This window comes from Aotus nancymaae, unplaced genomic scaffold (assembly GCF_030222135.1).
Source record: "Aotus nancymaae isolate 86718 unplaced genomic scaffold, 86718_ANA_hifiasm-v0.15.2.pri h1tg000057l, whole genome shotgun sequence".
Lineage (NCBI taxonomy): Eukaryota > Metazoa > Chordata > Mammalia > Primates > Aotidae > Aotus > Aotus nancymaae.
In genome coordinates, this window is record NW_026988471.1 from 25,984,097 (window position 1) to 26,196,370 (window position 212,274).

The 212,274-nt window shown below is 48.6% G+C and overlaps 12 protein-coding genes, 3 non-coding genes and 1 pseudogene across 28 annotated transcripts; 9 read left to right on the top strand and 7 right to left on the bottom strand.

Moving 5' to 3' along the window:
- Positions 1–15,944: 15,944 nt before the first annotated feature.
- Positions 15,945–16,225, bottom strand: LOC105733115 (H/ACA ribonucleoprotein complex subunit 3-like). Its single transcript, XM_064364268.1, has one exon. It carries the CDS (start codon positions 16,205–16,207, stop codon positions 16,013–16,015), a length of 195 nt encoding a protein of 64 aa, XP_064220338.1. The 5' UTR covers positions 16,208–16,225; the 3' UTR covers positions 15,945–16,012.
- Positions 16,226–20,826: 4,601 nt separating this feature from the next.
- On the top strand, positions 20,827–83,393 carry MAPRE3 (microtubule associated protein RP/EB family member 3). Of its 3 annotated transcripts, none has more exons than XM_012475399.2 (7): positions 20,827–20,992; positions 78,402–78,529; positions 79,507–79,652; positions 80,272–80,473; positions 81,764–81,918; positions 82,065–82,217; positions 82,455–83,393. In XM_012475399.2, exons 2-7 carry the CDS (start codon positions 78,409–78,411, stop codon positions 82,521–82,523), a joined length of 846 nt encoding a protein of 281 aa, XP_012330822.1. In that variant the 5' UTR covers positions 20,827–20,992; positions 78,402–78,408; the 3' UTR covers positions 82,524–83,393. The 3 variants fall into 3 exon arrangements, with proteins under 3 accessions (XP_012330822.1, XP_012330823.1, XP_064220008.1); XM_012475400.2 differs by having other exon boundaries at positions 80,272–80,428; XM_064363938.1 differs by lacking the exon at positions 20,827–20,992 and adding an exon at positions 78,001–78,015.
- Positions 23,192–23,326, bottom strand: LOC135269827 (small nucleolar RNA SNORA48). Its single transcript, XR_010338077.1, has one exon. It is a non-coding gene; the product is annotated as a small nucleolar RNA SNORA48 (small nucleolar RNA).
- A 5,627-nt stretch (positions 83,394–89,020) lies between the features above and the next one.
- TMEM214 (transmembrane protein 214) lies at positions 89,021–97,915 on the top strand. 3 transcript variants are annotated; one of them, XM_012475401.3, is made up of 17 exons: positions 89,021–89,216; positions 90,088–90,287; positions 91,161–91,311; positions 91,621–91,755; positions 91,990–92,072; positions 92,504–92,609; positions 92,721–92,802; positions 93,093–93,194; positions 93,575–93,716; positions 94,130–94,221; positions 94,458–94,506; positions 94,685–94,798; positions 95,028–95,145; positions 95,674–95,770; positions 95,946–96,114; positions 96,575–96,726; positions 96,940–97,915. In XM_012475401.3, the coding sequence occupies exons 1-17, from the start codon at positions 89,072–89,074 to the stop codon at positions 97,064–97,066; spliced, it is 2,064 nt and encodes a 687-aa protein (XP_012330824.2). In that variant the 5' UTR covers positions 89,021–89,071; the 3' UTR covers positions 97,067–97,915. The 3 variants fall into 3 exon arrangements, with proteins under 3 accessions (XP_012330824.2, XP_012330825.2, XP_064220009.1); XM_012475402.3 differs by lacking the exon at positions 96,575–96,726 and having other exon boundaries at positions 89,072–89,216; XM_064363939.1 differs by lacking the exons at positions 96,575–96,726; positions 96,940–97,915 and having other exon boundaries at positions 89,072–89,216; positions 95,649–95,770; positions 95,946–96,032.
- Positions 97,916–103,505: 5,590 nt separating this feature from the next.
- On the bottom strand, positions 103,506–104,022 carry LOC105733137 (large ribosomal subunit protein uL14-like; annotated as a pseudogene).
- Positions 104,023–106,165: 2,143 nt separating this feature from the next.
- Positions 106,166–106,254, top strand: TRNAY-GUA (transfer RNA tyrosine (anticodon GUA)). Its single transcript is given in 2 exon segments — positions 106,166–106,202; positions 106,219–106,254. It is a non-coding gene; the product is annotated as a tRNA-Tyr (tRNA).
- Positions 106,255–106,597: 343 nt separating this feature from the next.
- Positions 106,598–106,670, top strand: TRNAA-AGC (transfer RNA alanine (anticodon AGC)). Its single transcript has one exon. It is a non-coding gene; the product is annotated as a tRNA-Ala (tRNA).
- Positions 106,671–106,780: 110 nt separating this feature from the next.
- AGBL5 (AGBL carboxypeptidase 5) lies at positions 106,781–122,060 on the top strand. Of its 3 annotated transcripts, XM_064363941.1 has the most exons (15): positions 106,781–106,812; positions 108,292–108,552; positions 108,797–108,968; positions 109,293–109,456; positions 109,977–110,154; positions 110,399–110,577; positions 111,006–111,462; positions 111,932–112,101; positions 112,440–112,575; positions 113,216–113,418; positions 114,010–114,224; positions 119,412–119,567; positions 120,511–120,623; positions 120,937–120,983; positions 121,474–122,060. In XM_064363941.1, the coding sequence occupies exons 1-15, from the start codon at positions 106,796–106,798 to the stop codon at positions 121,520–121,522; spliced, it is 2,517 nt and encodes an 838-aa protein (XP_064220011.1). In that variant the 5' UTR covers positions 106,781–106,795; the 3' UTR covers positions 121,523–122,060. The 3 variants fall into 3 exon arrangements, with proteins under 3 accessions (XP_064220011.1, XP_064220010.1, XP_012330826.2); XM_012475403.3 differs by lacking the exons at positions 106,781–106,812; positions 120,937–120,983; positions 121,474–122,060 and adding an exon at positions 107,077–107,184 and having other exon boundaries at positions 119,412–120,540; XM_064363940.1 differs by lacking the exons at positions 106,781–106,812; positions 119,412–119,567; positions 120,511–120,623; positions 120,937–120,983; positions 121,474–122,060 and adding an exon at positions 107,059–107,184 and having other exon boundaries at positions 114,010–114,866.
- On the bottom strand, positions 111,631–123,535 carry OST4 (oligosaccharyltransferase complex subunit 4, non-catalytic). Its single transcript, XM_012475406.2, has 3 exons — positions 123,456–123,535; positions 123,208–123,345; positions 111,631–122,612 (listed from the first exon to the last, which is right to left on the bottom strand). Exon 2 carries the CDS (start codon positions 123,342–123,344, stop codon positions 123,231–123,233), a length of 114 nt encoding a protein of 37 aa, XP_012330829.1. The 5' UTR covers position 123,345; positions 123,456–123,535; the 3' UTR covers positions 111,631–122,612; positions 123,208–123,230.
- Positions 123,536–130,112: 6,577 nt separating this feature from the next.
- On the top strand, positions 130,113–138,339 carry EMILIN1 (elastin microfibril interfacer 1). The gene is made up of 8 exons (XM_012475408.2): positions 130,113–130,733; positions 131,707–131,826; positions 132,583–132,803; positions 134,054–135,982; positions 136,372–136,488; positions 136,950–136,967; positions 137,118–137,255; positions 137,615–138,339. Exons 1-8 carry the CDS (start codon positions 130,564–130,566, stop codon positions 137,950–137,952), a joined length of 3,051 nt encoding a protein of 1,016 aa, XP_012330831.2. The 5' UTR covers positions 130,113–130,563; the 3' UTR covers positions 137,953–138,339.
- Positions 138,340–138,677: 338 nt separating this feature from the next.
- On the top strand, positions 138,678–154,451 carry KHK (ketohexokinase). Of its 4 annotated transcripts, none has more exons than XM_012475483.3 (8): positions 138,678–139,269; positions 144,656–144,772; positions 147,126–147,260; positions 149,391–149,463; positions 150,160–150,306; positions 152,945–153,033; positions 153,168–153,325; positions 153,412–154,451. In XM_012475483.3, exons 1-8 carry the CDS (start codon positions 139,178–139,180, stop codon positions 153,495–153,497), a joined length of 897 nt encoding a protein of 298 aa, XP_012330906.1. In that variant the 5' UTR covers positions 138,678–139,177; the 3' UTR covers positions 153,498–154,451. The 4 variants fall into 4 exon arrangements, with proteins under 4 accessions (XP_012330906.1, XP_012330905.1, XP_012330908.1 ...); XM_012475482.3 differs by lacking the exon at positions 147,126–147,260 and adding an exon at positions 147,449–147,583 and having other exon boundaries at positions 138,680–139,269; XM_064363942.1 differs by lacking the exons at positions 138,678–139,269; positions 147,126–147,260 and adding exons at positions 140,413–141,190; positions 147,449–147,583.
- CGREF1 (cell growth regulator with EF-hand domain 1) lies at positions 154,282–170,465 on the bottom strand. Its single transcript, XM_012475486.3, has 6 exons — positions 170,410–170,465; positions 157,613–157,703; positions 156,131–156,196; positions 155,966–156,036; positions 155,705–155,829; positions 154,282–155,495 (listed from the first exon to the last, which is right to left on the bottom strand). The coding sequence occupies exons 2-6, from the start codon at positions 157,690–157,692 to the stop codon at positions 154,986–154,988; spliced, it is 852 nt and encodes a 283-aa protein (XP_012330909.2). The 5' UTR covers positions 157,693–157,703; positions 170,410–170,465; the 3' UTR covers positions 154,282–154,985.
- Positions 170,466–175,353: 4,888 nt separating this feature from the next.
- On the top strand, positions 175,354–180,503 carry ABHD1 (abhydrolase domain containing 1). 2 transcript variants are annotated; one of them, XM_012475491.2, is made up of 9 exons: positions 175,354–175,583; positions 177,845–178,005; positions 178,532–178,714; positions 178,901–178,946; positions 179,144–179,256; positions 179,383–179,556; positions 179,732–179,780; positions 179,879–180,044; positions 180,163–180,492. In XM_012475491.2, the coding sequence occupies exons 1-9, from the start codon at positions 175,470–175,472 to the stop codon at positions 180,372–180,374; spliced, it is 1,218 nt and encodes a 405-aa protein (XP_012330914.2). In that variant the 5' UTR covers positions 175,354–175,469; the 3' UTR covers positions 180,375–180,492. The 2 variants fall into 2 exon arrangements, with proteins under 2 accessions (XP_012330914.2, XP_012330915.2); XM_012475492.2 differs by having other exon boundaries at positions 175,443–175,583; positions 180,177–180,503.
- PREB (prolactin regulatory element binding) lies at positions 180,393–184,241 on the bottom strand. 4 transcript variants are annotated; one of them, XM_012475488.2, is made up of 9 exons: positions 183,898–184,241; positions 183,138–183,327; positions 182,708–182,928; positions 182,430–182,510; positions 182,191–182,315; positions 181,818–181,991; positions 181,598–181,670; positions 181,293–181,452; positions 180,393–181,118 (listed from the first exon to the last, which is right to left on the bottom strand). In XM_012475488.2, exons 1-9 carry the CDS (start codon positions 184,030–184,032, stop codon positions 181,024–181,026), a joined length of 1,254 nt encoding a protein of 417 aa, XP_012330911.2. In that variant the 5' UTR covers positions 184,033–184,241; the 3' UTR covers positions 180,393–181,023. The 4 variants fall into 4 exon arrangements, with proteins under 4 accessions (XP_012330911.2, XP_021530128.2, XP_021530129.1 ...); XM_021674453.2 differs by lacking the exon at positions 183,898–184,241 and adding an exon at positions 183,710–183,729 and having other exon boundaries at positions 183,129–183,327; XM_021674454.2 differs by lacking the exon at positions 181,293–181,452.
- Positions 184,242–187,191: 2,950 nt separating this feature from the next.
- PRR30 (proline rich 30) lies at positions 187,192–188,430 on the bottom strand. Its single transcript, XM_012475351.2, is given in 1 exon segment — positions 187,192–188,430. A coding segment is annotated over 1 exon segment (1,239 nt).
- Positions 188,431–205,203: 16,773 nt separating this feature from the next.
- TCF23 (transcription factor 23) lies at positions 205,204–211,898 on the top strand. Its single transcript, XM_012475558.2, has 3 exons — positions 205,204–205,425; positions 206,175–206,417; positions 208,732–211,898. The coding sequence occupies exons 1-3, from the start codon at positions 205,204–205,206 to the stop codon at positions 208,909–208,911; spliced, it is 645 nt and encodes a 214-aa protein (XP_012330981.2). The 3' UTR covers positions 208,912–211,898.
- Positions 211,899–212,274: the final 376 nt, after the last annotated feature.

Consider the following 212,274-nt stretch of genomic DNA (forward strand, 5'->3'; position numbering starts at 1 on the left):
AAATACAAAAAACTAGCTGGGCGTGGTGGCATGTGCCTGTAGTTTCAGCTACTTGGGAGTCTAAGGCAGGAGAATCACTTGAACCTGGGAGGTGGAAGTTGCAATAAATCGAAATCACACCACTGCACTCCAGCCTGGGCCACAGACTGAGTCTTTGTAAGAATTGCTCTGTAGTCAGTGGAGGACAAAGGGTCTCATGACACCCAGGTGTGAAGAAGAAACCTCATGAAATGCAGGGGCTAGTAGACCTTAGCGTATGAAGTTAATGAAAGGGCTCTTAGTGCTTTCCCAGTAGAATAGTAAAGGATCTGGCATTTTGCTGATGCTGGGTACTGTCTTATGATGGAGACAGTTCTTTACTTTCCCTTGTGAATTTACAACGATACATTTAGACCTAGAGGGACCAGATGTCCTGGTTTGCCCAAGGCAATTCTGGTTTAAGTCTATTGCCCCAGAATAATTATTAATAATGTTCACTCTCACTGTCAAACACGTCCTGATCTGGATAATAAATTACATGGTCACTCTCTGTATACCTATGCATTAATTGGGCTATTACTGTGCCTGACCGGGAGTTAAAATTTTTTCCATTGCCGAAAGATAAGAAATGGCATCGTAGGAGATGCGGAAGATGGGTCCTTACACAGTGGGTGGTGACTTAGGGATTTGCATGACAAGCCTTATGTCTTCACATAGCTCTTAGAGGCTCAATGAGTCTCAGTAGCTGGGGATCCCACAGGGTGGGGAAGGCTTGGGAATGCTTTTCTTTTTCTTTCTTTTTTTTTTTTTTTTTTTTTTGAGACAAAGTTTCGCTCTTGTCACCCAGGCTGGAGTACAATGGCGCAATCTCGGCTCACTGCAACTTCCTCCTACTGGGTTCCTGCGATTCTCTTGCCTCAGCCTCCCAAGTAGCTGCGATTATAGGGGCCTGCCACCACACCCAGCTAATTTTTGTACTTTTAGTAGAGACAGGGTTTCACCATGTTGGCCAGGCTGGTCTCGAACTCCTGACCTCAGATGATCCACCCACCTCGGCCCCCCAAAGTGCTGGGATTACAGGCACAAGCCACTGCGCCTGGCTAGGAATGCTTTTCTAAGCTTTTTTAGTTTGCCTTGTAGACGTCATTGTTCCATTAAAAGCTGTAAGCCTACCAAATTCTATCATTGGCTTCTAAGGTGCATTTTTACAACATCTTCAACTACATTTAAAATTCTATTTCCCTTTTAAATACCTTTCCTAAGTACCAAATAATGATTACCAATCTAATAAATTAAACTTACAAGTATAGTGAGTTTAATACTTTATTAGATGTTTTGATGCTAAAATTAAACAATATTGCAACTTAAAATTGTAAGTTTTAAGTTACACATTTTTTTTTGAGATGGAGTTTTGCTCTATCACCCAAGCTGTTGTACAGTGGCACGATCTCAGCTAACTGCATCCTCTGCCTCCTGGGTTCAAGCAATTCTCCTGCCTCAACCTCCCTAGTAGCTGGGATTACAGGCGCCTGCCACCGCACCCAGCTAATTTTTGTATTTTTAGTAGAGACGGGTTTCACCATGTTGACTAGGCTGATCTCGAACTCCTGACCTTGTGATCCATCCATTTCAGCCTCCCAAAGTGCTGGGATTACAGGAGTGAGCCACTGTGCCCAGCCAAGTTACACATTTTAAGTTAATTATGAGACACTCACTCTAATAGGCCAAAATTTTCTCATAGAAATACACAAAATACCAAATATGCCCAGATTTCCTCTTAATACAAAAGTTTTAACACTATGGGCTTGGTTCTTTAAAATCTTTATTTTCTTAATTCTGTACCTCCTGCCAGTTCTGAGCTCTCACTGAGCTTTAGCTTTGAGTCTTTTCTTTTTGATTTTATTTATTTTTTGAGACCGAGTCTTCCTCTGCCATCCAGGCTGGAGTGCAGTGACACGATTACAGCTCACTGTGGCCTCAACCTCCCAGGCTCGGGTGATCCTACCATCTCAGCCTCTAGAGCACCTGAGATCACAGGCATCCACCACTGCGTCTAGCTAATTTTTGTATTTTTTGTAGAGACTGGGTTTTCCTATGGTACCCAGGCTAGTCTCGAACTCCTGGTCTCGGCGATCCACCAGCCTCTTGAAGTGCTGGGATTACAGGTGTGAGCCACCGCGCCTGGCCTCAAGTCTTTTCTTGATGACAAGTCAACTCCTAGAGGGTGCAAGGAAGGTCTGCTTACCAGCTCCACTCAAATCTCAAATCTTCAGTGCACCAGATTTTCACTTTACCACTATCTGGTCATCTACAGTAACTGAATGCACAGTTATTAGTGCAATATGTGTATACATCAGTTCTAGCCAAGGGAGTTCTGTCTCCTTTAAAAATGTTTGACAGCTGGGCGCAGTGGCTCATGCCTGTAATCCCAGCACTTTAGGAGGTCTAGGCAGGTGGATCACGAGGTCAGGAGATCAAGACCATCCTGGCCATGGTGAAACTCCATCTCTACTAAAATATAAAAAATTAGCCAGGCGTGGTGGCACATGCCTATAGTCCAAGCTACCCAGGAGGCTGAGGCAGGGGAATCACTTGAACCCGGGAGGCGGAGATTGCAGTGAGCCGAGATCGCACCACTGCATCCCAGCCTGGGCAACAGAGCAAGACTCCATCTCAAAAATAAAAAAAAGTTTGAATAAATTTGATCCTTTGTATTTTAGAGTTTCCTTACATTTAAAGTAGCACATTCTATCCTTGCATAGCTTTTTAAAAATTGACTATTTTTTAGAAAAGTCTGATTTACAGTAGCACAGATAATGCAGTTTCCACCTACCCCACACCCAGCCTCCCCTATTACTAACATCCTACATTAGCATGGCCCGTTTGTTACAATCGGTGAGCCAATATTGATACATTATCATTAATTAAAGTCCATGCCTGTTCAGATTTCCCAAGTTTTTATCTAATGTCCCTTTGATCCAGGATCTCCTCCAGGACACCACATTACATTTAGTTGTCATGTCTCCCGAGGCCCCATGGACTGTGACAGTTTCTCAGACTTCCTTGTTTTTGATGACTTTGACAAGTTTTGAGAAGTATTGGTGAAAGATCTTATAGAATACTCTCTACTGGAATTTATCTGCTGTTTTTCTAAATGGTTAGGTTGGTGTTAGGAGTTTTTAGAAGGAAGACCATAAAAGCAAGGTGCCATTTTCCTCACCTCACATCATGGGTATATACTATCAAAATGACCTATTACTGATGATGTTGACTTTGATCACCTGGCTAAAGTCTGATCAACATTTTTAAATTTATATGATTCTCTTTCATGAGCTAAAAGCTTCTCTTTTTACAGTATGTGACTTCTTTTTTTTTCTTCTTTTTCTTTTCATGCACATTTCAGACTCCATACAGTATATGACTTCTTTAGGCAACTAAATATGGTTTCTATTGCTATACTAAGTTTTTCAGGTGTTTGCTAGATGATTCTCCCAGTTAGGAATTTTTTGAAATTCACTATCAGTTGTAAGACTTTTGGCCAGACATAGTGGCTCACACCTGTAATCCCAGCACTTTGGGAGGCCAAGGCAGGAGGATTACTTGAGGTCAGGAGTTTGAGACCAGCCTGGCCAACATGGTGAAACCCTGTCTCTACTAAAAATACCAAAAAAATTGGCCAGGTATGGTGGCCCAAACCTGTAATCCCAGCTACCCAGGAGGCTGAGGTAGGAGGATCCCTTGAACCCAGAAGGCGGAGGCGGCAATGGGCTGAGATTGCGCCACTGCACTCCAGCCTGCATAACAGAGTGAGACTCCATCTCAAAAAAAAAAAAAAAAAGACTTAATTTGCCTGTGGGGCACAAAGATAGCAGTAACATGAAATATTCACATAAATACAAGCTCTCGAGGTTTTATCCGAAATCCTCCTGACTCGTGTCAAAATTTAGCCTTTAATTTAGGCCTTTACACACACACACACAGACACACACACACACACACGTGCATTTACATGCAAACACACAGAGAATCTCATTTTAACTACATAACCAACTTTGTGAAGCCTTGAATAACAAGTATCCATTACCTTAATGCTATTTGAATCCAAACTTCCAAAATCCAATCTGAAATTCTAGGAAAAAAAAACAACAACAGAGACCAACCAGGTAAAATTAATAAGCAACTGTTAAGAAAGTCTAATTTGGGCCGGGCGCGGTGGCTCACGCCTATAATCCCAGCACTTTGGGAGGCCGAGGCGGGTGGATCACGAGGTTAAGAGATCAAGACCGTCCTGGTCAACAAGGTGAAACCCCGTCTCTACTAAAAATACAAAAATTAGCTGGGCATGGTGGAGCATGCCTGTAGTCCCAGCTACTCGGGAGGGTGAGGCAGGAGAGAGGCGGAGGTTGCGGTGAGCCGAGATCGCGCCATTGCACTCCAGCCTGGGTAACAAGAGCGAAACTCCGTCTCAAAAAAAAAAAAAAAGAAAGTCTAATTTGTTCTTTTAACGGTACCCAGAAAGTTAAGTTGAAACTTCTCTATTGATTTGCATAATGTCAGATGATGTGAGTTTTATTGAACGCACTGATAAAGCACACATTTTTCCAACTGTGATGCATTTCAGTAGCAATATCCTATACTGCTATCAAAATCCCACATTTTATATCACATTTACAAGAAGCTTTACTATTAGCTTTAGTGCAGAAACTCAAATATTTTTTCCTTTTGGAACATTTCTATTCATGAAACTCAAATTCTCATTGAAATCATTTATGCAATATCCAAAATTCCTGATTTCACATTCTGCATTAATTTACCACCTCGGTGGGGAGGAAAAGATCGCTTCACACTGAAAATAGTTGCTTACAAGTATGCATATTTAAATTTCATCATCTGCTCAGTGCCTCTTGCTTTATTGGAAATTTTTTTCTTTTGGTTACAGAGTCTGCCACTGTTACCCAGGCCCGAGTGCAGTGGCGCAATCACCACTCACTGCAGCCTCGACCTCCTGGCCTCAGTTGCCCCACCTGCCTCAGCTTCCTGAGTAGCTGGGGCCACAGGCATGCGCCATCACACCCAGCTTATTTTTTTATTTTATAGTAGAGACAGGGTCTCCCTATGTTGCCCAAGCTGGTCTAGAACGCCTGTGCTCAAGTGATCTTCCCACTGTGGCCTACCAAAGTATTGGGATAACAGGCGTGAGCCACTGTGCCTGGTTTTACTGGAATTCTTGATGTTAAAATATCCTCTGGGCTGGGTGCGGTGGCTCACGCCTGTAATCCCAGCACTTTGAGTGGCTGAGGTGGGCAGATCACAAAGTCAGGAGTTTAAGACCAGCTTGGCCAACATACTGAAACCCGTCTCTACTAAAAATAGAAAACTTAGCTGGGTATGGTGGCACATGCCTGTAATCCCAGCTACTCAGGAAGCTGAGGCAGGAGAATTGCTTGAACCCAGGAGGCTGAGGTTGCAGTGAGCAAAGACCACACCATTGCACTCCAATTTGGGTGACAGAGTGAGACTCTGTCTCAAAAACAAAAAATCCTCTGAAGTTGTGCAGTCTAAAGTTTAACCTGAAGGAAGTTAGTTATTCTCTTTTGATCAGTCCCCAACAATGCCAAGTTTCAAGACACTGGCAGGGTTAGTTTCAGTAAAATAGACTTCTCCTGGAGATAGTCTTTGATCTCTTCACTGCTGAGGAATCAGAAGCTGCTGGAGAACAACTTCTCTTGGAGAGGACCATGGGTATTTTGAGCCCTAAAGGGAAGGAAACTTCAGTGGCAGTGCTTTGAAGGCCCATTCCCATCTTGCACTCATCTGACAGAAGGGTTCCTGGTGTGCACAGAAGAGGAAATCTGGAGGCTCCATCACAGGTATTTTAGGACTAGCCGCCACATGTGGGAGTTGCTGTGGCCTCTTCAAACTTCAATTTCACAGCAGCCAGGCTTTCTGTGTTCCCCAGTGTGGCCTGGTGGAGGTATCTTTTCTAAGTTGTGAGGATTTGAGCTTGTGCTTTGGGAAGCACTTTATAGTTTTTACTTGATGTCTGTAATATGGTTTGGTAACTCCTCCCACATATCTGCATGGGAAGAAGTGAAAGATTTTGCCTTTTATTTGTAACTCTCACTTGTTCACAGAGACCTCACTTTCATCTGGCATCGTAGTCACAGGAACTCAAGATGCAATGGCGATTTGGGACGTCCCTTCTTTAAATAAATTCAGGAAATCGGGCATCATAATTGGCTTACCATGATCTGAGCTGGGGTAGGGCTCCCCTACCCCAAACCCTTGGGCTGAAGTAACCCGCAAGTCAAGCCAGCCCAGCGGTTCTCAAGTCAAGGCAATTTCTTCCCCCAGGAGACATTTGGCAATGTTTGGACACAATTTTTGATTGTCACAACTTGCAGGTGGTGAGTGCTACAGGAATCTAGAGGTCAGGAATGTTGTCAAACATCCCACAATACACAGGACAGCCCCCACACCAAAGAATTATCCAACCTAAGGTGTCCCTGGCAGCAAGCGTGAGAAACCCTGATCTAGCCTGAGTGAAATGAGATGTTCCATCATTTTAGAAAATCAGGAAAAACTTAAGAGGCTGAAAGCAGTAGCTCAGTCAATGATGCCTATATTATGTAGCAGAGCGCTCTGAACTAAAACATGCCAAGGATGGAGCTGAACCACAGCATCGCAGGCAGCAGAAAGCAGATGAGGACGCTGGAGGGTAGCACTCCGACAGGCCTTACCTTGTTTTTCCCCCCAGGGCCTCATCCCTCCACCACCACCGTCAGGGGCTGAGTTGTGTCAGATCCTGCCATGACCACATTACAATGTGGCAGAAAACAAAAGACCACGATGCAGAATTTAATATTAGCTTTTGTCATGTAGTGAGACCACATGCAGAGGAAGGTTAAGCACTCACCAAAAGGCATTTTGACTGTCACATCTTAATTCCTTAACCATCAAAAGCACAGACTTTCTTTTATGCATGGGTGTAAACTAAGACCCTCTCCAAGAATTGCCTTGTGGCCATGAGAGGAGTGGGGGGCTTCTCAAAACTCAGGAAAGGAAAAGAAAACCTCATGATACTCAGTGAGGAAGGGAGGGTAAACATTATGGCTATAGGCAACATCCAAAAAGGCTATTTGAAGGGGTGACAAACAATGTATGGGGAAGGAGGCATGTTGCTTGTTCAGTAAGACATTAGGGGTGCATCTTTTTTCTTTTCTTTTTTTTCTTTTCTTTTCTTTTTTTTGAGAAGGAGTCTTGCTCTGTCGCCAGGCTAGAGTAGAATGGCGCGATCTCAGCTCACTGCAACCACTACCTCTCGGGTTCAGACGATTCTCCTGCCTCAGCCTCCCAAGTAGCTGGGACTAAAGGCACATGCCACCACATCCAGCTAATTTTTGTATTTTTAGTACAGACAGGGTTTCACCATGTCGGCCAGGATGGTCTCGATTTCTTGACCTCGTGATCTGCCCACCTCAGCCTCCCAAAGTCCTGGGATTACAGGCAGGCGCCACTGCACCTGGCCCTTTTTTCTTAATTCTAATGTTTTACTTCAAGTGTAATGGGTATAGAAAAAAGTGCAAAGATCTAAGTACACAGCTTGATAAATCTGTGTAAACTGAACACCTAGTTGGAGCTAGAACATTATTGAACTTCATGTAAATAGAATCATATAATACATATTTTTTGTTCTGGCTTCTTCTTTTTTTTTTTAGACAAAGTCTCACTCTGTCACTCAGGCTGGAGTGCAATGGCACAATCTTGACTCACTATAACCTCTGCCTCCGGAGTTCAAGTGATTCTCCTGTCTCAGACTCCTGAGTAGCTGGGATTACAGGCGTGCACCACCACACCCGGCTAATTTTTTGTATTTTTAGTAGAGACGGGGTTTCACCATGTTGGCCAGGCTGGTCTTGAATTCCTGACCTCACGTGATCCACTGCCTCAGCCTCCCAAAGTGCTGCTATATCTATCTATTTCTAGATAGATAGATATAGATAGATTTAGATAGATATCTAGATATCTATATCTAGATAGACAGCAATTCTCCTGCCTCAACTTCCCTGGTAGGTGAGATTACAGGCATGTACCACCACACCCGGCTAATTTTTATATTTAGTAGAGACAGGGTTTCACCATATTGGCCAGGCTGGTCTCGAACTCCTGAACTCAAGCAATCCACCCACCTCGGCCTCCCAAAGTGCTGGGATTACAGGCGTGAGCCACCACCCCCAGCTGATACGTGTCTTTTACCACAATAAAATAATTACATTATAAAAATTGACCATTTATAATTCACAGGCTCTGTTCTCTTCGCATTGCAATGAAATTAGACATAAATAAACTACAACATCAATAAACCATTAAGGAAAAGTACAAGTAAATTGTGATGTGTTTATACAAAATAGAAATATTTTTGTACAAAATATAAAATGTGTGGTATCCAGCTAATGTCATTTAGAGTTCAACTTAGAGCTTTATGCACTTTTCAAACAAAACAAATGTAAAATCAATGAGCAGATTAATGGTCATAAGTGGCAAATTAACAAGCCTATTTCTCTGTATTCTCTCTTAACTCCTCACCAAAATGACATTTAAAAAGAAAGGTTAAGCCACATGGGAAAAGATAATGGGGAATGAGATGATGGCTTATGAGGGATATCAATAAAATTTGAAAGGTATAAAATAAATGGATGAGCAGGTGCAGTGTGGAGAAAGCTGAAATGTCTGCCTGCCATGAAGGCAACCAATGAGAAGCCATTTAGCACCCCAGAACCCAATAAAGAATTCCCAGTAGCAGCTCCTGGGATCTCCAAAGGCCACTGAGTGAAATCAGGATGACTGGCTAAAATTCTCTAAGAGGAGCAGGTAGACCCATAGATCCTCCAGCTCCTGCAAGCAACTGTCCCACTCCCTTTCAGGCTGCCAAGGAGAGAGGATGAACCTAGGTGGATTTAGGGAAGGACAGAACACTGAATAGTGACATCAGCCTATTCCCAGCCTCCTTCCTGTGCCATCTACTGTATCCAATACAGAGGATTGTATTTTCCCAGGCAAGAAATCTCTCTAGGCAAGCTGACTGGCTTGAAGAGAAAATACTTACATTCTGATATTTGAGGGGTCCAGCAATGATGTGGCCAGTTCCTATGCAATCCCTCTGTGGCGAGACACCTCAATCCAATGCCCCATGCATGAGCTCCAGTCTTCCAGTTAGCCAGTCTGTGTCTTACTCTTAAAGATGAGGAAAACCTCCAAAAAGATACACAGTCCGGCCAGCCAGGTGCAATGACTCACACCTATAATCCCAGCACTTGGGAGGCTGAGGTGGGTGGATCATGTGAGTTAGGAGTTTGAGACCAGCCTGGGAAACATGGCAAAACAATATATTTTAAATAAATAAATAATTTTTAAAAATATATTTAAAGTTAGCCAAGTGTGGTGGCGTGCTACTCGGGAGGTTGAGAACAGCAGGCTAGAACAGCCACCTGCCCTCAGTATTTGCCTGTTTGTAACAAAAAGCTTTAAGTACTCAGTTGAAAGAGGTTCTCAGGAATAGCAGAACAACCAAAAGTTTGCTCTGGCTCTTGATAAAAGAGAACTGAAGAAGAAAAGAGTATTTGCAGGAAGAATGAATCATGGATTCTCTGAGTCTGCAGACTTCTTGCGCACATCTAATTAAACCTCTGCAGAAATTTCTACCACATCCCTAACCAATCATCTAGCGTAGGACACAGGGCGGTTAGCCCAGTGACAGCGTGCCTTCAGCAGGCATACTATCACACTCCCCCAAGCTCTATTTATTCAATACCATTTCCTTAACTGAAACGAAATTGTCTCTCTTCAGTTGGTGCCCCTGTGTCCTAACTTCCCTATGAAGGCACACAGAACAATCTTATTCATAAACAGCTCTTCCAATATTCACACATTATTGCAGGCTTTACTTCCGCCCACTACACTCATGCTTTCTGTAAGCTGGTTGTTCTCAGAGTTTAGCCTGCATCAGAATCACCTGGAGGACTTGTTTAAGCCCAGCTTGCTAAGCCCCACACCAAAGTTTCTGATTCAGTAGATTTGGTGTGGGGCCTAAGAACTTGCATCTTGCATTTCTTTTTCTTTTTCTTTTTCCTTTTTTTTTTTTGAGATGCAGTCTCTCTCTGTCGCCCAGGCTGGAGTGCGGTGGCATGATCTTGGCTCACTGCAACCTCCATCTCCCAGGTTCAAGCGATTCTCCTGCCTCAGCCTTCCGAGTAGCTGGGACTACAGGTTCGTGCCACCATGCCCGGCTATTTTTTTGTATTTTTAGTAAAGACGAGGTTTCATCATGTTGGACAGGCTGGTCTCAAACTCATGGCCTCAAGTGATCCACCCACCTTGGCCTCCCAAAGTACTGGGATTACAGGTTTGAGCCACCACTCCCGGCCATCATCTTTATCTTAAAATGTGGCATCAAGAGAGCTCCAAGATGGCTGATCACTAGCAGCTCGGGCTTGTAATTCCCAGTGAAAGCGCAGAGAACGAGAGGACGCCACACTTCCAGACGAATATTTGTTGCTCACGGACTAGGAGATTCCCAGCAGAGGAGCCCCACGGGTCGCCAGGGTGACTCTTGTGGCCGGCGTGGCTGTTTTGCTGGTGCTTTAGTGCGCCAGTTCTTGGTGCAGAGTCCGGAGGTTCCCGGGCAGAAAAGCACCATCAATCTTAACACCGCTATTTTGGCCGGCGCAGTGGATTGCTCAGATTTCGGCGCTGGGAATCAACAAGTTGGATGTCTGCTCAGAGACCTAGTTAGAAAGTCGGTAATTACAAAGACGACAGACAGATAAATATATAATGAAGGGAAGAAACCAGCGTAAAAAAGCAGAGAATACTCAAAATCAGAATGCCTCTCCCTCTACAGGGGATCACAGTTCCTCATCAGTAACGGAACAAGGCTTAATAGATTACGAGTGTGTTCCAATAACAGAAGCAGGTTTCAAAACGTGGGTGATAAGAAACTTCTGTGAATTAAAAGAACTTGTTCTAACCCAATGCAAAGAAACTAAGAACCTTGAAAAAAGGTTTGATGAAATGCTAATGAGAATGGACAATTTAGACAGGAATATAAGTGAATTGATGGAGCTGAAAAACACAACACGAGAACTTCGTGAAGTGTGTACAAGTTTAAACAGTCAAATTGATCAACCAGAAGAAAGGATATCAGAAGTCGAGGACCAGCTCAGTGAAATGAAACGAGAAGACAAGAATGGAGAAAAAAGGATGAAAAGGAATGAGCAAAGTCTCCAGGAAATATGGGACTATGTGAAAAGACCTAATTTACGTTTGATAGGTGTACCTGAATGTGACAAAGAGAATGAATCCAAGTTGGAAAATACTCTTCAGGATATCATTCAGGAAAACTTTCCCAACCTGGCAAGGCAGGGTAATATTCAACTCCAGGTAATACAGAGAACACCACAAAGATATTCTTCAAGAAGACCAACCCCAAGGTACACAATCGCCAGATTTATTAGGGTTGAAATGAAGGAGAAAATACTAAGGGCAGCCAGAGAGAAAGGTCAGGTTACCCATAAAGGGAAACCTATCAGACTTACAGCAGATCTCTCAGCAGAAACCCTACAAGCCAGAAAAGAGTGGGGACCAATATTTAACATCCTTAAAGAAAAGAACTTTCTACCCAGAATTTCCTATCCAGCCAAACTAAGCTTTATAATCGAAGGAAAAATTAAATCTTTTGCAAACAAACAAGTACTTAGAGAGTTCACCACCACCAGGCCTGTTTTACAAGAGCTTCTGAAAGAAGCACTATACATATAAAGGAACAACCAATATCAGCCTTTCCAAAAATACATCAAAAAGCAAAAAGCATTAACACAATGAAAAATTTACACTAACTAATGGGCAAAACAGCCAGCTAGCATCAAATGGCAGTATTAAACTCATATATATTCAAATTGGATAAAAAGCCAAAACCCATCGGTATGCTGCATCCAGACCCATCTCACATGCAACAATACACAAAGACTCAAAACAAAGAGAAGGAGGAAGATTTATCAACCAATCAGAGAGTAAAAATAAACAAATAAACAAAAAGCAGGAGATGCAATTCTCGCCTCTGATAAAGTAGACTTTAAAGCAACAAAGATCAAAAGAGGCAAAGAAGGACATTACACAATGGCAAAAGGATCAATGTAACAAGAAGAGCTAACGATTTTATAGATCAACGGGACAGAAAATTAACAAGGACATCCAGGACTTGAACTCAGACCCGGAACAAGTAAACTAAATAAACATTTATAGAACTTTCCACTTCAAATACACAAAACATACATTACCACCTCACACCTATTCCAAAAGTGACTACATAATTGGAAGTAAATCACTCCTCAGTAATCGCATAGCATTTCATAGGTTTAAATGAAATATTGGTTGTCTGCTTGTTTGTTATTTTCTTCCCTTATCCCTTCCTGTCTACATCAAGTATAATTATTAGTATAAAAGAGGTTTTCAATACCCATTACTAAACTGCATTCTAGCCTGGGCAAGAAAGCAATACTCCCATTCTCTCTCTCTCTTTCTCTTCCTTTTTCTTCCTCTTCTTCATTTTCTTTCTTTCTTTCAAAAAAAAAAAAAGAAAGAAAAAAAAATGTGGCATCAACCCACCAGAATGGAGCTTTCTGACTGAAGATACCCAGAGAGAGTGCCCGCCCCATGCAGAGGAAAGGACCAACAGGACTTTGCAGAAGCAAAGACAATGCCCAGCTAACCCTTGATACCTGAGCAGCTGATAAACTCAGCATGTAGGCAGGAGTCCCCATGGGACTTCCCAAGAGCTGCCAGTGCACCCTCCCTGCATAGCACATTATGTCCAGGACAGTCGAGAATCCCAAGTCAGTCTGTTAGATGACCGACACGGGCCCTCGCTGAGCAGCGAACAGAACTGCTGCCCTTGCCTGGGTTCTCCAAGAGCCTGTGATCCTCCCTGGCCCTCAGACAGCCTCGTCCATCCCCAGGGCAAAGTGTTTCGGTGGGCTGTGAGGTGAGGTTCCAAAACCACCCTCAAGCATAAGCCTTAATACCCTCAGTCAACCCAGGTCATGGTGCTTCTCCTAAGGCCATGAATTCCAGCCTGGGGAAGATGCTGGGGAACAGCTGGAAAAGCAGAGGATTCTAGGAATGTGAAGCCCTAGTCATTAACCTCCTGTGGAGAGTGACTTCACCCCCAGGCGGCCAGAGCAGCAGCTGCTGCAAACCGAAAATGCCAGGAAGATCCATCTTCCCCTGCCCCTGGCCACCTCTAGGCTGGCCTCCTTTTCTACGTGGTTTCTGGCTGGTTTGGCATTTCTCTGCTCCCCCAAGTCCTGTATCTGTGGGATGGCCCCTGACCACTGTACTACCTGTAAAGGCCTCCAGATGGCGCTTTCAGCTCATCAGTGGTCATTGCTTTGGTTTAAGACGTGAACAGAAAAGCTCAAGGAACGGCAGGTGTGTCCAGGTTACCAGACCTCAATCCCTGCCCCCAGAGCAGCTAGGGATCCGTCCACCTTGAGTCCCATCTGGAGCTCCCTGGAGGAAGTTGTCCCTTTCAAGGCCAATCTCAGAATTTAGGATAAGGTTGCCAAATACAGCAAATAAAAATACAGAATGCCCAGTTAAATTTAAATTTCAGATAAAAAATATTGTTTCAGTTTAAGTATGTCCAAATAATGTCTGTGTCATACTTATACTAAAAATTATTGTTTGTTTATTTGAAATTCAAATTTAACTAAGGCGCCTTGTCTTTATGCGGCAATTCTAGTTTAGGTTTCTTTACAGGAGTTCCCCATCTCTGTCTACTACATGCTTATAGAACATCTACCAGGCATGTGTGAGATATGGCAACATGAGCCAAGTGCAGCTTCTACATTTAGAGGTGAGTTTGAAAAAGGACATGTTGATGAACAATTGTAGAACAGAAAATGTAGGAAGCGTGGGATAGTGACAGAAGTCTGGACTTGGGTGTTTGCTTTGAGTTCAAGTTCCACTTCTGATGTTCACTAGCTGTGTTATCTTAGGTAAGTTATTGACCTCTCTGGGCCTCTGTCATTTATGTGTGGTTATAGGAATAATACCAACCTCAGAAGGTAACCAAGGAGGTAATAAGAAATTGTATGTATCTCATGCCTGGCCGCAGTCGGATCTGAATATATGCTAGTTTTATGAAATAATAGAACTACCATAAGAAAGAGACAACTAAACATACCATGGTAACGACTAAATTTACCTCCTTTGGGAGGCTGTCTACAAAGAATGTAACACTTCACTTTTATTTTATTATTATTATTTGAGATGGGGTCTCACTGTGTTGACCAAGCTGGTCTCAAACTCCTGATCTCAAGCAATCCTCCAATCTTGGCCTCCCAAAGTGCTGGGATTACAGGTGTGAGTCACCACACCTGGCTCACACTTCACTTGTAAGTAGAAATAATAGCTATTGGAGTATCCAGGATAAAAAAAAGAAAAAGAAAAAAGAAATAATAGCTAATACCATGTATTTAATGCCCACAACATTGTCCTAACTAATAAACATGATCTCATTTAATCCTTATATTAACTCCCCAAGGTATTTACTTTTATTGTCCCCAGTTTACAGACGGAGAAACTAAATTAAATAGCTTGCCATAGAGCTAGTAGGTGGTAGAATTAGTATGTTCACTCAAGTCCATCTGACTCCCCAACCAGTGCTCCTAACCTCTATCTTATGCTACCTTTGCATAGATTGGCCCTTGAATTTTGAGTTGGTGACCTATGAAGAGAAGCACGGATTGTGCCTACTGAGCATCTGGAACAGCAGATGGAGATGCAGAAGCTGGGAGGGGTGAAAGAATAGTCCTGGGGCCCTGAGTTGCTGGGCATTCTGGAAACAGCAGGTCATTGATGTTCACAGGTGTGTCTTAAGAGCTTTACAAGTTCTCAATTTGCATACTAATTTCTATATAGAAGGTATAACTGGGGCGGAGAGGGGATATTGAGCAGCCTCTTGGCCCTAATGAAAGTTTTGTTAGTATTGGTAGTTACCATTTGTTGGATATTTATAGTACATCAGGCAATGCCAGGCATTTTTCACACATTATCTCGTTTAACCATCACAACCACAGATGAGAAAAGCCAAGGCCAAGGTCACATAGCTAGGAAGCGTTGGACCCAGTGCTTGTGTAACTCCAGCAGGGTGGAGGGTTGATGCACTCTCTAAATAAGAGCTCATTCACTTCAAGGCATGTAATTAAAATCCATTCCTCAGCAAAATTGTGTGTTACTTACACAAGTCCCTTGTAAATATTCAAAACTATGCCAAAAGTTTCCTATATTGCAGGAATCAGTCTCATTTCAGTGCCCTGTTCCACTTTTAGCTAGTTTCAAATGAATAATGAACACACTGGTAACAATTACCAACATTGCAGCACCTCCCTACCTCCACCTCACAGCCGGGGCAGGGCAGGCTTGCTTGCTCCAATCTAAACTCTAGCCCTGCAACTCACAGAATCAACCCACCCTCTTAGACTCCTCCCCTCCTCTGGTTTGCCCACTCACCTTGGGAAAAGTGCAGAAAGATCAGATTTTTTTCTTGCCCACTCACTTTGGGGAAAGTGCAGAAAGATCAGATTTTTGTACTTTGCTAAGAATACAAAGTACAAGGTGCTAAGAATACAAAAGTAGATAAGATGTGGTCTTTGAGTGTGAGGCCTTCCTACAGGGAAAGATGGGATAAGCATAGTAACTGAAGGCAAAGGGCAAACTCTCTTTTTTTTCCCCCAAATCATTTTATCTTTAATAATCTCGCAGTAATTTAAAATATGAGAAAAGTCAAACATGCTCCCTTTACGGGTGATGCCACCATGATAGGCTCACACAAGCATGATCAATCGCCATGATGACACTGGATGCCACAGAGTATGGCTGGCAAAAAGGCATCAGGGCTCATGGATTGAAGAGTTTGGCTATGGAGTCTCTGAGGGGTAACAGGCAGCAGAAGAGACATCAGTTTAATGGACTTTCAGAGGACAGGGCGCGGTTGCTGGGTCATGAGCACCTTGAAGTGTTTCTTGATGGTGATTCGGTGTCGGGAGTATTTGTCATCTGGGGACAACCGAGCAGGATGGGCTGAGCAGATCTGTTGTCCCATTGGGTCAAATTTCTTCAGCATATAGACCCGATCTCCCTCCTCGTTGAGGTAATACTGGAGAAACATGATCACTCTTAAGCCAGAGGTTCCAATTCGGTACACAGCTCCCAGGGCAAACTCACTTTAAAAGTCTTGTCTTTGAAATCATATGATTATTATATTCTACTTCATCTTATGTCTGTTTGTTTTAATATAAAAATGTTTACCTTAATAAATAATAAATTAAAATGAATAAAATTAAAATAAATATTGTTTTCTGAATCTCTAAATAAAATTTAAAGATACATTTATTATAAATAAAATTCAGAAGGCCAGGCCTGGTGGTTCACACTTGTTATCCAGCATCCTGGGAGACCCAGGCAGGAGGGTCACTTGAGCCCAGGGGTTCAAAGTCTGCAGTAAGCCATAATCACACCACTGCACTCTAGCCTGGGCAACAGAGCAAGACCCTACCTCAAAAAAAAAAAAAAAGAAAGAAAAAAGAAAGCCAGGTGCAGTGGCTCACACCTGTAATCCAAGCACTTTGAGAAGCCAAGGTGGGAGGATAACTCGAGGTCAGGAGTTCCAGACCAGCCTGGCCAACATGGTGAAACACTGTCTCTACCAAGAAATAAAAAAATTAGCTGGGGGTGACTGCACACACCTGTAGTCACAGTTACTTGGGAGGCGGAGGTGGGAAAATTGCTTGAACTCAGGAGGCAGAGGCTTCAGTGAGCCGAGATCATGCCATTGCACTCCAGCCTGGGCAACAGAGTGAAACCCTATCTCAAAAAAAAAAAAAAAAAAAAAAAAAAGGCAATGCCCTAAAAATAAATGAGGAAGATGTAGCTAATCTATAGTTCTGCCACCCTGTTTCCTTACATGAATCCCCCATCCTGGAAGTTGTTTCAGCAGGTCTGAGAAGGACAGCCATAGGGATTTAAGCAGGATAGTTATGTGATAAGATTTATTTTCTAGAAAGAGCCTTCTGACAATGGTATACAGGATGGATTGGAGGTGAGAGAGACTGAAGGCAGAGAGAGCAGGTGGGAAGCCCTTCAGTAACCCAGGCAAGAGATGGTAAAGGTGAAGGAGATAAAGAAGGGAAGAGTTTTTGAAAGGCATTTTAGAAGTGGAGGTCAAGCACGGTGGCTCACGCCTATAATCCTAACACTTTGGGAGGCCAGAGTGGGTGGATCCCTTGAGCTCGGGAGTTTTGGATCAACTGGGAAACATGGTGAAAACCTGTCTCTGCTAAAAACACAAAAATTAGCCTGCATGTGCCACATGCCTGTGTTCCCAGCTACGTGGGAGGCTGAGGTGGGAGGATCACTGGAGCTCAGGAAGTCGAGGCTACAGTGAGCCATGATTGCACCATTGCACTCCAGCCTGGGTGACAGAGCAAGACCCTGCCTCAAAAACAACAAGTGGAATTAGGGTCAGGCACTGAGATTACACCCGTAATCCCAACACTTCAGGAGGCCAAGGCTGGAGGATTGCTTGAACCCAGGAATTTGAGACCAGGAGAATTTAAAGTCTCCTTTAATTCTTTTTTGTGTCTACAAAAAAGAATGTTAAAGAATATTAGGCCGAGCGCGGTGGCTCACGCCTGTAATCCCAGCACTTTGGGAGGCTGAGGCAGGCAGATCACTGAGGTCAGGAGTTTGAAACCAGCCTGGCCAATATGACAAAACCCTGTCTCTACTAAAAATACAAAAATTAGCTGGGTGTGGTGGCGCATGCCTGTAGTCAGAACTACTTGGGATGCTGAGGCAGGAGAATTGCTTGAACCGGGAGGTGGAGGTTGCAGTGAGCCGAGATTGTGCCACTGCACTCCAGCCTGGGTGACTCAGCAAGACTCTGTCTCAAAAAAAAAAAAAAAAAAAAAATTGCAAATCATATATTATCTGGTATGGGATTTATGTCCAGAATATATAGAGTAATCCTAAAACTCAACAACAACAAAAAACTGTCCAATTCAAAAATGGACACAGGACTTGACTAGAGATTTTTGCAAAGAAATAACACAAATGATCGATAAGCACTGAGACAACATAAAGGGTCCAGCCAGCACCCTGCTGTTTAAGTTTCAGCCACCATCTGACTGCGATCACACCTTGAGCTGGAACCACCCAACCTCATGCTTCCTGAATTCTCAGCCCACAGAAGTGGAGAAAACGGTTATTGCTTAAACCACTAAATTGGAGTGATTCATTTTGTAGAAATAGTTCATGGCACATGGTAAAATGTTAATATGTGGAGAATCTGGGTGAAAGGTATAAAGAAATTCTTTGTAGAATGATCTTGTACCTCATGTGTGACAAAGGGGTGGGGTTACAAGGATCATAGTCTCATCTCAGGATTACTCAGGGAAGTCTACACCACCCAAGTCTATACCTGTAACAATGAAGCCGAGCTGGAACTTCAGAATGAGAAAGCAAGATAAACTGAGTGTGCGATTTCCCTATTGCCTTGGTGACACCCAGATACCCTGCAGATGTAGTTGGAAACAGCTTCAGTTTTCCAACTCTGTGGCTAGAAAAAAGTGTAGCCTGAGTTTTTACTCTCCTAACCCCTTGATTTGCTTTGGGAATTATTGTCTACAAAGAGCCCTCTCCTTTCTGAGAATTGCTTTAGGTGGAAGAGGATATGCTGTGTCCCCTCTCTTTTCTTAACCACTCTATTTGTAACTTTCTTCCTTCTTTTTCTCCAAGAAAATGGGCTCGGTTGGGGTGCTTTGGGACCAATAGTCCTGAGATGGAATCTGTGGGCGCTAGACAGGGAGATTTGGAAGAGAACGCTAGGCTGTGAGTTCTTGCTTTTGAGTTCTTTGAAGAGAATGCAGCATCTCTGGCATGTCAGCAAGCCCAGCAGAATCCAGTAATGTTCACCAAGAGGGCTTGACTAGAGCTGGTTAAGGGATGATCAGGATGGTTAGGTGTGAAGAGCTTATGCTCATTATGGAGGGTACGTGAGTCACAGGGTTGGTACCCAGTGAGGAAATTTACCTTATTGGAAACCTTAGTGGAAACATTTGGGAGAGTGTAGAAGAGAGAAGAGCTAGAGGTGAAGATTCAGGAAATAGAGAGTGCCAGAGTCTCAATTAACAGGATGGAAAGCTAAGGAGATGAGAGACTTATAATAGTAGCATAGTACTGAAAGACAAACTATGTGTAAAGGTAATAAGAAAAATGTGGACTGAGACTCTGAGGCAGTTAGGCCAGAGAAAAGAAGAAGGAAAATATTTGTCTTCATTTGATTCAACTACGTAAACATTTCTCAGGATCTACTATGTGTCACATGCTGTGCCGGATGCTGAGGGAGCTGAGGAAAAAGACAGCATTCCTGCCCACCAGGGTCACAGAGCCTGATTGGAGACACAGACATGTAAACAAATGATGAGAGTGCAAGGTGTGTGTAAGAAAGGAGGCATGTACAGGGTGGGTACAAAGGTGACCTCGAGGCATCCACGGGAGTCAGGGCTGAGGGAGGAAGAGCCAGAAGACATCAGCACGAAGAGAACCAAGATGCTGAAGTCACAGGGGGAGAGAACATACTGGAGCCTTGAGCAGGGCAGTGCAGGGCAAGGACAGCAAGCGTGGAGAGGAAAGGGGGATCGAAAAGAACGGAGGAGATCCATAAAAGCATGCTTGGAGGAAGGAATTCGGGAACACGAATGGACATGTCAGAGGGCACTAGTTATGAGGAAGTAGACTGCAAACCAGATAGTGAGCAAGATGAAGAAATACGAGGTGTTTATCCTTGCAATGCGAGAAAGACAATAAGGCTGACAAAAACTTAAGTGATAATGTGGATAGACAATTTTCTCAGCTCAATTTAAGAGTAAAGGTGTACTCTCTGGTAGGAGACAAAAGGGAATATTTAACCTAGGTAGAAAAAAATGGGGCCAGGCACGGTGGCTCACGCAGAGGACTTTGGGAGGCCGAGGGGTGTGGATCACCTGAGGTCAGGAGTTCAAGACCATCCCTGGCCAACATGGTGAAACTCCGTCTCTATTAATAATGCAAAAATTAGCGGGGGGTGGTGGTGCACGCCTGTAAATCCCAGCTATTAGGGAGGCTGAGGCAGGAGAATTGCTTGAACCCGGGAGGCGGAGATTTCAGTGAGCCGAGATCGCGCCACTGCACTCCAGCCTGGGCGACAAGAGTGAAACTACATCTCAAAAAAAAAGAAAGAAAAAAAAAATTGGATTTGGGGATTAGAGAAAAAGGCTGTGATTGGAAGCCACACACCAAGAAAGAAGATAAAATCCAGCCTTAGCTCTTCCACGTCGCTGAAAGAGAAGAAAACGTCTCTTTTTCCTTTTTCATAGCCATAAAAGATGAAAATCCGTTATCCAGCTACTGGAATCAGGTGTACACGGTTGATCCTCCTGTGATGAGACAGGGTGGAGGGATTGTTACCCGGTTGCCAAGGAAAAAGGAAGGGGCTGTTCCCAGTTGCTATGGTGACAAGGTAGGCGCGTTTCCTCGGTATCGCTGCACACGTCTAAGGCGGTATCCTCTCCTCGTTGCTACGGCAACGCAGTGGGGCTGTTCCTGTCGTCCCCCGCCTCCCGCCGCAGTCGCCGAGGCAAGGTGGAGGTAGGGGCCGTCGTCCTCCCGCCGCCCAGTTGCCTTGGAGACGGCGGGTGCCCAGGCCCCGCCCCGCACGGACTGACAGCGGCGGCCGCATCGCGCCTGCGCAGTGCCCTCGTCCCCCGCAGTCTCTGTGCGTTGAAGCCGGAGACCGCGGCGGCCTCAGCGAGGACCCTCCGCCCCGGAGCCGCCGGCCGGAGCCGCAGCCTCTGCCGCAGCGCCCCCGCCGCCTGTCCCCTCCCCCGCCGCCTCCGCCGGAGCCGCCTTGCGCACTGTGAGTCCGGGCCGAGGCGACGGACGCCGTGGGGCTGAGTCAGCGGGAGGCCCGGGCCCGGGCTGGGGGAGGGGAACCGGGCTCCCCCCGCCCCCGCCTCCCCACCCGCATCCCCGCACCCCGACCGCGCCTTCCCCGCGCAGGTCAACCCCCTCCATCCCCGTCGCCCGGCTCCCTCCGGCCTCGGCGGACCGGCCTCCCCAGCCACTCCCCCTCCTCTTCCCTCCCCTCCCTTTCCTTGCCTCTCTCCGGATCCACCTTGGGGGTCCTTCCGTACTAGCTGTGGCCACCGCACCTCTGCCCTGGACTGATACTTCCTCCAAACTACCTCCCGTCCGCCCTTGACCCTTCTCCCTCCTCCTTGCCCCTCCTAGGCCTGACATCTCCCGGCCTCTCTGGTTCTCCACAGTGATATGCCAGAAAAAGAGTGACTGGAGAGCGAGGGGAGACTTGGGGGAGGGGGAACATCGCGCTGGGCCCAGCCTGGGGGCCTCGGGTTTCTTCCCCACCCGCTCCCGCCTGGCCGGTTTGGGGAAGCAGGTCTGGACAGTTCTCACGGGCTGCTCAGAGCTTGCAGGGCTTTCCGAATAGATTTGGCTGAGAAGGGTTCAGCCCCATCGTGACCATCTAGCGTTTATGAACGCGGCTAATGCCTGGTGGCCTTCTAGTGGGCTGAGTTACTGCCCGGCCGGCTGGTGGTGTGAAGCGGGAGTAGAAGTAGTGGAGGGAAGGGAGAAAGGTTGCGTTTGGGAGCTCCAAGTTCCTGCGCTTCTGGTGTGTTGTTGTGAATAAGCATCTTGTGGCACTCTTTAAAATGCAATTTTTTTTAAATCGCACTGCAACCCTGGTATAATGTGAGGTTTGGAAACAGGCCTGATACCATCCATAGGAAGTGCTTACTGTTTCTGTATGAAGGGGCTGTGGCAGTACTTGATCTTGGATTCCTGTAAATTAACTGATTGGGTGGTAGTGAGTTTTAACATAACGTGTGCAGAGCGGAGAGGAAGCAGAAAAATCAAAGCTTCTCCATGGTGTAGGTGTGAGGCCTGTACACTGTGCCTCCTGCAGCTGTGTCTTTGTAGGGGGTGTCACCACATAGGGGTTCTAGCATATTTGGACAATTCCTTGGGTTATGTTTGCTCCCCCTTCACCGGCGCGTCTTGCAGTCCGTTTTTGGAATAGAGGAGGGTCCCAAACAGTTTTCTTTTTCCAGGAGAACTGAGCTGAAGTCAGTGTTAGTTCTCAGAGCCAGAAACTCTTAATAAACATGTCTCAACTTGAGGTCTCCTAACTACTATGTGTGTACCTCATTGTCAACTTCTTTTTTATTTGGCTTCCAAATTTCAGTGTGCTTTTAGAAAATACATGTAAATATAAGCTGGATCTACCACACGAGAGGCTTTGGGCTTTTTACTCCAGGTAACAAAAGGAACGAATGGTCCATTGCTAAAAATCATGGTGAAGGAGCCACTCATTTGGAGTTTCTGGGGTTGCAAACACTGAGAAATAACTATTTCACTCCTTTACTTTGCTCAATCATGGCCTATTGGCAGCCTCTCAGAGCCACTCCCTGCCCCCATGCCCATCAGATTAGTTTACAGTAGCTAAGACGGCTGTCGCCCTAGTTTTAAACATAGAGATGAAGTTCAGGAAAACTATAGCCCCTATCCAGCAGGGCAATTTCTTCTGTTTCGAATGCCAGACTGGGGTTTGGTGGGATGCACCTGCCTGTGGTGCAATGGGAACCATGGGGCCTGAGAGTGGCATTCCTTCCGTGTGGTCCTGTATCACATAGCTCACCAAAATACCCAAGCAGGGCAGGAGCAGACAGCTGTGCTGGAGAGCTGCTCCTCCTGGGCTGAGTGTATTTTGGGAATCAGCGATATTACTGGGGTGGAGGGTTGTGAATTAAGAGGGAAGAAAATGTGTCAAGGCTAGATAGATCAGGAGGGCGTAAGTAAAATGTTCCTTTCCAGTTTGCCGTGGGATATAACACTTTCAGAGGATCACAGTGGTTTTTATGTGGATTAATTTGCCTTTGAAATCCATACCAGTGTTTTATGAAATAATGACGGAATACCTTTTAAACTGCTACTATGAGGAAACAGGACTAATACTTGTCTTGGGCATTGCCTATCCAGCTATTGCTGAGTGTAATTGTTTTTTTAATTTGTTTTTTCTTTTTTTTTTTTTTTTAACCTATGTGTCCAAGGCATGAGCCAGGCATAGGCACAGATCAAAAGCCAAGCTGGGATGAACAAGGGGTTGCTTTGTCCCTGGCTGATATGAGATGGGCACCACTAACCAGATGCCACTCTACCCAGGTCAGGGACGAGTGTAATTGTTAAGATCAAGGAGAGACACATGATTTGAACCAAGTTAGACCTAAGTCTATGTAATTGATGTTGTGGTTTTGTAGGACTGTATTCTTGGTTCTAAGACACACCAGCAATTTACCAATAGCTTTTAGGTAAAATCATCTAATGTTACCAGATCAAAAATGTATGTTGATTCCAAGGTACATCCTCATTTTAGAAACATTAAAACAGTCAGGAAGTGGCAAGACTTGAGGAAGGGATTTGTGAATCTTGGAACTGAGAAAGAATGGTGTTGATAATATCCCTGTGTGATGATGCCATTTCTGACCTACCATCCTGAGAGTGCATGCATTGTGAAGATGAGTTTCTTCCAGTCCTTCCTCCGTGCTGGCACATGTTATGGGGTTGTATTCGTAAGATAACTGGCTGGAGTTAGGCATGGTAGGAGGCTACTGAATGGAGGAAAGTTCTCATATGGGAATCCAACCAAAGGCCTTCATGTGGTTCTCTCTAGAAACTGAGCCAACTAACTGGCAGCAAACATCTTATGAGCTATACCTGAATTTAGGCAAGTAACATTTGTCGGGAGCTGAACAGAAAATATAGTTTTTTAAAACAGAATGCCTCTGCCCTGATTTGCTTACAGAAACATTTGTAAAGATTCCAAGGCTCCTTCCCTTAGGATGTTAGCACTGGAGGTGACCCCAAATGGTATAGTTTCATGCCCTCATTTCTAAAGTTGACACGAGACACCAAGAGTTATATGACTTGCCTAAGGTCACCCAACCCATGTGGAGCATGTGTAAAAACACTTTGTAAATTGCGTACACTAGGCAGGTGAATGTTGGTGGTTATTAGTGGCTGAGTCAGGATTAGATCTCCAGATTTCCACACTAGAGTTACTCTTCAGCACCACATTGCTTCATCCCTCGTAATGTTCCAAAGAGTTTTAATAAAAATAATTTAGTAGTCTGTAATTAGCCCTGTAGACAAGGGCTTGTTTTGTCGTCTGAGATGTTGCAAAGCCAGGCAATATTTGGTGTCAAACTGTCTAATTAAATATTTATTCTTGTCACCTTAAAAATAATACTTTTTTCTCACACATTCTGACTTCAAGAAGGTCTTTTTTCTAATTCGCGTCTACTAACAGAAAAGCAAATGTGAAGTTGGGTATTTGGAGTCTTTTCTACTTCTTATATGTGAGACTACCGCATTCCAGAAAGCAAGGTGGAGAGGCTGAGAGGAGGAGCGTGCATACTGGGCAGCAGCGGGATTATCTTCCAGCTCTCAGAATGGAACCTTCTGTAGTTTCTGGAAGCCATAGGGACTTCTAAACCCTATCCTTGGAAAGTGCTGAGGCAGCCTGGCCTCTGGAAGCAGGCAGACCTGAGTTCAGATCCCCATCCAGCCACCTCCTGGCTGTGTGGCCTTGGGTGAGCTATGTTACCTCTGAATGCCAGTAAGACTGGAATAATAGCCATCTGTTTTACAGGGTTGTTGTGAAGATTAAATGAAAGAAAGTATATAGAATGCTTGCTTCCTAAGAGATACCAGTCATTATTTTATATTTACTAAATCATAAAATAACAAATAATGGTTTCAAAATTGTATCGTGATTTAGGTCCATCTTGGACCCCCAGTTCCGTAGCCCCCATCTCTCAGCAGCCCTCTCGGTATTTGACAGGGACAGAGAGAAGGTTTGTCCTGGTAAGAACTGGCACTTGCATTATTATTTCAACTGCCGAAACAGGAGTATATGAAATGTATCTTTGCTGCATGTATTCAGCCACCCTGAAAGACTGGCAGGACGGGAGCATTTGATTTTAGGAGGCACAGATGTGGTATGCTTGGGGTTGTGGTGTGCTTGGGGGTGGCTAGTCCTCCATCAGGGAGGCCAGTCTGGGGAGAGGTCTTCATTTGAAATAGAAAAGCTGCTGAGCTCTTGCTTGTGAGGGACACACATGTGGTCTTCGTTGGCATCATCGACTGGTAGAGGCATAGATTTCATCGGTGACTTGGCTAAAACCAGCTTCTGCATCCATGAGATCCAGAGGGCAAGGAAAGGAGCTATTCATCTTAGGAGGGAAACCTCACCAGTGAGCAGAGGTAAAGGGAAGTCATTTTGGATGGAGAGAATTACATACTGGCTCAAGGCAGAGACTACTGAGTAATTAAAGAATCAGGGCAAGCTGTTAAGGTGAGAGAGCAAAAGTGAATTTAAATTCCTAGATAAATTTCAGTAGGGAAGGAAATACCCATGTATAGACATCTAAAGATTGAAAAGAGAAACAAAATACTGTTTACCTCTGAGAGGTGGGATTTGGGTGTGGAGAAGGGAAAAGGAGACTCAAAGGGGAACTTTATATGCTTTGATATTTGACTTGTTATAAGAAGCGTGTATGCTTTTGTCATTTAATGAATACCAAATAGAGTGGGCAGTAGTAGTTGTTCAGTAAATACATGTTGGTACAAAAGAAGCAGCTGACTTTACTTGGAGCCTCTCATGCCTGGGGCAAATAGTGTTTGACAGTTTCAAGCAGGCCAAGGCAGTTTGCACCAAACCAAGGTCTTAAGTGAGGACAGGACCCTCCAAAGAGGCTGCTTCGCTGGCAGCCTAGGGTACTTAACTGACCACCTACCTCATCACCTCTTAAGACTGTTATTTTAGCTGGTCACTCCATCGCTTGACCAGCTAAAATAATCATAGCTATTCTAATAAGCTCATTTAATTTCCAACTATTGATGAAAATGGCATCTGACCATACAACCTTCATGAAAAATCCCTGCCTCTTACTTAATGTCAAGAGGGCTTGAAGTTTAAAGGGACCCAAGCTGAAATGCTGGCACACTGTGTAGCTAAGTTCTAGATCAGACCTGGCTGGTACAGCATACCTTTTACATAGTGATTTATTAACTGCTTCTGGTAGGAAGTACTGGTAAACTATGATAAAATCCTTAAGGATTGTTGAGCTTTTAATTTTGTCGTAAGTTGGCCAGCTGTATTTTCTAGCCAGATGTCATGTTTATTATAGAAAGATGACACACCTATCATTTGGATACGTCCTTTGGGTTGCTTACCCAGGAGTTAGGATGGGTTATGCTGAGTAATTCACATTCCATCACCCAATCTTCTCTTTGGCCAGAAGTACAGATTCGCATGACAGTTGGCCAAGTTTGGTGAAGCATGCTGTGGCCAAGGATGGTTTTTCTTGTGTGTAGAGCTGAATGGCCAATACTAGCATAAGCCTGGATCTTGTACTCACTCACACAATGCCCTACCAGCTTTGCTAAACCGACCAGATGTTGTTAGTCAACTTTTTAGCATATCATCAGTGTTTTAAGCTCTGGACGCTTCATTTGCCTCAAGTAAATAAGGACTTGTCCTATCTAAAATGTTTTAACTCCATGCAAAATGATTTTTTTCCCCTGAAACTATTTCCTATATATAGGAGATACATACCACTTGTGTGATATGTTTAAAATAACTGAGCAAGAAGAATGGCTTCAAATCTGCCTAGTAGTTTGACTGTATATAAAAAGGCTTAAAGGATATATGTCCTTAGACCAGAAATTGCCATTCTAGGAATATTTAGAAAATCAGAGATGTGTAGACATACTTGTAAACGATTTTTATTAATGCAACATTACTAGTGATATCAAACATTGAAAACAACCAAAAGTGGCAGCAACTGAGGATTGGTTAGGTTCGTCCAGATAAAATACTGCACGGGCATTAAAAACATTGGGAGAATGTTTGGAATATTCATTCCAGAACTCTTAATATCAATGAAAAAGCAGGATGAAAAATAGCATGTCAAGGAAAATACCATATTTATAAAGAAAAATATGAAAAGATACTACTAGAAGCGCATATGCCAAATTGTAAGTGATTGAGTGATGGGATTAAAAACAAATGGCTTTTCTGCACTAAGCAACTGTAACTTAATTATGACATTTTAAAACCAGTGGCATCTAGATTCCATGTAGCAAAGCAGTCTTTAGAGGCTTCTTTGCCTCTTACTTTTACTGTTTACATTTATCAGGTTTTAATAAAACCTTGTATACCACAGGGCTCTGTTTCGGGTGGCCTTCTTTTCCCTGTCTTTTCAGATTCTCTGTATTCCCAGTTCTCTGGTGTTCCAGGTGCCTTTTTTGAGGCTTTTGCTCATTTCAGGAGTGATGTGCACCTATCTGAATTTTCTGTTTTAAAAGACTCTGCCAAGGCCTGCTACAGTCGCCTTCCTCCCTTTGCCCTTTGTCACTTTCCATTCAGCCATCAGCTCAGAGACCCCTTTTCCTTCCAGGTACAGAGAGGGTTGGGTGACCACCGGTGGCCACCTGATGGGCAGAAGCCCTATGTAGGCACGGGCTAGGCCACTCCCTCTGTGCCACACCAGGTCTGTGGAGCTGCTGGCTGTGTTGGGAGGGGCTGGCTTTGTTGGGAGGGGCTGGCTGGGCAGCCGTCCTCTGGCCTCATCTTTCCCATCCACACACACACTGTACATCGCCTAGATGGTCAGCCCAGAGGATTGATACCTGCCTTCTGCCAGTGGTGGAGTCTGCCCAGCTCTGAGCACTGGGAAAGAGGTGCTTCTGGCCTCCTCCTGAGGATCCAGGACTTAAGAGTTGAAGAACATATGGCCTGTCACATAGCTCGGTCTGTGCTGTGATAAATGTTTGCTAAGCGGGATCTGCCTCTTCTTCCAAATGGTCTGACTACCCAAACACTTGTCCCAGATGGGGTGGAGGCCTTCCCTGCTGCCTGGAATTATTAGTGAGCAAGTCTTTGGGTATGGCTGGCTGGAGGAGCTCCACCACTCGGAGAGAGTGATTGTTGGAGAAACAGTCATCTTATCTTGAGGGCATTGTGGTCCTGGTCACCTTGTAATTTAAATGGTGTTTCCTGACTGGTAAGAAATGAAATTTTAGCTGCTTCTGAGTCAGCGAGATCATAGTTGAGTCTAAGGTATGTGTTGCCATGTGAAAGGGGCAGGTCTTAGACCAGTGGGTGAAATTAGATACCCTTCCCATGTGAGGAGTGTTTCACGCAGGCTTATCTCCAGTGGTATAATACGTGCTGTGTAGCCAGGCCTTTCCGCAGCACCAGACTCTTGGCAGCCAGCCACCCTCCACCCCTACCCCCTTCCCTGAAGGTCATTGACACTTACCTGGGACTCTGATTTGGTCCTTGATTTGTTCTGATTTTAGATGGTAGAGCTCATAGCTGAAAGCTCTCAGTTTAGGCATCCTATTAACACTCTTAAGTAACGGGATCACTGCTAAGTACAGAGATGTGTTATGCTGGCCCAAAATAGCAAGGTATAATGTCTTGAGACAACTTGATAAGACTTCTGTTACCCCAAAAGTATAGTTTCCAGGTTCATAGATTATTCATATAAATTTGCATATCATCTTCACAAGACATTTAAGCATACTCTCAACACATATCCTTCATCAAGTCCTTTCTCTGTTTTGTATTGTTAGTCACTATAGGATATAAAAGAAATGAGACTCAACCCTTGTCCATAAGGAGACTGTAATCTGTGTGGAAGACAAGATGGCTATATGGAATGATTAGTGCATATGACAATATCGCATGTCAGAAATACATCTTTGGTGCTTTATTCTATAAGACATAGTCTCAGCTCTTAGGAACTCAGCTAATATTCTGGCAAAAGAGTTGGACACAAAATTATATGTCACTACAACATGAGGGGATGAAACTGTATTGGCTATGGGAAAGGGTGCTTTGGTAAGCCAGAAGGAAGAGTCACCCTGAGCCTGTGAGAGCCAGGAAGACTTCAGAGATGAAGACACACTGGAGCTGGGTGTGCAGGATGATGTGGAGACTCATCAGAGGACAGCTGAGGAAGAGAGGCAAAAGAAATGAAAAGAACAGTGCATTGGGTGTCATTGATACTACAGAGCCTAAATTCCAAAAGGATGCTGAGAGGAAAATAGTCACTGTGAACTGGAGTAATCAGAAAAGACTTAAGTCTAGGAGCAATGGCTCACACCTGTAATACCAGCACTTTGGGAGGCCAAGAGGGGAGGATCACTTGAGGCCAGAAGTTCAAGACCAGCCTAAGCAACCTAGTAAGATCCCATCTACAAATTTTTTTTTTAAATTAGCCGGGCATAGTGGCATATATGTGTAGTCCCAGCTACTAGGGAAGCTGAGGCAGGAGACTGGCTTGAGCCCAGGAGTTTGAGGCTGCAGTGAACTGTGATCATGCCATTGCACTCCAGCCTGGGTGGCAGAGTAAGGGCCAGTCTCTATTAAAAAAAAAAAAAAGATAAGACTTCACAGAGGAAGCAGAACCTGACCTTGCCCTAAGGACGAGCAGGCTGTGAGTTGACAGAACATGAGAGCGGGCTTTTCACGAGGCAAGGTACAGCATCAGCAAAGCAATGGCCATGGGAAGGAATGTGGTGGGTCCTGTAGGCAGGGCAGCTTTACCAGACTGAGGGTGTGTGCTGGTTTTGAGTTTGGAGAATATTGGTGACATTAACCAGAAATTAGGAAGTTTGAAGAGACAGTTTGGAGAGGAGTTGCTTTTTAGACACAGAGAACTAGAAACAGTGTGACAGTGGGTTACAGGACATCCAAGTGGAGGGATCTTGTAGAACCAGAAGCTGAGGGTCAGGTTGTGGATGGAGCTGTAGAGTAAGAGTCAGCAGTGCAGAGGAGGGCTGGCTTCCCTCAAAGGAATCTCTCCAGAGGTCTTGCATGCAGAGTGCAAAGACCAGAGCCCCAAGTAATAAGCTTGAGAACTATTCATAGTTAGGAAAAAAGGAAGGAGATGGCGGGAAACTAGGATGATTCAGCAGCATGGGAAGAGAAAACGTCTGGAAGTTTCAATGCTGCTGATTTAACTAGATTTAAGGATTTAAGTAGAAGGAAGTCATGATGATTGCTTAAGGTATCCATTCATTAAAACACTGGAGTGGTTTAAGGGGAAAATTGATAGAGAAAAACAGAAGCAATGGCTGGTCACCAGAGAATGGCTGCAGGGAGGGAGAGGAAAATAATAACCAGAAGAAGCAATTGAATCAAATGTTTTATTTTATAAAATAATTCTATTCTTTATCAGCAAACATATAAAATTTTAATATGTGGTTCTTAAAATACACTTTGTGTATTTTTTTTTTTTTTTTTTGAGACGGAGTTTCGCTCTTGTTACCTAGGCTGGAGTGCAATGGTGCGATCTCGGCTCACCGCAACCTCCGTCTCCTGGGTTCAAGCAATTCTCCTGCCTCAGCCTCCCGAGGAGCTGGGACTACAGGCGTGCGCCACCATGCCCAGCTAATTTTTGTATTTGTAGTAGAGACAGGGTTTCACCATGTTGACCAGGATGGTCTCAATCTCTTGACCTCGTGATCCACCTGCCTCGGCCTCCCAAAGTGCTGGGATTACAGGCGTGAGCCACTGCACCCGGCCACTTTGTGTATTAAAATGTGCTTCATCTGCAGACCTCCCTATCTTGACATAATCCACATATTTGTAACTTCAAATATTTCATTCCTTCAGTGGTATCCCATCATATTGATGCCAGTATGCTTCACCATCACTCTGTTGTTGGTCAATTGGAGTATTTCCACCATTTTGCAAGTGTAAATATCTCTGTTCTGAACTACTGTACAAGTGACATTTTTTTCTTTTGTGGATTATTTCTTTGTGGTATATTCCATAAAGTGAGATTACAGAGGTGCAAAGGGTACAATATTTTTTTTTTTAATAAGCTTTTTATGCAATGTTCTCCATAGTGAACTTTGGAGAACCAACTTTCAATTAGAGTAAAAGTTTGGTATTGATGTAGAATCATCTTTTATAAGAAGGCGGTCTGAGCATGTTTAATAGCAGAAGGGAAAAGGAGTTATCCAAAGAAAATAGTATACATACAAGAGAGAAAGCAAAAAGGAATGATCCTTAGGATCCCAGGTAAAGGTTACTTTGAAGAGGAGAGGGCATGGCTCTTTCTGCCCCTGACTTTTAGGGTGAAGTCCAGGAGAGATTACTGGGGTTCCTCCTAAGAAAAGACCTTTCTTTCTTTAGTAAAATAGAGCCAAAGCCACTTGCTGAGGTGGGGGAGGGAGCGGGTTAGTGGGGAATTGAGTTCTTGAAGGTCTGAATTACCCACAGTCAGAAATAAGTCTGGGCATATAAGAGATGAATAAAGGTCTTGTTGTGAGTGCTGCATTGGACCCATGAATTCATAATGGGCTAAGTCTTTAAAGTCCTGGGCCTAGAGAAGCAGCAGTGAGGGGGAGCGGGCACCAGACTGAGGGTTGCTTGGCATGTTCATGGCAAGGTTTCTGAGGAGGCAAAACTTAAGATGCACTGAAGCAGCTGGCCCTAAGGCCAGAGGTGGAGGAAGGGCCACAAGTCGAAGACAGGCGCTGGTTGTCTGCCAGAATGAGGAGGCAGAGTAATTACAGGGGCCGGTGGGAACAGAAAGCAGGTTTCAAATATGAGGAATGAGTAGTAAGGAGGCTACTGACAAAGGAAGATTTTCATCTTAAAATTTGGCAGCGGCTTCTTTTACTTTTGTTCATCTTTGTATAATGTTTACATTTCTAACACAGACATGTGTAACCACTAGCATTTCTTAAATGAATATTTGGAATCTCAGGAGTCGAGCTGTGCCTTCCGGGTGTGGCTAGATTGCTGAGATGGATGAAGGAGAAATGAAGGTAGAGCTAGATCATGGAGCCTACCTTGAAGAGGTGCTGGGCCTGTGAGGAGCCTCCATGTTTGAGCCAGTGGCTCCTGTGGTCTCAGCTTGTCACAACAGAGTGGCACCCAGCCAGCAGCCCTCCTCCACCTACACTCCAGTAGTGTTCAAAATCTGAGGAGGCCCATCTTCCCCAGGCTTGACAGTCATCACTTACATGTGCTGTTGCGTGAGTCTGGTGGTTTCCAACTCTCTGAGCATATGCTTACTGAGCCATGCCTCTCTGGCCTCTGTGAGTGAAGGTCCTTCCTCCAGACAGATGGCACCCCTTGCTAGGAATGCAGTTGTGTGAGTGGGGCTTGGGTTCTACTCATTTTGTGAGGGTTTGCCCTCACTCATCTCCTCCACTAGGTGCTTTGTGCAGTGTACAAACTGAACAACTGTGTATAACAGCCCTGTTTCTCTCTTGCCTGTTAGGAAACTTGGCCTAAGGTCCTTTCCTCCTCTGACCCCTCTCCTTCTCATGTCCTCTTAGATCATCCACTTTGACCCTGACCCTGTCTGACACCCTGGGTTGTGGCCTTTATTCCACCTACCGGATTCACATTACTTTCATGCTGCACAACTGAAGGCGTTTACACAGCTCACCGTGCAAAGCAGCCACAGGAGCTGATAGCAGGGGACTTAACAAGGTGGGAATATGTGTGAGTCAGGTAGGGGAATCAGCATGTGGAAATGGAAAAGCTAGGGCTGCTTTCTTCCAGGGCCTTACACTGAGTCTAAACCTTGCCTGGACATTTTGTAAGTCCCGTTTCATGAAAGCCAGGACCTAAGCAGAAGTGTGGCTTCCTGCCAGTCCTTACCAGGAAGGAACAAACAGCTTACAGTACAGGCCTCAAGCCAGGTGGGGTAGGAGCGAAAGTGCATTGTGTTGCCTGTGGAATTCAATGAACTCTCTGTAAACATGGTCTCCTGCCACTGTTCTTTTCCCTTTTCCCCTAGTCAGCCTACCTGAGAATAATTAGCCCTTGGCCTATAATTAGGTAAAATGATTATTTTACTACTGTTTATCCATTTCACTAGATAACTAGCTTCAGGAGGCAGGGGCCATATAAGACTTAGTGGTAGCTAGGGCTCAACAAATAATTGCTGAATAAATAGATTTCTAAGGTATATTTGTTGCTATCAGTCCTTAATTCTATGAAATAGTTTTTAAGAGTGAGTAGATAGTGACCGCAATAACTAAGAAAAACGCCCTCACATTTGTCCCTAATGGATAAGAGTACCAGCAAAAACAATGTTTTGACTTCTCAATCTCCAGATTGGGAGTAGCATTGGAAAGTAAGAAGGCCCAAACCAGCTCCTGTCAGAGGGAAATGGGAAGACACGAGAGGAAGCTACCACTGTCCTGTGCAGTAAGGCCTCACTTGGGCAGAATTAGCCTTCCAGTAAGACAGAGACAGAGATAGACATTCAGAGACTGAACCCACCGCTTAATCTGTGCTTGCGTAAAGAAAAAAATCAAACGTGGGCCTTTCCTAAGGGTGGATTTCCTACTCTCCTAGGTGTGGGTGACTAGATCCTGACCCAGGAGCCTGCTGGGTTCCAAGCTCAGGGTCCAGAACTCCTCTTCTCCTGGCAGCACCCCAAGCCCTGCCTGCCAACTCTCCCTGAGTACTGCTCTGCTTCCCCTGCAGCTTCTCAGACACACAAGCCTCTGATTGGACTTCTCATGGCCTGGAAGGCTTGATTTTTCAGGACCTGGGAAGGCACTGCTCTGGCCCAGGGCTGTCCCAGGATGTGTCAGGAGGTCATAACACAAGAAGACTCATTCCTCTGAGGCCCTCTTGAAGGTTATTGGGAACTCAGTGATAATGCAGGCTTTGTCAAGAGTACTTAGGAAGATCCCATTTGTACCTTTATCTCTAAAATGCATCATTTGAACTCAGATGGTTCTGCCAGCATCTGGCTGTTCTGTGGAAGTTATGTTGCTTGCCACCTAGAGCAGATGACCTCCTCTTTGGGAGGGACTAGGAAATCACTGTTTGTTTTAAAGCTCCCAGAGCTGTGAGCTAAAACATCTTCACTTACACTTTCCTTTCAGCTTGGTTTTCTAGAATTGACAGCCCCTTCTAATTCCAAAGAGGCTGCCTGTCAGCTTCCTTAAGGTTTCCAAGATAGCTATTGAAACCTGAAGGCAAGCAAAGAGAAACAACTGAGAAGCCTTTGAGGGCAGGTGTCCCTCGGTAGCAGCTGCCCCTCACCCCCGTCCCTTCCCCTTGTTGGGGATTTGGAGTTTGGCAAGACCTTCCTCAGGTGACTGCCAAGTCCACAGTTATTCCTCTGAAGAACACTTGAAAATTTTTGCATCACTTGTCTCACCTTCACCCTAATAATGTTTGTATCCATGCATTAGCTTTTCCATGCATTTAAATATATTTATATATTATTCTCAAAATTCTTACAACCTTGCCCATATTTTCGGAGAAACTTCTAAGAGTGATATGTGTTTAATGCCTTTAGTGTATAGTAATAATCAAAAACGCCTTCTGGATGACAAATATAATTCAAAATTGCTTTTAGAATGAAATATTTATTAATTAAAACATTGCAGAAATGCACAATGTAAAAAGTAGAAGTCCTCCATAACCCTGTCCCCCAAAGAGAATTGCTGCCACTATTTTGTTGAATGTTCCAACTTTTTTCTACACACATACTAACATTTATTTTTTAAAAACATGGAATCTAAGTATTTTTCATTTGTAGAAAAATTGGAAAAGATAGTAAAGAGTAAGTGAGAGAATTAGAACTACTTGTAATTCTACCATTCAGACAGTAGTGGCCCCAGGAGGTGGTTTGGGTGGGCTTTAGCACTGCCCTCTCCCTGAAAGCTGCCGCAAGGAAACATGTGCTCCGAATACAAATGTGTGCTTGTTCTGCATATGCACCATCAAGACTTTCTTCTATCTCCTTCTTCCCTCCAGATTACCAACCCCAAGCCCCTCCATACAGAAAGCTTGTTGCCACCACTGCTTTTTACTGTGGTGGACATATTACTCCATTTTCTTCCAGTCACACGTACATCTTTTAACTAAGAATCATATTCATTTATAGTTTTTCCAGTCGTCATATCAAGTTCCAGTGCAAATTACATGTAGAACACACTTCGAATTGCCCCGGGTAACATTGGTTTTGATTTTGCCCCCAGTAGCACTATTTCCAAGACGTGTCAGGGAACTGTTTTGAACTCACACCTGGGAGATGCTTTCACTGTGCCAGTGGAGAAGCTGAAACACAGGAGCAATGACTTGTTCAAGATCCAAATGAAACTGCCTTAGTTAGCCTTACCCACAGGTGTCTAAATCCCCAAGATCGTTGGCTGAACTGCCTGAGTTTACTGCAGCATTCGGGAAGGAGTAGAAGGTACATGACTAGGTCTTGAATTCTTCCTTCTTCTTTAGCCTCAGTATCAGTTGCTTAGTACCATTTAGACAGATGGTGCTTCGGCCCTGAGAGAGATTATTAAGACATGTGCTGTTGAAACTCTTCCCTTTTGGGAAAGGATATTGGCCTTTCCTCAAGTCAGGCAGAATCCCACCTGGGCCATCATCCCAGCTCCTGAGATAATTCACAATATTCTCCTTCCAAATTCTGTTCTGTACATCTCATTTCTCCATGTACAAACACTTAGCCAGAGAGCATTCTGACAGCGTAGCTCTGAGTGGGTGAGGCTATTCCTATAGCAGTAATATGGTAGAAGCAGGCCCTGGAGACCCTCCCCACTTGCTCAGGTATGGCCCAGACCAATGCTATACCATACAGCCACAGCCACAGGGCAACCACCATAACTCGGAGCAACCCCTGCAGCATGAGAGAGCAGCCTAGGAAGTCCCAGTGAGAGGAGACACATCAGCCGGGTGTTCCTAACAAATTACCGTGAAACTTCTAATCCCCCAGAACTGGTAAATATCCCCTTATATGACAAAAGAATAGGTATTACCTTATATGGCAAGAAGTGTTAATTAAGTTAAGGATTTTGAAAGGAGAGGTTTATCCTGGGTTATCTGGGTGGACCCTAAATGCAATCACATGCATCTTTATAAACAGGAGGATAAAGGGGTTTTGAGAGAGAAAAGACAGTGTGGCCACAGAAGCAGAGACGGGAGTGGTGTGGCCACAGCCTGAAGCCACCAGAAGCTAGCAGGGAGGCAGGGAGCAGATTCCCCCTAGAGCCTTCAGAGGGAGGGCAGCCCTCCTGACACTGTGACTCTGGTCTCTGGCCTCCACACCAGTGAGAGGAGGAACTGCTGTTGTTTTCAGCCACCTAGTTTGTGGTCATTTGTCACAGCAGGCACAGGAAACTAATCCAGTGTGCCAAAGTCAAGGTGTTGGCAAGGCAGCGTTTCTTCTGGAGGCTCCAGGAGAAAATCCGTGTTCTTGTCTCGTCCGTCCTCTAGAGGTTGCCCATACTAGCTGACTCCTGGCACCGCATCACTCTGCTTCCCTCATCACTGTTCTCTGACTGACCCTTCTGCTTCCCCTCGGAAGGACTCTCGTGATTATATTGGGCCCACTCAGATAAACCAGGATAATCACATCTGCAAAGTTCCTTTTGCCATTTAAGATAACATGTTTACACGTTCCAGGGATTAGCACATGGACACTTTTGAGAACCTACCATAGTCTATAAGCCTAAATGATATGGGTAGGAATGGTGGATCTGTTCACTACATCCCAGAATGTTCAAATTAGACGCTACTCCCTGAATCTTGAGAAAAGCAGTATCAAAGGAAACACTTCTTTAAACAGAAGTGATATCCATGGAATGTATTACCCTTCACAGGTTCTTTCAGGCAGAAAACGTGGAAGGGCCTACATCGGCAGTGGCAGAAAGATGGGGGTATGAACGTGAGCGAGGCAAGATTAGGTTCTCCCTGTAAGTTTTTGAGGTGAGGGTGTGGGGAAGGGTCTTCTACAGCACTCATCTTTGGTGCTTCTCAGGCAGACTAAGTTGGATGGGCCTTTGGTTTGGGCCAGTAAGGGCATTTTGTGCAGCCATCAATCATAGTGCTGGTGCACATCGGCCACTGGAGAAGATCCAGAGGATGAATCACAGCAGTAGACATAATGTGGGGATTAGAGGTAATGAGGCATGCTCATTTTAATGGAGAATGATAGGGCTGTGGGAGATGCTATGGAAGGTGGAAGTGGTGCATGTGGAGTGTTGGTTGGAGGGAGAGTGAGAAGCTGAAAAGCCACTGTGTGAAACAGTTTCCATCTAGAGGTAAGAACTCAGGAGGGAGCACCCCAGTAATAGCTGCCCTTGAGGTGAGATGGGATTACTTGAAGCAATTTGGTTCCAGTCTCATCAAAAGCCGAGTTCCCTTTCTGCTCCTGCCTGTCTCTCTAGCTCTGGAAAAGATGATTTCTTCCTCAGAAGTAAATAAAATTTCTTCTTTGTACTTCAGTGTAGTGTGGGAATAAAAAAAATAAAAAAATTTCCTCCTTGAAGAGGATGTAAAAGCATTAATTATTAATGTTTATTTTCATATTTACAGATGAAAGACATGCTGACTTCAAAGAGGTAGAGTTGGGACTGAGGAAGAGAATTAATTCTCAGCATTAAAATTATCCACTAGAAAATATGTGTACTTGTTTTGAAAAAGTTTTGCTGGGCGTGGTAGCTCATGCCTATAATTCCAGCACTTTGGGAGGCTAATGGGGTGGATTGCCTGAGGTCAGGAGTTCAAGACCAGCCTGGCCAACATAGTGAAACACTGTCTCTACTAAAAATACAAAATACTAGCTGGGCATGGTGGCAGGCACCTGTAATCCCAGCTACTAGGGCAGCTGAGGCAGGACAATCGCTTGAACCCAGGAGGTGGAGGTTGCATTGAGCTGAGATCATGCCATAGCACTCCAGCCTGGGCAACAAGAGTGAAACTCCATCTCAAAAATAAAAGTTTCTAGTGGTTGAATATAAAGTTGGAGAATTTCAAAAGAGATCTGGCAATCAATAAAGGGATCAGAGAAGAATCTATTAGGACAGAAATGTTTGTGTTCCTAACCACCCAGACTCATTTCTAGGACAAGGCATTAGACAAAGGTGTCAGCAAGCAGCCACCTCCTACATGCTTGTGAAACACTATGAGAAATTATGGTGCATGCCTCGGAAACTTGCCAAATAATTAATGACTTAATTCTGCTTCAGCTCTTCTTTTCATAACACAAAGGTCTAAGACTCCAATTAATGAATTTCTCTTTAAAAAGAAGTCTGTTGAATACTTGCTCTAGTTTAGAGCATGAAGTTCAAAGTAGGGGACACAAAAAGAACCCATTCTCCTGGGGCTGTCTCTCTAGACAACACTAGCTGCTAAGCAGGAGGGCCTGCTGGAGGCCAGGTTCTAATGCCAGAGCCATTGCTACGTGGCGTGTCCCTTGGCCCACTGTGAGCAGCCACAGTAGTGTGATACCAGTGTCTTCATGGGACCAGCATCCTGACCTGGTGGAAGGGGAGGCTCCTCCCTGACAGTTTTTAAATACAAGGACATTCCAGCATCTCAGCATTCTGTGATGGTGTGAGGTAATATATCTGTCCTAGTCTCTAGCTCGTTTTTTTTTTTTCAATCGTGTATCAGAGCATCAAGAACACTGCGTACATTTAGCTGCTTTTAAAAATGTTGGCAGAAGAAACCAATTAGCTAAGTGGTCATTAATAGCTGCAACCTATCACTGAAATTTTTTCAGCATATTTCATTATATTTGTTCCCAAGTTGCTTTATCTCATCACAACCTTCTGGAATCCAACCAGAAAGAAGACTGAAGTTTCTGGAGATGAGGGAAAACTGCAGTGTAAAAATCATGCTTTGCCATGACTCAGCTTAATAATCAGGCCACTGACTGATTAACAGTGACAAGAGCAGTGCTGGTAAATGGGGAAATTGTGTGTGTTGTGTAGAGCAGAGTTTCTCAAGTGTAGTCCTGCTGCTGACTCACCAGAAAAGCTGGTGAAAAATGCAGACTCCAAAGCCCAGCCCACAACTGTCCCTTTCTGAGTGTGGGCCTAGGAATCTGAATTAGTAACAGACTAGTCACCTATATGTACCCTAAATTTTGGGAACCTTTTCCCTAGGAGGGGTTTCCTCCTCGAGGCGTGTGGAGTTGATCTTGGCTTGAAAACCTTACCCAAAGCCAGAAGTGACCCCTGACACTCCTTGGCAAAAAAACTATCCTGCTTCTCTCTTTGTATCCCCTTGGACCTAGAGAAAAGTTGTGCTCCAGCTCAGTACCTCTGTGTGTGGTGAAGTCCCAGTTTATTCTTCATCCTTGCTGCCTGACAGGTAGACAACGTCACCGCCTCAGCTTTTTCATCATAGCCCTGTAATTCCAGCACCATGTGTCCCACATTGACCAAGGAGCCAAGCCTTGGGATGTCACCATTTCGCCTTTCACTGTATGATGGCATTCTGAAGTTTTTCTTGGCACTGTAAGAAGAAAAGGCTGTGTAGAATTTCTGATGGCTGTTTTGCAGAACATCAAGAAATACCCACTAGGCTCCAAAGCCCCAGGCAGTCCCTGTTTAATGTGGTCAAGGAAAGAAATGACTCGTCTCTGCATGAACTAGGCACTGTGCAGGATGCTTTTCATACACCGCCTCAATTAATAAGTGATCTGGAGTCCATGCAATGCAAGGGAAAGGACAATGACAGCAGCAACTGAATGAAAGGCAGGTTTGAATTCTGCTCTCACCTGCGGTGTGACTCATCATGGTAGGAAAGTCAGCTCCCCAGTCTATGTATCATTCTGTAAAATGAGGTTATTGCTGTTCCCTTCGCCCAATCATGAGGTCAGAGTTGGGAATACTTTGAACTTCCCAGATGAAAGGTGATATGAAACTACAAAGTGAAGAGTTGGTGTAGAGGAGGGTGCTACAAAACTAAAAATGAGATGGCTAAGTGACAGCAAAATGTAAGGATGTCAGGATGCTCCACTCTGCTGCCGGGAGACTCTCCAGACCTTCATTTGCCTTGCTTGTCTTAGGAAGGATGTTGTGAATACTCACTATCATGTAAGGAGGGGCAGCCTAGTGTGGTGAAGAGCAAACACTTTGGGGTTACTGACCTATTGAATCAGAATCTTGAGTAAGGATACGGGAAAGCTGCAGTTTTAAGAAATTTCCAGCTGCGTGTGGTAGCTCAGGCCTGTAATCGTAGCACTTTAGGAGGCTGAGGTGGGAGGATTGCTTGAGGCCAGGAGCTCAAGACAAGCCTACACAACATAGTGAGATCCCATCTTTACAGAAAAAAAATCTTAAAATTAGCTGGGTACAGTGGTGTGTGCCTGAAGTCCCAGCTAGTTGGGAGGCTGAGGCAAGAGGAACACTAGAGCCCAGGAGTGTGAGGCTGCAGTGAGCCTGCACCATTACACTCCAGCCTGGGGGACAAAGCGAGACTTGTCTTGGAAACAAACAAACAAAAAATTCCCAAAGTGATTTTGATACACACCAAAACTTGAAGAACAGTGTGGCTTCCCTGGACTCCTTATGGTTCCCAAGGAAGCCGTGTATTTCCACACCCCTCCTATGTGCCCCGTGCTATCCCACTGCCTGAGTCACTTTCCACTCAGTCCCTCCTATGCATGCATAAGAAGCATCATCTCTTGGGTGTGCTTCCACTAAATGAACTCCTACTCTTCCTTCAAGATCCGGTTACACATCACTTCTTGCCCAAAACTTTTCCTGAACCTTTACAGAGGAATGAATTTTTCCCAGGTAACAAAGAATACCATGCAACCATCAAAGAGAATGAGGCATGGAAAATAACCATATTTTTAGAGGAAAAAGAAAGTCACAGAATGTTTCTATTTTGATTGTTTTTCTCTAGATGACTGTACAAATAGGTATATATAGGTTGAATATGTACATAGAAAGGTCTGAGGAATACACATAGCTGGTAACAGGAAACTTAAATTTTATACACATCTGTATTTTTTAAATTTACATGCTATTTTTGTAATATTTTGAATTTAATAACAATGAGAGTAATTACCAAGAGAGTAATTGCTTAAGTAATTCTAAGGAAGAATCAATTACTCTGACAGCCCTTGTATATCATGTTTTGGTTGTGTGTATTTCCCTCCACTGTTCAGCTGTGAGCTTCTGAATGGCAAGGCCGTCAGGCCATTCTTCTGCCTATCACCAGTGTTTAGCACTTACCTGACACTCAGTGGGTACCCACCATGTATTTACTGAACTTAAGAGATCCAAACAGATTTTAGGGAAGCTTAATTGGATCAGCCCCAGGGGTGGCCAAGTCTGCCACTGAGGTACAGCCTATGGTCAGTTGACAAGGCTAGTCCTTGTAGAAAGACAGTAGCAGGAAGGAAGTGATAGTGCTGGGTGGACCAATACTGCCTACAGCCTCCACCACAAAAGACACAGTTTGGTGGTGGTGATAGGGAAAAGAGGACTTTGTTGGTGACAATTGGCTACAAATGGTCTGTGAGTCACTGCCACTTGCTTTCTTAAATCCCTATTCCAGTTCTGTAAGCTGTGTCTGCCTGCTCCAAAGTAATTCCTACTCTTTTTCAAAACAATAAAATTCCATATTACTTTATAGAGCCCCACATAAATAAAAGAAATTGGCTTATTTTCACACAGTTTGTCTCCTTTCTATTTCTATCCTTTCAGAATCCTGCAATGATGAGATTGCCTAAATGGTCTCTCTGGAAGTCCCTGGCAACTTCTAGGTACCCCTTCCATCTTGCATTTGTATATCAGACTCTCAAACTCCAAATTAGGCAAGATGTAAATGGGTAACAACTGTCTGTGTTCTCTCTATTCCACTAAAAGCATGGGGCATTCCTCCTCTCCTCTTATTGAAATAACTGATGTAAATCATGCTAGACTTTGCACCTTGACCTCCTTAGGCCACACATGTGGAAATTGATTCCCTGCCCTCCACCACCATATCCTTTGTGCCAAATTCCTAAGAGAGATTGGATGTGTATAATTTTTTAATCTCATGATTTTGGAAAATCAGAAACTGTTATTACTCTATAAGGGAGAAGAATAAATGAGGTGTGTTCACATATATTATATGTATATCTAAATGCTGTAGCAATACCTTTTGACAAAAATGTAATTTTAAAGTCACATTTTAGGAGAAGCATAGTACTCATTCTCACTGACTAATGTTATCAGATAATTCTTTAAAAATCCTGACCTATTCTAAGAGTTTGGAATGGATGTTTGAGGGGAGGAGGTCACTCAGCAAACATTAAGCACCTACTTTGGCCATGCTTTTGATTTTAAAAATGACACATGTAAGACACTGCCTCATCCCTGCCACTGAATTAATGTTATAGTTTTAATATACCCCGCTCTGATCATGAAATGTGGTATGCATTCCATAAAACTAGAATCAAATAAGGATCGATTGCATCTTACTCATTGGTATCCTTGTGAAGACTGTGTAGGCCAGAAGTGAGAAGATTATTTGAAACCCTTCTGTTTCCTACATGGAGTGTTGATTCTGTATAATGTGTTGCTTTTCTCCTGAGAAATTCAGGGTTCTGTTTTATTTCCTGTTGCACATGTTGTACTTCCATGCCCTTTTTATATTCTGCTGTTTTCCCTAGTTTCAATTTAGTCATAGGGATTCTATAGCTCTCACTCTTCCTTTCTCTGGAAATACCATGCATGTTTTAACTGGAAGACCTTGATGAGGTAAAATATTAGGACATTATTAGCCAGGCACAATGGCTCACGCCTGTAATCCCAACACTTTGGGAGGCCAAGGTGGGTGGATCACCTCAGGTAAGGAGTTCAAGACTAGCCTGGCTAACATGATGAAACCCCGCCTCTACTAAAAATACAAAAAATTAGCTGGGCATGGTGGTGGGCACCTGTAATCCCAGCTGGTTGGGAGGCTGAGGCAGGAGAGTTGCTTGAAACCAGGAGGCGGTTGCACTGAGCCAAGATCACACCACTGCACTCCAGCCTGGGCGACAAAAGTGGAACTCTATCTCAAAAAAAAATTTGGACATTATTAAAATACAACCAGAAACTGGTTTGTTAAAGCTCCTTTCTTGGCTATTTGTTCTATCATCAGTCACTTCAGGCTGTTTGGTATCAAAATTACAGAGTCCCCCACCATATTATACCAGTTTCTCTACTCAGAGCTTCAGCCCTTCTCCAGGTCACAGAAAGAAGTTGTTCCAGGGATAAAAAAACTTCCCCTTAAGGGAAAGTTCTGGGGAGGTCAGGAGGATGTATAGCTCCTGCCTGATATCCCTAACACTTCAGTTGGTGACTCTTGCTATGGATGTGACTCCCTCCCTGTGAGATTGCCAGGTTGAAGACCAGCTGAGGAGTCATCTCTCCCTTTCTCAGCCTTACCAACTTGATTTTTGCTGGATTTAGGAAATAGGACAGTTCTGGTTTTTAAATTTTTTTATTTTATTTTATTTTTTAAGAAACGGGGTTTCACCATGTTGGCCACGATAGTCTTGGTCTCCTGACCTCATACTATGCCTACCTCGGCCTCCCAAAGTGCTGGGATTACAGGTGTGAGCCACCGTGCCCAGTTCTGGTTCTTTATCCTACTACTGTAGGCCCTGCTTGGTCATGACCATTAATTGGGTCCAAAAGTTCATGCTAGGCAGAAAAGCAAGGACTCATGATGGATGTCTTGAGAACCATGCTTCCTTGAGTAGGAGATGGGTTTTCCCACCAGACAGAGACTAATTGAGAAGATTGACATTAAGGAATGCTTCCAGAATACCCCAGAATTTGGCTTGAGCCCTAATCTTTGTGGGTGGGAGCTGTCCAACATTTCAGCATACTTTTGCATTTGCCTACTTTGAAAGAAATGTGATGATAATCTGGCTGTCTTGACTGTTTAATTGTGTGCCATGTTCTAAGGAAACTGACACAATTCAGGATCTAGCCTCTCAGGTCTTTGGATCTGATAACTTAATTTATCAGCTTTTCTTGAGGTCACCAAGCCCTGATAAAACTGACTTACATTTATTTGCTTAGGCACATTTGTACCAGAAAGTCAATTTAATATACTTCTTCTCTGTATCATGGTGCCTTGAAAATTAGAAAGGTAATCAGAGCTTGGTTTATAAGCATGAAATCAAAGCAAATACAGTTGGAAGTTAAGAAATGATGTGTTATCCACACCATGGTTCAAGCTCGATTAGTTATCCTCTCTACCAGAGGAGACATCATTCATCCTAGTGACCAGAATACCAGTTCCAGCTAAACAGAGTGCTACTCCATTGAACAGTGTTATAGTTGCACTAATATAGTTTTCGTTTCTAACCATCTTTTTCTCTGGATTCCATAATAAGCCATCTCCTTTTTATAATTGCCATTACAATCAGCTTCTATATCCTGACATGTTATAGTTTGCCAAGTTTGTAGCTTATTTTACATTGATAAATTTTAAGTCAGTCCAGCTCTGTGACATCTAGGAAGACATAGTAGCTTTATTTACAATATCTCCAAATCACTCTATTTCTTCTGATAGGTAATCCTGTCTATAATATGTAGATACTTATTAACTCATTAGCGGAGATTGGCAGACATCTTTTTTTTTTTTTTTTTTTTAGGAGACGAGTGAGGTCTTACTCTGTCACCCAGGCTGGAGTGCAGTGGTGGGATCGTGGCTCACTGCAGCCTTGAACTCCTGGGCTAAAGTGAACCTCCTGCCTCAGCCTCCTGAGTACCTAGAACTACAGGCACAAGCCACCATTCCCAGCTAATTTTGTTGTTGTTGTTGTTCAAGATGGAATCTCAACAACAAGATGTTGTTCAACATCTTGAACAACAAGAATCTCAACAACAAGCTTGAACAAGATGTTGTTCAAGCTGGCAGACATTTTTTGTAAGGGCCAAATGGTAAATATTTTATGCTTTGCTGGCCATATTGTCTCAAGTCAAAACTACTCTACTCTGCTGTTGTAATATGAAAGCAGCTATAGACACTAGGTAAATCAGTGGGTGTGGCTGTGTCCCAATAAAACTTCTTGACCGAAAGGGAGCTCATAATTTGCCAGCCCCTGCTTATTAGTCATAGTCACAGAGGGGGTGCTTTCTTATACTTTCCTGGTTTTGCTGCAGTCCTGTTTTATCCTAGATATTAATAGGATGTTTAAGTCTTCAAAAGTAGTTTCCACTCTTCCCTAAAAGGACTCAGAATCCTCAGAGAAATGCCTTGTTTCAAGACTGAGGCAGGGAAACTACAAGTTGATCCTGGAACAAATTCTTCCAGAAAGTAAGGACCTTCTCAAAGAATGATAGGATGTGTCAACAAGACACAAGAGCCAGCTGTAAGGGGCTCCCACTGACCAATACTGGGACACTTTGAACATCAAAGTAAGTGATAATAATGTATTATAACCCTTTGAATAAAATAATCATCTATGAGTTTATACCGCTCTAAATAAATAAGTGAAAAAATAAATAGAGGAAGAAGGGATACCTCTTCCCTTATGATGGAGTAGAAAGTTAAGAACAGTTCTCAAGCAGGTTGGAGGGCAAATCAGAATGGGAACTTTTTCAAATACCTGAAGCTCTCTTTAAGAGGGGTGCGCGTGCGGGTGTGTGTGTGTGTGTGTGTGTGTGAGAGAGAGAGAGAGAGAGAGAGTCTGTGTGTTTGTTTTGGAAAACCTCCCCAGAAAATACTAATGAGCCTTTTCTGTTTGGGGACCACTGATATTCTGGCCACAGAAGACAGTGGAAAGATAGCAGAGGGAAGTGTGTCTTAAGCCTGCTTCCTCCCTTCATGCCTGCCTATTGCCTCTATTCTTTATTATCCTCACCAATATATTTGGCCATCTTGGAACCTGGTGAGTCCAAAAGGAGGAGCTCTTGCCTCTGGGGTGGGTTCTTGGGTACCCATAGAAACAGATGAGACATTAGAAGATAGGAATTTTATTTTATTTTATTTTATTTATGTATTCATTTATTTATTTATTTATTTATTTTTGAAACAAGGTCTTACTCTGTTACCCAGGCTGGAGTACAGTGGTGAGATCATAGCTCACTGCAGCCTGGATCTCCCAGGCTCCAGCCTGACCCTCCTCACTCAACCTCCTGAAAAACTGGGAATACAGGCATGCACCACCTTGCCCCACTATTTTTATTTTATTTTTAGTACAGATGAAGGCCTCACTATGTTGCCCACACTGGTCTGAATTCCTGGGCTCAAGCAATCTTCCTGCCTCACCTCCCAAAGTGTTGGGATTACAGGCATGAGCCACCACACACAGCTAACAGGAGTTTAATCTTTCTTTTTTTTTTTTTTGAGATGGAGTCTTGCTTTGTTGCCAGGATGAAGTGCATGGTAGTGGCGCAATCTTGTCTCACTGCATCCATCTTCTGGGTTCAAGCGATTCTCCTGCCTCAGCCTCCTGAGTAGTTGAGACTACAGGCACACGCTACTACACCTAGCTAATTTTTGTATTTTTAGTAGAGATGGGGTTTCACGGTGTTGGCCAGGATGATCTCGATACCTTGACCTCATGATCCGCCCTCCTCAGCTTCCCAAAAGGCTGGGATTACAGGCGTGAGCCACCATGTCAGGCCAGGAGTTTTCTTAATTAGCAGAGACTAACCCCTACAAGATTTCCTTTTAAACCCTTCACCTGAGGAACAGAAAAATACCTGGAGGGAAAGTATCTGGTGAAGAATTGGTCCTCACTTTCCAGGGAATCGTCAAGAGAGAAGAGACAAGCCCATTAGCAGAGAAATTAAAGTCAAGTTGTAAAGTAAGCCTTTACAATCTTTTTATTCTGTTTTGAACAAGTGTAGATATCTGGAGAACAAAGTGGTAAAAAACAAAGTTGTAAAATACATGATATGTGATGCCTGATGTCAAGGCACTTATCTGTGTGGGAAGATGTTTGAAAAAAATTAAATGGCAATAGTATAAAGTGGCAGTCCCCAACCTTTTAGCACCAGGGTTTTGTGGAAGACGGTTTTTCCATGGATGGGGTAGCAGGTGGGGTTTGGTTTCAGGATGAAACTTCCACCTCAGATCATCAGGCGTTACTTAGGTCAAGCTTGTCCAACCCACAGCCCATGGGCTACATGCAGCCCAGGACAGCTTTGAATGTGGCCCAACACAAATTCGTAAACTTTCTTAAAACATGGAGGTTTTTTGCAATTTTTTTCAGCTTATCAGCTGTAGTTAGTGTTAGTATATTTTATTTGTGGCCCAAGACAGTTCTTCTTCTTCCAGTGTGACCCAGGGAAGCCAAAAGATTGGACATCCTGAGTTAGATTCTCATATGGAGTGCACAGCCTAGATTCCTCACATGGCGCAGTTCACAGTAGGGTTTGCACTCCTATGAGAACGAATGCTGCTGCTGATCTAACAGGAGGTGGAGCTCAGGCGGGAATGTTTGCTGTTGCTGTGCAGGTTAGTTCCTAACAGGCCATGGACCTGTACTAGTCTGCAGCCTGAGGGGTTAGGAATCCCAGGTATAAAGGATATACTTAAATGTTGTGTAGTAGGGTATATATATGCTTAATCAGCAAATGAATTATGCAAATTCAATATTCACTAAATGTAGAAGAGTAAGGAATTGCTGAAGGCTAGAGTGATCAACGAATAATAGAATTATGGCATCTATTGGAAGGGACCTTAAAAAGTCACCTAAACATAAAATCTCATCTAGTCCAGCCTTCAATCTGGTTCTTGACCCCACTGGTGGTACCTCACCCCTTCCTGGGGCAGATATGCTGCCTTTAACCAGCTCTACTGAGAATGTTTGTTGTCAGTGGGTCAACATCTGTTTTTCTGTATCTTGAACACTTTGGTCACAGTTTTACAAACGCTGTGGTCACAGAAAGTAAGTGTAATCCTTACTCTTCCTCTGGTATCCCTTAAGTCATTAAAGGCAGTTCTCATGTCACAGTGAGTTTTTCTTCTGTCTCTAAGCTAACCCCTTAGTTTCTCCAACAGGTCCTCGACTGACCTAGATTGGAGCATATTCACTCCATTCACTGTCATGGTCTTTCTCCTTTAAACAGGCCTGCTTGTGAATGTTATTCTAAAAGTTTGCTGCACAGAACTGAAGTCAGTATTATAGGTGTGGTCTGACAAGCCCAGAGGGGAGCAATATTATCACTTTCCTTACTCTAGAGGAAGGACTTTATAACCAGATATCTAGTTTCAAATCAGTTCTGTTCTCACTTGCTGTGTTACCTTGGGCATGTTACTTAAGCTCTCTGAGCCTCAGTTCAGTTCTGCTAAGATCCGAGAACATTCCATGTGCTGGACGCCATGCCAGACAATAGTGCTGAAAAAACTTAATCCCACCTCCTCAGGAAGCTCTTAGTGAAGTGGAAGAATAGACACGTGCTTCAGTGTTAAAAGTAAGTGTACACATTATTACAGACGTACCCAGAAGGCCAGGTTAACCCAGCCCAGGGGAGGGGGCTGGGAGTCAGGAAAAATTTTCCAGAGGAGTTGACACTTGAGAGAGTGCATGTCCGTGTAAAATCCATATGTCTTTTGATCACAGTCTTGCAAACCTTATGCTTTCTGCCAGATATCTTCCATTTGTTTTTTAAAATACAAATGCAGAAGCTCATATGTATTTATTTGGAGGGTTTACCTTCTTCCCATAGCCTGTCACAGCACTTTGAAATCCTGATTCTGTCAGCTAGTGCTCACAGAAATGGTGGGACGTGAGCTTGGCCTTAAAAGGAGGAGAGCATTCCAGTACAAGCCAAGGTGGGGAGGCATTCAGTATTAGGGAGACTGGCAGGAGGGAGAAGGACAATCTGACTGAAGTGAGGGGCTTGAGGGTAGAGACATCAGTGAAAGGGTTTGGGGAAGAAGGAAGTGAAATTGATCCTATAGACATTTGGTCTTGATCCTACAGAATAGAGATGTAGAGGGCCATTGGTGCTTAGCAGGAAGGGGTAATTTTTTTTTTTTTGAGACAGAGTCTCACTCCGTCATCAGGCACCAGGCTGGAGTGCAGTGGCGCAACCTCGGCTCACTGCAACCTCCGCCTCCTGGGTTCAAGCAATTCTCCTGCCTCAGCTTCCCGAGTAGCTGGGACTACAGGCGTGCACCACCATGCCCAGCTAATTTTTTGTATTTTTAGTAGAGACAGGGTTTCACCATTTTGGCCAGGATGGTCTCGATCTCTTGACCTCGTGATCTGCCCGCCTCGGCCTCCCAAAGTGCTGGGATTACAGGCGTGAGCCACCGTGCCTGGCCGGAAGGGGTAATTAAAGCAGTGTTTTTGGAAAGTTTGTCTTGCAATGGGGAGCAAGAAAAGTTAAAGGAAAAGGGATCGGAGGCAGGAATACTATCCAGTCACAAAATGGCAAAAACCCAGACAAGGATGCTGTCAGTGAGAATGGAAGGGAGAAGACAGATGAGAAAAATCAATGACTTGGCTGGGTGTGGTGGCTCATGCCTGTAATCCCACACTTTGGGAGACCGAGGTGAGCAGACCACCTGAGGTTGGGACTTCAAGACCAGCTTGTCCAACATGGAGAAACTCCATCTCTACTAAAAATACAAAATTAGCCAGGCATGGTGATGCATGCCTGTAATCCTAGCTACTTAGGAGGCTGAGGCAGGAGAATTGCTTGAACCTGGAAGGCGGAGGTTGCGGTGAGCTGAGATTGCACCATTACACTCCAACCTGGGCAATAAGAGCAAAATTCTGTCTCAAAAAAAAAAAAGAAAAAAGAAAAAAAGAAAAATCAATTACTTGATGACAGTTTGGCCAAAGCGAGAGGTAATATTAGGGTCCAACTACATGCACTTGTAATGTGACATCTCACGGATTCATTTTGAAGATTTTTTAAAACCATTTTAGTGGATAATACAAATTTGAAATATAAATTAGCTCTAGTATTTTACAATAAAACATTTCATTATTTCCACATTATCATTACTAAGGTTTTCATTTCAATTCTGAATATAATTCTCAATATTTTACAACTGCAGTAGGGAAGAAAAAATATTGTTTCAAACTACTTACCTTTCTACCAGTTCTCAGTTGTTGGTTCTTAAAAAATGACTTCACAGGGAGAGATCCAAGATGGCTGAACACTAGCAGCTCAGGCTCGTAGCTCCCAGTGAAAGCGCAGAGAACGAGAGGATGCCACACTTTCAGACGAATTTTTGTTGCTCACGGACCAAGAGATTCCCAGCGGAGGAGCCCCACGGGTCGTGAGGGCGACTCTTGTGGCCGGCGCGGCGGTTGTGCTGGCGCCTCAGCGCGGCAGTTCTTGGTGCAGAGTCCGGAGATTCCCGGGCAGAAAAGCACCATCAATCTTAACACCACTGTTTTGGCCGGCACAGTGGATTGCTCAGATTTCGGTGCTGGGAATCAACAAGGTGGACATCCGCTCAGAGACCTAGTTAGAAAGTCAGTAATTACAAAGACGACAGAGGGATAAATATATAATGAAGGGAAGAAACCAGCCTAAAAAGGCAGAGAATACTCAAAATCAGCATGCCTCTCCCTCTACAGGGAATCACAGTTCCTCATCAGCAACGGAACAAGGCTTAATGGAGAGCGAGTGTGTTCCATTATCAGAAGCAGGTTTCAAAAGGTGGGTGATAAGAAACTTCTGTGATTAAAAGAACTGGTTCTAACCCAATGCAAAGAAACTAAGAACCTTGAAAAAAGGTTTGACAAAATGCTAACGAGAATGGACAATTTAGAGAGGAATATAAGTGAATTGATGGAGCTGAAAAACACAACACGAGAACTTCACAAAGTATGCACAAGTTTAAACAGTCGAATTGATCAAGCAGAAGAAAGGATATCAGATGTTGAGGACCAGCTTAGTGAAATGAAACGAGAAGACAAGATTGAAGAAAAAGGGATAAAAAGGAATGAGCAAAGTCTCCAGGAAATATGGGACTATGTGAAAAGACCTAATTTGCGTTTGATAGGTGTACCTGAATGTGACGAAGAGAATGAATCCAAGTTGGAAAATACTCTTCAGGATATCATTCAGGAAAAGTTTTCCAACCTAGCAAGGCAGGGTAATATTCAACTCCAGGTAATACAGAGAACACCACAAAGATATTCTTCAAGAAGACCAACCCCAAGGCATATAATCGCCAGATTTATTAGGGTTGAAATGAAGGAGAAAATACTAAGGGCAGCCAGAGAGAAAGGTCAGGTTACCCATAAAGGGAAACCTATCAGACTTACAGCAGATCTCTCAGCAGAAACCCTACAAGCCAGAAAAGAGTGGGGACCAATATTAAACATCCTCAAAGAAAAGAACTTTCAACCCAGAATTTCATATCCAGCCAAACTAAGCTTCATAAGTGAAGGAAAAATTAAATCTTTTGCGAATAAGCAAGTACTTAGAGACTTTACCACCACCAGGCCTGCTTACAAGAGCTTCTGAAAGAAGCACTATACATATAAAGGAACAACCAATATCAGCCTTTCCAAAAATATATCAAAAAGCAAAGAACATCAACACAATGAAAAATTTACACTAACTAATGGGCAAAACAGCCAGCTAGCATCAAATGCCAGTATTAAACTCATATATATTCAAATTGGATAAAAAGCCAAACCCCATCGGTATGCTGCATCCAGACCCATCTCACATGCAACAATACACAAAGACTCAAAACAAAGAGAAGGAGGAAGATTCACCAACCAAACAGAGAGTAAAAATAAATAAATAAAAAGCAGGAGATGCAATTCTCGCCTCTGATAAAGTAGACTTTAAAGCAACAAAGATCAAAAGAGGCAAAGAAGGACATTACACAATGGCAAAAGGATCAATGTAACAAGAAGAGCTAACGATTCTATAGATCAACGAGACAGAAAATTAACAAGGACATCCAGGACTTGAACTCAGACCTGGAACAAGTAAACTTAATAAACATTTATAGAACTTTCCACTTCAAATACACAAAACATACATTACCACCTCACACCTATTCCAAAAGTGACTACATAATTGGAAGTAAATCACTCCTCAGTAATCGCATAGCATTTCATAGGTTTAAATGAAATATTGGTTGGCTGCTTGTTTGTTAGTTTGTTATTTTCTTCCCTTATTCCTTCCTGTCAACATCATTAAGTATAATTATTGGTATAAAGAGGTTTTCAATACCCATTTCTAAACTGCATTCTAGCCTGGGCAAGAAAGCAATACTCCCATTCTCTCTCTCTCTTTCTCTTCCTTTTTCTTCCTCTTCATTCTTTTTTCTTTCTTTCTTTCTTAAAAAAAAAAGAAAGAAAAAATGACTTCACAAAAAAATTGTAAGATGCTAATAAATTTTCACTTAAATATATGGATGGCTAATTTTACAAATAAATATATGTGTTTGTGTCACTATTATGCATTCCCTAGATAACAAAACAATAAAAGAAATTTTAGTAATATCAAGTAAGCACTGACCAGGTGAGTACTGTGAGACAAGTGTCATGAGAAGGTTCTTAGGAGTTGAAAGACATAATTTGTACTCGGAAGACTCACCGTGGAGCGAAGGAGAGAGGCCCGTGGACAGATAAGTACAGGGCAGGCTCCTGTGAGAGAGGACAGAGTTATGAGGCTGTGGAGACCCAGAATGTCCAACATTATGGCCCGATGAGGCGGGAAGACGGAAGTGGAAAGAGGAACAAGGGTAGAAGAGAAAGGAGAAAAGTGAAAGACTTCAAGGAGGGAAAAGAATGAAGAAGAAAAGAGTTACAAGAAAAATAACTTGCCTTTTTTTAACACCTAATAATGTATGAAGTACTTTCAGATTGATTATCTCTTTTGATTCTGCCAAGAAGGCAAGAGATGAGAGACAGGAGGAGGAGGAGGGAAGCAAGGCCCATGACCAGGAGAAGGAGCTGCGTCACGAAGAGCTCAGAGCCCCTGTGGCCTCCTGGTACCCACTGCTGGAGATGGACCTCAGTGGCCCTGGTTAGAAGCCAGTGGGACCTTTTAAAGCCAGAGCTCCAACTGGGAAGTCTGAACCTGCTGGACAGAAAGCAACAGAAGCCTTAAAGCGGTTATTTTGGCAACTGTTGTCAAGGACTTGTTGCTGCCTGACCACAAGATTTATGCAATTATTCATCTACCTTCTTTTATTTTTTAAATATTTTGGTTTTTTTCTTTTTTTTTTGAGATGGAGTTTTGCTCTTGTTACCTAGGCTGGAGTGCAATGGCGTGATCTCGGCTCACCGCAACCTCTGCCTCCTGGGTTCAGGCAATTCTCCTGCCTCAGCCTCCTGAGTAGCTGGGATTACAGGCACGCGCCACTATGCCCAGCTAATTTTTGTATTTTTAGTAGAGTTGGGGTTTCACCATGTTGACGAGGATGGTCTCGATCTCTTGACCTCGTGATCCACCCGCCTCGGCCTCCCAAAGTGCTGGGATAACAGGCTTGAGCCACCGCGCCCGGCCTTTTATTTTGGTTTTTTTCACATCACAAAAGTAAGACATATTCACTGCAGAAAATTTAGAAAATTCAGATAAACGCAAAGATGAAAATAAAAATCCCATATAACTGTACCATCAGACAGAACCACAATTATAATTTTAGAATATACTTTCACATTTTTCTTCAATGACTGTTGGTATATTTTTGTTCTGTTATACAGTCATATGTTGCTTAATGATGGGGATACATTCTGAGAAATGTGTCTTGAGATGATTTTGTCATTGTGCAAACTTCGTAGAGTGTACTCACCCAAACCTAGATGGTATTGCTTACTACATAACTAGACTATATGGCATCGCCTATTGCTCCTAGGCTACAAACTTATACAGCATGTAACTGCACTGGATACTGTAGGCAATTGAAACATCATGGTTAGTATTTGGGTATCTAAACATATGGGCTGGGCATGGTGGCTCATGCCTGTAATCCCAGCACTTTAGGAGGCTGAGGTGGCAAGATCACTTGAGTCGGGGAGTTAGAGGCAGCAGTGAGCCATGATTGTGCCACTGAACTCCAGCATGGGTGAGACAGAGCGAGACCTCACCATTCATAGATAGATAGATAGATAGTATAGGTGAGACAGAGCGAGACCCCACCATTCATAGATAGATAGATAGATAGATAGAGAATTGATACATAGACATATAATTGATTGATTGATAGATAGGTATGTAGAGCTAAACATAGAAAAGGTACAGTGAAGTATGATTGCACCACTGCACTCCAGCCTAGGAAACAAATCAAGATGCCTTCATTCACTCATAAATAAATAAATGTGTATATACATAGATACATACATAAAACTCAACGGAAAGGGTACAGTAAAAATATAGTATAATCTTATGGAACCACTAGCAGACACAGAATCTGTTGTTGAGTTAAACATTGTGATGTGGTGCATGACTGCGTTTTCCCCCCATTTGATGTACTGTAAACATCTTTCCATGTCTTTATCAGTTGGGATTGTGGGTTTTTTTTGTTTTTTTGAGACGGAGTTTCGCTCTTTTTTTTTTTTTTTTTTTTTTTGAGACGGAGTTTCACTGTTGTTACCCAGACTGGAGTGCAATGGCACAATCTTGGCTCACCGCAACCTCCGCCTCCTGGGTTCAAGCAATTCTCATGCCTCAGCCTCCCGAGTGGCTGGGACTACAGGCGTGCACCACCATGCCCAGCTCATTTTTGTATTCTTACTAGAGACGGGGTTTCACCTTGTTGACCAGGATGGTCTTGATCTCTTGACCTCGTGATCCACCCGCCTTGGCCTCCCAAGGGATTGTGTTTTGAAACAAGTAACAGCAAACCCTGTTAACAGTGGCTTGAACAAATAATGGGGTATTTTGCTCAGGAGGCAGGAGTCTGGAAGTAGGAGGTCTAGGCTGGTGGAACAGCTCAAGGACATTGCCAAGGACACTCCAGCTGTCTTAGGTGGCTGTGTTACTTTATGGTCTCAAGGTGGCTCTTAACTCTAAGGGAGGCTGAGAAAGCAGGCATTTCGTTTTACTGGCCTCTCCAGTGGAAACAGGCAAGGAAGAAGGGTGTCGGGTTGGGTGCTGAGTCACCCAGCCAGCAGTGCCAGCATCATTACGTATTCTAGAGCATCTCTCTTTTCAGAGTGGCATTGTTTGGATGTGTCACAATTTATTTAATTCATTGTTGGACATTTTGGTGGTTTCCAGTTTTTCATTATTATAAACGTGCTAATATCTAAAGTTTTACACATATCTATAGTGATTCAGTATAAAATTCCTAAAAGTAGAATTAAGATCAAAGAGTATATAAAATCTAAAGGCTTTTAATCTTTCTTTTAACCAAATTGCCCTCCAAAATGTCTGTACTAAATTATATTCTCACCAGTCATGTTTAAAAGAGCCCATTTCCCTATACTCTCCAAATCAGGATTTTTGTTCTGTCACTAAGCTGTTATACTGGGCCCATTAGTGTGGGTTTAACTTTGCAATAGCCCTGACCAGACTCTGAACTGTCAATCTCGGAACCCGGAGCAGGGACCGGAGAGCCCTAGCCAGCCAGAACCCTTCTGTGTTGCACCCGGGGGTGTGAATCTGCAGGTTGTCCTGTCGCCCAGGCAGGCTGGTATGGGCCTTGTCCTGACTGGCACTGCAGAGGACCCATGGTATTTCTCGTGACCATGCACCTCACTCCTCTATCCTTGTTTCGAAAGTCCTTTCTTCCACTGTAAAGTCATCGTTTGTCCCACCTGAATCCTAATTCAAGGCCATCCTGGCTTGTCTTAGATTGAGATGCTCCTGGGAACTGGCCTCTTTTGATACAGTGCACCCCACATCCTCACACATTGCTCTTACTGGCCTACCTCAGGTACAGTGGCCTTACAGATCTACGTCATCGTCTGTAACAGAAAGTTGAGAAGACAATGTCAGTAGATTCTGGGGACATTTTAATCTATTAAGCTGCTTTTGAGACATACTACAGTCTTCTGCGGAGGTGGTCAAAAGAGTGAGTGATCCCTAGACATCAGCACTCTTTGCAGTAATTAGTAACTGGTGAGCAGTTAGCCACTATGTGCGGCCCTTCTCATCCAATGAGGAGTCAGCCAGGGGTGAGACAGAAGGACTCCCTGAACTGCAGCCCTCTGGCCAGATTCTGGGTATGCACACAGTGTTGTTTAAATATTCATGAGTGTAGACCCATAGTCACAAGTGAACAAATGAGCAATGAATCCAGGCAAGACTTAGGCTGAATGCAGGAACACAGGCCAAAGCCCCAGACCACATCACCCCCTGTCTAAAATCAGAAAAAAAAAAAATCAGAATTCTGATTCCAGGAGGAAAGTGCTAAGGATTCTATTTCAATGCTGCCTTCAGGACCTTACCCTGACCTCTTGAGAGGTGACACCCCAAGTGTGAGAAGCACCATCTTAGGGAAAACACCTGTCTACGAGCTTTCCTCATAGGTAGGGCTTTATGCTTCTCTGTCAGTTACCACCACGACCTGGGAAGAGAAACTAACATTTACGAAGCACCCGTTGTTGATTCAGCTAACACCAGGATGGTGATACCCTGGCCACTTACTACTGTCAAACTTCCAGTTCACGGCTTCTACTCAAACCCCTTGCTTTCCCCATGAGAGAGTGCTGCTCAGTATGGCATCCACAAAATCAATCCCTCACACAGCTTACTTATTTAACAATATCACAGTCCCCATCCCCTTCTCCCCGCCTAATTTCATTGTTACTGACCCCATGTCAAAGACTTTTTAAAATTCCTTGGCTGTCAAAATTGCATTAACAACCTCTGACCTATAACCATCGCTAACTGAATTGACACATGTGAGGTTCTGTGCAGATGCTCCACTTGGGTTAGCTTCAACCTTCATGACAGTCTGGTAGCATAGGTACTTTAGAATTATTAATAATGCTGAGCATGTTTCATGTGTTTGTTGGCCATTTTCACTTCCCCTTCCATGAGTTGTCTGTCCAGAGGCTCTTTGCACATGAGCCATACACATAGTGATGTCCAAAAGGCACTTCTATTTTACAGTAAGAAACTCAGGCCTAGAGAGGCCGTCTTTGCCCAGAGTATCTCTCATGCCCGGGAGGTCTTGAGAGGCAGAGCTAGAGTTGGGTGCTGTGGAGTCCTTTTCACCACCTTTTTCATGCACCATGCTGCCCGTCCACATAGCTCAATGTGCCAGTTTATTTCTTAGGAAATGCACCACAGGGCTACCAATTTGGGGAGTGCAATGAAAGTTTCCTTTCTGAATTCTCCATTTCCCCTGTGTTTAGCAGAAAACTTGGGAAAGCCTAAGTCATTTTCCATTTCTTAACCCCTTTCTCCTCCACCCTCATTTTCTAGGCAAAAATATGAGACGAGAGTAGCTTGGATAATGTCTAGTTTTGTTTCAGTTCTTTGGTTATGTGAATTTTTCCCATTGTTACCAAACTTCCACTTTTTCCATGTCAAAATACATTTCATGATAGCTGGAGTATGGCAACAGTACTCCTGAGTAGCTATGGGCATGTACCACCATGCCCAGCTAATTTCCATTTTTGTAAAGACAGGGTCTCACTATGTTGCCTACGCTAAAACCTTCTGATAAGGATATTTTCTAGTATCTCATGCTTAAATTACTAGAATATCAAGGATCTAGTAAGAAAAAAAAAAAGTAAATGCCGTGCATATGTCTGGGATCAGTACAGATTTACCCCAGAATACTAGGTCTTTAGTAGAAGGTGCGAATAGTGAGAATTCCTCAGGAGGATTTCCAGATGTTTGTTAGACATGAACACACAGATGACTTGGGGGTTCTCAAACTCAAAGCCCAAAACAGTTCACAGAGAAGTAAATATACATGGGTAATAAACATGGAAATATGTTCCCCCTTCACTAGTAATCAATGAAACATTATTTTAAAGAAGAAAAAAAATTATTTTCATTCAATCAACACACTTTTTTTTTTGAGACGGTGTCTTGCTCTGTCGCCCAGGCTGGAGCGCAGTGGCGCAATCTCAGCTCACTGCAACCTCCGCTTCCCAAGTTCAAGCAGTTTTTCTGCCTCAGCCTCCCAGGTAGCTGGGACTACAGGCACACACCACCATGCCTGGCTAACTTTTTGTATTTTTAATAGAGACAGGGTTTGGATAGGCTGGTCTCAAACTCTTGACCTCGTGATCCACCCGCCTTGGCTTCCCAAAGTGCTGGGATTACAGGCATGAGCCACCATGCCCAGCCAACACACTTTTTAAAATGGTAACAGTGTTGGTGAACATGTGTTGAAATGAGCACTCATAAACTTCTGGGGAAGAAATGAAAGGGGCAGCCTTTTTGGAAGCTGTTCTTAAAAAATATATTATGCCCTTTGGTTGGGTACAGTGGCTCACGCCTGTAATACCAGCACTTTGAGAGGCCAAGGCAGGCGGATAACAAAGTCAGGAGTTTGAGACCAGTCTGGCCAACATAGTGAAACCCCGTCTCTACTAAAAATGCAAAACCATTAGCTGGGCGTGGTGGCAGGCACCTGTAATCCCATCTACTCGGGAGGCTGAAGCAGGAGAATCGCTTGAACCCAGGAGGTGGAGGTTGCAGTGAGCCGAGATTGTGCCACTGCACTCCAGCCTAGGCGACAGCAAGACTCTGTCTCAAAATAAATAAATAAATAAATAAATAAATAAAAATAAAATTTTATACATATGTCTATATCTATATCTATACCTTTTGACCCAATAATTCTCTGTCCAAGGAAGTAATCATAGATTTAGACAAAAATTGAATGTTCATATATATTCCAGGAATATCAAAAATCAAAATGGCCAACAACTAGAGGTAACGTAATAATAGCATGGAATATTATGCCCCATGGAACATGATGCTTCCTAATATCCTTAATTGTTCTTTGAAGTGTCCACAGCATCATCTTAAGTGAGCTCGTGGTCTTCACCGTGCTCTCAAACCTGCTCTTCCTGCAGTTTTCTCCATCCTTCAGGTGGCTTGGACAAGAAACTTTGGGGTCATCTTTGACCTCTCGCTCTCACATCCCACAGTGTTCTGCAACAAATCCTAAGCTCCACATTTGTAGGATTCTCCCTACTTTCCAGGCCTCTTGCAAAGCATGAACTGCAAAGGCTTGAGAAGGAAAGAAAGCAACACTGAACTCCCCTTGAGTGGTTAGGGTTTTGGTTCCTAAATTAAGGCACAGTTTTTCTTGAATTAAGTTATCTAACAGTCTCTTCCTCCTAGGGCAGAATCAATGGGCCAAATGGCCTCATTGAGAATATAACATCTAAAGGGAGGGTGGCAGGATTCAAAGTATTATTACAATAAATAGAAATAGGTGAGTGGGAAAGTAATAGGATTTCATTGGTGGTAAGCCTACTTGCTGAGAAGTGTGTATTTTCAGTGAGCAACAAATATTGTACACATGGAGGACCATCAAATTTAAAAGAGACCTTAAAACCAAGTGTGTGGAAGCCTCCATTAGCTGCTGTGGCTGTTAGACAAGACGAGTAGGCTTTGCCATTTGGTGAAGAGAGACTTAGTAGACTATGGATATGTGATGATTCCTGTTATTGGGGAGGAAATGTAATTTCTTCTGAACCTTTTTAAGTTCATAGTTGGGACAGATCCCTGTAACAAAAGACAGATCAGCAAAAGAAAAACAGGCAAAGTTTTTTTATTTTGTTTTCATTTTTCTCTTCAGAGTCAGACTCTCACTTTGCACCGAGGCTGGAGTGCCGTGGCATGATCACAGCTCACTGAAGCCTCGAACTCCTGGGCTCAAACAGTCCTCCCTCCTCAGCCTCCCAAGAAGCTGAGATTGTAGGCATGTGCCACCACAACCCACTATTTTTATTTTATTTTATTTTTGCAGAGACAGGGTCATGTTATGTTGCCCAGGCTGGTCTTGAACTCCTGACCTCAAGCAGTCCTTCCACCCCAGACTCCCAAAGTACTGAGATTACAAGCGTAAGCCACCACCCCTAGCCAGGCAAGTTTATTAATGCATTGAGGGCACAGAATCCAGGAGAAACCTCAATGAAAGGCAACTCAAGGCAGTGGCTTCAAACTCTGGTTTATATGCCATCTTCAAAAAAAGAACAATACATTTGTAGAGAAATGACAGGTCAAAAGAAAGGAATTTTAGGCATCCAAAAGGGGGAAACTATGGGAAGGTAGATAACATGGGAAGAAGCCAATGGAGTAAGGTTTGTTTGCAGATTCCTCCGGTGCCTTGTCTGGGCTGGTAATAACTATCTCCAGTAAGGAGGAATTTATATCCTGTCTTTAGGCAGAAAAGCAGGAGAATAGAGCTCATCCTCTATTTGCTACTCTTTAATTACTTTTAGCTCAGAAATAATTTTTATGTCAAACAGGCGTATTTTAGAGTGACATATTCTGGTTTCCCTTCACCATGAAGTTGAGTCATAACACCAAAGGTTCGTCTATATCTCACATGTACAAATAGGTAGAAAGTTTCATGATAATTTGGTAAGCCCAGAGTGGCAGGTTGTTGAAGGGCTAATTTACCTCACAAAAGGCCTCTTCATGTTTAGAATCCCAAGGAGGAAGTTTGGACTTGGTTAAGTTATCTGTGCAATGATTTTAGAAAAGTTGTAAACCCGCTACCCACATTAGCCAGGATTCTTCTTAATTGTCTCTTAGGAGTAATTGGGAAAGTTTTGAATGGCCTATGGTCTGTCAGAAGTAAAGGATTTACTGCCCTGGGATAAATTATGTTCTGCATAATGAACTTTACTTTGTCAAAATTATAGTTTCTCTTTGAAAACCTTATGCCCTTTCTGAAAGAAAACAGTAGATAGCTGGAACAGTCTTGGAGCTTATCTTTAGAACACAACAGAAGGTCACCCACATGTCAAACAAGAGTAGAATAACAGAGATATTTAAGGTCCTTGAGGTTGTGTTTCAGGGCTTGTGAAAAGTTCTGAGGAGGCCTCTGTTAATCTTTGGGGCATCACAGTCCAAGTATACTGTTAATGTTCACAGGAGAAGTCAAACAAATACTGCCTATTTTGATCTAAAGGAATACTAAAAAAAAGTGAAATACATATCTACAACTGTAAAATATGCAGCTGCAGGAGGCACTGGCGATAAAGGAGTATTTGATTCTGCTCAGAGAATGACTTTTCTATTTTATGGCCTCAAGGTCCTGAGCAAATCTTTATCCCCACCTATTGGGTTTTTTGACTGGGAGGGTAAGGATGTCACAAGGACTTGTTCAAAATATGAGGAGTCCTTTCTCTATCATGCTTTTGACTATCTCAGTCCTTCTTTAGCTCTGGTTTTAGAGGGTATTGTGCAAGTTTGGGTAGAAATGTAGATGGATCATTCTGAATCTTTATAGATTCAGCCCCAATAATCCTACAAACAATTGGATGTTTGAAACTTTGTCTTCTTTCTGTGCTAAAGTTCCTCTCAAACAATTTTGTTCATCAAAGGTTTCTTGACTGGTGACTATAAATCTAAATTATCCTTGGTGAAATTATGGCATCTAGAAAAATAAGACCATAAAGTTGAGTGATAGTATAAATGCATTTAAGAAGCAAGAGTCTTCTAGGCTGGGCACAGTGGCACTCACCTGTAATCCCAGCTACTTGGAAGGCTAAGGAGAAGGATTGCTTGAGCCCAGGAGTTCAAAACCAGCCTGGGCAACATAGTGAGACTTCACCTCAAAAATAAATAAAAATTAAAAATTGAAGTTATGAAATTTATTTTAAAAAGAAGAAAAAAATCTGAATTTGCATTTTTTGAAGGGAAAAAGAAGCAGGAATCTTCTGAAGCAGGAATACAGGCTTAGGTTTAAACTGAGACAAAGCCATAATTCTGGGGACAGTCAGCTCAGAGAGTTGCTTGTGTACCTCATGTTTAACTCCTCCTGCCCCAAGCAAATGTCTGGGCCTTCCAACTACAAACCCCAAGCAGAGTCGCAGTTCCTGGAAGACAGAAAGGTTTGAAGAGGCAACCTCTACCAGAGCCAGACCTTCATGGACAAAACAAGAGAAGACTGAGGAAAGTTCTCATAGGATGTATTTGTAATCACCAAAAACTGGAAACAACCCTGATGTCCTCAGTGGGTGAATGTGTAAACAGTGGTGCATCCATACATGTGCCATTGTTTGGAATACTACTCAGCAATAAAGAGGAACCATTAATCCATGCAACAACTTGAATGGAAGTCAAAGGCACTATTCTGAGAAGAAAAAAAGCCAGTCTCAAAAGGTTACTGTATGATCCACATATATAACACTGACAAAATTATAGAGTGATGAAGGACAGATCTGTGGTGGTCAGGAGTTAGGGTTGGGTAGGGCACAGCTATAAAGGGGTAGCATGAGGGAGTTTCTTTGAGATTATAGAACAGGTCTGTATTCTGGTAGGGTAGTGATTACATGAATCCATGCATGTCTTAAAATTTCATGGAGTATATGCCAGAAAAAGAGTGCATGTAAAAACTGATGAAATCCAAATAAGGTTTGTAATTTACTTAAAAATGTGCCGGTGTGGATTTCCTGGTTTTGGTAATTGCTATGTGACATGTTACTGGGGGAAGCTGGATGAGGAGACATGAAATACATGGGAATTATTTGTTCTGTTTTGTAACTGTGAGTCTAAAACCATTTCAAAGTAAAAAGTTTACAGAAAATTGGAGGGACTCCCTTGGGAATCTCTTCAGTTTTTACTAGAAAAGATTATATAAAAGAAACCCTCTGCAGAATTATAAATTGAATGCAGTTTCTAAGCACTGTAATTTCATTTGTTATAATTTTGATTTGGAAATTATTTTAACTATAGTATTAGCAACATTTTGTATTGTTGACTAAAATACTGTATACCTGAAAAGAAAATCCTTTGATGAGTTTCCCTTCCAGATAAAATAACTCCTTAACCATGGTGTACAGAGCTCCTAGTGATGTTGTGGCTTTCGTCTGCCTTTTTTTTTTTTTTTTTTTTTTTTTTTTTGAGACGGAGTTGCACTCTGTCACCAGGCTGGAATACAGTGGCACAATCTCGGCTCACTGCAACCTCCACCTCCCGGGTTCAAGCGATTCTCCTGTCTCAGCCTCCTGAGTAGCTGGATTACAGGTATGCACCACTACGCCCAGCTAATTTTTGTAATTTTAGTAGAGACAGGGTTTCACCATATTGGCCAGGATGGTCTCGATCTCTTGACCTCATGATCCGCCCACCTTGGCCTCCCAAAGTCCTGGGATTACAGGCATGAGCCACTGTGCCCGGCCCCCATCTGCCTTTTTAACAGCCTCTCCTTCTGCCCCAACATGACTCTTGGATGAACTATTTGCAGTCCTTTCCCTCCTCCCCATGCATTCCCCTTTCCTCTTGACTCTTATCTGCCTGTTGAGTTTCTCCTTCAAGACCCAGTTCAAACCATGCTTCCTTTACAAAGCTTTCCCTGACCCAGGAAGCAGATTGCTCCAACAGTTCCTGTATCTGGAGCTGGAGCGTAATGTATTGCCCTTTGGTGATTTCATTCACTTGTCTAGCTCTCACCTAAGTTCAGGAATTTCTCGAGGGCCCAGAGTGGGTTTATTTCTTCCTATGGGTCCTGTGCTGCCACAGGGGTTGGCACACAGCATCGGGTGCTGGAGCACACACTCCATAAATGGCGATGAGTGAGTGATTGAATCTGAGGCTCTGCAGTATCCTTAGAAAGCAATTTTGTCTATTCTTCCTGCCTTAAGGTAGTAGTTTCCCACAAAGCCAAACATTAAAAAGGGCTCTGATTAACCACAGTTAAACGAAGTTAATCAATATGTACAACATTATTTTCTAAATATTCAACTTAGTTAAGACTTCATTATATAAACATATTTCCTATCTTGCTTTTCATTTGTGATACAGTGTTGTAAGTAGCTGGAGGAAGATCGTGAGTTGCACTCATGGGTCTTCTTGAACAGATAAGATCTAGAACTTGAGGGTAGGATATGGAATCTGAAGGGGGATAGGTGGGATGTTGAGACAGGGATTACAAGCCTACTTTTTTTTTTTTTTTTTTTTTTTGAGACGGAGTTTCGCTGTTGTTACCCAGTCTGGAGTGCAATGGCACGATCTCGGCTCACCGCAACCTCTGCCTCCTGGGTTCAAGCAATTATCCTGCCTCAGCCTCCTGAGTAGCTGGGATTACAGGCATGCGCCACCATGCCCAGCTAATTTTTTGTATTTTTAGTAGAGACGGGGTTTCACCATGTTGACCAGGATGGTCTCGATCTCTTGACCTCGTGATCCACCCGCCTCGGCCTCCCAAAGTGCTGGGATTACAGGCGTGAGCCACTGCGCCCGGCCCACAAGCCTACTTTTAATCTGTATTTTGAAACCAAGATGGTCTCCACTCTGCAGGCAGTCACTCACTATCTACCTGAAGTGCTATAGCAGACACACATGGCTGTGATGACAAATGCCTGATATCTCTCTCCATCTTCCTCCTGGGCAAGTGGTTGAGGATTCCACAATCATCTGCAGGTCTAGCTTCTGTCTCCACACTCCAACAAAATGACTCAGAGTTTAATCATTTCTTATTACACAATCTAATGACCATATCCCCATCTCAGGTCTGATAGCTTCATTGAACAGGGCAGATGACCTCCTCTTTGAAACTGGGCCCTCCCTTGGCTCCTGAGACATCACCTTCCTCGCCACCTCCTCTATTTTCATTGTGTCCCTAACATTCCTCCAGGATTGAGTCATTGGGCTTATGCTCTTTTTAAAAATGAAAAGTAGTAATAAACATGTTTCCCATGTCCAGAATTTCCCATTTTCTCGGCTGCTTTCTGACATCCAGTCATTTTTAAAGGCCCAATTAGGTGCCACCTTCCTTGAGAAACCCTCTAACTGCCGATACCCCCTCATCTTTTTCATGTGCCTGGAGCACTTAAAAGCCAAATGTGCTTTCACTATTTAGCACTTCATATATTCTGCTTTGTGGCATCCCTTGTTATTTTATGAATTACTTTTACCTCTTCAACCAAAAAAAGGCTCCTTAATAAAGACAAGACCCTTGTCTTATTATTCAAGGCATTATTATGCCTTGAAATGATCCCATGTCCTCATGATGCCGCACTAGGTGTTTAGCACATTTTGTCAGTGGTCAGTAAGCACTTGCTGGTTGAGATTAAGGCAATGCTAGGCCAGGCCTGGTGGCTCAGGCCTATAATCCTAGCACTTTGTGATGCTGAGGCTTGGATCACTTGAGGTCAGGAATTCAAGACCAGCCTGACCAACATGGTGAAACCCCATCTCTACTAAGAATATAAAAATTAGCTGGGTGTAGTGGTGCACACAGGTAAGCCCAGCTACTCGGGAGGCTGAGGCAGGAGGATTGCTTGAACCAGGGAGGTGGAGGTTGCAGTGAGCTGAGATTGCGCCACTACGCTCCAGCCTGGGCAACAGAGAGAGACTCTGTCTTAAAAAAAAAAAAAAAAAAAAAAAAAAAGAGAGAGAGGGAGGTTAAGGCAGTACTGCAATGTCTTGAAAAAATAAATATAAAGAAGAAAATCAGACCGGGCATGGTGGCTCACACCTGTAATCCCAGCACTTTGGGAGGCCGAGGCAAACAGATCCAAGGTCAAGAGGTTTTGTTTGTTTGTTTGTTTGTTTGTTTTAATGAGAGAAAGAAAGAAAGAAAAAGAAAAAGGGGGAGAGAGAGCAGGATTCTTGCTCTATTGCCCAGGCTGGAATGCAATCTAAAAATAGGTATATAAAAACCTCTTTTATGCCATTAATTGTGCTAAACAATGGAGACAGGAAGGAATAAGGGAAGAAAATAACAAACAAACAGCCAACCAATATTTCATTTAAGTCTGTGAAATGCTATGCAAATGCTGAAGAGTGATTTACTTCCAATTATGTAGTCACTTTCAAAATAGGTGTAATATGATACTGAGAAAAATGTATGTTCTGTGGACCTGGGGTAGAGAATTCTATCAGTATTCACTAAGTTTACTTATTCAGCCTAAGTTAAAATCATAGATTTCCCTATTAATTTTCTATGTCGTTGATCCGTTGAATATTAACAATGTGGTGTCAAAATCTCCCGCTATTATTGTGCAGGAGTCCAGGTCTCTTTATAAGTCATTAAGAACTTGTCTTATGTATCTGGGTGCTCCTGTATTGGGTGCATATATATTTATAATCATTAACTCCTGTTGTTGCATTGATCCTTTTACCATTATGTAATGTCCTTCTTTGTTTCTTTTAGTCTTTGTTACTATTAAAGTCTATTTTGTGAGAGACAAAAGTTACAACTCCTGTTTTTTTTTCTCTCCATTTAATTGGTGAATCTTCCTCCATCTCTTTGAGTATTTGTATGTCGTTGCTTGTGAAATAGATCTGGATACAGCGTACCAATGGGTTTTGACTTTTTATTCAATTTACCTGTCTGTGTCTTTGATTGGGGCATTTAATCCATTTAAATTTAGAATTAATATTAATATTTGTGTGTTCAATATTGTCATTTAATGCTAGCTGGCTATTTTGCCCATTAGTTGATGTAGATTCTTAATTATAGAGATACTCTTTACATTTTGGTAAGTTTTGGGGATGACTGATACTGGTTGTTCCTTTCTGTTTGTAGTGCTTCTTTCAGAAGCTCTTGTAAAGCAGGCCTGGTGGTGATGAAATCTCTGAGTGCTTGCTTGTTTGCGAAAAATTTTATTTTTCCTTTGCTTATGAAGCTTAGTTTGGTGGGATATGAGATTCTGGGTTGAAAATTCTTTTCTTTGAGGATATTGAATATTGACCCCCACTCTCTTCTAGTTTGTAGGGTTTCTGGTGAGAGGTCTGCTGTGAGTCTGATAGATTTCCCTTTATGGGTAACGTGACATTTCTCTCTAGCTGCCCTTAGAATTTTCTCCTTTATTTCAACCCTAGTGAATCTAGCGATTATGTGTCTTGGAGTTGCTCTACTTGAGAAATATCTTTGTGGTGTTCTCTGGATTAGCTGGAGTTGAGTATTGTCCTGCCTTACTAGATTAGGAAAATTTTCCTGAATAATATCCTGAAGAATATTTTCCAACTTGGATTCATTCTCTTCATGACATTCAGGTATACCTATCAATCGTAAATTAGGTCCTTTCACATAGTCCCATATTTCTTGGAGACTTTGCTCATTCCTTTTTACTCTTTCTTCTTTAATCTTGTCTTCTCGTTTCATTAAGTTGGTCTTCGACCTCTGATATCCTTTCTTCTGCTTGATCAATTCGACTGTTAAAACCTGTGCATACTTCACAAAGTTCTCGTATTGTATTCTTCAGTTCCATTAATTCACTTATATTCCTCTCTAAGTTGTCTATTCTTGTTAGCATTTCATCAAACTTTTTTTCAAGGTTCTTAGTTTCTTTACATTGGGCTAGAACATGTTCTTTTAGTTCACTAAAGTTCCTTATTATCCACTTTCTGAAGTCTAAATCTGTTAATGGAACGCACTCGTTCTCCATCAGGCCTTGTTCTCTTGTTGATGAGGGACTGTGATCCCCTGTAGAAGGAGAGGCATTCTGATCTTGGGTATTCTCAGCCTTTTTACACTGGTTTCTTCCCTTCATTGTGAGTTCATCTACCTGTTGTCTTTGTAATTGCCTACTTTCAAATTAGGTCTCTGAGTGGACATCCAACTTGTTGATTCCTAGCACCAAAATCTGAGCAACCCACTGCACTGGCCAAAACAGCGGCACTAAGATTCATGGTGCTGGCCGGGCGCGGTGGCTCATGCCTGTAATCTCAGCGCTTTGGGAGGCCGAGGCGGGTGGATCACGAGATCAAGAGATTGAGACCATCCTCGCCATGATGAAACCCTGTCTCTACTAAAAATAGAAAAATTAGCCAGGCGTGGTGGCACACGCCTGTAGTCCCAGCTACTTGGGAGGCTGAGGTGGAAGAATCGCTTGAACCCAGGAGGCAGAGGTTACAGTGAGTCGAGATTGTGCCACTGCACTCCAGCCTGGCGACAGAGCAAGACTCTGTCTCAAAAAAAAAAAAAAGATTCGTGGTGCTTTTCTGCCCGGGAATCTCCGGTCTGGCTTCCCTCTTGAGTCCCTTCTTCAATCAGGTAAATGGGCGACTCTGCCTTCCCGGAGCTCCAAACGTCAACCAAAAGGGGACCCAGTCCCATTTACTCTGCACCAAGAACCGCCGCGCCGGGGCGCTGGCAAAACCGCCACACTGGCCACAAGAATCGCCCTGGCGACCCATGGGGCTCCTCCACTGGGAATCTTCCAGTCCGTGGGTAACTAAAATTCGTCTGAAAGTGTGGCGTCCTCTCGTTCTGTGCGCTTTCTCTGGGAGCTACAATCCTGAGCAGGCTAGTGATCAGCCATCTTGGATCTCTCTCCCAAGGTCAAGAGTTTGAGACCAGCCTGGCCAACATGGTGAAACCCCATCTCTACTAAGAATACAAAATTTAGCCAGGCATGCTGGTGGGAACCTGTAATCCAGCTACTTGGGAGGCTGAGGCAGGAGAATTGCTTGAACCTGGGAGGCGGAGGTTGCAGTAAGCCAAGATTGCACCACTGCACTCCAGCCTGGGCAACGGAGCAAGACTCTATCTCAAAAGAAAAAAAAAAGAAAAAGCCTCTGAAATTCCCTTTCCCTCATCCTAATTCTCAGGGGGTGAAATCTAAGCAAGTCATCCTGCTCTAGAGCTGTGTAAAATCAAGTTGTCCTTCCTGCCCCAGTGTGGTGGTGTGGAAGGAACACGGGATTTGGGTTCAGTTGGCTAGGTTCAGCTCTGATCTTGCCAGTGGTTGATCTTGAACTTGGAAAAGTCACTGGAATCCTCAGCCGTCATTTCCTCATATACAAAATTGAGGCAATAACTAAGGCTTTCTGGAGCTGGATGCTGTAATCTTCAAGAGTAGCATTTTTGGTGGGAATTTCAGGCACCATGGTAGGCCAGGAGAGAAGCTATCTGCAGGCCTTCTGGAAGCTCTCCAGTGCATATCCCCTCTGGGGTGGGGGCTGACTGTCTCTACGTGGGGTTAATCCTGCAGGACAGGCAGGTAGGATAGAGTCTGAGGGCATGGGGAATGGCAGTCTCCTGGAGAGGGCACAGAGAGTTCAACACTGAATCTTAGTTTGTCCTGGACATCTTCAGGGTGACCTCTGGTGGAAAGGTTAAAGTATAAATGACTGTTCCCTGTCAAAAGGGCACAGAAGTAAAACTGGGAGGATTTTGAGAGGGAACTGGATGCAGGGTGGAAGGTAGGGTGAGAGCAGAGAAGAAGGACCTGAGCCTGGGGGAAGGGGAAAGTAGGCTAAACAATTCACAGGATGAAGACATTTCATAGAAGGGTAAGAACACATCACTTGGCCCTGGACAACAACTACAAGCCAGACGGTCCAAAGAGATGTAGTTCCAAAAGAACATAAAGTGACATGGCTTATATGTGTCCCCAGAGACATGGGTGTGCTTTTGGAGCTTGAAGGACCATTAAGAAAACATCAGATCCACCAGGGCTGCTGCAAACATGACATTCCCTTCCCAACACATCATGGCAGCTGCTGCAGCTCCCTGCCCTCTCTATCCTGAGGCTAGCCACAGATGGACCAGCAGCCCACCCCCAGAGCACACTAGGCAGAGAGGTGCTCCCAGTAGTTACCAGGTTCCACTCTCAGAACCATCCTAAAACCATGGGAAGTCCAGCAGCACCATATTATACACATCAGAGGAAGATGGTTTAAATCCCTTGCCAAGGTTTCTAAGGCTTCTTGCTGCATCTGTTTACATGTGGCCAGGAGTGCAGCTAGCATTCTCCTCTCCCTCCTTCTCCATGTAGCCAACAGCACCTCCTCAGGGTCAACAAACGAGAAATGAGACAAGGCCAGGCACAGTGTTTCATGCCTGTAATCCCAGCACTTTGGGAGGCCAAGGAGGAGTTCAAGACCAGCCTGACCGACATGGTGAAACTCCAACTCTACTAAAAATACAAAAATTAGCTGGGCGTGATGTTGGGTGCCTGTAATCCCAGCTACCCAGGAGACTGAGGCAGGAGAATCGCTTGAGCCTGGGAGGTAGAGGTTAAAGTGAGCCTGAGGCAGCAGAGAATGGATAATCAAGCCTGTCCCTCCTTTCTCCCTGCCTAGGACCCTGACCAGAGGGTTTCTGGGAGTTTGGTCAGGGTGCAGGAAAGAAGACGGTGAGTCAGATATGTCGATGTCAGTAATCTTGCCTGTCAGTAAAGGTTGCTCAGCCCCAAAGGCAGGGTGATGGTGAACCTTTGGCTCCCACCAGCAGTTCTCTCATTATCCTTCCAACAGCCTCATGCCCAATCGTACCATCATTGTGATGCTTCACACATGAAAACTGAGGCTTGGATACCTTCGCCTACTTGCTAGTGTCTCACAGGCAGCGAATGGCAGAGCCTGCAACCAAGCCACACAGTGTGCCCTCTGCTGGGAGCCTTGGATTGATTGGTGACTCCATGAATGTTTGTTGACCTAAACAGTAGGTGTTTGAGGAACTGAAAGATCTCCAACAAAAAACCTTTAGAAAGAGAGGATTGCCTTTCTATCTGCCCACCTAGATGAACCCCACTAAAATGGATTGATTTTAGCAATGAGAAGTTCTGTTTACTACACTCTAGGGTTTCCATTAACCCTCAGAGTTATGGTCAGATAGAGTAACCTAGTCAGAACTGCCCCTAAGGACTCCTTCTCCTGGCCAGCAGCTACAGGGGTGTGGCACCATTATCCCATCAAGCCTGGGGAAAGCCTTGGTTAAGAGTTCAGATCATTACTCAGCAGGACGTGTCCAGGACCCAGTGGCTGCAACTTCAGCAGGGCTCAGGATCTTAGAGTTGTGACCTAAAAGTGTTGTGAGAACAGAATCCTGGAGAAGCTTCAGTCCCTACCTGAACCCACAGCTGTCTGGATCCCTGTCCTGGATCTATTGAGAGGGGGTGCATGCTGGGCTCCTGGCCAACGCTGCAACTACTCCACTTGCCCCGTCTCTGCATTGACTAATCCAGCTTTGAGAGGCTGAGCCTCTGGATGAGTCAGGTCTTTGCTCAGCCATAATAAGAAGGTGATTGGCTGGGTCTGCCAGAGCTTTGTGACCCGCTGGCTGACTCCCCAGCCCCTCAGAACTCCTCAGCCCCACCTGCACATACTGCCTCCATACAAGCCCAGAATAACCTGGACGCGTGACTCACAGGGGTAGGGGTAGCAATTTTGCAGATTTTCCAAACAGGTGACTTCAGCCCCTTGGGCCTGGGCAGGAAGGGGTAGCCCAGTGACAATGGACATAGCGTCACTTCAGGAACGGGAAACGTGTTGGCTGGCTCTGCGGAGTTCTCTCTCCTCTGATCCCATAGCGTCTGTTCCAGTTGTCTTGGCCGGTAGGATGGTGTCTACAAAGCAGGATGTATGGGAAATCTGGAGCTTGGGAGGGATTGTGGTCAGAGCCCAGCTTTGGGAAACCCCAGTGGCTGTCTCTAGGCAAAGTGGCAGAGAAAAGTTCTGTAGTCTGCCTCCCTTCTGGGCTGGCCATTCCATGCACGTACTTCTCAGACAAATGCCCTTAGATTTTCACGTCTGTCCCTGCGATGCTGACAGTACTTGCCAGATATATATTGATTGTCAGGCTCTGTGCTTAGCACGGTGTACACATGGCTTACTTAATCCTCATAACTGTTCTATGAGGTGGGAACTGTCACTGTCCCCATTTTATAGATGAGGAAACAGACCTAAAGTCAAGTCAGACAGCTCGGACACGGTACATCTAGGATTTGAACCCACATGATGTGCCTGGAGATCCAGCGTTCTTAAGCACTACCTTTTTGGAGCTTGCTGGAGGCATGCTGGCCACCTCCTGTAGGACTGGTAGACCTGGTGTGTCTTTCTTACCCACATTGGGCAGAGGGTGGAAGCCTGGCAACTGCAGGAAGTTCTTCCAGGAACCGGCCAGAACAGGGCTAAACTTGGGGTAAAAGGAGCTGTAGATAATTAGAGAAGACTGAGTGCCCCTAAATTACCTTCAAGACATATTTGTGGAAGATAGATGTAAAAACAAAAAGCCAAAATTAGATTTAGGCTGGTGATAAGGTCATTAAATAATAGAATGTAAAATTTCAGTTGTACAGACTTATTAGCCATCTTTATGATTTAAGAATAAAAGTGCCTAGATCTAAGTCCAGTCCTAATTACCTGAGGAGGAAGCAGATGGTCTCTAGAAACCCCTCTGACCATAGGTTAGTGGGATTGGGTCTTGATGACCATTTTTAAAATCTTAGTCTGCAGAATGACCAGCAGCTTCCCCTCCGGCAATGAGAGCTGTAATTGCCTTTCCCAGTTGCCTGTTAATGCACCATGAACCTTATAGTCCTAGTATAAGATGTGACTCAGCAAAATCACCAGATTAAACATCCTCAACTTTTCTGTCCCTTGACTCCATTCCTGATAGCAGGAGTCAAGGCCCTATAGAACAGGCTTTTCCCAAGGCCACGTTGTCAGTCTGATCCTCGAATGGGGATCTGCCTGGATGGTGACATGCCACAATCCAGTCAGGGTCTTTTTCTCCTGACAGTCACATGTGCCAGAGATCAAGGCAGAAACATGTGGATGGGGTTGGAAGGCACTGCTCCTGCATATCTTGGGACAGACAGAGCCTGCCCACTCCTAGTGGTTACCTACCATTCTCTCCCAGGAGGTGAAGGAGCTCTTGGGAACGAGTGTGTTGTAAGAGTTTCCTCAGGCTACGTCTTTGCTATAATTGGAGGCAGCTGGTCCACTTAGAGCCCGATGCTTGGGCAAATACTTTATACACCTCTGCTTCAAGCAGCTGGTCAGGTGTGAGTCCAGGCCCAAGTCACCCCCCAATGCAAAAGGCAATCAGAAGTTGGACCTGTTTGGTGAGTTCAAACTATGGTTTTAGGAGATAGGGAGGCTGGCTCAGTTTAGTCCAGGATCTTAGAACAGCCCCCCAATGCTCCATGCTCCACAGCCAGCCCAGCTCTTAGAGGCTCCCAATTTGAGCTCTAAATTGAGCTCTGGAAAGGAGCGTTGGAGGATGGGGGATACATTTAAAGGAGTTTTTGCTCAGGACCTGGGTGCCACCTGCTGGCCATGTTTAGTTCTATTTACAGAGCCAAAGCTAGGAGAGGAAAATTAAAAGGGCATCCTGCCCTCCCCAGTGTGATGAGGCATAAGGAAACCAGGAGGCTGTTTCCTCATGCTGCTCTAGCAAATGCAGCAGAGGAATCCTGTAGAGACCCCTTGGTGCCCTGGATGAGTCCTCCTGAGTCAAATGGACCCGCACTAGCGCAGAGCGTAGCACCAGTTGAGAGGACCTGAGTGAGTCCTGAGTGGGGACTGAGGCTCTGTTCCTGCTACTAGCTACCCCCTTCCCCAGAAGCCCCATAGTGGGTAACAGCATGATTCATTGCTGGACCCTACAAGGAGCCATTTTTTCCAACTTCCTTCTCACAGGCGCTGCTGCCACTCATGGGACCCTAGAATTAGACCAAAGGTGTAGAATATGCCCTTCCATCATCAGGCATTGACCACCCTGGGAATTTCTGGCCATGCTGAGAAGACCTGGGCATTTTTCAAGTAGCTATGTGGTCTTAGTGACTCTTAGGAGCCCTAAAAGCAAGGCTTTTAGTTGTGCTCTAAACTCCAGGGAAACTGGAGATTTTCCCTGCATACCAAGGACTGGCTAGCATTTTCCCCCCAGAGAAGTGGCAGAATGTCCCAACGTTCCAGCCTTTGCTATTGCAACAGAAGCCGGTAAATCCCAGCTAAGTATGCATATCAAATGAAGGCTGTGGTTCTCATACCTGGCCGTGCACCAGAGGTATTTTTAAAATTTTTATATATATGTGTAAAATATTTGTGTATAACATATAATGTATATATATTATACAAACACACTTGGGCTGCACTCTAGCCTGTTGAAGCCTCTGCAGGAGAAGCTGGTGGACTCTCCTAATAAAGAACCTCTGCAATGCATGGAGGAGGCCTGAACCAATAGCAGGTCCAATCCTGTGGAACCAGGAACGCTGTCCCCAGGCTAGAAGACCCTTGAAGCTCAAATGATTTCAGTTCAAAAATTGGAGGATATGTTTGGACTAAGACCATTGCCTTTGCTTTTCTTCAGTAGTCAGCCCTTGAAACTCATATACTCTAAACAGAACAAAATCCCCAAAGTGGCTCAGGAACTCCCAGGGCCTACCTACGGCTACTCCTTGCCCCTAGAACCACCCCAGACCAGACCAGCCCCTCTGAGGCCTGTCAGCCACAGCTGGCCCAGAATCACTCTGCCCCAGGGGCCTCATAGGGAAATGAGTCTCTGAGCCTGTGGAACACTCCTGCAGAGTCATTCTGGACAGTTCCCGGAATAGCTGGTGCCCTCTGCACCAGCTCCTGGCCATCTTCTGCACCCTCCCTGGAGACCTGGCAGAGTCTGGCCACTGTGGCCTTGGGGGCACTCACATCCATCTCTCTAACTCTGCATGCCCTCTCCTTCCCGACTTCCCATGGCACTTGCTGTTTCCACCACAGTTTTGGGCATTTGGTTTTACTGTTCTCATGTGTGCGTTACTCTCCCCAATAAGATTATCAACTCCTTGATGACAGGGGCAAATCTTTTCAATTTTCGCAGTCTACAACAAAACAATACTCATCAAAATCAGATGCCCTTTCCTTGACCCTACCCACTCTGCCTAGCATCCATCCAGGCATCCACTCCTCCTCCTGTTACTTTAGGTGTGTCCTGGGAACTCGTGTGTCCCCTAACTCTAGTCTGCAATTCCACTCCACCAATATGGTTCGGCAGTTATTATTCACCGAGAACTGGTGTGGAAGCTGAAAGTGAATGGAACACAGCTTGCCCATTGAAGAGCTTACAGTCAGGTGGAAGGAGCAGCCACACACGTGATTTCTTTTTTTTGGAGACAGAGTCTGGCTCTGTTGCCCAGGTTGGGCACAATCTTGGCCCACTGCAACCTCCACCTCCCAGGTTCAAGCAATTCTCCTGTCTCAGCCTCCCTAGTAGCTAGGATTACATGCCTGGCTAATTTTTGTATTTTTAGTAGAGACAGGGTTTCACCATGTTGGCCAGGTTGGTCTCAAACTCCTGGCCTCAGGTAATTGGCCCACCCCAGCTTCCCAAAATGCTGGGATTACAGGCATGAGCCACCACACCTAGCCTCACACATGATCTTAAGAGACTGTGCAGGATGCCATGAAGAGCCGTGCCCAGCGTGCTGTAGGATAGTGGGCACATGCCTCCTGCAGAGGGAGTCAGAGAAAGTCTCCTGGAGCTAAAGCAGAGTCCTGTGGCTGAGTGCCGGTGGGGTGTTGGGGTGGGGGTTGGGGGGTGGAACCCAGGCTGGAAGGTGATGAAACACGATTCAGAAAGAGGAGAGGACATGAGGCATCACTCAATAGTTCAACAGCGTTACTGAACGTCTTGCCTGTGACAGGCCTGGATACCCCACTCTTGACTTCAAAGCACTTCCGACGTGGGATGCAGGCATTTAAACAAGTCCAGTGGTGAGCGCAAGGGCCAAGATTCAGGGCAGTGGGCGCAGAGCCCCTGTGTAGGAGGAGACTCAAGTGCAGTCAACATTACCCTCGGAAATCTCTGAAACTGCCAGGTCTTTAGAAGGTCCCAAGACAATAATTCATTTCTGTTTCTCTTGGCTTTTTGACCTCACCTGGCCTCCCTTTGCCTGGGCAAGGAAGGACAAGGTTTATTTTTCAAAGGAAGAAGAACTAGGAATAAAGAACAGACTTTTCTCTCATGATTTTTCTTCGAAGCATTCATTTAAGTTAAATATGCTCCATCCTATGTGCGTGGGGTCAGGGGTAGGAACGTGAGGGGTACACAGCACTGCAGATGCCTTGCTGAGTCTCCCTCTGTAAAGTAGTGCTGCTCAAATGGGGCCGTGCCTGCAGATCCTCCGGGCATCTTGGTCAGAGGCAGTTTCTCATTCAGTAGGTCTCAGGGAAGGTGAGAGAATTGGAATTTCTAACCAGCTGATCCCCATATAGCCCCAGTGCTGCAGGTCCAGGGGCCACAATTGAGAACCATGGAGCAGAGGATGAATAAACTTTGTGGGAGGGACAGCATTCCAGACAGAGGATGAGTAGGAAGCTGCCTATGGCTCCTAACTGGGGGAGCAAAGTGGGAGATAAGGCTGCAGAGGTGGGGTCCCATTATGATTTGATAAGTGGTCAGGAGGAGTCACGTGTTAACAGCAGATGCCTGCAACAGACAGGGAAATATTCTTCCTGTAAGAATATAAGGTACATAAGATACATTCTTATTTCACAGAGACACTTTACATATTAAACCTGGAGAAATATTCTTCACTCACTCCAGAAACACATGTTCTCACAATTCGGAAAACACAGTTCTTTTGATCTATCTTGTTTCTCCATTTCTGATAAAGACCTGGTTACAAGAAATATGTCCTCCTTTTCTTAACAGCACAAGTCAGTGATCAGCAGCAGCTGACCCTTGGCCTCTATGGAGTGGGAAGGAGGCTCACTGCTGGCTCCACTCCAACTGCTGGTTTCAGTGCGGGAGCACAGGCTCAGAGTGGCCAAAAGAAGCCAGAAATCCCAAGTTATTAAACATCTCAACTTTAATATATTGGGCACTAATTCAAAAATGTTTCCAACACTATGAGTGCTAAACAGTTTAAGTCTGCAAGGCAAATTCAGCCAATGAGTGTCCCTTTTATGACTGCTGGCTGAAAGGACTTGAAGCGGGGGAGAGGGGTGGTCAGACCTACTTTTAGGTAGATTCTGACAACACAGTGTCAAGGACAGATTAAGAGGAAGGAGAGACTGGAGGCTGGAAGGCCTTTTAGGAGGCTCCTGCTAGCCTGTGCTAGAGAGAAAATACAGCCAGCCCTCCACATCCATGGGTTCCAGATCTGTGGATTCAAGCAAATATCAATAAAAAATATTCAGGAAAGAAAAATGGATTGTTGCATCTGTACTGAACTCCTACAGACTTTTTTTTCATGTCATGATTCCCTAAACAATACAGTATAACAACTATTTATATCACAGTGACGTGGTAGTAGGTATTAGGATTATGAGTAATCTAGAGATGATTTAAATCATACAGGAGGATATCTGTAAATACTACATCATTTTATATAAGGGACTTGACTATGCATTGATTTGGGTATGGGGGATGTTCTGGAACAAATTCCCTCATGAATACCAAGGGACAACGGTGTGCCTAAATCCTGAGGGTAAGCAGAACAGGGTGGGTTGAGGAGGTGAGGTTCCAGGACTTGAGAAGTGACTTGGTAGGAGCATGACAGAGAGGAGGCTGTCTAGGATGACCCCGCAGGCTTCTAAGGTGGTAACTGATAGCTGGTGGTGACATTCTCTGGGATAATGGATATAGGAGCCAGAAGCATTTTCTAAGGGAAGGTTGTGGACAAGCAGAATTTAGGTGCCTCTGCATCAGCCACAGGAATATGGAGTCTGAATTCAGAGCAGAGGCAAAGGTTAGCTGGCTTTCTAAAACACAAATCTGGTCAGGTTACTGTCGCTTAAAACCCTCTAATGGCTTCCAAATAGAAAGTCCAGATTCCTCCTCCTGGTAAACAAGGCCCTGGCAACCTGTCCCTGCCAACCTCATTGTGCCACGCCTCAACAGAAAAATCTGCTCCCCGGGCCTGCTCCACAACTCAGAGTGCTCGGAATAAGCTCTGCCTTTGTTCTTGCTAGTCCCTGTGCCCGAATGCCTTCCACCCATCCCTTTTTATGTCTGGAAAATTCCTGTTCCTTTCAGGCTCCAACATCTCTGCTCTGAACCCTTCGCTGACCCTGCCCAGCAGATGCACTCACGCCCTTCTTTGTGCTGTCCCTGAACATTTATGTGCCTGTTTCACTGCCCCATCACTCCCTACTGAGGGGATCTGCCTGTCTGTAAATGCCTCAAGGCAGAGGCCATATCTTTTTTTTTTTTTTTTTTTTTTTTTTTTTGAGACAGTCTTGCTCTGTCACCAGGCTGCAGGCTGGAGTGCAGTGGCACAATCTTGGCTCACTGCAACCTCTACCTCCTCGGTTCCAGCAATTCTCCTGCCTCAGCCTCCCAAGTAGCTGGGACTACAGGTGAGCACCACTACACCCAGCTAATTTTTATATTTTTAGTAGAGACGAGGTTTCACCATGATGGCCAGGATAGTCTTGATCTCCTGACCTCATGATCTGCCCACTTTAGTCTCCCAAAGTGCTGGGATTATAGGCGTGAGCTACCACGGCCAGCCAGCAGAGGCCATATCTTAATTAACTTTGAATTGCTGGCTCCTGGCACATGTCTAGCATTATAGTAAATGCTCATTAAATGTCTAAAGAAGACCCCTCCTCTGGGGGTAAACTGCAAGGCCAGTCTGGAGGGAATATGTCTTACTTCCCAGTATCATACACCCCCTCTCTCCTGACAGCTAAGGAGCTGCATGAGCCCCAGTGCTTACCTCACCTTTCTTCTTACTTTTCAGCTGGGGTATGGCCGTCAATGTGTACTCCACATCTGTGACCAGTGAAAATCTGAGTCGCCATGATATGCTTGCGTGGGTCAACGACTCCCTGCACCTCAACTACACCAAGATAGAACAGCTCTGTTCAGGTAGGAGGCCGGGAATACAGGAAGTGGCCCTGCTGGAAGGAAAGAAAGGCTGGAAGGCAGAGCAGCCACAGCAGGGAATATACAGTCAAGTGTGGCTGAATGATGGGGATGTGCCCAGAGAAAGGCATCCTCAGGCGATGTTGTTGTGTGAACATCACAGAGCGTATTGACACAAACCTGGATGGTGTAGCCTACTACACACCTCAGCTATGTGGTATACCTACTGCTCCTAGGCTAAAAACCTGGACAGCATGTTTCTGTACTAAATACTGCAAACAGTTTTAACACATGCTAAGTATTTGCACATCTAAACATATCTAAACATAGAAAAGGTACAATAAAAATACGGTATTATAATCCTATGGGACCACCATCATATGTGTGGTCCATCATTGACCACACCATTGTTAGGCAGCCCATGACTGTAGCTTGTGATTAGACTAAGGCGGAGAGCTGGAGGCCCTGAGCTAGCCAGACTGGCTGGAGCTGAAGTCAGGAAATGTGAGCAAGGAAAGAGAAGAGCAGGAGAGGCACCGAGAAGGACTGCAGGGAGAGGAGGAGCGGGGAGCTGAGCGCCAGGACGGCAAGAGAGCCAGAGGTCTGACCTCGCCTCTCTGGGTCCAACTCTCAGCTCTTCTTCTGGTGGTGTAACCCTGGGCAAGTCACTGTATGCTGCCCTAGGCCTCAGTTTTCCCATCCATAAGATGGAGATAATATCACCAACTAACTAGAGTTGCTGTTGGGATTGCCCTACCTACATGCAGTGTTTGGTGTGGTGCTGGTTCGTAATATGCATCAATAAATAGTCATTGCTGCTATTCTTGGAAAGCTGGGAGGATTCTGGCCATGTCTGTCCTGAAAGTAGGAATGGCCCCAGCCCCAGAACAAGGAGAGAGAAGAGGAGACAGGGTTTGGGGAAGTAAGAGAGAGCAGCCCACAGATCAGTGAGCCCCCTCAGCCAGCGCCCTTCTCCACAGGGGCAGCTTATTGCCAGTTCATGGACATGCTCTTCCCCGGCTGTGTGCACTTGAGGAAAGTGAAGTTCCAGGCCAAGCTAGAGCATGAATACATCCACAATTTCAAGGTGCTGCAAGCAGCTTTCAAGAAGATGGGTGTCGACAAAGTAGGTGCCTGCGCTCCGGGGGGCCCCAAGGAGCTGTGTGACCCTGGGGAAGAAGATGGCCCACCAGCCTGGGCAACAGGGGGTGCTGGGGTCATTCCAGTGCTCGCGCCTCCCTCCACCTCCCGACTCTCCAGAGGGAATTTTCCCCCTGCTCAAGGCACAGTGGAAAAGCCCACAACACTTGCCATTCCATCATGACAACATTCCTTTCCCTTCCTTCTCTCTGGACCCTGCCCATTCCCAACACTGAGCTCTGTGTGCCACTCCTGTGAAGTTCCACCTCTTTCTCTCTCCGTAGGGCCCAAGAAAGTGTCTTTGCTCGCTCTCCTGCCTCGGTGGCTGCAGACCCCCGGCCCACATGCAGGCAGTAGAGCCAAGGGACACCTCCCCTCACAGTTCTTCCACACAGTGCCTGTAGAGAAGGAATGTCTCTGGATCCGAGACTGGGGCCTGCCAGCCTACCTGTCTGCTCTGGTGCCATGGGAGGGGGGCAGGTGGAGAAGGTGGAGGACACTGCAGCCCAGGGGCTGGCTTTCCTGACAGCAGTGGCCCTCGGCAGAGGAAGGCAGCCCTACAGCAGCAGGTGGCTAAAGTACTCTGCTTATGTGGTCTATTTCAGATCATTCCTGTAGAGAAATTAGTGAAAGGAAAATTCCAAGATAATTTTGAGTTTATTCAGTGGTTTAAGAAATTCTTTGACGCAAACTATGATGGAAAGGATTACAACCCTCTGCTGGCGCGGCAGGGCCAGGACGTAGCGCCACCTCCTAACCCAGGTGATCAGATCTTCAACAAATCCAAGAAACTCATTGGCACAGCAGGTAACGTGCCCGAGCCGGGGGAGGGAGTGTGGGGGGCCGGGCCGGCAGGCCTCCACAGCCAGGAGTGCCCCCTGAGCCACGGCCCGGCCCTGCCAGCCTGGAGGAGACTGTTATCACGGAGTTCAGATGACGCCGCCTGCTGGCCACTTAGACCAGGGGGAGTGAAAGTAGTGGGTGAGAGAGCTCCAAAAATTGCTCTAAGAGAAGAGCCACCAGCACCAGCCATGGTGGCAGCTGGCGGTAGGAGGCTGAAGGCACCTTGTTTTGTAGCATGAGCTAACTTGTTTGCCTCAGGATGATGGGGCGGCAAGGTGGCTTGGTTTCTCCATCCAGGTGCTTCCAGGCCAAGAGCCTGGTGCCAGCACCACAGCCCCTCCTTGCCCCCTGCCCACTGGCCGACCAGGAGCAGGAGTTGCCAAGCTGATCGCACCTTCCCCCATTCCAAAGGCCCAACAGTCCTAAATCCTCAAAAGATGAGTCTCTAGAAACAAGGCTTTGTCTGGGTCCTGGAGGGGAAGGGAGAGAAGCAGGAGGGCCTTTGAGAAGCAGCAGCATTGGGAGGGGAAGGGAGAGGAGCAGCCCCAGCCTGCGTCGGACCCCGTCATAGCAGAGCTGCCTCCTCCGTCTGCGCTGCTGTTCCGCCTGGGCCTGCCCTACTCGCCCGCCTGCTTGCTTTGCACTAGAAGCAGCCCGCTATCTAGCTGTCTAGGGAGGTGCAGTCACTAGTGAACAAGTGGCCACGGCATGCTGGCTGTGCTGGGGAGGAGCTGGGGTCCCTGATTTGGCCACCGCTGTGCAGATACCCAGTCCCGCCCAGCAGAGGGCAACAGAGCCCATCCTGACACAGGGCCCCAGGAGGGTCAGCTACCCAGGAATGATGGCTTTGGGCTGGGGCTTCTGTTAGGCAAGACCCTGTGCCAGCTGCCTTTCCTCAAGCTGTCAGTACCAGAGGGCCCTGAACCCTTCCAGCTCCACTTCCCCAAATTCGCTGTCCCAGTTTATCTCCTCTCTCCCTCAGGCCAGCTCTCTTCTCACCCCAACACCTCACACCTTCTTTTAGTTCCCTATAGTTTCTGCTCTCCTGGCCTTGCCAAAGGGCTGCCCAGCTGCTGGGGTATCCATGTGGCCAAGGCTCGGGGCCTAGCTGTAGACGCCCATCAGGGGGTGGGGGCAGGGGGTTGAGAGTGCCTGCCTGTCGCATGGGCCTGCCCCGCAGTCCTCACACCAGGCTGTCTCCTGCCATGTGTGCTGTGGGCTCACGTGGCCTCACCTGACACTTTCTCTGGGCAGTTCCACAGAGGACATCCCCCACAGGCCCAAAAAACATGCAGACCTCCGGCCGGCTGAGCAACGTGGCCCCACCCTGCATCCTCCGGAAGAATCCTCCATCAGCCCGAAATGGCGGCCATGAGACTGATGCCCAAATTCTTGAACTCAACCAGCAGGTGAGTGGGATGGGTAAGGGTAGCGTAGCTGAGAGAGCCCTGTCACCAAAGCCAGGCCCTTGGGGTGTCTGAGGGACAAGAGGAGGGCAGGCAGGGGAGCCTGAGGCGGGGACCTCTGGCTTGAACATCGCCTTGTCCCCAAGCAGCTGGTGGACTTGAAGCTGACAGTGGATGGGCTGGAGAAGGAGCGTGACTTCTACTTCAGCAAACTTCGTGACATCGAGCTCATCTGCCAGGAGCATGAAAGTGAAAACAGCCCTGTCATCTCAGGCATCATCAGCATCCTCTATGCCACGGAGGTGAGCACTCCCAGGCCCATCGGGCCCTCCCCAGTCTGGCCTGGCCCTAAGACCAGAAGCGTGATAGGACCAGAAAGGACCATGGAGAACATTTACTAATGAGAGAGAGGTGAAGTCACTAGCCCAGGGCCACCTGTTAGCAGGGCTCCTGGACTCTTGACCCCTTGCTCCTCAGCTACCTATAGACCTGAGAAGCCCTGCCTGGCCCACTACTTTCCCCTCCCTCCCACCCCCCAGGAAGGATTTGCACCCCCTGAGGATGATGAGATTGAAGAGCATCAACAAGAAGACCAGGACGAGTACTGAGGGCGGCCGCAGCCCTGGCTGACTGCACGGCTTCCCCGTGCCTCCCTCCCCGCTCCACCCCCACATTACAGTCCTTTCCTAACACAGTCGGCCGGGTGCTTTGTGTCAGTGCCGCAGCATTGGGAGCCAGGCGAGCGGGGCTTGGGGACATGGGGCCGGGAAACAGGCAGAAGCCCGTCCTGGGTGGCACTGGCCCAGTTGGCGGGACCCCTGTCCACACCTACCCTATTTATTTCCGTTGTCTCTCTGCTGTGTCGCCCAACACTTCCCAGGGTGCTGCTGCCACCCGCCCCAGCCAGCCACCTGCTCCCGACAGCCAGCAGCTGTGTATTTGACAAAGTCATTGGTATATTTTTACTTACTGGATTTTCCTTGCACTTTACCTGTTCTTTTCCAGGGCTGACAGCACGGGCTCCAGGGCAGTGTGCCTTGCTTGGCTTCCCTTCCCCAAGGCTGGGGGCTGGGGCAGGACTCACCCATTCTAATTTATTTTGTCTTTTGGCTCCTCAGTAGTTGAAGGGAAGGCTGATGTCAGGAGAGGGAGAGGGGGCTGAGGAGGTGGTGCTGTAGGCCCAGCGGGTAAGGGAGAGGGAGGGGAGCATGTGAGGGATGGAAGTGACCTTCTGGCACCAGGCTCACCCACCCAAGGCCCGCTGCCCCAGCACCGAAGCCCAGCATTGCCCTGAGGCCCCCAGCCGCTGCCTCTCGCCACCTGGTTCACCACACAGACTCTGCCTGGACCCCACTGTCTGTCTGCTTCCCACCCGCCCTCCCCACCCCCTGCCCCTCGGGCACCAGCCTGCATATGTGTTCACTTTTATTTAAATAAACTTGTGTGGTAAAAGTCCATGCCATGTGTCCCTCAACTGAGCCACAGCCCAGGTCCAGGGCTTTCCACCTCCCGTGCACCCCTCTCTCCAGAGGTGATGGCTGTAGCACAGCCTCACCATCACCCTCCCGCAGGCCCGGAAAACACCACCAATGCCCAACACTGGTGATAGGGCTCTGAAGGCAGGCAGGGGCCCCAACCCCCTGTCCCTGGGGAGGAACTAGGTCTGGGCCCTTGGCCGTGATGAGGGGCAGCCAGTGAAGCGGCCGTAGGGCAGGGTGGTGGCCTGGTGCTTAGCTTCAGTCTCCTTTGGGCCAGGGGAACCACATGTCATCCCCCACCTGTTGACAAAGCTCACACACCTCACCATAGTGATTCAGCTGGGGACAGGCACTCACATGACAAAGAGAGCTGGGATGGCTACAAAGAGCAAGGAGTTCTGAGTGCTGAAGCCCAGGACAGCAACATCCAAGCGGTTCCTTCTGTAGAGCTGGCTCCAGTGGGAACAGGGAGTCAGGAACCCTTCCATGCCTTCTGCACAGCCCCACTCCTGGCATGTGCCTGACAAAGGGCCATACTAACCCATGTCCCCGAAGCCCAGCAGAGACCAAGAGTGTGGAAATGAATGTGAGCATCTTGGGGTCATCTAGACCAGCCCCCGCCCCCGTTTACTGCTAAGAGGTCAGAGGCCCACGTACATGACTCACTTACTGTGGCAGAAACCTGGACTAGAACTCACACCTCTTGACTTGAGGTTCAGGGCTCATTCCCACAGACCACAGAGGTGTGACCTCCGGGGTGTTCCTCCAGCCGCAGCCTAGAACTGCTTTCCTCACCACCCTGAGTGTGGCCAACATGCAGCTGTGTCTCTTCTGTGGCCCCACCCCATGGCCTCTTCCAAGACCACCACCATTTCTCTCATGACACCAGATTCAAGCCTTGAATAAGCAATTCATATCTGTTTGTTCCTCGATCGCCTCCGTTGACTCCCACTCCCACCTACATAGACACTTCTGGCCTTATTTTCTCTGTCTCTTTTTCTCCTCCACCAAGTTCCTTGCCTGCTTTTACTTATCTTGATGACTTTTTATTCCCTTGCCTAGTTTTAAAAGGCTTTTCCCCATGATTACAGGTAGATACCAGGAAAGGTTAAGGCCATTGTTCTGCATTGCCCATGTTCATCTTCAGGCTGAGACCTCACCCTGAAGGTAAAGTGGGTGTGGAAGGCAGAACAGTGCCTCCCCCAACCATGTCCACACATGCTGTGAATATATGGGTTACATGGCAAAGGGGAATTAAGGCTGCAGATGGGCCAGGCGTGGTAGTTCACGCCTGTAATCCCAGTACTTTGGGAGGCCAAGGCGGGAGGATCACTTGAGCCCAGGAGTTCAAGACCTTTCTGAGCAACATAGGGAAATACTGTCTCTACAAAAAATAAAATTTGAAGGGCACTGTGGCACATGTCTGTAGTACCAGCTACTCAGGAGGCTGAAGGAAGAGGATCACTTGATCCCAGTTGTTGTTAAGGCTGCAGTGAGCCATGATTGCTCCACTGCACTCCAGCCTGGGCAACAGAGTGAAACCCTGTCTCAAAAAAAAAAAGTTGCAGATGGAATTCAGGTAGCTAATCTGCTGATCTTAAAATAGGGGGAGTGTCCTGGATTACCCAGGTGGGTCCAGTGTCATCACAAATGTTTTTAAGAATGGAAGCAGGAGGCAGAAAGGGTCAGAGTGGGCAGCATGTGGTGGTTCATGTCTTTAATCCCAGCATTTTGGGAGGCCAAGGCAGGAGGATCACTTGATCTCCATCTCCTGTGCTCACAGGAGGTAGAGACCAGCCTGGACAGCAGCGAGACCCCATCTCTACAAAAAATAGAAAAATTAGCCAGGTATGGTGGCACATGCCTGTAGACCCAACAACTTGGGAGGCTAAGATGGAAGGTTCACTTGAGCCCTGGAGGTCGAGGCTGTAGTGAGCTATAATGACACCACTGCACTCCAGCCTGGGCAGCAGAGCAAGATCCTGTCTCAAATAAAATAAAATAAAAAGGCTCTAAAGACAGAAGGGAGCCATGAGCCAGAGAATGCAGGTGGCCTCTAGAAGCTGGGCAAGGCAAGGAAATGGATCTCCCCCAGAGCCACCAGACAGGAGCCCACTCCTGCTGACACCTCGATTCTAGCCCAGGGATACATGTGTTACACTCCTGCCCTCCAGAACTAGAAGATAACACATTTGTGTTGCTTTAAGCCACTGAGTTCGTGGCGATTTGTTTTAGCAGCAATAAAAACGTAGTCCAGTGGGTAAAACAGTGCTTCAGAGAGCTCACCCTTCTGCTTGCCCCCACACTAGACACCTGTGTCCTCCTTGACCCAACATCTTTTGGGTCTTCAAACCCCATGGGGGGGCCTACCCAAGTCCACCTCCATGGCTAGTGTCTAAGGCTGCTCTTTAAACACCCAGAGCTTAAGGATGTAAAGCCACTCCCTTCTCCTCCACCTCTTCCTGGTACCTCATACTGTTTCTTTCCTCTGGATTGGTCTCCCACACAGCCTTCAAGTTCCTTACAAGCAAGTGAGCCGTATCTCCCAGCTCCACCTAGTGCTGGGCCTGACACAGAGAAGGTGCTTAGGGAAGGTTGCTGGATAAGTAAATGAAAGATTTCTATGTCCTACATGCCAAGTTGTAACTGGTAACTTGCCAGACTATTCCAATGAAAGAGCCCCTCTCCCACCATTCTGTGTGTCTCTACCATGGCGCAGCCCCCTCATTTGCCTCAATGGAAAGCCAGTTCTGTTTCCCTTCCAAAAACAAGGTCTCTTCTGTGATCATACATGTGACACAGGAGGGGTCGAACAAAGAGAAGATATTGTTGTTGGTCTCCTGAGTTGATTAATGATCAGCTCAAATGATCTGAAAAATGAGTTGATTATTAGCTCATATATGGTCCTTGGCAAAAGCACTGCATCTCAGAGCTACCTGATGCAAAGTTCAGCCATGGTCAGGCCTAAAGAGGCTGGAGGGCAGGTAGAAGGAGGCAGCAAGATATGCTCATCTCCCACCCCCTACTTTCCCCTACCAACACTTCACACAGCCCCATTTACCCTTCCAAAAGAGTGGATCATGCCACCTTCTCACTGGTCTCCCAGGGCCTGAAGGATAAAGTCCAGATTTGGCAGGCAAGTTCCTTGGCATATGGGCTCAGATCCCTTTCCAACCTCATATGAGGCTATTGTTGCATTGCTATAAGGAAACATCTAGACTGGGTAATTTATAAGAAAAGAAGTTTAATTGGCTCACAGTTCTGCAGGCTGTATAGGAAGAATAATGCTGGCATCTGCTTCTGGGGAAGCCTCAGAAAGCTTACAATCATGGAGCAGGCACATCACATGGTAAATGCAGGAGCAAGTGAGAGAGAGAGAGAGTGAGTGAGTGATAGAGGTGGTGAGGAGTGCCACACACATTTAAATGACCAGACCTCATGAGAACTGGGATCCACCATGAGGGATCCACCATCATGATCCAAACACTTCCCACCAGGCCCCATGCCGGCACTGGGGATTACAAGTCAACATGAGATCTGGGCAGGGACAAAAATCCAAACTATATCACACCTCATCACCTCCAGAGTCCCACCAGGCACTGTCCCATTGAACTGCTTTCAGTTTACCGCCCTCTAGGTCTTTGTTTACATGAACAGATCCACACAACCGGTATGTTCTCTCCACCCACCCTAATCCTTGTCCAGTGAAAATTCTTTTTTTAGGTTTTTGTTTTTGTTTGAGATGGAGTTTTGCTCTTGTTGCCCAGGCTGGAGTGCAATGGTGCAATCTCGGCTCACTGCAACCTCCGCCTCCCAGGTTCAAGCAATTCTCCTGCCTCATCCTCCCAAGTAGCTGGGATTATAGGCATGTGCCATCACACCCGGGGAAATTTTTTGTATTTAGTAGAGACGGGGTTTCACTATGTTGGCCAGGTTGGTCGAACTCCTGACCTCAGGTGATCCACCCACCTTGGCCTCCCAAAGTGCTGGGATTACAACTGTGAGCCACCACGCCCAGCCAACCAATGAAAATTCTTTCTCAGAACCCATTTCAGTTGCCATCTTCTTCGGGAAGCTAATCTCCTTCCTAAGGATTTAACTGCTCCCTCAGCTGTTCATCCTGTAGGAATTAAGACTCTCATAGTTCTTACCATAATACCTCAGTATAGCAGGTAGGAATCTCATCCTCACATACAGTTGTACACGAAATAGCACATTTCCTTAATTGTGATGAGTCACTTTGATTTTATCTTCCCTCATTCTCCTCTACTGGAATGCTTCAAGGTTCTGAAGGCTCCCAGGATACTAACACCCTCCATGAGGATGTCTGAGCAGGAACCTGTCTGCTGATGCCTCAGGTCTGGGGCTCTCCATCACTTCCTTGACACATCTGGAACTTGGGATTGACTCTTGTGGTGGGAGCCGGAGCCTGTTCTTTCCCATTGCCTGGAAGGGGAAACCTGGCCCTGGCTGTCTCAGACCCCAGACTTTTCTCAGCCTCCCATGAGAAGAACTCTCAGGCTGGGAGCAGTAGCTCACTTCCATAATCCCAGCACTTTGGGAGGCTGAGGAGGGTGGATCACTTGAGCCCAGGAGTTTGAGACGAGCCTGGGCAACACGGCAAAACCCCGTGTCTACAAAAATACCAAAAATAAGCCGGGCATGGTGGTGGGTCAGGTGATCCGTGGTGGTGGATCACCTGAGCCCTGGAAGTTGAGGCTGTAGTGAGTCGTGATGGGGCCACTGAACTCCAGCCTGGGCGACAGGGCAAGATCCTGTCTCAAAAAAAAAAAAAAAAAAAAAAGTATTCTCCATTCTCCACCTCCTACCCTAGCTCCCCAACACTCCGCCCTTTCCTCAAGCCCCCATCCTCTTCCTTGTTATTTGCCAATAGATTTGTATAGCCCATTAAACCCGAAGTTTAATCACTAGCAACAGTAAAGCCAGCACTTTTCTAGAAGGAAGGAAGCCTTTAATCTTCAAACTCTCCCCATAGGAGAGGAGCACTACTTCCATTCCATCCTTCCAGCTGTACAAGAAAGGAAAGAAAAACTGTGGCCAGGAGCCGCGGTTCACGCCTGTAATCCCAGCACTTAGGGAGGCCGAGGCCGGCTGATCACTTGAGGTCAGGAGTTCGAGACCAGCCTAGCCAAAATGGTGAAACTCAGTCTTAACTAAAAATACAAAAATTATCCGGGCGTGGTGGTGGGCTCCTGTAATCCCAGCTACTTGGGAGGCTGAGGCACGAGAATCGCTTGAACCTGGAGGCGGAGGTTACCGTGAGCTGAGATCGCGCTACTGCATTCCAGCCTGGGCGACGAAGCGAGACCCTGTCAATGAATCAATCAATTGATTAATAAAGGAAAGAAAAACAGAAACACTTCTACCAAGTCGCTCAATGCCGTGGCCTTCACATCGGCGCTCAATGAACGTTCTCAAAAGGGAATCGCCTCTCCTCCCGGCCTCCTCGCCTGGGCAGGGGCCGCAGGCTGCTGCGGGAGCCTCTTCCGCGAGCTTCTCGCCCAGGATCGCCCGGCCCAGAAGAGGGACTACAAGTCCCAGGCTGTCTTGCGGCGGGCGCCAGGCGCGCCGGCCTGCGAGGAGACGTGGCAGAGCGCTGCGCGCCCGCTCGGGACCGGAAAGCCGGGGAAGTGGCAGAGGCGGGAGGGCTCCGAGCCATGGCGGCCAAGACGGCGGGTGTGGGGCGCTGGGAGGTAGTGAAGAAGGGCCGGCGGCCTGGGGCCGGTGCTGGTGGCCGAGGCGGCGGCGGGGACCGCCGGGCACTCGGGGAGGCAAATGGAGTGTGGAAATACGACCTGACGCGTGAGTACCTGCCCCGCGCCGCCGCCTACCCCGGGCCTGTCCGGCAGGGTCGCAGCGAGCCGCTACCAGAATCTGGGCGCAAGCTCGCAGGCACATCTCCTAGCGCCACCCGTGCTTTGTCTCTTTGGAGCCTCACGGGAGGCAGCTCCAGGGAAGGTTGCGGTCCTCACCTCCCAGATGAGTAAACTGAGGCCCAATGAAGTTGTACACCTGGTCCAGGGTCATATGTCAGAGGAGCTAGGATTCTGATCTTCAGACGCTCAGTTCACTGCACACCCTCCCAGCTGTCCCGGGCGCTAGCTGGCCTCTCTGGGCAGGTGTCTGAGCTGGGAAGAGGTACTCTGGATTATTATATACGGTGCCTTCTCTTTAAGTAACCAGCAGGTCATGGAGGGAGGGATAGGAAGCCCAGCAGTGGGAGAAATGACCGCCACACACTCAACACTCACCAAGAATTGCAGGTGACACCTGGTTCTTCCACTGAGGAGTGGAGAAAGCTTGCCACTTGTTGATGATACAGTTGTCATGTCGGAACCAAGAGGCGTTGGAGTAGGACCAAGAAGGAAAAAGCCTGTCTTCCCAGACTAGTAGCCACTCACTGAAGAAGGCAAACCTCTATATCCTATCTCTCTGCTTGTTCCCACATACTCTGATTTGTCTAATAACTGCCCCATCTTTATGAAAGAGTCCATGGACTCAAGAGCTGTAATCAAAGAAGCTACTCTGCCCCGCTCCTTAAGCAGTCAGAGAGGAAGGGACAGGCTCTTCCCTGCAGATGAATTAGGTGGCTGTGTGGGGAAAGGGACCACTGATAGGTGAGGCCTTGGGGACTTAAGGGTGGCTCCCCTTTCTCTACCTATCTTCACCCCAGCTCCAATCCAGACCACAAGCACCCTTTATGAGCGGGGCTTTGAAAATATCATGAAGCGGCAGAATAAGGAGCAGGTCCCACCCCCTGCTGTGGAGCCTAAGAAACCAGGGAACAAGAAGCAGCCAAAGAAGGGGGCAACTCCTCCCAACCAAAACCAGAAGCAGGGCCGCTTCCGCAGCCTGGAGGAAGCACTGAAAGCTGTGAGTGTGCCTAGACTTGAGACGCAGAAAGAATGGGGCTTGAGATGTAGAGAAGATGAAAGTTGGGGAAGGCGGATGGGCAGCTGAGCACCTGTGGGATTTGGAACAGTTAAGGGTTAAGAGGAGGAGTTCAGGAAAACATGGAAACCCAGGGGAACAGAATGCTGCACTTAGAATAGAAAGGAAATGGAAAGTTTATAGGAAAACATGGATTGGTAAGAGGAAAGCATTGAAGACCCAGAAACACCAGAGAGGAGACAGAGAAACTGGTTATGATTCCCTGTCCTATGGAAATAGTGATCTTTCATTTTCTACCTTGTCCTCTGTTTTCCTCTTTTTTTTTTTTTTTGAGACAGAGTCTCCCAGGCTGGAGTGCAGTGGCGCGATCTCAGCTCACTGCAACCTCTGCCTCCCAGGTTCAAGTCATTCTCATGTCTCAGGCTTCTGAGTAGCTGGGATTACAGGTGCACGCTACCACGCCAGGCTACTTTTTGTATTTTTAGTAGAGACAGGGTTTCACTATGTTGGCCAGGCTGGTCTCGAACTCCTGACCTCAGATGATCCTCCCGTCTTGGCCTCACAAAGTGCTGGTATTACAGGCATGAGCCACTGTGCCCAGCCCTCTGTTTTCCTCTTGAACATGTGGAGGGCCTGAGAGGCTAGGGCCTTGAGATCAGCATTTTCAGCTGTTCTGTTTCGTACTTAAAGATGTGGCTGCAGCAGAATTGCAGCATTCCGTGTTCTTATGTTTAAAAATGGAAACCCTTCTTCCTACTGCCACCTAGTTCAACCATTTTCTCACCCCTACCCCATTTCTCTACTCCCTCACTCACAGCTCGCTATGGTGGGGGGTTGGGGGGTTGTCCTTGGCAGCTGGATGTGGCAGCCCTGCAGAAGGAACTGGACAAGAGCCAGAGCGTGTTCTCTGGAAACCCATCCATATGGTTGAAGGACCTGGCCAGCTATCTCAACTACAAACTCCAAGCTCCTCTAAGTGAACCCACGCTGAGCCAGCATACCCATGGTAAGTCTTAACTCCCTCAAGCTCAGACAACTTCAAAGAAATTCAAAAAGGGTGGTGGGTTAGTAACAGATCCCAGTGACTCCCATTGTCCTGATTTCCATGGGTGATTTGAGCTGTTCTCAAATCATCATGACTGTGAATGTTTCTGGGCCTCATTCTCTGATCCTCCCTCTGGGCCTCCTCAGAGAAGGATCCTAGCCTCAGTGCAGGACCTTTGCCTCCACTCACCATTCTCAGGGAGAGCACCAGAGTTCTCAGAGCTGATGGGTGTCTGGTCTTAGCACTCACATTGAGGTCTATGGGCCTTAGATTATCCCTACAGCCTGGTGAGCCGGGAGCTGCGTGGGATCATCCGGGGGCTGCTGGCGAAGGCAGCAGGGTCTCTGGAGCTCTTTTTTGACCACTGTCTCTTCACCATGCTGCAAGAGCTGGATAAGACACCAGGTGAGAGGGGCATGTGAGGAATGACCATCTTGGGAGCTGCCTCCTTTTTTTCCTGCTTTCAGTACCGCTTAATAGTTGTTTCCAATAGAAAAATGTGCTAATCTTTACACTGTTTTTGGAAAGGGAGGAGGAAGTTAGGAGTCAGTGGACCCGGGCTCACCCCTGAAAAATGGGAGATTTCAGGTTTGGGATGCCAAGTAATGTAAGCAGGTGTGAGAATGTGTATCTCTCCAGGGGATTCACTGCATGGTTACCGCATCTGTATCCAGGCCATCCTGCAAGACAAGCCTAAGATTGCCACTGCAAACCTAGGCAAGGTGAGCTCTCGGTGGTGGTGGGGACACCAGGAAGCTAGGACTTGGGAGCCTGGGCAGAATCTATGTTGTTGGACTCAGGTTTGGGATAGTGGAAGGCCTGTAAGCCTAGTAATAATAGGTAATACTATGAGCACCTACTGTGTATCTGCTTTGGAAACATTGGAGGCAGGTACTGCTATTATTTCCCATTTTTACAGATGAAAAGATTGAGCCACAGAGGAGTTCAGTAACTTTCCTAGGGTCAGTCATCCAATAAATGGCAGATATGGGCAGAGCCCACAACCTGAATCCCTGTACCACGCGGCCATAGTGCTCCACTCTTGCTGGGCCTGTCTCCCTCTTCCAGTTGACATCTCCCTTCCCGCCTGGCTTTGAAGGTGCTCCTGGTATTTTGTCCTATCCCAATCTGACTTCCCCAATGGTCTCCTCAGTTCCTAGAACTGCTGAGGTCCCACCAGAGTCGACCAGCAAAGTGTCTGACCATCATGTGGGCCCTGGGTCAAGCAGGTTTTGCCAACCTCACCGAGGGACTGAAAGGTAACAGGGAAGTAGGGAAGAAGAGGGAGGGTCTTGGAGCTGGAAAACTCCTCTTTGATGCCCCCAGTAGGTGCAAGCCTGAGGCTTCCCTCCCGACCTTCACCTCCACAGTGTGGCTGGGGATCATGCTGCCTGTGCTGGGCATCAAGTCTCTGTCTCCTTTTGCCATCGCATATCTGGATCGGCTGCTTGTGTGAGTAACGGGAGGGCAGCAAGGGGAAGGCTCAGGGTGTCACAAGTGGCTGTTAGAGCAAAACGGCAGGCTATGATCTTGGTCTCCATGGATATGAGGAAAATCAGGACCAGCTTCTCCCACCACCTTAGAATGTGATGGTGAGGAAGGAAGAAGAGGGAACTATTAAGGGTTGGTGGATGGGGTAGCGTTTACACCCTTTTGCCTAGATGTTGGCTTAGCTGGGGTCATGGCCAAAACAGCTGGCATGGGTGGTAGTCTCCAGCGAGCCTGTTTCTTTATCCCCACAGGATGCATCCCAACCTGACCAAGGGCTTTGGCATGATCGGCCCCAAGGACTTCTTCCCACTCCTGGACTTTGCCTACATGCCTAACAACTCCCTAACACCCAGGTAGGACTGCTGTGGGGCACACCTGCTGTGAAGGGACCCAGGCACCAGAACCAGGCTACATATTCCCGTCCCTTCTTTCCCAGCCATCCTAGATCTGAGATTTGCAACCTGGAAGTTCAAGAGTGGGTTTCAAGGGAACAGTGACCCCTTGAAATTATATGGACCCTTTAGTGTGACTGGCATATGGACATCTTCTTAGGGAGAGGGTCGATGGCTTTCAGCAGATTTCCAAGGGGTCTCAGTAAAAAGATTCAGAACAGTTGCAGTGTCCTCAGTGACTATTCCCCCAAGACAGGCACGGGCGCTGAAGCAAGCAAAAGGTTCACATCACACAGCTCCATTTATAGCTTAGGCCTGGCTTTCCTCCCCACCCAACCCAGCCTGCAGGAGCAGCTGTGTCAGCTCTACCCTCGACTGAAGGTGCTGGCATTTGGAGCAAAGCCAGATTCCACCCTGCACACCTACTTCCCTTCTTTCCTGTCCAGAGCCACCCCTAGCTGTCCCCCTGAGATGAAGAAAGAGGTGAGGACGTGGTGGGAGGCTTCTTTTCCTTTCCCAGGGGTCAGCTGCAGCAGTCCCTGTCTGCTGACAAAGTCCTTGCCTTCTAAGGCTTTTCCTTAGCTCCCTGCCCCGCTCACTCGAGCTCACCCTCAGAAGATGAATCCCAAGGGATAGCACATTCAGGTCTGGGTGGTTTCTGATGCCCGTCACTTGCAGATAAGTGCTCTTTAAGCTCAAAGCTCTAGCTCAGGAGCCCCAGCCTTCTGCTTTACAGCCTCTCAGAGAGCTTTCTGGAGTCTTGACACTTTGTCTGCCCCTTAAGGTGGATGTGCGGCCTGGGTGGCCTCGCTCATGGGAGGGGGATCACCTCTTAGCACTTTCCCCCTCCGCCAGCCCCATGCCACCAGCAGCCTCTCCATCTGTCCCCCATGCAGCTCCTGAGCAACCTGACGGAGTGCCTGACAGTGGACCCCCTCAGCGCCAGCGTCTGGAGGCAGCTGTACCCTAAGCACCTGTCACAGTCCAGGCAGGTGGGGTGGGGGGCAGGCCTGTCCCTGTGCTAGAAGCAGAAGGGGAGCATGGGTCACTTTCCCATGGGCTGACACCTCTCAGACTAAGTGGGAACATTGCTGGGGCGACCTCTAGGAAGCTGCTCCTCTGTGGGTGGGGGTGGAGCCTGAAGGAGCCAGGGCTGATGGGAGGATGGGAGGACGGGCGAGGCCGCATGAGCCACCTGACCAGGGGGTTGTGCTTTTCCCACAGTCTGCTGCTGGAGCACTTGCTCAGCTCCTGGGAGCAGATTCCCAAGAAGGTGAGGAGCTAGGAGGACATGGCAGGTTGAGCCCTGTCTGGATTCTGGATTCTGAGTGGAGGCTTCTCAGCCACTGTCCCTTCCCTGAGAAGGGACCCTGCTGGTACACTTGGCATGGAAAATGAAGCAGGATGGAAGCTCTGGATTCCCTCACAGGCCAGACCTTTCTTGCCCATAGGTACAGAAGTGTTTGCAAGAAACCATTCAGTCCTTTAAGCTTACCAACCAGGAGCTGCTGAGGAAGGGCAGCGGTAACAACCAGGATGTCGTCAACTGTGACACAGCCTGCAAGGTGCTGGCACCCAGCCCTCTCCAGCCCACACGCTATCTTACATCTCTGTCTCGGCACACCCGGGTTGGGCCTGTATCACATTCCTACCCCACCTGTCTATGGAGCCCCTCACTGCCCCCAGGGTAATGTGAAGACTTGACACTGGGACCGCCTGGCCTGAGGTCTGCCCTTGGAGGCAAAGCCCAGCCCCTCTCGCTTCTGACAACTGTCTCCTGCTTCCCCCCACCAGGGCCTGTTGCAGCAGGTTCAGGGTCCTCGGCTGCCCTGGACGCGGCTCCTCCTTTTGCTGCTGGTCTTTGCTGTAGGCTTTCTGTGCCATGACCTCCGGTCACACAGCTCCTTCCAGGGTAAGCAGCATTGGCAAGCAAGGAGGATGGTGTGGGCGGGGCACAGAGCTTTGTAGCACACCCCCCACAGCACACATCTTTGTCCTGACGAGTTCGCAATCCTGCAGAGTAAACACTACCATTTCAGACTGGACTAGGACTTTGCAGTATAGAAGTGCTTACACATTCATGATATCATTTAAGTAGGTGTTACCTCCTTTTAACTCCCAAGGAAATGGTTTCAGAAAGATGCAGCAATTAGCTTTGGGTCATGGCTAGTAAGTAGAAGGGCAGACCCTCAACCTGAGGCTTCCTGACTCCTGAACCGGGCTCCACCTGGCGGCCGTGTTCCTGCTCACCTGGCCCAGCAGGAGAAGAGGCAGCTCTGCATGCCTCCCTCCACAGCACCCTGGAGCTGGCTCTGTGGCCCTGTAAGCGCACAAAGCTCTGCCCGGTGCCTCGCTCTGCCTGCTCTGGGCCCTGTAGTGTCTGTCTCCGCAGTCCCTGCCCCTCTCACCTCCCAGCTCACCAGAGGCCCCCTTTACTCAGCCTCCCGTACTGGCCAGTTGCTTCGATCATCTGGTTTCTTGCCTGCTAGCCAACAAGCGTGTGCCAAGCTCTACTCCTACAGTCTGCAAGGCTACAGGTGAGCTCCTCCCAGGGAGGGGAGAGGAGAGGTCTGGGTATCAGGGAGGTGACAGCCAGTGGGAAGCGCTTGTGATTCTCCTTTCCCACGGCCTCCCTTTCCCGAGCTGTTTCTTGGGAGCTGAGCGGGCCTAAGGAGACTCAGAGCCCTCTTCCCCCACCTCTATCTTCCACAGCTGGCTGGAGGAGACACTGCCGATCTGGGGTTCCCACCTGCTCACTGTAGTGCGGCCCAGCTTGCAGCTGGCCTGGGCTCACACCAATGCCACAGTCAGCTTCCTTTCTGCCCACTGTGCCTCTCACCTTGCCTGGTTTGGTGACAGCCTCACCAGTCTCTCTCAGAGGGTAAGCCAGAGACAGGGAGTCAAAGAAGGGGCTGGTTGGCTGGGCGCAGTGGCTCACGCCTGTAATCTTAACACTTTGGGAGGCTGAGGCGTGCAGATCACCTGAGGTCAAGAGTTTGAGATCAGCCTGGCCAGCATGGTGAAACCCTGTCTCTACTAAAGATACAAAAAATTAGCTGGGCATGGTGGTGCATGCCTGTAGTCCCAGATACTCAAGAGGCTGAGACAGGAGAATCACTTGAACCCAGGAGGCAGAGGTTGCAGTGAGCCGAGATTACGCCATTGCACTCCAGCCTGGGCCACAGGGCGAGTCTCCGTCTCAAGAAAAAAGGAGGGGGATGCAGGGCTGGTCTTCCCAGGAGCAGAATTCTAGGCAAAGGGCAGCACTGTGTGGCCTGAGTCCTTAGGGCCAGGATGCAGTTCCCTGGGTACTCTGACCCCATCCGTTCTCCATGGTCCAGCTACAGATCCAGCTCCCTGATTCCCTGAGTCAGCTGCTCCACTATCTGAGAGAGCTGCCCCTGCTTTTCTACCAGAATGTGCTGCTGCCGTTGTGGCACCTCTTGCTTGAGGCCCTGGCCTGGGCCCAGGAGCACTGCCATGAGGCATGCAGGTGAGACCTTTGCCCAGGGCTCCGGCAGGATCCCCAGCAGCCCCATTCCTGGGCCCCAGGGACAAGCCATCTCTGTCCAGTCTTCCACACTGTCCTGCCCCTCGCTGCCAACCCTGGCCACCCTGGGATGAGGATTATGGGTCTAAGCTTTCAGCCCCAAGATTGACACAGCTACACACATGCATAGTCAAAAATGTTCCACTTTCCTTCCAGAGGCAAGGTGACCTGGGACTGCATGAAGACACAGCTCAGTGAGGCTGTCCACTGGACCTGGCTCTCCCTCCAGGACATCACAGCGGCTTTCTTGGACTGGGCACTTGCCCTGATATCCCAGCAGTAGGCCTTCTGGCCATTGGTTTCTGTGTGGACAGACAGACCATCCAAGACTGCAAAGGGGAGAAGGCGGCAGTTCTGCATGGAAGTCGGTTTGACTTGGTGCCTGAGTTCTCTCCTAGACAAGTGGCCAGTTGCCTCCACCTCAGCTCTTCCATCTTTGGTGGGGACAGGGCCCAGCGGCATCTCCTCCTGCCCACAGTTCACTGGACACTTCTCTGGCCCTACTGCACATGGCCCCCAGCCTCCAGCCTCTCACAGCTCTGCTCTTGCCCTCTGCCTTCCACTTCCTTCCATCTCATTTCTAAACCCCAAACAGCTCGTCTCTAAAAAGATGGAACTCCCAGCAAGCAGCTTCTGTATTCTTCTGACAAATAATTCCTGCTTCTCCAGACTTCAGCAGCCTCCTGTTCCCATTCTTGGTCACAGCTATAGCCAGCCACAGCAGAAGGAACGGGACTTCCAGAAGAATATAGCACCACATTGGGAAACAGCAGCCTCACCTCCACCCGAAGCCTGGGTGTGGCTGTCAGTGGACATGGGGGGCTGGATGAAAATGTCTCTCACCTCAAAAGGGCCCTCACTTCAAAATGCCCGACTTGTCCCAAATGCCTCTTTAAGCCCCTCCCTCATAGTCCTGCTTCCAACTTTCCGTTCCCCATCATGCTTGGGGGCTCTGCTACAAGGCTCAGCTTCTCTCCACTGTCTGCCCCGCCTATCATCTGTCTGGAGAGCAGAGCCCAGGTAGTTGTGTGTCTTGGGCCCAGGAAACTTTCCATCTGCCTGCTGAGACAGGACTCGGCATATGTTCTTGAGGATGCCTACCAGGTGGAATAAAGGACACATTTGATTTCTAGCATTCTTGTCTGCATCCTCATATAGAGATTCCCCTAGTTATGGTTCAGAATAACAAACTCTTGGGCCCTTGCCATTCTGAATTCTGTAGCCAGGACTGTAATTAAGCTCCTAGTGGGGGAAGCCCACACCCATGGTTCTAAAGTTTGACCTGGTGGGTGTTCCTGACACTTCTCTTGCTCCCCTAATTACACTGCCTAACTTTTCACTTGATTCGTGTCCCAGATTTGTCTTAAGAAGAAAAGCAGGGGGCCATCTCCTAGGGGAATTCTTGGCCAGTGACCAGGAGGTGTAATCCTTGCCAGGACCTTTTTATTTTTGACTTGAGACTATAAGAAGTTAGATAATTCTTCCTTCTGAACCACAGTTAAAAAAAAAAAAAAGATAATTCTGCTGGTTTTTTAGTTCTTGTTTGTTTCCTTGAATGCTTCAGATCAGCAGTACTAGAGATGTGCTGTACATTCCAACTTTCAAGGGCTGATTCAGCTTCCCTCACAAACTCCCATGGCGATCAGCAGGTATGATGGCCAGTTACCACCTTCACACGGTTCCCTGAGACACTCCGCTTTTTCAATGGTTTGTATATAAAGTAGCAGGTGTAGGAAAATACCGACCCAAAGTGAGGTCATGAATACAACAGCATCTCATGTTTTTGCTACCTTTCCTCTGGAATTAGCCCACAGTTAGACCCCTTGCTCTCCTAGTGGCAATTAACCGTGACCATCTTCTCAGAGAAGGGCCAAGGTCTTAGGACTGCTGGGCAGGAAAACGCCTGTTGTCAAGGTGAGTTGGAAAGGTGGCAGATGTGAAAATGGGTTGGCAATGGCACAGGAAGGACAAGTTAGGTGATAACTTATAGAAGTCCAAGGCTGCATCCAGCGAATCAAGGATGCCATGAGTGCTGTGTTGGCTTCTAATATGTGACTACATGTACCTTGCTGGGTTCATTTAGCTTCTGACACTATAGTCCTGGGAGCAACATTTTTCATCAACTTAGATGAATTGCGGTCTCCACCTCTTACAGGAACACTGACAGCTTAATTGACTATTTGATAGACACAGTTTTTTAACCCAATGTTGAAATTAAAGTTTTCCTGTGTGGTAGACTAGTCCGACACTGTACCTGCTTTGCATTAAAACAGAACCAGAGGCCGGGCGCGGTGGCTCAAGCCTGTAATCCCAGCACTTTGGGAGGCCGAGGCGGGTGGATCACGAGGTCAAGAGATCAAGACCATCCTGGTCAACATGGTGAAACCCCGTCTCTACTAATACAAAAAATTAGCTGGGCATGGTGGTGCGTGCCTGTAATCCCAGCTACTCAGGAGGCTGAGGCAGGAAAATTGCCTGAACCCAGGAGGCGGAGGTTGCGGTGAGCCGAGATCGCGCCATTGCACTCCAGCCTGGGTAACGAGCGAAACTCCATCTAAAAAAAAAAAAAAAAAAACAGAACCAGATATCCAGAGGTTTCATTTTGCAGAGCTGTCAACAAACAGGAGTCCAAGTGGGGCCAGTAAACTGAACCAGTGTGGGCTGACAGTACACAACTTGGGGCCAGTAAATTTTTTTTTTTTTTTTTGAGACAGAGTCTCTGTTGCCAGGCTAGAGTGCAGTGGCATGATCTCAGCTCACTGCAAGCTTCACCTCCAGGGTTCAAGTGATTCTCCTGCCTCAGCCTCCCGAGTAGCTGGGACTATAGGCATGCGCCACCATGCTCAGTAATTTTTGTATTTTTATTAAAGACGGGGTTTCAGCCGGGCGCGGTGGCTCACGCCTGTAATCCCAGCACTTTGGGAGGCCGAGACGGGTGGATCACGAGGTCAAGAGATCGAGACCATCCTGGTCAACATGGTGAAACCCCGTCTCTACTAAAAATACAAAAAAATTAGCTGGGCATGGTGGCGAACGCCTGTAGTCCCAGCTACTTGGGAGGCTGAGGCAGGAGAATCGCTTGAACCCAGGAGACGGAGGTTGCAGTGAGCCGAGATCGCGCCATTGCACTCCAGCCTGGGTAACAAGAGCGAAACTCCGTCTCAAAAAAAAAAAAAAAGACGGGGTTTCACCATGTTGGCCAGGCTGGTCTCAATCTCTTGACCCTTGATCTGCCTGCCTCGGCCTCCCAAACTGCTGGGATTACAGGTGTCAGCCACTGCGCCCGGCCTGCGGCCAGTAAATTAAACCAGTGCAGGCTAGCAGAGTACACGACAGTGATGCTGATGGGCAGGATAGTCACTCTGTAACTATTGCTGTTACCGGAAAAATAAAGGAGCTGACACCTCAGAGTGTCACATCTGGACAGTAACTCTTCACACAGCTGAAGTCAACCAGTAACATGCCATATAACTGAAGGGCAGTTTTGAGTATGGTTATCTCTTACTAACTTTAATTATTACCAGTTCTTTTATGGACCTGAAAATAATATGTGTGACTCACTTTGAAACTTCCTTTCGTTTTCCTAAGTCTTCAGCAGATTTCTGCATTCCTCTTGTTATTTGTTTCCAGTCCACACTTCAGTTTCAGAGCAGGCCGCTGGATGGCTAGCCTGACTTACTACGATGGATAATGTCACTAGGCAGATAATGTTGCTGTTTTGGCGCCCTACTTGACGTATAAGAAAGAATTTCTTATACTTGATGTATAAGAAAGATAATGTTAAGCACAATTATCGGCATAAAAGAGGTTTTTAATACCTATTTTTAGATTGCATTCCAGCCTGGGCAATAGAGCAAGAATTCTGTTCTCTCTTCCCCTTTTTCTTTGTCTTTCTTTCTTTCTCTAAAAAAAAAAAAAAATCAATTCTGCTTCTTCCTCAGGTCTGGGCCTTTTTTTTCCCTGCTATCTCTTTGAAATCCTAAGGAATGGCTTGATACTTCATCACATGCCTGGGGTGGTGAGGGTTCAGGAAGGGTGAGGTAATGGGTGCTTGTTCCTACATTTCTGTATTGAATTTAATAAAAAATAAAAAAAATAAAAGAGCATGGAGAAGTTCATGTCTAAGGGCACTGCTGAAAACAATGGCGATCCTGGTAGTGAGCAATTAAGAGGGATGTCGGGGGCCGGTGAGAGCGGCACGTCTGCCGGGGTCTCTTGGCCTGCAAGAGGGTCCCAATACCTGGAAGAGAGAGTGCGCGGAAGAAAAGAAAAGACAGGACAGCTGGAGTCTGGAGGGCTGGCCCTAAAACCAGCAACTTTATTGTACACTGAGTTAGTATATATATATCTTTTCCTACCTCATTTTACAGGAACATTCTTTGCCCCACCTCATTTACATAAGCATTCTTAGTCCCATCTCAATTATCAGAACAGATGCCATTATCTTAATAAAGGGAAGAGAGAGCCATCCGGCTACAAGCTTAGGCAGCGGAAAACACACAATGGGTACAATCAAGTCACGCAGGTGGGTCTCATTATCAGGGTGAGGAAACCTATAGTTAAAATGTTAATGATCTATGCAAGTCATCAGAGAGGCGATAGACCCATTAACTTTGCAAATAGCAGTCACAGGAACAAGCATGGGACCCATCAATAGAGGGTAAACAAAGTCCTAAAACTAGCCCAGAGCAGGTACTTCAAGAAACAATGCCTAGTAAAACCACACAGCCTTCACCCAGCCTTTAGGTCAGTGGACCAGAAATAGGCTTCTGCAAACTCAAACTTCTATTAAATCTCTCTTTCACTGGTCTCGACTGCCTCCAGGGGGTGGGAAACGTGTCTGGGCTCAAGCTCCATTATGGCGGGGACACTGAGTGGTCTCAACGCTGGAGCGATCCCCACAGAGGGAGTGGATAGCTCCATGATAATAGTAGCAATAAGGAAAACAGCAGACAAACCAGAAGGTTACCAAGGAGAACCAGGGTAACAGCCAAGAAGAAAACCCAGGGACACACACACACACACACACACACACACACACACAAAGAAAGAATTTGGAGGGGGGGTCCACTCTTCAGGGTATGAGTGAATATTTGTTGAATATTGACTATTCTGCCTGTGACTATAAATACTGACTTCAAACGTGTTGTTGGATGTGCCTTGATATAACTTTTTACTGTGTTTGGGTTTTTTGCATGTAGAACTTGTTCTCTGCAACTTTGCTGAATTTTCTCTAATAGTTTTTTTCTGATAGTTTTTTGGTAGATTCGTTGGTGTTTTCTATATATAAGATAATATAATCTGCAAATAGGGATAGTTTTATTTCTTCTTTTCCAGTTTGGATGCCTTTTCTTTTTCTTGCTGAGTTGTTCTGGCCAGAAATTCTAGCACAATGTTGAGTAGCAGTGGTGAAAGCAGCATCTTTGTCTTGTTCCTGACCTTAGTGGCTGTTCCTGACTTTCACTGTTGAGTTTGATGTTAGCTGTGGGTTTTTCATAAATGTTCTTTATCAGGCTGAGGATAAGAAAATTATTTCTAGTTTTCTGAGTTTCTAGTTTCATGAAAGGGTGATGAATTCTGTCAAGTACCTTTTCTGCATCAATTGAGATAATGTGTTTTTTCCTTCATTTTATTAATGTATTATATTACATTGATTGCTTTTTTTTTTTTTTTGAGATCTTGCTCTGTCTCACAGGCTGGAGTGCAGTGGCCAGCTTACTGCAACCTCTGCCTCCTGGGTTCAACTGTCTCAGCCTCCCAAGTAGCTGGGATTACAGGAGTGTACCACCACACCTGGCTAATTTATATATTTTTAGTAGAGATGGTGTTTCACCATGTTGGCCAGGCTGGTCTCAAACTCCTGGCCTCAGGTAATTCACCCACCTCAGCCTCCCAGAAATGCTGGAATTATAGGCATGAAGCCCAGCCTACATTGATTTATTTTTCCTATGTTGAACACCCTTATATTCTTCCAATAAATCTAACTTGGTCATGGTATTCTCCTTTTAATATGCTATTGGATTTAGTTTGCTCATATTTTGTTGAGGATTTTTGCATCAATATTCATAAGGAATTTTTTTTTTGAGACGGAGTTTCACTCTTGTTACCCAGGCTGGAGTGCAATGGCGCGATCTCGGCTCACTGCAACCTCCGCCTCCTGGGTTCAGGCAATTCTCCTGCCTCAGCCTCCTGAGTAGCTGGGATTACAGACACGCGCCACGGTGCCCAGCTAATTTTTTGTATTTTTAGTAGAGACAGGATTTCACCATGTTGACGAGGATGGTCTTGATCTCTTGACCTCGTGATCCATTCGCCTCGGCCTCCCAAAGTGCTGGGATTACAGGCGTGAGCCACCGCACCTGGCCTCTTTCTCTTTTTAATTCTGCCAATGTTTGCTTCTTATTTATATGGCTCTATTGTTTCATGCACATATGTTTATGTCTTCTTGATAAATTGGCCCTTTTATCAATATACAATGTCTCGAAACAGTATTTTTAATTGAAAGGACAACTGACAAATTATGATTATTTAGTGTGCATTTCATAATTTTTTTTCTTAAAGTGAACAACGTAAGTCCTTTCACTAGGAAAACAATTGACATTATTTGTTCCCAATAACAGAATTTGAGCTTTCAAATAAAGCTTGTACCTTCCTCTATTAGCTTGGCAGCTTCCTAGTACTTAAGCTTTTTCTGGTGAGATTGGTGGTAATATTCATGAATGTTTTCTTTTCTTTTTTTTTAATGGTTTTAAAGTTTATTATTTTTTACAAATATACTGGAGAATCATGCAATGCTGCCAGCATTGGATGCAATCCGGGGCCACAGGTCTGCACACTCCTTTGCTACTGGTCCTGTAATGGCAGAACCTTTCATCTTGCCTTTATTGTTCACTATGACCCCTGCATTATCTTCAAAATAAAGAAACACGCCATCTTTTCTCCGGTATGACTTTCGTTGTCGAATGACCACTGCTGGATGTACCTTTTTTTCTGAGATCTGGTTTGCCTTTCTTGACTGTGGCCATCACCATGTCACCGACACCAGCAGCGGGAAGTCTGTTCAGCCGTCCCTTGATCCCCTTCACAGAGATCATATACAGGTTTTTGGCTCCTATATTATCAGCACAGTTGATCACAGCTCCTACCGGAAGACCCAAGGAAATTCGGAATTTCGCACCAGAGGACCCACCACGTCCTCGCTTCGACATCTCGAACGCTGGAAAGAAGGAAAAAGCTTCTTTTTTCTTTTGAGACAGAGTTTTGCCCTTGTTGCCCAGGCTGGCGTGCATTGGCCTGATCTCGGCTTATTGCAACCTCCACCTCCCGGGTTCAAACGATTTTTCTTCTGCCTCAGCCTCCTGAGTAGCTGGGACTACAGGCACACACCACCACGCCCGGCTAATTTTTGTATTTTTGGTAGAGACAGAGGTTTCTCCATGTTGGCCAGGCTGGTCTCGAACTCCTTACCTCAGGTGATCCACCTGCCTCGGCCTCCCAAAGTGCTGGGATTACATGGGTGAGCCACCGCACCCAGGCTTTTTTTTTTTTTTTTTTTTGAGACAGAGCCTTGCTCTGTCACCCAGGCTGGAGTGCAGTGGCACAATCTAGGCTCACTGCAACCTCCGTCTCCCATGTTCAAGTGATTCTCCTGCCTCAGGCTCCAGAGTAGCTGGGATTACAGGCACCTGCCACCACTCCTGGCTAATTTTATTTATTTATTTATTTATTTATTTATTTATTTATTTTTGAGACGGAGTTTCCCTCTTGTTGCACAGGCTGGAGTGCAATGGCACCATCTCGGCCTACCGCAACCTCTGCCGCACGGGTTCAACCGATTCTCCCGCCTCAGCCTCCCGAGTAGCTGAGATTACAGGCGCGCGACACCACGCCTGGCTAATTTTTTTGTATTTAAGTAGAGATGAGGTTTCACCATGTTGCTCAGGCTGGTCTTGAACTTTTGAACTAAGGTGATCTGCCCGCCTCGGCCTTATAAAGTGCTGGGATTACAGATGTGAGCCACAGCACCTGGCCATGAATGTCATTTTTTGAATGAATTTTAAAAAGTTATGCAGATCTTCTATCTTATTCTATCTAAATGTAGACACACCTTTGTATCTATAAACTTCGGATTTAAAGCTCAGCCCTAGAGAACCCATCAAATGTTGGAGCTGCAAGGGGCTAGAAGCATCACCCGACCTGTATTCGCCGGCGATGTTGGCTCTAGGAAGCACAGGATGTTGACCCAGAGCTGGAAATGGAGGCCAGGTCTCACGCCACACCCACCTCGCAGGGTGACGAAGCAGGGCTTCACAGAGGAGTTGGGGTTGAGGTTTATTTCTTTGTTGTAAAAACCCGGTGAGCAAAAGATTGTGGAAAAGACACATGGAAGGTATTAGCTGGATAGGGACAGAAATGGGGGAACCCGTGGGATCAGTCCCTGACCCCACCCAGGACACCTAGACATCCACAGTGCCAGGGGAAGGGCCCCAGACGAGGCAGAAGACCCTCCCGGCCCTGGGGAACCCACGATTTTCGAGGGTAACCTGACTTGCGCAAAAACCCACAAAGGAGACCAGCGGCCTGGGCCCGGCACTGCAGGGCCTCCCGACCCCGACCTCGAGTGGGCCTCGGGGGCTGCAGGGACTCACCAGGCCGCGCCTCCCCCCTCCCCAGGCCTACCGCAGGGGGAATCCTCCAGGCTTGCGAGAGCTTCCGAGGGCAGGAAAGCCTGTGCTGCGGCCCCGAAAGCCTGTGCTGCGGCCCCGCCCCCTCTCCTGGCGCGTAGCCCCTCCCCGAGTCCTCGGACCACGCCGCCAGGCCCGCGATCCCAGGGCAGCCCCGGGGGTCGGCACTGCCCGTTTCCGCGCCGTCCCGAAGCCTGCAGCGCCCCGCGATTGCAGTCTCTCTTGCACTGGTCAGGACGAATAGAGCCTGACAAAACCTGAGTAAATTGGCCGAGCGACGCCCGGAGGAGCCGAGGGAAATGTGGAGCAGGAGCAGCCGAAGTGGCCCATCGGTTCTCGAGCAGGGTCGCAAAGCCCCCGTGCGTGCGGGCACCGCGGCACAAGCGCTGCCCCGGAGCTCCAGGAGGCGACGGCGGGCTCGGCGTTTGCCGTCCTGGAGAAACCACCGCGGGCGTTGGGAGCATTTTGTTAAAAAGCCGAGAAGCGTAGGGCCTGTGTGGTCTTCGTTCTGGGCTAGGAATCCGGACTTCGGGCAGCGTCTTTTCCTTGCCTTTGAGTCTCTGGCTTCCTCCGCTCTGTGAGGCTCCCAGGGGCTGCCGCCGTGGCAGGTTCCCTCAGCTGGAGAATGCTGGGGTCCTCGCTGGATGAGGTTGCAGTAAGCATTAGAGGGCTGTCGGCAGCTCGGTACAGCAGCGGAGCCTTCGATAGCTCAGTTGGTAGAGCGGAGGACTGTAGTGGAGAGAATGCGGTAATCCTTAGGTCGCTGGTTCGATTCCGGCTCGAAGGACTTCGTATATTTTTAGCCTCAATTTAATTCAACTACCCCATAAGGAGAAAGGCTTAGAGGTCTCCTGTGACTTAGCAAGAGTACTGCCGTTATTCCACAGGACACATAGTACGTAGTGTACAGTAACGCTCTCTTGTGCGTTCCATGTAGCCTTGTTAACATGTGTTTCCTAATAAGGCTTTCTGCTTAAGCGCATGATTATATGCCTGATTTTTAGAATCTTGCACATGAATGCCACTGTGTTGTATTTTGCTAAATAAATGTCCTGAACTGTGGTTGTTCCAGTGGTCGGTGAACAGTGCAGTGAACCTATAAGGCAAAGGGAAGGAAGGCTGCAGAAGGCGGGGGATTAGCTCAAATGGTAGAGCGCTCGCTTAGCATGCGAGAGGTAGCGGGATCGATGCCCGCATCCTCCACTTGGCTTTTAGCGTCCCTCACACTAGAGAACACAAAGTGGGAGGAAGCCCCGGCCCACTGGGCCCACTAGGCTGTGTATCATTTTAGAGGCAGAAGCCTGTTAAGCGATGAAGAGCTTCACACGATGTCTTTGTTTTGCAGGTGAGTCTGTTTCTGTCACTTTATCTTTCCCGCCTCCCGGCAGGCAGGCCGTTAACCGTCTTACGGGAAGACCCTGCTAGAACCCCCCGGCCGCGCCTGCCAGCCAGAGAGCCCCCAGAAGGCTCTCGCTCAGGTACCCACTAACGTGCGAGGAACCCTGCGAGCTGACCAATGATAGCGAGCTTTACTGGGCGGGTCGCCAGCTGCACTCGCGGCCAATAGGCGAGAGACTTCTTGTTTCCTGGCAGAGCGGGGTCCCGGCACCGCGGCGCTTGGGTTTTTTTGGGGACCCGGGTGGAGGGCCCAGGTGCCGGGGCCCGAGGTGCGGCCTCGCTAGCGGGAGAGGGAGCGGGATCACCGGCCCGGAGAGAGGTGAGGGGCTCTGCGCGGACTGCGGGCCTCGCCAGCTCCGGCCCCGCCCCCTTCTCTCAGCCCCTTCGGCCCGAGCCCCTCGAAGGCCACCCCGCCCCTTCCCGCCCCCGGCCCGGCTTTCGCGGCCCCGCCCCTGCCCCGCTCTTTGGCCTCACCTCTGACCCCCTAGGCCCTGCCTGCCTAAGCCCCTGCCGCGGGAGTCCGTCTCGACCCCTCCCATGCCTCCCAGTCCCACCCTGCCCATGGCAAGCCCGCTTGGTGTGACGGCCCTTCGGGAGTCGAAAGTAGAGAAGCCAGCCTCCTGCCCCTGAGTGGGACTCTAGCAGCCCACCTCATTTAGGGGTGCTCTGAACACCTATTACTCACCCACAACTACTAGGGTAGCTTTCGCAGGGTGCAGTGCTTACGGGGCGGAGGTGGGTGGAAACAAACCCATGTCCTGGCTGGAATGGAGCTCCAGTCGCTAGGTGAGCCCAGTTGCCTTTGGCTTGGCAGAGGCCACGCTTTTATAGTTTTCCTCCATACTAGGCATAAGGTAAGAACAAAAAAAGCAAGAACCAGCCCTTCCAGGGCTCAGGGGAGCAACACCAGAATGTCCGTTCAGTACTTGTGAGGGCCGAGGCTGGAGAGAGGACTACCCATTTACACTCAGAACCTCGGTTCCTGTCTCTTCTCTGTGCTGAAGAGTGCAGAGCCAAAGATCCAGAACGGCCCATCTCTAAAGGTGGCCATGTATGGTGGTGAGTGTATCTTGGCTAGGTCTGCGAAATCTGACCTCTCTGATTATATTCTCTAATCTTTGGGCTGCAAAGCAGCTGAGAGTCTAGTGTTTTTCAACATAGTTAAGCAATTGAGTATTTTATTTGGGAACAGCCAAGCTAAAGTAAAATGGGGTCCCTTTAGGTCATTTACAATCCTCAGTGTGGGGGTACAGAGTGCTGCTTTCTCTTGGCCTTTACTGGAAGACCACTTCTGTGTTTTCTAAAGGGGAGTCTTTTGTTTCGTAGGGCACTCCCTAAAAATAGCTCTTACTTATCCAGAGATACCCAAAAAACGCTTCCATTTGTCTTCCCTTTCCTTCTTAACCCAACCCTTGTTTTTCCTCAGCTCTCAGGGCCAGAGTGGGGCAGAAGGATGCTTTCCCAGCCTCACCATGGAGCTGCGCTGTGGGGGATTGCTGTTCAGTTCTCGCTTTGATTCGGGGAATCTAGCCCACGTGGAGAAGGTGGAATCTTTGTCCAGTGATGGGGAAGGGGTAGGAGGTGGGGCGTCAGCCCCAACCAGTGGCATTGCCTCTTCCCCTGACTATGAATTCAATGTGTGGACCCGACCAGACTGTGCTGAAACCGAATTTGAGAATGGGAACAGGTATGTGGAAAGAAACGGAGGGTGGAAGAAGGCTGAGAGAATGTCCAGGTCTCCAAACCCATGCTTCAGTTAGTCCTTTGACTTACCTGTTCATGCCAGCATACTACCCATCCTCTTCTGACCCGTCTTCCCTCCTTTCTCCTTGCCATATAGCCCTTTCTCGTTTGGCTGGCTCCAGCTCTCCCACAGATCCTATCTCCAACCCTTCCATATATAATGACATCTTGCTTACTGTGGCCCTCAGGTCATGGTTCTACTTCAGCGTCCGGGGAGGAACTCCAGGAAAACTCATCAAGATCAACATTATGAACATGAACAAGCAGAGCAAGCTGTATTCCCAAGGCATGGCCCCATTTGTGCGCACACTGCCCACCCGGCCACGCTGGGAACGCATTCGAGACCGGCCCACCTTTGAGGTAAATTCTCCATGAGGAGGAAAGAAAGACTTCAGTGCTGAAAATGGAGAGGAAAGTAAAGCGTTTTTTTTCCTTGATACATGTATGAGGCAGGTGGGACAGCAGCTATAAGTATCAGCTTTTCCTCCAGTGTTAGCTGGAGTCCAAGATGAGCCCCTGCCTCAGGAAGCCTAGAAGGAGCCACTTGTCATATAGAAAGTGTCAGAGGGAGGGAAGCTGGTAAAGACAATAAGGGTGTGAGGTCAGTTCCTGGTGGTCCCAGTAGGAACTCAGTTTTGATGACGATGGCATGTTGCCCCTCCCTCTTCCTCCTCTGCTCCTCAGATGACAGAGACGCAGTTTGTGTTATCCTTTGTTCACCGTTTCGTAGAGGGCCGTGGGGCCACCACCTTCTTCGCCTTCTGCTACCCCTTCTCCTACAGTGACTGCCAGGATTTGCTAAACCAGCTAGACCAGCGCTTTCCAGAGAATCACCATACCCATAGCAGGTGCCAACCCATTCTTACTCCTGCTACAGTCCTGGATCAGACAGCACCTCCATTTCTTCTAGAATTTGCCCTTAGAGCTCTGAACCAAAATTTTACGTCTTTTTTTCTGTAATGAAAAAACGGGGCTTTGGGTACCTTTGATAACTATGTTTCTGTGTGACCATGATCTCAGCATATCAACACCTACCCTCCACTCTTTCACCTGCCCAGACCTCTTACTAGCCCAGCTCCCATCAGTTATCCATAATTTAGCCACCACTGTGTCACGCAGCACACCTTTTTATCTGCCCCGCACAGAGAACAACTCCAACTACATAATCTACGCTAGGAAGCCATAACCTGGGGAAAAACAAATTCACCCTGTCCTGTACTCTGCATTCTGGCAATGTAAACCCACTCAAATCCTTAGCCTCATTTAACATCATGAGGAACTATAAGGTACCCCTGGGCTATGACAAGGCCTACCTCTTGCTAGAACTTTAGGGACTTCTCCTGGGTTTAATGATTTTTTTCCCTGTAGCCCCCTGGATACCATCTATTATCATCGGGAGCTCCTTTGCTATTCTCTGGATGGACTTCGTGTAGATCTGTTGACGATCACTTCCTGCCACGGGCTTCGAGAAGATCGAGAGCCCCGTCTAGAGCAGCTATTTCCTGATACCAGCACCCCTCGACCATTCCGTTTTGCAGGCAAGAGGGTGAGTGGAAATAGCATAAAGGTGGTTCTTTGGCCTTTAGCTAAAGACTATGTTGTCCCTAGGCATCCTGGACACAGCCTCCCCTTGCAACCTGTGGCAAGGGTGATGGCCCCTGCTCCACTTGCAGACTCAGCCAACTGGAAATCCAACAGCTATTCCTGCCTCATCCATGCCACCACCCATATACTGTCAAAGTAGAACTATAGGGTAACTGACTTAATGTTTGCTCTTCTCTCTACCTCAGATATTCTTCTTAAGCAGCAGAGTACACCCAGGGGAGACTCCATCTAGCTTTGTCTTCAATGGCTTTCTGGACTTCATCCTCCGACCTGATGACCCCCGGGCCCAAACCCTACGTCGCCTCTTTGTCTTTAAGCTGATTCCCATGTTGAACCCCGATGGTGTGGTCCGGGGACACTACCGGTAAGTGGCTTCCCCAGCCTGTCTGGACTGTTCCCATTCCCCCTCATGTCCTGCATCTCAGTGAAATGCTGTCAGCCTTCTGGCTTCTGCTGTGTTCCCAATCCTCTTGCACCCTAATAAAGGCAAGCCCATCTCATCTTCCTGAGAAAGCATGAGATCACATCTAGTGGCACTCCCAGAAAGGAGCCAAACTAGGATGACTGCAGGCCCATCTGGGTGGAGGCAGCTACCCTGAGGAAGCTCCTTAGGGTTCTATGGTAAGGGTGACAGCAGATCAAAGAGAGGCCCTGTCTTCAATTCTTTCTTTCCTAACGCAGCTTTAGCCTCTCATTTGATAAGTCAGTCTACAGTCTACTTTTCCTCTACTCTAGTGTCTCCTTCAGTGACCCAGTCTTCTAGACCCTGCTTCAGTCCTTGTTTTCCTATAGCACAGACTCACGTGGAGTAAATCTGAACCGTCAGTACCTGAAGCCTGATGCCGTCCTGCACCCGGCCATCTATGGGGCCAAAGCTGTGCTTCTCTACCACCATGTGCACTCTCGTCTGAACTCCCAGAGTTCCTCTGAGCACCAGCCCAGTCCCTGTCTCCCTCCTGATGCTCCTCTTTCTGACCTGGAGAAAGCCAACAATCTCCAAAATGAAGCTCACCGTGGGCACTCAGCTGATGGGGATAACGCTGAAGGCTGGAAACAAACAGAGCCAGTAGAACAGAAGCCCAACAGTGTGTGGATTATGCCACAACAGTCTGCAGGGCTTGAAGAGCCCGCCCCTAACACCATCCCCCCAAAAGAGAGTGGTGTTGCTTACTATGTGGACCTGCATGGACATGCTTCCAAAAGGGGCTGTTTCATGTACGGAAACAGCTTTAGTGATGAGAGCACCCAGGTGGGAGTCCTAAGAATGTCATGTGAGTGTGGGAAGTGTTGCTGGTTAGGAGATGGGGTTGAGCCATGAACAGATAGTCTTAGGTAGCCTTCTGGCAGGAAGGCCTGTGTAGACTACCTCTGAAAAAGCTTTGAAGGGCCAAGAAAGATGGCACAGGGACCTTATGTCTCAATCATTACATCATGATCTTTTATTAAGGGTCAAGCTAATGAACAGCATTATAGTATTTGCTAGAGTCTGGGAATCCAGAGAAGGAAAATTTTGCATTGTTGGAGGGAAGAAGCTAAAAGCTTAAAAAAAAAAAAAAAAAAAAGAATTGCTTCCCAACACCTAGAAATAATATCAAACTGAGAATTCAAGCAGCATTGATTACATACATGGTCCCACACTTGCCATCTCTTCCTTGCCCCTTGTCCCTTCTTTGTCTCTGTCTCTCCTTCTGAGTTGACTCTTTTTCTTCCCCAAACAGGTGGAAAACATGCTGTATCCAAAGCTCATCTCCTTGAACTCAGCCCACTTCGACTTCCAGGGTTGCAATTTCTCAGAGAAGAATATGTATGCCCGAGACCGCAGAGATGGCCAGTCCAAAGAGGGAAGCGGCCGTGTCGCAATCCACAAAGCCTCAGGGATAATCCACAGGTTGGGTGGAAGCTGGAATATAGTTGATGAAATAGCTTCCCTAAAGAAAACAACACCCAGTCCAAGGTGTTTGAGAGAGAGGGGACCACCTAAGTCTTCTTAAAAGAGAGCCTCACAATTAGCATTATTGTCTTTAGTCTAGGACTCTAGTTTGGAGGGATTCCCTGGGTATATGGTAGAATACCAAGGTCAGCTGCTAGTTGCTATGGATCATTAGCACTTTCATGGTGTTCACTTTTTTTCCAAGTGATTGCCTCCTTAGACCATCTAAACTGTCCTTTATGGTTCTGTCCTGATACCTGTTCAGGCAGGACACTGATAAGGTCTTTATGTCTTAGCTACACACTTGAATGCAACTACAACACTGGACGCTCAGTAAACAGCATCCCTGCTGCCTGCCATGACAATGGGCGCGCCAGCCCCCCTCCCCCGCCGGCTTTCCCCTCCAGATACACTGTGGAACTATTTGAGCAGGTATGAATACATGATGTAAGTGGGAAAAGGGGGAACCTTAAAGTCTGGAAAGGCCTGACTCTAAGGTCCTTTGAAGAGATATTCATCACTATGGCCCTCTCACCACTATGGTTATTTTCTTCCATTAACAGGAGCATAACTATGACCATAATAGTATAGAAAGGATGAACAGGCACTATATCTGACCCCACATCACAGAGAATCCCCTAGCACATCTGAGTCAAACTCTTTGCCTCTGGGTTTATCTTTCTCATTCTACTGGGTTTATTAATTCCTGGGCTCAAAAGCACCCTGACTGCAGTGGTCTTGATGATTCCAATTATCCTAGGACACATAAGAGTACAAAGAGCTGCAGGTTACAGATGGGATTCAAAACCCTTTCCTGCTGGGAGAATTCCTTCATGGTACCAGCCAGAAAGGATACACCCCTGCCCCCATAATGGATGAGGGCTCCCAAATGGGTTTAGGGAACAGCTCCAAATCGATTTGCAATAAACAGCCTGGGAACAAAGGTTAGGGCATCCAATGAGCAAATTATAGGTCTGGCCCCTCCTTCCCTTCCATTGTGCTGTGTACCACCCCAAGATAGCAGCCTGCATGGGAGGACTATCATGCTGAGCCAAACTGGACTCCCCTACAGGTGGGAAGAGCTATGGCCATTGCAGCTCTGGACATGGCAGAATGTAATCCGTGGCCCCGCATTGTGCTGTCAGAGCACAGCAGCCTTACTAATCTACGGGCCTGGATGCTGAAACATGTACGCAACAGCCGAGGCCTAAGCAGCACTCTGAATGTGGGTGTCAACAAGAAGAGGGGCCCTCGAACTCCACTCAAAAGTCACAAGTAAGGCCAGCAAAATAGGAGGGAGAAAGGATAGGAGAGTGGGACAGGGCTATGGAGCTAGGAGTTCCAAGGGGTTTATTTATCTTCCCTCCTCCTCAAAGTGCCAAATGGCAAATATTTTTAGGGTAAATTAAAATTAGTAAGATTAGTTTATTTTTTGAGAATGGGATCCTTTTCCCTTTTACTCTGAGCTACATACATCTACGAGATCTGAGTATCAGGCTAGGGATTCCCTGCTCCAGAGTCTTGCACAAAATCAAATATAATTGCAATGGGGCAGGCCTCAACTTCCAAGGGTTGTGAATGACTGACTGAAGGGAGTTGAAGGATCAGTGCCAAGGCGGTGGGGGGCGGAAATTCATTGAGAGATAAGGCTGCTCAGGGATGGCTCCTATTACATTTTGAGATTAGCTGGTATACCCCAGGTTGGATACTTCATCCATGGACATGAATTCCTCACTTCTCCCTTAGAACGGGTCCCTTGTGCCTTTTTACTCCATAGGTGAAGCTTTACTTAGCATCAGATCCTAGGGAAAGCCTTAGGACACAACCTTCCTGTCCCAGGGTTAACTGGCATCTGCTTCTTTGCAGTGGGTTGCCTGTTTCCTGCTCCGAAAACACCTTGAGCCGGGCACGAAGTTTTAGCACTGGCACAAGTGCTGGTGGTAGCAGCAGCAGCCAACAAAATTCTCCACAGATGAAGACTTCCCCCAGCTTTCCTTTTCATGGCAGTCGGCCTGCAGGGCTGCCAGGCCTGGGCTCTAGCACCCAAAAGGTCACCCACCGGGTGCTGGGCCCCGTCAGAGGTAAGCCAGTCTGGGAGCCCCTGCAACATGTGTTTGGTTGTCTGGGGCATTGCTGGGGGAAGTAAAAACTTGAAGATATACTCTTGGCCCAGGACCAAGGGGTGAATCAATAAAATTAGTTTGTAGCAGAACCTGTGGCCTCTCCTATGACCTTGGTGTTCCCTGCGGCATGATTCCAGAATGGTATTGTGTGTGGCCACAGGGGGACATCTGAGTATCTGGGCTTCAGTGCATGCTAGGAACCAGGGGATTTTCCAAGGATGAAATACTAGCTGAAGCAGTGCCAAACAGGACATGAAGCTTCCATGTCAAGGACAGCGTCAATCTGTCTTCATGGGGGCAGTTAAAGGAATGTCCTCAGAATCCAAATTGCAGCACTGTAGAATGATGGGGAATCTTATCTGTGGTCTTTATGGGCTGAAATTGTTCCTGGCTTCAGAGCTCACTAAGAGTGGTATCAGGCCGGAACTGACACGGAACTCCTTCATCAGCATCATAAGTTCTCCTTTCCTAACTACAAAGGGAAATAGTAAAGAGCCTTTTCTAGGTTGTCACTGGAATATTCTAGGTCCCCCGCTTTTTTTTTTTTTTGAGACAGAGTTTTGCTCGTTGCCCAGGCTGGAGTGCAATGGCGCCGTCTCGGCTCACTGCAACCTCCGCCTCCTGGGTTCAAGCGATTCTCCCACCTCAGCCCCCCAAGTAGCTGGGATTACAGATGCCTACCACCACACCCAACCAATTTTCTGTATTTTTAGTAGAGATGGGGTTTCACTATGTTGGCCAGGCTGGTCTTGAACTCCTGACCTCAGGCGTCCCTCCCAAAGTGCTGGGATTATAAGCGTGAGTCACCGCGCCCGTCTAGGCACTATTTAATCACTATTTTATTGACATCCTCCCTGCCCCACTTCCATTGCACAACACTGTACTGAGCTCCTTGAGGTGAAGGACATGTATTCTATTTCTCTGTTACTTCCCCCTACCGATAGAAAATATGCACAGTCAGTACTAAGTAATTCCTGGTTGATTGACTTGAAACTTAATAGGGGAAACAGGACAGTAAATACAACATGAGAGTACACACAGACTGTAAACATCCTAGGGGTTTGGGGAACTACTGTGGTAGATTAAACCCAAGAGTAATTAACCAAAGAATGTTCAGTTAAGAAATAGTTTGACAGAAACATTCCCAAAGTAAGAAATGACAGCCAGGAGCAGGAACAGAGCTAGGAACAGAGCTGGTGGGTGGAGAGGACAAAAAGTATGTATACCTAGGTGGTATGCCAAAGGCCATGCCCATCACCAAGGAAATTAGGTAAAGAGAGAAGTAGTTGAAATGTCTTGGGAACAAGGATTATGAGCTTAACTGAGACAATGGCAACAATTGTGTTTCTAAGAATGGGAATAAATGTAAGAGACTGAACTGTGTAAGACACTGTCTGTGAACTGTACATATTGGACAGAAAAACGGGAGGTGAGATGACTAGAGCCAGTACCAGGGTCTGAGGAGAGATAAATGTAAGTATTAGAAAGAGAAGTGGCAGGATTCAGTGATGGTAGAAGACAGAAGAACTAAGAGGGCTTTAAGGCTACTTTTTCCACTGCAAACAAAAGCTTCAGGAAGTGTCTCCTAACACATCGACTTATGCCCTTAGCACCTAGTCCTATGCCTGGCACTTAGTAAGTGATCAGCAAGTATTTGCTGAATGAATAAAAAGCAAGAAGTTGGGAACCAGATGAATGTTGTCTCACCTTTCTACCTCTCAGAGGGCATAAATCAGGTCTGTGATTGTCCCAGGGATTCAGTAAGATCTGGAGTGCTACATGTAAGGACAGTTCCAAAGATGTTTGGAGGATGACACACAGGACCTTGGTGCAAGTCAAATAACTGCTGCTCTAAATTGTGAGACCTTAGAACACCCATTCTGACTCATTCAAGGGGGGGTTCAGTCTCCTCAGACCTCTGCCCAGTACTATCCTACCACCCCCAAAATGGAACCTCTAGCTGGTTACCATAAGATACCATTTCATAACCTCTGGAGGCAGAGCTGATCACATCACTTTTGGTTGTTCTTTCTCCCTTGCATTTACCCTTTCCTGGGGTAGGGTGAAACTTTGTCCCTTAACATGGTTTCAACATGCCTCTGTGTGTAGATACTTCTCAAATTAACTAAACTCACTATTTCCTCTATCAAGTCCATGATTTCTGCCTACTGTGTACTGTCAGTTGGACATCATCCTGATATCCATCTTAATCACAGAATTACTCAGATCTGGGTCCTAGACTATCTCTAAGTCATTGGGCGTGGCTAATGTTTTAGGTTATTTGACTGTGGCCAGTTTCTGACTTCTGTTATCCTATTGGCAACCTGTGCCATCTCTCAGTAGCCCCCTAACATCTGGTTGTTTTTGACTCTTTTTTTTGAGACAGTCTCGTTCTGTCACCCAGGCTGGAGTGCAGTGGCGTGATCACAGCTCACTGCAACCTTCATGTCCCTGGCTCAAGTGATCCTCTAGCCTCAGCCTCCCTAGTAGCTGGGCCTACAGGTGCACACCACCACACCTGGCTAATTTTTCTATTTTTTTTTTTTAGTAAACATGGGGTTTCGCCAAGTTGTCCAGGCTGGTCTCAAACTCCCAGATGCAAGAGATCCAGCCGCTTCAGCCTCCCAAGGCACGTGAGCCACCACGCCTGGCATTTTTGACTCTTCACCATCTTAAACCTTTTATTAGTACCCAGCACCTAAGCACATCTCCTCATAGCTAGAGTAGTTTCCATCTTGAGATCACTTCCTTTTTTCTTTATTCATACAAGTATCCGTGGTTTTTTTTCCCCACTTTGGGACTTTTCTTTTTTTTTTTTTGGAAACAGTGTCACTCTGTCACCCAGGCTGGAGTGTAGTAGCCGATCTCGGCTCACTGCAACCTCCATCTCCTGAGTTCAAGTGATTCTCGTGCTTCAGCCTCTGGAGTAGCTAGGATTACAGGCACTCACCACCACACCCAGCTAATTTTTGTATTTTTAGTAGAGACAAGGTTTCTCCATGTTAGCCAGCCTGGTCTCGAACTCCTGACCTCAAGTGATCCACCTGCCTCAGCCTCCCAAAATGCTGGGATTACAGGCATGAGCCACCATGCCCAGCCTGGTTTGGGACCTTTCAAAAGTATTCTTGTCACTGCCTGCTAATTCCCAGTGTGACTGGGAAGATGAAGTTACTGTCACTTTTTAAGTTAGATAATTTTTGTATCCAACACATTTATTAGGGGTCAGTTGGCATGTTGGCACCTCCAGTGAATTCAGTTCTATGAAGTTAACAGCCCATTCAGTTTGAGAGCATTTGGCACCTGCTGTTCCTCTGATGAGGAAGGACACGCCAAAGCTGCAAGCCTCCCTACTGCACACATTCACCATCTGCCCTCTGGACCCCACCCTTCAGAACTTAGAAGGTTCTAGACATGAGTGATCCAGAGACAGCTGCCCCAAAAAATATAACTATATACCTTTAGACTCTGAGAGATGATTGATCCAGCTCATGGTGTACAGTGGGTATCTGCTATTCAAGTAAACAAAACATTGATTAAGGTCTCTGGTTTTTCAGGTAGTATTTTACAGGCACTGGGTTATATAGTGTTGGAGGCAACAAAGTCCCTACTCCCAAGAAACTCAGGTTCCAGTTAGAAAGAATACTAGCTTATGTTTATTGAGTACTATGTGCTCATAAGTACTTTACACATTCTAACTTAATTAAACAGAAACCATAAACTACTAGCCACTCAAACGAAGGATGAAGGTTATGAGGAGAGGACAATTAATTCTGTCCGTAATGGTCAAGTAAGCTTCAGAGAGGTAACATTTGATATGGGAAATCAAAGATGGTCATGGTTTCACTAGAAAAGGAAACAGTTCCAGAGGAACCACACACAACTAGTAGCCACATGGGCTATAGCAGAGGGTATGAAGGATCAAATCAGCATTCTACTAAGCATGTGTAGACTGGAACTACAGTAGGCAAAGCTTTGAATGTGTAGGGTTCAAAGGTTTAGACTTTATCCTTTAGAAGATCTTCAAGCCCAGTGCAATGGCTCCTACCTGTAATCCCAGCACTTTGGGAACTGAGGCAGGAGGATCACCTGAGCCCAAGAGTTCCAGACCAGCCTGCGCAACATGGCGAGACTCCACCTCTAAAAAAAATTAAAAATTAGCTGGGCTTGGTAGCGTCACCTGTTGTCCCAGCTACTTGGGATGCAGGAGGTCAAGTTTGCAGTGAGCTGTGTTCATGCCACCACACTACAGCCTAGGTGACAGAAAATGCAGAGATAGAATTGTAGGATTCAATTACACAAATGCAAATCTAAGAGAGTATAAAGATGAAACAAGGTTTTCCACCAAGACAAGGAGAATGAAAGAAAGGGAATGAGTTTTGTTTTGTCAAGGGGACTTTTGGCAAGAAATTTCCAGTGGACAGTTAGAACTGGATTTCAGGAGAAAAGGGGTAGAGAGTGATTTCGGAGTTTAAGAGTAGAGCAAGAGAGGCCCAAGGACAGAATGGTGGGGAAGACTTGACATTTTAACAGCTGGAAGAGAAGCAATTAATGGTAGGAGGGGAACCAAGGAAAGCTGTGTTAGCCAAGCTCAGTAGCTTCTTTGCCAAAAGAATGAACTGGGCCAGATAACGGTGGCTCACACCTGCAATCCCAACACTTTGGGAGGCCTCGGTGGATGGATCTCTTGAGCCTAGGAGTTCAAGACCAGCCTGGGCGAAACCCCATCTCTACTAAAAATACAAAAAATTAGTTGGGCATGGTGGCAGGCACCTATAGTGCCAGCTACTCAGGAGGCTGAAGTGGGAGGATCACCTAAGCTGGTAGGTTGAGGCTGCAGTGAGCCATGATTGTGCCATTGTGCACTTCTTCAGCCTGGGTGACAGAGTGGAAACCTTGTCTCAAAAAATAAAACAAACAAAAAAAAGCTGGCAGGATGAAGGCTGGTGGAGAACTGGATAATTGTAATAAATAGTAGGTCTTTCTACCCATCTTATATTAATAGTTACTGCAGGAGAGGGATGTGGGTCTGATGACAAGCTTGAAAAACAAGCATCTTTTGACCAAGGGAGCCAGCAAGTCAGTGAAGGCTGCCTCATAGTGCCCCACTTATTTGCCCTTTTATCTGCTTTTATCTCTTCCACTCAGAGCCCCGAAGCCAGGATAGGAGACGGCGGCAGCAGCCACTGAACCATTGTCCTCCTGCAGGCAGCCTGGCTCCATCCCCAGCTCCTGCTAGTTCTGGCCCAGCCTCCTCACACAAGCTGGGCTCCTGTCTACTGCCCGATTCACTCAACATACCAGGTCTGTACCCACTGCCACTGAAATCTGGGCTGGCCAGCCTCCTCCATGACCAGCCCAGGTTCTTTAAGTCTAGTTGGGAGACCAGGGGCATCAGTTATCTTCTTGGTATCCTAAACCTCTAACACTGGTGCCTTTGAATACAATAGTTCGCATTTACTATGTGCCAGGCACTGCTCTACACACTTAATCTCATTTAATCCTCATTTTTACAGTTGAGGAACCTGAGGACTTTGTGTACCTGCAAAGTGATACTTATGCAAGTTCCCTGACTTCATTGACAAGACAGGAGAATGAAAAAAGCATAGATCTTTCACCTGTCAACACTGCTAAATGTTGTGTGTAGCCATATCATTCACACAAAACTTAAGCCATCTCTTCTCCTTTTAAATTATAGACCCAGCTATCTAAAGGACTCGATGGGAATGATTCTAAGACTCTAGTACAGCAGTTCTACTTACTCAGAGGGCCCTACTCCCAACCTGTCAATTCTCCTCAATGGGTAGCAATGAATCCACCAGTCCTGGGTAGAGCTTACTTGATCCTCAAATGCTAAACATATGATTGGGGTAGGCCCTGCGGCGTATAAATTGACACAGGAGTTAAGCTTGGGTGCGTTCTGAGTCTAGCCTGGAGTTACTGCTCCACCCCTTGGACCAGACTAGAGCCTCAACCAGGGGCAATTTTGCCTCCCAGGTGACATCAGGCAACATCTGGAGACATTTTTGGTTGTTACATTGAGGAGGAGGGAGGTGAGGAAACCGAATATATTGGTTAGAGGCTAGGGATGCTGCTAAACATCCTACAATGCACAAGACCACTCCCCACAACAAGTAATTATCCAACCCAAAATGTCAATGTGCCAAGGTTGAGAAACCCTGATCGAAAGGAAGTTACCTCCTCTTCTCTGTGGCCCCAACCCTGATCAGTTTCCTCTGTTCCCTAGGGAGCAGCTGTTCGCTCTTGTCCTCTGGGGACAAACCAGAACCTGTCATGGTAATTGGGAAAGGTCTGCTAGGGACTGGAGCTCGGATGCCCTGCATCAAGACTCGACTGCAGGTAATATTTTTGGTTCTTCCCCAGTCTCCAGCATAACTACTCTAGCAGAACCCAGCAAGGCACTGTTCCTCTGGGTAGTGGGAGGGAAAATGCTCAATACTGCTTTACTGCCTCTACCCCTGGCCACATCGAAGGGCTGCTCTGATGCCTGAGTGCTTGTCTGTCCAGTCCCCCTCCTGCCCTCCACCATCCCCATCAGCCAGGTCTCTTGCTTGCTTTCAGCCTGTGTCCCTGCCAGATATACCCCAACCTCAGCCTGCTAGCTTTGGCTTTCCCTGCCCCTCCCCTTAGCTTCTCCTCTCTTTCTGCCCAGACCTGCCCGAGGAGAGTTTCCGCCAGGAGGGGTCCCGGATTCCCCAGGTAACACATTTGGTTGCTGCTGCTAGGATCAGCCCTGCCACCAACTCTGATTCAGTCCAGATCCCCATGCTAGGTAAAGCTGAATATAGGCAGAAGCTGACTGGATGGGTGAAATGTACGCTGCTCTGGCAGGGGCTGAGGCACAGAAGGCTCTGAGAGAGGTCTACCAATCCTCCACTATCTTTCTACAGTGTTTCTCTACTCACCCAGACCTTAGCCATGGTGTAGCCATGGTGGGTAAATGCTGGATCCTATTGCCACCCCTAGTTATGTAAACTTGGAGTGCACAGTCATGGACTGAATCCAGGACTTCTCTGGCTATTATCTTGCCTCACTCTTTCAGTTAGAATTGAATGTCCCAGTACCTCTGTTGATCCCCGTAACACTCCTATGCATGGAAATTCTAGGTGCAAACTAAAGCAAAAAAAAAAAAAAAAAAAAAAAACTCATGGAAGAATCCAGCCTCTTAGCACACTCCCTGTCCACACAGGCTAGGCCCAGGTTGGGCCGGAGCTCACCGCCGACTCGCAGAGGGATGAAAGGCTCTTCAGGCCCAACATCCCCTATCCCCCGGACCAGGGAGAGCAATGAGCTGGAGCCAGGGCCCTGCTCTGCTACACCAGGGTGAGCACTGGGGTCCAATCCCTCACCCCACTCCTCACTTCTGTACCCTCATTCCCATTTCTGTCATTCAGAATAATTTTCTGCCTTCTCTACTCCTTGTGAGCACAAAGACTAAATGTACTTTTATTAAGAATCTAGTCCCTGATATTTTTTTTCCCCCACCACTGCCACAGTCTTCACTCCACAGGAAAACAAAACAACTTTTAGTTAGGGCCCAAGGCCTAAGAGCATCAGACCACCGTGCAGTCACAACTTGACCATCCTTACCCGTCGTCATCTCACTCCACTTCTTTCACCTCCCAGCCCCTGGTTTGCAGAACAGAAGAGGAGCAGTTTTCACAACCCTGATTCCTCTCTCTTCTCTGTTGCAGGCTGCCTCAGGCCAGGCCCCCACGGCCCTGCTCTGCCCCTGCCTTTTCTCCTATATCCTGTAGTCTATCTGACTCCCCATCCTGGAATTGTTACAGCGGGGGTCCCTTGGGCCAACCTGAGGTTTGTTTTGTCTCTAAATCTCCCCCACTCACTGTTTCTCCCCGGGTCTGATAATGCCTTTATGTTCAAGCCCAGGATATAGCCCCAAGATGGGGTAACACAGTGGGAAATATGCTAGTTCCCCTCTAGGCTGCTGATTCCACATGATAGCCGTTACGTCCTTGGAATGCCAGCCACACCGTCCAAGGCATTACAGAGCATCGCCTTGAAACAAGACAAAACAGGGACCTGTCACCCCTTCCCTCCCTCCGCAGCACAAGATTTTGGGACCACAAAAAAAAAATCTATATTTTTATATTGGGGGAAGGGAGTAGAAAAGAAAGCAGCCCCTATACTGGGCCCTATTGAGTGGCAGCTTCTTGTTCCACAGGGTTAAGGAAGACTGAGGAAATAAAAGTTGTTTGGAAAAATCCAGGTGTAGTTGCTTTGTATGTTGTGATGGGTAGAAGGGATGAACTGAAGTGTGAAGGCCCCTCATACCCTCCATCTTGCCTCAGACTATGTCCTGGAATCCTAGAAAAAAGGGGGAAAGACCTGAGGTAAGGAAAATGCTGCAGCTCTCCTCCGGGGAATCCTTCAGGAAGTAACGCCCATCCATGTTCCCTTTACACTTGTGACCCACACTTACGGCTGGCTCCCAACCCCCGCCCCGACCCCCCATTCCTTCTCTATAGTTTAGGTCTACAGCAGCCAACTCCTGGCCTCAGAATATGGAAACAAAATATTCTGCGTAAATAAGGCCTAAACAACTTGGAGAAAGTGAGGGCTATTTAAGAGCCCAAATCCTCATACTTGGATGGTACCCTTGGTCCCTTCATTCATATTGGTGTCAATGCCTCCTTACAACTGTACTCTCAACTTGGCCGTCTACCTACTGGGGACCACAAGATGGGGTCTGTTAGGGTTAGGAAACCTCCCATTCTAGTCGGAAACAGTTTAGGGGGAGGGGACAGCGCGCTCTCTACTCTGTGCAGATAAAGGGGCCCAGTTTTGGACTGTATCATGCTTGGCCCGACACTTGCTGATTGGAAGTTTCGAACCCTGCTGGCCCTGGCGCGGCCTCACCACTCATCTCTAGGGGCTGGGCGCTACAGCCCCGGGCCGTTACCTGGGGCAGAGAAAGCGCCACTTTCATTCCTGCTTCTTGGGATTGTTGACGGCCACGTAGTGATAGAGAACGACAAGCAAGAAGAGCGACACGCCCAGCATGTTGGCGAAGATGGCGAGCTGCACGTCCGTGATCATCCTGCGGAGGAAAGAGGGACTGAGCCGCTGGCTGGCGCACTCCTCGCCCTCGCAAGGACCCGTCCTCAACCCACGGGCCAACCCTGCCGTGGGCGCCTGCGTGCCTCTCACCTGACCAGTCCCGCTCGGCTCCGACGCCGCCTGCGAACAAGCCTGAGGTAGGAGACCTGGACCGGAACTTCGTAGCGCCAGCTCAGGCCCAAACCAGCTGCTTCCGGCGGGGGGCGCGGTCGGGACGGCCTCTCTAGCCCAGCCGTCTCGTCGGCTCCGCGTATTGCGCTCGCTCCGGGCCGCGACTGGAGCGGGGCCTCCGGCTCAGCTGCGGTGGGAGGTCCAGCCGTAGGGGATGGGGCGGGGCCGCGGACGCGCGCCTGGGCCAGGCACGTTACAGCTGGCCGCAGCTGGCGTGGCCTGGGACGCGGCTAGAGAAACCGTGGGAGCCGCCTCCCCGGGGCCGAGGAGTGGGCTGGGGCGAGGGTGCAGCGGCGGGGCAGCGGGGTACTCCAACCCCCTTCCGGCCCCGGCCCTCCGTACTGCTGCCCACCCTTCGCTTCCCGGCCCGGCCCAACCAGGTGCTTCCTTTGGGTCCTGCCCTCAGTGTCCTCTCCCTGGCTCGGGCAGCAGGGACGGGGGTGGGAGGCAGTGTAGAATGGGGACAGGGCTGGGGCTGCCGGGTGCTTCTTTCTTCGGCGCCAGCCTTCGTGACCCACATGCAACCAAGTAGAAAGATCCTGTCTGTGATCTGACCAGGGTCCGTCTTAGCCGGGCTCCCTCCCTCCACCCCACCCCCCGAGGTGGGCGTCGGAAATAGGGCGGACCCTCCCGGAATGAAAAACCGTGGGACTTCGGCCAAGTGGGAAATCACCCCCCGGATGTGAGGGAGGGAGAAGAGGAGGAATGGAGAAGGGGAGGAAGGGTTGGAACAACCAAGAGGGGTCCTGGGTTCAGGACAGATTGGGTCGCAGAAGAGTAGGAAGAGCGGTGGCTGCGGGTACCCGAGGGTCCCTGGCGAGGGGAGAGGCACCCTGGAACTGTCCAAGCCTCTGCCCAGCCATAACTTTCTCCCCCCCTCACTCCATGCTTTTCTCAGCTTAACCATAAAAGGGAACGGCACTGAGCCAGGTCGGGGCCGGGGGCTGGGCTGTTGCTCTGGAGCTGTCAGGGGTAATGGAAGCCAGTTGCTTTGCGGTAGAGGGGGGCCAGGGCTCAGGGGAGGCCTCTGCTTCTCGGAGCCAAAGAAAACTCTACGGGAGCTGCTATGGGTTTGGGACAGAGAACCAGTTTGCCGCCTGTGTGCACTGAGCTGGGGATGCACTAGCCCAAAGTGGCCTTCCCTGGCCTGAGACCATCAACAGTTTGTCCCTAGTTTCAGCCCCGTGGCTCCTAAACATAATCCCTGCCTTTAGTAGTCTGTAGTTACCCTGGGCTCCCCTCACCTCACCACTGGCCCCCACTCAATTTTTCCCAGAAGCTTCATATTTAGAAAGCCGAGTCCCCTCCACATAACATTGGTGAAACCCTAGACAGGTATTCCTGTATGCGTCCCTCAGTGAGCAGTCTGTTTCCAGCTCCTCACTGGGAGAGTAAGGGTCTAGGTCTTAAGGATTGCACATCATTATGCTTCATGTCTCCTGGAAATTTGAAGCAGATCCAAGTCCAACCAAACATTTAGGTCTACTGTTGAATCAGAACTAGCCCTCCCTTTTAAAAATAAGCTCTACCTCTAGGCAAGCCCTGGAAGTTAAACTTTATATACTGCAAATGATATGAAATAAAGTCTATGAAGTGCTTAAAATCAATTGACCGTGTGCATAGTATCCTAGACTATCAGATCTGAAAGGGGCCTTCAAAATCATTTTATAAAGAAGGAAATGTCCAAACATGGTGTCTTATACCTGCAATCCAAGTGGTAACTTATACCTGCAATGCAACACTTTGGGAAGCCAAGACGGGTGGATCACCTGAGATCAGGAGTTCGAAACCAGCCTGGCCAATATAGTGAAACACTGTCTCTACTAAAAATACAAAAATTAGCTGGTCGTGCATGCCTGTAATCCCAGCTACTAAGGAGGCTGTGGCAGGAGAATTACATGAACCCAGGAGGCAGAGGCTGCAGTGAGCTGAGATCGCACCATAGCACTCCAACCTGGGCGACAGAGAGAGACCCTGTCTCAAAAAAAAAAGAAAGAAAGAAAGAAAGAAGGAAACCGAGGACCAGAAGGTAATTGATTACACCAAGTTTCTACAAACTGGTGAAATAGTGTCACCTATTCCTCCTACCTCCACTACATGTTCCAGGTCAGACTGTGGACTCAGTAGGTTGTCCTAGGGTTAGGCACAAGAGGGAAAGGATTTATTTTAGGACCACCCAGAAATTCATTCACCTCCCAGAACTTCCTGTGCCTAGGTCAGTGAGTCTTTATCAGCCTTGAATGGGTCATTTGGCCCAGTGCCTGGAAGAACTGAAACAAAAAACAGTCTATGAGACTGAACTAGACTTAACTAAGAACTGACAAATCTTGAACCAAGCTTGGATGAAAAACTGTGGGAAGTGAAACAGGCACAGCCTCATCCTGGAGGGATTCGGGAGGATGTGGAGGGAGATGATGGGGGCACTTGTGGAGCTCAATCTCTGTGATTAATGTGACATTTTCAAGGAAAGGACGTGAGATCAGGATTAGGCTCAGAAGTGAGAAAGCAACAAGACCTGGGAGAAGGGGGACTGGGTTCAGGGAGGTTGGCTACTAAAGTATTATAGCTAGAGGAAGAACTGGAAGGAAAAGTAAAGTATATCTGTTTGGAGAAGAGTGGGCTTTTGCTCAAGACTCCCCACAAGCTTGAACTCCCATGTGGATTGGCATGACTCAAGGCCCAAATCACTTTATTTATTTATTTATTTTTGAGATGGTCTCTCACTCTGTTGCCGAGGCTGGAGTACAGTGATGCAATCTTGGCTCACTGCATCCTCTGCTTCCCAAGTTCAAGCAATTCTCCTGCCTCAGCCTCCTGGGTAGCTGGGATTATAGGGGTATGCCACCACACCAGGCTGATTTTTGTATTTTTAGTAGAAATGAGATTTCACCATGTTGGCCAGGCTGGTCTCGAACTCCTGACCTCAAGTGATCTGCATGCCTTGACCTCCCAAAGTGTTGAGATTATAGGTGTGAGCCACTGTGCCAGACCCCAAATCACATTATACCCCCTTTTTCCCTCCCAATATTCAGTCCTCTGACAGAGAAGCTAGACATAACATGCTCCTTATTGCTAGTGCCCACAGCTTTCCTGACCCTGGTCATGAACTCATTGCTCAGTCAGTGAAGCTGAATGAATTAGTTAATTGCCTGGTAGGGCCAGTTGGCACTAGATCCTTGGAAATTACCCATCTTGGAGAGGTTGTAAAATAGATCATGTCCTAGTGCCACCAGGAACTTTGCTTTTTTGGGGGTCAGGAACTCTTACCAATTACTTTGGAAATCTATGGCTGCCTGCCAATACCACCACCAGCATGTCACTGCCACCATCACCACTGCCACTTCACTCTAACCTTAGTCTCCATTGCAGCCTGCTTGCCCACTCAAGCCAGCAAGGGGAAGTGTCCTCCTTGGTGAACCCAGAGCCACTGATTTATTTGTGATCTCACAAACATTCATGACAGCTCCTAGGTCTTGTCTCCTAATTACAAGAAGGGCAAATGAAATGCACCTTACTGCAACTGTATTTCAAAGCCAACATTTTTTACTTGACACATGTAAATTATACACCGAAGTTTTGAACTTCAGAGGGTAGGAGAGGAAATGGGTAACAATTAGGCAGTGACAAGATGGCTGGGGTGACTTTTCAGGTTGTCAGAGGCCCCCTAAAGGGAGAGGAGAAGGAGAAGAGCAGAGAAAGAAAACCCATAGCAGCAGCTGGGGCAATCTGGAGGGGAAGTGGATTGGCTTCCTGCCAGGGCCAGAGCCAGATCCTGGAGACCAGGGACAAAGCTGCAGCCTTCCAGCGACAACTTCTTTGAAATTGGGATCTCCTGTGAACATTTCTTTCAAATCTCCCTGTGTGCTGATCCCCAGGGCTCTAAGGGGCAGCTACAAATTTCCATTTCTGTTGGTTTCAGCATTTACTTTCACCACCCCCCTTTTATTTTTTCTGAGACAGTCTCCCTCTGTTGCACAGGCTGGAGTGCAGTGGCGCCATCTTGGCTCACTGCAGCCTCCGCTTCCTGGGCTCAAGCAATTCTTGTGCCTCAGCCTCCTAAGTAGCTGGAATTGCAGGCACACACCACCACATCCGGCTAATTTTTGTATTTTTAGTAGAGACAGGGTTTTGCCATGTTGACCCGGATGGTCTTGAACTCCTGACCTTATGTGATCCACCTGCCTCAGCCTCCCAAAGTGCTGGGATTACAGGCGTGAACCATCATGCCCGGCCTAATTTTTGTATTTTTAGTGGAGATGGGATTTCACCATGTTGGCCAGGCTGGTCTCAAACTCTTAACCTCAAGTGATCTTCCCACCTGGGCTACCCAAAGTGGTAGGATTACAGGCATAAGGCACCGAACCCAGCCTGACCCTGTCTTTTCACAGACTTTTCTCTTAGCCATCAAGGTCACATTCTGGGTCATAGGACATCAGAGGCAAGATGATCTGATGGCATTCGTTCTCATGGCTTCCGACTATTGCCCTGCACATGCTGGAAGAATCCATGGTCCACCACTGCTAACCATCCTGGACACTGGTTTCCACTAGGATGTGTTACTCTCATCTTAAATTCACCATGTCCAAACTACAGTCACTTTTCTTTCCTCCAAACCTGCTCTCTTCCCGACTTCCTCATCCTGGCTCAAATGAATGCTGGAGTCTTCTCTCGTGTCTCCCTTCATCTGGTCCCTCATTACTCAGGCAGTCACCAAGCAGTCACAGCTTTCCATGCTATCCATGGTCACTGTCACCACCACAGACCAAGTCTGCACCACTTTGCAATGTAGAATTTGGAAGGGACTTTAGAGGACACATAGACTCCCAGTGGTGTCATGGGATTTGCTGGTTCATAGCCCCAGGAGGAGCTGGGGCTAGATTCCCTGTGCTCTGACACCTGTTCAGCCTTCTCACCCACAATATCTTCTTTTGTGTATACGTATATGCTTCTACTCAAAAACCTGCAATACAACCTCATAACCAGTCATTTGAGCCTCTCCCTAATTTATCCACAATCTACCTCTTGGAATTTCTGTCCCATTTTTTCCTGTGACAAAAAAAGAGCTAACATTGATTTAGCATTTACCATTTGCCAGGCCCTGTTCTAGAATGCTTTACATCCCTTAACTTACTTAATCCTCACAAGTGGGATGGAGAGTCCTGTTACTCTGTGTTACAGCTGAGAAGACTGAGGCAGATCTCTCTCACTGAGCCTGAATCTCTCTCTTCTCACCTTGTCTCTGTTCTTGACTCCTGCCCCCCGTCCCCGCCCCAATGCTGTTCAGCTTCTGTCTTTTCCAACCTCTCCTCTGACTGTCCCCCGCAGCCAGCTGTCTTTTGCCTCATCCTAGCTGGAACACGCATCATCCCTCTGCCCTGCCCCCTTGGCATTTGTTCTGTCCTGGCTTGTGGCAGTTCTCTAGGGGCTTGTGTCCCATTCTCCAACAGCCTCATTTGCCCATTCGTGGACAGCGCCTGGGTCTTACCTGTGCCTTTGCTACCTGGGCGCCTCCACAGTGCCTGGCACACAGCTTTCTCCTGTCTCCTTTCTGTCTAGTGCTTGTTTCTCTCTCCCAAGCATCCCACCTCCTGGAGACCCTGGTCCAGCGCTGAGGGCCAGATGGTGATGGGGACCAAGCTTTCAGATCCTGACAGCATAGGTGGAACTTTCAGGTCAGGCTGACGGCTCTTTGTCATCCACTGATAGCTACCAGACTTACCTATAGTCTAGGGAGTGACTTCCTTTGGTGCACTAAAGATAGGTCCCGATTTACCTCCCCCCACCCCCATCCAGTTATGGCCTGACCATCACCAAAACAAGCCCAGGACCCATTTTCATTTATCCCTTTAAGAAAGGTTTTCTCTCCCTGCCTACGTGCCCTTCACTGCTTGACAGAAGCCTGCCTCCATTGCCAGATGCCTTTCTTCCTCTTCTGTCATCTCTGGATTTCCCGTCTGCCTCAGTGGAGTCTTTGACCTTTTCCTCCCTGGCCCAACAGCCCACTCTCCTCTCTTCCTTTCTCCCAAGTCACTGACCTGGTATTTAGTGTGTGTTCTCAGCCTTACCACTAACTTGCTGTGTTACCTTGGACAAGTTACGCTCCCACTCTGACCTCAATTTTCACATCCCTAAAAGGAGACTGCTGGACTAGACGGGCAAGTGAAGTCCTGCTGAGCCCTTCAAGCTCATTCTCCCTGTCCAGTCCTCCCGTCCTGCCCTCCCCTCTGGGCGTCCTCTCTGGGGCCCTCCCTCTCCCCCAGGGGAGGCCAGCTCCAGCGTCAGGAGAGCTGAGGCTCTGGCTCCTGTTCCCATCAGAGTGACCAGCCCTGGGCCTCCTCCCCAGCTTTGGTCCGGGCTCCATGTGGCCCGTCTGAGAGGCTGGCCTCAAGCCCGGCGGCAACTCCACATTTCTGTTTTTCCTTTTTTTCTCCTCTTTCCCGGAGTTAACAAGAAGCAGATGTGGCGCACGATGGTTGGAGAGGTTGGGGGAGGAAGGGGGAGGCCAGACCGCCAGCCAGACAGGGGGGAAGGGAGGGGAGCCAGCAGGGAGGGAGGAGGCCAGGGCCCGCCCCACGACCATTCTCGCGCCTCTGAACAGCCGCAGGGGCAAAGCCCTGTCACCCCCAGGATCCGGTCATCAGGGAAAGAGGACAGGGAGACCAGAAGAGGGCCAGCTGGGACAAGGGGGCGGTCGCGCAGGACGCAGCTTCAGAGAGCAGCTCCTGAGAGGGGCAGGGACTGGGTGCGGGAGCCCAGAGGGGGCACAGAGAACAAATCCCCTCAGAAGTGAAGAGGAGAGCGGAAGGAACCAAGCGGGACGGACAGGAGCTGAGGAGAAAAGAGGAGGGGAGAGGGGTCAAGCCAGGCAGCCAAGAAGAAGGCGTGCGGCCGGGGGGCTGCCGGCAGGAAGCTGGGTCGGACAGGACGGGCTCGAGCCCTCCTGCAGAGCAGCAGCATCCCCGGGCCGGCAGAGGCGCCAGCAGCCGGACGGGATGAGTCTCTGAGGGCCACTGCGGAGCGCCCCGCCATGGCCCCCCGCGCCCTCTGGAGCTGCTACCTCTGCTGCCTGCTGACCGCAGCCGCGGGGGCCGCCAGCTACCCTCCTCGAGGCTACAGCCTCTACACGGGGGCCGGTGGGGCCCTCAGCCCCGGGGGGCCCCAGGCCCAGAGTGCCCCCCGGCCTGCCAGCCGCCACAGGTAAGAGTCTGGGTCCCAGCTCTAGGCTCCGGTGGTGAGAAGGGGGTCAGAATGCCGCCCCCGCCTGGCTCCCTGCCCTGGGCTGTGTCCGCTAATGCAGGGCAGAGAGGGAGTGAGGAAGCCTATCACTTCCTCACTCAGGTGGCTCCTCATAAGCCCACCTTCCAACGAGGCCTTTTCCAGGACCCCCTGAGCACATGTGCTCCCTGGGTAACCTAGGGGGTCTGCTCCCACATCCCCCTGTGGAGCACCAGAGCCCTGCAGTTCCGTGCCCAGGGAAGCTGCCCTGAGGGGCATGGGCCAGGCCAGGCCTTCCTGCCAGATGCCTTGTGTCTCCCAGCCCCAGAGCCTCAGGGAGACCTTCTGTCCCTCTCTGGGGCTCCCTTGGCCCCATCCAGTAATCCATAATTCTGACACCACTCCCGCTCTGTTCCTTCCAGCCCTCCAGCCAGACACAGATCAGAGGCCAGCATGAATGGGGCCAGGGGTGTAGAACTGCAGGCCCCAAGAGGGGCAGGCTCATCAATAGCTTATTCTCTACTTAACCTGGAGCTGGCCTGCCCGGCCTCTCCCGGAGGGGTGGGGTGGAAGCCAGTGTCCAGGAGATCACCCACAGGGCCCTGGCTGGTGTGCTCACACGGCACGCCGAGCTGGGGACTTAGACACGGCCAGAAAGGGACACACGTGATCGGGTACCTTCAGAGGTTCCCCAGGACCCCACCGCCACGGAGACTGACTGCTCTGTGGTTGTGGTTTTCCGTTCTGCGCCTACCCCCATCTTGAAAAGTCTTCATCTGCTCCTGCTACACAGGAAAGCTTGGGGGATAGGGAGGGTGCCCCTGCCAAAGCCCTTGCTCTCATGGATCCCCAAGGGTCCTGCATCTTTGAACCATTCTCAGCCCCTCTGGTAGCCCCTGGGCCCTCTCCCAGGGTATGTGTCTTTGGTCGGACCCAGAGGGGGTTATACCTACAGGAACTGGTGTGCCTATGTGGTGACCCGGACAGTGAGCTGTGTCCTTGAGGATGGAGTGGAGACATATGTCAAGTACCAGCCCTGTGCCTGGGGCCAGCCCCAGTGTCCCCAAAGCATCATGTGAGTCCCAGGCCTGGGGAATGGACCCTTGGTGGGAAGTGGGTGAGGGCAGATGGTGGGTGGCCAACTTAGGGAATCCGTACAAAGCAGGGATCGAGCGCAGGGCAGGGCTTGGATCACAGCCATTTTGAGGAGATACTGAGGCAGCAGTTTGGCCAGTGGGATACTGAGGGCAAACCTGCCTCGTCCACCAGCCCCAGATGCCTTCTCTGGGGTGGCTCAGGCTCAAGCAGAGGAGCTCAAGGTTCCAGTGCAGGGCAAGGGAAGGAAGAGTAGGGATTTAGCCCTTGGTTAAAAAGCTGACAGCTAGGCTGGCTCACCCGTGTAATCCCAGCACTTTGGGAGGCCAAGGCGGGTGGATCACATGAAGTCAGGAGTTCGAGACCAGCCTGACCAATATGGAGTAAACCTGTCTCTACTAAAAATATGAAATTAGCTGGGCGTGGTGGCACATGCCTGTAATCCCAGCTACTCGGGAGGTCGAGGCAGGAGAATCCCTTGAACCCGGGAGGTGGAGGTTGCAGTGAGCTGAGATTTTGCCACTGTATTCCAGCCTCGGCAACAGAGCAGACCCCATCTAAAAAAAAAAAAAGCTGACAGCTGTCAGCTGAGCAGGGCCACATGTTGGACAGTAAGAGGGACCCAACCTGAAGGACAGGTCGTGCCCACCAGCAGCTGCCCAACCCTGAGGACAGGGACCAGGGTCACGTGACTGACAGTACAGGGAGGAATAAAGAGGCCTCCTGCCTCTGCCAGGTACCGCCGCTTCCTCCGCCCTCGCTACCGTGTGGCCTACAAGACAGTGACAGACATGGAGTGGAGGTGCTGTCAGGGTTACGGGGGCGACGACTGTGCGGAGAGTTCCGCTCCAGCACTGGGGCCTGCATCTTCCACACCAAGGCCCTTGACCCGGCTTGCCCGCCCCAACCTCTCTGGCTCCAGTGCAGGCAGCCCCCTCAGTGGGCTTGGGGGAGAAGGTGAGTGTGGGAGCTGCTGTGGGGGTGGGAAGTGCCAGATAGTGATCCAATGAATTGGGGAAATGTGGGGCCAGGCTGCAGGGGAATCCCCGTTCTCTATGCCAGGGAGAAGGGGAGCAGAAGGGAGTTAATGAGATCGCAGAAATTCCCTGCCCGTGTGTGTGTATGTGTGTGTATTTGTGTGTGTCTGTATGTGAGAGAGAGAGAGAGCACCCAAAAGATGGAGAGACTGAGAAAAAGAAGGCTGAGAAAGAGAATGTGCTCACATACGCCCACATGTGGCCAAGATCCTTCAAACAGTTACAGAAGAAAGGAGGCATTCCTTTGAGAAGTTTGGTCCATGGGGACAGACAGTTGAGACTACAAATCCTAGCATGCATTGCACCTGACTACAGGTCCCAGACCCCTCTGTGGCCTCTGGAGATTGCAGGTCCCAGCATGCAGCAGTTCCTGTGGCTTGCCTTCCCTCCTGCGTGCTGCACACCGGATGTGCTGTTTCCCTGCCCTGAGATAGTGGTACTAGAATTATGCAAACAGGAACTTCTGGCCAACTCTCACCATCCACAGAGCCTCTTCTTTGTCCCTGTTGTGTTGCAGGGAAGTGCCGCCCAGTTGTAGCTACTGTTGTGGCATCCAAAGTGACTCCCCGACACTCCCATTTTGCCCCTCTTGACAGCCCCATGACAGAAGAGTGTCATTATATTTTCACAGATAAGGAAAGAGTTTCCAAGAAGTTAAGAGTCACTGGGCTGGGCGCGGTGGCTCACGCCTGTAATCCTAGCACTTTGGGAGGCCGAGGTGGGTGGATCACCTGAAGTCAGGAGTTCAAGACCAGCCTGGCCAAAATGGTGAAACCCCATCTTAAAAAAAAAAAAAAAAAAAGTCACTGTGGGCAGATGGAAAGGACATGGTCCTAGGGGCCAGATATATGGTCTGAGTTGGAAACTTAGCACAGCCACTTAGTAAACCTGAGCTCCATGGCCAGGCACCTATTATCTCTGGTCCTATTTCCTAGTCTCTAAGATGGGAAAGGTCCTCCCCCAGGGCAGCTGGTGAAGAACAGAGCCATGGTTCAAATTTGGCCTAGAAGCATTCAGTGAATGGAGTTTCCTTTCTTTTCCTCTTGCCAATATCACCCAAAGGACAGGCAGAGCCAGCCTGGGCCTCTGAGCCTTGCTGGAGCTAGGGTGAGCAGGGGCCCTGAGCTCTGGGGTCCAGCCCCTCTGCCTTCTGCCTTCCCCTCTCCTCAGGTCCTGGGGAGTCAGAGAAGGTGCAGCAGCTGGAGGAGCAGGTGCAGAGCCTGTCCAAGGAGCTGCAAAGCCTGCAGGGTATCCTGCAGGGACTGAGTGGGCGCCTGGCAGAGGATGTGCAGAGGGCTGTGGAGACCGCCTTCAACGGGAGGCAGCAGCCAGCCGACGCGGCTGCCCGCCCTGGCGTGCATGAAACCCTCAACGAGATCCAGCATCAACTGCAGCTCCTGGACACCCGCGTCTCCACCCATGACCAGGAGCTGGGTCACCTCAACAACCATCATAGCAGTGGTAGCGGCAGTGTGGGCAGCAGGGCGCCAGCCCTGGCCTCGGCCCCTCCGGGTTCCAGTGAGGAGCTGCTGCAGCAGCTGGAGCAGCGGTTGCAGGAGTCCTGCTCCGTGTGCCTGACGGGGGTAGATCGCTTCCGCCAGCAGCAGCAGGAGGACCGGGAGCGGCTGCGAGCCCTGGAGAAGCTGCTGGTCTCCATGGAGGAGCGGCAACGGCAGCTCGCCGGCCTGGCCATGGGCCGCAGGCCCCCTCAGGAATGCTGCCCTCCAGAGCTGGGCCGGCGACTGGCAGAGCTGGAGCGCAGGCTGGATGTGGTAGCCGGCTCAGTGACAGTGCTGAGTGGGCGGCGAGGCACCGAGCTGGGAGGAGCAGCTGGGCAGGGGGGCCATCCCCCAGGCTACACCAGCTTGGCCTCCCGCCTGTCTCGCCTGGAGAACCGCTTCAACTCCACGCTGGGCCCCTCGGAGGAGCAGGAGGAGAGCTGGCCTGAGGCTCCTGAGGGACTGGGCCACTGGCTGCCTGCTGCCCGGGGCCGACTAGAGCAGCTAGGGGGGCTGCTGGCCAATGTGAGCGGGGAGCTGGGGGGGCGGCTGGATCTATTGGAGGAGCAGGTGGCAGGGGCCGTGCAGGCATGCGGGCAGCTCTGCTCTGGGGCCCCTGGGGAGCAGGACTCTCAAGTCAGCGAGATCCTCAGTGCCTTGGAGCGCAGGGTGCTGGACAGTGAGGGGCAGCTGCAGCTGGTGGGCTCAGGCCTGCACAAGGTGGAAGCAGCAGGGGAGACCCGGCAGGCCATGCTGGAGGAACTGCAGGGGGTTGTGGGCCAGCTCCAGGATCGTGTGGATGCACAGGATGAGACAGCTGCGGAGTTCACACTGCGGTTGAATCTCACTGCGGCCCGTCTCGGCCAACTGGAGGGGCTGCTGCAGGCCCATGGCGATGAGGGCTGTGGGGCCTGCGGGGGAGTCCAAGAGGAACTAGGCCGCCTTCGGGATGGTGTGGAGCGCTGCTCCTGCCCCCTGTTGCCTCCTCGGGGCCCTGGGGCTGGTCCAGGTGTTGGGGGACCAAGCCGTGGGCCCCTAGATGGCTTCAGCGTGTTTGGGGGCAGCTCAGGCTCAGCCCTGCAGGCCCTGCAAGGAGAGCTCTCTGAGGTGATTCTCACCTTCAGCTCCCTCAATGACTCACTGAATGAGCTCCAGACCACTGTGGAGGGCCAGGGCGCTGATCTGGCTGACCTGGGGGCCACCAAGGACCGCATCATTTCTGAGATTAACAGGCTGCAGCAGGAGGCCACAGAGCATGCTACAGAGAGTGAGGAGCGCTTCCGAGGCCTGGAGGAGGGACAGGCACAGGCCAGTCAGTGCCCCAGCCTAGAGGGGCGACTGGGCCGTCTCGAGGGAGTCTGTGAACGGTTGGACACTGTGACTGGGGGACTGCAGGGCCTGCGTGAGGGCCTTTCCAAACACATAGCTGGGCTCTGGGCTGGGCTACAGGAAACTAACACCACCAGCCGGACACAGGCAGCCCTGCTGGAGAAGCTGCTAGGGGGGCAGGCGGGCCTGGGCAGGCGGCTCAGTGCCCTTAACAGCTCCCTGGAGCTCCTGAAGCACCATCTGCACCAGCTCAGCATGAAGGACTTCACTGGTGAGTGAGCAAAAGGCATGAGGGGACCCCTTTCAGGCCTTTCTTCCCCCTCTCCCAGCCCAGCCTCCAACTCTGCTTTCTCCTTGCTTTTCCCAGCATGAATTGCAGCCCCAACCACTATTCCAGGCGTTATAGTATGCCTGCAAGAGATGATGCAAGGTCCTAGCTCCCCCCCCTCCCTCTGGCTGCTCACTAGGTCTGTGGGTGGAGAGGATGCTGCTCTGCCAGCCAGGGGTCCAGCACGTGCAGCCAGGGACCCCATTGCCCCCTCGGCCTGCAAAGCTCCACCTGTTCCATCCATCTCCCTGTCCATGAAGCCACCACCCACCTTTCTTACCCATTGGAAGCTCCTATTCTGGTTCTCCCTCAACTCAGTTTTGTCACTGTAGGGCCTGCAGGAGAGGCTGGGCCCCCAGGGCCTCCTGGGTTACAGGGACCCCCAGGCCCTGCTGGACCACCAGGATCTCCAGGCAAGGATGGGCAAGAGGGGCCCATTGGGCCACCAGGTATGTACACTGAGACCCTTACTGCAGTCAGGGTTGCCACCGCCCCCCCAAGCCCCCAACCTGGACCCCTGCTGGCAATCCCAGGCTTGACATTCCACTCTAAACTTGACCAGGGGAATTGGGTCCTACCTGACAAAAGAAAGACAGAGGAAAGTGAGGAGGAACTGTGATAGTCACTGTGTTTGGTTAATGGGTATTAGGAGGCTAATGGATAATGCTGGCCCCACTGCAGTACTGGAGACGAAAGATGAGCCTATTATGGCTGTCTAGGTGTAAAAGGCTGGGATGGCCCAGCAATTGAACAGAATGGACCCTACCTATTCCTCTTTTTCTTGATATCCCAATTCCTGCTTTGAAGTCCCCGTAGCACCCAGCACAACAGGAGAGCCTAAGCAGATGCTTGCTGAGGGACTTGGTGAGAGCTGCCCTGCTTCTCACTGCTCCCTTTCCTCTTCTCACAGGTCCTCAAGGTGAACAGGGTGAGTGCCTTTCATTTGATTCTGGAGGGAGAAGTGACTAGGGGTTGGAGGGTGGAGGTCCTCAGGCATTCCTGGGCTGGGGATCCAGCAGGGGGAGGAGGCTGGCACTCTGCCCTGAGCATCCCCTCTAACACTCGGCCTTCCCACCAGGAGTGGAGGGGGCACCAGCAGCCCCTGTGCCCCGCGTGGCATTTTCAGCTGCCCTGAGTTTGCCCTGGTCTGAACCAGGCACAGTCCCCTTTGACAGAGTCCTGCTCAATGATGGAGGCGGTTATGATCCAAAGACAGGTAGGCCTGGAAGGGGCTGGGTTGAACAGTTGGGGAAATGGGTCAGGTGTGCAGTGGTATCTTCCCATTCTTGCCTCTTCTGACAGTGTGAATCTTTTCATTCTCTAATTTGGGGAGACCCCGGCTCTTTCTTCATGTACTCATTCTCATCCAGTGGGGAGGAGGAGTAGTAATTCATTCATTCAGCAGATCTCTACTGGGGCCTGCTCTGCCAGGCACTGTTTGAAGTGCTGGGGATACACAGGGAACAAAGCCCCCAATTCCCTGCCGCCTACATTCCAGCGAGCGAGTCCCTCCCCAGTACAGGAGCTCTGCTCCCTGGGCCTCCCTGGCTCCCCTGACTGACTCCTTGTCCCCAGGCAAGTTCACAGCGCCACTGGCCGGACGCTACTTGCTGAGCGCGGTGCTGACTGGACACCGGAACGAGAAGGTGGAGGCCGTGCTGTCCCGCTCCAACCAGGGCGTGGCCCGCATAGACTCCGGCGGCTATGAGCCCGAGGGCCTGGAGAATAAGCCGGTGGCCGAGAGCCAGCCCAGCCCGGGCACCCTGGGCGTCCTCAGCCTCATCCTGCCGCTGCAGGCCGGGGACACGGTCTGCATCGACTTGGTCATGGGGCCGCTGGCGCACTCGCAGGAACCGCTCACCGTCTTCAGCGGGGCCCTGCTCTATGAGGACGCGGAGCTTGAACACGCGTAGACTGGGGGCCCGGCCCGACGTGTCTACGTCGGCCAAAGAGACAGCGGGGGCAGCGGGCTCCCTGGGTCCCGCCTGGGACAAGGCACCCAACCCTGGGCGAGCGTCGCACCGGGGCCCGCAGCCGCGCCGCGCCCAGAGCGGCCTCTCCCCAGACCCGGGGCGCGGCTGCTCAGGGAGGCCTGGGCCGCCGGTGCAGACTTTTGGCCAGGCGCGATCACCGCAGAACCCTTCCAGGGCCGGCCTGCGGAGGAGCCGATCCTCGCACCCTCCGCTCCCTCCACCGGCCCTCCAGGCCGAGTGTCTGGGCGCCAGGCTCCCCTGCGCGGGCGCCGCCCACCGCCGTACTAAATGATCCGGGAATAAAGACACTTGGTTTTTCTAAAAAAATCTAAACGAGCCGTTCTGCTTCGGTACGGGATTGAGGACTGCCAGGAGTGCACAGGGCACGGGGCGGGAGAGAAGGCAGCCTCCAGAGGGGGCTCCGGCTTCCACGCTGCGCTCACCGCCTCCTCCCGGCTCGGAGCAGCTCAGGCAGCGAGCGACGCTCGCCCGGCTCCAGCGACACCTCCCTCGAGTCACGCCCGTTACGCCGGCGTCCGCCAGGGGGCGCTCGGCGTTCCCGTCACAGGACCGCCCACCCTGCGAGTCTGGCTGCTCCGCGGCGGAGGCGTGGCCTCGGCTGGGACTAAGCAGGGCGGGGCGGCGGCGACGGCAGGCTTCAGGCAGGGCTGCAGATACGAGGCCCAGCTCTACCCCGCGGGTCCAGGGTCGGGAGTCGGAGACGCAGGTGCAGCAGAGGGCGGGGCAAGTAGCGCATTTCCAGCACATTTTCTTTTGCATTCTCGAGATCGCTTAGCTGCGCTTTAGAAACGTTTGCATCAGCTCCGAGTCCATCTGACAAGCAAGGGAACTGAGGCTGAGAAGTGGGAGGCGTTGCCATCTGCAGGCCCAGTCAACCTGCTAAGGGAAGACCGGGGGCCAAGACCTCGGGGGTGGCTTTCCCAGGCCAGCTCGGGTCTTTGGGCGTCGGGAGAAAGGACCCTGCTCCGTTCGTTCGTTCCCTGCACCCCGCGCCGCAGCCCGTGACTCCCTGGAGGAGGAACTCCCACGTGGAGGAGGAGCTAGGGCATCTCCTGGGAGCGGGGACACCATCCTCCTGGATAAGAGGCAGAGGCCGGGAGGAACCCCTTCAGCCTGGCGGGCAGGAAGCTCTGGGAGCAGCCTCATGGAAGAGAAGCAGATCCTGTGCGTGGGGCTAGTGGTGCTGGACGTCATCAGCCTGGTGGACAAGTACCCTAAGGAGGACTCGGAGATAAGGTAGGGGCGCCCAGGTCCCCTCGGGACCACAGTGGCTGCTGCAGCCCAGGGTTTGTGCCTGTAGAAACCCCGCAGTGAGGCCCTGAGAGCCCAGCTTCAAGGCCGGACCTAAGCCCTCTACCCGGGAATCCCGAGGGGCAACCCACAGGAGAGAAGAGAGGAAGGAATTGAGGCTTTTAATAAGACGACCCAGGATTTGGATAGCATTGTGTTGACCAATTTCCATTTCAATTCAGGGATGGTGTCAGGCATCAGGATCCCCATTGTACTGATAAGCAAGTATAAATTCAGAGATGAAGGGGTTTATCCAGGAGCACACAGCTACCAAGGTGCAGGACCCGTTTCCTGCTTTTGCTGCTGCTTTTTAAACTCCAAACCTATGCACTTGCCTATCCAACATGTACTTCTAATTATTTACCACATATATCTTGCGCCTATTTCTGAGAAGGATTTGAGGTAGCTTGCAGTAAAAAGCATGCACAGTTAAACTGTTGGAGAACATTTAAGACCATGGCATTTGAGCTTTGACTATAGCTCAGGGCTTGCTGGCACTGGAGGCAAACATGAGATACCATGGGTTATGGATACAGCTGGTTCATGAGCCTCGCAAGCTTTTTCCTGGTGCTAAATTCCAAGAGAAGTTTACCAGAAGTCCTTTCACAAAGGTCAATGAACAGCCTTTAGTATTGGAAAACATCCTTCTCAGTTATCTGCCAGAAACTGAAAAGTCGGGGTGCAGCGGCTCACGCCTGTAATCCCAGCACTTTGGGAGGCTGAGGCAGGCAGATCACCTGAGGTCAGGAGTTCGAGACCAGCCTGACCAACGTGCAGAAACCCTGTCTACTAAAAATACAAAATTAGCCAGCCTTGACCTCCTAGACTCAAGTAATCCTCCCACTTCAGCCTCCTGAGGAGCTGGGTTCACACATCCATGCCACCATCCCAGCTGTATTTTGAATTTTGTGCAGGGACGAGTTCCCTCTATGTTGATCAGGATGGTCTTGAGCTCCTGGGCTCAAGCAATCCTCCTGGGTCAGCCTCTCAAAGTGCTGGGAGCAGCCTCACGGAAGAGAAGCAGATCCTGTGGGTGGGGCTAGTGAGCCACTGCACCCAGCCGATTTGTCACCCAGGCTGGAGTGCAGTGGTGCGATCTCAGCTCACTGCAACCTCTGCCTTCTGGGGTCAAGCGATTCTCCTACCTCAGCCTCCTGAGTAGCTGGGATTACAGGTGTGCCACCATGCATGGCCAATTTTTGTATTTTTAGTACAGATGGGGGTTTCACCACGCTGGCCAGGCTGGTCTCAAACTCCTGACCTTGTGATCCACCTGCCTCAGCCTCCCAAAGTGCTGGGATTATAGCTGTGAGTCACCGTGCCTGGCTGGTTCTTTTTCTTTTTAAGACAGAATATTGCTCTGTCACCCAGGCTGGACTGCAGTGGCACGATCTTGGCTCACTGCAACCTCTGCCTCCTAGATTCAAGTGATTCTCCTGCCTCAACCTCCTGAGTAGCTGGGATTACAGGCGTGCACCACCATGCCCAGCTAATTTTTTTATTTTTTTGCAGAGACAGGGCTTTTTTTTGTAGAGATGTGTTGGCCAGGCTGGTCTCGAACTCCTGACCTCAAGTCATCTGCCCACCTCAGCTTCCCAAAGTGCTGAGGTTACAGGGTGAGCCACCACACCCAGCCTGTTGGTTCTTGTATTTACTCTTGATAAGGGCTCCACCGTTACACTGTAATGCTGTGAAGGCATTTCTGTGGGGCAGGACACTAGCTTTCTCTTGGTGCCGTCAGTGAGTGCTTAGAATACTGAGAATTGCTCCTAGGCTACATCAGTTGTCCCAGTTAAGAACTGGATAAGAGGCAGTTCAAGACTGAACTCCAGCAAGACACAACACTGCTGATGGCCATGAGGCTGAGGTGAGACACACGGGCACTCCTCAGGATTTGGGGCCACAAAGCACTGTCACATATATTATTTCATACTCTCCTCCTAGCAGCCCATGAGAACTGTGTAAAGATCAGTGAAATCCTTTATATAGGTGAGGAAGCTGAAGATTTGGAGTTTTTTAAGGCCATGGAGTTAAAGGGTGGCACAGCAGTAGCTGCAGCTCGAGTCTCCTAGCGTGGAGTCCGGTACCCCTGCCCTCCGTTGTCTCCTGTACACCCTGTCCCTTTGCTGCTGACCGTCTCTTGGAATTGACCCTTTGCTTTGGTTTGCCAGGGGTGCAGGGATGAGGGGAAAGGGGCACAGGTATGCCACTGTGTAGACCTGACCCACTGTGCAAGGTCGAGGCAGCCCCAGGACATGGCACTCAGTGAGGAGTTGGGTTCATCTCAGGGGAACAGTGCAAATTCCAGGGCCACAGGCTCTCTGAGGACCATGGAGAGCCTGGGGAAAGACTCAGCATCTTTTTCTGTCAGAGCTGAAGTCTCATTTCTTTTCAGCTCAATTGTGTCAGGAAGGTAGGAGAAGGAGGTCCTGCTGGTGCCTGCACTGATGGGGCAGGTTCTGAAGGTGGGCACCGAGTGAGGCACTTCTCTAAAGGGCCCCTTCCCGTGTCTGCCACGCTCCTGCCCTCCAGGCCATGCCCCTCCTCCAGCCCTGTGGCCCTGGTTCCCTGCAGCCTGGCTTCTGGACTGTTTGCCTCCTAGAAGAGCACATTCCAGTGGGACCCAGCCCTTCCTGGGCGTCTCAGCCCCACCTGTCCCAGGGTCTCTGTGCTTAACAGGCAGCTGGGGACTCTTGGGAGCTGCCTGGGATGTGACCCCTGCCTCCCAGAACCCATGCCAAGGAGAGCCTTCCAGAAAGCATCCTCCTGCTCAGCTGAGCATTTCTGCACAGGAAATATCAGTGTGACTTTGAAGGGTTTCCCCAGAGTGAAATCCCTTCCCTTCCCTTCCCTTCCTTCCCCTCCCCTCCCCTCCCCTCCCCTCTTCCCTTCCCTCTTCCCTTCCCTCTTCCCTTCTCTCTTCCCTTCCCTCTTCCCTTCCGAGTCTCACTCTGTCACCAGGCTGGAGTGCAGTGGCCTGATCTCAGCTTACTGCAACCTCTGCCTCCCAGGTTCGAGCAAATCTCCTGCCTCAGCCTCCAGAGTAGCTGGGACTACAGGTGTGCGCCACCACACCTAGCTAATTCTTTGTATTTTTAGTAGAGACAGGGTTTCACCATGTTGGCCAGGATGGTATCAATCTCTTGACCTCATGATCTGCCTACCTTGGCCTCCCAAAGTGCTAGGATTACAGGCATGAGCCACCGTGCCTGGCCATATACCCTTGCTTAGAAACCTCATCAAAGCTTGGTACTAACTACTTTTTGTTTAAAAACACCGAGTAAACCCTAACCCTAACCCTAACCCCTAACCCTAACCGTAACCCAGAAAAAAAAAACCACACACACACACACACACAGAGTAAACAGCAATGGCTCTGGGGTCAGGAAACTTGGGTTCCCACATCAGCTTTGTCCTTAACTATTGATCAAGTCAGATCCCTCAAGATTCCTCCTTTCTTTTTGTAAAAATTTCTGTAAAGCTTAGCTTGAAAATCTTTGACCAGCTGGTTGCAGTGGCTCATGCCTATAATCCCAGCACGTTGGGAGGCCCAAGCAGGAGGATTGCTTGAGCCGTGGAGTTCAAGACCAGTCTGGGCAACATAAAGAGATGCCATCTCTACAAAAAATTTTTAAAAATTAGTGGGGTACGGTGCTGCACACCTATAATCCCAGCTACTCAGGAGGCTGAGGTTGGGGGATCACTTGAGCCTGGGAGGCTGAGGCTGCGGTGAACCATGATCATGCCATTGCACTGCATCCTGGGTGACAGAGCAACTCTGTCTCAAAAAAAAAAAATTAAATTACTATCCTTTGTCGTTAGTGTTGTTGTTGAGACAGGATCTCGCTCTGCCACCCAGGCTGGAGTGCAGTATCAGGGCTCACCACAGCCTAAACCTCCCGGGCTCATGCGCTCCCCCAAATTCAGCCTCCTGAGTATCTGGAACCACAGCTATGCACCACCATACCCAGCTAATTTTTAAAATTTTTGTAGAGACAAGATCTCCCTTTGTTACCCAGGCTGGTCTCGAACTTGTGGGCTCAAGCAATCCTCCTGCTTTGGCCTCTCAATGTGCTGGGATTATAGGCATGAACCAGCATGCCTGGCCTACTATTGTTTTTTTCAAATGACATCATGCTTCCCTTTTCCCAAAACTGAAGTTTTGTGTACACATATGCTTTAGCCTAAAAATTCTGGTTCAGTTTTTTCTCTTAATTAGTGGTTCTTTGGTACTGCTCCTTTTATTGTAAGCTGCCACAATTATTATTATTATTATTGGAACTGGCACAATAGAAATAACACCATTCGTACCTCAAAGGTAATAACACTGATTAATGATTTCTCATTTGTGCCCCAGTAACACCGTGAGGTGATCAGTGCTTTGACTGTGTGTGTGAAAGTTATCATTTTTGCTGCTGCTGATGATAAAGCTCTTCAGGTGTGTCTTGTTAGTTTCCCTTTGATCGATTTTTAGTAAAGATGGAGAAGTGCTCCCTGCTGCCACTTCTTAAATGACCAATGTCCAGGTTTGCTGTCCTGTCTTACTCATTTGATCTTATGGCTCTGCAGCTTTTTTTTTTTTTTGAGACGGAGTCTTGCTCTGTTGCCAGGCTGGAGTGCGGTGGCGTGATCTTGGCTCACTGCAACCTCTGCCTCCCAGGTTCAAATGATTCTCCTGCCTCAGGCTCCTGAGTAGCTGGGACTACAGGTGCTCCCTACCAAGCCCAGCTAATTTTTGTATTTTTAGTAGAGACAGAGTTTCATCATGTTGGCCAGGATGGTCTTGATCTCTTGACCTTGTGATCTGCCTACCTCAGCCTCCCAAAGTGCTGGGATTACAGGTGTGAGCCACCACGCCCGGCCAGCTCTGCAGTTTCTATTGAAGTAGGCACTCCTAAGACAGTGGTAGGTATAAATATGATACCTTTGGGAAGAGGCACTTAGCTCCAGAGGTCCTTGGAATTGCTGCAGCTCTCAAGGAGGAGGCCAAAGGTACAGCCTCCGTGAGCAGCTATGACCAGGGGAAAAGGTGAAGAGGAGATGATCTGGAGTCAGTAGGGCTCTCAAATTGTGATGGACCCAAGAGACAGGTTTCCTGGTGCCCTAGGAACAGATGGAAACATGGAAAGGAACTGCTGTGGGCTTGAATTTAGCCTGAGCTGAGGAGGTAGACACCGCTCTCTGCCAAGCGTCTTCCCTTGGCCAGCCTCAGCTGCCCCGGGTAGAAAGTGAGACAGCAGCCTAGATGCCGTCTGAGACGAGTCCCCAGCTGTCACACTCTGTAGGTCCCTATACGGGGGACTGTGGTTGGGACCCTCCCTGTGCTTTGCAGGTGCTTGTCCCAGAGATGGCAGCGCGGAGGCAACGCGTCCAACTCCTGCACCGTTCTCTCCCTGCTCGGAGCCCCCTGCGCCTTCATGGGCTCCATGGCCCCCGGCCACGTTGCTGAGTAAGTCCAGAAGGGAGCGCCCACTGGGGAAGGCCTGCCTGCATTGTGGGGGGAGAAGAAGGATGTGCCCACCCTGGGTGGGTTGGGGATTAGAAATGGGTTGTGGCCAGCAGAATCGTGGGGAGTGGGGACGGTGGAGCACCAGCCTCTCAGTGCTGTTCTGGTGCGGCCTCTCTGCAGCTGGGGGCTGATGCTGCCCCTCTGAAGCTTTCCTTGTCACAGCTGGTTTCCTGGCCACTTCCTGGAGCCTGCTTCAGCCTCTTCCCTTCTCATTCCTTGCCTCCTGCAGACTGCGATGGATTTGCCTTTGCCTTTCCTAAGTCCCTTATCCTGGCCATGCGTGAGGCAGAAGGCAGTTAGGGGCACGCTGTACCCATCCTCCCTCAGGAATGGCCTGCATCCATGGCCCCTGGGTCCAGGCCCACAGTTCTGTCCCAGTTGAGAGGCAAGCTGGTGCTCATGTCCCTGTTGTTCACTGAAGCAGTGAGAGTACCCTGCTCAAGGACACCCTGAAGCCACGTGCTAAAGCTGGGCTCAGAACCCACACCTCCCAGCTCACCGGCTGGCAGGGCTATAGCCCTAAGTGGCTCATGTGTGCCCTCCATGTTGGCTGCTGCTGTGACCTCAGAGCCCTTTGACCCCTGGTGCTGCCGACTCAGCAAGCACTTATCGGGAGGTGAGGCCCACACTTTGCACACTGTGGGCACTGGGGCAGGCTGCCAGGTCGCTGGCCTGTGAAGCGCAGCCCTTTGAACTCTAGTTTGAGGGGGGCTGCTGGCAGAGTCTAACCGCCTGAGCTATAGCCAAACTCCCTGCCTTGATGAACTGGCAGGAAGAGAATAGAGGGAGAGAATCTGCCCTGTGAGATGGAACAGGATGGCTCAGAGCCAAGGGCTGGTGACTCGTTAAACCTCTTCAGTAACTCCTTTCCTCCGAGCTGGAGGCAGGAGGTGGCTCTCGCTTAGGGTGGCCAACTCTCCTTTACATAACAATCATGCCGATGGGAGGGCTATTCAGAATCCTCCCCATGTGCTCGACAGACCTTTAGAGAGCACCTACCACGTGCCAGGCACTGTAGGTGCAAAAGTTATTTGGCACACCAAACTGTATTTCCAATGCTTTGGGAAAGCTACTATTTAAAGAAGTTGTAAGTCAAGGAATGATGCCCTGACTTGGTACCTTTATGCAAATCTGTATTATCCAGCTTTGGTGTTGCTGAAAGCAGGCTCTGGACAGGCGAGAAAAGCTAGGATGGTGGCTGGACTGCTGGGCATAATTTCCCATCCTTTATATTTTTTATTTTTGGAAATGGAGTTTAGCTCTTGTTGTTTAGACTGGAGTGCAGTGGTTCTGTCACTGCAACCTCCGCCTCCTGGGTTCAAGCAATTCTCCTGCCTCAGCCTCCTGAGTAGCTGGGATTACAGGCATGTGCCACAATATCCGGCTAATTTTGTACTTTTAGTAGAGATGGTTTTCCTCCATATTGGTCAGTCTGGTCTCAAACTCCTGACCTTAGGTGATCCTCCTGCCTCAGCCTCCCAAAGTGCTGGGATTACAGGCATAAGCCATTGTGCCCAGCCTAATTGCCAGTTCTTCAGCACAGAACAGTGCACGTCCAGAGAGGGCTGGGATGGCAGGGACTGGTCTCCTTGTCCTTGCTCCTGGGCTCACTCTGTGTGGAGGGCATTCTGGAAGAGAGTTCTGGACCAGGCCCATACTGAGTGGCATCAGGCACCAGGAGCCAACTAATTGCCTGGGAGGGATCACCTGTCACCTGCAGGAGGACAGAGCAGTGAGCTGGCTCACCAAGGCAGCACCACTTCCAGGCTGGGCCTCCTGGAGGCAGGCAGAGAGTGAGAGAAATCACAGCATTAGGACTGGGAGGGACTCGGAGAGGACAGCACCATGGATGAGCATGTGGAGGACAGCTGGGGGCAAAGTATTGCCTTGGAGGTTAATTATTAATCCTGCTTGGGCATTCAGGAAACAAGCCACGGTGCCTCCACCTGCTTGGTTCAAACAGGGTACAGGTTCTACGGCCTGTCCAACTTTATGAATAGGAGCAAATCCTTTCTAGCTTGAATTGGACTGAAAAACAGTCAGGAACAGGGCATGCTTCAGCCAAGACCTGAAAGGATGGCCTTAGTGTTTCTCTCTCTGAGCTCCAGGCTCTGCACTCCTGCCTCTCCTGCCCTGCTGCACTGCCAGTGGCAAGACTGTGATTCCCAATTCTCTCCCAGCCCCCTTTGCTTGCACCCCTGCCTTTCAGGGTCCCTAGTGGCCCTGCCAGCTACCCTCTAGTCCCCAAACCCTTGTCGAACTGCACCCCCTTCGGGTTACTCCGCCCTGGCAGTTTTGTCCTGGATGACCTCCGCCGCTATTCTGTGGACCTCCGCTACGTGGTCTTTCAGACCACAGGCTCCGTCCCCATCGCCACAGTCATCATCAACGAGGCCAGTGGTAGCCGCACCATCCTATACTATGACAGGTTTGTATAACTGTCTGTGCCTTGCCAGCTGCTGCCGCCATCACCAAAACTCCCAGAACAAGACTCTTCTTCTCTTAGAGGCTCGTGTGCTCCAGTACCCGCTCCCCACTCCCATGGGAGGTCCAGGACACTTGCAGGCTCTAATCTGTGTCTCCTTGACCTTTCTCTGGCCTGGCCTCCACCCTAAGCTTCCTAGTGGCTGACTTCAGGCGGCGGGGTGTGGACGTGTCTCAGGTGGCCTGGCAGAGCAAAGGGGACACCCCCAGCTCCTGCTGCATCGTCAACAATTCCAATGGCAACCGTACCATTGTGCTCCATGACACGTAAGGCCCCCTGGCCTCGCCCTGCCACAACCCACCAATCAGTTGGCTCAATCAGTTCCCTCACTCGCCACCATGGGCATCCCAACTGCCCCCCTCTGTGGCTTCTCTGTACCAGAAATTGCTCCCCTGTCAAAATGTCCAGTGATTTCTGAATTGCTTTCAATTAAGGGAAAAGTGAGGTGGGAAGGGTTGGGCTTTGCTGTGCCTGGTGACTGGCCTTGGTCAATACCAAAGAAGGGCAGACAGGCCTATATAAAATGTAATTTACGAAGTGATTCCTCCATAATTATTAAATAGTTAATCAGCAGCTTGGGTGTGGGTGTGGGGAAACTGTTCTCAGGACAGAGGGGTGGGAGATGGGATTCAACCCTTCTCAAGAAGGGCTGCGGGGGCCCACTGGGATTTCCAGGGTCAGCCCCAGAGTTGCCAGCCTGCAGCATGGCACCAAGGAGCTGGGGTTTGGGTGTGCAAAAGAGATGAGCCCCCCAAAGATTCCAGCATGATGAAGCCAGGCCAAACATGCCACACACCATTCATAGCCATTGCTGAAGGAGAAGGAGAGGGAACACTGGGTAAGCAGATCAGGGTGTGTAATGTGGTGCTGACCTGGGGGAATGGGACATCCCTCCCTTCAGGGTCCCAGGCCACTCAAGAGAGGCCCATGGGCCTAGACACTTCTCATCCCTCGCAGACTCCCTCCTGCAGGACTTTAGAGGTTTAGTTTCCTGAGAACCTAGTACATGCCAGGTACTATTATGGCTGAGAGGGCCCAAGCTCAGCTGCCCTGGGAATCAGGCTGTCCCTACTGCCCCCAGCCTGACCACTGGACCTGGAGGAGGGGCAGCTATCCCTGGGCTCTGTATGTGCAGTGAGTGAGTGGGCGGGCACATGTGCTACAGGTGACCTTCACATTGGGCAATCCTAGTCAAATGCTCGTTAAGCAACAATCTGTAGCAACCCTGATCAAGGACACAACGTAGCTATTCACAGGAGAGGAGGGAAAGGAGCTCTAAGGAGAAGTATTTATTGCCCACTGGCCTCAGCCCAGGTACATTCACACACATTACCTGCAACTGCAGCAGCCTGCAAGGAGGCTGGGGGTTTGGGCCTCATTTATCAACGGGGAAGCAGCCTCCAAGAGGCCCAGGCAGGTCACACAGTTATAGTTAAGTGGAAGGATTTGGCCACAGAATGTGGAGCGGGGATGTTGGCTGAGTTGAGGTCTCCGGCCCAGGAGGGTCAAGGCAGACTCCTATCCAGGGTCTCCACTCCTAAACCAGCCAAACACAAACTCTTCCTCAAGTGCCAACTACTTTGACCTCAGGGTTGCAACAGGGAACTACTAAACCCAGGACATGGATGCCATAGGCAAGCTCCAACACTAGGGCGCCAGAAGTGAGGGGGACCAGACAGCCCAGGCAGAGGGTCTCAGGCTTTATAGTTTCCCAGGGCTCTGCCTGTGGGAGCTGTGTGCTACTGCAAGGGATTCTGGGAAGTGTAGGCTTGGCACTCTTGGTGCATTCTGGGAGATGCAGTCTCCAAGACACACAGACCTGGCCGCTTGACACGTGTTGCTGTTCAGTTTACCCTGAGATAATCACAATTTCAAACCCAGGAAGGGGCACCCCAGCAGACTGTAAAAGGGCCCACCTGGAGCTAAGCCTGAGAATCCTGTGCTGTGGATCCAGCTTCCTGCCATGCTGCCGGCAGTGCAGGCACAGGGTCCACAGCTGCCAGTTAGAGACCCTGGCCCTGGCTGACCCCATCATGCTCTTTCTTCTCTTGTCCTTTCCATCCTGTGACCTAGGAGCCTGCCAGATGTGTCTGCTAAGGACTTTGAGAAGGTTGATCTGACCCGGTTCAAGTGGATCCACATTGAGGCAAGCCCTGTCTTACCTGTGTTTCAATGGGCTCAACCTGCCAGTATCCTCCACATGTTCTCCTTGCTTTCTTTGAACCATCAAGTACCTTAGAGATAAATGAATCCAACCCCCATATTCCCTCTCCATCCTTCCTTATGTCTGCAGGTGAGGAAACTAAGGCCCAGAAAGATTAGGTGACTTATTCAAGGTCACACAGCAGAACGTAGGCACAGCTGGCTCCAGGCAAAGTCCTGTGCTTTCTGTGCTACGGGCTGCTCCACCGCCTCCAACTCTGCCTCTGGCAGAAGTCTGACTGCTTAGGGCCTGACGCATTACCTCTGGGGAAGCAAGAAGGACAGGGCCTGACTCAGCTCCCAAATAAAGGGAACTAGAACCTTTACTCCAAGAGAGGTTTTGGAGTCTAGGTGGGAGGAAATCCTGAGAAGTCCTGAGTTCTAGCTTCATCATTTAACCTATGGTAGGTCTTTCACAGTCTCTGTTATTCTTTAGTCTTCTCATCTGTGGAATGTGTAGCTGGTTGATAAGGTCTCCAAGGTCCATGACAGCTCTGAATTTTGAGATTTAGGATGGGGTTCTAGCCCAGCCTCCCCCAGGCCCTCTCCCTCCTCACCCAGAGTTTTAGCAGGGCAGGAAGAATGAGCCAGATTGGCCAGGCAGTACTCAGCAGTCCTCAGCTGCCCTGTCCTGCCCCAGGGCCGGAATGCATCAGAGCAGGTGAAGATGCTGCAGCGGATAGACATGCACAATGCCAGGCAGCCTCCGGAGCAGAAGATCTGGGTGTCCGTGGAGGTGGAGAAGCCGCACGAGGAGCTCTTCCACCTGTTTGGCTATGGAGACGTGGTGGGTGCCCCACACAGCCTCTCTTTGCCACTTCCAGCTAATTTGGTTCTTCTTCTTCTTTTTTATTTATTTTTTGTTATTATGTTTTTTGCCCACCTGCAACTATCTTGATCGAGTTATAGAGATAGAATCTTGCTCTGTCGCCAGGCTGGACTGCAGTAGCACGATCTCAGCTCACTGCAACTCCACCTCCCAGGTTCAAGCGATTCTCCTGCCTCATATTCCCAAGTAGCTGGGACAACAGGCGTGCACCACCAAGCCCAGCTAATTTTTGTATTTTTAGTAGAGACGGGATTTCACAATATTGGCCAGGATGGTCTCGATCTCTGACCTTGTGAACCGCCCGCCTTGACCTCCCAAAGTACTGGGATACTGGCAGTAAGCCACCGTGGCTAACCACTAATTTGGTTCTTAAAGGGGGCCAGAGTCCTTTTATCGTGCCTACCACAGTTGGAATAATGGTTCCTGGTTTGGGGGTTAAAACAAAAAGGTAGACACATAGCCTTGGGCTCCAATGCAGGCCTCAGCAGTGACCAAGGAGTAGAATGTCTCCACCCCAGGAGGGTGCACAGGTGTAAGAATACCCAGAGGGCTTGGGCAGGGCCTAGACAGCCATAGGGCAAGCCGGTGAGGAAGCATCTCCTCTCTGGGGATCCCCAGGCTTTTCCACTGCAGAATGAGGGCACACAACTGTTCTCTGAGGTTTCGTCCAACTCAAGGCTGTCTGGCAGGTTGTGGGGGCCACTAGGGGTGAGGGGAGGGTGGGAAGGAGACTAGCATGAGTTACTTTTTGAAAGGCTGGATATAAATGGAATTTGGAAGATAATCCCAGCATCACAGCAGAAGCTGGTTGGAGACCATCCAGCCAAGGTCCTCAACCTTGGCTGCATATTAAAAAAGATGAATGCAGGCCAGTGCAGTGGCTCACACCTGTAATCCAAGCACTTTGGGAAGCTGAGGCAGGATTTCTTGATGCCAGGAGTCCAAGACCAGCCTGAGCAACATAGCAAGACTCCTGTCTCTATGAAAATAAAGAAATTAGGCCAGGAGCAGTGGCTCATACTTGTAATCCCAGCACCTTGGGAGGCCAGTGCAGGAGGATCACTTGAACCCAGGAGTTTGAGACCAGCCTGGGCAAGATTGCAAGACCCTGTCTCTGTCCAAAAAAAAAAAAAAATCCTGGCATGGTGGTGTCCACCCATAGTCCCAGCTACTCAGGAGGCTGAGGCAGGAAGATTGCTTGAGCCCAGGAGTTCAAGGCTGCAGTGAGCCATAATTGGCTGCAGTGAGCCATAATTGGCTGCAGTGAGCCGTAATTGCACCACTGCATCCCAGCCAACAGAGCAAGACCCTGACTCTAAAAAAAGATGGCCGAGCCCCACCATCTTGTATTTATTTGATTGGCAGGGGTAGAGCCAAGGCTTCTGTGTGTGTGTGTGTGTGTGTGTGTGTGTGTGTGTGTGTGTGTTTTACCAAAACTCTCTCTGGAGATTCTGAAGTGTAGCTAGTGTTGAGGGAGCCCCTTTGTTTTCCAGATGAAGAAACCATACCTAGAGGACATAGTTGTGCGTGGGAAAACCCAGTAAAACCGCTCCAGGGAGCCAGCATGGCTGTGGTAGATTCCACCCCAAGGTGGCGCTCAAGGCTTTCTGTGGGTTTTCAATCCTTTGATCCTTGAACAAACTGACCAGGGCTTTTAACAATTTACAAGGCTGTATTCTATTATATATAAGCATCAATAAAAATGTGTTTCTGGGCTGGGCATGGTGGCTTATGCCTGTAACCCCAGCACTTTGGGGGCCAAGGCAGACAGATCACCTGAGGTCGGAAGTTCGAGATTAGCCTGACCAACATGGAGAAACCCTGTCTCTACTAAAAATACAAACTAGCTGGGCGTGGTGGCACATGCCTGTAATCCCAGCTACTCCGGAGGCAGAGACAGGAGAATCACTTTAACCCAGGAGGCAGAGGTTGCAGTGAACTGAGATTGCGCCATTGCACTCCAGCCTGGACAAGAGTGAAACTCTGTCTCAAAAAAAAATGTGTTGGCCAGGCACAGTGGCTCACGCCTGTAATCCCAGCACTTTGGAAGACCGAGGAGGGTGGATCACAAGATCAGGAGTTCGAGACCCGCCTGGCCAACATGGTGAAACCCCGTCTCTACTAAAAATACAAAAATTAGCCGGCCATGGTGGCATGTACCTGTAGTCCCAGCTACTCAAGAGGCTGAGGCAAGAAAATTGCTTGAACCTGGGAGGTGGAGGTTGCACTGAGACGAGATTGTGCCACTGCATTCCAGCCTGACAACAGAACAAGACTGTCTCAAAAAAAAAAAAAAATGTGTTTCTGGCTGAGTGCAATGGCTCACACCTGTAATTCCGGAAATGTGGGAGGCTGAGAGGCAGGAAAATAATTTGGGGCCAGGAGTTTGAGACCAGCTTGGACAACACAGGGAGACCCTGTCTTTACAAAAAATAAAGAAAAAAGAAAACCATGTTCCCGTGGGATAGTGAGATGCTATGTTGGGGATCTATGTGGACATGTTGGGAGAGTCGTATTGTAAAAGGGGAAATGCCAGGCTGCTGTTGGTGAGTGGCAAGTTAGAGGTGACCGCCAGCTTCTCTTCCACTGCCCACAGGTGTTTGTCAGCAAAGATGTGGCCAAGCACTTGGGGTTCCGGTCAGCAGGGGAAGCCCTGAGGGGCTTGTATGGTCGTGTGAGGAAAGGGTGAGCCGGGGAAGCCAGGAAGGGGCTCTAGGGGGTACAGGGTGAGCCTGGACTCCAGGGGTCTGCCCTGGGGCTGAGGGGATGACTTGGGGGACAGGTGGGCTAACATCCAGCTAAGTGGAGCTGTCTTGCAGGGCTGTGCTTGTCTGTGCCTGGGCTGAGGAGGGCGCCGACGCCCTGGGCCCTGATGGCAAATTGCTCCACTCAGATGCTTTCCCGCCGCCCCGTGTGGTGGATACCCTGGGGGCTGGAGACACCTTCAACGCCTCCATCATCTTCAGCCTATCCCAGGGTGAGTACAGCAGCAGGAGGGGACAAGGACTGGGACCTGTCCCTCCCCAAACACCCAGCTGACCCAGCTACTTGTCCCTCCTCCAGGGAGGAGCATGCAGGAAGCACTGAGATTCGGGTGCCAGGTGGCCGGCAAGAAGTGTGGCCTGCAGGGCTTTGATGGCATCGTGTGAGAGCTGTGCAGCAGGAGGAGCCGGCTCCCCACACACCATGGAAGCTGCCTGCCATTGCGGCTGCATCGCCTTCTCCCCTCCATTCAGCCTGGCATCCAGGTTGCCCTGCTCACGGGACAGATGCAGGCCATAGGGAAGACTCTGCCTGTGTCCTGTGTTCCCCACACGTCTCTCCCTGCAGAGCCTCAGAGCAAATAAATCTTCCTCGGAGTCATCTTCCCCTGGCAGCTTCTGTCCTGGATGTCTGGACTGCTCTGGCTGGGCATTCCTGAGGCTCTGACTCTTCAGTCCTCCCTCTTTGTGTCCATTCCCCCAATTAACCTCCCTGCCCAGGCCCAGAGGAGGGGCTGCCTGGGCTAGAGCAGCAAGAAGTGCGCCGGGCTTGCCACCAGCTCTGTCCTGGCTGGGGAGAACACTCAGCACCCCACACCCAGCGAATTTGCTGAAGTACCAGAAGCCGTGAGAGCTCCTCGGGGCCTGGGAGTCCACATGGCTGAGCCAAACTGACAGGCCAGTGGGCAGGGTGCCTCCTCTGCCCTGCCCGCCAGCCTTTGTTGTCCAAAAATATCTCCTCCCTCTGACTCCCCAGAGCCTGAAAGTCTCACCCTTGGAGACCACCTTGGAATTAAGGGGGTGCCTCAGCCACAAATGTGACCCAGGATACAGAGTGTTGCTGTCCTCAGGGAGGTCGGATCTAAAACATGTATTGAAATTGGGGCCAACTCCAATAAAGGGGGATAAGGCCATGTAAAGAGCATGGGCTTTAGAGTCAGACAGACCTGGATTCAAATCTGCCATTTAATTCGCTGCATGTCACCTTACGGTACAGTGCTTAACACAATCTGCCTCAATTTCTTCATCTGTCAAATGGAGCCAATTCTGCTTGGCCACAGAATTATTGTGAAGATAAAATCATATAATATATAAAATGCCCAGCATGATGCCTGATGTGTACGAGGCTCTCAAAAAGTTCTAGTGATGATTAATATTACTGGGGGTGGGGGGCAGATACAGGGTGATAGGGACTACCTGCCCTGAGCTGCAGGAGAGTATGGGGTGTCTGAACACCAGGTGAGGGGGAACCAGAGAGTGTTTGGGGCCCAGGGATAGATGGAGCTTTCCTCACTGGGTCCTCTGCAGCTGGCCATGGCTGGCACCATAGGCTCTGCAGGAGCACCGTGAGGCCTAGAAACACTGGGAAAGTGGCATCCCTGTCCTTTCCGGTCCTCAACCCCCTGCTCCCCTGAGAGACTCTGGGCAGGCTGGATGGGTAGAGAGGTGGCCTGGGGGATGAATTCATTCAGTTCTTTATTGGTGATCTGCCCCTTAACTTAGGGTTTCCCTGAGCTTCACAGAAAGACCTGATACCTACTGGGATCAGACAGGGCACAGAGGTGGTTCCTGTCCCCGCGTACATTCCCCTGCCTGCTTCAGGGCTTATGTTCTGGCACTGAGACTTCTTGGGGTACAAGCCTGTATCTTCGTGATCTAGATCTCATCATTCTCCAGTTGAACAATATGCACATCAAACTCATTTGGAGTGTTCCTAGATTCCAGTGTTTCCCCTGGAAGTTCCTTGGCTTCCTCTCCATTCTCCTTGGCCTCTACCTGTCCCTCATCTTCCCCTTTGGGCCTGGGGACATCTTCAGCCTCTGCCTGGCCCCCAGCTTCGCCTATGGGCCCGGGGCCATCTCTGTCAGCTTCTGCCTGGCCCCCAGGCTCCTGGACAGGCTCCAAGGACTCCCTTTTGGCCTCTACCTGGCCCTCAGCTTCTTCTCTGGGCCCCAGGGCTTCCGGTGTTTCTTGTCTTAATGGGCTTTTAGCTAACAGGGACTGCCTCCCAACAGCTTGTGGCTCCTGAGGAGATGGAGCAAGGGGTTCTCTGGGCTCCACGTGACTGGGGGCCTCTCCTGGGAAGTTGATGAGCTCTGCAGGGGTCATGAGCCCATCCCCATTCAGGTCCTGGGTCTCCAGCACTTTGTCCACTATCAAGATCACCTGTGGAAGCAGAGTCACTGTGGGGTCTCCAGTGACCAGAGATATTTCCAGGAGTCCTGACCCTCCCCAACACAACCTTGCATCCTTGCCATGCAAGCTCTGAGGCCTCCTTTTACAGAGGATTCACCAAAAGAGTTATGACGAGAAAGACCAAAGCCCCAAAGTGCAGGGTCTCCTTTATGGGAGGACCTTCATCCAGCAGAGCTTACCGGGTTGGTGGTAGGAGAGCTGGCAGCTCCAGGGGCCAGAGCAGCTGTCAACATGGACAACAGCTCCAGGCCATCCAGCTGTCCACTCTGGTCATAGTCATGGAGGGCAAAGAGGTAGAGGAGAACTAGAGAAGAGAAGCTGGATTAGAAGAGGTGCCGGGAGAGGTGGAGAAGGCAGGAGTCAATGGGGCAGCCAAGGTCAGTCCCAGGTCCGGGTGCCCAGAGCCTCCCGTCCCTGGCCACATCAGTCCAGCCCCTCACCCTGCTCCCGGCTCAGATGCTCCGGCTTCACTTCTGTCCTTTCTAGTCCCTTTAGGTAGCTCTGCAGAAGTCTGTCAGAAAAGTAGAGAATCAGCCCGGGAGAGATGAGTCTGCAGCCGGGCCTGGTCTTCTCCCTGAAGGCACTCCCCAGCCCAGCCTACTCACCTGAGCTGCTCCGGGCCAGGCTGGAAGGGGTTGGGCAGGAGCTGATGCTGAACTTCAGAGTCTGGCCTGGAGGAGGGAGGGGAGGAGTAGCCTTGCAGAGAGCCTCCCTGAGGCCTCAGCCTGTCAACCTTCTGCCCCCAATCTCCTGGCAGAATCTTCTCCCCAAACCCAAAGGGAGTTGCCCCCAAAATTCCAAAAACCTTGTAGGGAGGAAGCTCTTCTGGTCTCCTTGGAAGCAAATCCTTAACTCCCTCAGACTCCGTTTTTGCAGTTGGCTACCTTAGACTTTAAATGAAAACCCAAACAAAACATCTGGTTAGGTAGAGGCCAGAGGAGGCCACACCTAGTAGACACAAGTTAGAGATCCAAGAAGACAGCCCAGTGAGTGGCAGGATGACATGGGCCATGGCACCCCTCTCCTTCCATGCTGGGAGCCGAGGGGCCAGTCTCTGAGCCCGGTGGCACTGCCCAGATTTACATAGACCCAGTTTGCTCCATGACATAAAATTGACTCATACTTTTTCAAGGACAGGGTATATCTCTTGGTTCTGGGGTTGCCAGCTGCTCAGGATCTCTGTCAGTGTTTCAAACTCCAAATATGCTCCCACTTCTGGACTGGGTTAACTGTTTGCTCAAGTCAGTCCAGACCTGTGATGCCAGAGAGCTGGTAGGAGTTGCAGCAATTTTGGTCACTGCTACCAGCCCTGCGGCTGTTCCTGTGGCTGTCTCCCCTTCTACCTAGCACACCCACTGCATAGTATTTATAAATAAAGCCTTCAGAAAGGTATTCCTATAACGTAGAAATGACATGCTAATGATCTCTACTTCCTTGGTGTTCCTGCCATAAGGTTTTGTTGTTGTTGTTGTTGTTGTTGTTGTTGTTGTTGTTGTTGTTGTTTGAGACAGAGTCTTGCTCTGTTATCACCCAGGCTGAGTGCAGTGGCTTGATCTTGGCTAACCGCAACCTCCACCTCCCAGGTTCAAGTGATTCTCTTGCCTCAGCCTCCCAAGTAGCTGGGATTACAGGCATGCTCCACCATGCCTGGCTAATTTTTTTATTTCTGTAGAAATGGGGTTTCACCGTGTTGGCCAGCCTGGTCTCGAACTCATGACCTCAGGTGATCTGTCTGCCTCAGCCTCCCAAAGAGCTCAGATTACAGGATGAGCCACTGTGCCCAGCCCACCATAAGGTCTTAATAACAAAACTGAAGCCCCCACTTCCCTGGAGCCATAGCTTCTTCCCTAAGCTTCATAACGCACTGGAGCTGAGTCCCTGATTTCAAATGGGTCCAGCAAGCATATACTGAATTTTCACTTTGTGGCACTCTGATAGGCACAAGGTGGGAGGCCGGTGGCAGGGAGATACAGAGATCAGGAAACCTACAGCCCATCTCTGCCTCCCAGAGGGCCCACCACACCCTCGGATTCTCTAGAGACTCTCCCTCCTCCCAGCCCACGGCCCTGCCCTCATAACCCTGTTACCTTGTAACTCCATCCTTTGGAGCAGCCTGACCCTCGGGAAGCAGCAGCAGGATTAACACTCTCATCATCAAAGGCATCATCCTCCCTGGAACTGGAACAAGGAAGAGAATCAGGGGTCGGGGGAAAGGGGCATCTGCCACCGTGTCAGAGACAGGCTGGGTTAGACACAAGTGCCTTTTCTCCCTGTTCTACCAGCAGCCCAAAAGACAGGACTTCTGCTCAGGGAGAACTCACACACAGACACCAGAGATCCCCCCATTGAACTGTGCTCAAAATAAATGTCACTTCAGCTCTCGTATATAAAGCACATAAAAGCAGGCCTGCTGTGGTAGAAGCAGAGCTGAGGGCGCATCCCCACCCCACGCCCCATTCCCTTGCTCCCCACCAGCTGCCAAACTGCCCAGAGAAGTGCAGCACAATCATGTCTGACTTCCTTCACCCCATTCATCCTACAGAGGGAAAGGAGCACAGAGGGTTGAAGAAAAAGGCAAGGTTAGAAATGTAGGGAGTCAGGCCAGGCACAGTGGTTCACGCCTGTAATCCCAGCACTTTGGGAGGCCGAGGCGGGTGGATCACCTGAAGTCAAGAGTTTGAGACCAGCCTGACCAACATGGAGAAACCCTGTCTCTACTGAAAATACAAAATTAGCCAGGCGTGGTGGCACATGCCTGTAATCCCAGCTACTTGGGAGACTGAGGCAGGAGAATCACTTGAACCTGGAGGCAGAGGTTGCGGTGAACTGAGATTGCGCCATTGCACTCCAGTCTGGACAACAAGAGTGAAACTCTTGTCTCAAAAGAAAGAAATGCAGGGAGTCACAAAAAGACCAAGACTTAAACACAGGCAAAAAGAGAAACAGATCATTTGTGTTTATTAACCCACTAAAGGCCGGGCGTGGTGGCTCATGCCTGTCTGTAATCCCAGCACTTTGGGAGGCCGAGGCAGGTGGATCATGAGGTCAGGAGTTTGAGCCCAGCCTGGCCAACATAGTGAAACCCTGTCTCTAAAACAAAAAAAAAAAACACAACCCCACTGATGAACAAATCAAAAGAGGCACAGACTTCTTAAAACAGGTCTAAACTCAAGTACAAACTGAAAACATAACAAATCAGGGTGAAACCAACAGTATCCCCAGAAATTGCTGTTGGCTAAACGCAGTTAGGAAAATCAGACCCACTGTAAAGGAAAAAACAAAAACTTCCCCTTAGACTGACATGGATTAGGCCCATTGTCAAAAACCACCACTTGACTACATGAAAACAGTCAAGTATAGAATGGACCAATCAAACAGAGCCTAAAGCTTTCTGATTAGCCCGAAGGGTATATACAGGTAATGTGGATTCCTGAGGAAGCAGAAGCCCACCAACGCCGAGGCCTGAGAGGAAGGTTCATAGATTTCGGCAAATTCTCCAAGCATCCCATGACTTTAATAAGGTTCAGAACCACTGCCAGGGTGGACTTTCATTTCCTAAGAGATGAGGGGTAGAGCAGGTGAGCACCTGGCTAATGGGAAGATAAACAAAAATTCTGCCTTTTTAAGCTGCCTTGAGGGAAAACCATAAACATGGAAGTTCCCAAGAAGATGAAGCTACCTAGAGTCACAGAACCTTTTTGAGAAGGAGTCTTGCTGTGTTGCCCAAGCTGGAGTGCAGTGGCATGATCTCAGCTCATTGCAACCTCCACCTCCCAGGTTCAAGCAAGTCTCTTGCCTCAGCCTCCCAAGTAGTTGGGATTACAGGTGCCCACCAGCACACCTGGCTAATTTTTGCATTTTTTAGTAGAGACAGGATTTCACCATGTTGGCCAGGCTGGTCTTGAACACCTGACCTCAGGTAATCCGCCCACCTTGGCCTCCCAAAGTGCTGGTGCTGGGATTACAGGTGTGAGCCATTGCACCTGGCCTGTCTTAGTTTGTTTTTTTGTTTTTTGTTTTTTTTTTGAGACAGAGTTTCACTCTTGTCTCCAGGCTGGAGTGCAATGACATGATCTTGGCTTACTGCAACCTCCGCCTCCCAGGTTCTAACAATTCTCTTGCTTCAACCTCCCAAGTAGCTGAGATTACAGGCAGCCACCACCACACTCAGCTAGTTTTTGTATTTTTAGTAGAGATGGGGTTTCATCACATTGGCCAGGTTGGTCTCGAACTCCTGACCTCAGGTGATCTGCCCACCTCAGCCTCCCAAAGTGCTGGGATTACAGGCATGAGCCACCGCGCCCTGTCCTGTTTTCATTTTCCTATGCATACAACTGGCCCCAACAGATAAAGTGAGTATACATAACTTGTTGGTGTCTATAACCCCCAGTGGCCAAAAAGCTGCTGAAGCCACAGCTCTCCTAACGGTGTTCACCAACATTAGCTGGCAAGATAAATCCGAGAATTTTGGTCATTGTGCCTGGGAGGGAAAACAAGGTCCTGGACCCATTCAAGGTAGGCAATTGGAACTGAGATCTCTATATCAACATGAAACCCTCAAAGGGACACAGCCCAGAAAAAGGTGGACTAGAAAAACATCCAGACTTCCACTTCTGGGAGTGTAATAGTAAATGTCCCAATGAAAGTAACCACAAAGCTGGATAAAAATAGAAAGTATCTTTTCAAAAGCACTGGGTTGGCAGGAAATTTTCAACAGTACAAACGTGCAGTGAAAACAGTCATCTGGGGGAAAGTGAGCTTTGACATCAGCTTTTGCCCTAGGAGTATCTGCCAAACCAAACCAGGTGAACTTGAGCTATCTGTCAGAGTGCTTGTGGAGTGAAGGAGACCAGAGATGATGCCTGGGCCCACCTGATAGGAAGAGACCAACAGGAGAGTCCCTACGTAAAGCTGAGATTCCAGACAACTACACCCTGAACATGAACACAAAGTAAATTTGCCGTGAAGAAGGGCAGCAAAGAATTTTGCTTTTCTTGGCTTTGGTGCTGGGTAGACGGGGAAAAAAAATTCCCTGACAATTTGTAACAAGGCTGATCTAATGTGGGCTTTATCTTTTTTTTGGGTGGCGAGGAGGAGGGAACAGAGTCTCTCTCTGTTGCCAGGCTGGAGTGCAGTGGCACAATCTTAGCTCACTGCAACCTCCGCCTCCTGGGTTCAAGCAATTCTCCTGCCTCAGCCTCCTGAGTAGCTGGGACTACAGGCACGCACCACCATGACCAGCTAAGTTTTGTATTTTTAGTAGAGACGGCATTTCACCACGTTGGCCAGGCTGGTCTCAATCTCTTGACCTCGTGATCTGCCCACCTCGGCCTCTCAAAGTGCTGGGATTACAGTTGTGAGCCACTGAGCCTGGCCTGTTTTTGTTTTTTTGAGATGGAGTCTCACTTACTCTGTCCCCAGGCTGGAGTGCTGTGCGTGATCTCAGCTCACTGCAACCTCTGCTTCCCAGGCTCAAACGATTCTCCTGCCTCAGCCTCCCAAGTAGCTGGGATTACAGGTGCCCACCAGGCACGCACCACTACACCCAGCTAATTTTTTGTATTTTTAGTAGAGACAGCGTTTCACCATGTTGGCCAGGCTGTTCTTGAACTCCTGACCTCAGGTGATCCTCCCACCTCAGCCTTCCAAAGTGCTGGGATTATAGGCATGAGCTACTGCACGTGGCCTCTAATGTGGGTTTGAAGCCTGAATTATTAATGCTACCTGTATGGATCAGAACATCTAAAGTAGGTAATGTATTTTGAAGTGCAACCTGGTTGATGGCGTCCCCGGATGACTGCCAGAGGAAAACATACATCTCTGGAGGAAATCAACTTTAATCCAGGCCTCAGAGGATTTCCACAGGTAAAGTTCCCAGAAATAAGAACTCAAAGACAAAAATGTTATAAACATACAAGGAAAGCTGGGCGTGGTGACTCATGCCTGTAATCCCACTACTTTGGAAAACCGAGGCAGGCAGATCATGAGTTCTGGAGTTCGAGACCAGCCTGACCAACATGGTGAAACCCTGTCTCTACTAAAAATACAAAAATTAGCTGGGCGTGGTGGCATGCGCCTGTAATCCCAGCTACTCAGGAGGCTGAGGCAGGAGAATCACTTGAATCTGGGAGGCAGAGGTTGAATGAAGTGAGCCAAGATGATGCCACTACGCTCCGGCCTGGGCGACACAGCGAGACTCTGTCTCAAAAATAAATAAAAATAAAAATGCAATGAGTGAGTTAAATTGATTAGACACAACTGATATGAGAGTTAATGAACTAGAAAATAGATCTGAATAAATTATCCAGAGTGCATTACTAATGTAATATTGGGAGTAAAAAAAGAAAGAAAAAAAATCAGAGTGCAGTTCATTGAGTCAAAGACATAGAAAATATAAAACAAAAGTTAAGTGGCATAGAGGATGGAGGAGATAAGAGCTACAACTGGAAAGAAGCAGTATTTGAAGAAATAATAGCTGATATTTTTCCAGTAGGTTGCAAAACTGGAATACGTCAATCCAGGAAGCCCAAAAATTCAATGCAGATTAAATAATAAACAGGAATACTCACCTAGACCTATTGTTCTAAAATAGAACACTCAAGAAAAAGAAAAAATTGTAAAAGCAGTTAGAAAGAAAAGACAATTCATTTCATAGGAAAAAAAATTAGACTGATAGCTGATTTGTCGATATCAGCAGTGATGCCCAAATACAGTAATGTAGTATTTTAATGTGCTCAGAGAGGAGAGAAAATTGATATTCTAGGATTCTATTCTCAGCATAGTTATCTTGCAAAATGAGGTGAAGTAAAAGGATTTACTTATTTATTTAGAGACAGGGTCTCACTCTGTTCTGTTGCCCAGGCTGGAATTCATAATTCATGGCATGATCACAGCAATTCTCCCAGCCCTGCCTGCCCAGCTTTTTTTTTTTTTTTTTTTTTTGGTAGAGATGGGGTCTCACTTTGTTAATCAGGCTGGTCTTAGGTTCAAGCAATCCTCCCGCCTTGTAAAAACAATTTTAGATAAACAGCTTAGATAATTTACCACCAACATTCCTTCATTAAAGGAAATTCAGCTGGGTATGGGTTCATAACTGTAATCCCAGCACTTTGGGAGGCTGAGGTGGGAGGATCTCCTGAGCCCAGGAGGTCAAGACACGCCTGGGCAATATAGTGAGACTCCTCAAAAGACTCCTCAAAAATTAGGAAAACATTACCCAGGTATGATGGTGTGTGCCTGCAGTGATAGCTACTCAGGAAGTTGAGGTTGGGAGGATCGCTTGAGCCCAGCAGGTGAAGGCTGCAGTGAGCTGTGATTGCACCACTGTAATCTAGCCTGGGCAACACAGCAAGACCCTGTCTTAAAATAAATAAATAAAAAGGTTAAAAATGCAAGAAAACATGGGGAGCAAATAAATCATAAAATACGTGGCTAAATCTAAATAAACATAGACTGTTAAACAATGATAATTATGTTAATATATGAGGCAAAAACGCTGGTCTGAACTACAATATTGGACAATAACATGTAAGGCAAAGATGGTTGTTTGGGAAGAGAGTAGACATATTGATTAACTTTGTTAAATATGCATGTTAAAATTTTAAGGATAATCACTAAAAAATTAGAACTGGAATGGATAGCCTCAAACCAGCAGAAAAAAAATAAATAGAATTTTTAAAAATGAACTCAAAGGCAGGAAAAGAGGAAGAAGAATAAATAAAAGCAGGAAAAGAGGAAAAAGAAGCAATAAAAAAGGCCGGGTGCGGTGGCTCAAGCCTGTAATCCCAGCACTTTGGGAGGCCGAGGCGGGTGGATCACGAGGTCAAGAGATTGAGACCATCCTGGTCAACATGGTGAAACCCCGTCTCTACTAAAAATACAAAAATTAGCTGGGTATGGTGGCGCGTGCCTGTAATCCCAGCTACTCAGGAGGCTGAGGCAGGAGAATTGCCTGAACCCAGGAGGCGGAGGTTGCGGTGAGCCGAGATCACGCCATTGCACTCCAGCCTGAGTAACAAGAGCGAAACTACGTCTCAAAAAAAAAAAAAAAAAAAAGAAGCAATAAAAAGTAAAGGCTGGGTGCGTGGCTTATGCCATAATTCCAGCACTTCAGGAGGCGGAGGTGGGAGGATCACTTGAGCCCAGGAGTTTGAGACCAGCCTGGGCAACATAGTGACACCCTGTCTCTACCAAAAATAATTTTTTAAAAAATTAGCTGGGTATGGTGGCATACATCTGTAGTCCCAGCTACTGGGGAGGTTGAGGTGGTAGGAACATTCGAACCTGGGAGATTGAGGCAGTAGTAAACTGCGACTGCACCACTGCACTCCAGCCTCCGTGACAGAGCCAGACACTGTCTCTACAAAAATACTATATATATATATATATATCTGGGTGTGGTGGCTCACGCCTGTAATCCCAGCACTTTGGGAGGCTGAGGCAGGCAGATCACCTGAGGTCAGGAATTTGAGACCAGCCTGACCAACATGGAGAAACCCCATCTCTACTAAAAATACAAAATTAGCTGGGCGTGGCGGTGCGTGCCTGTCATCCCAGCTACTCAAGAGGCTGAGGCAGGAGAATTGCCTGAACCCAAGAGGCAGAGGTTGGGGTGAGCCGAGATCCCGCCATTGCACTCCAGCCTGGGTAACAAGAGCAAAACTCTGTCTCAAAAAAGAACAACAACAACAACAAAAACAAACACCAAAGACCAAAAAAAAAAAGAACAAATAGAAAAGGCACAAATGATATTAATAATGAAAATAGGGACATAACTAAAGCAACAGCAAAGATTTGAAAACTTAGAAGATATGGCCAATTTCTTAGAAAAACTTAATAACAAAACCGATGCAACAAGAAATAACAAGCTTTGCTAGTCTTACAATCACTAAGGATACTGAATCAGTGAGTATTAACCTTTACTGCTTCTGCAACTATAAACCTGAAATGGTTTTAGAGAGCAGTCTGGAAATGTGTATTAATTGCCTAAAACTCTGACCCAACAATATCGTCTTAAAGACTACTTAAAATAACAGAAATGAAAAAGAAATTACAAAGATATTAATAGCTGTGTCATTAATATTAGTCAAAGAAATGTAAGTAACCTGAATGTCTAACACTTAGGCAATGGCTAAACAAACCATATCGTGTGATCGAACCATTAAATATAAGTAATCTCAAAGATTAAAAGGAAAAAATGAGAGATTTCAGTATATCAAAAGTTTAAACTTCTGTATCATGAAAGATACTATAAATCAAGTTTGAGGAGACAAGTGACAGAGGATTGGAGGAAATGCAGCTAGCGTGTGGAGGCTTCCTGGGTCCCCAGAAGGGTGGGGCTCCCCACCACCTGGGCCTCACCAGGGAGTTGAAGACAGAAATCTTGGCTGGGCACGGTGGCTCATGCCTGTAATCCCAGCACTTTGGGAGGCCAAGGTGGGTGGATCACCTGAGGTCGGAAGTTCAAGACCAGCCTGACCAACATGGAGAAGCCCTGTCTCTACTATAAATCCAAAATTAGCTGGGCGTGGTGGTGCATGCCTGTAATCCCAGCTACTCAGGAGGCTGAGGCAGGAGGATTGCTTGAACCCAGGAAGCGGAGGCTGCGGTGAGCTAAGATTGTGCCATTGCACTCCAGCCTGGGCAAAAAAAAAAAAAAAAGATGGAAATCTCCCTAGAAACCCCATAAGTACTGAATGAGGTCCAGGAGCTGAAGAGATGTGTGCCTTGTTTCCAGGAAGGTTAGAGAGAAGGCCCTGCCCACAGGGTGCCTGAGAAGTCAGGAAGCAGCGGCTGAAGGAGGGTCTGGGTGAATGGGCAGAGGGCTGCCTCGCCCAGCTCTTTGTATCCAGCCTGCTGCTGGTTTGAAGAAGGGGTCTGATGTCAGCTGAGGGTTCCAGTCTCTAAGGTGGAAGGAGGGGCGTCTAATGGCTGAGAGAGCCAGTTGGCCAGAAGGAGAATACCAGAAGTTCTGGTCCCCCGGCCTGGGTGTCACAGAGGATACCATGGAAAGCACCAGCAGCTGCCACATGACAAAGACCGGAGGGCAAGCATCCCTAGGGAAGGCAAGTTAGATATAAGTTTGTAGAATAAAGATAAACATTCATTTCTTTAATATTTATTGAACACCTGCCATATGTGAGGCACTCTTATCAGTAAGCTGATCGCTTAAGGTCGAATTACTTTTTTTCCCCCTAAAGATTGCAAATATATAAGTAAGAAAAGATACAAATGTTAAAAAAAAAAGCAAAACACAGAATTGCCATGGAATAGGTGGTACGGCCCAAAGTTGGGGGGTACGGGCCCTGACCTCACGCTGCCTGTGTTCAAACCTGGGCTCTGCAGCTCCCTAGCTTTGCGACTTTTCTGTGCTTCAGGTTCTCCATCTGCAATGCGGGGCTGACGAGAGCACCTCTGGCAGGGCTCTGGTGAGGATTTAATTAATGAGACAAGATGTGTAAAGTGTGGTGCCTGATCTACAATAAGGCCTTTTTCCTTCCAAGAGTTTGTCTGCCCGGCTCCACAGTGGTTTCACACACCCCCTTCCCACCTGGCTCCTCTCAAATTGCTTTCTCCTCCCCATCTGTTTACTGCTGGGACCCAGGCTGACAGGAGGCACTGGAGTAATTTAAATCCCTCAGAGCTGTCAAAATTATTATCCAGGCTTCACGAGTTATTACGCACTAGCAGGTGCCTTTTAAAGAAGGATGTCTGTGAACACCAAAGGATGACTCTGGGGGCAGCCGTTCAGACATAAAGGGAAAGCACCCCTGAGATACACTCATCCTATCACTCATTAGGCAACTGTGGTGGCTTTAAAAACATATCTACACATTCTTTGACATTCCTTCCCACAAAACCTGGAATCTAACTCGCCTCCTCTTGTGTATGATCTGGACTTAGTGACTGGCTTCTAATGAGTTGCTGAAATGATGCTTACATGACTTCCAAGTCCGGATCATAAAAGTGACCTAGCTTATGCCTGGTTCTGGTTGTCCCCTCACCTGACACACAGACATGCACCTCTGGAAGCCTGAGCCACCATGGAAGGAGCCTGGCATCCCTGAACCCACCCTACGGAAGAGACCATGTGGAGAACCCCCCTAGAAACAGATGCCTGAGAAGCCTCCAGCTCAAATCTTCCCAGCCCAACAACCAGACAGGTGAGAGAGCAAAGCTCCAGATGATTCCAATCCCCAGCCTCTGAGCTGCCTCAGCTAACACTGAATGCAGTAGAAATGTGCCTTGTCTCCACAGCCCTGCCCAGATTGCACTCATGTGCAAAGTCAACATCAATGTTATCTTTTTTTTAGACAGGATCTCACAATGTTGCTCAGGCTGATCTGAAACTCCTGGGCTCAAGCAATCCTCCTGCCTCTGCTTTCCAAAGCACTGGGATTATAGGCATGAGCTACCATGCCCAGCCTATCATCCTTTTAAGCCATTACATTTTGAGGTGGTTTGTTAAACTGCCATAGTAATTGGAAGACCAACCATGGAAGGGCTGGCTTCACAGGTATGCGACCTGTGCGTCACAAGTTTCCCACTCTCAGAGGGGCCCTGTGCTTAGGCTAATGTTCTGTTGTCACCATCTTGAAACTCTCCATCATTTTCGCACCAAGCCCTGCAAATTATCAACCCGGTCCTGAGCCCTACCTCTGAATTACAATCACTCTCCTCCTCATGGTCCTATGCACCCTTCATATATGTAACTCTTCAGTATGTTTAATGGACAGAAAACAGAGCTTTGAAACCAGCCAGACCTAGTTTCAAACCCATGCTCCACCACTGACTGTCCCTGTGACCTTGGGTAAATTAATTATTCTCACTAAACTTCAGTTATCTTATCTGCATACTGGAGATAATATTTACCTCACAGGGTTACAGTGAATATTGAATGGGCAATGAATCACTTCTTGCACAAACTAATATAGAAGCCTTTTAGTGTAGCCGGGAGCGGTGGCTCACGCCTGTAATCCCAGCACTTTGGGAGGCCAAGGCGGGCGGATCACGAGGTCAAGCGATAGAGACCATCCTGTCCATGGTGAAACCCCGTCTCTACTAAAAATACAAAAATTAGCCGGGCGTGGTGGCACATGCCTGTGGTCCCAGCTACTCGGGAGGCTGAGGCAGAAGAATCGCTTGAATCCAGGAGGTGGAGGTTGCAGTGAACTGAGACTGCACCACTGCACTCCAGCCTGGCAACAGAGCAAGACTCCGTCTCAAAAAAAAAAAAAAAAGAAGCCTTTTAGTGTTATCCTTGTCTCTAGTATCTTCTTTACTTAAAGAACCCTCCATATCCACATCAGATAACTCTTCCTTTGCTAGAATTCTACTGCTCTAGAACCTTTAATGGCTCCCTATTTCTATTAGCTTCCAGAATCTTCAACTGGGCATTCAAGGCCTTCTACAATCAGTTATCAAATTACTGTTGACTCATCTTCCAGTGCTGCATTATGATAGTGATAGCACTCTGCTTCAAAGGAAGGGGTTATTGGAGTCTCTTAAAATACTTTCTGCTTTCATTTTTCAGTGCTTTTGCCCAACCTGTTCCATCCTCAATCTGGAATGTCCTGAGCCCTCCTGACAACCTTCACATTCAGTTGTAGTCCACCTCAAAAATGCAAGTGATTGAGCTGAGTACATGCCTATAATCCCAGCACTTTGCAAGGCCAAGGCAAAAGGATTGCTTGAAGCCAGGAGTTCGAGACTAGCCTGGGTAGCAGAATGAGACCCCATCTCTACCAAAAAAACAAATTGTTTTTTAATTAGACAGTATGGTGTCTCATATCTATGACCCCAGCTACTTGGGAGGCTGATGCAAGAGGATCACTTGAGCCCAGGAGTTCAAGGCTGCAGTGAGCTATAATTACACCACTGCACTCCAGCCTGCATGACAACAAGATGCCATCAAAAAAAAAAAGAAAGAAAGAAAAGAAAAAAGGCCAGGCGCAGTGGCTTACATGTGTAATCCCAGCACTTTAGGAGGCCAAGGTGGATGGATCACCTGAGGTCAGGAGTTCAAGACCAGCCTGGCAAACATTGTGAAACCCATCTCTACTAAAAATACAAAAATTAGCCAGGCACGGTGGCACATGCCTGTAATCCCAGCTACGTGGGAGGCTGAGACATGAGAATTGCTTGAACCCAGGAGGTGGAGGTTGCAGTGAGCCAAGATTGTGCCACTGCACTCCAACCTGGGTGACAGAGCAAGACTCTGTCTCAGAAAAAGAGAAAGAGAAAAAAAGTAAATGATGTGGACTTTCAGTATATTCTTTTTTTTTTTTTTTGATATAGAATCTTACTCTGCTGCCCAGGCTGGAGTGCAGTGGTGCAATCTTGGCTCACCATAACCTCCATCTCCTGAGTTCAAGTGATTTTCCTGCCTCAGCCTCCTGAGTAGCTGGGATTACAGGCATGCGCCACCATGCCCCACTAATTTTTTTATTTTTAGTAGAGATGGGGTTTTGCTATGTTGGCCAGGTTGGTCTTGAACTCCTAAGCTCAGGTGGTCCGCCCACCTCAGCCTCCCAAAGTGCTGGGATTACAGGCATGAGCCACTGTGCTCAGCCAATATTCTCTTAAATAATGCTTGCAACTGTGACACTTTGGTACAAGTAACCCACCTCAATTGTTTAAGGAAAGGCTAAGGCACCTCATGTAATGTGTAATGAGGTTAATGTTATGTGTTCACACTTAGACATTTCTAAGCATTAACAAAAGATTTTATAAGTGAGAGAAATAAAAGTTATTGAACCACTGCCTGTCAAATAAAAATGTTCCTAACCATTTTCTATAACTATAATGTGCATGAACATAATTACCCTAATAAACACATGAAAGCCACCATAACTGTTAACAGTTGCCATGTAATTTAATACAGTTATGTCCCACACGCACACACTCACACATTCACAGTCACCCTCCGGCCCCACTGTTCTTCAAGCCTTTGCACCAGTGCATGGGAGGAGAGCACGCCCTGAAGGTTAGACCTCTGATCAAATCCTGCCTCTGACACTGCTCACTGTGGGACCTAGGCAGCTGTTTTAATCTCTCTGAGCCCTGAGATCTGAATTTTAAAAACAAAGATAACAGTATCTGTCTCCTAAAGGTTTGCGGAGGCTGCAATGAGAAAACCTAGGGTAGGCGGTGGGCAACAAGCAGGTGCTGCTTGGGTATTTCAGAGCCTCTGGGCTGTGGCAGGGGCCTTGCAGGATTATCTTGGGTAACTTCCTATCCAGTGCAAAAATTTATTCCACAGCAACCCTGTCAAATGGCCTCTGCTTGAATCATTCCAGGACAGGAATCTAGCACCTCACAGGCCGGCACTTCCATCTCCTGTGGAGTCTAACTGTCGGGAAGTTAAAATTTTGAGTGGAATCCTCTCCCTTAAATTATCCCTCTGGTGCTCCTGTTCCTCCCAGCACCCATCCCCCAAGAAAGGAGCCAGTGGCTACAGGGCTACAGGGCTACAGGAGCCCATACCCAGGAGCTGCCCCCCCCGCCCCTCCCGCCACTTCCAGGGAGATGACAGCCTCAGGCCCTGCCCAGCGCTCCATTTCTTCCCCGTCGGATAGGGGTAGGCTCCCACCAGCTGTCCCTCCCCCAGGGCTGCTGGAACCGGTATGCCGGGCTAGGGGAACTGTGAAGCCCCCACGTTACACCAAGGGGCCTCAGGCTCGCTCTCCATTCCCTTCCTCCACCTGCACTCAGGGAACCCAAGAACAAGGGCCACCGCTCCCGCCACGTCTGAGCCGCAGGGGATGCAGAGGGGCTGCGCTCTCAGCATCTGCACCAGAGGCGGGAGGCCACCTCCCTCGCGCAGCTCCAGGTGGCTGGCGGTGATGGGCTCGGGTCTACGGCCGGCTGGGGGCGTCCCACCCACCTGCTGCGGCGCCGCGCGGCGCTGAGGGTCCAGCTCGGAGGGTGCTCCCGGCTGCTGCGCCGCCCGCGCTTCGCCTCCCGCCGCCGGCCTCCCCCGGGCCGCTCCACGTGGCCGCTCCACGTCGCCCTTCCAGCTGGAGCCGCCGCCCCGGCCGGGCAGAGTCCGGAGCCAGTGCCAGCCGCCGCCCCGCCTGCCCGCCGGACTTGGCCTTCCGCAGCTCCACCAGCGCCCTCCCCGCGCCCACGGCGGGAGGGGCTGCGCGCGCGCGTGTGCGTGTAAGTGCGCGTGTGTGCGAGTGCGTGAGTGCGCATGTGGGCATGTGCGAGTCCGTGTGTGCGCGAGTGCGCTTGTTGTGCTTGTGCGTGGGTGCGCTTGTGTTTGTGAGTGCGTGTGCGCGAGTGCGCGTGTGCACACGCGTGTGACATTGTGAGCGCGTGAGCGTGAGTGTGCGTATGTGTGTGGATGTGTGTGCCTGTGTGCACACATGTGGGTGTGACAGATGGTGAGACTGAGTGTGTGTGTGTGTTCACAAACAGGTACACCTATAGAGACAGACTGAGAGACTGAGGCCAGTGTGCATGAGAAGTATGTTTAACTGTGATCATGCTTTGGTTGCCAGTTTCTCTGCCTGAGGGACCTAGATGTATGTGACAAAATAGAATCGAACTTACTGTTAGCATGTGTGGTTGTGGCTGGCGTGTGTGACTGTGTGTATGAGGAATTTGTGACACGGTAGGGGGTATTTTGAGTGACTGTGCATAGATGTGACAGTGTGGGCTTCAGGGTATGGCCAATGTGTGGCAGGGGTGTGGCAGTGCACAGTATTAGAGGCATATGTATTGTGGTGTCAGGGTGAACTGTTCCTGAGTTGTTTGTGACACTCCATCACAGAATCCGTCACCGAGACAAGCCCACTCTCATCCTGTCCTCCTCCCAGTGGTGAACACTGCTAGTCACTGCCTCTTTACATCATGGATTCCGCTGGTTTCAGCAAGACCTCTCCTACTTCTCTGGTCATTTCATAAAGGTCTCTGTTTTCTTCAGCGTCAGAGTTCCTCAGGGCCCTCTCCTCACTCTCCATCTGCTCATGTGCTCATCTGCTCACTTAGCCGCCATCACTATCTGTCCTGCATTGACTCAATGTCCTTCATAAAGTTATATGTTGATGTCCTAACTTCCAATACCTCAGACTGTGACCTTATTTGGAAATAGGGTTATTGCAGATGTGATTCATGAAGATTAGGTCATACTGGAGTAGGGTGACCCCTAATCAATACGACTGGTGTTCATATCAAAAGAGGAAATGTGGACACACACACATAGGAAAAACATTGCTGTGGCCTGAATATCTCCCCAAATTTATGTGCTGAAACTTAGTCCCCATTGTGGTGGTATTAGAGGAGGAAGCGGGCACAGTGGCTCACACCTGTAATCCCAGCACTTCGGGAGGCTGAAGTGAGAAGATCTCTTGAAGCCAGGAGTTTGTGATCAGTCTGGACAACATAGTGAGACCATGTCTCTACAAAAAATAAATAAATAAAAATTAGTCAGGCATGGTGGTGCATGCCTGTAGTCCCAGCTATTTGGGAGGCCGAGGCAGGCAGTTCCCTTGAGTCCAGGAATTTGAGGTTACAGTGAGCTGTGATCCCGAAACTGCACTCCAACCTTGGTGACAGAGAGATATCCTGCCTCTGAAGAAAACAAAAAGAAGTAGGGCCTTTTGGGATATAATTAAGTCATGAGGGCTCTTCCCTCATGAATAGATTAATGGCCTTATAAAAGAGGTTTCTGAGAGCGTTCACCCCCTTGCTCTCTTGCCTTTCTGTTTCTTCCGTCATGTGAGGAAACCCAGATGCATCATCTCTGAGGAACAGACCTTCACAGACACCAAACCTGCCAGTGCCTGGATCTTGGACCTCCCAGTCTCTAGAACTGAAAGGAATAAATTTCTGTTTTTTATAAATTATCCAGCCTGTGGTATTTTGTCATAGCAGCATAAACACACTAAGATGTTTGTGAAGATGAAGATGGAGATCAGGGTGATGCTTCCACCAGGCAGGGAGAGCCAAAGATTTCCAGCAGAACACCAGAAGCCAGGGGAGAGGCATGGAACAGATCATTCCTCACAGCTCCCAGAACGAACCCACCCTGCTGATATTTCAATCTTGACTTCTAGTCTCCAGAAGTGTGAGACAATAAATCTCTGTTGTTTAAGACAGTGGTCCCATAATTCAAGAAGGAGATGTACAAAAGAAGAAAAAAGAAGAAGAAAAAGAAGAAGAAAAAAGACAGTGGTCCCCAACCTTTTTGGCACCAGGGACCAGTTTCAGAGAAGAAAATCTTTTTTTTTTTTTTTTGAGATGGAGTCTCACTCTGTTGCCCTGGCTGGAGTGCAGTGGTGCCATCTCAGCTCACTGCAACCTCTGGCTCCCAGGTTCAAGTGATTCTGCTGCCTCAGCCTCCTGAGTAGCTGGGATTACAGGTGTGTGCCACCAGGTCCAGCTAATTTTGTTTTTTGTTTTTTTTTTTTTTGAATTTTTTTTTAGTAGAGACAAGGTTCCACCATGCTGGCCAGGCTGGTCTCAAACTCCTGACCTCAGGTGATCCACCTGCAGCACCGGCCTCTCAAAGTGCTGGGATTACAGGTGTAAGCCATAGTGCCTGGCCTCAGAGAAGACAGTCTTTCCACAGATCGGAAGGATTGGGGGTTGGGGGGATGATTTGGGGATGAAACTTCCACCTCAGGTCATCAGGCATTCGATTCTAGTAAGAAGCACACAACCTAGATCCTTCTCCTGTGCAGTTCACAATAGGGTTTGTGTTCCTATGAGAATCTAATTCCACCACTGATCTCAAGCAGTAATGCTTATTCACCCTGCTCACCTCCTGCTGTGACACCTGGTCCCTAACAGGTCATGGGCCAGTACCAATTTGCAGGCCAAGTGGTTGGAGACCCCTGGTTTAAGACACCCAGTTTGTAATGCTTTCTTACGGCAAAGCTGCCAACTAACACACCATCTAAATGCCGATGACTACCAAATCTCCAGCTCCAATCTCAGCCCCAGGCCACTTCGGGCATTGAATATCCTACTAATTTGTGCCTGAGTCTTAATTTATAAAGGTGGCTGAGTGAGGACATGAAGAGGTCAGTGCCATTGAAAGAAAAGCTTAATATTATTCACAGTTCCTTTAGAAACAAGAGGCACGGTCACAGGGGGAAGTGCCAGTGTCACTCAGGAGGCAGAAAGGAGGGAGGGGAAGGTACAGGTCTTTATTGGGGTTTGCACAGGCAAGACAGGAGAAGCAGTTGGGACTGGCTAGTTTGAATAATTCCAGAGCACTCTGGGGCCCAAGGACTGGTCCTAGTTACCTGGTCCTGAGTTGATATAGGGCAGGGGAGATACTGGCTTGGAGTGTGAAAGTTAGAGAAAGGACGTGGCTCAGAGTATGAGCTCTGGATCGCAGGGGAGATATAAACAACTTTGGCCATTAGGCTGGACCTGTGATTTATGGATGCCAAATAGACAAATACAGAACCTAAGAAAACATAGTTAAAACACCTACCAGCACCCCAACCTCTACATGCCTGTGTCTAAATGCATCATCTTCCTCTTCAAACCTTCCTCTCCTCTGTTTCCCTATCCCAAGGACGGACTCTTTATATCTGTGCAATCAGAAATCTGGGGGTCATCCATGTTCCTCCTTCTCCCCCTACCTCCAACCTACTACCAGGTCCTATCAATTCTCCCTCCTATCTTGAAGATGTTCACTCCTCTCCTGGGTATCCTCCATTCCAGGCAGCATCTTTTGAGCCTGGGGTTCTGTTAGCAGTCTCCCAATGGCTATCTGCTCCTACTTTCCTCCTCCTCCAATCTATTCTCTGAGCAACTGAATGATTCTCCTAAAACATAACTCATGTCACCCTTCCCTTCTTAAAACTCTTGGATGGCTTTCCTCTGGCCTAGGATAAACTGCAGCTGCTCACAAGCTGGTCCTTGGCCACCCACATGCTCTAGTCACACCACATTTCTGTCTGTTCCCTTAAGACATCCTTCGCCTACAGGCTTTTGCCTATGCTGTCCCCTCTGCTATAACACCCTCCTGTGAAGTCCAGGCACCCCCACAGTGCTCCCATGGCACCAGTACTTCCCTTGTGTGGACCCCATTAAGCCCTGATGACTTGTGGACCTCCTAGAAGCTTTATAGTGTATTGATACCTAGGCTCCTCTCCAGACTAACTGTATCGGGGGTAGAGGCTGGGCACCGGTAGTTTTAAAAATCCCAGATGATTCTGATCTGCGGTCAAGGTTGAAAGCCACTACTCTAGTAGAAAACATGTATTCCAATGAAGATAGGGACAGTAACATGGGAAGTCTGTATGGAGTGCCTGGTACACAGCGGGTGGTGAGCAAATTATTTACTGTACAAGGACTTTGTGGCAGGGACTGTATGATATGCAGAGTGATACTGCAGGAAGCTGCATGTGTGTGCAATGCCACCACTGAGCAGCTGAAAGCCGTGTGACAGTGTGGGGTGTCAGGACAGTGCCGTCCTGCAGGTGAGGGTCACTGTGAATGGCTGTAGTGTGTGACAGAGCAGAATGTCACTGCGGAGTGGCTGTGTCCTGTGAGACTGCGAGTGCCTGAGGGACTCTGGCCAGGCTGCTGAACTCGGGGAGCCCCCGGGGAAGAAACTGAGGTCGCTGGAGATGCCCCGCATCAAGATGGCAGCTGGGGAAGGCCGCGCGTCTCGGGCTGCACTGCCAGGAACCGCGGAGGGGAAGCAGGAGGTGGGGGAGGGCGGGAGGCCACCGCAGGCCACTTGGGTCAGATCCGCGCGAGGCACCAGGCGCAGCCGCCCAGCCGCGCGACCTCCTAGCTCCGCCTCTCACCGCCCAGCCGCGGGCACCAGCAGTGGGCGGGGCCGGCAGTGCGAACGGCCGGCCGGCCGGCAGCGGGAACTAGACCTGCACAGGCCGCCTATGGCGGGTGGGCCCGCGAGTCACAGCCGGCGAGCCGGGGCCAGCCAGGAGCCTGAGGGACGGAAGCCCCCAAGACAAGATGCTGAGCTCCTTCCTGAGCCCCCAGAATGGCACCTGGGCAGACACCTTCTCTCTGCTCTTGGCTCTTGCCGTTGCCCTCTACTTGGGCTACTACTGGGCATGTGTGCTCCAGGTGGGTGCGGGTCCAGCGCTCTGGCCAGCGGGTTTGAGTGTAGGCGGCAGCTTCCAGACTCGGGTTTGAGCCCTTGGTGGGAGCTGGAATGGTTGGGCTTCCCCACAGGTGAAATTTGCTACAACCGAATGGAGAGTCAGCTCTGCCTCCCTAGTGCCTCTGTGTTCCATGTGCTCCCCATGCCAGCTGGGCCTTTTGGGCACCGGAGGGTGCTGCTCCCTATGATGTGGACAAGCATTTGGGGAAAGGTGGGGTGGAAAGTATCCTGAGGTGTCAGAGATGTGCACACTTTGCGTTCCTTTCCTTTTTTAGGTGGTTTAGCTGAGTCTTTCAGCTGCACTGAAGGAAGGAACCAGAGGTCTGTGGGGTCATGGCTAACTCCCAGCACTGCCCCACCACCACCCAACAGCTTAGTAGGACCTCCCTTCCCTTAAGGGCTGGCTGAGGTTCCTGCCTAGCTCAGGGAGCTGAGGCAGGTGGATCACTTGAGGTCAGGAGTTCAAGACCCGCCTGGCCAACATGGTGAAACCCCCATCTCTACTGAAAACACAAAGATTAGTCAGGCTTGGTGGCACAGGCCTATAGTCCCAGCTACTCGGAAGGCTGAGGCAAGAGAACTGCTTGAACTGGGAGGTTGTGGTGAGCCAAGATGGCACCACTGCACTCCAGCCTGGGTATCAGAACAAAACTCCATCTCAAAAAAAAAAAAAAAAAGATAGCAACTCAAAATCTTGGTAATTAGGAGGCAATACACGGCAGTGACTAGACAGCGCAGGCTCTAGAGTCAGATGGACCTGGGTTTGAATCTCCTGCTCTGCCACTCACTAGCTCTGGCAAGCTTCTGACCCTTGACAAGTTATTCAGCATTCAAATCCATTCACACAGGGGAATCACAGAACTTATGTCACAGAACTGTTGTGAAAATCACAAGACAAAATTTTTGTAAAGTGCTTAGCACAATGCCTGGAGCTTAATGAGCACTCAACACATTTTACCTACAAGTACTGGTGGTAATGTCATAATTGATAGTTCTGTTTTGCCTCTTGCTTGCTGTGTAACTGGGCAAACCACTTAACCTCTGTCAGTCATAACTTCTTCACTTATAAAATATCTCCTAAGCTTGGGTTTAGCCCAGTGCCTGCACACGAATGACAGCTGTCGTAATTCCAGGGCTTAAGGACTAGGGTCCAAAGTCACACCTCCCAACAGTTGCACCATCAACTTGGCCTCTCTACCATTTGTTCCTGTTGATATAGGCACTGTACTGTAGATAGAAACCTGGTCTTCATGTTCCGTAGGGCCCACTATAGAAATGCAGTTTCTATTCTTGAACCTACGTGCATACTCCTCCTTCACACGCCTTCCACGTGGCTAGGACCTCTCATTCACTTGATGTCTCTCCAGAACAGAGCAGAGAAGCTCAAAGTCAGGGCTCAGTGCCCACTGACCTCATCTGTGCCTGTTATTTCATCCTTGTCACCTTCCCCCTGGCTGGCATGAAGGAAGAAAAGAATCGGTTCACATTAGGGCTGTTCTTCCTTTAGAGCAAAATCTAACAGCAGGGGCCCCACAAGTAAGAGAAGATAAGCCCCTCGGCAGTGAGCACGAACATTAGAGAACAGGAATATGCAGATGATGCAGTGCTAAAAACAGGAGCCAGAGTGGCCAGAGTCAGGCTTAGGAAGAAGACAGTGTACCTGTCATCTTCAACTGCAAAGTAATGCGTAAAGATTGAATGGTGCTGTATTTCTTCAGCGCCTGCCCAGAACCCTTTTTCTCCGGGGGATCAGCTGGGCACTTATTTATTGACGGGGTCTCACTTGTCACCCAGGCTAGAGTATAGTGGTGCTGTCACAGCTTACTGCAGCCTCGAACTCCTGAGCTCAAGCAATCCTTCCACCTCAGCCTCCCAAGGGGCTGGGACCACAGACACACACCACTGAGCCTGGCTGTTTACATTACCTGCTCTCTCCCAAATGGGTTTGGGGCATGGATAGGCTGAGCAGGAGAGTCAGCTCAGCAGCTCCTAGTTCAGGGTCAATTCTGGGCAGTGACACACCAGGACCAGGTTTTTTGGGGGCCCTAGCGGGAGTGTATTATCAGAGACTTGGCCATTCAAATGAGCTGTGCTGGATATCTCATGTCCAGACAGGCAAGGTCCTCCAGGCTGACCTCTGGAGAGGGGCCCACTCATCCTCTGGTGTTGGGTGCCTTACTAGTTTGGTGCAAGTCAGGTAAGTGAGGCTGTTGTGTGACTACAGAGGCCTCGGCTGGTGGCTGGGCCGCAGTTTCTGGCCTTCCTGGAGCAACACTGTTCCATCACCACGGAGACTTTCTACCCAACGCCGTGGTGTTTTGAGGGGCGACTACAAAGCATCTTCCAAGTCTTCCTGCAGTCTCGGCCCCTAGTCCTTTACCAGAGGTAAGAAGGGACAGTACAGCGTGAACATGAAACCCCAGGTGTCTAGGGAAAATCTGTCTACCTCTTTAAAAATGTAGGTAATCTTCACCCCATCTACCTCCAGATGTTGAGAGAGTACAATGAGAGTGGGTATTATATGGAAGGCTATGTAATTGCATGACCACCAGGTAATGATCCTTTATATCCCCATTCCACCTTGTCAAGCCTTACCATTTTACATATGAAGCACACCTTCAAATGATGCTGATTCAAAGTTATGAGACTTGTTTGTGGGTGGGGCAGGGGACAAAGCTTTTGAAGTACATTAAGTTCCTAATAGTGGCCAGGCGGGGTGGCTCATGCCTGTAATCCCAGCACTTTGGGAGGCCAAGGCGGGTGTTTCACCTAAGATCAGGAGTTCGAGACCAGCCTGACCAACACAGAGAAACCCTGTCTCTACAAATTAAAAAAAAAAAAAAGAATAAAAATAAAATTTAAAAAAAGGTCCTAATACTATCTTTGTGTCCCTCTTCCTCCAAAACCACAGTGATGTCCTCCAAACACCAGATGGAGGCCAGCTCCTGCTAGACTGGGCCAAGCAGCCTGAAAGCAGCCAAGACCCTGATCACACTGCCCAGCCCATTGTGTTGCTGCTTCCTGGCATCACCGGCAGTAGCCAGGAGACATACATCTTGCATCTAGTTAACCAAGCTCTGAGGGATGGCTACCAGTAAGGATGGGTGGAGTCCAGGAGTGGGGTGGCATCTGAGAACGTGTAATAGAAGTCAATCCAGACACTGATATGAAGAATGCTACACAAAGGGAGGCTCTGGACAGGGGTCTTTCTGAACACTACAGAAAAGGGGAGGGGGTTGTTAAGGAGGGTCTGGCTAACATGTACCTGTGTGTGTCACAGGGCTGTCGTGTTTAACAACCGGGGCTGCCGTGGGGAGGAACTGCGAGTGAGTAGCCTGCCTTCCTCATAGCAGCAGCCTTCCTCATAGCAGCCCTTCACCCGCTCCCTTTAGAGATCCTTGGCCCTGGGGCTCTACCTCCTACCTATCCTTCCTCGATTTCCCTGCCACCTCCTGAGCCCTTCGGTTGTTCTACCTTCTGGCCATGGTTTCTCTCCCTACCCAATGATCTGGTTTGCCCTCAGACCCACAGGGCTTTTTGTGCCAGTAATACTGAAGATCTAGAGACAGTCGTGAACCACATAAAGCATCGCTATCCCCGAGCTCCGCTGCTGGCCGTGGGCATCTCTTTTGGAGGGTAAAGGCTGCCTGGCTTAACCCAGAGGCCCAGTCTTCCTTTCTTTCCTCCTCCACATCCCCACCCTCTGTCCCAACTCACATTAATGCAAACCCTTCTTTCACGGTTCCTTGTCCAATCCTATAGGATACTGGTGCTGAATTACCTGGCACAGGCCGGGCAGGCTGCGGGGCTGGTGGCAGCACTGACTCTGTCTGCATGCTGGGATTCCTTTGAGACCACCCGCTCCCTGGAATCCCCACTCAACCTGCTGCTCTTCAATCAGCCCCTCACTGCTGGGCTCTGCCGACTTGTGCAGCGGTAGGGTCTTGGCAAGTGGGAGGTGGCAGTAGACGGAGTAGGATGGCAGACATTCCAGGCTCTCCTAGAGCTTGGTCAGTTCTCTCTGGGCTTCCTCACATGAGATAATCAGACAGGGGCTGGGGGCTGCGGGTCAGGTCCAGGTGTCAAGCCAAACTCTTATGTATTCTTGCAGAAACAGAAAGGTGATTGAAAAGGTGGTGGACATAGACTTTGTGCTACAGGTATAATCTTCAGCCATGCCCCTTGTCCCCCCAAATGAGTCTTTCACTATCTTCCTATTCTTTATCATCATAGCCTATCCTACATCCACCACCTGCAGGCCCGCACAATCCGCCAGTTTGATGAGCGCTACACATCTGTGGCCTTTGGATATCAAGACTGTGTTACCTATTACAAAGCAGCGAGCCCAAGAACCAAGGTAGATGCCATCCAGGTCCCTGTGCTCTGTCTCAATGCAGCTGACGACCCCTTCTCCCCCGTCCATGGTAAGTACTCTGAATCAGGACGCTTTGGTCTCAAGGAAAATGGGCCATGAGGGACACGTACAGAGAGCTTGGGCTCCCAGTGAAGGCCAACCCTCTTGTCCTCCTGACCCCCTCCTAGCCCTTCCCATACAGGATGCCCAACACTCCTCCCACATTGCGCTGCTCATCACAGCCCGTGGTGGCCACATCGGCTTCTTGGAAGGGCTGCTCCCCTGGCAGCACTGCTACATGAGCCGCCTCTTGCATCAATACGCCAGAGCCATCTTCCAGCACCCAGAGGGGCTGCCTGACCTCAGGACTCTCTCACCTTCTGAGGACAGAAACAGCTGACGAGAGGACCATTTGGGGTCTCAGTTCAGTCTTTCCTTGTTTATTAAACACCAACTTTTCCTGCCTAATGGGCTGAGGTTCATTTTTGGTAGACTAGGAACTTTTGGCATCTTTAGGCCGCTGGCTTAGTGCTACCCATCTGAACCCCCAGATTACTACCTAAGTCTTCCTTTTGCCCCTTCCTGACCTAACAGCAAGTACCAGGCCAGTCCATTCCCCAGCAAATGCCAGGGACTTCATGTGAAGAGCAACTGGCCACAAGGCTGTGAGGGAAGGAGGAGAAACTGTTTCTGCAGGAAGGACAACAGTGCCTCCAGGCTCTTGGACATCTTCACAGGTTTTTAGAGAAAGAACAAGCTCAACTCCGGAGCCTCTGGTAGGCAGAAGGAAGGAGGCAGGGAGTGTGGCTTGGGCTTTAGACACCACTGTTCTGGGTGGATCCACAGATGATGAAGGCAGGGTTCCTGGGACCCAGAGTCTCACAGGGCCATAACCAAGCCTTTTCACAGAAGGGTGGGCAGTGCCCATCCATGGTATCAGAGGCAACCTCAGCTGTGGACCTGAACAGAGTGAGCAAAGGGAGTCCAGGCCTCTACTCTGCTCTAGAGATCGCAGTGTCCAGGCTCCTGATTCCCAGGAGGCAGGGAGGCTAAAGGAAACCTGGAAAGGCACTCTGGAGCAGCAGAATGGTCACAACAATAAGCCCGACACACACCAGGAGCAGGAGCCACACAGGAACACTCCCTGCAGGAGGGTAAGGGAAGAGGTCAGCGGGCAGAGGGGCTTCACAGCCTGAAAACCAGAACCCTTCAAAGGGGGAGTGGACAGCTACAAACAAGAGCCCAGCCTCCAGGGGGCCACACTTCTGCTCCAGTTAAAGGTGGGGTGGTACCTGCCCACCCTGCCCCAATGACTCACGCCGTGAGGGCAAGAGATGCATCTGGCAACGACTGTCCACAGCCACAGAGAACAGGGCAGTTTCATGGGACCCAAGGAGCTCTGGACCACGACCCTTCTCAGGTAGAAAGGCCACATCCGTCACCACAATGCCATGGGACTCCCTCATGTAGTAGAGGCACTGGGGACAGAAGGAAAACCAGTGATGAAAGCCTAGCTGGGAACTCTTTCTGGAAAGCATGCTCCCCACCCCCAGGTTTTCCCTCTATAAAACAGGCTTGATTCTTTCCTGAACACTCAGGGCTGTGCCAACCTCCACCCATTACCTGGAGAGAGAAAGCTATGTAGATGGCAACAGAGCCAGTGACCGTGCCCAGGCCTAGGAAGGTGCCAGACTCACTGTAACAAACAATAAAGTGCTCGTTGTCCTGGAGGCTTGTGCAGCAACCCTCATACCCCAATACCGGTCCACAGGGACCCAGGCAGGACTCCTTTCCAAGCTCCCTCAGGGACCCCCTACCTAGCCAAGGCAGCAATGTCTCACACCTGACGTTGAGGCAGGAAATGACTTCATGGCCACAAGACTTGGTCCGAAGGGGCAAGAAGTTGGAGCCATCCCAGGCTGTGAGGTAGCAGGGAGGGGGCTGGCGCAGGCGCTTGTGGGGAATTTGCACTGTGAAGAGTCGCAGCCCAGCAGGCTGGTCTGGAACCTGCCCAAACCTGGGGGCCGGATGAGGGGCTGTTCAGCTTTTGGGGCCTGCCCAACCCTCCTCAGAGGTTTGTGCACCACCTACACCATGGTCAGACCTGGGGTAACACTCAGCAAGGTCCTCCCCAGCTCCCCCATCCCCAGTCTTTTCCCTCTGCCCCACCACAGCTGGGCTATGCCTCTTTCAGCCACCCCACAAGGTCTTCACACCTGCAGGCCTGGTAGCGGTAAGGTGTGCTGGAAAAAGTGGGTCCATTCTCTTGCCAGTGCAGCTGTGTCACCAGCTGATCCTTCTGCCACACAGAGGCCTTAAGATCCCAGCCCACGGTTACCAACTAGTCAGGAATAAAGATTCCAAGGATGGACAGTTAGGGGATTCACTTACTGGGCAAGCAGCATAAGCACCTACTCTCTCCTTTCTCTACCCTCCTCCCACCCCAGCCCCTCACCTTGCCATCAGGCCCTAAAGCCAGGTCTTCAATCTCCCCTTCGTGGGCTTTGAACTCCAGAACCTTTTCCAGGCTGGGTACCTGTAGCCAAACCATCACTATAGTTAACCCTGGTCCCCAGCAAGTACACGGTGACTGATCCCCATCCCACCCCTTCTAATGGCCCCTCAATGCAAGCTTCATTCACAAGTTTCTGAGATGCCATGTTCATTCAGTTTCTCATAATTTTGGTCTTGCTGCTACTGACATTCATCCTCCCTAACCCCGCAAACCCACACCTTCCAGACACGAACGTAGCCATCTGTCCCTCCAGTGGCAAGCAGGGTATTATCGTGGTTGAAGCACACAACTTTCTGCAGTGGATCAGGGCTGAAGTCTGTCTGCACCACCTGCAAATTCTCTACCCTGAGTTCTAGTCCCTCTTGCTGGGTTTCCACTCCACATTTCTTCTCTGCTGGGGCTGCTCCCTTCCTTTGTCGAGGCCCCTGCTCCTTGGAACCTGTAACACAAGCACTTGGCCAGGTTCCAGGCTTCTATAGCAAGGAGTAATGGCCCCTCTCTCCATGGCAGGAGCCCATACAGCTTCTAGCCTGCCACTAAAACCCGACTTCCAGCCCCACTTCTTTAGAGACACCAAGATAAGAGAGACCTTACTCATTCAACCCTTTCCCCAAGGGGGATAGAGAGGAAGCGTCTTACCTGTCTTACCTGCCTTCTCTGCCTTGTTGCCCTTCTGTTGATGGGCCTGGAAGTGCAGGAGCTGACAGTGGGCATCCTGCCCTGCAGCAAGGATGTCACCAGCCAATGCCAAGTTCATGGTGGCCCGTGTCTCTGTGTCATGGGAGTGCACCAAGGAGGCACTCAAACGCCCATTAATCCGCTCTAGCTGCAGAAAGTGCTGTGGGAGGGGGAACCCGGATGAGCAACTTCAAAGGTGCCCAGAGAGCACAGCACGTCTAGGGAACATCCTATAGCCTGATGCCTTACCCCTTTGCTTTCTGCACGTTCTAGTTCACAAGGGTTTCTCGAGTCTTTTTTCTCTCATTTGGGCGTTACAAATCTATACAGCGAGCAGGGCTGGGATTATTACCTCCATTTTACAGAACTGGGCGAAGCTCAGAAGAGGGAGGGAACTTAGCCTAAACCCAAATACATCACTCTCGCCGCTGCTAGAGGGCAGGTAAGACCTCCCGGAAAGGGCCAGGTAAGAGCCCTGGAGCTGCTCCGAGGCAGAGCGGCGTTCCTGGCGATTCTGCAGGGGTGTGCCGTTTTCACGTTACCTTAAAAGCCTCTCCTCCGCCCGCTGAGTTCTCGATTGAAATTCGCGCCAGGGCGTCAGGCAAGCGGGTCTCCCCAACAGAAGTGGGCAAGGCCCGAAGCTGGAGTGTGGCCCGCCCCGCGACCCCCGGCCACCCTGGAACCGCCGCCAGCCCGCAGCGTGACGCAGCCCCAGTGGCCCTGCGCTCACCACGCCATTCTTTATGCCTGTCTTGGCGGCACCTCCTCCGCCTGCAGCGATGAGCAGCCCCGCGCTGGGGTCGACCTGAAGCGCGTACAACGGGAACGGAGCCCGGTACAGCTCTGGCGCCCGGCGCCGGCCCATCCCGCCCGGCGCGCGTTCACTGTCCGCACCGCGGCACCCAGGACATGCCGCGCCCGGCCTTCGACTACGGCCCCGGCTGCTGGTGAATTCGGCCCCGTAGCCGCTGGGAGGACTCCCAACCCTCTCACACCGAGGGGTTACCAAAATCCAAACCACCGGACGGCAGCCGACGATATGCTCGGTTCAAAGTCGGTCTCGCAGGCGCGCACCGCGCACGCGCACCCCTCCGCGCAGGCGCAGGAGCGCCGAAACGCGTCAGCACTAGCCGGTCGCGGGGCCGCGTTCCTCGGGGTGGGGCTTAGGTTCTCCGCCCCTGGATGGAGGCTCAGTCGCCCAGTACCGACTAAGCCATCTTTGTGCGGAACGGGGGTGGAGGGGTTGGGAGGAAGAGGTGGAGCCAATGGAGGTTGATGAAGGTCAATAAATCTTTAATAAGGAAATCCGCCGGGCGCGGTGGCTCACGCCTGTAATCCCAGCACTTTGGGAGGCCGAGGTGGGTGGATCACGAGGTCAAGAGATCGAGACCATCCTGGTCAACATGGTGAAACCCCATCTCTATACAAAAAATTAGCTGGGCATGGTGGCACGTGCCTGTAATCCCAGCTACTCAGGAGGCTGAGGCAGGAGAATTGCCTGAACCCAGGAGGCAGAGGTTGTGGTGAGCCGAGATCGCGCCATTGCACTCCAGCCTGGGTAACAAGAGCGAAACTCCGTCTCAAAAAAAAAAAAAAAAGAAAAGAAAGAAAGAAATCCCTCTGCCAGGCGCGGTGTCTCACGCCTATAGTCCCAACACATTTGGAAGGTCCTAGAGAGGCGGATGGCTTGAGCTCAGGCCAACATGAGGAGACCTCGTCTCTACAAAATATTTAAAAATTAGCTGAGCATCGTGGCACCTGTGGTCTCTGCTGCCCAGGAGGCTCAGGAGGGAGGATCAGTTGACACCAGGAAGTCGAGGCTGCAGTGAGCTATGATGTCACCTCTGCACTCCAGCCTAGGCAACAGAGCTAGACCCTGTCTCTCACACACACAAAAAAGAAATCCTCGAATTAGGACTGTACCCATTTGAGGATACGCCAACTCCTAGAAGCACAGCCCTTACATTTTACCCCCAGAAAGGAAGTGATTTGCCCGAGGGCACACACCGGAAACCACCAGAGTCTCTTGCTTCTTAACGGAGGCAGCATGAACTTAAAAATAAACCTGACTGGCCGGGCATGGTGGCTCACGCCTGTAATCCAAGCACTTTGGAGGCCAAGGCGGGCGGATCACCTGAGTCGGGAGTTCAAGACCAGCCTGACCAACTTGGTGAAACCCCATCTTTATATAAAAAAATAAAAATAAAAAAATAAACCTGACTTCAAATACTGAATACATCACTTCGTCGTATGGGGAACCTCTGTCATCCTTAACACCTACCTCCCCACAATAGGCAGGGGCGGTGTCTGCCATTCCCTTTCGCAGGGTTTCACACTCTTGGCCTGGTGGCTTGGTGGGTGGCTAGCTGCTTTGCTGGCCTCAGAGGGGGCATTTCAGCTCCTGGGCAGTTATCTTCTGCACCTGACACTCCATCCTCCTGAGGGCACCCTCGGGTTTCTGATGAGGACCTCTGTGCACTCCTGAGAGCGAGCTCGAGGGATGTCCTTCCCTGCAAGGAGACACCCCTCCTGCATCCTCATTAATGTAAGGTGCACCCAGAGGAATGGTGCAGTGTCTGCATCTTTGGGGATACCAATATCTGCCCCCCGAGTTGAATTAGATGTGTGAAGGGCCTGGCCCAGTCCTTTGCACATCTCTTTTTTTTTTTTTTTTTTTTTTGAGATGGAGTCTTGCTCTGTTGCCCAGGCTGTATTGCAGTGATGCGATCTCGACTGCCTGCAACCTCTACCTCCTGGGTTCAAGTGATTTTCCTGCCTCAGCCTCCCAAGTGGCTGGGATTATAGGTGCCTGCTACCATCCCTGGCTAATTTTTGTATTTTTTGTAGAGATGGGGTTTTGTCATATTGGCCAGGCTGGTCTCAAACTCCTGACCTTGTGATCTACCTGCCTTAGCCTCCCAAAGTGCTGGAATCACAGGCATGAGCCACCACACCCATCTGTCCTCTGCACATCTCAAGTCCCTAGGCCTTGTGGGTCCCTTGTCCTCATTGGATACATGGCACCTGCTCTTCTGGTCTTTCTGTTTCCTTTGACACCATACTCCAGGGTCTTTTTCTTTCTTCTTATTTATTTATTTATTAATTTTTTTTAAGAGACAGACTCTCTGTCGCCCAGGCTGGAGTGCAGTGGTGCCATCTTGGCTCACTCAACCTCCGCCTCCTGGGTTCAAGCAATTCTTCTGCCTCAGCCTCCTGAGTAGCTGAGATTACAGGCGCCTGCCTCTATATCTGGCTAATTTTTGTGTTTTTAGTAGAGACAGTTTCACCATGTTGTCCAAGCTGGTCTCGAACTCCTGACCTCATGATCCACCCATCTTGGCCTCCCAAAGTGCTGGGATTACAGTTGTGTGCCACCACACCCTGCCTCTTTTTTTTTTTTTTTTTTTTTTTTTGAGACAGGGTCTTGCTGTCACCCAGGCTGGAGTTCAGTGGCATGATATAGCTCATTACAACCTTGAACTCCTGGACTCAAGTGATCTTCCCATTTCAGCCTCTTGAGTAGCTGGTAGTACAGGCATACCTCACCACACTCAGCTAATTTTTTTATATATATATATTTTTTTGGAGAGAGCGGGTCTTCCTATGTTGCCCAGGCTGGTCTGAAACTCCTGGTCTCAAGTGATCCTCCTGCTTCAGCCTCCCAATGTATTGGGATTATAGGCATGAACCAACTCCCCCCCAACCAAGGGTCTTGTTGGGGACTGGCGCCCCTGTAGTTATAGCCACCCATTCTGTGGATTCAGCAGGACACAAACACAAGATTCACAGGGCCAGACTTTGTTAGATACACAGAAGGCTGAATGGGGCCTTGGTGCCCTTGGTCCTCTTCAGCCAGGAGAAAGGAGACTCCACAAGGGGCTCCCAGGGTTCAGGGCAGGAGAACACACGTGACCTCCAGCCAGCCAGCCCTTCAGGGTATCTCGGGCACTCCCTGAGATCTGGGGCCTGGCTGGGAGAGTGGCGTTTGGAGGGGGTGCTCCAGGGAGCCTCTGTGGCTCTGGAACTAGACTTGTGACTTTTGGAGAATGAGCTCCAGAGAAACTGGCCTCTTTGGGGCAGGGCCAGGCCTGGGCTTCAGGGAGGTAGTGGCCTGTTTTGGTGCCCGAGGTAGAGGCCCAGAGAAACATGATGGGGAGTTCGGTGGTTGAGGGCCTGCAGACCTGAAGCTCCTGGTCTGGGAGGATGTGCCTGGGGCTGGGTCTGCCCAGGCCTGAGCTGCTGGAGGCTGAGATGCTTGCGATGGATGACCACAGTCCTGAGTAGCCTCGCCCTGAGGCCCTACTTCCTTCGGCCTTTTTTCTGGCAGCAGATGCAAGGCCCTGGCCTGGTGTCGAAGTAGGCGGAGGCCGAAGCCGATGCCTATTTGAAGTGGCCCAGATTCCTGGCCCTGCACACAGGGCTGTAGTTGGGGGAAGGCAGGCAGCCGGGGTCCAGTCTTGTACTTGGGCATGGGGCAGGAGGGAGTGCGGGGCTGGAGGCACACCAGGCTTACAGGGTACTCCACGACTGGGGCCTGGCCAGCTCTGCCTAGCCACAGGCGCTGCAAAAGCAGTAGCCGCAGGTCGTGTGTGATGCGGCGGTGCCCCAGATGGACCACCAGGGCCTGGGCCAGGGCCCCTGGGTCCCTGAACTGTGCAGGATCCTTTTCGCTTGGCACGCATCTCTCCACCACCCCAGGGGACCCGGACCCGGTGTCCCTGGACTGATGCCAGTGCCATGTCTGCCCGTTAGAGTGGAGCCTATGAGAAGGTAGGCTGGGGCTTGGGGAAGTGAGTGTGGAGTTAGGCAGGTCTTCGGGGTGGAAAGGAGACTGGCACTGTGAATGGGGAAGGGAGGAGTTCTGGGGCTGGGAGGGAGAGAAGGAGGGGCTCTGAGGAGGAGAGGGGTACAGCCAGTGGTTCAAGGGAGAGGATGAACGTGGACAGGAGAGAGAGAGGTGGTTCTGGTGAAAGAGAGTGGGGGAACGTGGGAGAAAGAGAGAGTAGGGATGTGGAGCTAAGTCAGAATTTGAGGCAGAAGAGCCGAATTGGAAGCCAGGAGAGGGGGATGCTGGTGAAGGTGAGGACGGGGGATGGAACTGAGTGGAAGAGAACGGTGGGTGAGAGGAAGGGAGGGACTGATGGGGAGAGAGAGGCTCTAGGTTGTGAGGAGAGGAGTCCACAAGTTATGAGAGGTCCCGAGGCGGGTGCATAGAGAGCACTGAGTTCTGTGGCAGCACCTGGTCCTTGTTTCGAGGCAACATCGCCTTGAATCCAGAAGGGACTGGGCAACAAGACCAGGGACGAGAAACCCAGCAGAGTCAGGACCAGTATCTCTGAGGTCAGCTGTGCCTGAGAAATCAAGGCCACCTTCTGTGTGCAGAGCATGGCTCCAGCCTGGTGTGGGTGCAGGTGCTGGTGGCAGGCCAGCCTTCCAGCACCAGGCTCTCTGGGTGTTCAAGCAGGAGTATGGGACTCAGCTTGACTTCTCAAGTCTTTGCAGTCAGCCATTGGTGAGGGATGTGCGGGGATGGAGAATCACAGCTGCCTCTTGGGAGCTGAGGGACAGCAGCAATTATCTGGTGGGGCAGAGAGGAAGACAAAGCCCATAGGACCTGGAGAGAAAAGACAGAGCCGAAGACGTTGGGAGAATTGGTCCATTTCCAGCTCTGCCTCATGTCCCCAATTCCAGGCTGAACTCACCAAGATTTTAAATCCATGTCACCTTTGGGATCAAAGGAACGAGCAGAATGCTCCAGGGAAGGTGAGAAGTGGGGAGGAGAGCAATAAGGAGGAAGGGAGAGTAGGATGGAGTTGGAGGAGGGGAGAGGGGGATAGGGGCTGAGCTGGGAACAGGAATTGAGGTGTTCTGGTGCTGGGAGCTCTTACCAATGAGGATTCCTCTGGGCTGTGTTTCACAGGCACTTCAGCATTGAGAGGATCTGGGCGAGAGGAGCAGAGTCAACAAATGGTGGCTACACCTCTCTTTGTTCCCAGCATCTAACCCTAACCCGGGTTTCTGTCTGAGCCCTGAATTTTGCCCTCAGTCCTCCTTCAGCCAGGCGGAAGCCTGTGGTACAGGTTTTTGTTCTCCTAATCCTGACGTGGGGGTTCTGCAAGCATCCCAGTGTTCTGCCACTCTGGTTCCTCTGACCCCTTGTCGCCCCTAATGCTGATGTCCTCTAGCTCACCCTGGCCCAGGTGGAGATGGCTTATTATACCCAGCAGCAGCAGGAATGGGGCCAGCTGGTAAAAGCCTCTGGGAGACTGGGACTTTGTCTAAGGGATGGCACCAGGGTCACCACCCCCAATGGGAGCTGGGGGCCCAATTCCCTGAGTTGATTTCTCCCTGGCAGCATGTGCCTATGTCACAAAGGTCAGGTGATGACATCATAGAATCTCCTCCCAGAAGGCTCTGGGACCTTCTTCCAGAGGTCATCCAAAGGCTGGCCCTGGATAAAACTGTGAAGCAGACAAAATTCTTCAGTGCACTCAATTTCTCCTTCAAGCCCCTCTACTCTTGGGCCATACACTTTACAGCTCCAACCGCCTCCTTCATCTATTGCTCTCCCCATCCACACAGCTTGTCTGGGCTGAGCTGATGCACCACACCTATATCCCCTTGGGATATACCTATTATATATGGCTTTTTGTTGTTGTTTTTTTTTTTTTGAGGCAGAGTCTTGCTCTGTCGCCCAGGCTGGAGTGCAGTGGTGCAATCTCAGTTTACTGCAACCTCCGCCACCCAGGTTCAAGCAATTCTCCTGCCTTAGCCTCCCAAGTAGCTGGGACTATAGGTGCGAGCCACCACGCCCAGCTAAATTTTTGTATTTTTAGTAGAGATGGGATTTCAGCGTTAGCCAGGATGGTCTCGATCTCCTGATTTCGTGATCTGCCCGCCTTGGCCTCCCAAAGTGCTGGGATTACAGGAGTGAGACACTGTGCTCAGCCATATGTTTTAATAACTATTTTATTAACCATTTTATTGGGATATAATTCACATACCTTACAATCTACTCATTTAAAGGGTACAAGTCAATGTCTTCTGGTATATCCACAGGGTTGTAGAACCATCTCCACAATCTAATTTTAGAACATTTTTGTTCCCCCAAAAAGAAATCCTGTACCCATTAGCAGTTGGTCCCCACTCTTCCCCCAGCCCCTGGAAAGCACAAATCTACTCTATTTCTATAGGTTTGTATATTCTAGACATTTCATATAAATGGAATTATACAATATACACTCATTTGCATCTGACTTCTTTTAGCATGTTTGCAAAGTTCATTCATATTGTAGCATGTATCATTGCTTTATTCCCTTTTATTACCAGATAATATTCCTTTGTATGGATATACCATATTTGTTTATCCGTTCATTAGTTGATGGACATTTTGGTTCTTTGTACCTTTTTTTTCTTTTGAGATGAAGTCTCACTCTGTTGCCCAAGCTGTAGTGCAGTGGCACCATCTAAGCTCACTGCAACCTCTACCTCCTGGGTTCAAGTGACTCTCCTGCCTCAGCCTCTTGAGTAGCTAGGACTATAGGCATACAACACAATGCCAGGCTAATTTTTGTATTTTTAGTAGAGATGGGGTTTTACTATGTTGGCCAGACTGGTCTTGAACTCCTGACCTTGCCTCAGCCTCCCAAAGTGCTAGGATTAGAGGTGTGAGCCATCGTGCCCAGCCTGGTTATTTCTACTTTTTAGCAATTATGAATAGAGTTGCTATGAACATTCTTGTATAAGTTTTATGTGGACATATGGTTTCATTTATCTTTAGATACGTAGGAGCAGAATTGTTGAGTTACATGACGAATCTATATTTAACATTTTGAGGAACTACCAAACTGTCTTCCAAGTTGGCTGTACCAATTTCAATCCCATCAGCGAAGTATAAGGGTTCCAATGTTTCCTTATCCTTACCAACACATGTTGTTGCCTGTCTTTTTGATTTTAGCAATCCTAGTAGGTGTGAAACAGTATGATATTGTGGTTTTTATTTACATTTTCCCAATAACTAATCATGTTGAGCATCTTTTCACGTGCTATGGGATATTTGTTTATCTTCTTTGAAGAATTGTATATTCAAATCTTTAGCCTATCTTATTTATTTATTCTTTTAAATTAAAAATAAGACAAATTTTTTTCTTTTAAAGACGGAGTTTCACCATGTTGGTCAGGCTGGTCTTGAACTCCCAACCTCAGATGATACGCCCGCCTTGGCCTCCAAAGTGCTTGGATTACAGGTGTGAGCCACCACGCCCGGCCTAGGCTATCTTTTTAAAAGCCAATCACATTTAGCAGTGGGGGGTTGTATACCAACTTCAGTGACCTATTTTTTTTTTTTTTGAGACGAGTAATTTCGCTCTTGTTGCCCAGGCTGGAGTGCAATGGCACGATCTCGGCTCGCAGCAACTTTCACCTCCCTGGCTCAAGTGATTCTTCTGCCTCAGCCTCCAGAGTAGCTGGGATTACAGGCATGCACCACCACGCCTGGCTAATTTTGTACTTTTAGTAGAGACAAGGTTTCTCCATGTTGGTTAGGCTGGTCTCGACCTCGGCCTCCCAAAGTGCTGGAATTACAGGCATGAGCCACCTTGGCAGGCTCCCCTCCCCTCCCCTCCCCTCCTCTCCCCTCCCCTCCTCTCCCCTCCCCTCCCCTCCTCTCCCCTCCCTTCCCCTCCCCACCCCTCTGACAGAGTTTCACTCTTGTTGCTCAGGCTGGAGTACAATGGTGTGATCTTGGCTCACTGCAACCTCTGCCTCCCAGGTTCAGGCAATTCTCCTGCCTTGGCATCCCGAGTAGCTGGGATTACAGGCACCCGCCACCACCTGGCTACTTTACTTTTATATTTTTAGTGGAGAGGGGGTTTCACCATGCTGGTCAGGCAGGCTAGTCTCATGACCTTAGATGATCCACCAGCCTCTGTCTCCCAAAGTGCTGGGATTACAGGCCTGAGCCACCACGCCCGGACTGTTTTAGCTTTTCTTTCTTGCTTTTCATGTCTTGTCTAAGGAACCATTGCCTAACCCAAGGTCACAGAGATTTGCTCTGTTTTCTTCTAAGACTTTTACAGTTTTTGCTCTTACATTTAAGTTTACTATTTTGAAGGATTTTGTTTTGTTTAAGAAGCAATGTCTCGCTTTGTCACCCAGGCTGGAGTTCAGTAGTATAATCATAGCTCACTGCCACCTTGAACTCCCGAGCTCAAGGGATCCTCCTGCCTTGGCCTTCCCAAATGCTGGAATTACAGGCATGCGCTACCACACCCGATCCATTTTGAGTTAATTTTTATATATGGTGAGAGGTAGAGGTTCAACTTAATTTTTTGTATGTGGATATCCAGTTGTCCCAACATCATTTGTTGAAAAGACTTTTCCACTAACTTGGGCAACATAGTAAAACCCATCTTACCAAAAAAAAAAAAAAAAAGAAAGAAATTAGCCTGGTGTTGTGATGCATTCCTGTAGTCCCAGCTACTTGAGAGGCTGAGGTGGGAGGATGGCTTGAGCCCAGGAGTTGGAGGATGCAGTGAGCCAAGATCGTGCCACTGCAATCCAGCCTGGGTGACAAAGAAGAAAACCCTCTTTCAAAAACAAAACAAAACAAAAAGGCTATTTCTTCCTCCATACAATTTTCTTGGCACTCTTGTGAAAAAATCAGTTAATTAGTGTCATTACTTTCCTGTTGCTCCCATAACAAATTACCTCATACCTAGTGGCTTAAAACAACACAAATTCATTATTTTACTTCTCTAGATTAGAAGTCCAACATGGGTCTCACTGGGCTAACAATCCAAATGTCGGCAGGCTGCCTTCCTTTCTGGAGGCTGTAAGGACAGTACACGTCCTTGCCTCTTCCATCTGCTGGTGGTTTGTGGTCCCGCTCTTACAGCTTCAAAGCCAGCATCCTTGTATCTCTATGACCATTCAGCCACAGTCACATCTCTCTTTGACTCTGAACTGTTCTGCCTCCCTCTCCAACTTTTAAGGACTTTTGTGATTACACTGGGCCCAGCCAGATAATCTAGGATAATCTCTCTATTTTAAAGTCAGTTGAGCAGGGCATAGTGACTCACACTTGTAATCCCAGCAACTCAGGAGGGGGAGGTGGAAGGATCCCTTGAGCCCAGGAGTTTGAGCCATGATCATGCCACGACTCCGACGTTTTTTGTTTGTTTGAGACAAAGTCTTGCTCTGCCGCCAGGCTGGAGTGCAGTGGTGCGATCTCAGCTCACTGCAATCTCTGCCTCCTGCGTTCAAGCGATTCTCGTGCCTCAGCCCCCTGAGTAGCTGGGATTACAGGCACGTGCCAACACACCCAGCTAATATTTGTATTTTTAGTAAAGTAGGGTTTTCACCATGTTGGTCAGGATGGTCTCAATCTCCTCACCTTGTGATCTGCCCACCTTGGCCTCCCAAAGTGCTGGGATTATAGGCATGAGCCACCGGGCCCAGTCGAAAAATTGAATTCTTTTGTTTTAAATCATAAGCACAATTTTTTCACACCTAAAATAAATATACATTTCTAGTCAATGTTTAAATATCCTTTATTGTCTTATAAATGCTTACCAATTTGTTTGAATCAAAAGTCAAATGTAGGCCAGGTGGGGTGGCACATGCTTATAATCCCAGCACTTTGGGAGGCTAAGGCAAGATTGTTTGAGCCCAGGATTTCAAGACCAGCCCGGGCAACATGGAAAGACCACATCTCAATTTAATATTATTTAAATTTTTTCTTGCAGCCAGGATCGGTGGCTCACGCCTGTAATCCAAGCACTTTGGATGCCAAGGCGGGCAGATCACCTGAGGTTGGGAGTTCAAGACCAGCCTGACCAACATGGTGAAACCCTGTCTTTAAAAAAATTTTTTTAATAAATAAATAAACAAAATTTTTCTTTTTCTTTTTTTTTTTTTCCAAGCTAGCTGAGATTTTATTTTGGACTAAAAAAAAAAAAAAAAGCAATTGAATTGTTTTGCAGCTGGAGGCATGGGCAAGGGGGGTCCCCAGGCAGTAAACTCCCCGCGGGTGGGCTGAGGGCTAGGGCTGAGCGTCAGGTGGATCTCCTGTTCCCTGTGCTCCCCTGCACAGGGGCCTCCCTCCTGGGCTCTGGGGCAGCCTCAGGAGGGGCAGGCTGGGAGGGGCTATTGCAGCTGTTCACTTGGGCAGGACGTCAGAGGACTCGGACACCAGCCTCCCATGGCGGGTCTCAATCTTCTTCACAACCACAGCCTTGGTGGAGCTGGTGCGGCTGAAGGAGCCAGAGCCAAAGCTGGAGCCCAGGCCATAGCTGAGGCGGGGCTTGGGAGTCCCCCATAGGCAGAGCTCAGACCACCTGCATAGCTGCTGGTGGTCTTCGTGTGGATACTCATGTTCTGTATCCTGGACTCCAGCTGGCTCTCCTCGCCCTCCAGTAGCTTGCGGTAGGTGGCGATCTCGATGTCCAGGGCCAGTTTGACGATCATCAGCTCCTGGTAGTCACGCAGCTGCTGCGCCATGTGCTGCTTGGCCCACTGCAGGGCGTCCTCCAGCTCCTTTTGCTTGGTATGAGCATCCTTGAGTGCCAACTCCCCGTGATGCTCAGCCTCAGCAATGGCGGTCTCCAGGGAAGCCCTCTGGCCTTTGAGGCCCTCGATCTCAGCCTGGAGCTGGCTGATGTTCTGGTTCATCTCGGAAATCTCAGTCTTCGTATGCCGCAGGTCATCCCCATGCTTCCCAGCCAGCGTCCGCAGCTCCTCATACTTGATCTGGTATACGCTGTCCGCCTCAGCCCGGCTGCGGTTGGTGATCTCTCATTCATATGAAACCCCATCTCTACTAAAAATACAAAAAATTAGCCAAGCGTGGTGGTGCGCGCCTGTATTCCCAGCTACTTGGGAGGCTGAGGCAGGAGAATCACTTGAATCCCAGAGGTGGAGGTTGCAGTGAGCCATGCTGAAGCAGGAACGGCTGCGAGAAACAAACCTCTGGAACACGGAACTGGGAAGGAAGGGGTGATTTATTCAGCTGGGAGCAAGGCGGCATAGCTGCCTAATGGCCAAGCTCAAGCTCACAGAGAAAGTCCTGCCCTTTTAAAGGCTTACAACTCTAGAAACTACATGTGAAAGGGTCTTGGGCTTACAACTCTAGAATATACACGTGAAAGGGTCTTAGGCCATGGAGTAGGCGTGGGGTACAGTTACTTAGGTGGGGGTTTGATCTTATTTAAGTAAAAACAATGCCTTCCAGAAAGATTCCTCCACACTAGGCCTGTGATCTATAGAAAGGCGATTAAGGTGGTGCCCGGTCTGCCAGCCTTTACTTCTCCTATTGAAATGCAGTGTGGAAGTCAAGGTGGGGATGGTCTTAGATGCTTAAGGGTGATTAAGGGTCTACTCCCTCAGTGCCACTGCACTCCAGCCTGGGCGACAGAGTGAGACTACATCTCAAAAAAACAAAAAAAAGAAAGAAAGAAAAAAGAAAATAATTCTGTTATTCAAAAATGTCAAACATATGCAAAAGTAGAAATAAAAATATAATGTAATGAAACCCCTTGTACATACCACCAGCCAGCTTCAATAATTACTAGATGGTAGTCTATTATGTTTTATCTGTATCTCCACCCTCTCCCTCAAATTATTTGGAAACAAATTCAACATATCAGATATCATCTGCAAATATTTCTGAAATTATCTCTAAAAAGGGACTTTTGAAGAATTAAGATCACAGTAGCATAATTACAACAAAATGTACAATTCCTTAATAAATATTCAGTCACTGCCCACATTATTGCAATTGCTTTGTAATTGTTCTGTTTCTTCATTTGAGTTAAGATTCAAAGGTTCATAATATGGAGTTTCTTGTTAGGTATCAACTTTAGGAATTGCAGTTAATTTTTTTTAAGTTATGCAAAATGTTTCCATGAGTCCACAGTCAAATGCATCAAAAAGGTACTGTGTATCCACCAGTTTCCATTCTAGAAGCTGTCTCCTCCAGAGGTGATTTGTATTTGATTTGACAGTTTCTTCCACACTGCAGAACCCGTCTCTTCCTCCCCATAAGCTGGTTTTGGCTTTTCCCAGGTGGCTCCCTAGCTCCCTCTGCTCGTTTTGGAGAATTCACTGGGAACCGTCTTCCTCCTTCCTTTTCTTCTCTCCTACTCCCACTTCTTCCTGCCTTGGCAGACCTGTGCGGGCTGCACCTGCAAGCACACACCTCCCATGGGTGACATTCCAGCAGGCCGGTGGCATCGCCACCTCCGCACCTGGCCACTGACCCCTGGATCGCACGGCCCTAGACTCTCGAAACCCGGACCCATGCCTCCGGCAACCAGTCCCTGGCATGGGGCGTGTATGTGCAGGCCCAGGACCCCAGGTCTCGGCAACAGTTCCCTTTACCCTGCCCTCACCCTGCCCCTACCCCAGGAAGTTTTCGCTGGCAACTCTTACCTCCTTGCTTTTCCTTTTTGTGTGTGTGTGTGTGTGTGACGAGTCTTTCATACTTAATGGTGCAGCTGGAAAAAACTTAAAATGCTTTTTTCCATGAGATCAAAGATGTCTACTCTTACCACTTCTATTCAGTGTTGCACTGGAAGTTCTAGCAAGGCAAGTAAGCAAGAAAAAGAAATGACATCCAAACTGGAAAGGAGGGAGTAAAACTATCGCTACTCACAGATGACATGATCTTGTGTATAGAAAACTCCAGGCTGGGGGCGTGGTGGCTCACGCCTGTAATCCCAGCACTTTAGGAGGCTAAGGCAGGCAGATCACAAGGTCAGCAGTTTGAGACCAGCCTGGCCAAGATGGTGAAATCCCATCTCTATTGCAAATGCAAAAATTGGTTGGGTATGGTGGCAGGTGCCAGTAATCTCAGCTACTCAGGAGGTTCAGGCAGGAGAACGAATCACTTGAACCTGGGAGGCAGAAGTTGCAGTGAGCCAAGATCAGGCCACTGCACTCCGGCCTGGGCAGCAGAGTTAGACTCCATCCCCACCCCCACAAAAAAAAAAAAAAAAAAAGAAAACCCCAAGGAATCTAGTTAAAAAAAAAATAGAATGAATAAACAAGTTCAACAAAGTTGAAGAATAAAAGAATACAATCCCAGCTACTAGGGAGGCTGAGGTAGGAGAATTGCTTGAACCCAGCAGGCGGAGGTTGCGGTGAGCCGAGATTGTGCCATTACACTCTAGCCTGGGTAACAAGAGCGAAACTCCATCTCAAAAAATATATATATATATCAATTGTATTTTTGCACACTACTAATAACCCAAAAATGAAATTAAGAAAATGATACCACTTAACAATGGTATCAAGAACAATAAAATACCTAAAAGTAAATGTAGTAAATGTAATTAATAAAAGAAGTTCAAGATTTGTGCACTGAAAACTATAAAACACGGTTGAGAGAAGTTAAAGAAGACCTGAAGAAATGCAGAGATTTCCCAGCACATTGGCGAAGGCCTGTAATCTCAGCACTTTGGGAGGCTGAGGCAGGAGGATCGTTTGAGTCTAGGAGTTCGAGACCAGCCTGGGCAACATACAGAGACCCAGTCTCTACAGAAAATACAAAAATTAGCCAGGTGTGGTGGCATATGCCTGTGGTCGCAGCTACTTTGGAGTCTAAGGTGAGAGGATCACTTGAGCCTGGGAAGCAGAGGCTGCAGTGAGCCGAGATTGTACCACGGCACTCCAGCCTGGGCAACAGAGCAAGACTCTGTCTCAAAAAAGAAAAAAGAAAAAGATTTTTAAAAAGCTACATACCTCCTTCAGTTTGCCCACAAGGAAATTCCTTGTAGGCCTCCGGATTTTTATCCTGAAACAGTTCTGTTGAATTTCACCTTGGCAATGTAAATTGATAGCTTATCTTCTCAGGTACAGGCTAAAGGACAGAACTCAAAGTCATCATCCCAGTGGTGTGATCTCGGCTCACTGCAGTCTCTGCCTCCCCAGGCTCAAGTGATCCGCTACAGCACTATGATCAAGAGTGGGGAAGCAAATCAGTAAATCTACATTTTTAGTAAATCTACATACTCAGTAAATCTACATTTTACGGAGACAAACGCATATCTGATTTGCTTGCTCTGTCCTGTTGTTTATGTAAAATTGCAGATTCACCGCTGGGCATGGTGGCTCACACCTGTAATCCCAGCACTTTGGGAGGCCGAGGCAGGCGAATCACAAGGTCAGGATTTGAGACCAGCCTGGCCAACATGGTGAAACCCCGTCTCTACTAAAAATACAAAACATTAGCTGGGCATAGTGGCAGGCGCCTGTAATCCCAGCTACTCGGGAGGCTGAGGCAGAAGAATTGCTTGGACTCAGGAGACGGAGGTTGCAGTGAGCCAAGATTGTGACACTGCACTCCAGCTCTGGCAACAGAGTGAACTCCAACTCAAAAAAGAAAAAAAAAATGCAGATTCACTGAGCCAGACTAAGGCTTAAGTGACTGTTCCTTTAGCCCCTTCTCACATGTAAATTGTGTATTAAGTGAAAGGCTGATCAAAGATTTAAAAGTGGTGGTGTTATATTGGGGTTCAGGGGTTCAGGGTGACTTCAGCTCCCCTGAGAGGACCTTTCTCCAGGTTCTTGGTCTCCTGCACTCTCAAGAATGAGAGAAGGGACCACGGTGCAGTGCACAGTAAATGCTGGACTCAAAAGTGTTCGTAGGAAGTGATTTATTTAAAGAGAGAGAGAAACAAGAGAAGGAGAGAGAAACAGCTAACTCTCACACTGAGGGAGAGAATCCAGAAAGATGGACTCCAGGAGAGGAAAGCAGCTTCCACACTGAGAGAGATGGAGTTTAGGAGGGAAAGACAAGCTTCCACGAGAGAGTGTGGAAGGGGACTCCAGAGGGAAAATCCAGGATAGAGAAAAACAGCTTCCATGAGAGTGTTTGTGGAAGGGGATCCAAACACGGAGTCCAAAGAGGTGTGGAAAAAGGGGACTTTTAACCTGGGAGGAACCCCCGACTTCTCTAATACCCCGGGCCAATGAAAGGAGTTTCTTAGAACTTCCACTGACGTGACTGACTCTTAGTTTCTTCCCACGCTCCTGAAATTTAAACATAAAAGGTTAAGCCCCCGAAATATAAACATAAACGGTTAAATCTCCCGGATGGAGAGCAATGGGAGGGGGGCATGGCGCTGGGAAGTTCTTGCCCTTAAAACTATGCCCCCTTGTGGACCTGGAAAGAGAACACATTCCCTCAGTTGGGCAGGGGTGCCCACACTTGTACTCTTTGGGAGACCAAGATGGGCAGATGGATCACCTGAGGTCAGGAGTTCAAGACCAGCCTGGACAACCATGGTGAAACCTCGTCTCTACTAAAAATACAATAAATTAGCTGGGTGTGGTGGTGTGCACCTGCAATCCCAGCTCCTTGGAAGGCTGAGGCAGGAGAATCACTTGAACCTGGGAGGTGGAGGTTGCAGTGAGCTGAGATTGCGCCATTGCACTCCAGCCTGGACAACAAGAGCAAAATTCCACCTCAAAAAATTATAAAACAGCCGGGCGCGGTGGCTCAAGCCTGTAATCCCAGCACTTTGGGAGGCCGAGGCGGGTGGATCACGAGGTCAAGAGATCGAGACCATCCTGGTCAACATGGTGAAACCCCGTCTCTACTAATACAAAAAATTAGCTGGGTGCGGTGGCGCGTGCCTGTAGTCCCAGCTGCTCAGGAGGCTGAGGCAGGAGAATTGCCTGAACCCAGGAGGCGGAGGTTGCGGTGAGCCGAGATCGCGCCATTGCACTCCAGCCTGGGTAACAAGAGTGAAACTCCGCCTCAAAAAAAAAAAAAAAAAAAAAATTATAAAACCAAGCTGTACTCCAACTACCTTGGCATATTTCATTAGGACCTCCTAGGCTGTGTCATAAGCATGTCCTTAACCTTGGCAAAATAAACTTTCTAAATTGATTGAGACCTGTCTCAGATACTTTTGGGTGTCGGACCTCCATGGGCAAGCCCGGACCCAGAAGTTCTGAAGTCTTGGCTGATCACCACCCACCCACCACCACTATCCCTGATCGCCCAGCAGAGCTTCCCCTCCAGACATTGAGCTTCTCACCCCATCCTGCCATCTTAACTGTTACTATGATAATGTAAATACTCCTCACCCCACCCTGCCATCTTAACTGCTCCTCCTCTGTGACTATCCCTCTGCCCCACCCTACCATCTTAACTACTCTTATGCCTTACCCCACCCGCCATTGTAATGAAACATGGTAATGATACTCCTTGCCCCTACCCCTGCCACTGTAACTGATCTTCGTAACACCCCTGCCCCCTCCCCCCAAAATCTGCCCCAACCTATAAAACCAACTCCTATCCCACCGCCCTTCGCTGACGCCATTTTCGGCCTCAGCCCACCTGCACCCAGGTGAATAAACAGCCATGTTGCTCACACAAAGCCTATTTGGAAGATCTCTTTATTAAATGCGTTTAATATTCGGTACTATTGGACATGAATAACATTGGGTTCACATCAGATTGAGGAAGTTCTCTTCCATTCCTAGTTTGCTGAATGATTTTATCATTAAGGGGTATTGGATTTTGTCAAAAAGCTTTTGTGCATCTGTTGAGATAACTATGTAGTTGTTGTCCTTTATTCTATCAATATAATGTATAACATTAGCTGATTTTTGGGTGTTAAGCCACCCCTGCATTCCTGGTATAAATCTCACTCAGTCATGGTGTATAGTTCTTTTGATATGTTACTGGATTCTGTTTGTTAGTGTTTTGTTTAGGATTTTTGTGTTTATATTCATAAGGGATATTGGTCTGTAGTTTTCTTTGCTTGTGAGGTCTTTGGTTTTGGTGTCAGAGTAAAACTGACATTATTGTGGGGACAAGAATGACTGTATTTTAAATGCTAATCTGTCATGTAACTTCTGACTAACCCTGAGTCTGGGAATGACTCCAAAATGTATAGTTGATGTGTTACTATTTATGTAGGAACACCTATTCATTGTAAATTTTGCCTTTCCTCCAAAACAACCCTTGATGTTGTGGCATCCATCATAGGGTGTGATGCCTGCACCCTTCTCTCAGCCACCTAGACATTCCTTCCAGGCCATGTGTGTATTTTTCCCCATTATATAAGCCCAGAGTCTGGGGGGCTGAGGTTCAGACATCTACCTGTCTTGCAGCCACCCAACACCATGCTTCCATCTGTAAGTTCCCCCTAATAAATCACCCTAAACTGACAAACTGGATTTGTCTGCCTTCTTTGGCTTCTCGGCTTCTTCAGCATATGGGGGTCACTTTACATATATAGTACTTTCAGGGAACAATCATAGAATGAGTTGGAAGTGTTCTATCCTATTTGTTGGAAGATTTTGTGAAGGATTGGTAAATAATTCTTATTTCAATATTTGGTAGCATTCACCAATAAAGCCATCTGGTTCTGGGCTTTTCTTTATGAGGAGTTTTAGAGTTACGAATTTGATCTCTTGTTTTATTTATTTATTTATTTATTTATTTATTTTGAGACAGAGTCTCGCTCTGTCACCAGGCTGGAGTGCAATGGCGTGATCTTTTTCACTGCTTTGGCTGCATCTCAGAATTTTGATATGTTGTGTTTTTGTTTTCATTCATTTCAAAGTATATTCTAATTTTTCTTGTAGCATCTTCTTTAACCTACTGACTATTTAAGGACGTGTTGTTTAATTTCTCTAGATTTGTGAATTTCCAAAAGTTAGTTCTATTATTGATTTCTAATTTAATTCTATTGTGGTTAGAGAATATTCTTTGTATGATTTCAGTCCTTTTAAATCTACTGAGGTTTGTTTTGTAGCCTAACATATGATCCATTCTGGAGAATCTTCCATGTACAATTTAGAAGAATGCGTAGTATTGTGTTGTTGAATGTTATTTGATGTCTGTTAGGTTTAGTCAGTTTATAATGTTTCCCAAGTCTTTTATATCCTTACTGATTTTCTGCCTAATATTTTGAAACCTGTAATTTTAAGACAGGTGAGAGGATTGCTTGAGTCAGAGTCTATCTCTGTTGCCCAGGCTGGAGTGCAGTGGAGTGATCATAACTGACTATAACCTGGAACTCCTGGTCTCAAGTGATCTTCCCCTCTGCCCCAACAGCCTCCTGAGAAGCTAGGATTACAGGCATGCACCACTGCACCTGGCTAATACAATATCATTTGTGCAAATTTAAAATTTATTCATACAAAAATGCACAGGCTTCAGTAACACATATTACATTAGTTATCTATAGCTGCTTACCAAATTACCCCCAAACTTAAACAGCAATAAACATTTCTTATCTCATATGGCTTCTATGGGTCAGGAATTCTGTGAGTGAGAACAATTTAGTCAGGTGATCTTGGCTCAGGGTCTCTCATGGCTTTCACTCAACCCATCGGCCAGGGCTGCAGTCATCTGGGGGTCCAACCAGGGCTGGAGGATCCATTTCCGAGGTGACTCACTCCCATGGTTGGCCAGTCTTGGTGGCTGTCAGTGAGAGGCCTCAGTTCCTCACCACGTGGGCCTCTCCACAGGACTGCTTAGATATCCTCATGATAGCAGCTGGCTTCCCCCACAGTGATCAATCCAAGAGGGAGCAAGAGGGTAGTTACACTGTTTTTATTTTTTATTTTTTTTTGAGAGAGTCTCAGTCTGTTGTCGAGGCTGGAGTGCAGTGGTACAATCTCAGCTCACTGCAACCTCTGCCTCCTGGGTTCAAGCAATTCCTGCCTCAACCTCCTGAGTAGCTGGGACTATAGGCATGTACCACCATGCCTGGATAATTTTTGGGATTTTCTTGTTTGTTTGTTTGATTTTTGAGATGGAGTTTCACTCTTCTGCCAATGCTGGAGTGAAGTGGTGTGATCTCGGCTCATTGCAACCTTGGCCCCCTGGGTTCAAGTGATTCTCAGCCTCCCGAGTAATTGGGATTATAGGTGCCTGCCACCACACCTGGCTAATTTTTTTATTTTTAGTAGAGATGGGGTTTTGCCATGCTGGCCAGGCTGGTCTCGAACTCCTGACCTAGAGGTGATCCACCCACCTCGGCCTCCCAAAGTGCTAGGATTATAGGCATAAGCCACCACACTGAGCTGCTGCACTGTTTTTATTTTTTTGAGACGGAGCCCTGCTCTGTCACCCAGGCTGGAGTGCAATGGTGCAATCTCGGCTCACTGCAACCTCCGCCTCCCGGGTTCAAGCGATTCTCCTGCCTCAGACTCCCAAGTAGCTGGGATTACAGATGTGCACCACCACAACCAGCTAATCTTTGTATTTTTAGTAGAGACGGGGTTTCACCATGTTGGCCAGGCTGGTGTTGAACTCCTGACCTCGTGATCCGCCCACCTCAACCTCCCAAAGTGCTGAGATTACAGGTGTGAGCCACCTCGCCCAGCCTGTTGCACTGTTTTTATAACCTTGTTTCAGATGTTACACTGATGTTTCTGCCACATTCTGAGTGTGAAGCAAGTCACTAGGTCTGGCCCACATTCAAGGGAGGAGGATTAGGCTTCACCTTTTAAAGATAGGAGTGTCAAAGAATTTGTGTACATCTATTACAACCATCACACATACTAATAAAATAATATAAGCCTGGACATGAGGGCTCACACCTATAGTCCCAGCACTTTTGGAGGCTGAGGCAGGAGGATTGTTTGAGGCCAGGAGCAATCCTCCTGCCTCAGCCTGGCCCAAGGCTGGCCCTTGGGGCTGCACTGACCTCATGTCATTAAACAAAGGTCTGTCATTCTTTTTATTGCTGCACATTATTTCATAGTACGAAGATACCAAAATTTATTGAATGACTTCCCTAAGGATGGACATGCAGGCTGTTTCTGCTTCTCTTTCTTTTTCCCTTTCTCTGTGGTGGGCTGCATATCTTTCTCACTGTGCATCCACCTTTTTACTTCCTCTTTACTTATGTGGTCTCCCCTGGAGTTCGAGAATGGGGAACAAGGGACATGCAGGCTGGATCTGCCACAGGCAGAGGTCTCTCGAGGACAGCAGGGGCTGCTGTGGCAGGTTTGCTATCCCTTCAGCCCGCCTTCTCCTAACTAGCTCTTGGAGGATGTGATGCAACTTAGGAACGCCATGGTTCTTGCCTTCAGAGACCTCAGGTCTAGCATGGGGACAGATGCATGAGTACCCCACGGGAGGCAGGCTAGCATCAGGTGAGGAGTAGCCTTCCAAGTCCAGCTGATGGCTTGGGCTTCCATCCCACCCCGCCACTTACCAGATGTTTCACATTGGGCAAGTTATTTCACCTTCCAGTATCTCAGTTCCCATGCGTCTAAACTGAGTCTCTTTTTTTCTTAAAATGTTGCTCTGAGAAGTAAATAAGATGCTTAGCACAGTGCCTGGCACACAGTAATCTATGAACATTGAACTGTTGGGAAACTAGCCAGGCTGTGGTCGTACCAATCACACAGGGACACATGGGCACTGGGCCCACAGGATTTGAAGAAGTCTTCGCCAATGAAAGGCAGAGACCTGAAGGATGGGCAGTACCTCCTGGCGGAGCTGGAGGAAGGTATTCTGGGGCATGGAAAGGTAAATGTAAATGCACTGAGTGGAAATGGGAGGCATATTTGGGGCATGGCGAATAGAACCCTGTGGCTGGAAGGTCACGTTCATTGGCAAGGGGAGAGAAGGTCTCTCTCCCCTGCATACAGGGATGTATGCAGGCAGGCTTCTGGCACAGAGGATAGAGGTTCGAGTCTTCTCCATGGACTTGAACTCCAAAGCTGAAGTCACGGGTTCACCATGGGACCACTGTCAAGGTTAGGCATGGCCAGAAGGAAACTCCCTTCCCCGCTATCCTCCTGCCTTCTTCAGCATGGGCCTCCTCCCAAGGCTTGGCCACTCCCAGCATCCAGCACCCCCACTCCTCAGCCGGGTTGGGAGGCGGGCGGAGGCTTTTCGCGGGGGCTGTGCCTGGTGGGCGGTTTTCCCAGAGCAGGGAGCAAAGCAGGACTGAGCTGGCGCCAGCTTCCTCGGATGTAGATATTGCTGACTGGCTGGCCAGCCTGAGCCAGCTAGCTTGAGCCCAGGGCCTTCTCAGGCATTGTGTTTCTGCTCTGCGGCATGTCACAGAGGGAGGCCAGAGGGCCACCAGCCATGCCAGGGGTGGGGGATAGCCGGACTCAGGTCAAAGCACAGTTGCTACCAGGCACTGACAGGAAGAGGAGCCGCCTCAGCAGGACGAGGCAGGACCCATGGGAAGAAAGAAGCTGGAGGAACCAGAAGTGGAGCAGAGCTGCTCCTGGCCCTCGAGGGGCCCGGGCTGGGAGCCTGGCTGTTGGCAGGGTAAGGAAATCCTGGATCTTCAGAGGAATCCAGGGAAGGCAGGGGTTGGAGGGTGGGGAGATGTCACCTCCGATGGCAGAGCCTCACTCAGTATTACCATTCCTGCCTAAGAGTGGGGATGGGCACCATGCTTGGGGTGGATGGGACAGATCAGAGCTGGTCTTAACCAGAGTGCAGCTCAGAGAGCTGGACTAACTCACTTCTCTTGAGGAAACTGAGGACCGGAAGAAGGATGTGGATTTCCCAAGGTCACTGAGCAGCAGCCACTGGCAGGACTGGGACTTCCGCCTGTGTGCTTTGACCTCTGATTCTGTGTCTTTCCTCTTTCCCGCAGCAGCCTCGTCATCTCAGGACCTGCCTAGGTCAAGGGTCAGCCCTCCCCAATAGGGTGTAGCCCTGAACTCCCCCTGGCCCCAGCACACCCTGATAAGCAGGATTCAGATTGGGCGTGGGACAGGACAAAGGCTGTGAGGAGACATGAGTGGAGTAGTAGAGAGAACACAGGGCTCTGGGTTGTGAGCCAAGCTCTGCCATCCTGCAGCTACGTGACCCCAGGCCAGGCCTTCCCCCAACTTCCTCAACTGTAAAACGGGGTAGGGCTGAGGATGGCAAAGGCAGGCTGAGGCCCCCTGGTGCCTGCTGCCTGGCACCCTCCTACTCTGGTGGGAGACCATGCACTGGAATGTTCTCAGAAGTCAGGGCAGATTGGGAGTCCAGGCCAGACGCACTCACTGGAGCCCTCTGTGCAGAGTGAGGCCAGTCCTGAGAACGCCGCGCGGGAGCGGAGCCGGGTCAGGACGCTGCGCCAGGCCTTCTCGGCCTTGCAGGCTACTCTGCCTGCTGTGCCACCCGACACCAAGCTCTCCAAGTTGGACGTGCTGGTGCTCGCTGCCAGCTACATAGCCCACCTCACCCACACGCTCGGCCACGAGTTGCCTGGCCCCGCCTGGCCACCCTTTCTGCGTGGACTCCGCTACTTGCACCCTCTCAAGGTAGGTCACAAGACCTGGGACTTGAGGGGCAGATCTTCGTGGCCAGGGCCTTGGAGAAAGGGCTTGGCATTGATTATTTTTGAGACAGGGACATTGAACTTGGTCCCCCTGCCCTGGGCAGAACTGACATCAGGGCCAATTTCTCCTGCTGTCTCAGAGGGAGAAGAGCCAAGGCTGGCCCTTGGGGCTGCAATGACCCTGGGTTTCTCATGGGGTGGTGGCTGGAAATGGTTTTATGGGAATGTGCCTCCTCTAAGAGGAGGGAAAGACTCTGGGGTTCTTAGAGTCATGGGGAAAAAAGGAGCAGCTTCCAAATCTGGGGCCCGGGAAAGGAAATTCTACCGAGGAGAGTTCTAGATCCCCGTGCGGCTTCACCCCATTGTGCCTGCCTTGGTGTTCTCTGGGTTTCTGTTGCAGGAGAGATCTGCCTTCTAGGAGAGCAACGGTCTGAGAGACCATCATTCTGGAAGCAGCCAAGCTGGGGGGTTAGCAGGGAGCAGCACTGGGAAGGCGTGCACCACTTGCCATGCTGCAACCTAGCTTCCCTAAACCTCAGTTTTATTACACATAAAATAGAAGCTAACATGAGCCTGCTTCTCTTCCAGCGTATAAAATGGCAAGTCTAATGAACATTAATCGTCAATGCAATAACAGCTAACAGCTGAGTGCTAAAGATAGGCCAGGAGCTGGGTTAAGTACTTACTTTAGTGTATTTTTGTCTTTTAATCCATGCAAAAACCAAATGAGGATTACTTTACAGATGAGGAAGCTGAAGCTTAGGAAGGTTATGAGGCTGAACGTGGTTTGAACCCAGGGGTGACTGACTTCAGACCCCATGCTCACAGCCATTAAGCAGACACCAGGGACAGCGCCGTAAGGAGCTGGTTGAAGAGTGCACTGAGTTAAAAAGGAAGGGTCATCTTTGCCCTCTGAGGATAACATTGCAGTGGTGTCAACTTTTTTATTTTATTATTTATTTAGTTAGTTTTGGAGATGGAGTTTCACTCTTGTTGCCCAGGCTGGAGTGCAATGGCGCGATCTCGGCTCACTGCAACCTCGGTCCCCTGGGTTCAAGCGATGCTCATGCCTCAGCCTTCCAAGAAGCTGGGACCACAGGCACCTGCCACTACTCCTGGCTAATTTTTGTATTTTTAGTAGAGACGGGGTTTCACCATGTTGGCCAGGCTGGTCTCGAACTCCTGACCTCAGGTGATCCGCCTGCCTTGGCCTCCCAAAGTGCTGGGATTACAGGTGTGAGGCACCGCACCTGGCCTATTTATTTATTTATTTACTTATTTTTGAGACAGGATCTCACTTTGTTGCCCAGGCTGGAGTGCGGTAGTGCAATCATAGCTACTGTAACCTTGAAATCCTAGGTTCAGGAAATCCTCCCGCCTCAGCTTCTCCAGTAGCTAGGACTACAAGCATGTGCCACCACGCCTAGCTACTTTTTTTTTTTTTTTTTTGTAGAGACAGGGTCTCACTCTTCCACAGGCTGGTCTCAAACTTTAAGCTCAAGCAGACCTCTCACCTCTCAATTTTATTTTTATGATACTTTTCACCATCTCTTACCCCTACATGTCATAGTTCTGAAATGTCCTGAAACTTGATTTTTTTTCCTTTAATGCAACTATAGCTAAAATGTATGAATTTGAGACTAAGTGGGGAACTGTGAAATATCAATGGTGGTACAGGCTTCTGGGGTGGTTTCCTTAGCTGTAAAATAGTGACCAAGGCAAGGCCCTTGCTTGTAGTAGGTGATCAACAGCTATGCTGAAGAATGAAGGCCCGGTTAGGTCCAGCACTCCAGCACATCCACAAGGTGGGGCATTTGGCCAGGAAGCAGCTCCCTGAGCCCCCAGGTCGAAGAGTTGTGGCGAGGAGGGCAGACTTTGGGGCAGTCAACCTGGTGTCTTCTGAGACTACTCAGGTTCCTGCTGGAAGGATGGACAATCTTTGGAGGACCCAGCTTGGAGTTTTCCCTGGCTCTGCTGCTCTGCCCATTGCCGAGCCTCTGGCTGTTGCCAGCTCTGCCTAGGCCACCTGATCTGTCCACCTCCCTCCCAACAGAGAGCTGCTCTTCTTAGGGCCCTCTCCCTCCTCAGATGGCTCCTGCTGCGTCTCTCATGCAGGTTCTGGGTGATCAGGAGAATGTATGGGGCTGTACATGATGATGGCCCTGATCAGAGGAGTGATGGCTGGGGAAGGTGTCAGGGAGGGATGCTGGAGAAGGCTGGGTTTTGGGTGTCAAGGATCCTGGACCAAGAAGGGCTGCAATAGCAGCATTTCTCACTTTCCAATCTGTATCTTGCAGAAGTGGCCGATGCGATCTCGTCTCTATGCTGGAGGCCTGGGGTACTCTGATCTTGACTCCACAACAGCCAGCAACCCCACCCAAAGAACAAGAGATGCAGAGGTGGGGTCCCAAGTCTCTGGAGAGGCAGGTGCTCTCCTTCCCACCACAGCACTCTCACCAGCTCTTGGTGACAAATAATTAGCACACTCACACTTTTCTCCTAAACTGTGACTCACTCATACTTAGGGACCTGGATTTTCTGCCAGCCCCCACCTGTCTTCACTCTGATTCTCAGCCATCGCACTTGACTCAGACTGAGCTCCCAAGTTGCAGCATGCAGATCAAGAGAAGCAGTGGCACTTCTGTGACAGTACCCAGAGGACACAGGATGGAGAGCTTCCTCCTTGGTCCCCAGGAGGGGACTTCCCCATGGCTCTTCTGTGACAGCTACTGGGAAGTGGGAGAGAAAGAGGTATAATTGGGCTCAAAGTTGAGTTAGGGAACCATCCTAGCTTTACTCCCCTAAGGTTTCTGCAAATCTGCAGATAGCGAAAAGGCAGGTGCAGAGGGAGAGGCCTGGGATTGTACCAGCCCCAGGTGCTGATGGGAAAGCCAGGTGGCTGGATAGGCTTTTGGTAGCTGCAAATGTAAACAGATCTGGGCTGGGTCACACAGCCAGAGGGGAAACTGAAGAAGGGTACGTTCTTTCTTTTTTTTTTTAGAGGCAGGGTTTACCATGTTGGCCAGGATGGTCTTGATCTCTTGACCTCATGATCCACCCACCTCAGCCTCCTAAAGTTCTGGGATTACAGGTGTAAGCCACCACACCCAACCCCACTCTTTTCTTGATTTGAGTTTTATCTACAGGTTAAGTCATAAATCTTAAATTGTTTACATTCTAGTTTCCAGAGAAACTTAGATTGTCCCAGCTTTCTAGTTTGAGATCTTATCCTGAAACAATTCTACCTTAATTGAACCAAGCAGCAACTTATGGCCTTGCATATGAAGGATATTGAGACTTAATTACATCCTTGAAGGCTCTTACAAGAAGAACAGGTGTATGTTCCATAGGGGTAATCATTACAGTCTTCTCTTTCCATTATGTCAGGAACCTGACCTCAAGCAAAAACAAAATAGGCCTGCCTTCAATTCAACTGGCTCCTTGTAAAATTTGTGCTCGAGGCTTCCCTGGCTCTGAAGTTCTTTCTTTCTTTCTTTCTTTCTTTTTTTTTTTTGAGACGGAGTTTCGCTCGTTACCCAGGCTGGAGTGCAATGGTGCAATCACCGCAACCTCCAACTCCTGGGTTCAGACTATCTACAAATTAGCTCCCTAGGGCCAGCTCCTCCCCATGAAGATTGTCCTTATTTGGGCTTTCTCTAAATGCTGCCCTGGGGTGCCAGAAATGTGATACAGCTCCAGTGAAACTCATCTCTGGCCCTAAAGAAATAATTAGAGGCCTGATATGGTGGCTCATGCCTGTAATCCCAACACTTTGGGAGGCCAAGGCAGGTGGATCATGAGGTCAAGAGATTGAGACCAGCCTGGCCAACATGGTGAAAACTCATCTCTACTAAAATACAAAAATTAGCTGGGCATGATGGCATGCACCTGTAGTCCCAGCTACTTGGGAGGCTGAGGCAGGAGAATTTCTTAAACCCAGGAGGCGGAAGTTGTAGTGAGCCAAGATCAAGCCACTGCACTCTAGCCTGGCGCCTGAGACAGAGTGAGACTCTGTCTCAAAAAAAGAAATAATTTGAGGACTAATAGTAGAATCTACATACACTGAAAATAACTCCAGATCAGATGTAGCTTCAAACAGGGCAACTAAAGTCCAGACAGGGAATAATTACCTTTCTGTTAAATTTCAGCCCCTCAGAGTGGAAGGGGACGAGCATGGCCAACTAGAGTTCCAACAAGGTTGTCCTTAGACATATGCCATTGTTGTCATCATGAATGTAGCGAGCTCTGGGCAGTCTGGGAATGGTTGGGGTCTGGGTTCTAACACGGCAGGACCCTGTACCTCCATAGGGCTGGCCAGGGCAGAGCTGAAATAGGGCTGGGGGTGCGACTGAACCAATTCGGGTAGAGGTAGAAAAAGAGACACAGAACGTCCCAGCCCCGAGCTGCATAGGATAACAGCTGGAATGTGGCCGGGAGCCATGGGGAGAAGGCCTCAGCCAAGGCTGAACTCGTAAATCTGCCTGGAACCAAGCCTCTGCAGAGAGACCCCGAGGCTCTTGTGCAGAGCTGACGTGGGCAGCTGGACGGGTCCAGGCAGGGGCAGAGGCCAGGTGCGGGAGGGCATGAGCACAGTGTTCTTCACAAGACCATAAAAGTCCAGCTAGAATATACTATTTTTAAAGTCAAACAGCAGTATCTTCCTGGTTGAGTTTGCGGGTGTAGTAGGAAGGGAAGCAGATACATTTCTTCCCCATTTGGTGGCACACACTGTTTTTCTAGGGATGAAGGGAAATTGGCTTAAGGTGTGTGTCGGGGTCTCCGGACAGCATGGAGCTCCTGATAACAAGGTAGACTTTGGGTTGGAGCTTGCCCCACCCTGCCCTGCTCAGACTCAGGCCTTTGCCTAGTAACATCAGAGCCCTCAGGGGTGACCGCATGGCCCTGGTGAAGACAAGGAGGGCACAGGAAGGATGATGCAGGTGGAGGGCTGCAGGAGGCAGGGCCCATCACTACAAGTTTCTCAGGCAAAGCTGTTCTCCTTCCCACCCAGGACAGTTGGAGGGCGGTGGGGCAAAGGCCATCTCCTCCAGAGACCCAGCTTCCTCAGGTCAACGAGCAAAGGGGCCTGTCAGGGGCAGGGTGAGCCAAGGGAAGCCCCAGGGGATGCACAGGAATAACCAGCGGAGGGGCTGGGCCCTCCCTCCCTGGCAAGCACAGTGATGCCGTTGAGACATGTCAGGACTTGGATACACGAATGCACCAGAACCAGGAGTAGCCCCCTTTGTCTCTGCAGTGAGGAAAAAAAAAGACATGGCCAGGTACTGTGGCTCACGCCTGTAATCCCAGCACTTTGGGAGTCTGAGGCGGGCAGATCATCTGAGGTCAGGAGTTCGAGACCAGCCTGGCAAACATGGTGAAACCCTGTGCCTACTAAAAATACAAAAGTTAGCCGGACATGGTGGTAGGCACCTGTAATCCTAGCTAATTGGGAGGCTGAGGCAGGAGAATTGCTTGAATCCAGGAGGTGGAGGTTGCAGTGAGCTGAGATCGCACCACTGCACTCCAGCCTGGGCAATAGAGCAAGACTCCATTTCGGGGAAAAAAAAAAAAGAAAGAAAGAAAAACACGTGCTTACTGGGAGGCTTTCACTGCCACCACAGTTGGGAAGCATGGGGCAGACAGGAGCAGTTGTAGGCTACTGAGATTTGGGTCCAACAACAGCTTTTGTTCTCTAGGAACAAGGTGTGTGGGAAAGAAGCTCTAAGAGAAAACAGGAGACTAGATGCTCAAGTCTGTCATTTCAGCATTTTGGGAGGCCAAGCAGGAGATCACTCGAGCCCAGGGGTTTGAAACCAGCCTGGGCAAAATAGTAAGACCTT

Excerpts from the sequence above, each read along its gene's own strand:
- LOC105733115 (XM_064364268.1), bottom strand. The coding sequence starts at position 16,207 with ATGTTTCTCCAGTATTACCTCAACGAGGAGGGAGATCGGGTCTATATG.
- MAPRE3 (XM_012475399.2), top strand. The coding sequence starts at position 78,409 with ATGGCCGTCAATGTGTACTCCACATCTGTGACCAGTGAAAATCTGAGT. Across the intron at positions 78,530-79,506 it reads GATAGAACAGCTCTGTTCAG|GGGCAGCTTATTGCCAGTTC; the intron begins GTAGGAGGCCGG and ends CCTTCTCCACAG. Across the intron at positions 82,218-82,454 it reads GCATCCTCTATGCCACGGAG|GAAGGATTTGCACCCCCTGA; the intron begins GTGAGCACTCCC and ends CCCACCCCCCAG.
- TMEM214 (XM_012475401.3), top strand. The coding sequence starts at position 89,072 with ATGGCGGCCAAGACGGCGGGTGTGGGGCGCTGGGAGGTAGTGAAGAAG. Across the intron at positions 92,073-92,503 it reads CCACTGCAAACCTAGGCAAG|TTCCTAGAACTGCTGAGGTC; the intron begins GTGAGCTCTCGG and ends TGGTCTCCTCAG. Across the intron at positions 95,146-95,673 it reads GTCACACAGCTCCTTCCAGG|CCTCCCGTACTGGCCAGTTG; the intron begins GTAAGCAGCATT and ends CCCTTTACTCAG.
- AGBL5 (XM_064363941.1), top strand. Across the intron at positions 114,225-119,411 it reads GGTGCTGGGCCCCGTCAGAG|AGCCCCGAAGCCAGGATAGG; the intron begins GTAAGCCAGTCT and ends TCTTCCACTCAG. Across the intron at positions 119,568-120,510 it reads CGATTCACTCAACATACCAG|GGAGCAGCTGTTCGCTCTTG; the intron begins GTCTGTACCCAC and ends TCTGTTCCCTAG.
- OST4 (XM_012475406.2), bottom strand. The coding sequence starts at position 123,344 with ATGATCACGGACGTGCAGCTCGCCATCTTCGCCAACATGCTGGGCGTG.
- EMILIN1 (XM_012475408.2), top strand. The coding sequence starts at position 130,564 with ATGGCCCCCCGCGCCCTCTGGAGCTGCTACCTCTGCTGCCTGCTGACC. Across the intron at positions 131,827-132,582 it reads CAGTGTCCCCAAAGCATCAT|GTACCGCCGCTTCCTCCGCC; the intron begins GTGAGTCCCAGG and ends TGCCTCTGCCAG. Across the intron at positions 137,256-137,614 it reads CGGTTATGATCCAAAGACAG|GCAAGTTCACAGCGCCACTG; the intron begins GTAGGCCTGGAA and ends CCTTGTCCCCAG.
- KHK (XM_012475483.3), top strand. The coding sequence starts at position 139,178 with ATGGAAGAGAAGCAGATCCTGTGCGTGGGGCTAGTGGTGCTGGACGTC. Across the intron at positions 139,270-144,655 it reads AAGGAGGACTCGGAGATAAG|GTGCTTGTCCCAGAGATGGC; the intron begins GTAGGGGCGCCC and ends TGTGCTTTGCAG. Across the intron at positions 149,464-150,159 it reads TCAAGTGGATCCACATTGAG|GGCCGGAATGCATCAGAGCA; the intron begins GCAAGCCCTGTC and ends GTCCTGCCCCAG.
- CGREF1 (XM_012475486.3), bottom strand. The coding sequence starts at position 157,692 with ATGATGCCTTTGATGATGAGAGTGTTAATCCTGCTGCTGCTTCCCGAG. Across the intron at positions 156,037-156,130 it reads CCTGGCCCGGAGCAGCTCAG|ACTTCTGCAGAGCTACCTAA; the intron begins GTGAGTAGGCTG and ends CTTTTCTGACAG. Across the intron at positions 155,830-155,965 it reads GCATCTGAGCCGGGAGCAGG|TTCTCCTCTACCTCTTTGCC; the intron begins GTGAGGGGCTGG and ends TCTCTTCTCTAG.
- ABHD1 (XM_012475491.2), top strand. The coding sequence starts at position 175,470 with ATGCTGAGCTCCTTCCTGAGCCCCCAGAATGGCACCTGGGCAGACACC. Across the intron at positions 175,584-177,844 it reads ACTGGGCATGTGTGCTCCAG|AGGCCTCGGCTGGTGGCTGG; the intron begins GTGGGTGCGGGT and ends GTGTGACTACAG. Across the intron at positions 179,781-179,878 it reads ACATAGACTTTGTGCTACAG|GCCCGCACAATCCGCCAGTT; the intron begins GTATAATCTTCA and ends CACCACCTGCAG.
- PREB (XM_012475488.2), bottom strand. The coding sequence starts at position 184,032 with ATGGGCCGGCGCCGGGCGCCAGAGCTGTACCGGGCTCCGTTCCCGTTG. Across the intron at positions 182,929-183,137 it reads CAACAAGGCAGAGAAGGCAG|GTTCCAAGGAGCAGGGGCCT; the intron begins GTAAGACAGGTA and ends CTTGTGTTACAG. Across the intron at positions 181,671-181,817 it reads ATTTCCTGCCTCAACGTCAG|TGAGTCTGGCACCTTCCTAG; the intron begins GTGTGAGACATT and ends TGTTTGTTACAG.
- TCF23 (XM_012475558.2), top strand. The coding sequence starts at position 205,204 with ATGTCACAGAGGGAGGCCAGAGGGCCACCAGCCATGCCAGGGGTGGGG. Across the intron at positions 205,426-206,174 it reads GGAGCCTGGCTGTTGGCAGG|AGTGAGGCCAGTCCTGAGAA; the intron begins GTAAGGAAATCC and ends CCCTCTGTGCAG. Across the intron at positions 206,418-208,731 it reads GCTACTTGCACCCTCTCAAG|AAGTGGCCGATGCGATCTCG; the intron begins GTAGGTCACAAG and ends TGTATCTTGCAG.